The sequence below is a fragment of the Oncorhynchus gorbuscha genome, linkage group LG24 (assembly GCF_021184085.1).
Source record: "Oncorhynchus gorbuscha isolate QuinsamMale2020 ecotype Even-year linkage group LG24, OgorEven_v1.0, whole genome shotgun sequence".
In the NCBI taxonomy this organism is placed as follows: Eukaryota; Metazoa; Chordata; class Actinopteri; order Salmoniformes; family Salmonidae; genus Oncorhynchus; species Oncorhynchus gorbuscha.
The window spans coordinates 40,479,333-40,767,690 of NC_060196.1; the positions used below are offsets into that span (position 1 = coordinate 40,479,333).

The 288,358-nt window shown below is 42.9% G+C and overlaps 1 protein-coding gene across 6 annotated transcripts; it reads right to left on the minus strand.

Annotated features, from left to right (window-relative positions):
- Nucleotides 1-22,788: 22,788 nt before the first annotated feature.
- On the minus strand, nt 22,789-189,595 carry LOC124012546 (PHD finger protein 14-like). 6 transcript variants are annotated; one of them, XM_046326294.1, is made up of 21 exons: nt 189,504-189,595; nt 188,633-188,749; nt 187,137-187,451; nt 186,194-186,579; nt 185,430-185,577; nt 146,939-147,098; nt 144,351-144,462; nt 143,385-143,522; nt 141,585-141,731; nt 140,908-141,071; nt 139,261-139,367; nt 138,724-138,830; nt 128,597-128,692; nt 106,301-106,407; nt 105,802-105,933; nt 101,619-101,769; nt 101,029-101,091; nt 95,818-95,880; nt 95,479-95,603; nt 66,162-66,279; nt 22,789-24,406 (listed from the first exon to the last, which is right to left on the minus strand). In XM_046326294.1, coding segments are annotated over exons 1-21 (2,841 nt in total). In that variant the 5' UTR covers nt 189,505-189,595; the 3' UTR covers nt 22,789-24,322. The 6 variants fall into 6 exon arrangements, 5 of the variants coding, with proteins under 5 accessions (XP_046182250.1, XP_046182249.1, XP_046182251.1 ...); XM_046326293.1 differs by having other exon boundaries at nt 140,908-141,083; XR_006834737.1 differs by lacking the exon at nt 101,029-101,091 and having other exon boundaries at nt 101,692-101,769; nt 140,908-141,083.
- Between the last annotated feature and the right edge of the window lie 98,763 nt (nt 189,596-288,358).

The following is a 288,358-nucleotide window of genomic DNA, read 5'->3' on the forward strand; positions in this document are numbered from 1 at the left end:
ACTTTGGTTTAGAAGTGTGGAAAAATGTGCCCATTTTCATGCTTTTATACCAAAGTGGAAAATGTGGTCTTTTTTGGAGTTTATCTACTGGATTTACTGAAATACTGAATTACCAACAAAGTACTTATGTTAGTATGCTGTGCTTTAGTAACGTGGATATGTTTTACTTGTTTGTAAGGTGCTATTTCAGAGACAAGATGAAGACAGAATGTTAATACATGTTCACATTGGTATAAACATAAATTGTCAGTAAACACAATTACCACCAATATTTTCTGTAGATTTAATTGTATTGCTTCAAGGCTTGAATAACCCCCCCATCCCAGCCCACTGCACAGACAGCTTTATCAATGCTATGAAACCTATCAAATATCAATTGCCACATCAGTCAAAATGTATTTTATGAATCAGGAAAAACTCAGATATGAGTCAGTCCATGCTCCCAGGGGACAGTAGCCATGGCAGTGGATGGACAGGGGATGAACAGGACTGACAGTCTCAGCTTTATTGTGTGTGTGTGTCTGTCTCTGTCTCGTGGGCCCATTGTGTTCAATTGGACAGTTCGGCAGGCAGATCCTGTGGATGTCAGAGCCTTCCTCCCATCCTCCTTGCCTTGTATGTACATCAGCCTCCCCTTCTCCCTGTGAGCCGTGGATGTCAGAGCCTTCCTCCCATCCTCCTTGCCTTGTATGCACATCAGCCTCCCCTTCTCCCTGTGAGCCGTGGATGTCAGAGCCCTGCTCCTTACCTTGTATGCACATCAGCCTCCCCTTCTCCCTGTGAGCCGTGGATGTCAGAGCCTTCCTCCCATCCTCCTTGCCTTGTATGCACATCAGCCTCCCCTTCTCCCTGTGAGCCGTGGATGTCAGAGCCTTCCTCCCATCCTCCTTGCCTTGTATGCACATCAGCCTCCCCTTCTCCCTGTGAGCCGTGGATGTCAGAGCCTTCCTCCCATCCTCCTTGCCTTGTATGTACATCAGCCTCCCCGTCTCCCTGTGAGCCGTGGATGTCAGAGCCCTGCTCCTTGCCTTGTATGCACATCAGCCTCCCCTTCTCCCTGTGAGCCGATCCCATTGTTCTCTCTCCCTTTCAGACAGACCCTTGAATGCTACAATGAACAAACAAAATAATCAACTGGTCTTTTGTTTTTGCAGCTGTTACAGTAGGAGGTAATAAACGTATGGTAATGAAGCCTTATCCCATTCAGTTCAGACGTTCAGGGTGCAGAGACACGTGATTTGTCTGCCAGTCTGTACAAAAGTAAGCCTTCCTCTCTCTGGCCTGCGATCAGGAGGTTTGAAGCCAGCTGTCTACCATCCAGCTCATTCTAATACTCGAGTGCTTTCTTCTATCTCACCACTTCACCTAAGGCTGTGTGACTATGAGGATTCTATGACATTGGTTGCTCTCTAACGTTGCAGAGACGCTGTGGAAACGTTCTATGAATGTTGGGGGCTTGTCGGCTGGCAGGAAGGAGGGGCAGGGGGATACTGCCATGCCATGGCATCCGCTGTGCCTTTCGTTTTGTTCCAGGCCAAATCATCCACTGAAAGGCTCTGATGGCTCTCATTGTGTGGCTGAGAGAGAGGAAGCCACACTGGCCAACAGGAGGGTGAGCTTTTTATACCAGCCATGGCAGACAGGTGCCAGACTGGCCAATGTAACGACAGCCTTTTCCCAGTCATATGATCGACTGGCCAATAGGACATGCTGATACTGAAAGACAGGTGTCAAACTGTATGATGGATAAGAATCCAGGTACCTTTTTCACCTGTCTGCCATATGTGTCTGTCTACTGTCATCCAGTCTAAGTACAGATGAAAAGGATGTAATGAAATGATGACTGGGATAGATGACACATAGGCGGAATTCACTAAACTGCAGATAGTGGTTTGATAGTGTTTTCAGATCCTGCTTTTTGGTGTCTCACCTACTCAAAATGTCCACAGGAGACATTTTTATTAAGTCAGAATAACGCCCTGTGAGAGTGAAAATCCAGGGTGTAAATTGCTGTATTAGCCAACCAGTGGTGGTGTGTGTGTGTGTGTGTGTGTGTGTGTGTGTGTGTGTGTGTGTGTGTGTGTGTGTGTGTGAGGTGTGTTTGTGTGAGAGAGAGGTGTCTATGAGAGAGAGGAGGGGGTGATGATCCTGAAAAAAGCATTATTTAAATGGAGCGCTCCACTAGGGAGATTACACCGACGGGTGTGTGTAGGACACGCTCATCTCATGGAGAGAGAAACCAGAGGACTGGAAGATAGAGAGAGGGGGAGAGAGAGAGAGAGACCAGAGGAATGGAAGATAAAGATGAGAATACTGAGAGAAATGACCAGCTAGCGTACCTTTAACCTAGCGCTATCGCCACACCGCAGAGCTGGAGGTGAGAGATAGAACAGAATGGTAGTAAAGAAAACAAACGCAGGGTAAAGAAGAACGACCCTTCAGAATATTATACACAGAGAGCAGGGCTAAGCATCGGTATCTGTCGGCAACACCAGGGCAACCACTCTCACGTTAAATGGGTGTTTTTCTTCACTGTCAGCTTCTGTGGAGCTTGGTGTGAGTAAGGAAGTGTATTGGTGGATGGGAGGAGCAACCCTGGCCTGTATTACATCCTCATCAGAGGGATACCACTTAGGGTAGGTTACAGCTCTCTGTAGGTAACAACACAATGTAATATACAGTGCCTGAAAGTATTCAGACCCCTGGACCTTTTTCACATTTTGTTACTTTACAGCCTTATTCTAAAATTGATTAAATGTTTTTTTCCCTTATCAATTTACACACAAAACCCCATAATGACAAAGCAAAAACAGTTGTATTTTTTTTGCTACAAAGTATTTACACAAGTATTTACATGGGCCTGCTATGCTTAGTATGTGCTGAAATGTTTACCTCAAATGGAATTAGTCAAAATCTGTCTTGAAGACTCCCTGGCAGGAGTTACCAGTCTATGGTCTGTCATCATGAAAAAACACAGAACTATATGGTGTTTGCAAGCCTTGCACTCTTATAGTACAATATTAGTATAAGAATAGTGTAGTATTGTGTCAGTATAGTATTGTTTTAGTATAGTATAATACTGGTAAAGTACAATATAGTATTGTTGAAGTACACTACTGTACAGTATAGTATAGTTTTAGTACAGTACAGTATAGTATAGTATTAATATAGTATTAGCATTCGTATTAATATTAATATACTGTACACAAGGGTGTCAAAACCCACATTTATTTAAATGTCTTTTTCCCTGCAAAGAAGCTTACTTTTGTTTGAAGGTTTTTTTCTTAATTCCTTTGTTATTGTTGTTATGAATTCTTTACAGTCATGTTTTTTTCTTCATCATATTTTAAATAACTTGTAGAAATACACTCTATGACACTGTCATGAAGTATTATGACCATGCTGTGTCACTTTACTTTACTTGGACTAAGAAAATACACGTTATGACACTGTCATGAAGCATTATGACCATCATAGTCATATAAGCCAGATAGGCATACTGTACATCAAATCAAGTCAAATCCAATTTTATTTGACACATGCGACAAATACAACAGGTATACTTTATGGCTGGTTATGACACCTACATACTGTGAAATGCTTACTTACAAGCCCTTAGCCAACAATGCAGTTAAAAAAATAGAGTTTAGAAAATATTTACTAAATAAACTAAATAAAAAGTAACACAATAAAATAACAATAACGAGGCTATATACAGGGCGTATACTCGGCCTTGTCTCAGGGTAGTAAGTTGGTGATTGAAGATATCCCTCTAGTGGTGTGGGGGCTGTGCTTTGGCAAAGTGGGTGGGGTTATATCCTGCCTGTTTGGCCCTGTCCGGGGGTATCATCGGATGGGGCCACAGTGTCTCCTGACCCCTCCTGTCTCAGCCTCCAGCATTTAGCTGCAGTAATTTATGTGTAGGGGGGCTAGGGTCAGTCTATTATATCTGGTGTATTTCTCCTGTCTTATCCGGTGACCTGTGTGAATTTAAGTATTCTCTCTCTAATTCTCTCTCTCTCTTTCTCCTCTCTCAGAGTAGAGATTTTCAATAATGGCCTAGGAACAGTGGGTTAACTGCCTTGTTCAGGGGCAGAACAACAGATTTTTACCTTGTCAGCTCGGGGATTTGATCTTTCGGTTACTAGACCAACGCTCTAACCACTAGGCTACCTGCTGCCCAAATACTAGCTGCATTTATGACATGGTTATGACCATGCTATAATGTGTTATGAAGCTGGGTGTCAAGTAACATGTTACCTACTATGGTATAAGTAAAGTATAGTATTAGTACAGTATTAGTACCAGTATAGTATAAGTCATGTATAGTATAGTATAGTATAGTCAGTATAAACTGGGTGGTTCAAGCCCTGAATGCTGATTGGCATTCAGGGCTTGACTCCGCGTTGCGTCGTTCTTTAGAACAGCCTTTAGCCTTGGTATATTGGCCTTATACCACACCTCCTCAGGCCTTATTGCTTAAGTATAGTATAGTATAGCATGGTGTCGTGTCTTTAGCTATGCCGGATTAAGTGATATGACATGCTATTCTATAAAATAATTTTACCTGATTGAGTTAATCATGTAAATGTAATTAACTAGAGAGTCGGGCACCACAAAATAATATTTATAGAGCTGTTATCTTCCGAATAAACTCTTAAAGACCTAGTAGTATTTTACATCAATAGCAGTCAATATTAATCGTCATCTTAATTCAGTCTCATCTGAAAGTTATAAGTTCTTGGTTATCTGCACGAACCCCGGCTAACAAGTTGAACCAGCAATACAAAATTGGGTTTAATTACTAAATACCTTACTAATCACCCAGAATTACACATACACATAATTAAATCATAACTTGATTACAAATTACGTCATAAAGGAAAACGTCCCTAGCGTGCGGAACAGATATGACAGCTTGTTACACAAAAGAAAAGGGTCTGGGTTTGAGTGAAAGAGCGGGAAGACTGAGGGACACAGGGAGAAGCTGTGCTATCGTAAATACGGTATCTAATGCATTCTAAATTACCGCCCATTTGGAAAAGGAAAATTCAATAAATATTTACTCTGAGCTGCGCTTCGCTAGGTTGGTGGCAGATGGAAGGCCGTGTTGCCCTACCGAGTCCTTTGAAGAATGCCTCTGCTGGAAAATAGAATACGTTGTAGTAACGTCATTGTGTGGTAGACGGGATACTCTGTCTGTTCCTTCCGAACCTGCGTTTGCAGCTGCGGTTAGGAGGTATCACTTCTGTAGTGAATAAGAGTTCAAAGTTCATACCATTCGCAAGCAAGGTTCACGCTGATGTTGGCTTCGTTCTGTAGTTATTATCTGAACCATTCTGACATAGGACCATCATCTTCACTTCCTCGGAACAGGAGGTTACATTGTCGTCAAGGGCTTATATAGGAAGGGAGAGGAGGGTGTGTTTGAGCAAAGCTGATTGAGCAAAGCCCTATCTTATGAAAACCCAAATCTCACATTTTAGAAGCTAAAATCACATTTCATCCCATCACGAATAATTTCATATTCAAACATTTAAATTGAACAAAAATTCCATGTGAATCCGATAACTCTGATGTGTAGACTTTCCACTGTAGAGTTTATGTCATCTTATCATTGATGAGAATGTCTCAGATGACAACTGAACTGGCATCATATTCATTAAGTACCACCGCATATGTTCAATTGGTCGGATTACCAGAATATAGTTCATTTCCCCCCATCCTGATGTTCCCAGAATCTCTATGTTAACCAAGGGATTTGCAGATGAAACATCAGTAGGGTAGAGAGAGGAAAAAGGGGGGAAGATGTATTTATGACTGTCATAAACCTACCCCCAGGCCAACGTCATGACAATGGTCTATGCCCCTGCCCACTCCCACCAGACTCTGGCATGTGATAGCACAGTGCATAACTCAAGCCAGAGTTAGCTGCCCAGGCCAGGGTTGACAGGACAGTCTTTGCTAATCAGTTATTATAATAATAGTTTGTGACTGTAGCCCTACCTGGATCACCGATCCACAGCCCTGCGGCTGGGCTTGGCAGTGGGCTGTCAGGCTCCAACTAATTCAGTGATGAATCGGAGCAATTGTGTATTTTACGACCAATGGAATGAGCTCTGGTGGTGCGGCCGGGAGCAGCGCGTGCTGGCGGGAATGATACAGGAGCGGTATGGGGAGCAGGCAGGAGCAGCAGGAGCGGTATGGGGAGCAGGCAGGAGCAGCAGGAGCGGTATGGGGAGCAGGGAGGAGCAGCAGGAGCGGTATGGGGAGCAGGCGGGAGCGGTATGGGGAGCAGGCAGGAGCAGCAGGAGCGGTATGGGGAGCAGGAAGGAGCAGCAGGAGCGGTATGGGGAGCAGGCAGGAGCAGCAGGAGCGGTATGGGGAGCAGGCAGGAGCAGCAGGAGCGGTATGGGGAGCAGGAAGGAGCAGCAGGAGCGGTATGGGGAGCAGGCAGGAGCAGCAGGAGCGGTATGGGGAGCAGGAAGGAGCAGCAGGAGCGGTATGGGGAGCAGGCAGGAGCAGCAGGAGCGGTATGGGGAGCAGGCGGGAGCGGTATGGGGAGCAGGCAGGAGCAGCAGGAGCGGTATGGGGAGCAGGAAGGAGCAGCAGGAGCGGTATGGGGAGCAGGCAGGAGCAGCAGGAGCGGTATGGGGAGCAGGAAGGAGCAGCAGGAGCGGTATGGGGAGCAGGAAGGAGCAGCAGGAGCGGTATGGGGAGCAGGCAGGAGCAGCAGGAGCGGTATGGGGAGCAGGAAGGAGCAGCAGGAGCGGTATGGGGAGCAGGAAGGATCAGCAGGAGCGGTATGGGGAGCAGGAAGGAGCAGCAGGAGCGGTATGGGGAGCAGGAAGGAGCAGCAGGAGCGGTATGGGGAGCAGGAAGGAGCAGCAGGAGCGGTATGGGGAGCAGGATGGAGCAGCAGGAGCGGTATGGGGAGCAGGAAGGAGCAGCAGGAGCGGTATGGGGAGCAGGAAGGAGCAGCAGGAGCGGTATGGGGAGCAGGATGGAGCAGCAGGAGCGGTATGGGGAGCAGGTAGGAGGAGCAGGAGCGGTATGGGGAGCAGGATGGAGCAGCAGGAGCGGTATGGGGAGCAGGATGGAGCAGCAGGAGCGGTATGGGGAGCAGGTAGGAGCAGCAGGAGGAACAAACGGCTCATAAACAAGCCCTCCTTGACAGATCAGCCAATTCATGGAAACATAGGAACAACCTTCCCTTGTAAATTTAGAGATGACCTTTAAATATGTGCAGAGAGAGCTGAGCTGGTGTGCAGATATGGGCTCTGGCTAGAAGTAGATTGTAATAGATTTCTTCAGCTTTTTTCAAAGGAGCTCGCTGTTTTATCGGCATCATTGCATGGATATGAAAAAGTTCTGCTGCACTTTGGAGGGCACTGTAATATTAGCCTTTCCAACACAGTAGTCTACAAGGGTCGTTTAAGGGAGAGTAGAGTACAGTGACAAACATATTGGAAACTGAAATGACATTTACTCTTAGTACACTCATCAAATCACATTCAAGTGTTGGTCTAAAGCTGTTTTTGTTCTTTTAAGAGTTGTTAAAACTATTTGTAGTGGCAATGGGGGTGTCTGTTGTCCCTGCACACAATGGGGGTGTCTGTTGTCCCTGCACACATGCAGCTGTGAGCATGTGTTATGCAGTAGATGCTGCATTTGCAACAGCTAATAGGGATCCTAATAAAATAAACAATAACTCTCTGTGGTCTTCTATAACTATCTCCACCTCCTAACAGAAACTCAACCAATTAGCTTTAACATCTGTCTAACCAGACTTCAAATATATGCCTCAGGGTCCAACATCTCTACCTACACTACTCATACCTCACACTGCAGCCCACTACATGAACTTTGAAAAGCACCACCCCTCAAATCAGCACCTGACCAATAAGCAAATTATAAATCTGCACCTAACCAATCACAGCGTGATGAAGCAGGGCTGTAAAACAAGCAGCCAGGAGCCAATTATATGGAATGTGCTCCATGCATCCGTCCAACATGGGAGAGATTTTCAAATGAGAAAGTTGTCAGTTTCCTTCACCCTCTCAATATGTTCTACCTTTCTCTTTTTTCTCTCCATCTATCTTTCTCTTGAACACACACACACACACACACACACACACACACACACACACACACACACACACACACACACACACACACACACACACACACACACACACACACACACACACACACACACACACACACACACACACACACACACACACACACACACACACACACACACACCAGCTTCATTAGATTTGCACCAAATTAGTGAAATGACTTGTGTGGAGTGTTTGGGATGGGAAGGAGGTGAAAACAGCGATAACCTACACCCTGAGAGATTGAATTATGTATGAGTGTTGAAGGGTTTTTATGCCGGGGGTGTGATGTGGACCCCCTTCTCTTCGAAAGTCAATCAGACGGCCTACTTTTAGAGGTTGTGAGTGGGCGTGCTACTGCCGGGCCAGCAGATGGTATTAGGGAGGGTGTGTGTGTGTGTGTGTGTGTGTGTGACGGGGGGAAATTTATTGCAAAAAGATCTGTTATCAAAGACAGGTCATGGAGAGAAGCTAGAACCCCACGTTGCCACGGCAATTTAATAACAGTGCTAAGGCAAACGGCTGGCAGGAGGAAAATGAAAGTGAGACAGAGTAACTTCGTCATGACTCTGAGACTCTGCACACATATAAGGGCTAGTATAGCTGCATTATGGCAGCATACTATAGCTCCCTTAAACTAGTCATACGTCAACTAGGGAACTTGGACAGACAGGGATCGCTCTAAGCAATGAGGCATTGCAAGCCTCTGAGATGCACAGAAACAAGTATAAGGCTGTACTAAGGCAACACAGGTTCTAGAACTATGTGAATGAATTAATGTGGATAGTTTGGTATAGCTAACTACAGGAACAGACCATTGGCCTTTGCAAGATTCTTCCAGCAAGGACGTAAGAATGTAACCTTTAAAGTGTGTACCTAAAAGTGTTGCATAACCTGGAACTTAACTGTTGAAATTAGTTTGAGGAATTAAAATATGTCTGTTATTGAAAGGATACAGAGAATAAATATCAAGAGATAGAGAGAGAGTCTACATTTCTCTCTATTTTCCCTCAGTCTAAGATAACAAGTGCAGAGAGAGAGGAGTATCAATCTGCTGATAGAAATCCTATTTCTCTGCTGTGTGCTGTGTAGACGCGGAGGGCATTGGCACTCACTTTGAGCTCTACCATGATAACTCGGTAGCTTTTTTTCTCAGCACCATTTAACACAAACAGGCAGGTACATTAACAGTGTGGAACTGTTGTTACACAGTAAGAACAGTGCAGTACGCTATGAAGGCTTGTTTGTTTCTTTGGGATTCGCTGCTGCCTTCTTGCTGAGGGAAGCTAAAGCACTAGGGCAGGAGAAGGGAAGAAGGAGACAAGGAGAGGAAGTGGAGAGAAAAGAGAAGAGGAAGTGGAGAGAAAAGAAGAGAGAAGAGTAAGTGGAGGTGACATAAGTCATGCTGCTGTCCTTGGTGGGATGAGAAAGATGGTGTTTGGTGGTTGGGCGCGCTGCACAGTGTCCTTTCTGAGGTGACTGCTTTATGTCCCTGCAGGAGATAGTGTCCCTAAATGACAAACACACACACGCGCACAAACACACTCCAGCATGCATTTATCAATCAGCTTCCTGAAGGCCATCTGCTGTGTGTGTGTGTGTGTGTGTGTGTGTGTGTGTGTGTGTGTGTGTGTGTGTGTGTGTGTGTGTGTGTGTGTGTGTGTGTGTGTGTGTGTGTGTGTGTGTGTGTGTGTGTGTGTGTGTGTGTGTGTGTGTGTGTGTGTGTGTGTGTGTGTGTGGACAGTACATTTTGTAGAGTATAGATAGACAACCATAGAAATAGACATAGAACATAGGCTTGGACTCTGGGCCTACTGCTTTGAAGTAATTATGCCATGTTGTTCTCTTACAGAGGCAGCTCAGACACATTTGAATATTATTTTTTACATACCTTGAAAGTCAGCAATCCACAATTTGTGTTTGCACTTAGCGACAGCCACCCCTGGATATTTGATGGCTATGCATGATCAGGATTACAGATCTCAAGTACATTTCTTTTCTGTTGCTTTTTTGTGAAACATACACTGCTCAAAAAAATAAAGGGAACACTTAAACAACACAATGTAACTCCAAGTCAATCACACTTCTGTGAAATCAAACTGTCCACTTAGAAAGCAACACTGATAGACAATACATTTCACATGCTGTTGTGCAAATGGAATAGACAACAGGTGGAAATTATAGGCATTTAGCAAGACACCACCAATAAAGGAGTGGTTCTGCAGGTGGGGACCACAGACCACTTCTCAGTTCCTATGCTTCCTGGCTGATGTTTTGGTCACTTTTGAATGCTGGCGGTGCTTTCACTCTAGTGGTAGCATGAGACGGAGTCTACAACCCACACAAGTGGCTCAGGTAGTGTAGCTCATCCAGGATGGCACATCAATGCGAGATGTGGCAAGAAGGTTTGCTGTGTCTGTCTGCATAGTGTCCAGAGCATGGAGGCGCTACCAGGAGACAGGCCAGTACATCAGGAGACGTGGAGGAGGCCGTAGGAGGGCAAAAACCCAGCAGAAGGACCGCTACCTCCGCCGTTGTGCAAGGAGGAGCAGGAGGAGCACTGCCAGAGCCCTGCAAAATGACCTCCAGCAGGCCACAAATGTGCAGGTGTCTGCTAAAACGGTCAGAAACAGACTCCATGAGGGTGGTATGAGGGCCCGACGTCCACAGGTGGGGGTTGTGTTTACAGCCCAACACCGTACAGGAGATTTGGCATTTTCCAAAGAACACCAAGATTGGCAAATTCGCCATTGGCGCCCTGTGCTCTTCACATATGAAAGCAGGTTCACACTGAGCACATGTGACAGACGTGACAGTCTGGAGACGCCATGGAGAACGTTCTGCTGCCTGCAACATCCTCCAGCATGACAGGTTTGGCGGTGGGTCAGTCATAGTGTGGGGTGCTATTTCTTTGGGGGGCCGCACAGCCCTCCATGTGCTCGCCAGAGGTAGCCTGACTGCCATTACGTACCGAGATGAGATCCTCAGACCCCTTGTGAGACCATATGCTGGTGTGGTTGGCCCTGAGTTCCTCCTAATGCAAGACAATGGTAGACCTCATGTGGCTCGAGTGTGTCAGCAGTTCCTGCAAGAGGAGGCCATTGATGCTATGGACTGGCCCGCCCATTCCCCAGACCTGAATCCAATTGAGCACATCTGGGACATCATTTCTCCCTCCAACCACCAACGCCACGTTGCACCACAGACTGTCCAGGAGTTGGCGGATGCTTTAGTCCAGGTCTGGGAGGAGATCCCTCAGGAGACCATCCGCCACCTCATCAGGAGCATGCCCAGGCGTTGTAGGGAGGTCATACAGGCACGTGGAGGCCACACACACTACTGAGCCTCATTTTGACTTGTTTTAAGGACATAACATCAGTTGGATCAGCCCGTAGTGTGGTTTTCCACTTTAATTTTGAGTGTGACTCCAAATCCAGACATCCATGGGTTGATAAATTTGATTTCCATTGATAATTTATGTGTGATTTTGTTGTCAGCACATTCAACTATGTAAAGAAAAAATAATATTTCATTCATTCAGATCTAGGATGTGTTATTTTAGTGTTCCCTTTATTTTTTTGAGCTGTGTAGTAGGAGCAGGAAAAGCAGGAGCACGAAAAAGAAAACCAATATATGGTTGTGGGAATGTAGTCATAGCAGGTTGTACACGTTTCAGTTGGTGTCCATAAGAGGCTATAAAAAGGACCAGCTGCAACAGATCAAAACCATATACAGTGCGGCAAAAAAGTATTTAGTCAGCTACCAATTGTGCAAGTTCTCCCACTTAAAAAGATGAGAGAGACCTGTAATTTTCATCATAGGTACACTTCAACTATGACAGACAAAATGAGGGGAAAAAATCCAGAAAATCACATTGTAGGATTTAAAATGAATTTATTTACAAATTATGGTGGAAAATAAGTATTTGGTCACCGACAAACAAGCAAGATTTCTGGCTCTCACAGACCTGTAACTTCTTCTTTAAGAGGCTCCTCTGTCTTCCACTCGTTACCTGTATTAATGGCACCTGTTTGAACTTGTTATCAGTATAAAATACACCTGTCCACAACCTCAAACAGTCACGCTCCAAACTCCACTATGGCCAAGACCAAAGAGCTGTCAAAGGACACCAGAAACAAAATTGTAGACCTGCACCAGGCTGGGAAGAGTGCAATAATCTGCAATAGGTAAACAGCTTGGTTTGAAGAAATCAACTGTGGGAGCAATTATTAGGAAATGGAAGACATACAAGACCACTGATAATCTCCCTCGATCTGGGGCTACACGCAAGATCTCACCCCATGGGGTCAAAATGATCACAAGAACGGTGAGCAAAAATCCCAGAAGCACACGGGGGGACCTAGTGAATGACCTGCAGAGAGCTGGGACCAAAGTAACAAAGCCTACTATCATTAACACACTACTCAAATTCTACAGTGCCAGACATGTCCCCCTGCTTAAGCCAGTACATGTCCAGGCCCGTCTGAAGTTTGCTAGAAAGCATTTGGATGATCCAGAAGAAGATTGGGAGAATGTCATATGGTCAAATGAAACCAAAATAGAACCTTTTGGTAAAAACTCAACTCATCGTGTTTGGAGGACAAAGAATGCTGAGTTGCAGCCAAAGAACACCATACCTACTGTGAAGCATGGGGGTGGAAACATCATGCTTTGGGGCTGTTTTTCTGCAAAGGGACCAGGACGACTGATCCCTGTAAAGGAAAGAATGAATGGGGCCATGTATCGTGAGATTTTGAGTGAAAACCTCCTTCCATCAGCAAGGGCATTGAAGATGAAACGTGGCTGGGTCTTTCAGCATGACAATGATCCCAAACACACCGCCCGGGCAACGAAGGAGTGGCTTCGTAAGAAGCATTTCAAGGTCCTGGAGTGGCCTAGCCAGTCTCCAGTTCTCAACCCCATAGAAAATCTTTGGAGGGAGTTGAAAGTCCGTGTTGCCCAGCAACAGCCCCAAAACATCACTGGAGGAGATCTGCATGGAGGAATGGGCCAAAATACCAGCAACAGTGTGTGAAAACCTTGTGAAGACTTACAGAAAACGTTTGACCTCTGTCATTGCCAACAAAGGGTATAGTATTGCGATAAACTTTTGTTATTGACCAAATACTTATTTTCCACCATCATTTGCAAATAAATTCATTTAAAAAATCATACAATGTGATTTTTTTCCCTCATTTTGTCTGTCATAGTTGACGTGTACCTATGATGAAAATTACAGGCCTCTCTCATCTTTTTAAGTGGGAGAACTTGCACAATTGGTGGCTGACTAAATACTTTTTTGCCCCACTGTATATGTATCTTACAATCTGCTTCATCTGGATGTAAGGCCCATTACTGGACAAGGCAGCAAGAGAATGTGGCCCTGGGAGAGATACGCACACACACACACACACACACACACACACACACACACACACACACACACACACACACACACACACACACACACACACACACACACACACACACACACACACACACACACACACACACACACACACACACACACACACACACACGGGTATGTGTGTAGATGGTCCTGTGTAACCTGTGAATTACTCCTGTCATAAAGCTTCAATAGGAAGACCATCAGTAGCCTGTATCAGGACGGCCTTGTACCTCAATGTATTTACCTTTTCATGAGGTCGTAAATTTGACAGGTAGCACAAAGGACAGAACCTCTTCGTGTGAGTATGAAGCACAACTCTAAACACAGAGCAATATACTGGAACTGAGAGATGATTTTTTTAAAGGTCTAATTCACGTCCTTTCTATGGAATTTTGAAAGCATGGCGAAAAGGTTTGTACTAATATTCTCCTGTCTTTTGTCAACATAAACTGAATCTTACACAACACATTACACAACAGACAGAAACTCCTGCCTATTCTATGACGTTTCTTTTTATTTCACCTTTATTTAGCCAGGTAGGCTAGTTGAGAACAAGTTCTCGTTTACAACTGCGGCCTGGCCAAGATAAAGCAAAGCAGTGTGAACAGACAACACAGAGTTACACATGGAGTAAACAATAAACAAGCCGATGACACAGTAGAAAAAAGGTCTATATACATTGTGTGCAAAAGGCATGAGGAGGTAAGGCAATAAATAGGCCATAGGAGTGAATAATTACAATTTAGCAGATTAACACTGGAGTGATAAATGAGAAGATGATGATGTGCAAGTAGAGATACTGTTGTGCAAAAGAGCAGAAAAGTAAATAAAAACAGTATAGGGATGAGGTAGGTAGATTGGGTGGGCTATTTGTGCCTAAATGTAAATAGATGAGAATTTTTACCGTGTCTTCTTCCTCCGTGTTTTAATCTAACAGCTCCTTGTTCCAGCTGTCACAACAACCAGGTATCAGAATGAACTAGTGTGTGTGTGTGTGCGAGTGCGTGTGTGTGCTTGTGTGTGAGAGAGTCATTAACGTGGCTGTGTGAAGATGGAGACTTGATGGTGTTAGGAACCTTTTCAGGAGTTTCTCTCATAATGAGTGTCTTTATCCACACACACACACACACACACACACACACACACACACACACACACACACACACACACACACACACACACACACACACACACACACACACACACACACACACACACACACACACACACACACACACACACACACACACACACACACACACACACACACACACAGAAATAAAGAGGGAGAAAAACTGTCATAACACGGTAAGCCTGGAAAAGGTCACTCAAGCACCTCTTCCATACTAAGATGATATCTTAGGAATTATCCACAGCAATTAAAACTTAGAGAGAGCGAGAGTGTGAGAGAGGGAGAAGGAAAGCGAAAGAGTGAGAGAGGAGAGAGAAGAAGGACAGAGAGAGAGGAAGAGAGAGAGAGAGAAGGAAGGAAGGAAGGAAGGAGAAGAGTAAAATATTCAAATCTCCTTGTAAATGTCACAGAGCCACTTAAGTAAATCTTTACTTTAATATCTCCAGGGCAAACTGACTGGATATTAGTCATACTGCTGGGGTGGAGTGTGTGTGCAGAGAAGTCATTCCCATAAGGGACACAGGGGCACGTACCCCCTCAACATTTTTTTTGCATTTATTTGTTGTTTTTCTGTAATACTACTAGCCACCTATCTATTTTATGAAGTTGCCTTTAGCTAGCCCAGATAGGTTTCCCAATCTGCCAACCTCATAACTAGATACCAAGAAGCCATTGCAGGCTATCAATCTAGTTAGAGTAGCTAGCTTGTCTATATCTTAGACATGCCTGCTGGCAAAGTTGATAGACTTTAGAAAAGCAAGAAATAACTAAATGTACTGAATGTACTGAAGGAAACAAACATTCCTTTCAATCTTTTACCTACATTTTAGCAGAAAGGCAGAGAACCATATTTAGTTTCTTACAAAATAAACAAGTCAGGAAGATAAAACCAGTTCAAGAGGTATATTATATATATATATTTTATATAGTATTAAACATAATGATTATGATTCTAGATTGCAGGAAAATGCTATTTCAGGTGTTTGAAAAAAAAGCTAATTTATTTTGTCCTCCCTCAAGCCACCCTCGCTCCTGTGTGTGTACAATGAGTATTCCATTCCCGCGTTCCACAGTTGTGGATGCTGGCCCATGTTGCCTCCATTGTGTCAACTTGGCTTGATGTTCTTTGGGTCGGGGGCCTTATCGATACACATGGGAAACTGTTGAATGCTAAAAACCTGCCGGCGTTGCAGTTCATGACACAAACTAGTGCGTCTGGGACCTACTACCATACCCTGTTCAAAGCTACTTGCCCATTCACTCTCTGGATTTTTTCTCATCAATCTACACGCTATACCCCATAATGACAAAGTGAAAACAGTTTTTACAAATATTTTTGCTCATTTTATATACATAAGTATTCAGACCCTTTGCTATGAAACTCGAAATATAGCTCAGGTGCATCCTGTTCCCATTGATCATCCTTGAGATGTTTCTACAACTTGATTGGAGTCCACCTGTGGTCACATCAATTGATTGGACATGTTTTGGAAACCAGGCACCTCTCATGACCTGGCCAATATCATCCCTGAATGTCCTTAAGTGGCCCAGCCAGAGCCCGGACTTGAACCTGATCAAACATCTCTGGAGAGACCTGAAAATAGCTGTGCAGAGACGCTCCCCATCCAACCTGACAGAGCTTGAAAGGATCTGCAGAGAAGAATTTGAGAAACTCATATACAGGTGTGCCAAGCTTGTAGTGTCATACCCAAGAAGACTGGAGGCTGTAATCACTGCCAAAGATACTTCAACAAAGTACTGAGTAAAAGGTCTGAATACTTATGTAAATGTCATATTTAGTTTTTTTGTTGTTATTGTTGCTATAAGTTTTTGCTTTGTCATTATGGGGTATTGTCTGTAGACTGCTGAGGGAAAAAAACATTTAATCCATTTCAGTAGAAGGCCATAATGTAACAAAATGTGGATAAAGTCAAGGGGTCTGAATACTTTCGGAATACACTGTACCTTAAAAATATCTGTAAATGTATAATTATTGTGTAATTTAAATCTACAGGCTACATTGAGGTTTTCTTTCATTATTTTAGACTATCGGGCATTAGTGGATAAGCCTAAACTCCAGGGCTCATCTGTGCATGTTCCAAATAGCCTACACACAGTTTTGCCATGTTCGCTGATTTCCAGGCAAATTGGGCTACTTTGAAAACGATGTCGCGGGTGATGATATATTGTTCGTGGGTTTGCAGGTTCTTGGGCTATTTCTAAGTTGCACCGCGGTCGCCATTGGCATTTCTCTTAAAAATATATATGCTACCGCTCAAACGTTTGGGGTCACTTAGAAATGCCCTTGTTTTCCATGAAAACATACATGAAATGATTTGCAAAATGAATGGAAAATATAGTCAAAACGTTGACAAGGTAATAAACAATGATTTTTTATTTAAATAATAATTGTTTCCTTCAAACTTTGCACTCATCAAAGAATCCTCAATTTTCAGCAATTACAGCATTGCAGACCTTAGACATTCTAGTTGTTAATCTGTTGAGGTAATCTGAAGAGATTCCACCCTATGCTTCCTGAAGCGCCTCCCACAAGTTGGATTGGCTTGATGGGCACTTCTTACATACCATACGGTCAAGCTGCTCCCACAACAGCTCAATAGAGTTGAGATCCGGTGACTGTGCTGAACACTCCATTATAGACAGAGTACCAGCTGACTGCTTCTACCCTAAATAGTTCTTGAATAGTTTGGAGCTGTGTTTTGGGTCATTGTCCTGTTGTAGGAGGAAATTGGCTCCAATTAAGCGGCGTACACAGGGTATGGCATGGCGTTGCACAATGGAGTGATAGCCTTCCTTCTTCAAGATCTCTTTTACCCTGTACAAATCTCCCACTTTCCCACCACCAAAGAACTCTCAGACCTTCACATTGCCTCCACCATGCTTGACAGATGGCGTCAAGCACTCCTCCAGCATCTTTTCATTTTTTCTGCGTCTCACGAATGTTCTTCTTTGTGATCCGAACACCTCAAACTTAGATTTGTCTGTCCGTAACACCTTTTTCCAATCTTCCTCTGTCCAGTGTCTGTGTTCTTTTGCCCATCTTAATCTTTTCTTTTTATTTGCCAGTCTGAGATATGGCTTTGTCTTTGCAACTTTGCCTAGGAGGACAGAATCCCGGAGTCGCCTCTTCACTGTTGACATTCAGACTGGTGTTTTGCGGGTACTATTTAATGAAGCAGCCAGTAGAGGACTTGTGAGGCATCTGTTTCTCAAACTAGACATCTAATGTACTTGTTCTCTTGCTCAGTTGTGCACCGGGGCCTCCCACTCCTCTTTCTATTCTGGTTAGAGCCAGTTTGCACTGTTCTGTGAAGGGAGCAGTACACAGCGTTGTACCAAATCTTCAGTTTCTTGTCTATTTCTCGCTTGGAATAGCCTTCTCAGAACAAGAATAGACTGATGAATTTCAGAAGAAAGTTATTTCTGGACAATTGAACAATTGAGCCTGTAACCAAACCCACAAATGCTGATGCTCCAGATACTCAACTAGTCTAAAGAAGGCCCGTTTTATTGCTTCTTTAATCAGAACAACCGTTTTCAGCTGTAACATAATTCCAAAAGGGTTTTCTAATGATCAATTAGCCTTTTAAAATGATAAACTTGGATTAGCTAACACAACGTGCCATTGGAACACAGGAGTGATGGTTGCTGATAATGAGCCTCTGTACGCCTATGTAGATATTCCATTAAAAATCTGCTGTTTCCAGCGACTATAGTCATTTACAACAATAACAATGTCTACACCGTATTTCTGATCAATTTGATGTTATTTTAATGGCCATTTTTTTTGTCGCTTTTCTTTCAAAAACAAGGACATTTCTAAGTGACACCGAACTTTTTGAACGGTAGTGTATATTTCACTGTGACCTGCTGCTGACTGTCAGGCAGTGAGGCAAGCTGTTACTGTGTGAGTGGATGAGTGAGTGAGTGGTTAGGAGGGCTGGACGGGTGGGTGTGGGTGTTGAGGGAGCGATACAGTTATTGGCTAGTCACTTGAGCGAGAGGCGAGAGAGCAGCACACATGCACTATTTTTTTTACCAGTTATGGGGTTATGGAGACACTTATTTCCTAATATTTTTCCATAAAACACGTTCATACGCTAGAAGTGATGCACATCAATAAATAATAGAAACAAAGAACTGGAAAACGACTTTGGGCGCACCACACGAATCCCTTGGAGATGGTTTAAACTGCATTCTAATGTTGACTGCTTAAAGAAAACTGTATCAAGCGAAGTGCTTTATGCATGCTCAATTCTTCAGTCTCGGGGGCTGCCTGAGTGGACAGTGGAAGTTGTGGAACTCCCTCGCCTGGTTCTTTTTATGGGGACAAGTCCTCAATGAAACCGACATTAGGCTAAAAGTGAATAATTATACATTTGCCTCTGTTGTCCATCAAGTAGCCTATTTAAGCAATAAGGCCTGAGGAGGTGTGGTATATGGCCAATATACCACGGCTAAGTAGTCAGACTAGGCTACAGGTAAAACAAATGGAAAAAAATAAACACTGGCTGTTGACAAGCATATTCAGTTCATAAATATACTATTAATATTTCATTCAGTGATTTAAATTATGATCCCATCCTCAGTAGCCTATTCCAGTAAGCTATTGGGAAAAATTAGCACTTCTTCGCCTCGCTATTCATGTTGAATAAATGAGTCTGTTAATTTGAGCTAAGCAAGCTGCTAAATCGTTCACTTTACATCTTATCTAGGCTACTGTAGACTATCTGAAATGAGATGTAGGCCTGTCAGGGGCTATAGGCTACCTGCCTTTATCTAAGAAAACTATGGAAAAATGTTATTAGAATCATAAACCCAGATTTTAGACTGTAGCCTTTGTCTATTGAAATGACAAGTCAATCTCGCAAATGGGCCATTTATAACCGTTTGTAGTCTTAACATCTGGAACATAATAACAACACAATTAAAAATAGTGTTTTATGTTCATCCAAGTGTTTTTTGCTCAGATTTTTTTAAATCTACTGTCCAGTGTTCATCACTCAAACTCTCCTGTCTGATTTATCTATAGTTATGCGCATGTGCAAAGGGGATTTATTTACAATTATAACCTGGGTGGTTTAAGCCCTGAATGCTGATTGGCTGACAGCTGTGGTATATCAGACCATATACCATGTCAAAACATTGATTTTCCTGCTCTAACAGCAATAAGGCACCTCGGAGGTTTGTGGTACTCTATATGGCCAATATCAAATCCAATTGTATGTCACATTTATGACTTGGGTGATTGGAGTCTTTGACAATTTTTTGGGCCTTCCTCTGACAGCGTCTATTAGATAGGTCCTGGATAGCAGGAATCTTGGCCCCAGTGATGTGCTGGGCTGTACGCACTGCCCTCTGTAGCGCCTTACGGTCAGATGCCGAGCAGTTGCCACACCAGGCGGTGATGCAACCCATCAGGATGCTCTCGATGGTGCAGATGTAGAACTTTTTGAGGATCTGGGGAATGTAGGCTACATTTGGACTTGGGAACAGGAGCGGAGAAATATAATTTATTTCTTTCTGCATCTTGAGATGCTGTCAGCATCATAAAAGCTGATATTATTTCAACCACAAAATATGCATTGAAGCCGAATTGAAATCTTAACAGAAACACTTTGGGTCATGTTCATAGCTCCTATATTCCTACAACCGGTTAAGCTGATGTCATTTGGACATTTTGCACAGAAAATCTTTCAATTTTTTATTCATTTTTTACATATTGTATTTTCTCCCCAGTCCTTAAACATCTTTGCTCCGGGAAAGAAGTTGACAGAGAACTTGACCTAGTAGTAGAGTGAAGTATTCATTCTATTGACCTATTACATAATTTGGTTGTGCAAGGGTTTATTTAGTCTTCTAGGTCAACATATAATGACAACAGAGAAGCTGACTAACAAATAGCCTACCCAAATTTCTGAAATTGTCAATCAGAAACATGTCTAAATCAGGCAAAAACTAAAAATCCTGCACCCCATGTCAATGTGTTTTTGCTGTCTTTTCCTACAGCACAGTTTCTATAGTAGTGGGTGAGGGTTGGGTGCAGGCCTCAGATTTTCACTTGATCACATAATGTCTTGTGGTTGCTGATGGGTTATTAGTAATTACGGGCGGTTGCAGGTTAACAAACACCTGACCCGCGCAACACTAATGTGTATGTGTGTGTTGAGGCCAACGCTGTCAAAACATAGATCTACCTGATTAACGTGTGACATGTCATAGATATAAAAACTAGGGCCAACTGGAGAGGAGAAGCACAGACAGTCTGTCCACTTTTTACTGCTAAGCTAAGAAACCTTTCACCCAGTTGTTTCTGCAAGAAGTGTATTAATGACAGGCAAATAAGAAGGATATCAAAGCATCTAAAACCTGAAATACTATTTCTACATCGTAGCATTTTGTTATAATCATAGATCAGCACATCAACTTAAGCAGCCCTGTTGTCTACAAGCTGTTCAACATCAAGAAAACATCCCTTCATAAAGAGGACATATACAGTATAAAGAAACAGGGCGTGGGATCACATCTCCTTGGCCCTGTGTATGGCATTAATAAGATTTTTTTTGTTGTTGCATTAATTCCGCCTCGTTTCAGGATTAAAACAGAAACAACTCAAATGGTTAAGTTTAGGGCTATGGTTTGGGGAAGGCTTAAAACAAAATAATGAAAAACAAAGTGCTGTTTCCATCAACTATCATCAACTATTCTCATGGCTTGCCAGAGCATTGTGAATTGTGTTGGTGCAGTGGTCTAAGTAGTGCCCTCTTACTCTGAGCATCACGAGTTTGTGCCCAGTGCTGGGCAATCATTTATTCTATTCTCTGTGAGCACCGAGGAAGGCATATATCCAGGGGCGCAACTTTGGTTTAAGAAACTGCGGGAACATAATTATACATTCCCAGTGAAAGTTGCGCCCCTGCATATATCAATGTTCTCAGGACCTTTTCAAATGTCTGAAATCCGCCATCTATGTATGGCCACACATAAAGAAACATTAATACATGAGTGCTTTGTTCATTCTTCTCTTTTGCTCTAGACAGCTGGCTGTTGATCTGTATAAGGACTTTTAAGACCTGTTCTGCGACTGTAGATAGGAGTGTAGACGAGAGATTGGCGGGGCACGTACACAGATTGGCGGAGCAAGAGGCAACGGAGCGGGCCACTGTCATTAACGTGCCCATCGCTGTTATTGCAGGCCTAATGACATCCTTCTCAGACGGCATGCTGGGAAAACGGAGACGGGAGGCCCGGCTCTATCGTTTGCCGGCACCAGCCGCCCCTCCCATCAAAGAGCATTGTAACATGTCTCTTCCTTTTCCTGAACGAGGGACACACACACTCTTCTCTCTCTTTTCCTCCCACAAAAAGGAGAGACACAGGCCCTCCAGATAATGTCTTTCACGGTTCAGCGGCTGTACAGGGCTTCCCTCCTGCCTCCCTGACATGGGAAAATGAATAGTTCCTTTTTGAAACAAATTGGCATTACACCCCTCAATGAATTAATGCCTGGATGCTTCTCCCCGCCTTGACATGGGGGATGGGGACAGGGGTTTGTGAGGCGATAAAATATAAAGATCCATCTGACAGCGTTTCATTTTTCAATATTTTTGTATATGAATGTGTGTGAGAGGGACAGAGAAGCAGACAGAAAGGAGAAAAGAAAGAGAGACTGAAGGAAGGAAGAGGGGGGAGGAAGAGTGTGCGTTTGTGTATAAATGTTCGGAGGATTGTAAAGATAAGCATGAGTGTGTGTGGAGCACCGCCCCCTACTAGTGCTGGCACATGACTGCAGTTTAAATGGGGCTGAGAGTCCTTTGTGAGGATAAATAATATAGAGCAACACATTATGACCCAAAGAACACAGAGGAGTCACTGTGCTGTCTCTGGTCCTACGCAACACTCCATTACTGTAGGCTAGGATCTAGCATGGATCCCAAATGGCACCCTATTCCCTATATATATTTAATGTAAAATTATCAAGCAGAATGGTTGCAATTTCCTTTCTCATTGTTATGACTGCAGTTGTCCCAAAGCGTTGTATAAGGAGGGTTCTTTTTTGATGTTGACAAAGTCAAATTGAATGAATGTCATAGAGACAGAGACGATATTAAAACCATAATACATTTGTGGAAATGAAGTTAATTGGCATTTAAACATTTCCAAAGTAGCTAAATACATACTCTTGGCAAATGCATATCCCCCCCAGGAAAAACAAAAAACATGACATTTTCCTTGTTGCCTTCATGTTAAATCAAAACATAGAATAATACATTGGTAGCACTTAAACAGGCAAATCAAAGGCAAAACGTGTTGACTTGGATTGTAGTTTCTAGACAGCTTGTGTTAAAAGCCTAAGAAATCCTACTTGTGTTTGTTTCCTTTGACTTGTAGAGCGGCCACAAACAAAGAGGATCGCTGACGTCAAAAATGGATTGTGCTACCAACAGGCCACATCATGTGTATAAGGTTACTGACATGTCAGACAGTATGAACATAAATGGATACAAATATAAAACTAAAACTAGACCAAATAGCACCAAAACAAAAGTGTAAGTCGCTCTGGATAAGAGCGTCTGCTAAATGACTTAAATGTAAATGTAAATGATACAAGACCTGTATGGCAAAACTATTTCAATTCAACGGTGATGAGAGATTGTATAAGAAATACTCGACACCACTGAATACTCAACATACAGTGTATGTAAGCCGGGCTTTGAAAATATAGCAAGATCCCAGATCTGTTGGTGCTGTGCAGCCAACTCTAATGCAGCCAATTCTAATGCAGCCAACTCTTCTTGTTTGTGACAGCACAAACAGATCTGGGAACAGACTACTGAGAACATTATACTGTATTCTGATTAGTGTATGAAAATAGATCTGAGGGAAAAAGTTTGGTTGGTCAAGTTCATAAAAACATCAAGCAGGTACATATCCTTTAACAGTCTGACTGGACTGGTCCAGCCAGGCACTTTCCTTGGGTTTTATATTTATTTGATTTAATCTCTGCTGCAAATTAAATCCAGGATGGATGCCCCTGAAAACACAAATCTATTACTGGGCCCCACTGAATGAAAACCTTCTCTGTCAGAATACATTGATGTGCTTTTTCATTAAGTTCTTATATACAAACCATAGAAAAACATTTTAGAATATATAACCTAGAATAGATTCTAGATTGTATATTTATATGATAAAACCTACATATCAGTGACATCTCCAGTTACCATAGCGAGTGTGAGGGTTCAGCCCTGTCCTGTTTGAAAATACATACTATTCCCTCTAAAAGATAACCAAATGCATTCTGTTCTCTAAAATATACTGATCCTCTGGCTACAAAACTAACGTGGATAGTACCTCTGTGCTCTGTCCCATATCTTACTGAAGAGAAAAGATGAGTTAGCATGGTGCCAGATCTGTTTGGGCCATCTTGTGGTTGTGTAGTCATTAGCTGCAAGAAAGCACAAACCGATCTGGGACCAGGCTAGAGATGAGCAGTAATGGCAGTAAAACGGTGAGACACTGCAGACTGTCCTGTTTGCTACAGATCTGTCAAGCGGAATTGACGACACTGACCATCCGGTGACCACTAACATTTGATCATTGTGCTCAAGATATGGTAAAACTGTTGTTTTTGTTTCAGTTGGGAATTTTGGTTGGGAATTTGTGCTCTGTCGTTTCCTCTTGGACAGAATCGTCCTCTTCGTCCTCCTCATGTTCCTCCTGAAACATAAAACAACATATAAATCGGATCAACACAGAATATTCAAAATCCCCAAAATGGGTCTGTAGAAGGTGAAACGTATATCAAAGTCCTTTAGACCATAGTTGGACAAATCACATCCTAACTCACAACCACAAATTAGATTTTTAGAAAGGTCTGTCAAAATACCAACAGGGATAAGTAGTTTGTGTTGGTAGGTTAGTGTCATGCCGGTGTTAGTTAGTGCTGACTTCCCTGCCAACAACACTGCTCAGCAGCCATTTCCTATTAAAACATAGAGCTGTAGAGAGGCTGGGCCCAGAGGGGGCAGGCGACAGCAGCAACAGTGACTAAACGACTCTGACAGATGCAATTATCTCCATCTCTAGAGGTTAATATACACACTGAGTTAGAACCACATCTACACACTATACACACTGTTAGAAACAGCGGGCCTTTACATCCACACCAAGAATCTACACTAGGCCTACACCTCATGTAGGTCTGTCCATCTGCACGTTTGTGTGTATGTACCGTGGGGCAAAAAAGTATTTAGTCAGCCACCGATTGTGCAAGTACTCCCACTTAAAAAGATGATAGAGGCCTGTAATTTTCATCATGGTTACATTTCAACTATGACAGACAAAATGAGAAAAAAAATCCAGAAAATCACATTGTAGGATTTTTAATGAATTTATTTGCAAATTATGGTGGAAAATAAGTATTTGGTCACCTAAAACAAGCAAGATTTCTGGCTCTCACAGACCTGTAACTTCTTCTTTAAGAGGCTCCTCTGTCCTCCACTCGTTACCTGTATTAATGGCACCTGTTGTTGTTGTTGTTGTAACTTGTTATCAGTATAAAAGACACCTGTCCACAACCTCAAACAGTCACACTCCAAACTCCACTATGGCCAAGACCAAAGAGCTGTCAAAGGACACCAGAAACAAGATTGTAGACCTGCACCAGGCTGGGAAGACTGCAATAATCTGCAATAGGTAAACAGCTTGGTTTGAAGAAATCAACTGTGGGAGCAATTATTAGGAAATGGAAGACATACAAGACCACTGATAATCTCCCTCGATCTGGGGCTACACGCAAGATCTCACCCCATGGGGTCAAAATGATCACAAGAACGGTGAGCAAAAATCCCAGAAGCACACGGGGGGACCTAGTGAATGACCTGCAGAGAGCTGGGACCAAAGTAACAAAGCCTACCATCATTAACACACTACTCAAATTCTACAGTGCCAGACGTGTCCCCCTGCTTAAGCCAGTACATGTCCAGGCCCGTCTGAAGTTTGCTAGAGAGCATTTGGATGATCCAGAAGAAGATTGGGAGAATGTCATATGGTCAGATGAAACCAAAATAGAACCTTTTGGTAAAAACTCAACTCATCGTGTTTGGAGGACAAAGAATGTTGAGTTGCATCCAAAGAACACCATACCTACTGTGAAGCATGGGGGTGGAAACATCATGCTTTGTGGCTGTTTTTCTGCAAAGGGACCAAGACGACTGATCCGTGTAAAGGAAAGAATGAATGGGGCCATGTATCGTGAGATTTTGAGTGAAAACCTCCTTCCATCAGCAAGGGCATTGAAGATGAAACGTGGCTGGGTCTTTCAGCATGACAATGATCCCAAACACACCGCCCGGGCAACGAAGGAGTGGCTTTGTAAGAAGCATTTCAAGGTCCTGGAGTGGCCTCGCCAGTCTCCAGATCTCAACCCCATAGAAAATCTTTGGAGGGAGTTGAAAGTCCGTATTGCCCAGCAACAGCCCCAAAACATTACTGCTCTAGTGGATATCTTCATGGAGGAATGGGCCAAAATACCAGCAACAGTGTGTGAAAACCTTGTGAAGACTTACAGAAAACGTTTGACCTCTGTCATTGTTATATACCCTTTGTTGGCAAAGTATTGAGATAAACTTTTGTTATTGACCAAATACTCATTTTCCACCATCATTTGCCAATAAATTCATAAAAAATCATACAATGTGATTTTCTGGATTTTTTTTCTCATTTTGTCTGCCATAGTTGAAGTGTACCTATGATGAAAATTACAGGCCTCTCTCATCTTTTTAAGTGGGAGAACTTGCACAATTGGTGGCTGACTAAATACTTTTTTGCCCCACGGTGTACACACACACTCCTTAAAGCAGTCGTTAGATTTTCAGTTTCCTCTCACAGTATCCTTTATATCTAACCACATAGCAAGGAGGCTACGGTCCATTGCTAAGTGCTCCTTAATACTAGTGTCGACTCTCCATTAGGGCTGTGATGGTCATGGAATTATGGATGATGGTTATTGGTCAGCCAAATGACATGGTCACCATAATAACCGTTACGGTGACTACATTTTGTAACGTTACAGCCTTAATCTAAAATTGATTACATTTTTCCCTCATCAATCTACACGCAATACCTCACAATGACAAAGCGAAAACAGGTTTTTAGAATTTTTGCTAATTTATTAAAAATGAAAAACAGAAATACCTTATTTACAACTATTCAAACCTTTACTATGAGACTTGAAATTGAGCCCAGGTGCAACTTGTTTCCATTGACCATCCTTGAGATGTTTCTACAACTTGATTGGAGTAGACCTGTGGTAAATTCAATTGATTGGACATGATTTGGAAAGGCACACACCTGTCTATATAAAGTCCCACAGTTGACAGTGCATGTCAGAGCAAAAACCAAGCCATGTGGTCGAAGGAATTGTCCGTAGAGCTCCGGGACAAGATTGTGTAGAGGCACAAATCTGGGGAAGGGTACTACAAAATGTCTGCAGCATTGAAAGTCCCCAAGAACACAGTGGCTTCCATCATTCTAAAAAGTTTGGAACTGCCAAGACTCTTCCTAGATCTGCCCACCCGGCCAAACTGAGCAATCGGGGGAGAAGGGCCTTGGTCAAAAACCTGATGGTCACTCTGACAGAGCTCCAGAGTTCCTCTGTGGAGATGGGAGAACCTTCCAGAAGGACAACCATCTCTGCACCATTCCACCAATCATGTCTTTATGGTAGAGTGGCTAGATGGAGGCAACTCAGTAAAAGGCACATGACAGCCCGCTTGGAGTTTGACAAAGGGCACCTAAAGGACTCTCAGACCATGAGAAACAAGATTCTCTGGTCTGATGAAACCAAGATGGAACTCTTTGGTCTGAATGCCAAGCATCACGCCTGGAGGAAACCTGGCACCATCCCTATGGTGAAGCATGGTGGTAACAGCATCATGTTGTGGGGATGTCTTTCCGCAGTGGAGACTAGTCCGACTAGTCAGGATCGAGGGAAAGATGAACAGAGTTATGTACAGAGAGATCCTTGATGAAAACGTGCTCCAGAGCGCTCAGGACCTCAGACTGGGGCGAAGATTCACCTTCCAACAAGACAATGACCCTAAGCACACAGCAAAGACAAAGCATGAGGGCTTTGGGACAAGTCTCTGAATGTCCCTGAGTGGCCCAGACAGAGCCCGGACTTGAACCCAATTGAACATCTCTAGACAGACCTGAAAATAGCTGTGCATCGAGGCTCCCAAACCAACATGACAGAGCATGACAGAGGATCTGCAGAGAAGAATACAGGTGTGCCAAGCTTGTAGCGTCATACCCAAGGCTGTAATCGCTGCCAAAGGTGCTTCAACAAGGCACCTGAGTAAAGGTTCTGATTACTTAAGTAAATGTGATTTATTTTATTCTAAAAATCTGTTTTTGCTTTGTAATTATGGGGTATTGGGTGTAGATTGATGAGGGGAAAAAACAATTTAATACATTTTAGAATAAGGCTGTAATGTAACAAAATGTGGAAAAAAATGGGTCCGAATGCACTGTATATTTACAGTACCAATAAAAAGTTTGGACACACCTACTCATTCAAGGGTTTTTCTTAAATAAGTACTATTTTCTAAATTGTAGAATAATAGTGAAGACATCAAAACTATGAAATAACATATGGAATCATGTAGTAACCAAAAACAATGAAACAAATCAAAGTATATTTTATATTTGAGATTCTTCAAAGTAGCCACCCGTTGCCTTGATGGCAGCTCTGCACACTTTTGGCATTCTCTCAACCAGCTTCACGAGGAATGCTTTTCCAACAGTCTTGAAGGTGTTCCCACATATGCTGAGAACTTGTTGGCTGCTTTTCCTTCACTCTGCGGTCCAACTCATCCCAAAACCATCTCAGTTGGGTTGAGGTCAGGTGATTGTGGAGGCCAGGTCATCTGATGCAGCACCATCACTCTCTTTCTTGGTCAAATAAATAGCCCTTACACAGCCTGGAGGTGTGGTTTGGGTCATTGTCCTGTTGAAAAACAAATGATAGTCCAGCTAAGTGCAAACCAGATGGGATGGCGTATCGCTGCAGAATTCTGTGGTAGCCATGCTGGTTAACTGTGCCTTGAATTCTAAATAAATCACAGACTGTTTCACCAGCAAAGCACCTCCACACCATCACACCTTCTCCTCCATGCTTCACAGTGGGAACCCCACATGCGGGGATCATCCGTTCACCTACTCTGCGTCTCACAAAGACACAGAGATTGGAACCAAAAATGTGAAATTTAGAATCATCAGACCTAAGGACAGATTTCCACTGGTCTACTGTCCATTGCTCGTGTTTCTTGGCCCAAGTAAGTTTCTTCATATTATTATTAGTGTCCTTTAGTAGTGGTTTCATTGCAGCAATTCAACCATGAAGGCCTGATTCACACAGTCTCCTCTGAACAGTTGTGGTTGAGATGTGTCTGTTACTTGAACTCTGTGAAGCATTTATTTGGGCTGCCATCTGATGTGCAATTAACTCTAATGAACTTATCCTCTGCAGCAGAGGTAACTCTGGGTCTTCCTTTCCTGTGGCGGTCCTCATTAGAGACAGTTTCATCATAGCGCTTGATCGTTTTTGTGACTGCACTTGAAGAAACTTTCAAAGTTCATTAAATTTGCCAGATTGACTGACCTTCATGTCTTAAATTAATGATGGACTGTCATTTCTCTTTGCTTATTTGAGCTGTTCTTGCCATAATATGGACTTGGTCTTTTACCAAATAGGGCTGTCTTCTGTGTACCACACCTACCTTGTCACAACACAACTGATGGCTCAAACGCTTATAGAAGGAAAGACATTCCAAAAATTAACTTTTAACAAGGCACACCTGTTAATTTAAATGCATTCCAGGTGATTACCTCATGAAGCTGGTTGAGAGAATGCCAAGAGTGTTTAAAGCTGTCATCAAGGCAAAGGCTGGCTACTTTGAAGAATCTCAAATATGAAATATATTTAGATTTATTTAACACTTTTTTGCTTACTACTTGATTCCATATGTGTTATTTCATAGTTTTGATGTCTTCACTATTATTCTACTATGTAGAAAATAGTAAAAAATTAAGAAAAACCCTTGAATGAGAAGGTGTGTTCAAACTTTTGACTGGTACTGGATATATATATTTTCTTTCTCAGATGCACATTCTCTCCTCTCCTCAGTTCCTGAATTCATGCGCTGCTGCTGTAGGGAGGGGGGCATTGTCTAGGCAACTGAAGACTGGTTTGCTACAACACCTTTCTTGTTTCAGCAAGGAGCAACAAAGTTTGGACTCAACCACACGAATGCCCGGCCGTTCAGTCATCTGTTCGTTCCACAAAAAAAACTTTGTTATGACGGTTATTTTGTTTTTATGAGTCTTCATCCATAACCCTATTTCCTATGGTATTTATTATAACACAAGAGCAAATCTCCCAAACCTCCCAAGTGCACTTCAACAGCAGCTAATTGGGCGAATTGAGTATCTAAACATCAAGCCCCCTCCCAGGTATTCAGAGTATCTCTCGCCACATACAGTATCTAAACATCAAGCCCCCTCCCAGGTATTCAGAGTATCTCTCGCCACATACAGTATCTAAACATCAAGCCCCCTCCCAGGTATTCAGAGTATCTCTCGCCACATACAGTATCTAAACATCAAGCCCCCTCCCAGGTATTCAGAGTATCTCTCTCCACATACAGTATCTAAACATCAAGCCCCCTCCCAGGTATTCAGAGTATCTCTCTCCACATACAGTATCTAAACATCAAGCCCCCTCCCAGGTATTCAGAGTATCTCTCTCCACATACAGTATCTAAACATCAAGCCCCCTCCCAGGTATTCAGAGTATCTCTCGCCACATACAGTATCTAAACATCAAGCCCCCTCCCAGGTATTCAGAGTATCTCTCGCCACATACAGTATCTAAACATCAAGCCCCCTCCCAGGTATTCAGAGTATCTCTCGCCACATACAGTATCTAAACATCAAGCCCCCTCCCAGGTATTCAGAGTATCTCTCGCCACATACAGTATCTAAACATCAAGCCCCCTCCCAGGTATTCAGAGTATCTCTCAGTATCTAAACCACATACAGTATCTAAACATCAAACATCCCCTCCCAGGTATTCAGAGTATCTCTCGCCACATACAGTATCTAAACATCAAGCCCCCTCCCAGGTATTCAGAGTATCTCTCGCCACATACAGTATCTAAACATCAAGCCCCCTCCCAGGTATTCAGAGTATCTCTCGCCACATACAGTATCTAAACATCAAGCCCCCTCCCAGGTATTCAGAGTATCTCTCGCCACATACAGTATCTAAACATCAAGCCCCCTCCCAGGTATTCAGAGTATCTCTCGCCACATACAGTATCTAAACATCAAGCCCCCTCCCAGGTATTCAGAGTATCTCTCGCCACATACAGTATCTAAACATCAAGCCCCCTCCCAGGTATTCAGAGTATCTCTCGCCACATACAGTATCTAAGGATGCGTCCCAAATGGCACCTTTTCACCTATCTAGTACACTACTTTTAACCAGAGCCCTATGGGCCCTTCCTATTGGCCCGGTGAATAGGGTGAACTGGGACTAGGGTGCCAATTGGGATGCAGCCTAACTACGTAGCAGGATCCCCCAGGCTTGTTAACTATAAGACAGTAACTGTGGAGTCATAAATCAACCAGGGGCCAGAGTTTAGTTCTGGTTCATATATCACCCTGTAACTCACACAAACCTTGTCTGTGTCTGCACCTCTCTGGACACACTTTTGATATGCAGCCTGCCCCTGGTGAAAAATGCCTTACTTTTTCCTGAACTCAGGATACTTCTCTACTTCCCTCCTCCGCCCGGTCCTTGTGGGCCGATATAAATCTATCGTTGCCGGGGATGACATGTTGTGAACCCCGGCCGCCGTACATATCGGCCTGTGCCATCCACCAAATCTCTCTGACAAGCCTGCCAATTTTCCAATTACCTGTGGTACCATTCACTATCACATCCCCAGGCAGATCTCTCTCTCCCTCCCTCTCGCTCTCCCTCTTTCTCCTTCCTTGATGTAGTGTCTGTCCCTGGAGAGAAGGGGGAAGGGAGACACCCCTGTTCCTGGCCTCTTGGGGACTGATTTGCAGGGCCTGCTGCTAATCTCGTCCTCTCCCCTCCATCCACCTCCCTCCCAGGAGTATGACGGCACTACACAATATACACTGAAGGAGAGAAGGAGAGAGATGGCCAATAGAAACATAGAAACACGCTGATATGATCATTACTATCACTGCTGTGGGATTCATTAGAGACGCCATTGGAAATGGAGGACATGAACAATGACAAGTAACTCACCACAACTCTATGCTGTACCCTTTCCATTATGACCACGGCCATTAGATCTGGCACCAGCCTAGGAGAAACCCTGGGCCTGTTCCGTAACAGAAACAGGAGAGTGAGATAGTGGGTCCAGTCTTGTGTCAGGGTACCTGACAGACAGAGTGATATTTGCTCTGTGAGGAGCAGAATGGAGAGGCAGAGAGCCACCAGAAAGATGTCTCAGAGGGCCTGGCGAAAGGGAGAGAGCAGAGAGCCACCAGAAAGATGTCTCAGAGGGCCTGGCGAAAGGGAGAGAGCAGAGAGCCACCAGAAAGATGTCTCAGAGGGCCTGGCGAAAGGGAGAGAGCAGTGGAGGAAGAGGGGATAAGAGGGAGAAACTGACAGGCTCTGGCATATCTCCATCCCTCCCCTCTGGAAGAGAGGTAGGGGGAGAGGGGGATGGAGGGGATGGGAGAAAGAGAGAAACAGGAAGGGAGAGCTCTCCATGGGTCCCCAGCCCTCTGGCACCAGCAGCATATACAGATGATAATGAAATGACATACTTTTTATTCTAATTGAGTTTGGTGTTCTTAAAGGGCATGCAGAGCCTGTCGTCCACCGCGCTCCTGCTTTCTCACACACTGCTACTGCTGCTCTCAACATGTGAGTCTGGAAGGAGAGGAGGAGGAGAGGAAAGAAGGTGGGTAGAGAGGAGGGGGAGAGAGAGAAACAGGGAGAATACTCCCCCCACACAGGAGAAGGAGAGGAAAGAAGGAGGGTTGAGAGGAGGGGAAGAGAGAGAAACAGGGAGACTACTCCCCCCACAAGGAGAGCAAGGAGGAGAGGGAGAAGAGGAGGAGAGCGAAGAGAGGACAGAAGTGAACCCTAGGTGGCAACAAAGGCTCATGGAGCTGCTAATGTGCGTGAGGCTGAGTCCCCCGCTGCCTGGTAGGAAGAACGACATTGCTCTAAAAAACGAGTGAAGCACCCCCCCCTCCTCCCTCCCGCCCACACACGCCATGCAGGCAACTTCATAAAGCGGGATTAAAAATAATGCTGTAAAAGAAAATGTAAATGTCCAACGCTGCATGTCTCATTCTTTAATGAGCTTTAGCACTGGTCCTTTATCAAGCCGGCGCAGTCCTCAAAAGAATTAGCAGCTAATTAGTATGACTTATTTTCCTTATCGTGTTTTCTGCTTTTATTGTATTTAGTAGTGTGGTTGTCTGTGGTGCACTGTGTGTGTGTGTGGTGGAGGAAGCAGTGCTATGGTACTGGGTTTCTTTGATAGGTGCTGCTGGGTGGTTCTGGGGGGTTCACAGCATCCCAGCAAGGTATTGATGCTCCTAGAGCCACATGAAAACACCCACAGTGTGAACAACATTAAAGCACACAAATAACTACCGATCAAAACACCTCATGTGACCCAAACTAAAGACCAAAAAAGAGCACACACAGACAGACACTGGTGTGAAGCCCTGTGTGTATTCATAGTCATCAAACACTATTTTTTCATAAAGATGTTTAGTCATTTTGAAAGGGACACATTCAATTCCAATGGCACAAAACAAATGGATTAAGCCAATGAAGAGGCGTGTGTCTGTGTGTGAAGAGTTGTGTGTCTGTGTGTGAAGAGCTGTGTGTCTGTGTGTGAAGAGTTGTGTGTCTGTGTGTGAAGAGCTGTGTGTCTGTGTGTGAAGAGTTGTGTGTCTGTGTGTGAAGAGCTGTGTGTCTGTGTGTGAAGAGCTGTGTGTCTGTGTGTGAAGAGTTGTGTGTCTGTGTGAAGAGCTGTGTGTCTGTGTGAAGAGCTGTGTGTCTGTGTGTGAAGAGCTGTGTGTCTGTGTGAAGAGCTGTGTGTCTGTGTGTGAAGAGTTGTGTGTCTGTGTGAAGAGCTGTGTGTCTGTGTGTGAAGAGTTGTGTGTCTGTGTGTGAAGAGCTGTGTGTCTGTGTGAAGAGCTGTGTGTCTGTGTGTGAAGGGTTGTGTGTCTGTGTGAAGAGCTGTGTGTCTGTGTGTGAAGAGCTGTGTGTCTGTGTGTGAAGAGTTGTGTGTCTGTGTGAAGAGCTGTGTGCCTGTGTGCGAAGAGCTGTGTGTGAAGCGCTGTGTGTCTGATGAGTCGTGTGTGCATGTGTGTCAGTGTTTGAGCTGTGTGTCTGTGTGTGAATAAGTGAGCTGTGTGTCTGTGTGTGAATAAGCTGTGTGTGAAGAGCTGTGTGTATGAGAGCTGTGTGTCTGTGGGAGGTTATGCTGTGTGTCTGTGTGTGAATGTGTGTATAAGCTGTGTGTGTGTATGAAGAGTGGGAGTGTTCTGAAGAGCGTGTCTGTGTGTGTATAAGTGTGTGTGTGTATGAGAGTGGGAGGTTATGAGCGTGAATGTGTGTATAAGTGTGTGTGTGTATGAGAGTGGGAGGTTATGAGCGTGAATGTGTGTATAAGTGTGTGTGTGTATGAGAGTGGGAGGTTATGAGCGTGAATGTGTGTATAAGTGTGTGTGTGTGTATGAGAGTGGGAGGTTATGAGCGTGAATGTGTGTATAAGTGTGTGTGTGTATGAGAGTGGGAGGTTATGAGCGTGAATGTGTGTATAAGTGTGTGTGTTTATGAGAGTGGGAGGTTATGAGCGTGAATGTGTGTGTGTGTGTGTGTATATGAGAGTGGGAGGTTATGAGCGTGAATGTGTGTGTGTGTGTGTGTATGAGAGTGGGAGGTTATGAGCGTGAATGTGTGTGTGTGTGTGTGCACTGGTGTGTTTTAAAGCCTCTTTTGCCATTCAGGTGAGGACACAATAGCATTGGTTGGGTCATAAACAGTCGCTTCATTAGCTTGCTCAGACTGTGCGTTACGCGCTACATTTATCCCCCTCTCACTCACACACTCCGCCTCTTCTCCTCTCTCCCCTCCTCTACCTCACTCTTCTCTTCTCCAGTCCTCTTCTCCCTCCCCTCTCCTCTCCTCTCTTCCCTACTCTTCTCCCTCTCCTAATGTCTTCCTCTCCATTGCTCCCTACACACCACCGCCCAGCCAAACCAGTTACCAGAAAGCAGCACAATTACATTTCATGACTGGGCATATTTGTGATTCCCATTTCATTTATTACAAAGGGCATTCATTAATCTCCTTTCCTTTCCGAGAAGTGGAATTTCATTTTAGTGAGCCGTGACAGATACTGAGGTGAGCCTACCAGGCCAGGTCTAATTTAATCAGAGGTAAAATGCACAAGTGGGAGGTTTTTTATCCTCTCTTTGATAAGCGCTGATGCTCACAGGGAAAGTATATGGTGGTGGTGGGAAGAGAAGTCATTTCTCTCTGTTTCCAATTTCAACCATTTAAAAAGTGTCACGGAATCATAAATAGCGGCTAAAGTGCTTGGTAGGAATCTGCAGGCCAAATTGGCCCAAGTGCCTCCTCCATTATCTCTGAGTGCTGGAGAGGAGAAACAAATCAGGAACTAAATCAAAACAACAGAAACATCAAAGGGGAACATGAGGGACCAGAGGACAAGCCAATGAGAAGCCTGGCAGATTCAGAGATTGTTGACTGCTGAATGTGGCTATGAAGGACTGGAAAGAGCACTAAGATGCATTCCAATAATCTCTTCTTTCTCTTGTGCACTTGTTCACTTCCCTCCACGTATTTGACAGGAAATGACTGTCGCAAGTAGTGAACACGTCAGGAGGAATAATTCATTATTGGGAAATACCCCTAGAGAGGTAATATATGGTGATTAAACTACAGGACTCTACACTAAAGAGGTTGACTGGTCTGTTGACTGGTCATCTAACTACATGACACTAGAGAGAGGTACTGTACTGTTGACTGGTCATCTAACTACAGGACACTAGAGAGGTACTGTACTGTTGACTGGTCATCTAACTACAGGACACTAGAGAGGTACTGTACTGTTGACTGGTCATCTAACTACAGGACACTAGAGAGGTACTGTACTGTTGACTGGTCATCTAACTACAGGACACTAGAGAGGTACTGTACTGTTGACTGGTCATCTAACTACAGGACACTAGAGAGGTACTGTACTGTTGACTGGTCATCTAACTACAGGACACTAGAGAGGTACTGTACTGTTGACTGGTCATCTAACTACATGACACTACACTAGAGAGATACTGTACTGTTGACTGGTCATCTAACTACAGGACATTAGAGAGGTACTGTACTGTTGACTGGTCATCTAACTACAGGACACTAGAGAGATACTGTACTGTTGACTGGTCATCTAACTACAGGACACTAGAGAGATACTGTACTGTTGACTGGTCATCTAACTACAGGACACTAGAGAGATACTGTACTGTTGACTGGTCATCTAACTACAGGACACTAGAGAGATACTGTACTGTTGACTGGTCATCTAACTACAGGACACTAGAGAGGTACTGTACTGTTGACTGGTCATCTAACTACAGGACATTAGAGAGGTACTGTACTGTTGACTGGTCATCTAACTACAGGACACTAGAGAGATACTGTACTGTTGACTGGTCATCTAACTACAGGACACTAGAGAGATACTGTACTGTTGACTGGTCATCTAAGTACAGGACACTAGAGAGATACTGTACTGTTGACTGGTCATCTAACTACAGGACACTAGAGAGATACTGTACTGTTGACTGGTCATCTAACTACAGGACACTAGAGAGATACTGTACTGTTGACTGGTCATCTAACTACAGGACACTAGAGAGATACTGTACTGTTGACTGGTCATCTAACTACAGGACACTAGAGAGATACTGTACTGTTGACTGGTCATCTAACTACAGGACACTAGAGAGATACTGTACTGTTGACTGGTCATCTAACTACAGGACACTAGAGAGATACTGTACTGTTGACTGGTCATCTAACTACAGGACACTAGAGAGATACTGTACTGTTGACTGGTCATCTAACTACAGGACACTAGAGAGGTACTGTACTGTTGACTGGTCATCTAACTACAGGACACTAGAGAGGTACTGTACTGTTGACTGGTCATCTAACTACAGGACACTAGAGAGGTACTGTTGACTGGTCATCTAACTACAGGACACTAGAGAGGTACTGTACTGTTGACTGGTCATCTAACTACAGGACACTAGAGAGGTACTGTACTGTTGACTGGTCATCTAACTACATGACACTACACTAGAGAGATACTGTACTGTTGACTGGTCATCTAACTACAGGACACTAGAGAGGTACTGTACTGTTGACTGGTCATCTAACTACAGGACACTAGAGAGATACTGTACTGTTGACTGGTCATCTAACTACAGGACACTAGAGAGATACTGTACTGTTGACTGGTCATCTAACTACAGGACACTAGAGAGATACTGTACTGTTGACTGGTCATCTAACTACAGGACACTAGTACTGTTGACTGGTCATCTAACTACTGTACTGTTGACTGGTCATCTAACTACAGGACACTAGAGAGATACTGTACTGTTGACTGGTCATCTAACTACAGGACACTAGAGAGGTACTGTACTGTTGACTGGTCATCTAACTACAGGACACTAGAGAGATACTGTACTGTTGACTGGTCATCTAACTACAGGACACTGACAGGTACAGACTGTTGACTGGTCATCTAACTACAGGACACTAGAGAGATACTGTACTGTTGACTGGTTCTAACTACATGACACTAGAGAGAGGAACTGTACTGTTGACTGGTCATCTAACTACAGGGCACTACACTAGAGAGATACTGTACTGTTGACTGGTCATCTAACTACAGGACACTAGAGAGGTACTGTACTGTTGACTGGTCATCTAACTACAGGACACTAGAGAGATACTGTACTGTTGACTGGTCATCTAACTACAGGACACTAGAGAGATACTGTACTGTTGACTGGTCATCTAACTACAGGACACTAGAGAGATACTGTACTGTTGACTGGTCATCTAACTACAGGACACTAGAGAGGTACTGTACTGTTGACTGGTCATCTAACTACAGGACACTACACTAGAGAGGTACTATACTGTTGACTGGTCATCTAACTACAGGACACATGACAGGTACAGACTGTTGACTGGTCATCTAACTACAGGACACTACACTAGAGAGGTACTGTACTGTTGACTGGTTCTAACTACAGGACACTAGAGAGGTACTGTACTGTTGACTGGTCATCTAACTACAGGACACTAGAGAGGTACTGTTGACTGGTCATCTAACTACATGACACTAGAGAGGTACTGTACTGTTGACTGGTCATCTAACTACAGGACACTAGAGAGGTACTGTACTGTTGACTGGTCATCTAACTACAGGACACTAGAGAGGTAATTTGTAAGTCGCTCTGGATAAGAGCGTCTGCTAAATGACTTAAATGTATGTAAATGTACTGTTGACTGGTCATCTAACTACAGGACACTACACTAGAGAGGTACTGTACTGTTGACTGGTCATCTAACTACAGGACACTAGAGAGATACTGTACTGTTGACTGGTCATCTAACTACAGGACACTAGAGAGGTACTGTACTGTTGACTGGTCATCTAACTACAGGACACTACACTAGAGAGGTACTATACTGTTGACTGGTCATCTAACTACAGGACACTAGAGAGGTACTGTTGACTGGTCATCTAACTACATGACACTACACTAGAGAGGTACTGTACTGTTGACTGGTCATCTAACTACAGGACACTAGAGAGGTACTGTACTGTTGACTGGTCATCTAACTACAGGACACTACAGAGAGGTACTGTACTGTTGACTGGTCATCTAACTACAGGACACTAGAGAGGTACTGTACTGTTGACTGGTCATCTAACTACAGGACACTAGAGAGGTACTGTACTGTTGACTGGTCATCTAACTACAGGACACTAGAGAGGTACTGTACTGTTGACTGGTCATCTAACTACAAGACACTACACTGGATACTATACTGTTGACTGGTCATCTAAAAGGACACATAAATGTAGGTAAATGTACTGTTGACTGGTCATCTAACTACAGGACACTACACTAGAGAGGTACTGTACTGTTGACTGGTCATCTAACTACAGGACACTAGAGAGATACTGACTGTTGACTGGTCATCACAGGACACTAGAGAGTACTGTACTGTTGACTGGTCATCTAACTACAGGACACTAGAGAGGTACTATACTGTTGACTGGTCATCTAACTACAGGACACTACACTAGAGAGGTACTGTTGACTGGTCATCTAACTACAGGACACTAGAGAGGTACTGTACTGTTGACTGGTCATCTAACTACAGGACACTAGAGAGGTACTGTACTGTTGACTGGTCATCTAACTACAGGACACTACACTAGAGAGGTACTGTACTGTTGACTGGTCATCTAACTACAGGACACTACATAGAGAGGTACTGTACTGTTGACTGGTCATCTAACTACAGGACACTACACTAGAGAGGTACTGTACTGTTGACTGGTCATCTAACTACAGGACACTAGACTAGAGATACTGTACTGTTGACTGGTCATCTAACTACAGGACACTAGAGAGGTACTACTGTTGACTGGTCATCTAACTACAGGACACTACACTAGAGAGGTACTGTTGACTGGTCATCTAACTACAGGACACTAGAGAGGTACTGTACTGTTGACTGGTCATCTAACTACAGGACACTAGAGAGGTACTGTACTGTTGACTGGTCATCTAACTACAGGACACTACACTAGAGAGGTACTGTACTGTTGACTGGTCATCTAACTACAGGACACTAGAGAGGTACTGTACTGTTGACTGGTCATCTAACTACAGGACACTAGAGAGGTACTGTTGACTGGTCATCTAACTACATGACACTAGAGAGGTACTGTACTGTTGACTGGTCATCTAACTACAGGACACTAGAGAGGTACTGTACTGTTGACTGGTCATCTAACTACAGGACACTAGAGAGGTACTGTTGACTGGTCATCTAACTACAGGACACTACACTAGAGAGGTACTGTACTGTTGACTGGTCATCTAACTACAGGACACTACACTAGAGAGGTACTGTTGACTGGTCATCTAACTACAGGACACTAGAGAGGTACTGTACTGTTGACTGGTCATCTAACTACAGGACACTACACTAGAGAGGTACTGTTGACTGGTCATCTAACTACAGGACACTAGAGAGGTACTGTACTGTTGACTGGTCATCGAACTACAGGACACTAGAGAGGTACTGTACTGTTGACTGGTCATCTAACTACAGGACACTACACTAGAGAGGTACTGTACTGTTGACTGGTCATCTAACTACAGGACACATGACAGGTACAGACTGTTGACTGGTCATCTAACTACAGGACACTACACTAGAGAGGTACTGTACTGTTGACTGGTCATCTAACTACAGGACACTAGAGAGATACTGTACTGTTGACTGGTCATCTAACTACAGGACACTAGAGAGATACTGTACTGTTGACTGGTCATCTAACTACAGGACACTAGAGAGGTACTGTACTGTTGACTGGTCATCTAACTACAGGACACTACACTAGAGAGGTACTATACTGTTGACTGGTCATCTAACTACAGGACACATAGAGAGGTACTACAGGACACTACACTGTACTGACTGTGACATCTAACTACAGGACACTAGAGAGGTACTGTACTGTTGACTGGTTCTAACTACAGGACACTAGAGAGGTACTGTACTGTTGACTGGTCATCTAACTACAGGACACTAGAGAGGTACTGTTGACTGGTCATCTAACTACATGACACTAGAGAGGTACTGTACTGTTGACTGGTCATCTAACTACAGGACACTAGAGAGGTACTGTACTGTTGACTGGTCATCTAACTACAGGACACTACACTAGAGAGGTACTGTACTGTTGACTGGTCATCTAACTACAGGACACATGACAGGTACAGACTGTTGACTTGCCATCTAACTACAGGACACTACACTAGGGAGGTACTGTACTGTTGACTGGTTCTAACTACAGAACACTAGAGAGGTACTGTACTGTTGACTGGTCATCTAACTACAGGACACTACACTAGAGAGATACTGTACTGTTGACTGGTTCTAACTACAGGACACTAGAGAGGTACTGTACTGTTGACTGGTCATCTAACTACAGGACACTACACTAGAGAGGTACTGTACTGTTGACTGGTCATCTAACTACAGGACACTACACTAGAGAGATACTGTACTGTTGACTGCTCATCTAACTACAGGACACTAGAGAGATACTGTACTGTTGACTGGTCATCTAACTACATGACACTACACTAGAGAGATACTGTACTGTTGACTGGTCATCTAACTACAGGACACTAGAGAGGTACTGTACTGTTGACTGGTCATCTAATTACAGGACACTAGAGAGGTACTGTACTGTTGACTGGTCATCTAACTACAGGACACTACACTAGTCTCTCTCTAGACTATTATATTATGGACACGAGAGTAGTGTCTCTCTCTCTCTAGACTATTATATTATAACATGAGAGTAGTCTCTCTCTCTCTCTCTAGACTATTATATTATGGACATGAGAGTAGTTACTCTCTCTCTCTCTCTAGACTATTATATTATAACATGAGAGTAGTCTCTCTCTCTCTCTCTCTAGACTATTATATTCTAACATGAGAGTAGTCTCTCTCTCTCTAGACTATTATATTATAACACGAGAGTAGTCTCTCTCTCTCTAGACTATTATATTATGGACAGGAGAGTAGTCTCTCTCTCTCTCTCTAGACTATTATATTATAACATGAGAGTAGTCTCTCTCTCTCTCTCTAGACTATTATATTATGGACAGGAGAGTAGTCTCTCTCTCTCTCTCTAGACTATTATATTATAACATGAGAGTAGTCTCTCTCTCTCTCTCTAGACTATTATATTATGGACATGAGAGTAGTCTCTCTCTCTCTCTAGACTATTATATTATGGACATGAGAGTAGTCTCTCTCTCTCTCTCTAGACTATTATATTATAACATGAGAGTAGTCTCTCTCTCTCTCTCTAGACTATTATATTATGGACATGAGAGTAGTCTCTCTCTCTCTCTCTAGACTATTATATTATAACATGAGAGTAGTCTCTCTCTCTCTCTCTCTCTCTAGACTATTATATTATGGACATGAGTAGTCTCTCTCTCTCTCTCTCTCTCTAGACTATTATATTATAACATGAGAGTAGTCTCTCTCTCTCTCTAGACTATTATATTATGGACATGAGAGTAGTCTCTCTCTCTCTAGACTATTATATTATAACATGAGAGTAGTCTCTCTCTCTCTCTCTCTAGACTATTATATTATGGACATGAGAGTAGTCTCTCTCTCTCTCTAGACTATTATATTATAACATGAGAGTAGTCTCTCTCTCTCTCTCTCTAGACTATTATATTATGGACATGAGAGTAGTCTCTCTCTCTCTCTAGACTATTATATTATGGACATGAGAGTAGTCTCTCTCTCTCTCTCTCTAGACTATTATATTATAACATGAGAGTAGTCTCTCTCTCTCTCTCTCTCTCTAGACTATTATATTATGGACATGAGAGTAGTCTCTCTCTCTCTCTCTAGACTATTATATTATAACATGAGAGTAGTCTCTCTCTCTCTCTCTCTCTCTCTAGACTATTATATTATGGACATGAGAGTAGTCTCTCTCTCTCTCTCTCTCTAGACTATTATATTATAACATGAGAGTCTCTCTCTCTCTAGACTATTATATTATGGACATGAGAGTAGTCTCTCTCTCTAGACTATTATATTATAACATGAGAGTAGTCTCTCTCTCTCTAGACTATTATATTATAACATGAGAGTACAGTCTCTCTCTCTCTCTCTCTCTAGACTATTATATTATGGACATGAGAGTAGTCTCTCTCTCTCTCTCTAGACTATTATATTATGGACATGAGAGTACAGTCTCTCTCTCTCTCTAAACTATTATATTATAACATGAGAGTAGTCTCTCTCTCTCTAGACTATTATATTATGGACATGAGAGTAGTCTCTCTCTCTCTCTCTAGACTATTATATTATAACATGAGAGTAGTCTCTCTCTCTCTCTCTCTAGACTATTATATTATGGACATGAGAGTAGTCTCTCTCTCTCTCTCTCTAGACTATTATATTATAACATGAGAGTACAGTCTCTCTCTCTCTCTCTAGACTATTATATTATAACATGAGAGTAGTCTCTCTCTCTCTCTCTAGACTATTATATTATAACATGAGAGTAGTCTCTCTCTCTCTAGACTATTGTATTATGGACATGAGAGTAGTCTCTCTCTCTCTCTAGACTATTATATTATAACATGAGAGTAGTCTCTCTCTCTCTAGACTATTATATTATAACATGAGAGTAGTCTCTCTCTAGACTATTATATTATGGACATGAGAGTAGTCTCTCTCTCTCTCTCTCTAGACTATTATATTATGGACATGAGAGTAGTCTCTCTCTCTAGACTATTATATTATAACATGAGAGTAGTCTCTCTCTCTCTCTCTCTAGACTATTATATTATAACATGAGAGTAGTCTCTCTCTCTCTCTCTCTAGACTATTATATTATAACATGAGAGTACAGTCTCTCTCTCTCTCTCTCTCTCTAGACTATTATATTATGGACATGAGAGTAGTCTCTCTCTCTAGACTATTATATTATAACATGAGAGTAGTCTCTCTCTCTCTCTCTCTCTCTCTAGACTATTATATTATAACATGAGAGTAGTCTCTCTCTCTCTCTCTCTAGACTATTATATTATAACATGAGAGTAGTCTCTCTCTCTCTCTAGACTATTATATTATGGACATGAGAGTAGTCTCTCTCTCTCTCTAGACTATTATATTATAACATGAGAGCAGTCTCTCTCTCTAGACTATTATATTATGGACATGAGAGTACAGTCTCTCTCTCTCTAGACTATTATATTATGGACATGAGAGTACAGTCTCTCTCTCTCTCTCTCTCTCTCTCTAGACTATTGTATTATAACATGAGAGTAGTCTCTCTCTCTCTCTAGACTATTATATTATAACATGAGAGTAGTCTCTCTCTCTCTCTAGACTATTATATTATGGACATGAGAGTAGTCTCTCTCTCTCTCTCTCCAGACTATTATATTATAACATGAGAGTAGTCTCTCTCTCTCTAGACTATTATATATCATAACATGAGAGTAGTATCTCTCTCTCTCTAGACTATTATATTATAACATGAGAGTAGTCTCTCTCTCTCTCTCTCTCTAGACTATTATATTATGGACATGAGAGTAGTCTCTCTCTCTCTCTCTAGACTATTATATTATAACATGAGAGTAGTCTCTCTCTCTCTCTCTCTCTCTAGACTATTATATTATGGACATGAGAGTAGTCTCTCTCTCTCTCTCTCTCTAGACTATTATATTATAACATGAGAGTAGTCTCTCTCTCTCTCTAGACTATTATATTATGGACATGAGAGTAGTCTCTCTCTCTCTCTAGACTATTATATTATAACATGAGAGTAGTCTCTCTCTCTCTCTCTCTAGACTATTATATTATGGACATGAGAGTAGTCTCTCTCTCTCTCTAGACTATTATATTATAACATGAGAGTAGTCTCTCTCTCTCTCTCTCTAGACTATTATATTATGGACATGAGAGTAGTCTCTCTCTCTCTCTAGACTATTATATTATGGACATGAGAGTAGTCTCTCTCTCTCTCTCTCTAGACTATTATATTATAACATGAGAGTAGTCTCTCTCTCTCTCTCTCTCTAGACTATTATATTATGGACATGAGAGTAGTCTCTCTCTCTCTCTAGACTATTATATTATAACATGAGAGTAGTCTCTCTCTCTCTCTCTCTAGACTATTATATTATGGACATGAGAGTAGTCTCTCTCTCTCTCTCTAGACTATTATATTATAACATGAGAGTAGTCTCTCTCTCTCTAGACTATTATATTATGGACATGAGAGTAGTCTCTCTCTCTCTCTAGACTATTATATTATAACATGAGAGTAGTCTCTCTCTCTCTCTCTAGACTATTATATTATGGACATGAGAGTAGTCACTCTCTCTCTCTCTAGACTATTATATTATGGACATGAGAGTACAGTCTCTCTCTCTCTCTCTCTCTCTAGACTATTATATTATGGACATGAGAGTACAGTCTCTCTCTCTCTCTCTCTCTCTAGACTATTATATTATGGACATGAGAGTAGTCTCTCTCTCTCTCTAGACTATTATATTATAACATGAGAGTAGTCTCTCTCTCTCTCTAGACTATTATATTATAACATGAGAGTACAGTCTCTCTCTCTCTCTCTCTCTAGACTATTATATTATGGACATGAGAGTAGTCTCTCTCTCTCTCTCTAGACTATTATATTATGGACATGAGAGTACAGTCTCTCTCTCTCTCTAAACTATTATATTATAACATGAGAGTAGTCTCTCTCTCTCTCTAGACTATTATATTATGGACATGAGAGTAGTCTCTCTCTCTCTCTCTAGACTATTATATTATAACATGAGAGTAGTCTCTCTCTCTCTCTCTCTAGACTATTATATTATGGACATGAGAGTAGTCTCTCTCTCTCTCTCTCTAGACTATTATATTATAACATGAGAGTACAGTCTCTCTCTCTCTCTCTAGACTATTATATTATAACATGAGAGTAGTCTCTCTCTCTCTCTCTAGACTATTATATTATAACATGAGAGTAGTCTCTCTCTCTCTAGACTATTGTATTATGGACATGAGAGTAGTCTCTCTCTCTCTCTAGACTATTATATTATAACATGAGAGTAGTCTCTCTCTCTCTAGACTATTATATTATAACATGAGAGTAGTCTCTCTCTAGACTATTATATTATGGACATGAGAGTAGTCTCTCTCTCTCTCTCTCTAGACTATTATATTATGGACATGAGAGTAGTCTCTCTCTCTAGACTATTATATTATAACATGAGAGTAGTCTCTCTCTCTCTCTCTAGACTATTATATTATAACATGAGAGTAGTCTCTCTCTCTCTCTCTCTAGACTATTATATTATAACATGAGAGTAGTCTCTCTCTCTCTCTCTAGACTATTATATTATGGACATGAGAGTAGTCTCTCTCTCTCTCTAGACTATTATATTATGGACATGAGAGTAGTCTCTCTCTCTCTCTCTCTAGACTATTATATTATAACATGAGAGTAGTCTCTCTCTCTCTCTCTCTCTCTAGACTATTATATTATGGACATGAGAGTAGTCTCTCTCTCTCTCTCTAGACTATTATATTATAACATGAGAGTAGTCTCTCTCTCTCTCTCTCTCTAGACTATTATATTATGGACATGAGAGTAGTCTCTCTCTCTCTCTCTCTCTAGACTATTATATTATAACATGAGAGTAGTCTCTCTCTCTCTCTAGACTATTATATTATGGACATGAGAGTAGTCTCTCTCTCTCTCTAGACTATTATATTATAACATGAGAGTAGTCTCTCTCTCTCTCTCTCTAGACTATTATATTATGGACATGAGAGTAGTCACTCTCTCTCTCTAGACTATTATATTATGGACATGAGAGTACAGTCTCTCTCTCTCTCTCTCTCTCTAGACTATTATATTATGGACATGAGAGTACAGTCTCTCTCTCTCTCTCTCTCTCTAGACTATTATATTATGGACATGAGAGTAGTCTCTCTCTCTCTCTAGACTATTATATTATAACATGAGAGTAGTCTCTCTCTCTCTCTAGACTATTATATTATAACATGAGAGTACAGTCTCTCTCTCTCTCTCTCTCTCTAGACTATTATATTATGGACATGAGAGTAGTCTCTCTCTCTCTCTAGACTATTATATTATGGACATGAGAGTACAGTCTCTCTCTCTCTAAACTATTATATTATAACATGAGAGTAGTCTCTCTCTCTCTCTAGACTATTATATTATGGACATGAGAGTAGTCTCTCTCTCTCTCTCTAGACTATTATATTATAACATGAGAGTAGTCTAGTCTCTCTCTCTCTCTAGACTATTATATTATGGACATGAGAGTAGTCTCTCTCTCTCTCTCTCTAGACTATTATATTATAACATGAGAGTACAGTCTCTCTCTCTCTCTCTAGACTATTATATTATAACATGAGAGTAGTCTCTCTCTCTCTCTAGACTATTATATTATAACATGAGAGTAGTCTCTCTCTCTCTAGACTATTGTATTATGGACATGAGAGTAGTCTCTCTCTCTCTCTAGACTATTATATTATAACATGAGAGTAGTCTCTCTCTCTCTAGACTATTATATTATAACATGAGAGTAGTCTCTCTCTAGACTATTATATTATGGACATGAGAGTAGTCTCTCTCTCTCTCTCTAGACTATTATATTATGGACATGAGAGTAGTCTCTCTCTAGACTATTATATTATAACTCTCTCTCTCTCTCTAGTCTCTCTCTCTCTCTCTAGACTATTATATTATAACATGAGAGTAGTCTCTCTCTCTCTCTCTCTAGACTATTATATTATAACATGAGAGTACAGTCTCTCTCTCTCTCTCTAGACTATTATATTATGGACATGAGAGTAGTCTCTCTCTCTAGACTATTATATTATAACATGAGAGTAGTCTCTCTCTCTCTCTCTCTCTCTCTAGACTATTATATTATAACATGAGAGTAGTCTCTCTCTCTCTCTCTAGACTATTATATTATAACATGAGAGTAGTCTCTCTCTCTCTCTAGACTATTATATTATGGACATGAGAGTAGTCTCTCTCTCTCTAGACTATTATATTATAACATGAGAGCAGTCTCTCTCTCTAGACTATTATATTATGGACATGAGAGTACAGTCTCTCTCTCTAGACTATTATATTATGGACATGAGAGTACAGTCTCTCTCTCTCTCTCTCTCTCTCTCTCTCTAGACTATTGTATTATAACATGAGAGTAGTCTCTCTCTCTCTCTAGACTATTATATTATAACATGAGAGTAGTCTCTCTCTCTCTCTCTAGACTATTATATTATGGACATGAGAGTAGTCTCTCTCTCTCTCTCTCCAGACTATTATATTATAACATGAGAGTAGTCTCTCTCTCTAGACTATTATATATCATAACATGAGAGTAGTATCTCTCTCTCTCTAGACTATTATATTATAACATGAGAGTAGTCTCTCTCTCTCTCTCTAGACTATTATATTATGGACATGAGAGTAGTCTCTCTCTCTCTCTCTAGACTATTATATTATAACATGAGAGTAGTCTCTCTCTCTCTCTCTCTCTAGACTATTATATTATGGACATGAGAGTAGTCTCTCTCTCTCTCTCTCTCTAGACTATTATATTATAACATGAGAGTAGTCTCTCTCTCTCTCTAGACTATTATATTATGGACATGAGAGTACAGTCTCTCTCTCTCTCTCTCTCTCTCTAGACTATTATATTATGGACATGAGAGTACAGTCTCTCTCTCTCTCTCTCTCTCTAGACTATTATATTATGGACATGAGAGTAGTCTCTCTCTCTCTCTAGACTATTATATTATAACATGAGAGTAGTCTCTCTCTCTCTCTCTCTAGACTATTATATTATGGACATGAGAGTAGTCTCTCTCTCTCTCTCTCTCTAGACTATTATATTATAACATGAGAGTAGTCTCTCTCTCTCTAGACTATTATATTATGGACATGAGAGTAGTCTCTCTCTCTCTCTAGACTATTATATTATAACATGAGAGTAGTCTCTCTCTCTCTCTCTCTAGACTATTATATTATGGACATGAGAGTAGTCACTCTCTCTCTCTCTAGACTATTATATTATGGACATGAGAGTACAGTCTCTCTCTCTCTCTCTCTCTCTCTAGACTATTATATTATGGACATGAGAGTACAGTCTCTCTCTCTCTCTCTCTAGACTATTATATTATGGACATGAGAGTAGTCTCTCTCTCTCTCTAGACTATTATATTATAACATGAGAGTAGTCTCTCTCTCTCTCTAGACTATTATATTATAACATGAGAGTACAGTCTCTCTCTCTCTCTCTCTCTCTAGACTATTATATTATGGACATGAGAGTAGTCTCTCTCTCTCTCTCTAGACTATTATATTATGGACATGAGAGTACAGTCTCTCTCTCTCTCTAAACTATTATATTATAACATGAGAGTAGTCTCTCTCTCTCTCTAGACTATTATATTATGGACATGAGAGTAGTCTCTCTCTCTCTCTCTAGACTATTATATTATAACATGAGAGTAGTCTCTCTCTCTCTCTCTCTAGACTATTATATTATGGACATGAGAGTAGTCTCTCTCTCTCTCTCTCTAGACTATTATATTATGGACATGAGAGTACAGTCTCTCTCTCTCTCTAAACTATTATATTATAACATGAGAGTAGTCTCTCTCTCTCTCTAGACTATTATATTATAACATGAGAGTACAGTCTCTCTCTCTCTCTCTAGACTATTATATTATAACATGAGAGTAGTCTCTCTCTCTCTCTCTAGACTATTATATTATAACATGAGAGTAGTCTCTCTCTCTCTAGACTATTGTATTATGGACATGAGAGTAGTCTCTCTCTCTCTCTAGACTATTATATTATAACATGAGAGTAGTCTCTCTCTCTCTAGACTATTATATTATAACATGAGAGTAGTCTCTCTCTAGACTATTATATTATGGACATGAGAGTAGTCTCTCTCTCTCTCTCTCTAGACTATTATATTATGGACATGAGAGTAGTCTCTCTCTCTAGACTATTATATTATAACATGAGAGTAGTCTCTCTCTCTCTCTAGACTATTATATTATAACATGAGAGTAGTCTCTCTCTCTCTCTAGACTATTATATTATAACATGAGAGTACAGTCTCTCTCTCTCTCTCTCTAGACTATTATATTATGGACATGAGAGTAGTCTCTCTCTCTAGACTATTATATTATAACATGAGAGTAGTCTCTCTCTCTCTCTCTCTCTAGACTATTATATTATAACATGAGAGTAGTCTCTCTCTCTCTCTCTAGACTATTATATTATAACATGAGAGTAGTCTCTCTCTCTCTCTAGACTATTATATTATGGACATGAGAGTAGTCTCTCTCTCTCTCTAGACTATTATATTATAACATGAGAGCAGTCTCTCTCTCTAGACTATTATATTATGGACATGAGAGTACAGTCTCTCTCTCTCTAGACTATTATATTATGGACATGAGAGTACAGTCTCTCTCTCTCTCTCTCTCTCTCTCTAGACTATTGTATTATGGACATGAGAGTAGTCTCTCTCTCTCTAGACTATTATATTATAACATGAGAGTAGTCTCTCTCTCTCTCTAGACTATTATATTATAACATGAGAGTAGTCTCTCTCTCTCTCTAGACTATTATATTATGGACATGAGAGTAGTCTCTCTCTCTCTCTCTCCAGACTATTATATTATAACATGAGAGTAGTCTCTCTCTCTCTAGACTATTATATATCATAACATGAGAGTAGTATCTCTCTCTCTCTAGACTATTATATTATAACATGAGAGTAGTCTCTCTCTCTCTCTCTCTAGACTATTATATTATGGACATGAGAGTAGTATCTCTCTCTCTCTAGACTATTATATTATAACATGAGAGTAGTATCTCTCTCTCTCTAGACTATTATATTATAACATGAGAGTAGTATCTCTCTCTCTCTAGACTATTATATTATAACATGAGAGTAGTATCTCTCTCTCTCTAGACTATTATATTATAATATGAGAGTAGTATCTCTGTCTCTCTAGACTATTATATTATGGACATGAGAGTAGTCTCTCTCTCTCTCTAGACTATTATAACATGAGAGTAGTATCTCTCTCTCTCTAGACTATTATATTATAACATGAGAGTAGTATCTCTCTCTCTCTAGACTATTATATTATGGACATGAGAGTACAGTCTCTCTCTAGACTATTATATTATAACATGAGAGTAGTATCTCTCTCTATCTAGACTATTATATTATAACATGAGAGTAGTCTCTCTCTCTAGACTATTATATTATAACATGAGAGTAGTGTCTCTCTCTCTCTAGACTATTATATTATAACATGAGAGTAGTCTCTCTCTCTCTAGACTATTATATTATAACATGAGAGTAGTCTCTCTCTCTCTAGACTATTATATTATAACATGAGAGTAGTCTCTCTCTCTCTAGACTATTATATTATAACATGAGAGTAGTCTCTCTCTCTAGACTATTATATTATAACATGAGAGTAGTGTCTCTCTCTCTCTAGACTATTATATTATAACATGAGAGTAGTGTCTCTCTCTCTCTAGACTATTATATTATGGACATGAGAGTACAGTCTCTCTCTAGACTATTATATTATAACATGAGAGTAGTATCTCTCTCTCTCTAGACTATTATATTATAACATGAGAGTAGTCTCTCTCTCTCTAGACTATTATATTATAACATGAGAGTAGTGTCTCTCTCTCTCTAGACTATTATATTATAACATGAGAGCAGTCTCTCTCTCTCTAGACTATTATATTATAAAATGAGAGTACAGTCTCTCTCTCTCTAGACTATTATATTATAAAATGAGAGTACAGTCTCTCTCTCTCTAGACTATTATATTATGGACATGAGAGTACAGTCTCTCTCTCCAGACTGTTATATTATAACATGAGAGTAGTCTCTCTCTCTCTCTAGACTATTATATTATGGACATGAGAGTAGTCTCTCTCTCTCTCTCTAGACTATTATATTATGGACATGAGAGTACAGTCTCTCTCTCTCTCTAGACTATTATATTATAACATGAGAGTAGTCTCTCTCTCTCTCTCTAGACTATTATATTATAACATGAGAGTAGTCTCTCTCTCTCTCTCTCTAGACTATTATATTATGGACATGAGAGTAGTCTCTCTCTCTCTCTCTCTCTCTAGACTATTATATTATGGACATGAGAGTAGTCTCTCTCTCTCTCTAGACTATTATATTATAACATGAGAGTAGTCTCTCTCTCTCTCTCTAGACTATTATATTATAACATGAGAGTAGTCTCTCTCTCTCTCTCTCTAGACTATTATATTATGGACATGAGAGTAGTCTCTCTCTCTCTCTCTCTCTCTCTCTAGACTATTATATTATGGACATGAGAGTACAGTCTCTCTCTCTCTCTCTCTCTCTAGACTATTATATTATGGACATGAGAGTACAGTCTCTCTCTCTCTAGACTATTATATTATGGACATGAGAGTACAGTCTCTCTCTCTCTAGACTATTATATTATAACATGAGAGTACAGTCTCTCTCTCTCTCTCTCTCTCTAGACTATTATATTATGGACATGAGAGTACAGTCTCTCTCTCTCTAGACTATTATATTATAACATGAGAGTACAGTCTCTCTCTCTCTCTCTCTCTCTCTAGACTATTATATTATGGACATGAGAGTAGTCTCTCTCTCTCTCTAGACTATTATATTATAACATGAGAGTAGTCTCTCTCTCTCTCTCTCTAGACTATTATATTATGGACATGAGAGTAGTCTCTCTCTCTCTCTCTAGACTATTATATTATAACACGAGAGTACAATACAGACTTTTATAAAGGGGAAGATACAGTATACAGGAGGCCCTCTCTCTCTCTCCCCTGATCCCCATTAGTGTGATTTATGGCATTGATGAGACACACTCCTCCACCCAAGGTAGACCCCCTCCCCATTTAAAACAATTCCATTTCAACCACGTTGGACGAACAGCCATCAAACTCAAAGTAATTTGAAGAAATGTAATGAAATACACAAGAGGCCCAGTTAGATCTAGCCAATGGAGCTTAGTTGCATCAACATCAGGTGTGTGTACATAGGGATACTCAATGTCACCCTTGTGTTACTGATAAGTTAGCTCTATTAATAATGCATTGTCTGTCTGAGAAGCTACAGACGCTGGAGAGGGAGCGAGGGAGAGAAGGAGAGAGAAGGGGGAGAGAGAAGGAGAGAGAAGAGGGGAGAGACGGAGAGAGAGAGAGAGAGAGAGAGATAGACAGAGAGGGAGACAGAGAGAGAGAGAGAGAGAGAGAGATACTTGGGAGAGAGAGGGAGAAAATGCAGGGAGGAAGGGAGGGAGAGAAATAGGGAGAGACAGAGATATGCTGGGAGGAAGCGAGGGAGAGAAGTAGGGAGAGACTAGCTATTCTCCTGTAGTCTTCTTGTCATCTGGAGGGTTGACATGACTTTTCCTCCAAGCCAATTCCTCCACACTGTCTTTTATTTTAGTTTTTAACCATTTTTTCTCCCCAATTTCGTGATATCCAATTGGTAGCTGCAACTGCCGTACGGACTCGGGAGAGGCGAAGGTCGAGAGCCGTGTGTCCTCCGAAACATGACCCCGCCACACTGCTTCTTGACACACTGCTTGCTTAACTCGGAAGTCAGACGCACCAATGTGTCAGAGGAAACACTGTACACCTGGCGACCGTGTCAGCGTGCACTGCGCCCGGCCCGCCACAGTCGCTAGACTGTATTTGCTCAGCCACATGCAAGATGCTGAGCCCAAACACTGGTGATTGTTCCTACTTTACCTTTACGTGTCCTGGTCATAAATGTTGTAGCCACAAAATGTTTGTTTTTGATTTTTACTTGCAATTAAATCTGGCCACTTTTGAAAAAGGCCATTATCAAAAGATGAGCTGAACTCACCTAATGCCCTACGACTATTGCTTTACTTCCACCAGCAACAAAACGGCATCGCAAAGAGGTTATAAGCTGCATCAGCAGGTCTCAGAGAGTGGTGGCATGTGCAATCCTTTCTGTCTTTGTGTCTGCTGCTCCCACAGTCTTCATAGAGTACACATCCAGGATGTAGTGGAGCTGGTCCTGGGAGCTGAGTACACATCCAGGATGTAGTGGAGGTGGTCCTGGGAGCTGAGTACACATCCAGGATGTAGTGGAGCTGGTCCTGGGAGCTGAGTACACATCCAGGATGTAGTGGAGGTGGTCCTGGGAGCTGAGTACACATCCAGGATGTAGTGGAGGTGGTCCTGGGAGCTGAGTACACATCCAGGATGTAGTGGAGGTGGTCCTGGGAGCTGAGTACACATCCAGGATGTAGTGGAGGTGGTCCTGGGAGCTGAGTACACATCCAGGATGTAGTGGAGGTGGTCCTGGGAGCTGAGTACACATCCAGGATGTAGTGGAGGTGGTCCTGGGAGCTGAGTACACATCCAGGATGTAGTGGAGGTGGTCCTGGGAGCTGAGTACACATCCAGGATGTAGTGGAGGTGGTCCTGGGAGCTGAGTACACATCCAGGATGTAGTGGAGGTGGTCCTGGGAGCTGAGTACACATCCAGGATGTAGTGGAGGTGGTCCTGGGAGCTGAGTACACATCCAGGATGTAGTGGAGGTGGTCCTGGGAGCTGAGTACACATCCAGGATGTGGAGGTGGTCCTGGAGCTGGTCCTGGGAGCTGAGTACACATCCAGTATGTAGTGGAGGTGGTCCTGGGAGCTGAGTACACATCCAGTATGTAGTGGAGGTGGTCCTGGGAGCTGAGTACACATCCAGTATGTAGTGGAGGTGGTCCTGGGAGCTGAGTACACATCCAGTATGTAGTGGAGGTGGTCCTGGGAGCTGAGTACACATCCAGGATGTAGGAGCTGTACACATCCAGGATGTAGTGGAGCTGGTCCTGGGAGCTGAGTACACATCCAGGATGTAGTGGAGCTGGTCCTGGAAGCTGAGTACACATCCAGGATGCTGAGTACACATCCAGGATGTAGTGGAGGTGGTCCTGGGAGCTGAGTACACATCCAGGATGTAGTGGAGGTGGTCCTGGGAGCTGAGTACACATCCAGTATGTAGTGGAGCTGGTCCTGGGAGCTGAGTACAAATCCAGGATGTAGTGGAGTGGTCCTGGGAGCTGAGTACAAATCCAGGATGTAGTGGAGGTGGTCCTGGGAGCTGAGTACACATCCAGGATGTAGTGGAGGTGGTCCTGGGAGCTGAGTACACATCCAGTATGTAGTGGAGCTGGTCCTGGGAGCTGAGTGCACATCCAGTATGTAGTGGAGGTGGTCCTGGGAGCTGAGTACACATCCAATATGTAGTGGAGGTGGTCCTGGGAGCTGAGTACACATCCAGTATGTGGTGGAGGTGGTCCTGGGAGCTGAGTACACATCCAGTATGTAGTGGAGCTGGTCCTGGGAGCTGAGTACACATCCAGTATGTAGTGGAGCTGGTCCTGGGAGCTGAGTACACATCCAGTATGTAGTGGAGGTGGTCCTGGGAGCTGAGTACAAATCCAGTATGTAGTGGAGCTGGTCCTGGGAGCTGAGTACACATCCAGTATGTAGTGGAGGTGGTCCTGGGAGCTGAGTACACATCCAGTATGTAGTGGAGCTGGTCCTGGGAGCTGAGTACACATCCAGTATGTAGTGGAGCTGGTCCTGGGAGCTGAGTACACATCCAGTATGTAGTGGAGCTGGTTCTGAGTTGCCACCATGTAACAGGGTTATTATGCCGCCTCAGCACATTTCAGGGCGTGGTGGCGTAGTCCCATTTTCATCACATCTTCATGGTCTGCTCCAGTCTGAGAGTCTATTAATTCATGGCCATACAGCAGGTATTGTACTCTAGGGGTCCCAGTAGTGAAGTGGCCACCATGTAACAGGGTTATTACTTGGCTCCTGAGTAATGCTCCTATGGCGGTGGTCACAGGGGACCCCAGCAGAACAGCAATCACAGATCACACAATGCTGTTTACTTTCTGCAAATTGGCCCCTGAGAGGGGCGGCCGGAGGCCCGTGGTGGCTTAGTTAAAGTGATGGAGGTGACGTCTGGTCATTGATTTTCCCTCCGTCTTCAGTTCAGCCTCTCTCCCAGCCTACTCGGCCACCCTGGGCCGCGGACCGCTATTACGGCAGTCCCCACGGTCGAGTTTAGCCGTCCCTTCTAGCCTTTAAATCACACTAAACTGTGGTTAAACTTGGGCCGTATGTGAAACACAACCTCCGTTTATGAGTTCATCAGGCTTTGGTTGGATTGAGAAGGAGTTGCTTGTTATTGATCTGGTAAGTCTTTAAGGCATGCAGGTGTCCTTACGGTATAGGGATCACACACTAGTACAGGGATTCTCGTCTTCAACTATGCTGGACCAAACTATTTTATTTTACCTTTTTTTTATACAGATTTTTTCTTATTGAGATAACATCTCTTTTCCAAGAGAGACCTGGTCCAATAGCATCAGGGGGAACAACGTTTCAGACAAAACAATACACTGACACAACAATTAACAAAACTATAAACACACAAACAGTACAACAAAAAACATTATATATTAAAAACACAAACATCTTGACTAAAAACAGCTGGCCTAAAAACAATTACACTCTTCTATGATATATACATTGATTAAGTGTTTAAACTCCACCAACAAAACTAGATCACCACATTTTGAAAAGTTCAGGAGAGAATTCCAGGACCACGTTGCTAAGTAACTAAAACTATTTCTACCATGTCCTGTTCTAATTATTGGTATGTTAGAAGCAAATCAGAATGGGACCGTAATTGATATACATTTACTGACCTGACTAAAAAAGAACAGAGATAAAATGGCATTTTACCCAATATGGCCTTATAAATCAGTGTATACCAGTGTTTAAACCTACGCAAGGTCAATGACGACCAGCCAACAGCGCTGTAGAGATCACAATGATGTGTTAGACGTTTCTGATTTGTAATGAACCTGAGGGCTTCATGATACACTGAATCAAGTGCTCTCAGAGTAGTGGCTGAGGCCTGCATATATATAACATCACTAAACCGACAGTAATGTACATCGTACCAGCTCCTTCCTGGCCTCAAAAAACGAATAGGTTGAAATTCAAACTGAGTGGGAAAGGATTGTCAATAGAAAAATCAGTATAATACTAACTGAAATGTTTGTATTTTTCTGAGATAAAACCTGATCTGATGTTAGTTGGTGAAACATGGTCTCCCCCATCTCTCATATCAGACATGAGCGTTATACATGTCATTCCATCTGATGAGTAATGATTCCTATTCTTCTTTCAATTCCCTCTCCTCTAGTAAAGCCACTGGTGTGTGACAAGTCATTAAGTTAATTAGGCTAACTTAATTAGCTACCTTCACAGGTCAAGCGCAAAGCCTCCTGATTGATGGCGCCGCGTGTAGAAGGTAATCGTCCTCCGAATCGGGTAGAACATCAAAACAACATCCAAACGCACATTAACTGCAACCCTGTAAACAATTACAAAACACTTAGTGTGCATCCCAAATGGTACCCTATTCCCTACAGATGAATCTGTTCAACCAGGGCCCACATAGAGAATAGGCCTGCCATTTAGAATTCCTGAGAAACTGCATCAAAAAGCACATTAATTGTAAACCCCAGTAAACAAGGACAAAACACTAGAGTAGGTCTGGCTCATTAACGGCTCATACCATCAAATGAAACACAGTAGCGCACGCGCACGAAACCACCAACGTTGACGACTTTAAACACACAAGTGGTGTTGAACTTCAAGGTCACGCTACAAACAAATTACGCCATTTTGAACTTGGTCATTTCTTGGTAAAAAAAAAAAAGGACAAAATCATCACTCTTTCATGGACAGTTAGAAGTCTTTTGATGACAAGAAAAGTCCCAAGTGTATCTAAAGAAGCTCTGCCCACACACTAACCCTCCATCCATCCGTTGCAGAGCGTTCCAACTGCTTTAACTGCTGCCTGGGCAACTTGAAGCTGCTGGCATTTCAAAACCCTCCACCCCCTCTCCTCTCCACATCTCCAGGCCCAATACATTACAGAGGCGTCTAGATAGAGAGCTGGCCGGCCGGCAGAGACGCGGCCACGATGCGGGGTGGAAATAAAGCTTTAAACAAGCCCCTCCCGGCACCGTGGCTGCCGAGTAACGGGCTCGGGAATTAAAGGCCATCTGTATGTTACGGTAAGACTGTCAGTTTAATACTGGGATCTATTGGGCCAGGACCTGGAGTGATGGGGGAGGCAGGGATGTCAGTAGGGATCTGGCCTTGGTCAGGCCACAGGTTTATCTAAGCCAGGCAGGCAGGGAGAAACAGAGCCTCTGTAATGAACTCCTGGCTGTCTAATAAAGACTTTTATTACCCTGTCCTAGCCGCGCTCACACACACAAACAGAAATGTGTGCGACTGCCGACACCAACGAGCGCATTCCTACTTGCAACCGTAGAGCGATGGCGACGCAGGGAAAGACCATTCATAACGCATTCCATGTTATAATCCAAACAGACAGATCATCCTCGGAGATTTCAGAATTAATCAAGAGCTCCGAGGCAGTACCTTATTTACTGTGACCTTTAGAGAGAGAGAAACACTCTGAAACACAGAGAGAGGATTGATGGATGGAAGGTAGACAGAGTGACTACATGTGGGCTCCACAATATCATGGACCAGACTCATCATCAAGTGAAATCTTGCTGCTGTACTACTTCAACCCAATGTTTGGACCAGACAAATGGTTCACAGGCATATCTGTGTGCTTTATTTAAGGACGGTGAAGGCATGGACAGGGCACACTGCACTGCACTGCACTGCACTGCACTGCACTGCACTGCACTGCACTGCACTGCACTGCACTGCACTGCACTGCACTGCACTGCACTGCACTGCACTGCAAATATTTGTTGGTCACACACAAACAAAATACGTTTAAAAGTTAATTGACTATTTCAAGCTTAATCAAGCTTCATACTGTGTTACCTCAACTTACATCCAAATGACTTTGACTCACTCGCTGGCACCAGTGTCCTCGCTCCCAACCTACCTCCCAACTAACTTTCCTTCTCTTCCTTAACTATGTTCCTTCCACTCAGCTACCAGTCAGCCAGGGCGGGGACGGACACAAATCATCATCCACGTTGCAGCACGTTCTGTTCATCCTCCCCCACTGTCAGAGCAACAGGCTGACACAGCTCTGTGTGACCCACCCACACCCACTAGCTCCTCTCCTCTCTCCTCTCACAGGTAAATCAACGTTGAGACGTTTGGTCAGGTACGATTCAGTTGCACTTAAAGTTGGCATTTAAAGCAACATTGCTATCCCACAGGCACAAGCGATTTCGCAGCAGGCAGCAACGGCTTGGCATTTACAAGCTCCATATTACAGACTAACTTTCCTTAAATACTGCTCTCATCTCCCAGAGTGCAAAGTCGAGGAAATTATCTCCAACACGCACTTCCACTTCCGTCTATTACTGCCGTAAAACCTTAAAACACATTGGAATGTTTTTTAACCGTTTGTGTACCATTTATCAAAAAAAGGACATTGTGGTATTTGTACAAACAAGCTGAATGTACACAATGATTGTGAGATGTTTTGCAAACACTAACTTCACTATTGTCGGCTGAAGAGGAGTAAAGGTACCCTCTACTAACTCCACTATTGTCTGCTGAAGAGGAGTAAAAGTCCCCTCTACGAACTCCACTATTGTCCGCTGAAGAGGAGTAAAAGTCCCCTCTACTAACTCCACTACTGTCTGCTGAAGAGGAGCAGAGAAAAAGTCCCCTCTACTAACTCCACTATTGTCTGCTGAAGAGGAGCAGAGAAAAAGTCCCCTCTACTAACTCCACTATTGTCTGCTGAAGAGGAGCAGAGAAAAAGTCCCCTCTACTAACTCCACTATTGTCTGCTGAAGAGGAGCAGAGAAAAAGTCCCCTCTACTAACTCCACTATTGTCTGCTGAAGAGGAGTAAAAGTCCCCTCTACTAACTCCACTATTGTCTGCTGAAGAGGAGCAGAGAAAAAGTCCCCTCTACTAACTCCACTATTGTCTGCTGAAGAGGAGTAAAAGTCCCCTCTACTAACTCCACTATTGTCTGCTGAAGAGGAGTAAAAGTCCCCTCTACTAACTCCACTATTGTCTGCTGAAGAGGAGCAGAGAAAAAGTCCCCTCTACTAACTCCACTATTGTCTGCTGAAGAGGAGTAAAAGTCCCCTCTACTAACCACTATTGTCTGCTGAAGAGGAGTAAAAGTCCCCTCTACTAACTCCACTATTGTCTGCTGAAGAGGAGTAAAGGTCCCCTCTACTAACTCCACTATTGTCTGCTGAAGAGGAGCAGAGTAAAGGTCCCCTCTACTAACTCCACTATTGTCTGCTGAAGAGGAGCAGAGTAAAAGTCCCCTCTACTAACTCCACTATTGTCTGCTAAAGAGGGGCAGAGTAAAAGTCCCCTCTACAAACTCCACTATTGTCTGCTGAAGAGGAGCAGAGTAAAAGTCCCCTCTACTAACTCCACTATTGTCTGAAGAGGAGTAAAAGTCCCCTCTACTAACTCTACTATTGTCTGCTGAAGAGGAGCAGAGTAAAAGTCCCCTCTACTAACTCCACTATTGTCTGCTGAAGAGGAGCAGAGTAAAGGTCCCCTCTACTAACTCCACTATTGTCTGCTGAAGAGGAGCAGAGTAAAAGTCCCCTCTGCTAACTCCACTATTGTCTGCTGAAGAGGAGCAGAGTAAAAGTCCCCTCTACTAACTCCACTATTGTCTGCTGAAGAGGAGCAGAGTAAAAGTCTCCTCTACTCACTCCACTATTGTCTGCTAAAGAGGAGCTGAGTAAAAGTCCCCTCTACAAACTCCACTATTGTCTGCTGAAGAGGAGCAGAGTAAAAGTCCCCTCTACAAACTCCACTATTGTCTGCTGAAGAGGAGTAAAAGTCCCCTCTACTAACTCCACTATTGTCTGCTGAAGAGGAGTAAAAGTCCCCTCTACTAACTCTACTATTGTCTGCTGAAGAGGAGTAAAAGTCCCCTCTACTAACTCCACTATTGTCTGCTGAAGAGGAGCAGAGTAAAAGTCCCCTCTACTAACTCCACTATTGTCTGCTGAAGTGGAGCAGAGTAAAAGTCCCCTCTACTAACTCCACTATTGTCTGCTGAAGAGGAGCAGAGTAAAAGTCCCCTCTACTAACTCCACTATTGTCTGCTGAAGAGGAGCAGAGTAAAAGTCCCCTCTACTCACTCCACTATTGTCTGCTAAAGAGGAGCAGAGTAAAAGTCCCCTCTACAAACTCCACTATTGTCTGCTGAAGAGGAGCAGAGTAAAAGTCCCCTCTACTAACTCCACTATTGTCTGCTGAAGAGGAGCAGAGAAAAAGTCCCCTCTACTAACTCCACTATTGTCTGCTGAAGAGGAGTAAAAGTCCCCTCTACTAACCACTATTGTCTGCTGAAGAGGAGTAAAAGTCCCCTCTACTAACTCCACTATTGTCTGCTGAAGAGGAGTAAAGGTCCCTCTACTAACTCCACTATTGTCTGCTGAAGAGGAGCAGAGTAAAGGTCCCCTCTACTAACTCCACTATTGTCTGCTGAAGAGGAGCAGAGTAAAAGTCCCCTCTACTAACTCCACTATTGTCTGCTAAAGAGGGCAGAGTAAAAGTCCCCTCTACAAACTCCACTATTGTCTGCTGAAGAGGAGCAGAGTAAAAGTCCCCTCTACTAACTCCACTATTGTCTGAAGAGGAGTAAAAGTCCCCTCTACTAACTCTACTATTGTCTGCTGAAGAGGAGCAGAGTAAAAGTCCCCTCTACTAACTCCACTATTGTCTGCTGAAGAGGAGCAGAGTAAAGGTCCCCTCTACTAACTCCACTATTGTCTGCTGAAGAGGAGCAGAGTAAAAGTCCCCTCTGCTAACTCCACTATTGTCTGCTGAAGAGGAGCAGAGTAAAAGTCCCCTCTACTAACTCCACTATTGTCTGCTGAAGAGGAGCAGAGTAAAAGTCTCCTCTACTCACTCCACTATTGTCTGCTAAAGAGGAGCTGAGTAAAAGTCCCCTCTACAAACTCCACTATTGTCTGCTGAAGAGGAGCAGAGTAAAAGTCCCCTCTACAAACTCCACTATTGTCTGCTGAAGAGGAGTAAAAGTCCCCTCTACTAACTCCACTATTGTCTGCTGAAGAGGAGTAAAAGTCCCCTCTACTAACTCTACTATTGTCTGCTGAAGAGGAGTAAAAGTCCCCTCTACTAACTCCACTATTGTCTGCTGAAGAGGAGCAGAGTAAAAGTCCCCTCTACTAACTCCACTATTGTCTGCTGAAGTGGAGCAGAGTAAAAGTCCCCTCTACTAACTCCACTATTGTCTGCTGAAGAGGAGCAGAGTAAAAGTCCCCTCTACTAACTCCACTATTGTCTGCTGAAGAGGAGCAGAGTAAAAGTCCCCTCTACTCACTCCACTATTGTCTGCTAAAGAGGAGCAGAGTAAAAGTCCCCTCTACAAACTCCACTATTGTCTGCTGAAGAGGAGCAGAGTAAAAGTCCCCTCTACTAACTCCACTATTGTCTGCTGAAGAGGAGCAGAGTAAAAGTCCCCTCTACTCACTCCACTATTGTCTGCTAAAGAGGAGCAGAGTAAAAGTCCCCTCTACAAACTCCACTATTGTCTGCTGAAGAGGAGCAGAGTAAAAGTCCCCTCTACTAACTCCACTATTGTCTGCTGAAGAGGAGCAGAGTAAAAGTCCCCTCTACTAACTCCACTATTGTCTGCTGAAGAGGAGCAGAGTAAAAGTCCCCTCTACTAACTCCACTATTGTCTGCTGAAGAGGAGCAGAGTAAAAGTCCTCTCTGCCTTTGGGCACAGAGAAGGAGCCGCCACTGCCAAGGTTTACACAGTGATGTAGAGAGAGGTGGGAGGGAGGGAAGGGGAGGATGAGGACAAGATACTCCGGGGGGATGAAACGATTTCAGAAGTGTGTGTAACGAGAGAGAGGGCAAGTGTGTGTGTGCACGCTGTGTGCTATATCAGATGGATGTGTCTGTGTCTATACCAGATGGGTGTGTGACAGTATGTTCATGTAAGAGATGCTGAGTGTGTTTGCCTGGTTGTGTATGTGTTATGTTTGTTCCAGTGTGTGTTGCACGGGGGTGATTAAAGAGGATTGGGTCTGGTCCTGGGGGTCTCTCTCTCTCTCTCTCTCTCTCTCTCTCTCTCTCTCTCTCTCTCTCTCTCTCTCTCTCTCTCTCTCTCTCTCTCTCTCTCTCTCTCTCTCTCTCTCTCTCTCTCTCTCTCTCTCTCTCTCTCTCTCTCTCTCTCTCTCTCTCTCTCTCTCTCTCACACACAGCAGGCTGCCAACAGCAGCACTTTTAATAAGAGACTTGTTTAATCCCTGTGTGCTTCCCTTTCCATTCTCTTCTTTCCCACCTACCAACCTTGAAAATCTCCTTTCCATTGTTTGCTTCTTCCAGTGAGTGTGTGTCCTCCCTCAGCCTCTGTTCAGATCAACACACTCCACACACACTAACAGCAGGAGCCTGTCTTCTCCCCTTTGACTAATACTATTTACACTAGAGCAGTAGACATAGGCAGAGCAGTAGACATGGGCAGAGCAGTAGAAACAGACAGAGCAGTAGACACAGGCAGAGCAGTAGACACAGACAGAGCAGTAGGCAGAGCAGTAGACACAGACAGAGCAGTAGACATGGGCAGAGCAGTAGAAACAGACAGAGCAGTAGACACAGACAGAGCAGTAGACACAGACAGAGCAGTAGGCAGAGCAGTAGACACAGACAGAGCAGTAGACACGGGCAGAGCAGTAGAAACAGACAGAGCAGTAGACACAGGCAGAGCAGTAGACACAGGCAGAGCAGTAGACACAGGCAGAGCAGTAGACACAGACAGAGCAGTAGGCAGAGCAGTAGACACAGACAGAGCAGTAGACACAGACAGAGCAGTAGACACAGTGTACAGCACTTTGAGATATCAGCTGATGTACGAAGGGCTATATAAATGAATTTGATTTGATGATTTGATGTACACCGATGCATCTTCATGAACCATTCCCATCAGCGCTATAGCAACACGCTTTACAACAACTACAAGTCTCCAGTCAGCTACCTAACATTTACATTCACAGTCCGCAAACATTTTAACCCTCCCCTAACTCTGCTACCTAACATTTTAACCCTCCACTAACTCTGCTATCTAACATTGTAACCCTCCACTAACTCTGCTATCTAATTTGTAACCCTCCGCTAACTCTGCTATCTAACATTTTAACCCTCCACTAACTCTGCTATCTAACATTTTAACCCTCCACTAACGCTGCTATCTAACATTTTAACCCTCCACTAACTCTGCTATCTAACATTGTAACCCTCCACTAACTCTGCTATATAACATTGTAACCCTCCACTAACTCTGCTATCTAACATTGTAACCCTCCACTAACTCTGTTATCTAACATGTTAAACCTCCACTAACTCTGCTATCTAACATTGTAACCCTCCACTAACTCTGTTATCTAACATGTTAAACCTCCACTAACTCTGCTATCTAACATTGTAACCCTCCACTAACTCTGTTATCTAACATGTTAAACCTCCACTAACTCTGCTATCTAACATTGTAACCCTCCACTAACTCTGCTATCTAACATTTTAATCCTCCACTAACGCTGCTATCTAACATTTTAACCCTCCACTAACTCTGTTATCTAACATGTTAAACCTCCACTAACTCTGCTATCTAACATTGTAACCCTCCACTAACTCTGTTATCTAACATGTTAAACCTCCACTAACTCTGCTATCTAACATTGTAACCCTCCACTAACTCTGTTATCTAACATGTTAAACCTCCACTAACTCTGCTATCTAACATTGTAACCCTCCACTAACTCTGCTATCTAACATTTTAATCCTCCACTAACTCTGCTATCTAACATTTTAACCCTCCACTAACTCTGTTATCTAACATGTTAAACCTCCACTAACTCTGCTATCTAACATTGTAACCCTCCACTAACTCTGTTATCTAACATTGTAACCCTCCACTAACTCTGCTATCTAACATTGTAACCCTCCACTAACTCTGCTATCTAACATTGTAGCCCTCCACTAACTCTGCTATCTAACATGTTAAACCTCCACTAACTCTGCTATCTAACATTTTAAACCTCCACTAACTCTGCTATCTAACATTTTAAACCTCCACTAACTCTGCTATCTAACATTGTAACCCTCCACTAACTCTGCTATCTAACATTGTAACCCTCCACTAACTCTGCTATCTAACATTTTAACCCTCCACTAACGCTGCTATCTAACATTTTAAACTTCCACTAACTCTGCTATCTAACATTGTAACCCTCCACTAACTCTGCTATCTAACATTGTAACCCTCCACTAACTCTGCTATCTAACATTGTAGCCCTCCACTAACTCTGCTATCTAACATTGTAGCCCTCCACTAACTCTGCTATCTAACATTGTAGCCCTCCACTAACTCTGCTATCTAACATTGTAACCCTCCACTAACTCTGCTATCTAACATTGTAGCCCTCCACTAACTCTGCTATCTAACATGTTAAACCTCCACTAACTCTGCTATCTAACATTTTAAACCTCCACTAACTCTGCTATCTAACATTTTAACCCTCCACTAACGCTGCTATCTAACATTTTAACTGAGCTTTAACCTTTACATTTTGCCTGTAATTTAACATATCTTTCCCAGCATGCAGCGTTTTCAGTATGCCTCAGGCTTTTATGTTTCTCTTCCTCCTTCTGCAACATCAATTAACCCCCATTTTCTACGCACATAGAGCCAATAGGACAGGCTGACCTTTCCCGGAGAAATTGAAATGTGCTTTACATTTATCAACTTAATTAGGTTCACAAGCTGCCGCACGCTACCCTTGATTACACTGTAATTCAATAAGAAAAACATTATTTCAAATGCAGATAGAGGAAAATAATAAAAAAGCCCTTCTGGTGGGACTTGCCATTTTCAGTTAGGGACATTTCAAATGAAAATGTATGACAATGGAGCAACTATGATGACACTGGTGATGGTAGCGGCCATTTTGGCCCACTGTCAGTTTCGGTTTCAAGGTAAAAAAGGCACATAGATGCATGTTTCTGCTGTCATGTCATACGAACTTCACCCTGTCGCTCACAGAGATACCACAGCCCGGGAAGCAGATCGGGGAATTTAAGTGAAGCCATGGCTGTTGTCAACGCTAGTCTCTTACCACTTCAAACACGTGCTTCTATCCCATCGATCCTTAATACTCATATAACTATAGATGGCCTTGTAAGATGTGTTGTAGGCTCAAATTCAGCTGTTTAACTGCTGCTTCAATAATGTGATGGCGTCAGAATAAGCCAAAAGAAGACGTCATCACCACCACCCTGTGTGCCCACACACACACCTTGGAGGAGGAAGTGTCACACTCCTGGCAGATCCAGCCGTATCCTGTCTGCTTGGGAGACTTCTTCAGGGGAGGGTCCAGACAGCCAAAGTGGTAGCACAGACAACACTCATCACACCTACAGGAGAGAGAGGTGGGGAAGGAGTCACATACAGTGGAACACACACACACACACACACACACACACACACACACACACACACACACACACACACACACACACACACACACACACACACACACACACACACACACACACACACACACACAGTTCCAATATAACTCAGAGTATTCTTCAATGGAAGCTTGTTTAACATCAGATATGTGCGGTGTCCGTCAGGGCAGTTGCCTTGGGCCGCTGCTCTTTTCTATTTTTACAAATGATTTGTCTTACAAGAAGCTAAAATGACTATGTAGCCTGATGATTGCACACTCCACACATCAGCACCTACAGCCAGTAAGTTAACTGAGAGTCATCACTGTCGAACGCTCCCTAAAACACTTCTGCGAGCAGGCCATTCGAATCGACCTGGCTGGGGTATCCTGGAAGGATATTGACCTCATCCCGTCAGTCGAGGATGCCTGGTCGTTCTTTGAAAGTAATTTCCTCAACATCTGAAATAAGCATGCCCCTTTCAAAAAATGTAGAACTAAGAACAGATATAGCCCTTGATTCACTCCAGACCTGACTGCCCTCGACCAGCACAAAACCATCCTGTGGCGGACTGCACTAGCATCGAATAGTCCCAGTGATATGCAACTTTTCAGGGAAGTCAGGAACCAATACATGCAGTCAGTCAGGAAAGCAAAGGCTAGCTTTTTCAAACAGAAATTTGCATCCTGTAGCTCGAACTCCAAAAGGTTTTAGGCACTGTAAAGTCCATGGAGAATAAGAGCACCTCCTCCCAGCTGCCCACTGCACTGAGGCTAGGTAACACTGTCACCGCCGATAAATCTAAGATAATCAAGAATTTCAATAAGCATTTCTTTACGGCTGGCCATGCTTTCCTCCTGGCTATCCCAACCCCGGCCAACAGCTCTGCACCCCCCAGCTACTTTCCCAAGCCTCCCACCTTCTCCACCCAAATCCTGATAGCAGATGTTTTGAAAGAGCTGCAAAACCTGGACCCGTAGAAATCAGCTGGGCTTGAAAATCTGCTTCTAAAATTATTCGCTGCAATTTTTGCTACCCCTATTACTAGTCTGTTCAACCTCTCTTTCATATCATCCAAGATCCCCAAAGACTGGAAAGCTGCCGCGGTCATCCCCCTCTTCAAAGGGGTGACACTTTAGACCCAAACTGTTACAGACCTATATCCATCCTGCCCTGCCTTTCTAAAGTCCTCGAAAGCCAACTTAATAAAACAGATCACCAACATTTTGAATCCCACGTACCTTCTCCGCTGTGCAATCCAGTTTCCGAGCTGGTCACGGGTGCACCTCAGCCACGCTCATGGTACTAAACGATATCATAACCGCCATTGATTAAATACGGTACTGTGCAGCCGTCTTCATCGACCTGGCCAAGGCTTTCGACTCTGTCAATCACTGTATTCTTGTCGGCAGACTCAACAGCCTTGGTTTCTCAAATGACTGCCTCGCCTGGTTCACCAACTACTTCTCAGAGAGAGTTCAGTGTGTCAAATCAGAGGGCCTGTTGTCCGGACCGCTGGCAGACTCTATGGGGGAGCCACACGGTTCAATTTTTGGCCCAACTCTTTTCTCTGTATATATATCAATGCTGCGGGTCCATGATCCACCTCTACGCAGACGACACCATTCTGTATAATTCTGGCCCTTCTTAGGACACTGTGTTAACTAACCTCCAAACGAGCTTCAATGCCATACAACACTCCTTCCGTGGCCTCCAACTGCTCTTAAACGCTAGTAAAACCAAATGCATGCTTTTCAACCGTTCACTGCCTGCACCTGCCCGCCCGACTAACATCACTACTCTGGACGGTTCTGACTTAGAATATGTGGACAAATACAAATACCTAGGTGTCTGGCTAGACTGTAAACTCTACTTCCAGACTCATATTAAACATCTCCAATCCAAAATGAAATCGAGAATCATCTTCCTATTTTGCAACAAAGCCTCCTTCACTCATGCCACCAAACAAACCCTCGTAAAACTGAATATCCTACCGGTCCTTGACTTTGGCGATGTCATTTACAAGATAGCCTCCAATACTCTACTCAGCAAACTGGATGCAGTCTATCACAGTGCCATCCATTTTGTCACCAAAGCCCCATATACTACCAACCACTGCGACCTGTATGCTCTAGTCGGCTGTCCCTCGCTACATATTCGTCACCAGACCCACTGGCTCCAGGTCATCTATAAGTTAACTGTTAGGTAAAGCTCCGCTTTATCTCAGCTCACTGGTCACGATAACAACACCCACCTGTAGTACGCACTCCAGCAGGTATATCTCACTGGTCATCCCCAAAGTGATAACTTCCTTTGGCCGCCTTTCCTTCCAGTTCTCTGCTGCCACTGACTGGAACGAATTGCAAAAATCTCTGAAGCTGGAGTATTATATTTCCCTCACTAACTTTAAACATCAGCTATCTGAGCAGCTAACCGATCGCTGCAGCTGTACATAGCCCATCTGTAAATAGTGCATCCAATCTACCTACCTCATCTCCATATTGTTTTTATTTACTCTTCTGCTCTTTTGCACACCAGTATTTCTACTTGCACATCATCATCTGCCCATCTATCACTCCAGTGTTGATTTGCTAAATTGTAATCACTTCGCTACTATGGCCTTTATTTTGTCTCTATTGTGTTTTTGACTGTACGCTTGTTTATTCCATGTGTAACTCTGTTGTTGTTTGTGTCGCAGTGCTTTGCTTTATCTTGGCTAGGTCGCAGTTACAAATGAGAACTTGTTCTCAACTAGTCTACCTGGTTAAATAAAGGTGTTCTCAACTAGTCTACCTGGTTAAATAAAGGTGTTCTCAACTAGTCTACCTGGTTAAATAAAGGTGTTCTCAACTAGTCTACCTGGTTAAATAAAGGTGAAATAAAGAAATACATTAAAAAAAAACAGCAATGAGTTAAGGTCAGTGTCAGAACTGGTAATTATCAATAAACTGGTCTTAAATACCTCTAAAACCAAAAGCATTGCATTTGGTTCAAAGCATCCTCGTAGACCTAAACCTCTACTGGAGATATGTGTAAAGGGTGTGACCATTGAACAAGGTGAAGCAGCTGAACTCCGAGGAGTAACATTGGATGGTCAGTCATCATGGTCAAGCCATATTGACAAAGTTGTTGTGAAAATGGGGAAGGGCATGTCTGCTTTGTTTTTGACACAAGAATAAACTGTACTAGATATTCAGGCTCTGATCGTTTCCCATCTTGATTCCTATCTGGTAATATAGAGGTAATATAGTCAGGTGCAGTAGAGAAGCTGCAGCTGACTCAAAACAAAGCAGCACGTCTTTAACCGCACAGACACTACTAACATTAACAACATGCATCATAGTCTTTCATGGTTGAGGACAAATTGTCTACTTCTCTTCTAAAGAAACATGTGTGTGTTGAAAATGCCTAACCACTTGTATAATCTATTTGCATACACTTCAAACAAACACCCATAACCCACCAGACAGGCCACTACGGGTTTCCTCAGTGTACCCAAACCAAAATCAGATGTAATGTGTCACTCAGTTCTGTATAGAGCCATGTCATCATGGAATGATCTGTCACCAGAGGTTACACAGGCAAAAAGCAAGGTCTTCAAGGTCCTCAATATCTACTAATGTAGATATGAATAGTGTGTATAGTATTTTTCGTTTTCTCTCTGTTTCCAATATATAACTCTTATTTGAATTGGATGTAACATCTTATGTTGTTCTTGTCTACAACTGTTCTGTACTTTGTCATGTATTTGTACGTTTTGTGTGGAGCCCAGGAAGAGTAGCTGCTGCATGTGCAGTAGCTAATGGGGATCCTAATCAACTAAACAAACACACACACTAAGAATGACAGATCATGACAGGGCAGGTAGTTGTCAGGGATTAGATGATTATGAAATCAAACCACACTGTTACTACTCCTTCCCTTGACCTTACACACCTGTCATACTATGAGCATAGCTTTTTGTATAGTTTGGCTAGCCAGACAGCTTTATCATTACACAAGCCAGTAAACCGTCCTACCATGGTGTCCTCGGGTCAGGCAACGGGGTTTTGCAACCTTACAGTACAGGCAGTAAAAAACAAAATAGGAATATCGACTTTCACACACATCAATATGGTTTTGTGTGTGTGTGGTGTGTGTGGGTGTTTACCTGAGTGAGTTTTTCTGTGTTGGAAACAGAATGAGACAACTAAAACTCAATTTAGCATTCATGAGATTCCAGTGGTTGAGCCTGAATGCCCTTCAGTCCATCCATCCTTCTCTCCCTCCTCTCCTTCCAGTCCATGATCAACTAATTATGTCCTAATCAATGTGGGAGATTCAGATTTTTCAATGAAAATCTGATCAACCAGATACCAGCCCAGGGAGATCAATCTGTTCATTCGCTCTTCTCATCTCTATTACGGGAGGGGGAGAGGAGAGGAGGGGGACAGGAGAGGATGAGGGGAGGGGGGAGACGGGGAAGAGGAGAGGGGGAGACGGGAAAGAGGAGAGGGGGAGACGGGAAAGAGGAGAGGGGGAGACGGGGAAGAGGAGAGGGGGAGGGGAAGAGGAGGAGAGGGGGTGGAGTGGAAGAGGAGGGGAAAAAGGAGAGGGGAGGAGAGGAGGGGAAGAGGAAAGGAGGGGAGGAGGGGGAGAGGAAAGGAGGGGAGGAGGGGGAGATGAGAGGAGAGGAGAGGAGGGGATAGGAGAGGGAGAGGGACTTGGGGAAGGTGAACCACATAGGATGAAGATCGATTTCTGTGCAAATGTCTCATGGATATCTATGCATGATTTAGGCTACCTGAAAGTCCAATAAACATGACTGTACTTGTCTAGGATAGAGAGACTGTAACACAACAGCATATCGAAACAGAGCCAGACGTGTATTTAAGTCCCAGTGAAGTTGTGATGACAACTGGTGAAGTTCCGGAGGGTTGAACCCAGCACCTCCTGTCAGAGGAGCCCTTTTCACCACAACAACTACCAGGAACCGCTATTCTAATTAAAGAACCTATTATGAATAAAGGCCTTAGTCTACTTCACAGACTAATGAGGAAGTAACCCAACCATGTGGACATCTCCCCTTGAACCCGTCACACACATATCGCCACAGCAGAGTCACTGTGTTTCTTGTACACATACAGTGGCCTATCTCTTCCAGACAGGCAAGGCTATTTCCAATCCCACCATTCCCACAGGATCAACCACCACTGGGGATCGTTCTAAGCTAAGCCCCCCAACATAATCTATCTGTTCCAATTCTCTGTCAATATACTGAGCAGGGGTTTATTGTGAAATCTATGGGTGTTCAGTCACCGCTCCTACAAATGAATTCTGCTTCATGTAGTCGCACCAGAAGGAAATGGAGACCTTCCCACGTTGATGTGAATATCTGAATGTACACAGTATGAACAAAAAGGCTACTGCCAACAACGCAAAGAAGCAGCATCTGTTGAAAGACTGCATGCTGTAGTGTGCAAAAAGCAAGTACTAATGAATAAAGTCTACCAACGTCCTGTGTGGGAAGGGATAGTACAACCAATAAGATACTAGTGCAGCAGCCATACCATGAACGCTGATAACTAAAAGGTAAGACATCTACAATACCTATGCCTTCCCTGATACAGACAGTAAATAACAAACACATTACGACTAGAAGATAGAATATAAAACATCCAACACCGCTTCCCGGAAAGCGTGGCCAGAGGACGTCTTTTTGCTGCCCTGGTGTTCACCTCAAGTAAAATAGTTTATCTTTCATAAACCTGAGGTATTAAACACTAAAACAACCGTGTACATATATCAATGTGAATTCATTCCACGGCAGGCAATATTTTACATACTACAGTAGCTGTGTCTGTATTCGTCTATTTCCTCCCCTCTGTCCCTATCTCCTCCATATATTCACTGTGACAGGGCAATGTAGAAACGTGTTGCTGTCGACAGCAGACTGTCAGCTCAGAACAGCCTCTCTTACATGATCTGCAGTTAAAGGAGACGCCATCAGAGGAAACCGGTAACAACTGCTCTGTTCACATCCTATTCAACCTATTCAAATCGGTAGTGGAATAGCTAATGGGTGTTAAAGTCCGCCCAGGTCATCATCCTCTTTAACTAACGAAGTGTAAATCATTTAGTTTAGTGTCTGGAATTAAGTACATTAACATCATATGAGAGAGTGTGACTGGTGATTGGGAATAGGGAACATGCAGTAGGGGAGGTTTTGGGGTTGAGAATGGGGTGTGGATGACATGTCTTCTAAGTGCACATCAAGACCTGGTTTCCTGGACTTATTCCATGTTTTTAGTCCAGGACCAAGTATATTATGTGTCAGCCCCTAAACCTGTTAGATTGACTAAAACCAGAGTAACAATTCAATTCATAGATAATTGGTATCTTACGAAGTCAGTGTTTCCCAACCCTGGTCCTCCAGTATCCCCAACATTACACATTTTTGTTGTAGCCCTGGACAAAAACACCTACGTTGAGGGCTTGATGATTAGTGAGCGTGTCCAGAGCTACAATACAAACGGTGTACTGTTGAGGGTACTTGAAGACCACGGTTGGGAGACGCCGTACTAAGTTGTAGAAGCAGAGACGAACAGCTGGTGCACATCAGCAGGGAACCTGCAGAGGCAGGTGGTCCACACACACACGGACGCAGAGACACACCACACCCACACTAGATGGGCTGAGTAGGCATATCTGTCTAGGAAACAAGGGGGAATTTAAAGCACCCTCTGGCCTCATCAGTGAAAAGAAGACAAATGACCACAAGTGTGTCTGCGGCGCTAATAAGTTACCCTCCTATTGTGGCACACAATCACCAATTGATTAACCATGAATCTCCTCTACAGGGCCAAGAGAGGAGGAGGTAGACTCCTCTGCCGGAGACATGCACACACACACGCACGCGCACCCGCACACAAAAGCACACTTGAAACACCTCCCAAAACTTTTATTAGGCGAGTGCGTGTGTGTTTATTTGTGTGTGTGTGCACACGACACTTAGCCCTGCTTACTTATTTTAATTACTTGACCTTAAAACCTCTTAAATGTAACATCCCCATATTTGGGGACCTTATTTGATTTTTTACATTTCAATTCAGTCTGGTATGAGAACGGTAGCCCCTATCTACAGAAGCAGGGTGTGGACGGAAAGCTGAGTATCTGATCTGTGCCTTCTTTGGTGTGACTTACTACCATATACGGGCATACAAATGTATACGGTCAGGCCGAGCCGATGACCTCATTTCAAGATGGCTGCTACTTACATTCTGATTAGCGTTGTGAAGCATAAACAAAATGAACACAAAATACATCTATACACACCAAAAGCTGGGACTCCACAGATCATGAGGATGTCGTATTTGTCTGCCTGTGACCTACCGTTATTGACCACCAGCCCGAGAGTCAACATTTTTATTACACAACGTTACACAACGTTTTCACCAAACAGCAAACATCTTACAAGGTAAGCTTCAATTTGGTCTGTGTTTGAGCTATAGCTACATGGAGAATATTAAATTCATCCTTAGGTTGGTAAGAACAAATCTAGCCTATTGTCAATGTTATCTGATGAATGACTTAATGGCAACATTGAATGGACACCAAGTCACTATATCTTTGCACACTTGTCCCCCGACACCACAATGTTTGAGAGGTTGGTGTTGTAGAAATGTAGCTTTTCTAGTGAACAATAACTTTTAGGCACATCAAGTGTGCAAAAACAGTGCAATTACTACATTTGGACACTATGGAGAGGTTGAAAGGACACTTGAATGTACCCTGGATACCCCATAACACCACCACAATGTTTGAGTGAGGTTGATATGGTAGAAATTGTGTGGTTCACATATTTACATCAATCACATTTTTTTCCTGATATTGTTCACATATTGTGGAAGCCAAATGATGCGTTTCCAACTCTAGGCATCAATAATTCACTTCTAGCTTGTCAATGAAATACTATTTTAAAAAATTATTTTAAAAACGGTTATTTTGTGTGTGCTTGATCTTGTGTATTCTGAACTATGTAACTCATATCTATCTTCTGATCATTTCCTCATAATCTCCCAGATGTGCTCTTTCCAAATATACCAAGTTTTGACATGTAACCACACATGAATAGCAGTTACTTTTGGGTACGTATATTTCGGCGGAAATCTACATTTTGCCATTACATCTGTTTTAATGAACCTATTGTGTTGTGTATCTCGGTGAGCATCTTTGAATTAAAACACTGCTCATGATGCTGACCCAGCCATCTGGCTGCTGGTTGATGAGTAGATGATTATTACTTCATTAACATTCAAAATGACGAGTCCTGCATTTTGCAATAAGTTCAAGAGGAAGAAACATTTCCTTTCGGTTCTACTGGATCGCCTTCTGTTTTCCACTTCTTTCAATTTCAGTCAGAATCTTTTATCAACTGCATTTATATTTAGGAGTATTTCTTTAACATTGTACAACACACAAACATTCTATGTTATTTTCACAATTTGTACATTATAAAGTGACTTCAGAAAGTATTCACACCCCTTGACTTTTTCCTCATTTTATTGTGTTAGTGGGATTAAAGTGGATTTGTCTTCTTTTTTTTTGTCAACGCAAAATACTCTAATATCAAAGTGGAAGAAAATGGTTTTATTTAAAAATGTTATTAATGGAAAATAAAACGGTAATATATCTCGATTAGATAAGTATTCAACCCCCTGTGTCAATACATTAGATTACGTTAGAATCACCTTTGGTAGCAATTACAGTCTTTCTGGGTAAACACCCTAAGAGCTTTGCATACCTAGATTGCACAATATTTGCCCATTATTCTTGCCACCAATATGCTTGAGAATATGAGGAGTAGTACTCAGTGATATGTTGAATTTTCCGTACTTGCAGCATTTCTTTAGTGCCTTATTGCAAAAAGGATGCATGATTTGGAATATGTGTATTATTTACAGGTTTCCTTCTTTTCACTCTGTCATTTAGGTTAGTATTGTGGAGTAACTACAATGTTGGTGATCCATCCTCAGTTTTCTCCTATGACAATAGTTAAACTCTAACAGTTTATTTTACTCCACCCTTCTCACCTTCTCCCCAATTTTGTGATATCTAATTGGTAGTTACGATCCTGTCTCATCTCTGAAACTCTCCAACGGGCTCGGGAGAGGTGAAGGTCAAGTAATGCGTCCTCCCAAACATGACCCATCAAGACGTGCTGCTGCTTAACACCTGCTCACGGGAAGTCACCCGCACTAATGTGTCGGAGGAAACACTATCCAACTGACTACTGAAGTCAGCTTGAAGGCACCCGGCCCTCCACAAGGAGTTGCTAGAGCACGATGTGACTAGGAAAGCCTCCCTGGCCAAACCCTCCCCTAACCCGGGCGACTCTGGGCCAATTGTGTGCCGCCCTATGGGACTCCCGGTCACTGCCAGCTGTGACACATCCTGAGATCGAACCCCAGGCTGTAGTGACCGCTACGCTACTTGGGAGCCAACTCTGTAACTCAATTTAGTCACCATTGGCCTTATGGAAATCCCTGAGCATTTTCCTTGCTCTCCGGTAACTGAGTTAGGAAGGACACCTGTATCTTTGTAGTGACTGGGTGTATTGATATAACATCCAAAGTGTTTTTACCCATCTACCAGTAGGTGCCCTTCTTTGCAAGTAATTGGAAAATCTCCCTGGTCTTTGTGGTTGAATCTGTGCTTGAAATTCACTGCTTGACTGAAGGACCTTACATATGTATGGGGTACAAAGACCTTACATATGTATGGGGTACAAAGATGGGGTAGTCGTTTAAAAATTATGTTAACACTTTTCTTGCACTTTTGTGACTTGTTAAGCACATGTTTACTCCTGAACTTATTTAGGCTTGCCATAACAAAAGGGTTGAATACTTATTGACAATACATTTTAGCTTTACATTTTTTAGTATTGTGTGTAGATCAGTGGTACAAAATCTAAATGTCATCCATTTTAAATTCAGACTAACACAACAACATGAGGAAAAAGTCAAGGGATGTGAATACTTTCTGAAGACAATGACAACAGGTGCTGTATGACAATAGTTATCTATGGTGTCCCTCAAGGATCAGTTTTAGGCCCACTACTCCTTCATTGTATATGCTACCACTTGTTTTCCAGTTCTTCCTCACTGAGCTTATATACATTATCAGTGGCGCAGGCCAGTCCTTGGCTACCTGGTCTGAGAGTTAGGTGATGCAGTAGCCCCACCATCCTCTTCACGTACTGTGTCCATCGTACGTGGTCACTCAACCTCTATCAGCACTGAACACTGCCCTTATAGACCTCGCCACAGCAAGGTCCTTGATGTTATCAAACCAATTTGTCTCCGCTTTAATCATTGGGAAAATGTAGACGCTCGCTCGTCCCCCCCTTCTCCATCTCTCCCTCCTCAACTCTCCTCTGGAAGGAGACAGAATCCAATCACTCAAAAGTGCAGTTATTGATTGATGTAATCTTATTGGGCATGAGGTAGGCGATTGATTGGTTTTGTCTGCTACACATGTTGCTTTTGGCGGGCGACTAATATCCCCTTTCATCTGCTGTTTAATCTCTGACAGGAGTTCTTAGTGGCCCTCCTCTCTGCCACATCCTCCCCTGTACCCTCTCTCTCTCTTTTCCTTTCCCCATTCCCCTCTCTCCGTCTCCCTCTCAGTGGGATGACAAGCAGGTGGCTTAGCCGTGGTTTGATCTGCTCTCATCACAGGTCTCGCAACTTCACGTTACATTTCCCCTCTTCAAAGGGTCTGGAGTGTGTGGCCTCTATAGGGGTCCTCATAGACTTGTTCCCTTGTTCCTCCTCCCCCACAGGCAATCACAGCCGATGCCTCACATACAAACACACACGACTCAATGAAATCAATGGGCATTTTAGAGATTAGACAGATAAGAAACAAAGTAAGAAAAAGGATTCACAGGGTTTAAAGTTAAAAGGATGTGTTTAAACCAGAAGGCAGTACATGGGCTAGCGTGAAGATGTAACTTAGATCAATGTTCATTTCATTTAATCATCAGTTTTTTTACCATAGGTACATTGGGAGGGAGTCAGATCCGATTGATTCCCGAGGTACTTAAGCCAAGTGAGTTGTAATTGGATATTAAAAGGAATCAGAGCAATTAGAGTTGTTTAATCAAAATGAGATCAGCATGAAACTGAAGGCAACTTTTCATCTGTACTTTAAGCATCTGCAAACCCTAACTCAATTGAGGTAAGACCATTGGATTAGACAACAAGGTTGGCGCTGGGATCCAAAATGTAAGTATTTAATCTACAGTATACGTAAATGTACACACATACATGGTCATAAGAAGATTTGAGAAAAAAAGAATCCACTTACAGTAGAGTGATACTAGTGGTTGTGGTACAGCTGCTGGACAACCAAAGTGCAACATAACATGTGCTGTAGTGTAAATCAGATAGATGAAAAACACTTCAATGAGTCAAGTCACGAAAATAGACATTTTCTACATGTTTGTTAGTGGTGAATAATGTTGTTGACTTGTTTGGGGATTCATCCTCATGCAATACTTTGATTAGCCTCTTTGTAGATGAACTAAATGGAAAACAACGCAGCGCCGGTTGGCCTTGAATAACACACTCCAAGATGATCATCATCAACAACAACATTGTCATCATCACAACCATCACTATTGTCAAACACATTGACAAAGTCATCCTTTGGTTAAAATAATGTCAGACAGGCAACAAATAACCCCATGAACACATCAAATCCGGGCCGGGGATCCTTTGATATGTGATTTCTTTACAACGTCTTTGTTGCACCACATTGCAAAGAGAAAGAGTCGTCCATTTATGGAACAGTCACAACTCTCTCTTCTTCCCGGGCCAGCACAGGCCTTGCGGTGTGGTGCCTTGGGAGTGTCCGAAACAACGACATTTAATTTATCACAAGAGGGCAGTGCAATTACATGGAGGGTGTTCACGTGACGGGAGATCAATACGCCACAAAGCACTCAGCCATTGACTCCCGCATCCCGCCCCGTGACAAAGTAGTTCTGTGAATTTTCTCTATAGAAATGGTGGGAGCGGATTATGGGAATTCTCCTATAGCCTCCCACTTTTTGATTTAGTGTCGGGCGGTAGAACGGTACTGAGATATTATTAAAGAGGCATTGTTTTACAAGGTGGGCAAGAGGAGGTAATGAATGGGGAGAAACAGAGAAAGAAAGAGAGAAAGAGAGACCATTGCAAGGCATTTACAAGCTCATTAGAACAACTCACTCACTACAAGGAGACAGGATACTGTAGCATAGTACTAGAACATAGGACACCGTAGCATAGTACTAGCACATAGGACACCGTAGCATAGTACTAGCACATAGGACACCGTAGCATAGTATTAGAACATAGGACACCGTAGCATAGTACTAGCACATAGGACACCGTAGCATAGTACTAGCACATAGGACACCGTAGCATAGTACTAGAACATAGGACACTGTAGCATAGTACTAGAACATAGGACACCGTAGCATAGTACTAGAACATAGGACACCGTAGCATAGTACTAGAACATAGGACACCGTAGCATAGTACTAGAACATAGGACACCGTAGCATAGTACTAGAACATAGGACACCGTAGCATAGTACTAGAACATAGGACACCGTAGCATAGTACTAGAACATAGGACACCGTAGCATAGTACTAGAACATAGGACACCGTAGCATAGTACTAGAACATAGGACACCGTAGCATAGTACTAGAACATAGGACACCGTAGCATAGTACTAGAACATAGGACACCGTAGCATAGTACTAGAACATAGGACACCGTAGCATAGTACTAGAACATAGGACACCGTAGCATAGTACTAGAACATAGGACGCCGTAGCATAGTACTAGCACATAGGACACCGTAGCATAGTACTAGCACATAGGACACCGTAGCATAGTACTAGCACATAGGACACCGTAGCATAGCTGCCTACAACCTGGTTCAATTTAGGGCTGTCCCTGACAAAATAAAATAGTGGACGACCAAGAGTCGTCGGTTCTTTCAACCAATTGATGTTTAACCAAAATATTATACTGTGTATTTTTCCACATACAAATCAAATCAAATCAAATCAAATCAAATTTTATTTGTCACATACACATGGTTAGCAGATGTTAATGCGAGTGTAGCGAAATGCTTGTGCTTCTAGTTCCGACAATGCAGTGATAACCAACAAGTAATCTAACTAACAATTCCAAAAAAAACTACTGTCTTATACACAGTGTAAGGGGATAAGGAACATGTACATAAGGATATATGAATGAGTGATGGTACAGAGCAGCATACAGTAGATGGTATCGAGTACAGTATATACATATGAGATGAGTGTGTAGACAAAGTAAACAAAGTGGCATAGTTAAAGTGGCTAGTGATACATGTGTTACATAAGGATGCAGTCGATGTTGTAGAGTACAGTATATACATATGCATATGAGATGAATAATGTAGGGTAAGTAACATTATATAAGGTAGCATTGTTTAAAGTGGCTAGTGATATATTTACATCATTTCCATCAATTCCCATTATTAAAATGGCTGGAGTTGGGTCAGTGTCAATGACAGTGTGTTGGCAGCAGCCACTCAATGTTAGTGGTGGCTATTTAACAGTCTGATGGCCTTGAGATAGAAGCTGTTTTTCAGTCTCTCGGTCCCAGCTTTGATGCACCTGTACTGACCTCGCCTTCTGGATGATAGCGGGGTGAACAGGCAGTGGTTCGGTGGTTGATGTCCTTGATGATCTTTATGGCCTTCCTGTAACAACGGGTGGTGTAGGTGTCCTGGAGGGCAGGTAGTTTGCCCCCGGTGATGCGTTGTGCAGTCCTCACTACCCTCTGGAGTGCCTTACGGTTGAGGGCGGAGCAGTTGCCGTACCAGGCGGTGATACAGCCCGCCAGGATGCTCTCGATTGTGCATCTGTAGAAGTTTGTGAGTGCTTTTGGTGACAAGCCGAATTTTTTCAGCCTCCTGAGGTTGAATAGGCGCTGCTGCGCCTTCTTCACGACGCTGTCAGTGTGAGTGGACCAATTCAGTTTGTCTGTGATGTGTATGCCGAGGAACTTAAAACTAGCTACCCTCTCCACTACTGTTCCATCGATGTGGATAGGGGGTGTTCCCTCTGCTGTTTCCTGAAGTCCACAATCATCTCCTTAGTTTTGTTGACGTTGAGTGTGAGGTTATTTTCCTGACACCACACTCCAAGGGCCCTCACCTCCTCCCTGTAGGCCGTCTCGTCGTTGTTGGTAATCAAGCCTACCACTGTTGTGTCGTCCGCAAACTTGATGATTGAGTTGGAGGCGTGCGTGGCCACGCAGTCGTGGGTGAACAGGGAGTACAGGAGAGGGCTCAGAACGCACCTTGTGGGGCCCCCGTGTTGAGGATCAGCGGGGAGGAGATGTTGTTGCCTACCCTCACCACCTGGGGCGGCCCGTCAGGAAGTCCAGTACCCAGTTGCACAGGGCGGGGTCGAGACCCAGGGTCTCGAGCTTGATGACGAGCTTGGAGGGTACTATGGTGTTGAATGCCGAGCTGTAGTCGATGAACAGCATTCTCACATAGGTATTCCTCTTGTCCAGGTGGGTTAGGGCAGTGTGCAGTGTGGTTGAGATTGCATCGTCTGTGGACCTATTTGGGCGGTAAGCAAATTGGAGTGGGTCTAGGGTGTCAGGTAGGGTGGAGGTGATATGGTCCTTGACTAGTCTCTCAAAGCACTTCATGATGACAGAAGTGAGTGCTACAGGGCGGTAGTCGTTTAGCTCAGTTACCTTAGCTTTCTTGGGAACAGGAACAATGGTGGCCCTCTTGAAGCATGTGGGAACAGCAGACTGGTATAGGGATTGATTGAATATGTCCGTAAACACACCGGCCAGCTGGTCTGCGCATGCTCGGAGGGCGCGGCTGGGGATGCCGTCTGGGCCTGCAGCCTTGCGAGGGTTAACACGTTTAAATGTCTTACTCACCTCGGCTGCAGTGAAGGAGAGACTGCATGTTTCCGTTGCAGGCCGTGTCAGTGGCACTGTATTGTCCTCAAAGCGGGCAAAAAGTTATTTAGTCTGCCTGGGAGCAAGACATCCTGGTCCGTGACTGGGCTGGATTTCATCTTGTAGTCCGTGATTGACTGTAGACCCTGCCACATGCCTCTCGTGTCTGAGCCATTGAATTGAGATTCCACTTTGTCTCTGTACTGACGCTTAGCTTGTTTGATAGCCTTACGGAGGGAATAGCTGCACTGTTTGTATTCAGTCATGTTGCCAGACACCTTGCCCTGATTAAAAGCAGTGGTTCGCGCTTTCAGTTTCACGCGAATGCTGCCATCAATCCACGGTTTCTGGTTAGGGAATGTTTTTATCGTTGCTATGGGAACGACATCTTCGACGCACGTTCTAATGAACTCGCACACCGAATCAGCGTATTCGTCAATATTCCCATCTGACGCAATACGAAACATGTCCCAGTCCACGTGATGGAAGCAGTCTTGGAGTGTAGAGTCAGCTTGTTCTGACCAGCGTTGGACAGACCTCAGCGTGGGAGCCTCTTGTTTTAATTTCTGTCTGTAGGCAGGGATCAGCAAAATGGAGTCGTGGTCAGCTTTTCCGAAAGGGGGCGGGGCAGGGCCTTATATGCGTCGCGGAAGTTAGAGTAACAATGATCCAAGGTTTTACCACCCCTGGTTGCGCAATCGATATGCTGATAAAATTTAGGGAGTCTTGTTTTCAGATTGGCTTTGTTAAAATCCCCAGCTACAATGAATGCAGCCTCCGGATAAATGTTTTCCAGTTTGCAAAGAGTTAAATAAAGTTCGTTCAGAGCCATCGATGTGTCTGCTTGGGGGGATATATACGGCTGTGATTATAATCGAAGAGAATTCTCTTGGAAGATAATGCGGTCTACATTTGATTGTGAGGAATTCTAAATCAGGTGAACAGAAGGATTTGAGTTCCTGTATGTTTTCTTCATCACACCATGTCCCGTTAGTCATGAGGCATACGCCCCCTCCACTCTTCTTACCAGAGAGATGTTTGTTTCTGTCGGCGCGATGCGTGGAGAAACCCGTTGGCTGTACCGCCCTGGATAGCGTTTTCCTAGTAAGCCATGTCTCCGTAAAGCAGAGAACGTTGCAGTCTCTGATGTCCCTCTGGAATGCCACCCTTGCTCGGATTTCATCAACCTTGTTGTCGAGAGACTGGACATTGGCAAGAAGAATACTGGGAAGTGGTGCGCGATGTGCCCTTTTTCGGAGTCTGACCAGAACACCGCCGCGTTTCCCTCTTTTTCGGAGTCGTTTCCTTGGGTCGCTGCATGCGATCCATTCCGTTGTCCTGTTTGTAAGGCAGAACACAGGATCCGCGTCGCGGAAAACATATTCTTGGTCGTACTGATGGTGAGTTGACGCTGATCTTATATTCAGTAGTTCTTCTCGACTGTATGTAATGAAACCTAAGATGACCTGGGGTACTAATGTAAGAAATAACACGTAAAAAAACAAAAAACTGCATAGTTTCCTAGGAACGCGAAGCGAGGCGGCCATCTCAGTCCACTATACGCACTGAGCTTGTCTGATGCTTTAAGCAAACCGTTTGATAAAAAAATTAAGACACACAAATGACTAGCGGGGGTCCGACCGCAATTGATTTGATTGTGCCGCCTGGCTCAGACTTGTGTTACTATCACCCATTGTCTCGCTCTCCTCCCTGCTGTAGTGACCACCACATAACAGTGTATAGCCCTGTCCTCTCTGCTGTAGTGACCACCACATAACAGTGTATAGCCCTGTCCTCTCTGCTGTAGTGACCACCACATAACAGTGTATAGCCCTGTCCTCTCTGCTGTAGTGACCACCACATAACAGTGTGTATATCCCTGTCCTCTCTGCTGTAGTGACCACCACATAACAGTGTATAGCCCTGTCCTCTCTGCTGTAGTGACCACCACATATAGCCCTGTCCTCTCTGCTGTAGTGACCACCACATAACAGTGTATAGCCCTGTCCTCTCTGCTGTAGTGACCACCACATAACAGTGTATAGCCCTGTCCTCTCTGCTGTAGTGACCACCACATAACAGTGTATAGCCCTGTCCTCTCTGCTGTAGTGACCACCACATAACAGTGTATAGCCCTGTCCTCTCTGCTGTAGTGACCACCACATAACAGTGTATATCCCTGTCCTCTCTGCTGTAGTGACCACCACATAACAGTGTATAGCCCTGTCCTCTCTGCTGTAGTGACCACCACATAACAGTGTATAGCCCTGTCCTCTCTGCTGTAGTGACCACCACATAACAGTGTATAGCCCTGTCCTCTCTGCTGTAGTGACCACCACATAACAGTGTATAGCCCTGTCCTCTCTGCTGTAGTGACCACCACATAACAGTGTATAGCCCTGTCCTCTCTGCTGTAGCCCTGTCCCTCTGTGACCACCACATAACAGTGTATAGCCCTGTCCTCTCTGCTGTAGTGACCACCACATAACAGTGTATAGCCCTGTCCTCTCTGCTGTAGTGACCACCACATAACAGTGTATAGCCCTGTCCTCTCTGCTGTAGTGACCACCACATAACATAACAGTGTATAGCCCTGTCCTCTCTGCTGTAGTGACCACCACATAACAGTGTATAGCCCTGTCCTCTCTGCTGTAGTGACCACCACATAACAGTGTATAGCCCTGTCCTCTCTGCTGTAGTGACCACCACATAACAGTGTATAGCCCTGTCCTCTCTGCTGTAGTGACCACCACATAACAGTGTATAGCCCTGTCCTCTCTGCTGTAGTGACCACCACATAACAGTGTATAGCCCTGTCCTCTCTGCTGTAGTGACCACCACATAACAGTGTATAGCCCTGTCCTCTGCTGTAGTGACCACCACATAACAGTGTATAGCCCTGTCCTCTACCACCCCTGTATCCTCCTCTGCTGCTGCAGTGACCACCACATAACAGTGTATAGCCCTGTCCTCTCTGCTGTAGTGACCACCACATAACAGTGTATAGCCCTGTCCTCTCTGCTGTAGTGACCACCACATAACAGTGTATAGCCCTGTCCTCTCTGCTGTAGTGACCACCACATAACAGTGTATAGCCCTGTCCTCTCTGCTAGTGACCACCACATAACAGTGTATAGCCCTGTCCTCTCTGCTGCAGTGACCACCACATAACAGTGTATAGCCCTGTCCTCTCTGCTGTAGTGACCACCACATAACAGTGTATAGCCCTGTCCTCTCTGCTGTAGTGACCACCACATAACAGTGTATAGCCCTGTCCTCTCTGCTGTAGTGACCACCACATAACAGTGTATAGCCCTGTCCTCTCTGCTGTAGTGACCACCACATAACAGTGTATATCCCTGTCCTCTCTGCTGTAGTGACCACCACATAACAGTGTATAGCCCTGTCCTCTCTGCTGTAGTGACCACCACATAACAGTGTATAGCCCTGTCCTCTCTGCTGTAGTGACCACCACAATAACAGTGTGTATATCCCTGTCCTCTCTGCTGTAGTGACCACCACATAACAGTGTGTATAGCCCTGTCCTCTCTGCTGTAGTGACCACCACATAACAGTGTGTATAGCCCTGTCCTCTCTGCTGTAGTGACCACCACATAACAGTGTGTATAGCCCTGTCCTCTCTGCTGTAGTGACCACCACATAACAGTGTATAGCCCTGTCCTCTCTGCTGTAGTGACCACCACATAACAGTGTATAGCCCTGTCCTCTCTGTAGTGACCACCACATAACAGTGTATAGCCCTGTCCTCTCTGCTGTAGTGACCACCACATAACAGTGTATATATCAATAACAGTGTATCCCTGTCCTCTGCTGCAGTGACCACCACATAACAGTGTGTATAGCCCTGTCCTCTCTGCTGTAGTGACCACCACATAACAGTGTATATCCCTGTCCTCTCTGCTGTAGTGACCACCACATAACAGTGTATATCCCTGTCCTCTCTGCTGTAGTGACCACCACATAACAGTGTATAGCCCTGCTGTAGTGACCACCATAACAGTGTATCTGCTGTAGTGACCACCACATAACAGTGTATAGCCCTGTCCTCTCTGCTGTAGTGACCACCACATAACAGTGTATAGCCCTGTCCTCTCTGCTGTAGTGACCACCACATAACAGTGTATAGCCCTGTCCTCTCTGCTGTAGTGACCACCACATAACAGTGTATAGCCCTGTCCTCTCTGCTGTAGTGACCACCACATAACAGTGTATAACCCTGTCATCTCTGCTGTAGTGACCACCACATAACAGTGTGTATAGCCCTGTCCTCTCTGCTGTAGTGACCACCACATAACAGTGTATATCACTGTCCTCTCTGCTGTAGTGACCACCACATAACAGTGTATATCCCTGTCCTCTCTGCTGTAGTGACCACCACATAACAGTGTATAACCCTGTCATCTCTGCTGTAGTGACCACCACATAACAGTGTATATCCCTGTCCTCTCTGCTGTAGTGACCACCACATAACAGTGTATAACCCTGTCCTCTCTGCTGTAGTGACCACCACATAACAGTGTATAGCCCTGTCCTCTCTGCTGTAGTGACCACCACATAACAGTGTATAGCCCTGTCCAGTGTGTATCCCTGTCCTCTCTGCTGTAGTGACCACCACATAACAGTGTATAGCCCTGTCCTCTCTGCTGTAGTGACCACCACATAACAGTGTATAGCCCTGTCCTCTCTGCTGTAGTGACCACCACATAACAGTGTATAGCCCTGTCCTCTCTGCTGTAGTGACCACCACATAACAGTGTGTATATCCCTGTCCTCTCTGCTGTAGTGACCACCACATAACAGTGTATAGCCCTGTCCTCTCTGCTGTAGTGACCACCACATAACAGTGTATAGCCCTGTCCTCTCTGCTGTAGTGACCACCACATAACAGTGTATAGCCCTGTCCTCTCTGCTGTAGTGACCACCACATAACAGTGTATAGCCCTGTCCTCTCTGCTGCAGTGACCACCACATAACAGTGTGTATAGCCCTGTCCTCTCTGCTGTAGTGACCACCACATAACAGTGTATATCCCTGTCCTCTCTGCTGTAGTGACCACCACATAACAGTGTATAGCCCTGTCCTCTCTGCTGTAGTGACCACCACATAACAGTGTGTATATCCCTGTCCTCTCTGCTGCAGTGACCACCACATAACAGTGTATAGCCCTGTCCTCTCTGCTGTAGTGACCACCACATAACAGTGTATATCCCTGTCCTCTCTGCTGTAGTGACCACCACATAACAGTGTATATCCCTGTCCTCTCTGCTGTAGTGACCACCACATAACAGTGTATAGCCCTGTCCTCTCTGCTGTAGTGACCACCACATAACAGTGTGTATATCCCTGTCCTCTCTGCTGCAGTGACCACCACATAACAGTGTATAGCCCTGTCCTCTCTGCTGTAGTGACCACCACATAACAGTGTATAGCCCTGTCCTCTCTGCTGTAGTGACCACCACATAACAGTGTATAGCCCTGTCCTCTCTGCTGCAGCTGCAACATGAATACAGCCATTTTTGACTGAAAAGTTATGTTACTGAAATCCCTAATTAGTTTAGGAAAAACATTCCCTCAACCCTTGCTCTCTTTATGTGACACATGTATGCTTCGAATGCACGTGACCATTAGGGCCTGACCTATAGCATATCCTAATCACATCAATAAGTTGGTTAGAACAAACTCTGAGCACCGTAACACGTGACAAACACCGTAACAAAATGGATGCAGAGGACGTGACAAAGAATATATAAAAGAAGGAATGGACAAACGCTGCGTGAATAATAGGGCTATGCATCCCAAACAGGTGCTGTTAGATCACAATATAATTTTTCTGACCGTTTGGAACAACGTAAACAACACAAATGATATTAAAAGCGTTTTTTTTTTTGCAAAGCCTTTATTACAGCAGAGACTAAAAATAGTCACATTCATTTGTGAATGCACTTTCCGAAATGGAATGGTGTAGGCCTATTTATTGTTTAAGCGAACTAAATAAATCTTGGGCTATCAACCCCCCCCAAAACAAAAAAAAAACGAAACAAAAAAACAGTCAACTAAATGGGGTCAGCCCTAGTTAAAATACTTTGCCTGGAGCAACGTAACCAATAGAATAGTGTAACCCCCACCCAGTTGTCACTCAGACAAGCAAATGCTGAATGTAACTGTGAGACAGGTCTGGAGCTGTTCCCCAAGTTCACCAGTAGGGGGCCTCAGTGGGCTGAGCTCAGACATACAGATACAGAGCCAGGCAGAGTGTGTGTGTGTGTGTGTGTGTGTGGACTTGAGCAGTAGCACCAGGTAGAGCCTGACCCCTCTAGCCCCTGACTGACCTAACTAAGGCCCCAGCCTGCTCACTGAGGGACTCTCCATGTGCTGTCTCCCCTTGGCCTTATGTTATGTTACAGGAAGGAAAGATATTGTCTATGATACACACACCCCTTAACAGTGTACATCTGTCTGTGTGCTGGGGCAAAAACCCACACTAATTAGGATATAAGGATATAAGGCACCTCTGGGGGTTGGGTGATTCATCTTAGTGTGTCTGCACTGCAGAAGAAAAAGGGAATAAAAAGGAGAGAAGGATAAGAGGAAGAAAGTGCAATCAGGAAGTGAGCGGAGCGGACACACACACTGCGGCGGAATCAGTGGGATAAGAGAAGGGAAGGAAGAAGCTAGCTGGCTGGCTGGCTAGCAGGGGAGTAATAGACTGGAGCTGCATGGCTTCTCTACCCACACAGCAGCACAGCTCAGCCCTATCTATGCCTTTTCTCTTCTCTTTTAATGGTAGTAGAGAGAAAAAGTGAAGTCAGCAAAAACAAAATGCCACCATTAAATCATCTCAGTGGATCCTGTGTCAGGACAGTAATGGGAAACACACTCATCATCCCAAAGGTTACTGCTCTTCCAGAACCTCCCTCCTTTCTCTCCATCCTTCCCCTCTCTCCCTCCATCACCCAGTGCCCGTCTCAAATTCACTCATCCCCATGGTCGGAACACAGCTGTAGCAACCCTTCCTCACTCAATCCCTCTGCCAAGGCCTGCTCCCCTTGTGTCTCTGTGGACCCTGGGCTGAGAGAAGGCTGCAGCAATGAGGGATTGGGGCACTTACAGTTCTCTACGCTGTGCTGATTCCATCTCTCTGAGTCTCAACCTCGATGTGAGACAGCTGCCTGTCTGTCTGTCTTTCTACTGGGCCCAACACAGGGTCCTGGATTCAAATACCATTGGAAATGTTTGAAATACTTCAGTGTTTGCTTTAGCCTTCCTAGAGTGCCAGATGGGCAGGGTTTGCACCTTTGGAACTATTCTATTGGTCCAATAAGCCAGGCAAGCTAAATTAAACCCATCTCTATTGAATCCAGGTCTGGGCCCAGCATGGAGAGTGTCTCTCTGACTATTTTCTGTTGCTGCTGCCTATCCGTCTAGTGCCAGACACATTGGAGGCTTTTGTTAACCAGATTGTACACAAAAGCCTCTATTCTCCCTCTCTATCTGGCACTGTGTGTGAGGGAGAAAGAGAGAAGAGAGAGCGGTGAACTGGTGCAGGAACAGGAAAGGCCACAGAATCGGGGCTTAGCTGAAATAATCAACTTTGTCTCGAAGAGAAGGAGAGAAAGAGAAAGAGACCACCGCCCACTCTCCTCTTCTCACCAGCTCTACTGGCCTGTTAACGGTCCGCAGCCGACGTGGGGGCACTTCCCCCATGATAAATCAGAGATGGCAGAAGGCGTTAGACGCACAAACGGACCGCTGCCCGCCATCGACATGGCCGCCGACACACCTTTACAACAATTAATTAGCTGTCTAACTCTCATTTATCACTATGGCAATAAGGTGAAAAAGTCAAGAGTTTATTAAAGCTCTGCTGTAATGCTGAGGGCCATAGGGGCTGGGAGTTCGGGATACTTCACATTCACACATATCATGAGAGCAGCAACATTCTTACTCCATACAGTATATCACAGTTACTGTATGTGGTAATACCACAACATGTTAGAAATAATTACATATAGAAATATACAAATAATACTAATCACATATATGTGTGTTTATGTGTGTAAAAAAATAGTAGCATAAAGGCATGTATTGTAAACAAATATGTAAACAATTAATATGCCTAGCAAGGAGTCCTTTAAGGTTCCTACACAAAAGTCAGCTTAACTCAATTTCTTCACAATACAGTAATAACAAAAGGCGTATTGCGATATAAAATCAAGAATGAATGCACAAATAAGACACAAAAAAGCATGGACTTCAATCAATCAATAAATACTGTACACACCGATCACACAACACAGCTACCAGGTGTTCATTCACACACGCTAAACGGATGGAACACACCACGTACTGCCATGTTAAAAGTACATTTACTGTAGGCTACAGTCAGATACACAGTTGGCCATAGCCTAACCCTTGGTCTGATGGTTATATATATACAGAGCCAGAGCTAAGGTTAGTAGAAGTAGGGTTACCTGGTTAGCTGTAGTATGGTAGGGTTAGCTGGTTAACTGTAGTAGGCTAGGGTTAGCTGGTTAACTGTAGTAGGCTAGGGTTAGCTGGTTAACTGTAGTAGGGTAGGGTTAGCTGGAGTAGGGTTAGCTGTAGTAGGGTAGGGTTAGCTGGTTAGCTGTAGTAGGGTAGGGCTAGCTGGAGTAGGGTTAGCTGGTTAGCTGTAGTAGGGTAGGGTAGGGCTAGCTGGAGTAGGGTAGGGTAGCTGGCTAGGTGTAGTAGGGTAGGGTTAGCTGTAGTAGGGTAGGGTTAGCTGTAGTAGGGTAGGATTAGCTGGAGTAGGGTTAGCTGGAGTAGGGTTAGCTGGTTAGCTGTAGTAGGGTAGGGTTAGCTGGAGTAGGGTTAGCTGGAGTAGGGTTAGCTGGAGTAGGGTTAGCTGGAGTAGGGTAGGGTTAGCTGGAGTAGGGTTAGCTGGAGTAGGGTTAGCTGGTTAGCTGGAGTAGGGTAGGGTTAGCTGGAGTAAGGTTAGCTGGAGTAGGGTTAGCTGGTTAGCTGGAGTAGGGTAGGGTTAGCTGGAGTAGGGTAGGGTTAGCTGGAGTAGGGTAGGGTTAGCTGGAGTAGGGTAGGGTTAGCTGGAGTAGGGTAGGATTAGCTGAAGTAGGGTTAGCTGGTTAGCTGGAGTAGGGTAGGGTTAGCTGGAGTAGGGTAGGGTTAGCTGGAGTAGGGTTAGCTGGAGTAGGGTTAGCTGGAGTAGGGTTAGCTGGAGTAGGGTTAGCTGGTTAGCTGGAGTAGGGTAGGGTTAGCTGGAGTAGGGTTAGCTGGAGTAGGGTTAGCTGGTTAGCTGGAGTAGGGTAGGGTTAGCTGGAGTAGGGTTAGCTGTAGTAGGGTAGGGTTAGCTGGAGTAGGGTAGGGTTAGCTGGAGTAGGGTTAATTGGTTAGCTGTAGTAGGGTAGGGTTAGCTGGAGTAGGGTAGGGTTAGCTGGAGTAGGGTTAATTGGTTAGCTGTAGTAGGGTAGGGTTAGCTGGAGTAGGGTTAGCTGGAGTAGGGTAAGGTTAGCTGGAGTAGGGTTAGTTGGTTAGCTGTAGTAGGGTAGGGTTACCTGGAGTAGGGTAGGGTTAGCTGGAGTAGGGTTAGTTGGTTAGCTGTAGTAGGGTAGGGTTAGCTGGAGTAGGGTTAGCTTTAGCTGGAGTAGGGTAGGGTTAGCTGGAGTATGGTAGGGTTAGCTGGAGTAGGGTTAGTTGGAGTAGGGTTAGCTGGAGTAGGGTAGGGTTAGCTGGAGTAGGGTTAGTTGGTTAGCTGTAGTAGGGTAGGGTTAGCTGGAGTAGGGTGGTTAGCTGGAGTATGGTAGGGTTAGCTGGAGTATGGTAGGGTTAGCTGGAGTAGGGTAGGATTAGCTGGAGTATCTAGTTAGCTGGAGTAGGGGTAGCTGGTTAGCTGTAGTAGGGTAGGGTTAGTTGGAGTAGGGTTGGCTTTAGTATGGTTAACTGGAATAGGATTAGCTGGAGTAGGGTTAGCTGGAGTAAGGTTAGCTGGAGTAGGGTTAGTTGGAGTAGGGTTAGCTGTAGTAGGGTAGGGTTAGTTGGAGTAGGGTTAGCTGTAGTAGGGTAGGGTTAGTTGGAGTAGGGTTAGCTGTAGTAGGGTAGGGTTAGTTGGAGTAGGGTTAGCTGTAGTAGGGTAGGGTTAGTTGGAGTAGGGTTAGCTGTAGTAGGGTTGGCTTTAGTATGGTTAACTGGAATAGGATTAGCTGGAGTAGGTTTAGCTGGAGTAAGGTTAGCTGAAAGTAGGGTTAACCTCAGTAGGGTTAGTTGCATTAGGGTTAGCTGGAGTATGGTTATCTGTAGTAGGGTTAGCTGGTTAGCTGTAGTAGGGTTGGCTTTAGTAGGGTTAACTGGAGTAGGGTTAGCTGGAGTAGGGTTAGCTGGAGTAAGGTTAGCTGAATGTAGGGTTAACTGCAGTAGGGTTAGTTGCATTAGGGTTAGCTGGAGTAGGGTTATCTGTAGTAGGGTTAGCTGGTTAGCTGTAGTAGGGTTAGCTGGTTAGCTGTAGTAGAGTTAGCTGGTTAGCTGTAGTAGGGTTAGCTAGAGGCTGTAGCTCATGGACAGTCCTCTAATTTTTTTGAGGAGGAGACGGAAGAGGATGAGAAGGATGAGGAGGGCTCGTGGGGGTGACATGACGTGGTGAGTGACCAGGTCATCCTGTACAGGCATCTCTAATCTCCACAGGAAAACTACCAAACCACCATATTTATTTCCTCAGCAGATTTTCCAGTGGACCTAAGCATTGTGAGGTTTGGCAGCTCCCAGAGCCATTGATATAGGGTCCCCAGACAGATGGGCAGAAGAGAGGAGTAGTGACATAGAGGGTCCTGGGATGGGGGAGATGAGCGGAGGAGTGACATGTGAGGGCAAACTGTGACACTTCTGTCAAGGACCCTGACAGACAGACCACATGGCAGCTGCTCAGTTGACAGCACTCACTATGGGGCACTGGGGAGACACGTGCACACACACACTTCCAATAGAACTCAGAGTTAAACTGTTATTTAAAAAATATTAAAGAGAGAGTTTTTAGGGAGACTAAAAACCTACTGTACACACACATTCACATTAGAAGTTACAATAACCATTACTACGAATGTTGCTATTTTCAATATGTTAAACCTTATCTAAGCAGCTACTTACAGTACTTCTCAAAAAACAGAAAGGAAAATCATTCTACTAAAAATCACTACTTTTCCTCTACTCTAGAAAGTTCTACTTGATGACAACACAACACTAGAAGAAGATGATGAGAGCTTAAGTTCAAGTGCATCTCCAATTAAAGGCCTTTACTGAGGAAAACACTATGTGATTGGACCACAAATGACTCGAGTCAATACAACTGATTGGATGTGGTGATAAGATGCTTAGGGAGGTCAAAGGAGTGAAGTGCCAACATAGAATGGATGAGAGAGGGAATGGGGCTGAGGAGAGAGTGAAGAGACAGGGGTAGAGAAACAGAAAAGGGAACAAGGGAGACAAAAAAGGGGAAGAGAAGAAGCACCATTGTTAGAGGAATAGAGAGGAGCAGACAGACAGGTAACCAATGAGATGCATCTAGTAATATTGTTCAGTTTCAGAATCCCTCCTTACTCTAGATAGACCTTAGTCCTTAGAGATGGACTCTTAGAGTTGGCAGTGATGATCATAAAGGGCCTGTTGTTTCTTCCAAGAACGACCAGTTCAGTAATACTGAAACTTCCAAAACTTCATTAGCTAATTTCAACAAGTATTTTAGAATTCATCAAAGTTAATTTCCATTTCTGCCTCTCTCCCTCAATTTTAATTGGACGGCCAGTAGAAGGTCCAATTTGGGTCACGAAGAAGACCGTGGTTGAAAGGTCAAAGATGGCCATCTGATCCCACACCGCCGCTGTCATTCTTCCACATAATTAAGTCCCTCTCTGCCTCTAAGCCAAAGGTCTGCTTCTCTCTCTCAACAGTCCAGCTGTGTCAAGGTGTGGGGAGGTGAGGAGAGGTGTCTGCCCCGGCTCTCACAACCTGTGCAATGCAAAGATAGAAAGAGTCAGGGCAGGCAGCACACCTCACAGCCCCCGACCTCCTTAACCTATAAAACACTGACAGAACCACACATTATTAGCTCAACCTTACATACACTAATAATACCAAATACAGCTCACATTAAAGAACCCTACGTTAAGTGGATAAATTAAGTCAATTCTAACAAATTATTAAGTGAATAAAGCATACAGTTTCTGTTGAAATGAGCCAATGACAGTGCCAGTTTGTAAGCCAAATATAACGCAATTAAGGGTGGTCTACCTCATAAATAAATACACTCTGATGAATCAGTCAGTCTACAGTGTGTAAATGCTGACTGCTGTAATTCACACACTACTGAGGGATGGTCCTGTTGAAGCAGTGGGAGACCGCTGAATCTCTGATAAGAGATCTGGGCAGATCAGACTGTTCACTACATCTTGATGAAGTGTGTAAATGTAAATATAATAATAATAAATGTAGGTGGTTGTTCAATACAGGTGTTCTACAGAGCTGCTGGCCTCAGCCCCCCTCACCAGCCCCCTCATCGTGGCCTTCTGCCTACGCAAGGCAACCAAGGCCTACTAATGAAGACTGAACATTAAATCATCAGGAGGATATGGTTCCAGACACGCACGCACACACACACACACACACACACACACGCACACACACACACACACACACACACACACACACACACACACACACACACACACACACACACACACACACACACACACACACACACACACACACACACACACACACACACACACACACACACACACACACACACCCGTTGTAGCCACCCGTTGCCTTGATGACAGCTTTCCACACTCTTGGCATTCTCTCAACCAGCTTCATGAGGAATATTTTCCAACAGTCTTGAAGGAGTTCCCACATATGCTGAGCACTTGTTGGCTGCTTTTTCACTCTGCGGTCCAATTCATCCCAAACCATCTCATTTGGGTTGAGGTTGGGTGATTGTGGAAGCCAGGTCATCTGATGCATGACTCCATTACTCTCCTTCATGGTCAAATAGCCCTTACAGAGCCTGGAGGTGTGTTTTGGGTCACTGTCCTTATGAAAAACAAATTATAGTCCCACAAACCAGATGGGATGGCTTATCGCTGCAGAATGCTGTGGTAGCCATGATGGTTAAGTGTGCCTTGGATTCTAAATAAATCCTAGACAGTGTCACCAGCAAAGCACCCCCACACAGTCACACCTCATCCTCCATGCTTCACAGTGGGAACCACACAACCACACAACCACACATTCACCTACTCTACATCTCTCAAAGACACAGCCTCATCAGACCAAAGGACAGATTTCCACTGGTCTACTGTCCATTGCTCATGTTTCTTGTCCCAAATAAGTCTCTTCTTCTTATTGGTGTCCTTTAGTAGTGGTTTCTTTGTAGCAATTCGACCATGAAGGCCTGATTCACACAGTCTCCTCTGAACAGTTGATGTTGAGATGTGTCTGTTACTTGAACTCTGTGAAGCATTTATTTGGGCTGCAATCTGAGGTGCAGTTAACTCTAATGAACTTATCTTCTGCAGCAGAGGTAACTCTGGGTCTTCCTTTCCTGTGGCGGTCCTCATGAGAGACAGTTTCATGATAGAGCTTGATGGTTTTTGCGACTGCACTTGAAGAAACTCTTGAAATGTTACGTATTGACTCACCTTCATGATGATGGACTGTCGTTTCTCTTTGCTTATTTGAGCTGTTCTTCCCATAATATGGACTTGGTCTTTTACCAAATATCTTCTGTATACCACACCTACCTTGTCACAACACAACTGATTGGCTCAAACGCATTAAGAAGGAAAGACATTCCACAAATTAACTTTTAACAAGGCACACCTGTTCATTTAAATGCATTCCATGCGACTACCTCATGAAACTGGTTGAGAGAACGCCAAGAGTGTGCAAAGCTGTCATCAAAGCAAAGGGTGGCTACTTTATTTAACACTTTTTTTTGGTTACTACATGATTCCATATGTGTTATTTCATAGTTTTGATGTCTTCACTATTATTACACAATGTAGAAAATAGTAAAAATAAAGAAAAAACCTTGAATGAGTAGGTGTGTCCAAACGTTTGACTGGTACACACAAACACACGCAGTGACCCACCTGACGAGGTTCTCGTTGTCCCCAGGTCCTTTGCAGGATGTACAGTCGGTCCTAGTGTCGTCTGCTTTAGGTGTCTTCTTTTGCATCGCAGACTGGCGCTGATGCCACTCCCGTAGAGCCGGTTCCTATGGAAACCCACAGGCTGATTAGACCCGACACTGCCGTGTGTGTGTGTGTGTGTGGTAATGGCTGGGAAGAATCAGTACTATGCAGGCTAACAGAGTGAATAGAGTAGTCCCGTAAGTAACACAGGGGATGTGTATAGTATTAGTTCTGAGTGTGTTAGGGAGGTTAGGAGATGTAGGAATGTTTAGTAACACATTTAGACCAATTACATACCTGCACCTCAAACTTTTCTTCTTCACAGACGGACACCCTCTTCCTCTTCTGTCCTCTGGTTCTCTGTGGAATACAGAACAGCATGTTCGGTTCATTTCGGACCCTTTTAACGAAGCTAGATTTTTGTGCTAATTGATTGATCTGTGTGAATTGATGAGAGATAATTGACCTGAGCTCTGGTCAGTCTCATGATCATTGTGAAAGGTTATCAGCTAGCCATGCAAGGCACAAGGTCACAACAAGGTCGCAATATTTCTCTACTTTGAGTTGTTGCGTGGTCAGGCAAATCTTTAGTTTTTGGTATTTTGTCTGTGAGAATCTGTCAAAATAATAATTTGACTTAATTAGAGATATGCTCCACAAGCTATTAGCAGCATCAGAAAAATCAAACTTTATTTGTAGCTTCGCTGTTCTGGAAAAGATTCTGGAGGCCGTGGAAGTTTGTTTATGATGCAGTCTGCTCCCTCAGCTGATTCATCAGATTGTCAAACAAAGAAAACACACTGTGGTCTCTGCCTTTTGCTACAATACAACAGAAAGCATAAACTGTTTCCAAATACATGTTTTGTGTGTTTGTCCTGTATTTAATCCTCTATTGCCCAGTGAGGCTGGTGTTTTGTTTTACCTCTGGACATACAAGACAAGAGAGCCACACAGTGCTGTCTGTGGACTAGGTTCTATTCAACTGCACGAGAGAGAGTGAGAAAGAGAGGGGTGGGATAGACAGAGCGATAGAGAGAGAGAGAAGGGAGAGAAAGAGCTGTGGCGATATGGCTGCTCCCTCCCTCACTCCCTTTCTCCCTCCACCTCTTCATGGAACCCACTTATCTACAGCCACCATACCCTGATCCTCCTCCGATATACCACCCCAGCCCTGCTCCCCCCCCGCCTCCCTATTCTCCCTCCCAGTCTCAGCTCCCCGAAAAAACACAACAGATATTCATCAGAGAAGAGGGGAGAAAAACACTCTCCAGTCCTCTTCCATTTTATTTCCCCCCAGTCTTTTGTTTTTAGACTGTCAATAACCAACCCCCTCCACACCTGGAAGGAGAAAGCCTGAGGAACACTTATTCTCTGTGGCCACTCACTGCCTGGCAAGAGTCAAAGAATAGCCCAGCGTCTGTCTGGTTGGCCGGCATCTTAGATAACATCCAAAAACACCCTGCTATTCCTTAATACAAAAAAAGTATATAAAAAATAAATAACAAACAACCATAGACGTCTTCTACTCCTTCTGGAGGTTTTCGCTCTCTGTATGTTCTGTCAGAGAGGGATGGAGAAAGGCAGGAGGGAGAGAGGGGAGTGGGAGGAGGTGGTGAAGGGAGGATGGAGAGAGGAAGGTGGTGTAGAGGGAGGTGGTGTAGAGTGCTGTGGCGGTGAGTCTGGGTTAATGAGTTTTTCTGTTAGCGCGTCTAAAGCAGAGTGCCCAGAAGTACGCTGGCCTGAGGACCCTGCTGCTGGAAGTACTCAGGGATTAAGCTTTTTCTGATTTCCTCTCGCCGCGTCCGCTCCAGTCGAGGAGCTTCAATGCTGCATTTATCTTCAAATGCGAGGGCAGCTGCTGAAAGGGCCCTGCTTTGCATTTTTAATGCTTTTACCAGGGCACCCTAGCGCTGGCACCGCTCTAAAGCCCTGTTTCAATTTATCAGGGCTGGCTAATCGACCTCCCGCTGGCCCCTGCATGGGGACGAGTGTTGGAGTGTGTGTATGTGTGTGCGGGGCCACAGGGGTAAGATGGCCCACTGCCACTCTGTGGTGCAGCTCAGCCTCCTCTGGCCCTTGTTCAGGACCTGCTGACTGAGTACACTGCCTACTGCAGGGTAGTGCCCTCTTCTAACTCAACATGTGCCCTCAAGGTCACAGAGTGTGGAGGATATCTGTTAGACATCCTACACACCGCCTGACAGCTATACTCCATAACGCATCACTACTTTCAACACTCATTGAATGATTGAACATCTCAGAACCATCGGTTCCCGGACCCAAACTGTAACTAATTTTCAAGGAAGATTGGTATTTGCTTCTTCTAGTAGAATCTACTGCCAAGATGTCTAATTATTATCTCGAAAAAGAATAATTGCAGAGCAAAACCATCCTGCATTTTCAAGGCTTGGTTGTCATTGCTTCTTCTTCTAGAATCGTCTGTGTGACAGTGTGTGTAATGGGGTGGTGATTAAACATGGCCCTGCTGCAACACCCCTCCATGATTACACAGGAACATCCTGTATGGACATATGCCATTAGTCTAGTGAGAATGATGATGAGAATGAAGTTACTACATCTAGTTACCGCTGGGTCCTCCGCTCCGTTAACTTCTCTAATCCTGCATGGTGCTGTGACATGATTCATGGCTGTTAAAGATGCAATGATGTACTTAATTAAAAGATTGATTCAGCTCAGTCGTACAAACTGCCCCCAGTTTTAATTTCCTCACCTGAACAGAGACCTTGATTAGGTATGCTGTGTGTGTGTGTTTGCAAACTTTACCTTATATCTTATTTATTTTTAACCTTAGTCTGCATTGCACTGAACTCCGCATTGGATGTGTTGATCTTTCCCTGGCCAATCATAGATGACCTTAATGGAGTCAACCACTATAGAAACCAAACAGTGCAATAAACTCATACTCTGGGCCCTGTGTAAGGTGGTGCCACCCGCTCACCCGTCGCAGGCAGGCAGAAGAGGCTTAGAAGGGAGCGAGGAAGAAAGAGAGGGAGGGAGCTAGTGGAAGGAGGGAGGGCTGAAGTGAAGGAGCCAAGTAGCTGCGGTTCTAGCATTTAGCAGTTAGCATTTCTAATGACACGCGCTCCATCTGCCAAGTGGTGGCAGAGGAGCCAAGTAGCTGTGGTTCTAGCATTTAGCAGTTAGCATTTCTAATGACACGCGCTCCATCTGCCAAGTGGTGGCAGAGGAGCCAAGTAGCTGTGGTTCTAGCATTTAGCAGTTAGCATTTCTAATGACACGCGCTCCATCTGCCAAGTGGTGGCAGAGGAGCCAAGTAGCTGTGGTTCTAGCATTTAGCAGTTAGCATTTCTAATGACACACGCTCCATCTGCCAAGTGGTGGCAGAGGAGCCAAGTAGCTGTGGTTCTAGCATTTAGCAGTTAGCATTTCTAATGATACGCGCTCCATCTGCCAAGTGGTGGCAGAGGAGCCAAGTAGCTGTGGTTCTAGCATTTAGCAGTTAGCATTTCTAATGACACGCGCTCCATCTGCCAAGTGGTGGCAGAGGAGCCAAGTAGCTGTGGTTCTAGTATTTAGCCGTTAGCATTTCTAATGACACGCGCTCCATCTGCCAAGTGGTGGCAGAGGAGCCAAGGGCAACAGATGGAATTGTTTTCACAATCTGTTTAAATATGTTGTTGATTTTTCTTCCTCCTTTAAAAAAAACATACAACCCGGATCCATCATTCGTTCGCTCGTGTCAGGAACAACAAGGAGATGTTTGATTCCCCCCTTTGTTAATATTCCAACTTCCTTTTACATGATTGTAGATTGGGAATAGTTCCGTCCATTTGGATCAGTTTGAATCTGTTGGCGGACCTGAAACAATGAGCCAGCGGGGGGGGGGTGTTTGGGGATGAACACCAGAGGAAGTGTGTGTTTGCATCCACCAGCTCTAGTTTACTGGCATGTCCACTAGCAATCCTGTTTAGTACAGCAGCGTTACCTATGTGTGCTGAATGGCCAGCCAGTAGCCTGCGAGTCTGGCCTGTTGTGATCTATATCTGTTGGGCTCTATTAGTCTGGCCTGGGCTATCTGTTGGCTCTATTAGTCTGACCTGGGCTATCTGTTGGGCTCTATTAGTCAGGCCTGGGCTATCTGTTGGCTCTATTAGTCTGGCCTGGGCTATCTGTTGGGCTCTGTTGGTCTGAACTGGTATATCTATCTGTTGGGCTCTATTAGTCTGGCCTGGGCTATCTATCTGTTGGGCTCTATTAGTCTGGCCTGGGCTATCTATCTGTTGGGCTCTATTAGTCTGGCCTGGGCTATCTATCTGTTGGGCTCTATTAGTCTGACCTGGGCTATCTATCTGTTGGGCTCTATTAGTCTGACCTGGGCTATCTATCTGTTGGGCTCTATTAGTCTGGCCTGGGCTATCTGTTGGCTCTATTAGTCTGGCCTGGGCTATCTATCTGTTGGGCTCTATTAGTCTGGCCTGGGCTATCTATCTGTTTGGCTCTGTTAGTCTGGCCTGGGCTATCTGTTTGGCTCTGTTAGTCTGGCCTGGGCTATCTATCTGTTGGGCTCTGTTAGTCTGGCCCGGGCTATCTGTTGGGCTCTATTAGTCTGACAAATCTGTTGGGTTCAGTTAGTCAGGCCTGGTATATCTGTTGGGCTCTGTTAATCTGGCCTGATATACACATCCTATGATGGAGTACATTTAACCCCAGGTATAGGTTAACAGATTACTGTCTGTTTCTCCAAATCAGGATTATATAGTAGATGGCTACCCCAGAAATATCAACCCAATCAACCCCTAAACTAGCAAAGTGGAGGCATTTAAAACCCAGGATTAATGCCTTTATCTACTTCCCGAGTCAGATGACCTTCTGGATACAATGTGTATGTCTCTGTGTCCAGTCTGAAGGAAGTTAGAGGTCATTTCACAAACAAATGCTAACTAGCATTAGCACAATGACTGAAAGTATATGGGTATCTACTAGCATGCTATTAGCAATTATATGGGCTTGTGTAAACAAAATAGTATTTTTTTATAATAATACAGTGCCTTCAGAAAGTATTCACACCCCTTGACTTTGTCCACATTTTGTTGTGTTACAGCCCAAATTTAATGGATTACATTTTGATTTTGTGTCACTAATCTACACACAACACCCCATAATGTCAAAGTGGAATTATGTTTTTATAATTTTTTACAAATTCATTAAAAAAAGTAAAGCTGAAATGTCTTAAGTAAATAAATATTCAAACCCTTTGTTATGACAAGCCTAATGAACTTCAGGAGTAGAAATGTGCTTAACAAATAACATAATAAGTTGCATGGGGTATTTGTGAGCAATAACAGTGTTTAACATGATTACTTAATGACTACCCCATCTCTGTACCGCGCAAATACAAATGTAAGGTCCTTCTGTCGAGCAGTGAACTTCAAGCACAGATCCAATGACAAAGACCAGGGAGGTTTTACATGCCTCACAAAGAACATGGGGAAAAAAGAAACTAATAAAAAAGCAGACATTGAATACCTGGTTCAGTCTGCTTTCCAATAGACACTGGGAGACAAATCCACCATTCAGCAGGACAATAACCTAAAACGCAAGGCCAAATATACACTGGAGTTACTTACCAAAACGACATTGAATGTTTCCTAGTGGCTTATTTACAGTTTTGACTTAAATTGGCTTGAAAATATATGGCAAGAATAGAAAATGTCTAGCAATGAGCAACAACCAACTTGACAGAGCTTGAAGAATTAAAAGAATATTCTACCATCTAGGTTTGCACAGCTCTTAGAGACACACCCAGAAAGACTCACAGCTGTAATCGCTGCCAAAGATGATTCTAACATGTATTGACCCAGGGGGTTGAATACTTATCTAATCAAACTATATTAGTGTTTTATTTTCCATTAATAATTCAGAAAAAATAAAACAGTATTTGACAGAGTATTTTCTCTCGATCGTTGACAAAAAATGACAATTAAATCTATTTTAATTACACTTTGTAACAACAAAATGTGTAAAAAGTGAAGGGGTGTGAATACTTCCTTAAGGCACTGTAAATAATAATATATATATTTTTTAAAGTGTGTATTATTTCACACCGTGCCCCTCACATCTCGTTTCTTGGGCTCTGGGGACATCTCCTGAGGGATGAATTTGATTGGTCCTTTAATCTGTCTCCGAGACCTTTTGGTGCCGTCGGGCTGGGTCTCCATGGCAATGTCGGCATCATCGCTACTGGCCTGGTCACACTCTGAACATTGCCTGAGGAGATGGAGGGAGGTAGAGAGATAGGAGGGAGGGAGAGATAAAAAAGAAAGGGAGTAAGAAATAGATGTTTCAGGGCCCAGAAACTGTTCTCTCCTCTATGCAGGGGTATTGATTTTACTATCTGTGAACATCTTATGCATGGAAAATAGGTTTGGGAAGCCTTTCTCTCTGATTACTATCCATGTCTGAACAACAGGACCTATATGCTGCTAATTATTTTGGGGAGAAAAAAAACAAACACTGACACTAAGACTTTGTTCTGTAATGTCTGTGTTGAAATGTACGAAAAAAATACTGGTTTCCCAAAGCACTGAAATCTGAGCCTCGAGGTCTGACACTGGATTTGAGGAAAGGGGTTTCTGCTGACCCAGGCAAAGCGTAAGACTGTGACATGGGTTTCTATCAGTATTATAAGTTAGACAAAGTTAATACCAGTCTTAAAAGGTTAATATCAGTATTATAAGTGAAGACAAAGTGAACTTGTGGATCCTGTATGTGTTTCTGATTCTGACTGAGAAACCCTGTCTGCACCTTCCTTTCTGCCGTGCAGATCCTGACAATAAGGTAGGCTATGACTTGGCCTCAACTCCACACAATTTCATCCATCCAAATGCTTTCTAATTTCCGCCCGCTGGAGCAGAACGCCACCACCCTCTCTTTTTCATGGTTAAATGAATTACTCCCAATCACAGACATGAGGAACGTGCAGGTTGAGGTGCCACAGAAACAAACAATACACACACGTCTAAGACGTGCATGCGCGCGCGCGCACACACACACACACACACACACACACACACACACACACACACACACACACACACACACACACACACACACACACACACACACACACACACACACACACACACACACACACACACACACACACACACACACACACATATATATGCAAACGCATGTACACACACTACAATCCCCCATCATCCTTCACTTCGGAAGTAAAAAGATTAGACTAGCTGCTCTATGGAGATAACTGACTGTGGAAGTATCTCACTAAGCGACAGAGATGGAATACTATTGAAACTATTGAGACAGATACACAAAAGAGCTCCTCTATCTATCTATCCAGATAAGGACATCTAGCTCTGTGTGAAGTGGGACATTTCCACCATCTCTGCATTCTCTATCTGATAAATCTACTGCCACTGAGTAAGCTGAAATGTCACACTAAATATAAATAAATAAATGGTGGACATTAATGCATCTCCTACTACAAGTTATTATACAACGGGTTGTTTGGATCCTGATTGGTTGATATATGGGAGTTGTGGGACAACCTTCGCAAAATACCATGACGTGTTAATCTCATCAATCCACTGTCCCGCAGCCCAGGCAGGAAATTCCTAAACTTCATCTCCCTCGGGGAAGAAAGCATCTACACATTATTTTCCCATGCTACTAATTGGTTTGCAACAGTTGGGGAAACTAAGAATTCACCATGGAAACCGTAAACACACAGAATTCCATTAATTCATTAACAAACGCAGAGCGGCCTGTGTCGGCCTATCTGATATATTCAAGCTCTTGTCTCTCATCATCATTGAATCTCTGCTCGCTAGCTACATGCCAATGATTTGTTTAGCGTAGCATCATCGGATGAACAGAATGCAAAAGTTATCCAATGCGGGCCTGGAGGCATGGGAAATAATGGCTGTGAGTGGCCATCGATGTGAGAGCTCACTCAAGAGTTATTGGCAGCCTCTACCATGGAGAACAGAAAGTGCTGGAGTGCCATTTTCGCTGGCCAAAGAAGAGGCAAGCGAGCACTGGCTGTCACCAACCAGCGCCAGGTCCACGGACAGTCCTTCCATCAAAGTCACTATTAACATCACCAACTGGCTTGGTTAGTTGGGACTCACCAACCATGATAGTTGTTGCCTACGTAGGACTATTGGATATTTTTAAAATCATTATTTATCGAAGTTCTTGTGTCATCATCATTGAATCTCTGCTAGCTAGCTACAAGCCAATGATTTGTTTAGCGTAGTCACGTCAAATGAATAGAATGATTAGAACCAATGACTGGGTCAAACATGAGAGAAGATCTAACGACCAGCCCGCTTCGGTAGCAACTTCAGAATGCAAAAACAAATGTATTCGTTAAAATCATTTTTTTAATGAAAACATTTCATTAATATCTGTATAAATATGTTGACAAGTGTTTTATAAAAGCAATAAGGGCCCTCTAACCGGGAGATGATTGTGTGATAACTCCCTCCTAAGGGCTGTTCACAGCTCTTGGCTTCACCTCGGTCCTAAGAACTGCCCTAAATCGGGAATTATCACACAATAATCCCCGGGTTCTCATGCCTTATTGCTTAAATGACATGTTTTTATACAACAATGGTAAAACAATGTCATACCAGATTTACAGTGCAGAATGTAATTGCGATGGGTTGTGTGTTTGTGCTATGGACAGCACTTGATCCAACTTTGGCAACTCTTGTACCACCGAGTCCTCTAGCACCCATTCACATGTTCTCTCTCTCTCTTCCCCATCTCCCCCCCTCTTCTTCTTCCCCATCTACCTCCCCCTCTCTTTCTTCCCCATCCAATTCCCCCAGTCGCTCTCTTTCTTCCCCATCCACTTCCCCCAGGCCCTCTCTTTCTTCCCCATCCACTTCTCCCAGTCCCTCTCTTTCTTCCCCATCCACTTCTCCCAGTCCCTCTCTTTCTTCCCCATCCACTTCTCCCAGTCCCTCTCTTTCTTCCCCATCCACTTCCCCCAGTCCCTCTCTTTCTTCCCCATCAACTTCCCCCAGTCCCTCTCTTTCTTCCCCATCCACTTCTCCCAGTCCCTCTCTTTCTTCCCCATCCACTTCTCCCAGTCCCTCTCTTTCTTCCCCATCCACTTCTCCCAGTCCCTCTCTTTCTTCCCCATCCACTTCCCCCAGTCCCTCTCTTTCTTCCCCATCCACTTCTCCCAGTCCCTCTCTTTCTTCCCCATCCACTTCTCCCAGTCCCTCTCTTTCTTCCCCATCCACTTCCCCCAGTCCCTCTCTTTCTTCCCCATCCACTTCTCCCAGTCCCCTCTCTTTCTTCCCCATCCACTTCCCCCAGTCCCTCTCTTTCTTCCCCATCCACTTCCCCCAGTCCCTCTCTTTCTTCCCCATCCACTTCTCCCAGTCCCTCTCTTTCTTCCCCATCCACTTCTCCCAGTCCCTCTCTTTCTTCCCCATCCACTTCTCCCAGTCCCTCTCTTTCTTCCCCATCCACTTCCCCCAGTCCCTCTCTTTCTTCCCCATCCACTTCCCCCAGTTCCTCTCTTTCTTCCCCATCCACTTCTCCCAGTCCCTCTCTTTCTTCCCCATCCACTTCCCCCAGTCGCTCTCTTTCTTCCCCATCCACTTCCCCCAGTCCCTCTCTTTCTTCCCCATCCACTTCTCCCAGTCCCTCTCTTTCTTCCCCATCCACTTCCCCCAGTCCCTCTCTTTCTTCCCCATCCACTTCCCCTGTCCCTCTCTTTCTTCCCCATCCACTTCCCCCAGTCCCTCTCTTTCTTCCCCATCCACTTCCCCCAGTCCCTCTCTTCTTTCTTCCCCATCCACTTCCCCCAGTCCCTCTCTTTCTTCCCCATCCACTTCCCCCAGTCCCTCTCTTTCTTCCCCATCCACTTCCCCCAGTCCTTCTCTTTCTTCCCCATCCACTTCCCCCAGTCCTTCTCTTTCTTCCCCATCCACTTCCCCCAGTCCCTCTCTTTCTTCCCCATCCACTTCCCCCAGTCCCTCTCTTTCTTCCCCATCCACTTCCCCCAGTCCCTCTCTTTCTTCCCCATCCACTTCCCCCAGTCCCTCTCTTTCTTCCCCATCCACTTCCCCCAGTCCCTCTCTTTCTTCCCCATCCACTTCCCCCAGTCCTTCTCTTTCTTCCCCATCCACTTCCCCCAGTCCCTCTCTTTCTTCCCCATCCACTTCCCCCAGTCCCTCTCTTTCTTCCCCATCCACTTCCCCCAGTCCCTCTCTTTCTTCCCCATCTACCTCCCTCAGTCTCTCCCTCCCTCACCAGTAGCTGTTCTTGGTCTTCTTGGGCATGCGTGTCAGCGGAGGCTCCAGACAGCCCAGATGGTAGTAGAGCTTGCAGGTGTCACACAGGAGCAGGAGATGCTGGTCCTGGTTTTTCTTACAGATCCCACAGCTAAATAGGAACACACACACATACAGTACCAGTCAAAAGTGTTCATTTTTATTTATTTAAAAAATATATATTTTAGATTCTTCAAAGTAACCATCCTTTGCCTTGATGACAGTTTTGCACACTCTTGGCATTCTCTCAACCAGCTTCATGAGGTGGAATGTATTTCAATTAACAGGTGTGCCTTGTTAAAAGTTAATTTGTGGAATTTCTTTCCTTCTTAATGTGTTTGAGTCAATCAGGTGTGGTATACAGAAGATAGCCCTATTTGGTAAAATACCAAGTCCATATTATGGCAAGAACAGCTCAAATAAGCAAAGAGAAACGACAGTGTTTGTAATGCCTGTTGTTTGAATGTTTGTTTGTTTACCTGTAGAGGACAGCTGGTAGGCTGGAGGACTTCCCAGGAGCTCCTCCCTCCTTCTTGCTGGGCTTCCTCTCTTTAGGGGCTTTCAGGACCGACGGGGAGTTCAGTTTCTGTCACGGAGAGAGACACGTCACATCAGAGAGAAGCAGTGAAGGACAGAGAGGTCAAAGGTGTCCACAGAGAGGAAGGAGTGGGATGGAGGAGAGAGAGCGAGAGAGAACCTATTGTTGGTCGACAGACAGACAGACAGACAGACAGACAGACAGACAGACAGACAGACAGACAGACAGACAGACAGACAGACAGACAGACAGACAGACAGACAGACAGACAGACAGACAGACAGACAGACATATATGTATGTATGTCGGATGTGGGTCTATTTCTCCCCAGCATCTCGTTGGCTGCATGGTGGCTACTGTCTGTCGCAGGTTAATTAGAAAACGGATCTGCTAGGGAGCTACTGGGGAACTGGTGGGCCACTAAACAGACAGGCTGTTCTAATCTGAGCACGCTCAGTACGCCGCCGCCCACGGCTCCCAGGGACCGGTCCTATAGGGGGACCTAAGAGAGACGGGCCAGGGCCACAGGACCCCAGGGTGTGTGTGTGTTTGTCTGGAGTGTGTTATCTACTAATTGTGGACCACAGTCTCCTGGTGCAATAGCTCAGTGAGTAAAAAATCGCTCCACTACTGATAGAGGGAAGTCCCCTGTCAGTTAGAGTTAATATCAAAGAGATGTGTGTGTATGTGTGTGAAGGTATCTGCTAAAATAAGAATTGGAGACAGGGAGTGAGAAGCAGCACAAGCCTCAGGCCATCTGTCTGGTTCATACTGGGAGTCAGACAGGCTCACACACACACACACACTAACACAGCCTAAACACACACACAGCACACACACAAACGGCACCCTGGGAAGGGTCAGCTGATTGACACGCCTTCAAGGAAGAGTCTCGGTGTGCGACACACACGGGCACAGCATTTCAAATGGGATGCTTTACCTCCGTGCCAAACGGAACACTGTCTGGCAATGTTATGAAGTATCTCAATGGTTAAAAAGCTGTGACCGAGGTGTTTTAAGTTTCACAATGTCTTCACTTTTAGAGAGTACCTCTCTCTCCCTGAGGCGTCCCCCACAACGGCAACACTGAGTCAGTGTCTGGGATGAGGGCTGCGGACAGCAGTCATTTCTGGTAATGTAAGGGATGGGACGGGCGGAATCAGGGGAAATAGGAAATGAAAAGGGATCAGATAGATGACAAAGCAACTCGGGGACGTGACTGATGTAGCCACTTAAACCTTTCTACGTTTCTAATTATGGGATGTATGGTGGTCGTTGCAGATTCACGTCGTTCGTTCAGTCGTTCTTTCCTTCCAATCTTTCTTTCTTCACATCCTCTAGCTATATCGCTCCATCCATTTATCTGTAAGGCAGCCCCCATCGCACCCCTATCGCAAGCCACACTTTTAATCAAGCATCATGCATTCAGTTAGCTGTTTACGTAGATTTCTAAAGGGCTGATTACATATGCAGTCTACGGCAACTGTATGATTGTCTTATCTAGGACTAACCCCTAACCTTAGAGAGACTGGGTGTAACCAGAGGGGTGTCTGTGTACAGCTATAGCATCCTGTCAGAACACCAGCTCTCTGCAGGCCTCTCCGCCTCAGTTCTCATTCTCACCTAAACACAGCACAACACACACCTCACACACACACACCTCGCACAGATACACACACACCTCGCACAGACACCTTACACACACACACCTCACACAAACCTTGTCGTTTCCATAGTGTCATGTGAGAGAGGCTGTCTGAGACTGCGTCAGTGTCAGTACATTACCCTGCTGTCTCCTCTCTCACAGCACAGAGCCTGTCTGGTTATTCATCTCTTCAGTGTCAGTACATTACCCTGCTGTCTCCTCTCTCACAGCACAGAGCCTGTCTGGTTATTCATCTCATCAGTGTCAGTACATTACCCTGCTGTCTCCTCTCTCACAGCACAGAGCCTGTCTGGTTATTCATCTCTTCAGTGTCAGTACATTACCCTGCTGTCTCCTCTCTCACAGCACAGAGCCTGTCTGGTTATTCATCTCTTCAGTGTCAGTACATTACCCTGCTGTCTCCTCTCTCACAGCACAGAGCCTGTCTGGTTATTCATCTCTTCAGTGTCAGTACATTACCCTGCTGTCTCCTCTCTCACAGCACAGAGCCTGTCTGGTTATTCATCTCATCAGTGTCAGTACATTACCCTGCTGTCTCCTCTCTCATAGTACAGAGCCTGTCTGGTTATTCATCTCATCAGTGTCAGTACATTACCCTGCTGTCTCCTCTCTCACAGCACAGAGCCTGTCTGGTTATTCATCTCATCAGTGTCAGTACATTACCCTGCTGTCTCCTCTCTCACAGTACAGAGCCTGTCTGGTTATTCATCTCATCAGTGTCAGTACATTACCCTGCTGTCTCCTCTCTCACAGCACAGAGCCTGTCTGGTTATTCATCTCTTCAGTGTCAGTACATTACCCTGCTGTCTCCTCTCTCACAGTACAGAGCCTGTCTGGTTATTCAGCTCTTCATCTCTTCAGTGTCAGTACATTACCCTGCTGTCTCTTCTCACAGCACAGAGCCTGTCTGGTTATTCATCTCTTCAGTGTCAGTACATTACCCTGCTGTCTCCTCTCCCACAGCACAGAGCCTGTCTGGTTATTCATCTCTTCAGTGTCAGTACATTACCCTGCTGTCTCCTCTCTCACAGCACAGAGCCTGTCTGGTTATTCATCTCTTCAGTGTCAGTACATTACCCTGCTGTCTCCTCTCTCATAGCACAGAGCCTGTCTGGTTATTCATCTCTTCATCTCTTCAGTGTCAGTACATTACCCTGCTGTCTCCTCTCTCACAGCACAGAGCCTGTCTGGTTATTCATCTCTTCAGTGTCAGTACATTACCCTGCTGTCTCCTCTCTCACAGTACAGAGCCTGTCTGGTTATTCATCTCATCAGTGTCAGTACATTACCCTGCTGTCTCCTCTCTCACAGCACAGAGCCTGTCTGGTTATTCATCTCTTCAGTGTCAGTACATTACCCTGCTGTCTCCTCTCTCACAGCACAGAGCCTGTCTGCTTATTCATCTCTTCAGTGTCAGTACATTACCCTGCTGTCTCCTCTCTCACAGTACAGAGCCTGTCTGGTTATTCATCTCATCAGTGTCAGTACATTACCCTGCTGTCTCCTCTCTCACAGTACAGAGCCTGTCTGGTTATTCATCTCTTCAGTGTCAGTACATTACCCTGCTGTCTCCTCTCTCACAGTACAGAGCCTGTCTGGTTATTCATCTCTTCAGTGTCAGTACATTACCCTGCTGTCTCTTTTCTCACAGTACAGAGCCTGTCTGGTTATTCATCTCTTCAATGTCAGTACATTACCCTGCTGTCTCCTCTCTCACAGCACAGAGCCTTTCTGGTTATCCATCTATTCAGTGTCAGTACATTACCCTGCTGTCTCCTCTCTCACAGCACAGAGCCTGTCTGGTTATTCATCTCTTCAGTGTCAGTACATTACCCTGCTGTCTCCCCTTTCACAGCACAGAGCCTGTCTGGTTATTCATCTCTTCAGTGTCAGTACATTACCCTACTGTCTCCTCTCTCACAGCACAGAACCTGTCTGGTTATTCATCTCTTCAGTGTCAGTACATTACCCTGCTGTCTCCTCTCCCACAGCACAGAGCCTGTCTGGTTATTCATCTCTTCAGTGTCAGTACATTACCCTGCGGTCTCCTCTCTCACAGCACAGAGCCTGTCTGGTTATTCAGCTCTTCATCTCTTCAGTGTCAGTACATTACCCTGCTGTCTCTTCTCTCACAGCACAGAGCCTGTCTGGTTATTCATATCTTCAGTGTCAGTACATTACCCTGCTGTCTCCTCTCTCACAGTACAGAGCCTGCCTGGTTATTCATCTCTTCAGTGTCAGTACATTACCCTGCTGTTTCCTCTCTCACAGCACAGAGCCTGTCTGGTTATTCATCTCTTCAGTGTCAGTACATTACCCTGCTGTCTCCTCTCTCACAGCACAGAGCCTGTCTGGTTATTCATCTCTTCAGTGTCAGTACATTACCCTGCTGTCTCCTCTCTCACAGTACAGAGCCTGTCTGGTTATTCATCTCTTCAGTGTCAGTACATTACCCTGCTGTCTCCTCTCTCACAGCACAGAGCCTGTCTGGTTATTCATCTCTTCAGTGTCAGTACATTACCCTGCTGTCTCCTCTCTCACAGTACAGAGCCTGTCTGGTTATTCATCTCATCAGTGTCAGTACATTACCCTGCTGTCTCCTCTCTCACAGTACAGAGCCTGTCTGGTTATTCATCTCTTCAGTGTCAGTACATTGCCCTGCTGTCTCCTCTCTCACAGTACAGAGCCTGTCTGGTTATTCATCTCTTCAGTGTCAGTACATTACCCTGCTGTCTCCTCTCTCACAGTACAGAGCCTGTCTGGTTATTCATCTCTTCAGTGTCAGTACATTACCCTGCTGTCTCTTCTCTCACAGTACAGAGCCTGTCTGGTTATTCATCTCTTCAATGTCAGTACATTACCCTGCTGTCTCCTCTCTCACAGCACAGAGCCTTTCTGGTTATCCATCTCTTCAGTGTCAGTACATTACCCTGCTGTCTCCTCTCTCACAGCACAGAGCCTGTCTGGTTATTCATCTCTTCAGTGTCAGTACATTACCCTGCCGTCTCCCCTTTCACAGCACAGAGCCTGTCTGGTTATTCATCTCTTCAGTGTCAGTACATTACCCTACTGTCTCCTCTCTCACAGCACAGAACCTGTCTGGTTATTCATCTCTTCAGTGTCAGTACATTACCCTGCGGTCTCCTCTCTCACAGCACAGAGCCTGTCTGGTTATTCAGCTCTTCATATCTTCAGTGTCAGTACATTACCCTGCTGTCTCTTCTCTCACAGCACAGAGCCTGTCTGGTTATTCATATCTTCATATCTTCAGTGTCAGTACATTACCCTGCTATCTCCTCTCTCACAGCACAGAGCCTGTCTGGTTATTCATCTCTTCAGTGTCAGTACATTACCCTGCTGTCTCCTCTCTCACAGTACAGAGCCTGCCTGGTTATTCATCTCTTCAGTGTCAGTACATTACCCTGCTGTTTCCTCTCTCACAGCACAGAGCCTGTCTGGTTATTCATCTCTTCAGTGTCAGTACATTACCCTGCTGTCTCCTCTCTCACAGCACAGAGCCTGTCTGGTTATTCATCTCTTCAGTGTCAGTACATTACCCTGCTGTCTCCTCTCTCACAGTACAGAGCCTGTCTGGTTATTCATCTCTTCAGTGTCAGTACATTACCCTGCTGTCTCCTCTCTCACAGCACAGAGCCTGTCTGGTTATTCATCTCTTCAGTGTCAGTACATTACCCTGCTGTCTCCTCTCTCACAGTACAGAGCCTGTCTGGTTATTCATCTCATCAGTGTCAGTACATTACCCTGCTGTCTCCTCTCTCACAGTACAGAGCCTGTCTGGTTATTCATCTCTTCAGTGTCAGTACATTACCCTGCTGTCTCCTCTCTCACAGTACAGAGCCTGTCTGGTTATTCATCTCTTCAGTGTCAGTACATTACCCTGCTGTCTCCTCTCTCACAGTACAGAGCCTGTCTGGTTATTCATCTCTTCAATGTCAGTACATTACCCTGCTGTCTCCTCTCTCACAGCACAGAACCTGTCTGGTTATTCATCTCTTCAGTGTCAGTACATTACCCTGCTGTCTCCTCTCCCACAGCACAGAGCCTGTCTGGTTATTCAGCTCTTCATCTCTTCAGTGTCAGTACATTACCCTGCTGTCTCTTCTCTCACAGCACAGAGCCTGTCTGGTTATTCATCTCTTCAGTGTCAGTACATTACCTTGCGGTCTCCTCTCTCACAGCACAGAGCCTGTCTGGTTATTCATCTCTTCAGTGTCAGTACATTACCCTGCTGTCTCTTCTCTCACAGCACAGAGCCTGTCTGGTTATTCATCTCTTCATATCTTCAGTGTCAGTACATTACCCTGCTGTCTCTTCTCTCACAGCACAGAGCCTGTCTGGTTATTCATCTCTTCAGTGTCAGTACATTACCCTGCTGTCTCTTCTCTCACAGCACAGAGCCTGTCTGGTTATTCATCTCTTCAGTGTCAGTGCATTACCCTGCTGTCTCCTCTCTCACAGTACAGTGCCTGCCTGGTTATTCATCTCTTCAGTGTCAGTACATTACCCTGCTGTTTCCTCTCTCACAGTACAGAGCCTGTCTGGTTATTCATCTCTTCAGTGTCAGTACATTACCCTGCTGTCTCCTCTCTCACAGCACAGAGCCTGTCTGGTTATTCATCTCTTCAGTGTCAGTACATTACCCTGCTGTCTCCTCTCCCACAGCACAGAGCCTGTCTGGTTATTCATCTCTTCAGTGTCAGTACATTACCCTGCGGTCTCCTCTCTCACAGCACAGAGCCTGTCTGGTTATTCATCTCTTCAGTGTCAGTACATTACCCTGCTGTTTCCTCTCTCACAGCACAGAGCCTGTCTGGTTATTCAGCTCTTCATCTCTTCAGTGTCAGTACATTACCCTGCTGTCTCTTCTCTCACAGCACAGAGCCTGTCTGGTTATTCATCTCTTCAGTGTCAGTACATTACCCTGCTGTCTCTTCTCTCACAGCACAGAGCCTGTCTGGTTATTCATCTCTTCATATCTTCAGTGTCAGTACATTACCCTGCTATCTCCTCTCTCACAGCACAGAGCCTGTCTGGTTATTCATCTCTTCAGTGTCAGTACATTACCCTGCTGTCTCCTCTCTCACAGTACAGAGCCTGCCTGGTTATTCATCTCTTCAGTGTCAGTACATTACCCTGCTGTTTCCTCTCTCACAGCACAGAGCCTGTCTGGTTATTCATCTCTTCAGTGTCAGTACATTACCCTGCTGTCTCCTCTCTCACAGCACAGAGCCTGTCTGGTTATTCATCTCTTCAGTGTCAGTACATTACCCTGCTGTCTCCTCTCTCACAGTACAGAGCCTGCCTGGTTATTCATCTCTTCAGTGTCAGTACATTACCCTGCTGTTTCCTCTCTCACAGCACAGAGCCTGTCTGGTTATTCATCTCTTCAGTGTCAGTACATTACCCTGCTGTCTCCTCTCTCACAGCACAGAGCCTGTCTGGTTATTCATCTCTTCAGTGTCAGTACATTACCCTGCTGTCTCCTCACTTACAGCACAGAGCCTGTCTGGTTATTCATCTCTTCAGTGTCAGTACATTACCCTGCTGTCTCCTCTCTCACAGTACAGAGCCTGTCTGGTTATTCATCTCTTCAGTGTCAGTACATTACCCTGCTGTCTCCTCTCTCACAGCACAGAGCCTGTCTGGTTATTCATCTCATCTCTTCAGTGTCAGTACATTACCCTGCTGTCTCCTCTCTCACAGTACAGAGCCTGTCTGGTTATTCATCTCATCAGTGTCAGTACATTACCCTGCTGTCTCCTCTCTCACAGTACAGAGCCTGTCTGGTTATTCATCTCTTCAGTGTCAGTACATTACCCTGCTGTCTCCTCTCTCACAGTACAGAGCCTGTCTGGTTATTCATCTCTTCAGTGTCAGTACATTACCCTGCTGTCTCCTCTCTCACAGTACAGAGCCTGTCTGGTTATTCATCTCTTCAATGTCAGTACATTACCCTGCTGTCTCCTATCTCACAGCACAGAGCCTTTCTGGTTATTCATCTCTTCAGTGTCAGTACATTACCCTGCTGTCTCCTCTCTCACAGCACAGAGCCTGTCTGGTTATTCATCTCTTCAGTGTCAGTACATTACCCTGCTGTCTCCCCTTTCACAGCACAGAGCCTGTCTGGTAATTCATCTCTTCAGTGTCAGTACATTACCCTACTGTCTCCTCTCTCACAGCACAGAACCTGTCTGGTTATTCATCTCTTCAGTGTCAGTACATTACCCTGCTGTCTCCTCTCCCACAGCACAGAGCCTGTCTGGTTATTCAGCTCTTCATCTCTTCAGTGTCAGTACATTACCCTGCTGTCTCTTCTCTCACAGCACAGAGCCTGTCTGGTTATTCATCTCTTCAGTGTCAGTACATTACCTTGCGGTCTCCTCTCTCACAGCACAGAGCCTGTCTGGTTATTCATCTCTTCAGTGTCAGTACATTACCCTGCTGTCTCTTCTCTCACAGCACAGAGCCTGTCTGGTTATTCATCTCTTCAGTGTCAGTACATTACCCTGCTGTCTCCTCTCTCACAGCACAGAGCCTGTCTGGTTATTCAGCTCTTCATCTCTTCAGTGTCAGTACATTACCCTGCTGTCTCTTCTCTCACAGCACAGAGCCTGTCTGGTTATTCAGCTCTTCATATCTTCAGTGTCAGTACATTACCCTGCTATCTCCTCTCTCACAGCACAGAGCCTGTCTGGTTATTCATCTCTTCAGTGTCAGTACATTACCCTGCTGTCTCCTCTCTCACAGTACAGTGCCTGCCTGGTTATTCATCTCTTCAGTGTCAGTACATTACCCTGCTGTTTCCTCTCTCACAGCACAGAGCCTGTCTGGTTATTCATCTCTTCAGTGTCAGTACATTACCCTGCTGTCTCCTCTCTCACAGCACAGAGCCTGTCTGGTTATTCATCTCTTCAGTGTCAGTACATTACCCTGCTGTCTCTCTCTCACAGCACAGAGCCTGTCTGGTTATTCATCTCTTCAGTGTCAGTACATTACCCTGCTGTCTCCTCTCTCACAGCACAGAGCCTGTCTGGTTATTCATCTCTTCAGTGTCAGTACATTACCCTGCTGTCTCTTCTCTCACAGCACAGAGCCTGTCTGGTTATTCATCTCTTCAGTGTCAGTACATTACCCTGCTGTCTCCTCTCTCACAGCACAGAGCCTGTCTGGTTATTCAGCTCTTCATCTCTTCAGTGTCAGTACATTACCCTGCTGTCTCTTCTCTCACAGCACAGAGCCTGTCTGGTTATTCAGCTCTTCATATCTTCAGTGTCAGTACATTACCCTGCTATCTCCTCTCTCACAGCACAGAGCCTGTCTGGTTATTCATCTCTTCAGTGTCAGTACATTACCCTGCTGTCTCCTCTCTCACAGTACAGTGCCTGCCTGGTTATTCATCTCTTCAGTGTCAGTACATTACCCTGCTGTTTCCTCTCTCACAGCACAGAGCCTGTCTGGTTATTCATCTCTTCAGTGTCAGTACATTACCCTGCTGTCTCCTCTCTCACAGCACAGAGCCTGTCTGGTTATTCATCTCTTCAGTGTCAGTACATTACCCTGCTGTCTCCTCTCTCACAGCACAGAGCCTGTCTGGTTATTCATCTCTTCAGTGTCAGTACATTACCCTGCTGTCTCCTCTCTCACAGCACAGAGCCTGTCTGGTTATTCATCTCTTCAGTGTCAGTACATTACCCTGCTGTCTCCTCTCTCACAGTACAGAGCCTGTCTGGTTATTCATCTCTTCAGTGTCAGTACATTACCCTGCTGTCTCCTCTCTCACAGCACAGAGCCTGTCTGGTTATTCATCTCTTCAGTGTCAGTACATTACCCTGCTGTCTCCTCTCTCACAGTACAGAGCCTGTCTGGTTATTCATCTCATCAGTGTCAGTACATTACCCTGCTGTCTCCTCTCTCACAGTACAGAGCCTGTCTGGTTATTCATCTCTTCAGTGTCAGTACATTACCCTGCTGTCTCCTCTCTCACAGTACAGAGCCTGTCTGGTTATTCATCTCTTCAGTGTCAGTACATTACCCTGCTGTCTCCTCTCTCACAGTACAGAGCCTGTCTGGTTATTCATCTCTTCAATGTCAGTACATTACCCTGCTGTCTCCTATCTCACAGCACAGAGCCTTTCTGGTTATTCATCTCTTCAGTGTCAGTACATTACCCTGCTGTCTCCTCTCTCACAGCACAGAGCCTGTCTGGTTATTCATCTCTTCAGTGTCAGTACATTACCCTGCTGTCTCCCCTTTCACAGCACAGAGCCTGTCTGGTAATTCATCTCTTCAGTGTCAGTACATTACCCTACTGTCTCCTCTCTCACAGCACAGAACCTGTCTGGTTATTCATCTCTTCAGTGTCAGTACATTACCCTGCTGTCTCCTCTCCCACAGCACAGAGCCTGTCTGGTTATTCAGCTCTTCATCTCTTCAGTGTCAGTACATTACCCTGCTGTCTCTTCTCTCACAGCACAGAGCCTGTCTGGTTATTCATCTCTTCAGTGTCAGTACATTACCTTGCGGTCTCCTCTCTCACAGCACAGAGCCTGTCTGGTTATTCATCTCTTCAGTGTCAGTACATTACCCTGCTGTCTCTTCTCTCACAGCACAGAGCCTGTCTGGTTATTCATCTCTTCATATCTTCAGTGTCAGTACATTACCCTGCTGTCTCCTCTCTCACAGCACAGAGCCTGTCTGGTTATTCATCTCTTCAGTGTCAGTACATTACCCTGCTGTCTCTTCTCTCACAGCACAGAGCCTGTCTGGTTATTCATCTCTTCAGTGTCAGTACATTACCCTGCTATCTCCTCTCTCACAGCACAGAGCCTGTCTGGTTATTCATCTCTTCAGTGTCAGTACATTACCCTGCTGTCTCCTCTCTCACAGTACAGTGCCTGCCTGGTTATTCATCTCTTCAGTGTCAGTACATTACCCTGCTGTTTCCTCTCTCACAGCACAGAGCCTGTCTGGTTATTCATCTCTTCAGTGTCAGTACATTACCCTGCTGTCTCCTCTCTCACAGCACAGAGCCTGTCTGGTTATTCATCTCTTCAGTGTCAGTACATTACCCTGCTGTCTCCTCTCTCACAGCACAGAGCCTGTCTGGTTATTCATCTCTTCAGTGTCAGTACATTACCCTGCTGTCTCCTCTCTCACAGCACAGAGCCTGTCTGGTTATTCATCTCTTCAGTGTCAGTACATTACCCTGCTGTCTCTTCTCTCACAGCACAGAGCCTGTCTGGTTATTCATCTCTTCAGTGTCAGTACATTACCCTGCTGTCTCCTCTCTCACAGCACAGAGCCTGTCTGGTTATTCAGCTCTTCATCTCTTCAGTGTCAGTACATTACCCTGCTGTCTCTTCTCTCACAGCACAGAGCCTGTCTGGTTATTCAGCTCTTCATATCTTCAGTGTCAGTACATTACCCTGCTATCTCCTCTCTCACAGCACAGAGCCTGTCTGGTTATTCATCTCTTCAGTGTCAGTACATTACCCTGCTGTCTCCTCTCTCACAGTACAGTGCCTGCCTGGTTATTCATCTCTTCAGTGTCAGTACATTACCCTGCTGTTTCCTCTCTCACAGCACAGAGCCTGTCTGGTTATTCATCTCTTCAGTGTCAGTACATTACCCTGCTGTCTCCTCTCTCACAGCACAGAGCCTGTCTGGTTATTCATCTCTTCAGTGTCAGTACATTACCCTGCTGTCTCCTCTCTCACAGCACAGAGCCTGTCTGGTTATTCATCTCTTCAGTGTCAGTACATTACCCTGCTGTCTCCTCTCTCACAGCACAGAGCCTGTCTGGTTATTCATCTCTTCAGTGTCAGTACATTACCCTGCTGTCTCCTCTCTCACAGTACAGAGCCTGTCTGGTTATTCATCTCTTCAGTGTCAGTACATTACCCTGCTGTCTCCTCTCTCACAGCACAGAGCCTGTCTGGTTATTCATCTCTTCAGTGTCAGTACATTACCCTGCTGTCTCCTCTCTCACAGTACAGAGCCTGTCTGGTTATTCATCTCATCAGTGTCAGTACATTACCCTGCTGTCTCCTCTCTCACAGTACAGAGCCTGTCTGGTTATTCATCTCTTCAGTGTCAGTACATTACCCTGCTGTCTCCTCTCTCACAGTACAGAGCCTGTCTGGTTATTCATCTCTTCAGTGTCAGTACATTACCCTGCTGTCTCCTCTCTCACAGTACAGAGCCTGTCTGGTTATTCATCTCTTCAATGTCAGTACATTACCCTGCTGTCTCCTATCTCACAGCACAGAGCCTTTCTGGTTATTCATCTCTTCAGTGTCAGTACATTACCCTGCTGTCTCCTCTCTCACAGCACAGAGCCTGTCTGGTTATTCATCTCTTCAGTGTCAGTACATTACCCTGCTGTCTCCCCTTTCACAGCACAGAGCCTGTCTGGTAATTCATCTCTTCAGTGTCAGTACATTACCCTACTGTCTCCTCTCTCACAGCACAGAACCTGTCTGGTTATTCATCTCTTCAGTGTCAGTACATTACCCTGCTGTCTCCTCTCCCACAGCACAGAGCCTGTCTGGTTATTCAGCTCTTCATCTCTTCAGTGTCAGTACATTACCCTGCTGTCTCTTCTCTCACAGCACAGAGCCTGTCTGGTTATTCATCTCTTCAGTGTCAGTACATTACCTTGCGGTCTCCTCTCTCACAGCACAGAGCCTGTCTGGTTATTCATCTCTTCAGTGTCAGTACATTACCCTGCTGTCTCTTCTCTCACAGCACAGAGCCTGTCTGGTTATTCATCTCTTCATATCTTCAGTGTCAGTACATTACCCTGCTGTCTCCTCTCTCACAGCACAGAGCCTGTCTGGTTATTCATCTCTTCAGTGTCAGTACATTACCCTGCTGTCTCTTCTCTCACAGCACAGAGCCTGTCTGGTTATTCATCTCTTCAGTGTCAGTACATTACCCTGCTATCTCCTCTCTCACAGCACAGAGCCTGTCTGGTTATTCATCTCTTCAGTGTCAGTACATTACCCTGCTGTCTCCTCTCTCACAGTACAGTGCCTGCCTGGTTATTCATCTCTTCAGTGTCAGTACATTACCCTGCTGTTTCCTCTCTCACAGCACAGAGCCTGTCTGGTTATTCATCTCTTCAGTGTCAGTACATTACCCTGCTGTCTCCTCTCTCACAGCACAGAGCCTGTCTGGTTATTCATCTCTTCAGTGTCAGTACATTACCCTGCTGTCTCCTCTCTCACAGCACAGAGCCTGTCTGGTTATTCATCTCTTCAGTGTCAGTACATTACCCTGCTGTCTCCTCTCCCACAGCACAGAGCCTGTCTGGTTATTCATCTCTTCAGTGTCAGTACATTACCCTGCGGTCTCTCTCTCACAGCACAGAGCCTGTCTGGTTATTCATCTCTTCAGTGTCAGTACATTACCCTGCTGTTTCCTCTCTCACAGCACAGAGCCTGTCTGGTTATTCAGCTCTTCATCTCTTCAGTGTCAGTACATTACCCTGCTGTCTCTTCTCTCACAGCACAGAGCCTGTCTGGTTATTCATCTCTTCATATCTTCAGTGTCAGTACATTACCCTGCTATCTCCTCTCTCACAGCACAGAGCCTGTCTGGTTATTCATCTCTTCAGTGTCAGTACATTACCCTGCTGTCTCCTCTCTCACAGTACAGAGCCTGCCTGGTTATTCATCTCTTCAGTGTCAGTACATTACCCTGCTGTTTCCTCTCTCACAGCACAGAGCCTGTCTGGTTATTCATCTCTTCAGTGTCAGTACATTACCCTGCTGTCTCCTCTCTCACAGCACAGAGCCTGTCTGGTTATTCATCTCTTCAGTGTCAGTACATTACCCTGCTGTCTCCTCTCTCACAGTACAGAGCCTGTCTGGTTATTCATCTCTTCAGTGTCAGTACATTACCCTGCTGTCTCCTCTCTCACAGTACAGAGCCTGTCTGGTTATTCATCTCATCAGTGTCAGTACATTACCCTGCTGTCTCCTCTCTCACAGTACAGAGCCTGTCTGGTTATTCATCTCTTCAGTGTCAGTACATTACCCTGCTGTCTCCTCTCTCACAGTACAGAGCCTGTCTGGTTATTCATCTCTTCAGTGTCAGTACATTACCCTGCTGTTTCCTCTCTCACAGCACAGAGCCTGTCTGGTTATTCATCTCTTCAGTGTCAGTACATTACCCTGCTGTCTCCTCTCTCACAGTACAGAGCCTGCCTGGTTATTCATCTCTTCAGTGTCAGTACATTACCCTGCTGTTTCCTCTCTCACAGCACAGAGCCTGTCTGGTTATTCATCTCTTCAGTGTCAGTACATTACCCTGCTGTCTCCTCTCTCACAGCACAGAGCCTGTCTGGTTATTCATCTCTTCAGTGTCAGTACATTACCCTGCTGTCTCCTCTCTCACAGTACAGAGCCTGTCTGGTTATTCATCTCTTCAGTGTCAGTACATTACCCTGCTGTCTCCTCTCTCACAGCACAGAGCCTGTCTGGTTATTCATCTCTTCAGTGTCAGTACATTACCCTGCTGTCTCCTCTCTCACAGTACAGAGCCTGTCTGGTTATTCATCTCATCAGTGTCAGTACATTACCCTGCTGTCTCCTCTCTCACAGTACAGAGCCTGTCTGGTTATTCATCTCTTCAGTGTCAGTACATTACCCTGCTGTCTCCTCTCTCACAGTACAGAGCCTGTCTGGTTATTCATCTCTTCAGTGTCAGTACATTACCCTGCTGTTTCCTCTCTCACAGCACAGAGCCTGTCTGGTTATTCAGCTCTTCATCTCTTCAGTGTCAGTACATTACCCTGCTGTCTCTTCTCTCACAGCACAGAGCCTGTCTGGTTATTCATCTCTTCATATCTTCAGTGTCAGTACATTACCCTGCTATCTCCTCTCTCACAGCACAGAGCCTGTCTGGTTATTCATCTCTTCAGTGTCAGTACATTACCCTGCTGTCTCCTCTCTCACAGTACAGAGCCTGCCTGGTTATTCATCTCTTCAGTGTCAGTACATTACCCTGCTGTTTCCTCTCTCACAGCACAGAGCCTGTCTGGTTATTCATCTCTTCAGTGTCAGTACATTACCCTGCTGTCTCCTCTCTCACAGCACAGAGCCTGTCTGGTTATTCATCTCTTCAGTGTCAGTACATTACCCTGCTGTCTCCTCTCTCACAGTACAGAGCCTGTCTGGTTATTCATCTCTTCAGTGTCAGTACATTACCCTGCTGTCTCCTCTCTCACAGCACAGAGCCTGTCTGGTTATTCATCTCTTCAGTGTCAGTACATTACCCTGCTGTCTCCTCTCTCACAGTACAGAGCCTGTCTGGTTATTCATCTCATCAGTGTCAGTACATTACCCTGCTGTCTCCTCTCTCACAGTACAGAGCCTGTCTGGTTATTCATCTCTTCAGTGTCAGTACATTACCCTGCTGTCTCCTCTCTCACAGTACAGAGCCTGTCTGGTTATTCATCTCTTCAGTGTCAGTACATTACCCTGCTGTCTCCTCTCTCACAGTACAGAGCCTGTCTGGTTATTCATCTCTTCAATGTCAGTACATTACCCTGCTGTCTCCTCTCTCACAGCACAGAGCCTTTCTGGTTATTCATCTCTTCAGTGTCAGTACATTACCCTGCTGTCTCCTCTCTCACAGCACAGAGCCTGTCTGGTTATTCATCTATTCAGTGTCAGTACATTACCCTGCTGTCTCCCCTTTCACAGCACAGAGCCTGTCTGGTAATTCATCTCTTCAGTGTCAGTACATTACCCTGCTGTCTCCTCTCCCACAGCACAGAGCCTGTCTGGTTATTCATCTCTTCAGTGTCAGTACATTACCCTGCTGTCTCCTCTCTCACAGCACAGAGCCTGTCTGGTTATTCATCTATTCAGTGTCAGTACATTACCCTGCTGTCTCCCCTTTCACAGCACAGAGCCTGTCTGGTAATTCATCTCTTCAGTGTCAGTACATTACCCTGCTGTCTCCTCTCCCACAGCACAGAACCTGTCTGGTTATTCATCTCTTCAGTGTCAGTACATTACCCTGCTGTCTCCTCTCCCACAGCACAGAGCCTGTCTGGTTATTCAGCTCTTCATCTCTTCAGTGTCAGTACATTACCCTGCTGTCTCTTCTCTCACAGCACAGAGCCTGTCTGGTTATTCATCTCTTCAGTGTCAGTACATTACCTTGCGGTCTCCTCTCTCACAGCACAGAGCCTGTCTGGTTATTCATCTCTTCAGTGTCAGTACATTACCCTGCTGTCTCTTCTCTCACAGCACAGAGCCTGTCTGGTTATTCATCTCTTCATATCTTCAGTGTCAGTACATTACCCTGCTGTCTCCTCTCTCACAGCACAGAGCCTGTCTGGTTATTCATCTCTTCAGTGTCAGTACATTACCCTGCTGTCTCTTCTCTCACAGCACAGAGCCTGTCTGGTTATTCATCTCTTCAGTGTCAGTACATTACCCTGCTATCTCCTCTCTCACAGCACAGAGCCTGTCTGGTTATTCATCTCTTCAGTGTCAGTACATTACCCTGCTGTCTCCTCTCTCACAGTACAGTGCCTGCCTGGTTATTCATCTCTTCAGTGTCAGTACATTACCCTGCTGTTTCCTCTCTCACAGCACAGAGCCTGTCTGGTTATTCATCTCTTCAGTGTCAGTACATTACCCTGCTGTCTCCTCTCTCACAGCACAGAGCCTGTCTGGTTATTCATCTCTTCAGTGTCAGTACATTACCCTGCTGTCTCCTCTCTCACAGCACAGAGCCTGTCTGGTTATTCATCTCTTCAGTGTCAGTACATTACCCTGCTGTCTCCTCTCTCACAGCACAGAGCCTGTCTGGTTATTCATCTCTTCAGTGTCAGTACATTACCCTGCTGTCTCTTCTCTCACAGCACAGAGCCTGTCTGGTTATTCATCTCTTCAGTGTCAGTACATTACCCTGCTGTCTCCTCTCTCACAGCACAGAGCCTGTCTGGTTATTCAGCTCTTCATCTCTTCAGTGTCAGTACATTACCCTGCTGTCTCTTCTCTCACAGCACAGAGCCTGTCTGGTTATTCAGCTCTTCATATCTTCAGTGTCAGTACATTACCCTGCTATCTCCTCTCTCACAGCACAGAGCCTGTCTGGTTATTCATCTCTTCAGTGTCAGTACATTACCCTGCTGTCTCCTCTCTCACAGTACAGTGCCTGCCTGGTTATTCATCTCTTCAGTGTCAGTACATTACCCTGCTGTTTCTCTCTCACAGCACAGAGCCTGTCTGGTTATTCATCTCTTCAGTGTCAGTACATTACCCTGCTGTCTCCTCTCTCACAGCACAGAGCCTGTCTGGTTATTCATCTCTTCAGTGTCAGTACATTACCCTGCTGTCTCCTCTCTCACAGCACAGAGCCTGTCTGGTTATTCATCTCTTCAGTGTCAGTACATTACCCTGCTGTCTCCTCTCTCACAGCACAGAGCCTGTCTGGTTATTCATCTCTTCAGTGTCAGTACATTACCCTGCTGTCTCCTCTCTCACAGTACAGAGCCTGTCTGGTTATTCATCTCTTCAGTGTCAGTACATTACCCTGCTGTCTCCTCTCTCACAGCACAGAGCCTGTCTGGTTATTCATCTCTTCAGTGTCAGTACATTACCCTGCTGTCTCCTCTCTCACAGTACAGAGCCTGTCTGGTTATTCATCTCATCAGTGTCAGTACATTACCCTGCTGTCTCCTCTCTCACAGTACAGAGCCTGTCTGGTTATTCATCTCTTCAGTGTCAGTACATTACCCTGCTGTCTCCTCTCTCACAGTACAGAGCCTGTCTGGTTATTCATCTCTTCAGTGTCAGTACATTACCCTGCTGTCTCCTCTCTCACAGTACAGAGCCTGTCTGGTTATTCATCTCTTCAATGTCAGTACATTACCCTGCTGTCTCCTATCTCACAGCACAGAGCCTTTCTGGTTATTCATCTCTTCAGTGTCAGTACATTACCCTGCTGTCTCCTCTCTCACAGCACAGAGCCTGTCTGGTTATTCATCTCTTCAGTGTCAGTACATTACCCTGCTGTCTCCCCTTTCACAGCACAGAGCCTGTCTGGTAATTCATCTCTTCAGTGTCAGTACATTACCCTACTGTCTCCTCTCTCACAGCACAGAACCTGTCTGGTTATTCATCTCTTCAGTGTCAGTACATTACCCTGCTGTCTCCTCTCCCACAGCACAGAGCCTGTCTGGTTATTCAGCTCTTCATCTCTTCAGTGTCAGTACATTACCCTGCTGTCTCTTCTCTCACAGCACAGAGCCTGTCTGGTTATTCATCTCTTCAGTGTCAGTACATTACCTTGCGGTCTCCTCTCTCACAGCACAGAGCCTGTCTGGTTATTCATCTCTTCAGTGTCAGTACATTACCCTGCTGTCTCTTCTCTCACAGCACAGAGCCTGTCTGGTTATTCATCTCTTCATATCTTCAGTGTCAGTACATTACCCTGCTGTCTCCTCTCTCACAGCACAGAGCCTGTCTGGTTATTCATCTCTTCAGTGTCAGTACATTACCCTGCTGTCTCTTCTCTCACAGCACAGAGCCTGTCTGGTTATTCATCTCTTCAGTGTCAGTACATTACCCTGCTATCTCCTCTCTCACAGCACAGAGCCTGTCTGGTTATTCATCTCTTCAGTGTCAGTACATTACCCTGCTGTCTCCTCTCTCACAGTACAGTGCCTGCCTGGTTATTCATCTCTTCAGTGTCAGTACATTACCCTGCTGTTTCCTCTCTCACAGCACAGAGCCTGTCTGGTTATTCATCTCTTCAGTGTCAGTACATTACCCTGCTGTCTCCTCTCTCACAGCACAGAGCCTGTCTGGTTATTCATCTCTTCAGTGTCAGTACATTACCCTGCTGTCTCCTCTCTCACAGCACAGAGCCTGTCTGGTTATTCATCTCTTCAGTGTCAGTACATTACCCTGCTGTCTCCTCTCCCACAGCACAGAGCCTGTCTGGTTATTCATCTCTTCAGTGTCAGTACATTACCCTGCGGTCTCCTCTCTCACAGCACAGAGCCTGTCTGGTTATTCATCTCTTCAGTGTCAGTACATTACCCTGCTGTTTCCTCTCTCACAGCACAGAGCCTGTCTGGTTATTCAGCTCTTCATCTCTTCAGTGTCAGTACATTACCCTGCTGTCTCTTCTCTCACAGCACAGAGCCTGTCTGGTTATTCATCTCTTCATATCTTCAGTGTCAGTACATTACCCTGCTATCTCCTCTCTCACAGCACAGAGCCTGTCTGGTTATTCATCTCTTCAGTGTCAGTACATTACCCTGCTGTCTCCTCTCTCACAGTACAGAGCCTGCCTGGTTATTCATCTCTTCAGTGTCAGTACATTACCCTGCTGTTTCCTCTCTCACAGCACAGAGCCTGTCTGGTTATTCATCTCTTCAGTGTCAGTACATTACCCTGCTGTCTCCTCTCTCACAGCACAGAGCCTGTCTGGTTATTCATCTCTTCAGTGTCAGTACATTACCCTGCTGTCTCCTCTCTCACAGTACAGAGCCTGTCTGGTTATTCATCTCTTCAGTGTCAGTACATTACCCTGCTGTCTCCTCTCTCACAGTACAGAGCCTGTCTGGTTATTCATCTCATCAGTGTCAGTACATTACCCTGCTGTCTCCTCTCTCACAGTACAGAGCCTGTCTGGTTATTCATCTCTTCAGTGTCAGTACATTACCCTGCTGTCTCCTCTCTCACAGTACAGAGCCTGTCTGGTTATTCATCTCTTCAGTGTCAGTACATTACCCTGCTGTTTCCTCTCTCACAGCACAGAGCCTGTCTGGTTATTCATCTCTTCAGTGTCAGTACATTACCCTGCTGTCTCCTCTCTCACAGTACAGAGCCTGCCTGGTTATTCATCTCTTCAGTGTCAGTACATTACCCTGCTGTTTCCTCTCTCACAGCACAGAGCCTGTCTGGTTATTCATCTCTTCAGTGTCAGTACATTACCCTGCTGTCTCCTCTCTCACAGCACAGAGCCTGTCTGGTTATTCATCTCTTCAGTGTCAGTACATTACCCTGCTGTCTCCTCTCTCACAGTACAGAGCCTGTCTGGTTATTCATCTCTTCAGTGTCAGTACATTACCCTGCTGTCTCCTCTCTCACAGCACAGAGCCTGTCTGGTTATTCATCTCTTCAGTGTCAGTACATTACCCTGCTGTCTCCTCTCTCACAGTACAGAGCCTGTCTGGTTATTCATCTCATCAGTGTCAGTACATTACCCTGCTGTCTCCTCTCTCACAGTACAGAGCCTGTCTGGTTATTCATCTCTTCAGTGTCAGTACATTACCCTGCTGTCTCCTCTCTCACAGTACAGAGCCTGTCTGGTTATTCATCTCTTCAGTGTCAGTACATTACCCTGCTGTTTCCTCTCTCACAGCACAGAGCCTGTCTGGTTATTCAGCTCTTCATCTCTTCAGTGTCAGTACATTACCCTGCTGTCTCTTCTCTCACAGCACAGAGCCTGTCTGGTTATTCATCTCTTCATATCTTCAGTGTCAGTACATTACCCTGCTATCTCCTCTCTCACAGCACAGAGCCTGTCTGGTTATTCATCTCTTCAGTGTCAGTACATTACCCTGCTGTCTCCTCTCTCACAGTACAGAGCCTGCCTGGTTATTCATCTCTTCAGTGTCAGTACATTACCCTGCTGTTTCCTCTCTCACAGCACAGAGCCTGTCTGGTTATTCATCTCTTCAGTGTCAGTACATTACCCTGCTGTCTCCTCTCTCACAGCACAGAGCCTGTCTGGTTATTCATCTCTTCAGTGTCAGTACATTACCCTGCTGTCTCCTCTCTCACAGTACAGAGCCTGTCTGGTTATTCATCTCTTCAGTGTCAGTACATTACCCTGCTGTCTCCTCTCTCACAGCACAGAGCCTGTCTGGTTATTCATCTCTTCAGTGTCAGTACATTACCCTGCTGTCTCCTCTCTCACAGTACAGAGCCTGTCTGGTTATTCATCTCATCAGTGTCAGTACATTACCCTGCTGTCTCCTCTCTCACAGTACAGAGCCTGTCTGGTTATTCATCTCTTCAGTGTCAGTACATTACCCTGCTGTCTCCTCTCTCACAGTACAGAGCCTGTCTGGTTATTCATCTCTTCAGTGTCAGTACATTACCCTGCTGTCTCCTCTCTCACAGTACAGAGCCTGTCTGGTTATTCATCTCTTCAATGTCAGTACATTACCCTGCTGTCTCCTCTCTCACAGCACAGAGCCTTTCTGGTTATTCATCTCTTCAGTGTCAGTACATTACCCTGCTGTCTCCTCTCTCACAGCACAGAGCCTGTCTGGTTATTCATCTATTCAGTGTCAGTACATTACCCTGCTGTCTCCCCTTTCACAGCACAGAGCCTGTCTGGTAATTCATCTCTTCAGTGTCAGTACATTACCCTGCTGTCTCCTCTCCCACAGCACAGAGCCTGTCTGGTTATTCATCTCTTCAGTGTCAGTACATTACCCTGCTGTCTCCTCTCTCACAGCACAGAGCCTGTCTGGTTATTCATCTCTTCAGTGTCAGTACATTACCCTGCTGTCTCCTCTCCCACAGCACAGAGCCTGTCTGGTTATTCATCTATTCAGTGTCAGTACATTACCCTGCTGTCTCCTCTCTCACAGCACAGAGCCTGTCTGGTTATTCATCTCATCAGTGTCAGTACATTACCCTGCTGTCTCCTCTCTCACAGCACAGAGCCTGTCTGGTTATTCATCTCTCCTGTCCCTGTTTATATCTGTATGTTTAAGTTCCAGTTCCATCACATAACGTTGTTGACTTGGGCACCGTTTGAATTTCGATCATCTTGGATTCAGTCATTCCACACCCTACCTGAGTGTGAATAATGTTTCACTGGCTGTTGCTTTGGACCGAAAGTCTGGATAAAATATTGTTTAATGGCACTTCCAAACATTCTCTGTTACTTAAAAAAGTAAAAAGGTCTCACAGAGCAATTTCTGTAGAGCCGCATTCCACACTCATTAAACGACCACTCACCCGTGGCGACGCACCTTGGCGATATGGTTGCCATGGCAAGTGGGAACGTGATAGAAAGCAAGCGGACCGTGTCTAACTTCATTTAGAGTGAAGCAGAGCCAGGTCTGGTCTGCCTTTATGGCAAATGACAGGTCAATCACTTAGTGTAAATGAAAGATGTTGTTTTTTACAGGAGCCCATTACGGGCTGCAGAATTACCCCACGGTAACTTTGTGGGTTGCTATGGCGGGTTGCTATGGCCAATCTAGATTCCTCTCAATCCCTCATCATCACCAGCTCCTGGGCATGTAGCAGGGAGACCTGTCCGGTTGGAGTTTAGTCCTCTGACTTTCTAACCAACGTTTCTGGTCTGCGTAGGCGTGATGAAGCAACAAACGAAGGACCGGTGCTGGAGCTGGTTTAGTGGGAGGGTTGCCAACTCACAAATAAACAGAAAGATAGGAGGAGGAGAATGGATGAGGAGGAAAGGAGGATGAGAAAGTGGACAGAGGAGGAAGAGGGAAGGAGGGGAGGAGGAGAAAGTGGTGTGATATCAACAGACCTGTCCTAGGATTCCTCCCAGCATGGTCCATATGACCTGGCCCTCACTCCTCAGAACACTGTTGAGATTCTGCAGGTCCTCCAGAGACTCACACAGCTACAGAAAGGGAGAGACACACAGGTTATGTTGTGTGTATGTGAGAGTGTGAGAGAGAGATGCACACACATACCTTTGTACTCCCCCTTACATACTCATACAAAGATAAACATCAAATGACACACACACGTAAAAACACCTGTCATGTCTATATTTGAAGACAGACAATAGATAAGACGTGAAGCTCCTCAGAGAGATGAGAGGAGGAGAAGAGGTGAGTATTATTAACTGGATGTGAATCTCAAGTACTGTAATTCTCTATCTGTCTGTCTCCTTCTGTCTCTTCCTCTCTCTCTGTCTCTCTCTCTCTCTCTGTCTGTCTGTCTGTCTGTCTGTCTGTCTGTCTGTCTGTCTGTCTGTCTGTCTGTCTGTCTGTCTGTCTGTCTGTCTGTCTGTCTGTCTGTCTGTCTGTCTGTCTGTCTGTCTGTCTGTCTGTCTGTCTGTCTGTCTGTCTGTCTGTCTGTCTGTCTGTCTGTCTGTCTGTCTGTCTGTCTGTCTGTCTGTCTGTCTGTCTGACTGACCAACAATAGGTTCTCTCTCGCTCTCTCTCCTCCGTCCCACTCCCTCCTCTCTGTGGACACCTTTGACCTCTCTGTCCTTCACTGCTTCTCTCTGATGTGACGTGTCTCTCTCCGTGACAGAAACTGAACTCCCCGTCGGTCCTGAAAGCCCCTAAAGAGAGGAAGCCCAGCAAGAAGGAGGGAGGAGCTCCTGGGAAGTCCTCCAGCCTACCAGCTGTCCTCTACAGGTAAACAAACAAACATTCAAACAACAGGCATTACAAACAAGTAAAAGTCTCATATTGAGTGGCTGGGCAATCAAGTAGCCACCCGTGATGACAGCTTTGCACACTCTTGGCATTCTCTCAAACAGCTTCATGAGGAATGCTTTTCCAACAGTCTTGAAGGAGTTCCCACATATGCTGAGCACTTGTTGGCTGCTTTTCCTTCACTCTGTGGCCCAACTCATCCCAAACCATCTCAATTGGGTTGAGGACGGATGATTGTGGAGGCCTTCTTGGTCAAATATCCCTTACACAGCCTGGAGGTGTGTTTGGTCATTGCCCTGTTGAAAAACAAATGATAGTCCCACTAAGCGAAAACCAGATGGTATGGCTTATCACTGCAGAATGCTGTGGTAGCCATGCTGGTTAAGTGTGCCTTGAATTCTAAATAAATCTCAGGCCATGTCACCAGGAAAGCACCATCACACCTCATCCTCCATACTGTACTTCACGGTGGGAACCACACATGCAGAGATCATCCATTCACCTACTCTACGTCTCAAGTCTCTTCCTCTCCATCTCTGTCTGTCTCCTTCTGTCTTTTCCTCTCCATCTCTCTGTCTCTCTGTCTCTCTGTCTCTCTGTCTCTCTGTCTCTCTGTCTGTCTGTCTGTCTGTCTCTTCCTCTCCATCTCTCTGTCTGTCTACTTCTGTCTCTTCCTCTCCATCTCTCTGTCTGTCTGTCTGTCTCTTCCTCTTCAACTCTCTGTCTGTCTGTCTGTCTCTTCCTCTCCATCTCTCCATCTCTCCATCTCTCCGTCCGTCCGTCCGTCCGTCTGTCTCCTTCTGTCTCTTCCTCTCCATCTCTGTCTGTCTCCTTCTGTCTCTTCCTCTCCATCTCTCTGTCTGTCTACTTCTGTCTCTTCCTCTCCATCTCTCTTTCTGTCTCTTCCTCTCCATCTCTGTCTGTCTCTTCCTCTCCATCTCTCTGTCTGTCTCCTTCTGTCTCTTCCTCTCCATCTCTCTGTCTGTCTCCTTCTGTCTCTTCCTCTCCATCTCTCTGTCTGTCTCTTCCTCTCCATCTCTCTGTCGGTCTCCTTCTGTCTCTTCCTCTCCATCTCTCTGTCTGTCTCCTTCTGTCTCTTCCTCTCCATCTCTCTGTCTGTCTCCTGTCTCTTCCTCTCCATCTCTCTGTCTGTCTCCTTCTGTCTCTTCCTCTCCATCTCTCTGTCTGTCTCCTTCTGTCTCTTCCTCTCCATCTCTCTGTCTGTCTCCTTCTGTCTCTTCCTCTCCATCTCTCTGTCTGTCTCCTTCTGTCTCTTCTTCTCCATCTCTCTGTCTGTCTCTTCCTCTCCATCTCTCTGTCTGTCTCCTTCTGTCTCTTCCTCTCCATCTCTCTGTCTGTCTCCTTCTGTCTCTTCCTCTCCATCTCTCTGTATTTCTCCTTCTGTCTCTTCCTCTCCATCTCTCTGTCTGTCTGTCTGTCTGTCTCCTGTCTCTTCCTCTCCATCTCTCTGTCTGTCCGTCTGTCTCCTTCTGTCTCTTCCTCTCCATATCTCTGTCTGTCTGTCTCCTTCTCTCCATCTGTCTCCTTTCCCTTCCTCCCCCTCCATCTCTCTGTAATTCTCTGTCTGCCTGTCTCCTTCAGTCTCTTCATCTCTGTAATTCTGTCTTTCTCCTTTCGCTTCCTCCCCCTCTGTCTGTCTGTCTGTCTGTCTGTCTGTCTGTCTGTCTGTCTGTCTGTCTGTCTGTCTGTCTGTCTGTCTGTCTGTCTGTCTGTCTGTCTGTCTGTCTGTCTGTCTGTCTGTCTGTCTGTCTGTCTGTCTGTCTGTCTGTCTGTCTGTCTGTCTGTCTGTCTGTCTGTCTGTCTGTCTGTCTGTCTGTCTGTCTGTCTGTCTGTCTGTCTGTCTGTCTGTCTCCTGTCTCTTCCTCTCCATCTTTCTGTAATTCTGTCCGACTCCTTTCTCTTCCTCCCCCTCTCTTTCACCAACTCTCTAACTCTGTCTCCTTCCCTCTCTTCCTCCCACTCTTTCTCCACCTCTCTCTGGACTTTACTTAATCAGCTCTGCCAGAGGAGGTGAAAGGAAAACGTTCACTAACACCCACATTATCTCCCAGAGATGACTGAGTCTACATCCTCCTCCAAACACCCCCCCTTGTCAGGGACTTTATAGCTGTATCAGTAGCTAGACTTCTAATCTTAATTATCCTTCTCCACTTCTCCCTCTTTCCCTCTCTGTGTTTCTCCATCTCTCCCAGGGCCACTTCTCCCTCTTTCCCTCTCTGAGTCTCTCCATCTCTCCCAGGGCCACTTCTCCCTCTTTCCCTCTCTGTGTTTCTCCATCTCTCCCAGGGCCACTTCTCCCTCTTTCCCTCTCTGTGTTTCTCCATCTCTCCCAGGGCCACTTCTCCCTCTTTCCCTCTCTGTGTTTCTCCATCTCTCCCAGGGCCACTTCTCCCTCTTTCCCTCTCTGTGTTTCTCCATCTCTCCCAGGGCCACCTCTCTCCCTCTTTCCCTCTCTGTGTTTCTCCATCTCTCCCAGGGCCACTTCTCCCTCTTTCCCTCTGTGTTTCTCCATCTCTCCCAGGGCCACTTCTCCCTCTTTCCCTCTCTGTGTTTCTCCATCTCTCCCAGGGCCATCTCTCCCAGGGCCACTTCTCCCTCTTTCCCTCTCTGTGTTTCTCCATCTCTCCCAGGGCCACTTCTCCCTCTTTCCCTCTCTGTGTTTCTCCATCTCTCCCAGGGCCACTTCTCCCTCTTTCCCTCTCTGTGTTTCTCCATCTCTCCCAGGGCCACTTCTCCCTCTTTCCCTCTCTGTGTTTCTCCATCTCTCCCAGGGCCACTTCTCCCTCTTTCCCTCTCTGTGTTTCTCCATCTCTCCCAGGGCCACTTCTCCCTCTTTCCCTCTCTGTGTTTCTCCATCTCTCCCAGGGCCACTTCTCCCTCTTTCCCTCTCTGTGTTTCTCCATCTCTCCCAGGGCCACTTCTCCCTCTTTCCCTCTCTGTGTTTCTCCATCTCTCCCAGGGCCACTTCTCCCTCTTTCCCTCTCTGTGTTTCTCCATCTCTGCCACTTCTCCCTCTTTTCTCTGTGTTTCTCCATCTCTCCCAGGGCCACTTCTCCCTCTTTCCCTCTCTGTGTTTCTCCATCTCTCCCAGGGCCACTTCTCCCTCTTTCCCTCTCTGTGTTTCTCCATCTCTCCCAGGGCCACTTCTCCCTCTTTCCCTCTCTGTGTTTCTCCATCTCTCCCAGGGCCACTTCTCCCTCTTTCCCTCTCTGTGTTTCTCCATCTCTCCCAGGGCCACTTCTCCCTCTTTCCCTCTCTGTGTTTCTCCATCTCTCCCAGGGCCACTTCTCCCTCTTTCCCTCTCTGTGTTTCTCCATCTCTCCCAGGGCCACTTCTCCCTCTTTTTCTCCATCTCTCCCAGGGCCACTTCTCCCTCTTTCCCTCTCTGTGTTTCTCCATCTCTCCCAGGGCCACTTCTCCCTCTTTCCCTCTCTGTGTTTCTCCATCTCTCCCAGGGCCACTTCTCCCTCTTTCCCTCTCTGTGTTTCTCCATCTCTCCCAGGGCCACTTCTCCCTCTTTTCTCTGTGTTTCTCCATCTCTCCCAGGGCCACTTCTCCCTCTTTCCCTCTCTGTGTTTCTCCATCTCTCCCAGGGCCACTTCTCCCTCTTTCCCTCTCTGTGTTTCTCCATCTCTCCCAGGGCCACTTCTCCCCTCTTTCTCCTCTCTGTGTTTCTCCATCTCTCCCAGGGCCACTTCTCCCTCTTTCCCTCTCTGTGTTTCTCCATCTCTCCCAGGGCCACTTCTCCCTCTTTTTCCCTCTCTGTGTTTCTCATCATCTCTCCCAGGGCCACTTCTCCCTCTTTCCCTCTCTGTGTTTCTCCATCTCTCCCAGGGCCACTTCTCCCTCTTTCCCTCTCTGTGTTTCTCCATCTCTCCCAGGGCCACTTCTCCATCCTCTTTCCCTCTCTGTGTTTCTCCATCCCTCTTTCCCTCTTTCCCTCTCTGTGTTTCTCCATCTCTCCCAGGGCCACCTCTCCCTCTTTCCCTCTCTGTGTTTCTCCATCTCTCCCAGGGCCACTTCTCCCTCTTTCCCTCTCTGTGTTTCTCCATCTCTCCCAGGGCCACTCTGTGTTTCTCCCCTCTTTTCCCTCTCTGTGTTTCTCCATCTCTCCCAGGGCCACTTCTCCCTCTTTCCCTCTCTGTGTTTCTCCATCTCTCCCAGGGCCACCTCTCCCTCTTTCCCTCTCTGTGTTTCTCCATCTCTCCCAGGGCCACTTCTCCCTCTTTCCCTCTCTGTGTTTCTCCATCTCTCCCAGGGCCACTTCTCCCTCTTTCCCTCTCTGTGTTTCTCCATCTCTCCCAGGGCCACTTCTCCCTCTTTCCCTCTCTGTGTTTCTCCATCTCTCCCAGGGCCACTTCTCCCTCTTTCCCTCTCTGGTTTCTCCATCTCTCCCAGGGCCACTTCTCCCTCTTTCCCTCTCTTCTCCATCCTCTTTCCCCTTTCCCTCTCTGTGTTTCTCCATCTCTCCCAGGGCCACTTCTCCCTCTTTCCCTCTCTGTGTTTCTCCATCTCTCCCAGGGCCACTTCTCCCTCTTTCCCTCTCTGTGTTTCTCCATCTCTCCCAGGGCCACTTCTCCCTCTTTCCCTCTCTGTGTTTCTCCATCTCTCCCAGGGCCACTTCTCCCTCTTTCCCTCTCTGTGTTTCTCCATCTCTCCCAGGGCCACTTCTCCCTCTTTCCCTCTCTGTGTTTCTCCATCTCTCCCAGGGCCACTTCTCCCTCTTTCCCTCTCTGTGTTTCTCCATCTCTCCCAGGGCCACTCCCAGGGCCACTCTCCCTCTTTCCCTCTCTGTGTTTCTCCAGGGCCACTTCTCCTCTTTCCCTCTCTGTGTTTCTCCATCTCTCCCAGGGCCACTCTCCCTCTTTCCCTCTCTGTGTTTCTCCATCTCTCCCAGGGCCACTTCTCCCTCTTTCCCTCTCTGTGTTTCTCCATCTCTCCCAGGGCCACTTCTCCCTCTTTCCCTCTCTGTGTTTCTCCATCTCTCCCAGGGCCACTTCTCCCTCTTTCCCTCTCTGTGTTTCTCCATCTCTCCCAGGGCCACTTCTCCCTCTTTCCCTCTCTGTGTTTCTCCATCTCTCCCAGGGCCACTTCTCCCTCTTTCCCTCTTTCTCCATCTCTCCCAGGGCCACTTCTCCCTCTTTCCCTCTCTCTCCCAGGGCCACTTCTCCCTCTTTCCCGTGTTTCTCCATCTTCCCAGGGCCACTTCTCCCTCTTTCCCTCTCTGTGTTTCTCCATCTCTCCCAGGGCCACTTCTCCCTCTTTCCCTCCTCCATCTCTTTCTCCCTCTTTCCCTCTCTGTGTTTCTCCATCTCTCCCAGGGCCTTTCCCTCTCTGTGTTTCTTTCCTCTTTCCCTCTCTGTGTTTCTCCATCTCTCCCAGGGCCACTTCTCCCTCTTTCCCTCTCTGTGTTTCTCCATCTCTCCCAGGGCCACTTCTCCCTCTTTCCCTCTCTGTGTTTCTCCATCTCTCCCAGGGCCACTTCTCCCTCTTTCCATCTCTCCCAGGGCCACTTCTCCCTCTTTCCCTCTCTGTGTTTCTCCATCTCTCCCAGGGCCACTTCTCCCTCTTTCCCTCTCTGTGTTTCTCCATCTCTCCCAGGGCCACTTCTCCTTCTCCCTCTTTCCCTCTCTGTGTTTCTCCATCTCTCCCAGGGCCACTTCTCCCTCTTTCCCTCTCTGTGTTTCCCTTCCATCTCCACTTCTCCCTCTTTCCCTCTCTGTGTTTCTCCATCTCTCCCAGGGCCACTTCTCCCTCTTTCCCTCTGTGTTTCTCCATCTCTGTGTTTCTCCATCTCTCCCAGGGCCACTTCTCCCTCTTTCCCTCTCTGTGTTTCTCCATCTCTCCCAGGGCCACTTCTCCCTCTTTCCCTCTCTGTGTTTCTCCATCTCTCCCAGGGCCACTTCTCCCTCTTTCCCTCTCTGTGTTTCTCCATCTCTCCCAGGGCCACTTCTCCCTCTTTCCCTCTCTGTGTTTCTCCATCTCTCCCAGGGCCACTTCTCCCTCTTTCCCTCTCTGTGTTTCTCCATCTCTCCCAGGGCCACTCTCCCTCTTTCCCTCTTTCTCCTCTCTCCCAGGGTTTCTCCATCTCTCCCAGGGCCACTTCTCCCTCTTTCCCTCTCTGTGTTTCTCCATCTCTCCCAGGGCCACTTCTCCCTCTTTCCCTCTCTGTGTTTCTCCATCTCTCCCAGGGCCACTTCTCCCTCTTTCCCTCTCTGTGTTTCTCCATCTCTCCCAGCCACTTCTCCCTCTTTCCCTCTCTGGCCACTTCTCCCTCTTTCCCTCTCTGTCCCTCTTTCCCTCTCTGTGTTTCTCCATCTCTCCCAGGGCCACCTCCCTCTTTCCCCTCTGTGTTTCTCCATCTCTCCCAGGGCCACTTCTCCCTCTTTCCCTCTCTGTGTTTCTCCATCTCTCCCAGGGCCTCCATCTCTCCCAGGGCCACTTCTCCCTCTTTCCCTCTCTGTGTTTCTCCATCTCTCCCAGGGCCACTTCTCCCTCTTTCCCTCTCTGTGTTTCTCCATCTCTCCCAGGGCCACTTCTCCCTCTTTCCCTCTCTGTGTTTCTCCATCTCTCCCAGGGCCACTTCTCCCTCTTTCCCTCTCTGTGTTTCTCCATCTCTCCAGGGCCACTTCTCCCTCTTTCCCCTCTCTGTGTTTCTCCATCTCTCCCAGGGCCACTTCTCCCTCTTTCCCTCTCTGTGTTTCTCCATCTCTCCCAGGGCCACTTCTCCCTCTTTCCCTCTCTGTGTTTCTCCATCTCTCCCAGGGCCACTTCTCCCTCTTTCCCTCTCTGTGTTTCTCCATCTCTCCCAGGGCCACTTCTCCCTCTTTCCCTCTCTGTGTTTCTCCATCTCTCCCAGGGCCACTTCTCCCTCTTTCCCTCTCTGTGTTTCTCCATCTCTCCCAGGGCCACTTCTCCCTCTTTCCCTCTCTGTGTTTCTCCATCTCTCCCAGGGCCACTTCTCCCTCTTTCCCTCTCTGTGTTTCTCCATCTCTCCCAGGGCCACTTCTCCCTCTTTCCCTCTCTGTGTTTCTCCATCTCTCCCAGGGCCACTTCTCCCTCTTTCCCTCTCTGTGTTTCTCCATCTCTCCCAGGGCCACTTCTCCCTCTTTCCCTCTCTGTGTTTCTCCATCTCTCCCAGGGCCACCTCTCCCTCTTTCCCTCTCTGTGTTTCTCCATCTCTCCCAGGGCCACTTCTCCCTCTTTCCCTCTCTGTGTTTCTCCATCTCTCCCAGGGCCACTCTGTGTTTCTCCATCCTCTTTCCCCCTCTCTGTGTTTCTCCATCTCTTCTTCTCCCTCTTTCCCTCTCTGTGTTTCTCCATCTCTCCCAGGGCCACTTCTCCCTCTTTCCCTCTCTGTGTTTCTCCATCTCTCCCAGGGCCACTTCTCCCTCTTTCCCTCTCTGTGTTTCTCCATCTCTCCCAGGGCCACTTCTCCCTCTTTCCCTCTCTGTGTTTCTCCATCTCTCCCAGGGCCACTTCTCCCTCTTTCCCTCTCTGTGTTTCTCCATCTCTCCCAGGGCCACTTCTCCCTCTTTCCCTCTCTGTGTTTCTCCATCTCTCCCAGGGCCACTTCTCCCTCTTTCCCTCCTGTGTTTCTCTCTGTTTCCCTTTCTCCATCTCTCCCAGGGCCACTTCTCCCTCTTTCCCTCTCTGTGTTTCTCCATCTCTCCCAGGGCCACTTCTCCCTCTTTCCCTCTCTGTGTTTCTCCATCTCTCCCAGGGCCACTTCTCCCTCTTTCCCTCTCTGTGTTTCTCCATCTCCTCTCCCTCTTTCCCTCTCTGTGTTTCTCCATCTCTCCCAGGGCCACTTCTCCCTCTTTCCCTCTCTGTGTTTCTCCATCTCTGCCACTTCTCCCTCTTTCCCTTCTGTGTTTCTCCATCTCTCCCAGGGCCACTTCTCCCTCTTTCCCTCTCTGTTTCTCCATCTCTCCCAGGGCCACTTCTCCCTCTTTCCCTCTCTGTGTTTCTCCATCTCTCCCAGGGCCACTTCTCCCTCTTTCCCTCTCTGTGTTTCTCCATCTCTCCCAGGGCCACTTCTCCCTCTTTCCCTCTCTGTGTTTCTCCATCTCTCCCAGGGCCACTTCTCCCTCTTTCCCTCTCTGTGTTTCTCCATCTCTCCCAGGGCCACTTCTCCCTCTTTCCCTCTCTGTTTCTCCATCTCTCCCAGGGCCACTTCTCCCTCTTTCCCTCTCTGTGTTTCTCCATCTCTCCCAGGGCCACTTCTCCCTCTTTCCCTCTCTGTGTTTCTCCATCTCTCCCAGGGCCACTTCTCCCTCTTTCCCTCTCTGTGTTTCTCCATCTCTCCCAGGGCCACTTCTCCCTCTTTCCCTCTCTGTGTTTCTCCATCTCTCCCAGGGCCACTTCTCCCTCTTTCCCTCTCTGTGTTTCTCCATCTCTCCCAGGGCCACTTCTCCCTCTTTCCCTCTCTGTGTTTCTCCATCTCTCCCAGGGCCACTTCTCCCTCTTTCCCTCTCTGTGTTTCTCCATCTCTCCCAGGGCCACTTCTCCCTCTTTCCCTCTCTGTGTTTCTCCATCTCTCCCAGGGCTGCTCCTCGCTCCTGTTTTTCTCTTTCCATCTCCATGTAAAAGCAAGTCGAGCGGTGCAATTAGCAACACACACTCCATTAATAACGCCTAATACGTGTGGCAGAAAGACTGAACGCAACATTAACTCCTCTGACTTTTACTCCGCTATTTTATTCCCGTCTTCATCGGGCCTGATGGAGCGAAGCTGCCCTGCGCCACCGTACCCAGGTCACATGGGGAGGACAGATGAAAGGAGGTAGATGGAGAGACAGAGAGAGAGAAAAGGCAAGGGACACAAGAGAAATTGAGGGAGAACGAGATGGATAGAGCGAGAGACAGAGATGAGAGATGGCGAGAGCTAGACGGAGGAGGAACAAGAACACTCTTAAAATGCCATTTTTCACGGTAGGTAGTAAAACAGTGGTTAATGTGTCATTGTCGGTTTATGAATGACGCATTGTCTGTGTTTATGAATGACGCACTGTCTGTGTTTCTGAAGACCAGAGGCCATGTCGTACAAAGACATAGCACAGCTTCAGTGTGAGGACTCAGAGCAACGCTGCTGGAGAATAACTGGTAAACCCCTAGTGACTGGTTGGTAACAGTGTGGATTAACATTTTGTCCACCATCTCCCTGGCCGTGTCTACTACCACAGAGCAGTCAAGCAAGCATTTTTTCCCGGTAGTTTTTACGGCTTGTACCCCTACTAACCTTGTTGTAGTCGACGTGCAGCTTCTCCTGCTCACTCTCCAGCTTGTCTTTGAGGCTCTTCTGCTCAGAGATATTGTCCTGGATCTGCACCATCTTCATGTTCCTCTCTGCATAGCAATAAGGACACCAATCAATAAACCACCATCCCAATCTATACACACACATCAATAGGACCGATCCCAATCTACCTCCATCTATACACAGGAAAAGGCACATGAGAAACAGGGTGTACTGATCTGCTGGGAGATAGCTGGGGAATGTTGTTCAAGGTTACTGGCACGCTGTGTCGTCACACAAACACGTGCGAGTGCACACATTCACGCACACCCGCAAACACACATCTGGCAATGGCATCATCATCATTCATTTTGGGGGAGAAAATGTATTTTTTTCCAGGGCTGCAAGCTGAGAGCCCATAGAACTCTGGCACAGACTCTCAAAGACAGTTCACATTTAGTAACAACATGAAGTATAATCGTGTATTAGGTTGGTAATGTAAGTCTATGTAGCCATCCGTCAAATGGTTTCCCTGCTCACCCAGGTAATAGTTGACGAAGTCTGCAGTGAGGGCGGGCTGCTTGTGTTTCCTGCGTCCGTCCACACTGGCGCTGATGTCTGACGTGTCTACGGGGAAGATGTCCGTGCTGAAGAAGAAAAAAACAGGGCAGACCCGGGATTTGAACCGACAACCCTCTGGTTGCCGGTCCACCTCTCTAACCTCTAAGCCCCTCCCTGATGAGGGGAAAAAGGTGCAGCTCTCGCACTTCCAGTTAAAACTAATATTTGTGAATTCTAGGGGTGTGCCGAGTAGTCGGACAAAACGAGTATTGTAACTGATTTGGCCAATTTATGGATAAGATTATGATCTGAGTATTTTTTGTAATTATCCGTGAATGGAAAAACAGTTATTTTCGGTGCCAGCAAGCATCTTTCTCATGTCATTCAGATACTGTCTTTGATTCAGTCATGTGTGTAGTCTAAATAACTCAACTGTCTGTAAAGAGAAGGGCGTGCTGTACGTTGATCCTGCTGCTCCAATTGGATCATTTCACCGGATTACTTTATTTTTTATTTAACCTTTATTTTAACTTTACCTACCTCGCATGTTTTCAGTCTGATGATTTAGATTGCTGCTGCCTGCTACTATGATAAATCACATGGTGAGAACATTTGCTATCAAGCTATCAATGCGCATAATATCTCAAAATTGGGGCAAGGGTAGGGAAAAAATATGCTGATAAACTGATGCAATAAACTGATGCACATTCTGACTGAGTGACAGCAAACTTGACAGTCCACTGCACGTTGAGGACACAGACACACACACACCCCTCCCGGCACTGCTCCTAATTTGCAGCTTTTTTTCAGTGAGAACATGCAGAGAGGTATTTTGCCAATACCTATTTAGGCATAATAAAACACGTTTTTCCCTATCACGAGTATCATCCGATCCGAATATCAACTGTCAATTTAAGGATACGATTATGAATGAGTACTGCCATGTTGGCACAACCCTAGTAAATTCTACATTTGGGCTACACCTCAGCTATTGGTCGATCTGAACACTGTCTTTTCCCGCAGACATAAATCCTCTACAGGAACGATGTCCCCCCCACGGGATGGTTAAGCTAACGTAGGCTAATGTGATAAGCATGAGGTTGTAAGTAACATTAAAACTACCCAGGACATATCTGATATGGGCAGAAAGCTTAAATTCTTGTTAATCTCACTGCACTGTCCAATTTACAGTAGCTATTACAGTGAAATACACAGTTTTGAACTTAAAATGTATAAATAAACCAATTAGGCACATTTGGGCAGTCTTGACACAACATTTTGAACAGATATGCAATGGTTCATTGATTCAGGCTAACATTTTGCACATACACTGCTGCCATCTATTGGTCAAAATCGAAGTTGCGCCTGGGCTGAAATAATACATTATGGCCTTTCTCTTGCATTTCAAAGATGATGGTATTATCTTTTACCAGATCTAATGTGTTATAGTCTCCTACATTAATTTCACATTTCCACAAACTTCAAAGTGTTTCCTTTTAAATGGTATCAATAATATGCATATCTTTGCTTCAGGTCCTGAGCTACAGGCAGTTAGATTTGGGTATGACATTTTAGGCGAAAATTAAAATAAAAGAGTTGTATCAATTAAGAGGTTTTAACTCCTACCTGATGCCCATGAGCTCAGCCTTCCTCATGAGTTTCCTGATGGCGGAGGCGCTGGAGGTCAGGGGTCGCGGCAGCTTTTCCCGGGGGACCCAGGCCTGGGGCCGGGTGTTACGGGACAGCTCTGCCCTGGACCGGTACTGCTGCAGCCGGGTGGTAATACGGGCCTGCCAGGGGTTCAACACAACACAAAGAAACACACACTTCATTATCTAATGACAGTTTGACTGCTTCCCAAATGGTACTCTATTCCCTATAAGTCCTGGTCAAAAGGAGTGCACTATATAGGGAATAGGATGCCATCATGGATGCAGAAATTACAACTTAAAACCTCCCCAGGTTGTTGCTGCTGGATTCTCCTTCAATTCACTCCTGCCTAGCTCAGTTGTTAGAGCATGGAGCTTGCAATGCCAGGGTTATGAGTTCAATTCCCATGAGGGACCAGTATGAAAAAGTACCAAAATATATGCACTCACTACTGTAAGTCGCTCTGCATAAGAGCGTCTGATAAATGATTAAAATGTCAAATGTAAATGTAAAATAAAAGTAAATAAGTGATATACGGATAACTTACTGTCGAAGACAGGTCATTGTTCTATGTACAAGAATCAATGACGCAAACACTGACAAGCATTTCTATTTATTTACAGTGTGAGTCTGAGCCAGTCTTGACCTCTCACCTGTGCCTCGGGGGCCAGCTGCTTCTCTTTGTCCTGTAGAGACGCCTTGCAGTAGGACTGGAGAGCCAGGTAGTTCTTCCTCTTCCACTTCCTGTCATAGCGGTCCGCATGCTGCTTACAGTACGCAAAGAAGGGATCGGCTATGTCCTGGGGAAACACACACGTGTTCCAAACACGATCGACCACAGGTCAACATTGTTCCTTGTGTACTTGTGTATGCCATGCCTTTCAGCACTCTTAAGTCAAGAGATCAATTTCCCTGTGTAAAATACAGTCAATTACATTCAAAATAACATGTTAGATCCTGGGTTAAACATGGAACATTGTTATACTAGAGACATGATACATCAGAAGTAATACTATAGTACCTGAGGAGTGATAGAGACTGTTTTTTTTGTTTTTTGTTTACACCAATGGTTATCTGTAGGAGACAGATGGCTTTGGAATGTGCTGGGTGGACGGGAGGCAGTTAAGGGAGTGCTATAGGTGAAACGGGTGGAGAGCTTTGGATTAGACATCAAGGGGGTTGAGGTCAGGTCACCTTAAGTGAGAAGGAATGGTTTATTACCCCGTCACTTTGTCTTCCTGGCAAACCATAACAGATGTAAGGGTTGGAGAGGAGGAGTGCATCGAAATTGGAGTATATATATATACTTGTGTTGGTGGAAACATGTTTTGTCTAATGCAGCTGTATTGATCCCCTGGGAAGAATGAAACTTGGTTAAGCTTTCATAGTGTATGTAGAGTTTTTACTCTGAGAATTAGAAACTAACAAATACTAATGGTTTCATTGTTATCCGAGATCAAAATAACATCAATGTAGTGCTCCCATAGAGTGATGAACTGTGCTCACTGGTGAAGAAGGGTGCATCTTATTCCTACAACAGCGTATGGCGATGGGGATTCTTTTCTCAGTAATGGTCTTCCAAATTCCAGGTAAGAAAACAGTGAATTACAATAAAAGCCTGTATTTCTTAATTATATTCCATATCCACAACAACCATACAGCTCACCTTCAAGGTCCTAAAACATGCATCCCCCTCTTTCCTCTTCATCCTCCGTCATAGGGATAAAACTCACTACAAAGCCAGCCAGCCATTTCCCAGGCAGGCCCCTGGCTCCCCTAGAACCGTTTAGGCTTAAGGTGTTTCGGTGGATTTTATCAGAGGCTTCACCTGTTGATAGGGGCCCTTTGCCACAGCTCACTGGATTAAGTGGATAACGGTGAGTAGGCACTTTCTGGGCTGGGTTTATCGGTGCGCCGGCTGGGTTTATCGGTGCGCCGGCCACCTTTATGCCGCCGAAATAAGTGAGGCGATTCGCATATGAGCTGCACTGCAGAAGGATCCTGAATACTAACTATAACCAGACCGTTATAGTGTACAGACTTATACAGACTTAGATTTGTCATTACAATTTCCATGTAAGCAGGAGGTTGGTGTAGGAGCCAGGGCCGGTTTTAGAGACTGTTTTAAAGGACTACTCTTTTGGGACCAGAGGAACTTACAGTAAATGAATACCTTACTGTCTCATTGACAAACTGATTCCAAGTAAGGAAGTCAATCAATTGATCAGATGAATTAAGGCTACTGATAGGAGGTCTGGAAACTGGGATCTGATGGATATCCTGCTCTAAGAACATCCTCACCCCTGCTATGTTGTTGAAACGCATAACAGGGTCTTTAAAAAACAGACTGATATTTAATAAAATCCCACTTCTGACACCATATGTGTGGAATTTGACAAAAACACACAAAAAACACAGGGTCACATGATTCTTGTCCTGTTTTCTTCTCTTACCTCCTCCGCAGCTGCCTCGGAGAGAAGCCCCTCCCTCTGAGCACAGGTCACATGGAAGTAGGATCGGCACATGCCAGCATCACAACTGATACACACGCCTGTCCGGGCGAACCGGGTGTCCTCGCAGAAACTGCACTCCTGGACACAGAGGAAGCAAAAACATTGGTCAGAAACCCCATTTATGCAATAGAGAGCTCAGAAACAGCACTCAGGGAGAAAGGAGACCATAAAAGGTTCAGAAACCTTCGACAATGACTTCCCTCAGTTCAATCAAACAAACAAAGTGACCACATGGAGAAACTTGCAAATGCTTTAATTATTCTCCTCTCAAATATAGTAATACCAGTCTTCCAGCAGCAATTCATTTTCCGTTTGAAAAGGCCCTGAACCACAGTAGGAAGCTTTTTCAAGTGCTTCTAAAAATAATTCTCCTCCACAAAAGTCTTCTATTGGCTTAGTGACCCTCAAAAGGGTTCCATCTAGAATGAATGTCAGAGTGACTCCACTGATTGATCACTTCACTGATTGATCACTCCACTGATTGATCACTCCACTGATTGATCACTCCACTGATTGATCACTCCACTGATTGATCACTCCACTGATTGATCACTCCACTGATTGATCACTCCACTGATTGATCACTCCACTGATTGATCACTCCACTGATTGATCACTTCACTGATTGTATAGTTGGATGTAAAGTTTGACAGTAACCAACCACACAAGAGTCATTTTATTACTGTCTTAACTGTGCTGCTCCTCATAAACCAGACTAATTCATCACAGACAACGGAAGTCTATTGTCTGTGTTGTCAAAAACAGGGAGTCCAAAAATCTAAAACCCATTCCTCAGTCTTCCACTGTGAAAAAGCATGTTGGAAGTAATATGGATTGATTTTGTTCCGCACGATTTACATCATCTTTATTCTTTGAAACATATAAAAACATGTCATTTGTACTTGCCTTGGCCCCATACTTGGAGTAATTCATCTCTGTGAGAGTCACTGGTCGTAGTTTATCAATGTCCCCAAACGCTACTCCAGGGACGTAGAGCGCACAAACCACATGGACCCATCTAGAAAATACACATGAAAAGAAACAAGGATACATTAGCAAAGGCGCTATTTGAAGCATGTGCCTACTACATCTACTCATTCAAGGGGTTTTCTTTGTTTTTACTATTTTCTACATTGTAGAATAATAGTGCAGACATCAAAACTATGAAATAACACATATGGAATCATGTAGTAACCGAAATTCTTCAAAAGTAGCCACCCCTTGCATTGACGACAGCTTTGCATACTCTTGGTATTCTCTCAACCAGCTTCATGAGGTAATCACCTGGAATGCATTTCAATTAACAGGTGTGCCTTGTTAACAGTTCATTTGTGGAATTTCTTTCCTTCTTGCATTTGAGCCAATGCATTTGAGCCAATAAGTTGTGTTGTGACAAGGTCGGGGTAGTAAACAGAAGAGAGCCCTATTTGGTAAAATACCAAGTCCATATTATAGCAAGAACAGTTTGAATAAGCAAAAGAGAAACAACAGTCCATCATTACTTTAAGACATGAAGGTCAGTCAATATGGAACATTCAAGTGCCGTCGCAAAAACAATCAAGAACTATGATGAAACTGTCACTCATGAGGACCGCCACAGGATAGGAAGACCCAGTTACCTCTGCTGCAGAGGATAAGTTCATTACAGTTACCAGCCTCATATTGCAGCCCAAATAAATGCTTCACAGAGTTCAAGTAACAGACGCATCTCAACATCAACTGTTCAGAGGAGACTATGTGAATCAGGCCTTCATGGTCGAATTGCTGCAAAGAAACCACTACTAAAGGACACTAATAAGAGACTTGCTTGGGCCAAGAAACACGAGCAATGGACATTAGACCGGTGGAAATCTGTCCTTTGGTCAGATTTGCCATGTCATTGTGAGATGTTGAGTTGGAGAACAGATGATCTCTGCATGTGTGGTTCCCCCCGTGAAGCATGAAGGTGGTGGTATGATGCTGGTGACACTGTCTGTGATTGATTTCAAATTCAAGGAACAATTAACCATCAAGGCTACTACAGCATTATGCAGTGATAAGCCAGCCCATCTGGTTTGCGCTTAGTGAGACTATCATTTGTTTTTCAACAGGACAATGACCCAAAACACACCTCCAGGCTGTGTAAGGGCTAGTTGACCATGAATTTGACAATTCCCCGACCTCAACCCAACTGAGATGGTTTGGGATAAGTTGGACCGCAGAGTGAAGGAAAAGCAGCCAACAAGAGTTCAGCATTTGTGGGAACTCCTTCAAGACTGTTGGAAAAGCATTCCTCGTGAAGCTGGTTGAGATAATGTCAAGGGTGTGCAAAGCTGTCATCAAGACAAAGGGTGGCTACTTTGAAGAACATAAAATCTAAAATCTATTTTGTGTTATTTCATAGTTGTTATGTCTTCACTATTATTCTACAATGTAGAAAATAGTAAAAATAAAGAAAAACCCTTGAATGAGTAGGTGTGTCCAAATTTTTGACTGGTACTATATATATATATATATATATATATTTTTTTTTTTGCAGGACTTAACATATAATATTGTACACTACTGGCTGAAATTATACAAAACCGTTATAAAGCATCTTTAAGTTATACAAGTAAATGTGTTCTGACAAAGCTCTATTAAATTAGGTACTGCAAAATTTGAAAATGTAAACATAGCAAAATATGAAAACTTCACTCAGATAATGAACAGAAATGAATCACTTAAACACTTAAAAAGCTTTTAAAACTTCAGTAGTTGATTTCAGCAGCCCAAGCCACACTCTCTGACTGAGCATCAGTTTGGTGTGACACATTTTCACATGCAGACTTTGGGGACGAGAATCCGAAGTCCAATATAAAGATATCCATCTCCAGCAAGCAAGCGAGCGCTCCACAGTTTAATTTGCTGTGTTTTTCATGCTCTAGTGAAGTAGTAAATTCGGGTGCAGGCTGGCTGAGGAGCCTTATCAGCGACAGCGTGGCTGGAGTCTCCACGCTTCACATAACACACTTTCTCTCTCTCTATCCCTCACTGTCTCTCCTCTCTTTTTCTCCCCCCTCCTATCTTTCTCTCCTTCCCTCACTTGCCTTCTTTCCCTCTCTCCCTTCTCTCTTTTTCTTCCCTTACCCCTCCCTCTCATTCTCCCTCTCCCGGTCTTCCCTCTCTTCTCTTTCCCTCTCTCCACCTGCTATACTTTCTCCAAAGCTGAATGCATGCACAATTTAAATGGAGAGAGGCTTTAGGTCGCCTACAATAAATTACCATTAACGGCCAACTACTTTTGTTGATGTGGTTGAAGACAATTCCTATAGTGTAGGCAATTCCTATAGTGTAGGCAATTCCTATAGTGTAGGCAATTCCTATAGTGTAGGCAATTCCTATAGTGTAGGCAATTCCTAGTGTGTTGATTGCAATTTCAAGAGTGTGCGTGATTGGTCCAATGTAATTCACCCAAATGAGCAAATTAAATCATGTGAAAAATCATAAAATCAGTGTGTAGATTCATGGCCCACCTCCCAGCGTCAGTCTCTTTGAAGATCCCGTCCTGATTGGGGCAGAGCTCACAGCTGGGTGTGACTCCGTTCTTGCAGGCATCACAGAACCACGGTTCCGTAGAGTTCTCCGAGGCAGAACTCATGATGGAATCGCTCTCCCCGTCCACTCCATAACAACCTGGAACACATGTAGAACGTCTGTCAGTCACATCGTCAGAGGTGCTTTCAATAACGCTGATTGGTAGCTGAGAACAGTTAACATATTCCATGAGCTTTTACGTTTGCTGCGAACATTCAATGACTAACTATCATCCATCTATCATGCAATAGCTCTATCAGAGTAAGGGTTGCAGAATCCATTACATTGTCTAACAACAAGGTGGTGGACCTTCTTAAAAGGTGTGAGTCACACCTAGGACTGAGAACAAGCACACAACGTGTTTACTCGTTTCCCCTAAAACCTCCAGAGATCTTTCAGTCTACTCTAAAACTTTTTACTCCAGCGTTCTAAGAGGGAATATTTTATCATATTGTCGAGGAGAAGCCACACGCAAAGCACGCTAATATTTTTTCCAGGGTTCCCAAAACAATTACTTTCGTTGATGCGGTTTCTATGGCTGCTATTACACTGGCCAAACGTGGTCCGCGCTACAAATGAGGGCAGCAATCAGCCTCTCTGCCTTCCATTGGAGAGATAACACACTGGCTCCTAATTCAGTCAACCAGCCTCCAGGCTCTCTGAGCGATGGGAGACTCACAAATCAAACGTCAATGTTGTACATGCTCTGCATGCTTGTCACTCTGGACCACACTGGGGAATCAGTCCAGTCTGACGACCAACCCACGGCAAACATTGAGAAGCCACACTAGACGGCAATGTTTATTCAGTTGTATGTTGTTTTTTTCTCTCAGTGTATACATGTCCTCTATATGTGCTCTCTGATTTTGACCATTTGCTTTGCATCACAGTGAACAGATAGGTTAGAGTGGCTTGAAAACAATGTTTGTCTGTGTGGAAAATAGGCGGGTTATATAATAGGGTACTGCTGTATCCAGGTCGTCATTGTAAATAAGAATTTGTTCTTAATTAACTGACTTGCCTAGTTAAATAATGGTTCAATTTACAGCAGGATTATTTATGACCAGGTCAGGAAGTCTAAATCAGAATTACATCAATCATGTCACGATTACATCAATCAAGTCAGGATTACATCAATCAAGTCAGGATTACATCAATCAAGTCAGGATTACATCAATCAAGCACTGATTATTTCAATAGGGCAATGAGTACACAGCTGGAGCTTCATCCTGACCTCCAAACTACGATCTCTGCCTCACATTTAACTACAACAAACTACAATAAATGTCCTTTCTCAATGATTCCCCCCACAGTATGTAGGCAAGGGCAAGAGGCTAAGTCCCCAGGTGCTCCAATATAGCTCAAGGTTTATTTAAAAAAAAATAAAGATATTACTGAAAATACTGCTGGCAACAGTTGGGTGCTTAATAGTGATTGGTGCTTTGAACCAAGGGAACCGGGAGCTGGGAACGATAACCACGCTGGTTTTACCGACTTACGGCTGAACCGTCGCCGCAAATCTCCGATGTTCCTTTTGAACCGAGATACAAAAGCTGGAAGCACTAAGCCATGGGGTGCTGGCTAATGTGAGCTAAGCTGACCAAAAGTGATGACTACGGGGTAGCTTCATAATCCTCCAAGTGAAGATTATCCTTGTCACAAATGACGAGCTTGGCAGTTAAAGAGGTTATAGGGGGTAGGGTATAGTGTTGACTAAATCAAGAGAAGAAGAAGTCATTTGAACTGTATTACGATTTTAAAGTGAATGAAAGGTCTCACTGGGTATATGGTGCTGCTGAGGAAGGAAGGATGCAGTAGTGCTTACAAGACATTAGGTGCTAACATATAAGTGTGAATATGAGTGTGTGTGTGTGGTTCTGAATCTCCATCTGTTCTAATATGAAGATGAGTGTTTTTCTTTTTCCCCAGGATCAAACTAATAGGCACACATCATTTTGGTGAGAGAGCAATCAGTTATTTTGACAGTGGAGAGATGGGTTCCTATTTTCATGTTGGCAATGATGTCACACTAATCATCTCTGTACGGTTCTCAACACACCCAACATAATGTCCATCTCTGCCTCCTCCTGAGAGTGAGGTGGAGAGAGAACACCTACACACCTGTCAGAGCAGCGCCATTAAAGGGGAATTCAGTTCAGTGTTATCGATGCTGCTTCAGTCTTACCTGTTCCATCAGTACATCTCATTTAGATTTCAGACACAAATGATTTCAGATGGAAGTCGAACAAATCAATATTGTTTGAATATTGTGAGAAATGTACATAACAGCTGTCTCTTCATACATGCAGTTAATTAATTGTTTAATCAATTCAATAAACCAGTATCCTATGTAAAAACAACTCAAATTAATATCCTATGTAAAAACAACTCAATAAACTAATATCCTATGTAAAAACAACTCAAACTAATATCCTATGTAAAAACAACTCAATAAACTAATATCCTATGTAAAAACAACTCAAACTAATATCCTATGTAAAAACAACTCAATAAACTAATATCCTATGTAAAACAACTCAATAAACTAATATCCTATGTAAAAACAACTCAATAAACTAATATCCTATGTAAAAACAACTCAATAAACTAATATCCTAAAAACAACTCAATAAAAAACTATGTAAAAACAATAAACTAATATCCTATGTAAAAACAACTCAATAAACTAATATCCTATGTAAAAACAACTCAATAAACTAATATCCTATGTAAAAACAACTCAATAAACTAATATCCTATGTAAAAACAACAATCAAACTAATATCCTATGTAAAAACAACTCAATAAACTAATATCCTATGTAAAAACAACTCAATAAACTAATATCCTATGTAAAAACAACTCAATAAACTAATATCCTATGTAAAAACAACTCAAACTAATATCCTATGTAAAAACAACTCAATAAACTAATATCCTATGTAAAACAACTCAAACTAATATCCTATGTAAAAACAACTCAATAAACTAATATCCTATGTAAAAACAACTCAATAAACTAATATCCTATGTAAAAACAACTCAATAAACTAATATCCTATGTAAAAACAACTCAATAAACTAATATCCTATGTAAAAACAACTCAATAAACTAATATCCTATGTAAAAACAACTCAAACTAATATCCTATGTAAAAACAACTCAATAAACTAATATCCTATGTAAAAACAACTCAATAAACTAATATCCTATGTAAAAACAACTCAATAAACTAATATCCTATGTAAAAACAACTCAATAAACTAATATCCTATGTAAAAACAACTCAATAAACTAATATCCTATGTAAAAACAACTCAAACTAATATCCTATGTAAAAACAACTCAAACTAATATCCTATGTAAAAACAACTCAAACTAATATCCTATGTAAAAACAACTCAATAAACTAATATCCTATGTAAAAACAACTCAAACTAATATCCTATGTAAAAACAACTCAAACTAATATCCTATGTAAAAACAACTCAATAAACGAATATCCTATGTAAAAACAACTCAATAAACTAATATCCTATGTAAAAACAACTCAAACGAATATCCTATGTAAAAACAACTCAATAAACTAATATCCTATGTAAAAACAACTCAATAAACTAATATCCTATGTAAAAACAACTCAAACTAATATCCTATGTAAAAACAACTCAATAAACTAATATCCTATGTAAAAACAACTCAAACTAATATCCTATGTAAAAACAACTCAATAAACTAATATCCTATGTAAAAACAACTCAATAAACTAATATCCTATGTAAAATCAACTCAAACTAATATCCTATGTAAAAACAACTCAAACTAATATCCTATGTAAAAACAACTCAAACTAATATCCTATGTAAAAACAACTCAATAAACTAATATCCTATGTAAAAACAACTCAATAAACTAATATCCTATGTAAAAACAACTCAATAAACTAATATCCTATGTAAAAACAATTCAATAAACTAATATCCTATGTAAAAACAACTCAATAAACTAATATCCTATGTAAAAACAACTCAAACTAATATCCTATGTAAAAACAACTCAATAAACTAATATCCTATGTAAAAACAACTCAATAAACTAATATCCTATGTAAAAACAACTCAATAAACTAATATCCTATGTAAAAACAACTCAATAAACTAATATCCTATGTAAAAACAACTCAATAAACTAATATCCTATGTAAAAACAACTCAAACTAATATCCTATGTAAAAACAACTCAAACTAATATCCTATGTAAAAACAACTCAATAAACTAATATCCTATGTAAAAACAACTCAATAAACTAATATCCTATGTAAAAACAACTCAATAAACTAATATCCTATGTAAAAACAACTCAATAAACTAATATCCTATGTAAAAACAACTCAAACTAATATCCTATGTAAAAACAACTCAATAAACTAATATCCTATGTAAAATCAACTCAAACTAATATCCTATGTAAAAACAACTCAATAAACTAATATCCTATGTAAAAACAACTCAATAAACTAATATCCTATGTAAAAACAACTCAATAAACTAATATCCTATGTAAAAACAACTCAATAAACTAATATCCTATGTAAAAACAACTCAATAAACTAATATCCTATGTAAAAACAACTCAAACTAATATCCTATGTAAAAACAACTCAAACTAATATCCTATGTAAAAACAACTCAATAAACTAATATCCTATGTAAAAACAACTCAATAAACTAATATCCTATGTAAAAACAACTCAATAAACTAATATCCTATGTAAAAACAACTCAAACGAATATCCTATGTAAAAACAACTCAATAAACTAATATCCTATGTAAAAACAACTCAATAAACTAATATCCTATGTAAAAACAACTCAATAAACTAATATCCTATGTAAAAACAACTCAATAAACTAATATCCTATGTAAAAACAACTCAAACTAATATCCTATGTAAAAACAACTCAATAAACAAATATCCTATGTAAAAACAACTCAATAAACGAATATCCTATGTAAAAACAACTCAATAAACTAATATCCTATGTAAAAACAACTCAATAAACTAATATCCTATGTAAAAACAACTCAATAAACTAATATCCTATGTAAAAACAACTCAAACTAATATCCTATGTAAAAACAACTCAATAAACTAATATCCTATGTAAAAACAACTCAAACTAATATCCTATGTAAAAACAACTCAATAAACTAATATCCTATGTAAAAACAACTCAATAAACTAATATCCTATGTAAAATCAACTCAAACTAATATCCTATGTAAAAACAACTCAAACTAATATCCTATGTAAAAACAACTCAAACTAATATCCTATGTAAAAACAACTCAAACTAATATCCTATGTAAAAACAACTCAATAAACGAATATCCTATGTAAAAACAACTCAATAAACTAATATCCTATGTAAAAACAACTCAAACGAATATCCTATGTAAAAACAACTCAATAAACTAATATCCTATGTAAAAACAACTCAATAAACTAATATCCTATGTAAAAACAACTCAATAAACTAAAATATCCTAATATCCTATGTAAAAACAACTCAATAAACTAATATCCTATGTAAAAACAACTCAAACTAATATCCTATGTAAAAACAACTCAATAAACTAATATCCTATGTAAAAACAACTCAAACTAATATCCTATGTAAAAACAACTCAATAAACTAATATCCTATGTAAAAACAACTCAATAAACTAATATCCTATGTAAAATCAACTCAAACTAATATCCTATGTAAAAACAACTCAAACTAATATCCTATGTAAAAACAACTCAAACTAATATCCTATGTAAAAACAACTCAATAAACTAATATCCTATGTAAAAACAACTCAATAAACTAATATCCTATGTAAAAACAACTCAATAAACTAATATCCTATGTAAAAACAACTCAATAAACTAATATCCTATGTAAAAACAACTCAATAAACTAATATCCTATGTAAAAACAACTCAAACTAATATCCTATGTAAAAACAACTCAATAAACTAATATCCTATGTAAAAACAACTCAATAAACTAATATCCTATGTAAAAACAACTCAATAAACTAATATCCTATGTAAAAACAACTCAATAAACTAATATCCTATGTAAAAACAACTCAATAAACTAATATCCTATGTAAAAACAACTCAAACTAATATCCTATGTAAAAACAACTCAAACTAATATCCTATGTAAAAACAACTCAATAAACTAATATCCTATGTAAAAACAACTCAATAAACTAATATCCTATGTAAAAACAACTCAATAAACTAATATCCTATGTAAAAACAACTCAATAAACTAATATCCTATGTAAAAACAACTCAAACTAATATCCTATGTAAAAACAACTCAATAAACTAATATCCTATGTAAAAACAACTCAAACTAATATCCTATGTAAAAACAACTCAATAAACTAATATCCTATGTAAAAACAACTCAATAAACTAATATCCTATGTAAAAACAACTCAATAAACTAATATCCTATGTAAAAACAACTCAATAAACTAATATCCTATGTAAAAACAACTCAAACTAATATCCTATGTAAAAACAACTCAATAAACTAATATCCTATGTAAAAACAACTCAATAAACTAATATCCTATGTAAAAACAACTCAATAAACTAATATCCTATGTAAAATCAACTCAAACTAATATCCTATGTAAAAACAACTCAATAAACTAATATCCTATGTAAAAACAACTCAATAAACTAATATCCTATGTAAAAACAACTCAATAAACTAATATCCTATGTAAAAACAACTCAATAAACTAATATCCTATGTAAAAACAACTCAATAAACTAATATCCTATGTAGAAACAACTCAAATTAATATCCTATGTAAAAACAACTCAAACTAATATCCTATGTAAAAACAACTCAATAAACTAATATCCTATGTAAAAACAACTCAATAAACTAATATCCTATGTAAAAACAACTCAATAAACTAATATCCTATGTAAAAACAACTCAAACTAATATCCTATGTAAAAACAACTCAATAAACTAATATCCTATGTAAAAACAACTCAATAAACTAATATCCTATGTAAAAACAACTCAATAAACTAATATCCTATGTAAAAACAACTCAATAAACTAATATCCTATGTAAAAACAACTCAAACTAATATCCTATGTAAAAACAACTCAATAAACTAATATCCTATGTAAAAACAACTCAATAAACTAATATCCTATGTAAAAACAACTCAATAAACTAATATCCTATGTAAAAACAACTCAATAAACTAATATCCTATGTAAAAACAACTCAATAAACTAATATCCTATGTAAAAACAACTCAAACTAATATCCTATGTAAAAACAACTCAATAAACTAATATCCTATGTAAAAACAACTCAAACTAATATCCTATGTAAAAACAACTCAATAAACTAATATCCTATGTAAAAACAACTCAATAAACTAATATCCTATGTAAAATCAACTCAAACTAATATCCTATGTAAAAACAACTCAAACTAATATCCTATGTAAAAACAACTCAAACTAATATCCTATGTAAAAACAACTCAAACTAATATCCTATGTAAAAACAACTCAATAAACGAATATCCTATGTAAAAACAACTCAATAAACCAATATCCTATGTAAAAACAACTCAATAAACTAATATCCTATGTAAAAACAACTCAATAAACTAATATCCTATGTAAAAACAACTCAATAAACTAATATCCTATGTAAAAACAACTCAATAAACTAATATCCTATGTAAAAACAACTCAATAAACTAATATCCTATGTAAAAACAACTCAAACTAATATCCTATGTAAAAACAACTCAATAAACTAATATCCTATGTAAAAACAACTCAATAAACGAATATCCTATGTAAAAACAACTCAATAAACTAATATCCTATGTAAAAACAACTCAATAAACTAATATCCTATGTAAAAACAACTCAATAAACTAATATCCTATGTAAAAACAACTCAATAAACTAATATCCTATGTAAAAACAACTCAAACTAATATCCTATGTAAAAACAACTCAAACTAATATCCTATGTAAAAACAACTCAATAAACTAATATCCTATGTAAAAACAACTCAATAAACTAATATCCTATGTAAAAACAACTCAATAAACTAATATCCTATGTAAAAACAACTCAATAAACTAATATCCTATGTAAAAACAACTCAATAAACTAATATCCTATGTAAAAACAACTCAAACTAATATCCTATGTAAAAACAACTCAAACTAATATCCTATGTAAAAACAACTCAATAAACTAATATCCTATGTAAAAACAACTCAATAAACTAATATCCTATGTAAAAACAACTCAATAAACTAATATCCTATGTAAAAACAACTCAATAAACTAATATCCTATGTAAAAACAACTCAAACTAATATCCTATGTAAAAACAACTCAAACTAATATCCTATGTAAAAACAACTCAATAAACTAATATCCTATGTAAAAACAACTCAATAAACTAATATCCTATGTAAAAACAACTCAAACTAATATCCTATGTAAAAACAACTCAATAAACTAATATCCTATGTAAAAACAACTCAAACTAATATCCTATGTAAAAACAACTCAATAAACTAATATCCTATGTAAAAACAACTCAAACTAATATCCTATGTAAAAACAACTCAATAAACTAATATCCTATGTAAAAACAACTCAATAAACTAATATCCTATGTAAAAACAACTCAATAAACTAATATCCTATGTAAAAACAACTCAATAAACTAATATCCTATGTAAAAACAACTCAAACTAATATCCTATGTAAAAACAACTCAATAAACTAATATCCTATGTAAAAACAACTCAATAAACTAATATCCTATGTAAAAACAACTCAATAAACTAATATCCTATGTAAAAACAACTCAAACTAATATCCTATGTAAAAACAACTCAATAAACTAATATCCTATGTAAAAACAACTCAATAAACTAATATCCTATGTAAAAACAACTCAATAAACTAATATCCTATGTAAAAACAACTCAATAAACTAATATCCTATGTAAAAACAACTCAATAAACTAATATCCTATGTAAAACAACTCAAATTAATATCCTATGTAAAAACAACTCAAACTAATATCCTATGTAAAAACAACTCAATAAACTAATATCCTATGTAAAAACAACTCAATAAACTAATATCCTATGTAAAAACAACTCAATAAACTAATATCCTATGTAAAAACAACTCAAACTAATATCCTATGTAAAAACAACTCAATAAACTAATATCCTATGTAAAAACAACTCAATAAACTAATATCCTATGTAAAAACAACTCAATAAACTAATATCCTATGTAAAAACAACTCAATAAACTAATATCCTATGTAAAAACAACTCAAACTAATATCCTATGTAAAAACAACTCAAACTAATATCCTATGTAAAAACAACTCAATAAACTAATATCCTATGTAAAAACAACTCAATAAACTAATATCCTATGTAAAAACAACTCAATAAACTAATATCCTATGTAAAAAAACAACTCAATAAACTAATATCCTATGTAAAAACAACTCAATAAACTAATATCCTATGTAAAAACAACTCAAACTAATATCCTATGTAAAAACAACTCAATAAACTAATATCCTATGTAAAAACAACTCAAACTAATATCCTATGTAAAAACAACTCAATAAACTAATATCCTATGTAAAAACAACTCAATAAACTAATATCCTATGTAAAAACAACTCAAACTAATATCCTATGTAAAAACAACTCAAACTAATATCCTATGTAAAAACAACTCAAACTAATATCCTATGTAAAAACAACTCAAACTAATATCCTATGTAAAAACAACTCAATAAACTAATATCCTATGTAAAAACAACTCAATAAACTAATATCCTATGTAAAAACAACTCAATAAACTAATATCCTATGTAAAAACAACTCAATAAACTAATATCCTATGTAAAAACAACTCAATAAACTAATATCCTATGTAAAAACAACTCAATAAACTAATATCCTATGTAAAAACAACTCAATAAACTAATATCCTATGTAAAAACAACTCAATAAACTAATATCCTATGTAAAAACAACTCAATAAACTAATATCCTATGTAAAAACAACTCAATAAACGAATATCCTATGTAAAAACAACTCAATAAACTAATATCCTATGTAAAATCAACTCAAACTAATATCCTATGTAAAAACAACTCAATAAACTAATATCCTATGTAAAAACAACTCAATAAACTAATATCCTATGTAAAAACAACTCAATAAACTAATATCCTATGTAAAAACAACTCAATAAACTAATATCCTATGTAAAAACAACTCAATAAACTAATATCCTATGTAAAAACAACTCAAACTAATATCCTATGTAAAAACAACTCAAACTAATATCCTATGTAAAAACAACTCAATAAACTAATATCCTATGTAAAAACAACTCAATAAACTAATATCCTATGTAAAAACAACTCAATAAACTAATATCCTATGTAAAAACAACTCAATAAACTAATATCCTATGTAAAAACAACTCAAACTAATATCCTATGTAAAAACAACTCAAACTAATATCCTATGTAAAAACAACTCAAACTAATATCCTATGTAAAAACAACTCAAACTAATATCCTATGTAAAAACAACTCAATAAACTAATATCCTATGTAAAAACAACTCAATAAACTAATATCCTATGTAAAAACAACTCAATAAACTAATATCCTATGTAAAAACAACTCAATAAACTAATATCCTATGTAAAAACAACTCAATAAACTAATATCCTATGTAAAAACAACTCAATAAACTAATATCCTATGTAAAAACAACTAATAAACTAATATCCTATGTAAAAACAACTCAATAAACTAATATCCTATGTAAAAACAACTCAATAAACTAATATCCTATGTAAAAACAACTCAATAAACTAATATCCTATGTAAAAACAACTCAAACTAATATCCTATGTAAAAACAACTCAATAAACTAATATCCTATGTAAAAACAACTCAATAAACTAATATCCTATGTAAAAACAACTCAATAAACTAATATCCTATGTAAAAACAACTCAATAAACTAATATCCTATGTAAAAACAACTCAATAAACTAATATCCTATGTAAAAACAACTCAATAAACTAATATCCTATGTAAAAACAACTCAATAAACTAATATCCTATGTAAAAAAACAACTCAATAAACTAATATCCTATGTAAAAACAACTCAATAAACTAATATCCTATGTAAAAACAACTCAATAAACTAATATCCTATGTAAAAACAACTCAATAAACTAATATCCTATGTAAAAACAACTCAAACTAATATCCTATGTAAAAACAACTCAAACTAATATCCTATGTAAAAACAACTCAAACTAATATCCTATGTAAAAACAACTCAAACTAATATCCTATGTAAAAACAACTCAATAAACTAATATCCTATGTAAAAACAACTCAATAAACTAATATCCTATGTAAAAACAACTCAATAAACTAATATCCTATGTAAAAACAACTCAATAAACTAATATCCTATGTAAAAACAACTCAATAAACTAATATCCTATGTAAAAACAACTCAATAAACTAATATCCTATGTAAAAACAACTCAATAAACTAATATCCTATGTAAAAAAAAACTAATATCCTATGTAAAAACAACTCAATAAACTAATATCCTATGTAAAAACAACTCAATAAACTAATATCCTATGTAAAAACAACTCAATAAACTAATATCCTATGTAAAAACAACTCAAACTAATATCCTATGTAAAAACAACTCAATAAACTAATATCCTATGTAAAAACAACTCAATAAACTAATATCCTATGTAAAAACAACTCAATAAACTAATATCCTATGTAAAAACAACTCAATAAACTAATATCCTATGTAAAAACAACTCAATAAACTAATATCCTATGTAAAAACAACTCAATAAACTAATATCCTATGTAAAAACAACTCAATAAACTAATATCCTATGTAAAAACAACTCAATAAACTAATATCCTATGTAAAAACAACTCAATAAACTAATATCCTATGTAAAAACAACTCAATAAACTAATATCCTATGTAAAAACAACTCAAACTAATATCCTATGTAAAAACAACTCAATAAACTAATATCCTATGTAAAAACAACTCAAACTAATATCCTATGTAAAAACAACTCAATAAACTAATATCCTATGTAAAAACAACTCAATAAACTAATATCCTATGTAAAAACAACTCAATAAACTAATATCCTATGTAAAAACAACTCAATAAACTAATATCCTATGTAAAAACAACTCAATAAACTAATATCCTATGTAAAAACAACTCAATAAACTAATATCCTATGTAAAAACAACTCAAACTAATATCCTATGTAAAAACAACTCAATAAACTAATATCCTATGTAAAAACAACTCAATAAACTAATATCCTATGTAAAAACAACTCAATAAACTAATATCCTATGTAAAAACAACTCAATAAACTAATATCCTATGTAAAAACAACTCAAACTAATATCCTATGTAAAAACAACTCAATAAACTAATATCCTATGTAAAAACAACTCAATAAACTAATATCCTATGTAAAAACAACTCAATAAACTAATATCCTATGTAAAAACAACTCAATAAACTAATATCCTATGTAAAAACAACTCAATAAACTAATATCCTATGTAAAAACAACTCAATAAACTAATATCCTATGTAAAAACAACTCAATAAACTAATATCCTATGTAAAAACAACTCAATAAACTAATATCCTATGTAAAAACAACTCAATAAACTAATATCCTATGTAAAAACAACTCAATAAACTAATATCCTATGTAAAAACAACTCAATAAACTAATATCCTATGTAAAAACAACTCAATAAACTAATATCCTATGTAAAAACAACTCAATAAACTAATATCCTATGTAAAAACAACTCAAACTAATATCCTATGTAAAAACAACTCAAACTAATATCCTATGTAAAAACAACTCAATAAACTAATATCCTATGTAAAAACAACTCAATAAACTAATATCCTATGTAAAAACAACTCAATAAACTAATATCCTATGTAAAAACAACTCAATAAACTAAAATCCTATGTAAAAACAACTCAAATAAACTAATATCCTATGTAAAAACAACTCAAACTAATATCCTATGTAAAAACAACTCAATAAACTAATATCCTATGTAAAAACAACTCAATAAACTAATATCCTATGTAAAAACAACTCAATAAACTAATATCCTATGTAAAAACAACTCAATAAACTAATATCCTATGTAAAAACAACTCAATAAACTAATATCCTATGTAAAAACAACTCAATAAACTAATATCCTATGTAAAAACAACTCAAACTAATATCCTATGTAAAAACAACTCAATAAACTAATATCCTATGTAAAAACAACTCAAACTAATATCCTATGTAAAAACAACTCAATAAACTAATATCCTATGTAAAAACAACTCAATAAACTAATATCCTATGTAAAAACAACTCAATAAACTAATATCCTATGTAAAAACAACTCAATAAACTAATATCCTATGTAAAAAAACAACTCAATAAACTAATATCCTATGTAAAAACAACTCAATAAACTAATATCCTATGTAAAAACAACTCAATAAACTAATATCCTATGTAAAAACAACTCAATAAACTAATATCCTATGTAAAAACAACTCAATAAACTAATATCCTATGTAAAAACAACTCAATAAACTAATATCCTATGTAAAAACAACTCAAACTAATATCCTATGTAAAAACAACTCAATAAACTAATATCCTATGTAAAAACAACTCAATAAACTAATATCCTATGTAAAAACAACTCAATAAACTAATATCCTATGTAAAAACAACTCAATAAACTAATATCCTATGTAAAAACAACTCAATAAACTAATATCCTATGTAAAAACAACTCAATAAACTAATATCCTATGTAAAAACAACTCAATAAACTAATATCCTATGTAAAAACAACTCAATAAACTAATATCCTATGTAAAAACAACTCAATAAACTAATATCCTATGTAAAAACAACTCAAACTAATATCCTATGTAAAAACAACTCAATAAACTAATATCCTATGTAAAAACAACTCAATAAACTAATCCTATGTAAAAACAATCCTATGTAAAAACAACTCAAACTAATATCCTATGTAAAAACAACTCAATAAACTAATATCCTATGTAAAAACAACTCAATAAACTAATATCCTATGTAAAAACAACTCAATAAACTAATATCCTATGTAAAAACAACTCAAACTAATATCCTATGTAAAAACAACTCAAACTAATATCCTATGTAAAAACAACTCGAAACTAATATCCTATGTAAAAACAACTCAATAAACTAATATCCTATGTAAAAACAACTCAAACTAATATCCTATGTAAAAACAACTCAATAAACTAATATCCTATGTAAAAACAACTCAAACTAATATCCTATGTAAAAACAACTCAATAAACTAATATCCTATGTAAAAACAACTCAATAAACTAATATCCTATGTAAAAACAACTCAATAAACTAATATCCTATGTAAAAACAACTCAATAAACTAATATCCTATGTAAAAACAACTCAAACTAATATCCTATGTAAAAACAACTCAAACTAATATCCTATGTAAAAACAACTCAATAAATAAACTAATATCCTATGTAAAAACAACTCAATAAACTAATATCCTATGTAAAAACAACTCAATAAACTAATATCCTATGTAAAAACAACTCAATAAACTAATATCCTATGTAAAAACAACTCAATAAACTAATATCCTATGTAAAAACAACTCAATAAACTAATATCCTATGTAAAAACAACTCAATAAACTAATATCCTATGTAAAAACAACTCAAACTAATATCCTATGTAAAAACAACTCAATAAACTAATATCCTATGTAAAAACAACTCAATAAACTAATATATCCTATGTAAAAACAACTCAATAAACTAATATCCTATGTAAAAACAACTCAATAAACTAATATCCTATGTAAAAACAACTCAAACTAATATCCTATGTAAAAACAACTCAAACTAATATCCTATGTAAAAACAACTCAATAAACTAATATCCTATGTAAAAACAACTCAATAAACTAATATCCTATGTAAAAACAACTCAATAAACTAATATCCTATGTAAAAACAACTCAATAAACTAATATCCTATGTAAAAACAACTCAAACTAATATCCTATGTAAAAACAACTCAAACTAATATCCTATGTAAAAACAACTCAATAAACTAATATCCTATGTAAAAACAACTCAATAAACTAATATCCTATGTAAAAACAACTCAATAAACTAATATCCTATGTAAAAACAACTCAATAAACTAATATCCTATGTAAAAACAACTCAATAAACTAATATCCTATGTAAAAACAACTCAATAAACTAATATCCTATGTAAAAACAACTCAAACTAATATCCTATGTAAAAACAACTCAATAAACTAATATCCTATGTAAAAACAACTCAATAAACTAATATCCTATGTAAAAACAACTCAATAAACTAATATCCTATGTAAAAACAACTCAATAAACTAATATCCTATGTAAAAACAACTCAATAAACTAATATCCTATGTAAAAACAACTCAATAAACTAATATCCTATGTAAAAACAACTCAATAAACTAATATCCTATGTAAAAACAACTCAATAAACTAATATCCTATGTAAAAACAACTCAATAAACTAATATCCTATGTAAAAACAACTCAATAAACTAATATCCTATGTAAAAACAACTCAATAAACTAATATCCTATGTAAAAACAACTCAATAAACTAATATCCTATGTAAAAAAACTCAAACTAATATCCTATGTAAAAACAACTCAATAAACTAATATCCTATGTAAAAACAACTCAATAAACTAATATCTATGTAAAAACAACTCAATAAACTAATATCCTATGTAAAAACAACTCAATAAACTAATATCCTATGTAAAAACAACTCAATAAACTAATATCCTATGTAAAAACAACTCAATAAACTAATATCCTATGTAAAAACAACTCAATAAACTAATATCCTATGTAAAAACAACTCAATAAACTAATATCCTATGTAAAAACAACTCAATAAACTAATATCCTATGTAAAAACAACTCAATAAACTAATATCCTATGTAAAAACAACTCAATAAACTAATATCCTATGTAAAAACAACTCAATAAACTAATATCCTATGTAAAAACAACTCTAATAAACTAATATCCTATGTAAAAACAACTCAATAAACTAATATCCTATGTAAAAACAACTCAATAAACTAATATCCTATGTAAAAACAACTCAATAAACTATGTAAAAATATCCTATGTAAAAACAACTCAAACTAATATCCTATGTAAAAACAACTCAAACTAATATCCTATGTAAAAACAACTCAATAAACTAATATCCTATGTAAAAACAACTCAATAAACTAATATCCTATGTAAAAACAACTCAAACTAATATCCTATGTAAAAACAACTCAATAAACTAATATCCTATGTAAAAACAACTCAAACTAATATCCTATGTAAAAACAACTCAATAAACTAATATCCTATGTAAAAACAACTCAATAAACTAATATCCTATGTAAAAACAACTCAATAAACTAATATCCTATGTAAAAACAACTCAATAAAAAACTCAATAAACTAATATCCTATGTAAAAACAACTCAAACTAATATCCTATGTAAAAACAACTCAATAAACTAATATCCTATGTAAAAACAACTCAATAAACTAATATCCTATGTAAAAACAACTCAATAAACTAATATCCTATGTAAAAACAACTCAATAAACTAATATCCTATGTAAAAACAACTCAATAAACTAATATCCTATGTAAAAACAACTCAAACTAATATCCTATGTAAAAACAACTCAATAAACTAATATCCTATGTAAACAACTCAACTCAATAAACTAATATCCTATGTAAAAACAACTCAAACTAATATCCTATGTAAAAACAACTCAATAAACTAATATCCTATGTAAAAACAACTCAATAAACTAATAATAAAAACAACTCAATAAACTAATATCCTATGTAAAAACAACTCAAACTAATATCCTATGTAAAAACAACTCAAACTAATATCCTATGTAAAAACAACTCAATAAACTAATATCCTATGTAAAAACAACTCAAACTAATATCCTATGTAAAAACAACTCAAACTAATATCCTATGTAAAAACAACTCAATAAACTAATATCCTATGTAAAAACAACTCAATAAACTAATATCCTATGTAAAAACAACTCAATAAACTAATATCCTATGTAAAAACAACTCAAACTAATATCCTATGTAAAAACAACTCAATAAACTAATATCCTATGTAAAAACAACTCAATAAACTAATATCCTATGTAAAAACAACTCAAACTAATATCCTATGTAAAAACAACTCAATAAACTAATATCCTGTAAAAACAACTCAACTAATATCCTATGTAAAAACAACTCAAACTAATATCCTATGTAAAAACAACTCAAACTAATATCCTATGTAAAAACAACTCAATAAACTAAACTAATATCCTATGTAAAAACAACTCAATAAACTAATATCCTATGTAAAAACAACTCAATAAACTAATATCCTATGTAAAAACAACTCAATAAACTAATATCCTATGTAAAAACAACTCAATAAACTAATATCCTATGTAAAAACAACTCAATAAACTAATATCCTATGTAAAAACAACTCAATAAACTAATATCCTATGTAAAAACAACTCAAACTAATATCCTATGTAAAAACAACTCAATAAACTAATATCCTATGTAAAAACAACTCAATAAACTAATATCCTATGTAAAAACAACTCAATAAACTAATATCCTATGTAAAAACAACTCAATAAACTAATATCCTATGTAAAAACAACTCAAACTAATATCCTATGTAAAAACAACTCAACTAAACTAATAAACTAATGTCCTATGTAAAAAAACAACTCTATGTAAAAAACTAATATCCTATGTAAAAACAACTCAATAAACTAATATCCTATGTAAAAACAACTCAATAAACTAATATCCTATGTAAAAACAACTCAAACTAATATCCTATGTAAAAACAACTCAATAAACTAATATCCTATGTAAAAACAAAAACAACTCAACTAAACTAATATCCTATGTAAAAACAACTCAATAAACTAATATCCTATGTAAAAACAACTCAATAAACTAATATCCTATGTAAAAACAACTCAATAAACTAATATCCTATGTAAAAACAACTCAATAAACTAATATCCTATGTAAAAACAACTCAAACTAATATCCTATGTAAAAACAACTCAAACTAATATCCTATGTAAAAACAACTCAATAAACTAATATCCTATGTAAAAACAACTCAATAAACTAATATCCTATGTAAAAACAACTCAAACTAATATCCTATGTAAAAACAACTCAATAAACTAATATCCTATGTAAAAACAACTCAAACTAATATCCTATGTAAAAACAACTCAATAAACTAATATCCTATGTAAAAACAACTCAATAAACTAATATCCTATGTAAAAACAACTCAAATAAACTAATATCCTATGTAAAAACAACTCAATAAACTAATATCCTATGTAAAAACAACTCAAACTAATATCCTATGTAAAAACAACTCAAACTAATATCCTATGTAAAAACAACTCAATAAACTAATATCCTATGTAAAAACAACTCAATAAACTAATATCCTATGTAAAAACAACTCAATAAACTAATATCCTATGTAAAAACAACTCAATAAACTAATATCCTATGTAAAAACAACTCAATAAACTAATATCCTATGTAAAAACAACTCAATAAACTAATATCCTATGTAAAAACAACTCAATAAACTAATATCCTATGTAAAAACAACTCAAACTAATATCCTATGTAAAAACAACTCAATAAACTAATATCCTATGTAAAAACAACTCAATAAACTAATATCCTATGTAAAAACAACTCAATAAACTAATATCCTATGTAAAAACAACTCAAACTAATATCCTATGTAAAAACAACTCAATAAACTAATATCCTATGTAAAAACAACTCAAACTAATATCCTATGTAAAAACAACTCAAACTAATATCCTATGTAAAAACAACTCAATAAACTAATATCCTATGTAAAAACAACTCAATAAACTAATATCCTATGTAAAAACAACTCAATAAACTAATATCCTATGTAAAAACAACTCAAACTAATATCCTATGTAAAAACAAAAAACAACTAAACTAATATCCTATGTAAAAACAACTCAATAAACTAATATCCTATGTAAAAACAACTCAAACTAATATCCTATGTAAAAACAACTCAATAAACTAATATCCTATGTAAAAACAACTCAATAAACTAAACTAATATCCTATGTAAAAACAAAAACTAATATCCTATGTAAAAACAACTCAACTCAAACTAATATCCTATGTAAAAACAACTCAATAAACTAATATCCTATGTAAAAACAACTCAATAAACTAATATCCTATGTAAAAACAACTCAAACTAATATCCTATGTAAAAACAACTCAATAAACTAATATCCTATGTAAAAACAACTCAATAAACTAATATCCTATGTAAAAACAACTCAATAAACTAATATCCTATGTAAAAACAACTCAATAAACTAATATCCTATGTAAAAACAACTCAAACTAATATCCTATGTAAAAACAACTCAATAAACTAATATCCTATGTAAAAACAACTCAAACTAATATCCTATGTAAAAACAACTCAATAAACTAATATCCTATGTAAAAACAACTCAAACTAATATCCTATGTAAAAACAACTCAATAAACTAATATCCTATGTAAAAACAACTCAATAAACTAATATCCTATGTAAAAACAACTCAATAAACTAATATCCTATGTAAAAACAACTCAATAAACTAATATCCTATGTAAAAACAACTCAAACTAATATCCTATGTAAAAACAACTCAAACTAATATCCTATGTAAAAACAACTCAATAAACTAATATCCTATGTAAAAACAACTCAATAAACTAATATCCTATGTAAAAACAACTCAATAAACTAATATCCTATGTAAAAACAACTCAATAAACTAATATCCTATGTAAAAACAACTCAATAAACTAATATCCTATGTAAAAACAACTCAAACTAATATCCTATGTAAAAACAACTCAATAAACTAATATCCTATGTAAAAACAACTCAATAAACTAATATCCTATGTAAAAACAACTCAAACTAATATCCTATGTAAAAAAACAATAAACTAATATCCTATGTAAAAACAACTCAATAAACTAATATCCTATGTAAAAACAACTCAATAAACTAATATCCTATGTAAAAACAACTCAAACTAATATCCTATGTAAAAACAACTCAAACTAATATCCTATGTAAAAACAACTCAATAAACTAATATCCTATGTAAAAACAACTCAATAAACTAATATCCTATGTAAAAACAACTCAATAAAAAAACTAATATCCTATGTAAAAACAACTCAAACTAATATCCTATGTAAAAACAACTCAAACTAATATCCTATGTAAAAACAACTCAATAAACTAATATCCTATGTAAAAACAACTCAATAAACTAATATCCTATGTAAAAACAACTCAATAAACTAATATCCTATGTAAAAACAACTCAATAAACTAATATCCTATGTAAAAACAACTCAATAAACTAATATCCTATGTAAAAACAACTCAATAAACTAATATCCTATGTAAAAACAACTCAATAAACTAATATCCTATGTAAAAACAACTCAATAAACTAATATCCTATGTAAAAACAACTCAATAAACTAATATCCTATGTAAAAACAACTCAATAAACTAATATCCTATGTAAAAACAACTCAATAAACTAATATCCTATGTAAAAACAACTCAATAAACTAATATCCTATGTAAAAACAACTCAATAAACTAATATCCTATGTAAAAACAACTCAAACTAATAATGTAAAAACAACTCAAACTAATATCCTATGTAAAAACAACTCAATAAACTAATATCCTATGTAAAAACAACTCAATAAACTAATATCCTATGTAAAAACAACTCAATAAACTAATATCCTATGTAAAAACAACTCAATAAACTAATATCCTATGTAAAAACAAAAACTAATATCCTATGTAAAAACAACTCAATAAACTAATATCCTATGTAAAAACAACAATAAACTAATATCCTATGTAAAAACAACTCAATAAACTAATATCCTATGTAAAAACAACTCAATAAACTAATATCCTATGTAAAAACAACTCAATAAACTAATATCCTATGTAAAAACAACTCAATAAACTAATATCCTATGTAAAAACAACTCAAACTAATATCCTATGTAAAAACAACTCAAACTAATATCCTATGTAAAAACAACTCAAACTAATATCCTATGTAAAAACAACTCAATAAACTAATATCCTATGTAAAAACAACTCAAACTAATATCCTATGTAAAAACAACTCAAACTAATATCCTATGTAAAAACAACTCAATAAACTAATATCCTATGTAAAAACAACTCAAACTAATATCCTATGTAAAAACAACTCAAACTAATATCCTATGTAAAAACAACTCAATAAACTAATATCCTATGTAAAAACAACTCAATAAACTAATATCCTATGTAAAAACAACTCAATAAACTAATATCCTATGTAAAAACAACTCAATAAACTAATATCCTATGTAAAAACAACTCAATAAACTAATATCCTATGTAAAAACAACTCAAACTAATATCCTATGTAAAAACAACTCAATAAACTAATATCCTATGTAAAAACAACTCAATAAACTAATATCCTATGTAAAAACAACTCAATAAACTAATATCCTATGTAAAAACAACTCAATAAACTAATATCCTATGTAAAAACAACTCAATAAACTAATATCCTATGTAAAAACAACTCAAACTAATATCCTATGTAAAAACAACTCAAACTAATATCCTATGTAAAAACAACTCAATAAACTAATATCCTATGTAAAAACAACTCAATAACTAATATCCTCAATGTAAAAACAACTCAATAAACTAATATCCTATGTAAAAACAACTCAAACTAATATCCTATGTAAAAACAACTCAAACTAATATCCTATGTAAAAACAACTCAAACTAATATCCTATGTAAAAACAACTCAATAAACTAATATCCTATGTAAAAACAACTCAAAAACTAAAAATATCCTATGTAAAAACAACTCAATAAACTAATATCCTATGTAAAAACAACTCAATAAACTAATATCCTATGTAAAAACAACTCAAACTAATATCCTATGTAAAAACAACTCAATAAACTAATATCCTATGTAAAAACAACTCAATAAACTAATATCCTATGTAAAAACAACTCAATAAACTAATATCCTATGTAAAAACAACTCAATAAACTAATATCCTATGTAAAAACAACTCAATAAACTAATATCCTATGTAAAAACAACTCAATAAACTAATATCCTATGTAAAAACAACTCAAACTAATATCCTATGTAAAAACAACTCAATAAACTAATATCCTATGTAAAAACAACTCAATAAACTAATATCCTATGTAAAAACAACTCAATAAACTAATATCCTATGTAAAAACAACTCAATAAACTAATATCCTATGTAAAAACAACTCAATAAACTAATATCCTATGTAAAAACAACTCAAACTAATATCCTATGTAAAAACAACTCAAACTAATATCCTATGTAAAAACAACTCAATAAACTAATATCCTATGTAAAAACAACTCAATAAACTAATATCCTATGTAAAAACAACTCAAACTAATATCCTATGTAAAAACAACTCAAACTAATATCCTATGTAAAAACAACTCAAACTAATATCCTATGTAAAAACAACTCAATAAACTAATATCCTATGTAAAAACAACTCAATAAACTAATATCCTATGTAAAAACAACTCAATAAATAAACTAATATCCTATGTAAAAACAACTCAATAAACTAATATCCTATGTAAAAAAACAAAAACTAATATCCTATGTAAAAACAACTCAATAAACTAATATCCTATGTAAAAACAACTCAATAAACTAATATCCTATGTAAAAACAACTCAAACTAATATCCTATGTAAAAACAACTCAATAAACTAATATCCTATGTAAAAACAACTCAATAAACTAATATCCTATGTAAAAACAACTCAATAAACTAATATCCTATGTAAAAACAACTCAATAAACTAATATCCTATGTAAAAACAACTCAATAAACTAATATCCTATGTAAAAACAACTCAATAAACTAATATCCTATGTAAAAACAACTCAATAAACTAATATCCTATGTAAAAACAACTCAATAAACTAATATCCTATGTAAAAACAACTCAAACTAATATCCTATGTAAAAACAACTCAAACTAATATCCTATGTAAAAACAACTCAATAAACTAATATCCTATGTAAAAACAACTCAAACTAATATCCTATGTAAAAACAACTCAAACTAATATCCTATGTAAAAACAACTCAATAAACTAATATCCTATGTAAAAACAACTCAAACTAATATCCTATGTAAAAACAACTCAATAAACTAATATCCTATGTAAAAACAACTCAATAAACTAATATCCTATGTAAAAACAACTCAATAAACTAATATCCTATGTAAAAACAACTCAATAAACTAATATCCTATGTAAAAAAACTCAATAAACTAATATCCTATGTAAAAACAACTCAATAAACTAATATCCTATGTAAAAACAACTCAAACTAATATCCTATGTAAAAACAACTCAACTAATATCTATGTAAAAAACTAATATCCTATGTAAAAACAACTCAATAAACTAATATCCTATGTAAAAACAACTCAATAAACTAATATCCTATGTAAAAACAACTCAAACTAATATCCTATGTAAAAACAACTCAATAAACTAATATCCTATGTAAAAACAACTCAATAAACTAATATCCTATGTAAAAACAACTCAATAAACTAATATCCTATGTAAAAACAACTCAATAAACTAATATCCTATGTAAAAACAACTCAAACTAATATCCTATGTAAAAAAACAACTCAAAACTAATATCCTATGTAAAAACAACTCAAACTAATATCCTATGTAAAAACAACTCAATAAACTAATATCCTATGTAAAAAAACAACTCAATAAACTAATATCCTATGTAAAAACAACTCAATAAACTAATATCCTATGTAAAAACAACTCAATAAACTAATATCCTATGTAAAAACAACTCAATAAACTAATATCCTATGTAAAAACAACTCAATAAACTAATATCCTATGTAAAAACAACTCAATAAACTAATATCCTATGTAAAAACAACTCAATAAACTAATATCCTATGTAAAAACAACTCAATAAACTAATATCCTATGTAAAAACAACTCAATAAACTAATATCCTATGTAAAAACAACTCAAACTAATATCCTATGTAAAAACAACTCAATAAACTAATATCCTATGTAAAAACAACTCAATAAACTAATATCCTATGTAAAAACAACTCAAACTAATATCCTATGTAAAAACAACTCAAACTAATATCCTATGTAAAAACAACTCAATAAACTAATATCCTATGTAAAAACAACTCAAACTAATATCCTATGTAAAAACAACTCAAACTAATATCCTATGTAAAAACAACTCAATAAACTAATATCCTATGTAAAAACAACTCAATAAACTAATATCCTATGTAAAAACAACTCAATAAACTAATATCCTATGTAAAAACAACTCAATAAACTAATATCCTATGTAAAAACAACTCAATAAACTAATATCCTATGTAAAAACAACTCAAACTAATATCCTATGTAAAAACAACTCAAACTAATATCCTATGTAAAAACAACTCAATAAACTAATATCCTATGTAAAAACAACTCAATAAACTAATATCCTATGTAAAAACAACTCAATAAACTAATATCCTATGTAAAAACAACTCAATAAACTAATATCCTATGTAAAAACAACTCAATAAACTAATATCCTATGTAAAAACAACTCAATAAACTAATATCCTATGTAAAAACAACTCAAACTAATATCCTATGTAAAAACAACTCAAACTAATATCCTATGTAAAAACAACTCAAACTAATATCCTATGTAAAAACAACTCAATAAACTAATATCCTATGTAAAAACAACTCAATAAACTAATATCCTATGTAAAAACAACTCAATAAACTAATATCCTATGTAAAAACAACTCAATAAACTAATATCCTATGTAAAAACAACTCAATAAACTAATATCCTATGTAAAAACAACTCAAACTAATATCCTATGTAAAAACAACTCAAACTAATATCCTATGTAAAAAAACAACTCAAACTAATATCCTATGTAAAAACAACTCAATAAACTAATATCCTATGTAAAAACAACTCAATAAACTAATATCCTATGTAAAAACAACTCAAACTAATATCCTATGTAAAAACAACTCAAACTAATATCCTATGTAAAAACAACTCAATAAACTAATATCCTATGTAAAAACAACTCAATAAACTAATATCCTATGTAAAAACAACTCAATAAACTAATATCCTATGTAAAAACAACTCAATAAACTAATATCCTATGTAAAAACAACTCAATAAACTAATATCCTATGTAAAAACAACTCAAACTAATAATATCCTATGTAAAAACAACTCAAACTAATATCCTATGTAAAAACAACTCAATAAACTAATATCCTATGTGTAAAAAAACAATAAACTAATATCCTATGTAAAAACAACTCAATAAACTAATATCCTATGTAAAAACAACTCAATAAACTAATATCCTATGTAAAAACAACTCAATAAACTAATATCCTATGTAAAAACAACTCAATAAACTAATATCCTATGTAAAAACAACTCAATAAACTAATATCCTATGTAAAAACAAAAACAACTCAATAAACTAATATCCTATGTAAAAACAACTCAATAAACTAATATCCTATGTAAAAACAACTCAATAAACTAATATCCTATGTAAAAACAACTCAATAAACTAATATCCTATGTAAAAACAACTCAATAAACTAATATCCTATGTAAAAACAACTCAATAAACTAATATCCTATGTAAAAACAACTCAATAAACTAATATCCTATGTAAAAACAACTCAAACTAATATCCTATGTAAAAACAACTCAAACTAATATCCTATGTAAAAACAACTCAATAAACTAATATCCTATGTAAAAACAACTCAAACTAATATCCTATGTAAAAACAACTCAATAAACTAATATCCTATGTAAAAACAACTCAATAAACTAATATCCTATGTAAAAACAACTCAAACTAATATCCTATGTAAAAACAACTCAAACTAATATCCTATGTAAAAACAACTCAATAAACTAATAATAAAAACAACTCAAATCCTAATGTAAAAACAACTCAATAAACTAATATCCTATGTAAAAACAACTCAATAAACTAATATCCTATGTAAAAACAACTCAATAAACTAATATCCTATGTAAAAACAACTCAATAAACTAATATCCTATGTAAAAACAACTCAATAAACTAATATCCTATGTAAAAACAACTCAATAAACTAATATCCTATGTAAAAACAACTCAAACTAATATCCTATGTAAAAACAACTCAATAAACTAATATCCTATGTAAAAACAACTCAATAAACTAATATCCTATGTAAAAACAACTCAAACTAATATCCTATGTAAAAACAACTCAATAAACTAATATCCTATGTAAAAACAATAAACTAATATCCTATGTAAAAACAACTCAATAAACTAATATCCTATGTAAAAACAACTCAATAAACTAATATCCTATGTAAAAACAACTCAATAAACTAATATCCTATGTAAAAACAACTCAATAAACTAATATCCTATGTAAAAACAACTCAATAAACTAATATCCTATGTAAAAACAACTCAATAAACTAATATCCTATGTAAAAACAACTCAATAAACTAATATCCTATGTAAAAACAACTCAATAAACTAATATCCTATGTAAAAACAACTCAATAAACTAATATCCTATGTAAAAACAACTCAATAAACTAATATCCTATGTAAAAACAACTCAATAAACTAATATCCTATGTAAAAACAACTCAATAAACTAATATCCTATGTAAAAACAACTCAAACTAATATCCTATGTAAAAACAACTCAAACTAATATCCTATGTAAAAACAACTCAAACTAATATCCTATGTAAAAACAACTCAATAAACTAATATCCTATGTAAAAACAACTCAAACTAATATCCTATGTAAAAACAACTCAATAAACTAATATCCTATGTAAAAACAACTCAAACTAATATCCTATGTAAAAACAACTCAATAAACTAATATCCTATGTAAAAACAACTCAATAAACTAATATCCTATGTAAAAACAACTCAAACTAATATCCTATGTAAAAACAACTCAATAAACTAATATCCTATGTAAAAACAACTCAATAAACTAATATCCTATGTAAAAACAACTCAAACTAATATCCTATGTAAAAACAACTCAATAAACTAATATCCTATGTAAAAACAACTCAATAAACTAATATCCTATGTAAAAACAACTCAATAAACTAATATCCTATGTAAAAACAACTCAATAAACTAATATCCTATGTAAAAACAACTCAATAAACTAATATCCTATGTAAAAACAACTCAATAAACTAATATCCTATGTAAAAACAACTCAATAAACTAATATCCTATGTAAAAACAACTCAATAAACTAATATCCTATGTAAAAACAACTCAATAAACTAATATCCTATGTAAAAACAACTCAATAAACTAATATCCTATGTAAAAACAACTCAATAAACTAATATCCTATGTAAAAACAACTCAATAAACTAATATCCTATGTAAAAACAACTCAATAAACTAATATCCTATGTAAAAACAACTCAATAAACTAATATCCTATGTAAAAACAACTCAATAAACTAATATCCTATGTAAAAACAACTCAAACTAATATCCTATGTAAAAACAACTCAAACTAATATCCTATGTAAAAACAACTCAATAAACTAATATCCTATGTAAAAACAACTCAATAAACTAATATCCTATGTAAAAACAACTCAAACTAATATCCTATGTAAAAACAACTCTAAATAAACTAATATCCTATGTAAAAACAACTCAATAAACTAATATCCTATGTAAAAACAACTCATAAACTAATATCCTATGTAAAAACAACTCAATAAACTAATATCCTATGTAAAAACAACTCAATAAACTAATATCCTATGTAAAAACAACTCAATAAACTAATATCCTATGTAAAAAAACAATAAACTAATATCCTATGTAAAAACAACTCAATAAACTAATATCCTATGTAAAAACAACTCAATAAACTAATATCCTATGTAAAAACAACTCAATAAACTAATATCCTATGTAAAAACAACTCAAACTAATATCCTATGTAAAAACAACTCAATAAACTAATATCCTATGTAAAAACAACTCAAACTAATATCCTATGTAAAAACAACTCAAACTAATATCCTATGTAAAAACAACTCAAACTAATATCCTATGTAAAAACAACTCAAACTAATATCCTATGTAAAAACAACTCAATAAACTAATATCCTATGTAAAAACAACTCAAACTAATATCCTATGTAAAAACAACTCAAACTAATATCCTATGTAAAAACAACTCAAACTAATATCCTATGTAAAAACAACTCAAACTAATATCCTATGTAAAAACAACTCAATAAACTAATATCCTATGTAAAAACAACTCAATAAACTAATATCCTATGTAAAAACAACTCAATAAACTAATATCCTATGTAAAAAAACAATAAACTAATATCCTATGTAAAAACAACTCAATAAACTAATATCCTATGTAAAAACAACTCAATAAACTAATATCCTATGTAAAAACAACTCAATAAACTAATATCCTATGTAAAAACAACTCAATAAACTAATATCCTATGTAAAAACAACTCAATAAACTAATATCCTATGTAAAAACAACTCAATAAACTAATATCCTATGTAAAAACAACTCAATAAACTAATATCCTATGTAAAAACAACTCAATAAACTAATATCCTATGTAAAAACAACTCAATAAACTAATATCCTATGTAAAAACAACTCAATAAACTAATATCCTATGTAAAAACAACTCAATAAACTAATATCCTATGTAAAAACAACTCAAACTAATATCCTATGTAAAAACAACTCAAACTAATATCCTATGTAAAAACAACTCAAACTAATATCCTATGTAAAAACAACTCAAACTAATATCCTATGTAAAAACAACTCAAACTAATATCCTATGTAAAAACAACTCAATAAACTAATATCCTATGTAAAAACAACTTAATAAACTAATATCCTATGTAAAAACAACTTAATAAACTAATATCCTATGTAAAAACAACTCAATAAACTAATATCCTATGTAAAAACAACTCAATAAACTAATATCCTATGTAAAAACAACTCAAATTAATATCCTATGTAAAAACAACTCAATAAACTAATACCCTATGTAAAAACAACTCAATAAACTAATACCCTATGTAAAAACAACTCAATAAACTAATACCCTATGTAAAAACAACTTAATAAACTAATATCCTATGTAAAAACAACTCAAACGAATATCCTATGTAAAAACAACTCAAACTAATATCCTATGTAAAAACAACTCAAATTAATATCCTATGTAAAAACAACTCAATAAACTAATATCCTATGTAAAAACAACTCAATAAACTAATATCCTATGTAAAAACAACTCAATAAACTAATATCCTATGTAAAAACAACTTAATAAACTAATATCCTATGTAAAAACAACTTAATAAACTAATATCCTATGTAAAAACAACTCAATAAACTAATATCCTATGTAAAAACAACTCAATAAACTAATATCCAATGTAAAAACAACTTAATAAACTAATATCCTATGTAAAAACAACTTAATAAACTAATATCCTATGTAAAAACAATTTAATAAACTAATATCCTAGGTAAAAACAACTCAATAAACTAATAACCTATGTAAAACCAGTCTGAAAAGAGAATCTGTTTGCCATTTAACTCATGATATATATGCCATTTAGCAGACGCTTTTATCCAAAGCGACTTACAGTCATGTGTGCATACATTCTACGTATGGGTGGTCCCGGGGATCGAACCCACTACCCTGGCGTTACAAGCGCCATGCTCTACCAACTGAGCTACAGAAGGACCCATGAGGTTTAAGTCAAATGTCCTCTTTTCTAATCTCCATCTCATCTGTTCACTCTGTGGCTACCTGTCAAAATATTTCCTTTTCTCCCCCCCCAGAAATAAAAACTCCAGCGTTTTCAAGGTGGATGCTCTTAGATTAGTTCAATTCTATTTCTCCCTCAATGGTTACACTTTCAATTCCACGATTAAGTGGACCTATTCAAAAGCACTCATATAAGCAGAGCCTATGTGCAAAATGAAGCATCACAGAGACAACACCCACACACACAGAGCCCAGATCTCACTAAATAACACCAATTACATATGATGTAATTGACGGTTTTCATGACAGATGTGTGTGTGTGTTTTCAGATGGAATGAGCAGAAAACAACTGCCAGCTGTCTTCCTCTAAATCACCGGCACTGAATTAAAACTCCATAATAAGATGGAGACCGATCTCTCAAAACATGACTTTATTCTGCTCCTTTTTAAAAACAATGCAATCATTCTCATGGCCAGTAAACCATAGAATAAATCATTTCCTCGTTGTAAGGGGGAGAAAAACCAAAAGGCTGCTACGGCTTGATAGCATTTTCATTTCAATTCGACTTTGTAAACCTGTTTTGAAAGGAGGACAGAGAGAGGGAGAGCGAAAGACAGAGAGGGAGAGAAAGACAGAGAGGGAGAGCGAAAGACAGAGAGGGAGAGAAAGACAGAGAGGGAGAGAAAGACAGAGAGGGAGAGAAAGACTGAGAGGGAGAGAAAGACAGAGAGAGGGAGAGAAAGACAGAGAGAGGGAGAGAAAGACAGAGAGGGAGAGAAAGACAGAGAGAGGGAGAGAGAAAGACAGAGAGAGGGAGAGAAAGACAGAGAGGAAGAGAAAGACAGAGAGAGGGAGAGAGAAAGACAGAGAGAGGGAGAGAGAAAGACAGAGAGAGGGAGAGAGAAAGACAGAGAGGGAGAGAGAAAGACAGAGAGGGAGAGAAAGACAGAGAGGGAGAGAAAGACAGAGTGGGAGAGAGAAAGACAGAGTGGGAGAGAGAAAGACAGAGAGGGAGAGAAAGACAGAGAGGGAGAGAAAGACAGAGAGGGAGAGAAAGACAGAGAGGGAGAGAAAGACAGAGTGGGAGAGAGAAAGACAGAGAGGGAGAGAAAGACAGAGAGGGAGAGAAAGACAGAGAGGGAGAGAAAGACAGAGAGGGAGAGAAAGACAGAGAGGGAGAGAAAGACAGAGAGGGAGAGAAAGACAGAGAGGGAGAGAGAAAGACAGAGAGGGAGAGAAAGACAGAGAGGGAGAGAGAAAGACAGAGGGAGAGAAAGACAGAGAGGGAGAGAAAGACAGAGAGGGAGAGAGTGGAGTAATTCAATAATAAGTATAATTCAATGTTCTCGTCTGACAAAGGCCTGATAATGGATTACAGCGCTTTTTCTAAAATGAAAATGAACTGTCAATAAGCAGCTTCACAATGCATTGTTTTCTTCTATGGGTCCCATTCATTCATTCATCAGCTGCACTTCTCCTCTAGGATTGAATTCATCTGAAACACTGGATATAAACACAATACCAGCTTAATATGTTGTGGATCACTTAAAGGCTCACTCTGTGCTATTTACTATGAATTTGAGAGTGGTTAGGCCACATTTCTCCAGCCTCATTAGAGAAAATCAAGTAGCAGGGCTGGCATCTTGTCATTATTTTATTAAGGTGTGGGCCTTTAAATGCATTTCAGGGGCTTCGGGAGCTGCCCTTGAGGCACTAAGGTCTCTGCAGTTAGTTGAAACAGCATGAGGGAAAACATAGTTTTTAACCTTGAGCTGAGCTCTTAACCCACATGAATGTGATAATTACCCTGGTGTATAACAGGAGATACGGAGGATGTACAGAAGGCATCTCACTGCCATGGATAAGGCCATAAGTCTGCTAAGCACTAAGAACTTCATGAACCTCGTCTAAGGCAAGGCTGCCTTCAAAAGGCAGTACTAAGAGGACTGCGTGACAGAGAAACAACAAGAGCGGGCATTGACGATGCTAAAGCTACCAGGCCTATACTTCAAACAGTACGAAGGGTAGGCTCTTTACGGTTCTGTAACAGACTAAACAATGTCATAGGAAATGGACCACGGGTTGAATGTAATGCAATACATAGGAAATGGACCACGGGTTGAATGTAATGCAATACATAGGAAATGGACCACGGGTTGAATGTAATGCAATACATAGGAAATGGACCACGGGTTGAATGTAATGCAATACATAGGAAATGGACCACGGGTTGAATGTAATGCAATACATAGGAAATGGACCACGGGTTGAATGTAATGCAATACATAGGAAATGAACCACGGGTTGAATGTAATGCAATACATAGGAAATGGACCACGGGTTGAATGTAATGCAATACATAGGAAATGGACCACGGGTTGAATGTAATGCAATACATAGGAAATGGACCACGGGTTGAATGTAATGCAATACATAGGAAATGGACCACGGGTTGAATGTAATGCAATACATAGGAAATGGACCACGGGTTGAATGTAATGCAATACATAGGAAATGGACCACGGGTTGAATGTAATGCAATACATAGGAAATGAACCACGGGTTGAATGTAATGCAATACATAGGAAATGGACCACGGGTTGAATGTAATGCAATACATAGGAAATGGACCACGGGTTGAATGTAATGCAATACATAGGAAATGGACCACGGGTTGAATGTAATGCAATACATAGGAAATGGACCACGGGTTGAATGTAATGCAATACATAGGAAATGGACCACGGGTTGAATGTAATGCAATACATAGGAAATGGACCACGGGTTGAATGTAATGCAATACATAGGAAATGGACCACGGGTTGAATGTAATGCAATACATAGGAAATGAACCACGGGTTGAATGTAATGCAATACATAGGAAATGGACCACGGGTTGAATGTAATGCAATACATAGGAAATGGACCACGGGTTGAATGTAATGCAATACATAGGAAATGGACCACGGGTTGAATGTAATGCAATACATAGGAAATGGACCACGGGTTGAATGTAATGCAATACATAGGAAATGGACCACGGGTTGAATGTAATGCAATACATAGGAAATGGACCACGGGTTGAATGTAATGCAATACATAGGAAATGAACCACGGGTTGAATGTAATGCAATACATAGGAAATGGACCACGGGTTGAATGTAATGCAATACATAGGAAATGAACCACGGGTTGAATGTAATGCAATACATAGGAAATGAACCACGGGTTGAATGTAATGCAATAAATAGGAAATGAAGTGCCATTTCACACGCAGCCATACACTAGCACCCTTACAGTGAAGGGGGATTGAAGGAAACAGTGTATGATTTGTGCCTTGAATTGGATCTGTTTTACAGTAGTAGGCCCCAAGGACACTGTCAGAGTGTCAGAGAGAGAGGACCTGTGTCAACTGCTGGTACTACAGTATGACATACGCCAGACCAGTTAGTCACACATTGGCGCTGTCCATCACAGCGACAACAAAAAACAGCGCTCCTAAAGATAGTTTCCTACTGAATATGCATTTAAACAAATGAGCCCAAACAGTAGCGCCTAAATGAATTAAGCACATTTGAGAAAATAATTAACTTTACGGTCCAGAACTCGTTAGGTAGCCGAGTGAAATCAATAGCACAGGGATTTAATTGGTGGTAGAATGATGTATGTTCCAAATGGCACCCTATTCCTTATTAGTGCACTACTTTTGACGAGAGCCCTATGTAGGGAATAGGGTGCCATTTGGCATGCATGCAAGGCCTATTAATGACAATGTCATGTTCTTATATTAGGGGAGAGCATTTTAACAGCCACGCTGCTTTAAAATTACACTGGATACCAGCACACTGCTGAAACAGGAAAACTGCAAAACAAAAGAGACTAGAAATTGTAAAGGAAAAGCAAGAAGGAGCATTTAGGCTTGAGAGAGAGAAACACAGAGAGAGAGAGAGAGAGAGAGAGAGAGAGAGAGAGAGAGAGAGAGAGAGAGAGAGAGAGAGAGAGAGAGAGAGAGAGAGCAAAAGACAGAGAGAGAGCAAGACACAGAGAGAGAGAGCAAGAAACACAGAGAGAGAGAGAGCGAGAGACACAGAGAGAGAGCGAGAGACACAGAGAGAGAGAGAGAGAGCGAGAGAGAGAGTGACACAGAGAGAGAGAAAGAATCAGAGCTTTTTTAATGGCGGTGCAGTTAATGATGTCTGTGATCATTCAACACACACTAGCCCATGCTAATCAAAAGCAGCTAGTCTGCAGGTTGCAGGGCTGTGGCAGATACAGGCTGTGTCTGTACAGACAACTGGCTATCTGAGCCTCTGCTGTGCTCACCAAGGCTTTTGATCTCTCTCTCCCCCTCCCCCCCACCCTGCACTGGACTTCCTGCATCTCCTCCTTTCATCCATCGTTCCTTCCCTCTGGTCTGAGGAGGAGAGTGTCTGTCTGAACGAGGGAATGTGTAGTGCTCCTGAAAGGAGAACAAAGAGTTCTGGAGTCAAGCAGAGAGACGAGGTGGTCGGACGACTCAACCAAACAGCAGATAATGACAGCTCATCTCTCATCTCTTCCTCACAGTCACTCCCTAGTTTTCTCTCTCTCTTTCCTGTTACAATCCCTTGTTCCCCCTCCACCCTCACTCTCTTATTTTCTCAGAATAGTGAGTCAGGAACATCACAAAGAGCACTGTGCCTCTAAAGCCCAGAGGAGGATGGAGGATAACCCAGCACCTTTTGACCGCAAAACGATGAGCTAAACATGAGCTAGTTGGAGCCAAAAAGGCTAACAGAACAATCCATGCATAGCTTTAGCATCCAGCATCCTCTCTCCCTCCCACTACAGTTGAAACTCCGGAGTTGGCAAAACACCAGCTCACCCTCCTCTCATCAGGGTGGGTAGAGCACTGGGCACAGAATCTGTAGAAAGGCCCTGGCTATTCCTCTGTTTCCCATTTCATGCCAGTATCATCCCATGCATATGACAGGTTCTGCCTTGACGTGTGTGTGTGTGTGTGTGTGTGTGTGTGTGTGTGTGTGTGTGTGTGTGTGTGTGTGTGTGTGTGTGTGTGTGTGTGTGTGTGTGTGTGTGTGTGTGTGTGTGTGTGTGTGTGTGTGTGTGTGTGTGTGTGTGTGTGTGTGTGTGTGTGTGTGTGTGTGTGTGTGTGTGTGTGTGTGTGTGTCAACTTTCTGAGCTGCTGTGCAGAGCTGCAGGTGAGACATGGAGGCAACCGTGTGGGCCAACCCTCTCCTGAATCAACCAACCTCCCTCTCCCTCAGGGTGCTTGGCACTGTGGTGCTGCTGGCTCAAGGGGGGGGGGGGGGGCGTGTGTGTCTAAGAAATGGCTTGCGAGGGAGGGGCAGTGCTCAGTATGGAACAGCTGTCTGTTCAGTCAGGGGGCGGACACAACCCTCCTACCTGCCAGCCTCTCTCCACCGCGGGAGGAGAAAATGCCTGTGAGGCTAATGAAGGAGAAAGAGTTCCTACTTGTCACTTTCTTGCTCTTCTACAGTCCTCCAACCTCTATGCATGTCTTACTGTGCCTTTTCTACAGTCCTCCAACCTCTATGCGTGTCTTACTGTGCCTTTTCTACAGTCCTCCAACCTCTATGCGTGTCTTACTGTGCCTTTTCTACAGTCCTCCAACCTCTATGCGTGTCTTACTGTGCCTTTTCTACAGTCCTCCAACCTCTATGCGTGTCTTACTGTGCCTTTTCTACAGTCCTCCAACCTCTATGCGTGTCTTACTGTGCCTTTTCTACAGTCCTCCAACCTCTATGCATGTCTTACTGTTCCTTTTCTAGTCCTCCAACCTCTATGCGTGTCTTACTGTGCCTTTTCTACTGTCCTCCAACCTCTATGCATGTCTTGCTGTGCCTTTTCTACAGTCCTCCAACCTCTATGCATGTCTTACTGTGCCTTTTCTACAGTCCTCCAACCTCTATGCATGTCTTACTGTGCCTTTTCTACAGTCCTCCAACCTCTATGCATGTCTTACTGTGCCTTTTCTACAGTCCTCCAACCTCTATGCATGTCTTACTGTGCCTTTTCTACAGTCCTCCCACCTCTATGCATGTCTTACTGTGCCTTTTCTACAGTCCTCCAACCTCTATGCATGTCTTACTGTGCCTTTTCTACAGTCCTCCAACCTCTATGCATGTCTTACTGTGCCTTTTCTACAGTCCTCCAACCTCTATGCATGTCTTACTGTGCCTTTTCTACAGTCCTCCAACCTCTATGCGTGTCTTACTGTGCCTTTTCTACAGTCCTCCAACCTCTATGCGTGTCTTACTGTGCCTTTTCTACAGTCCTCCAACCTCTATGCGTGTCTTACTGTGCCTTTTCTACAGTCCTCCAACCTCTATGCGTGTCTTACTGTGCCTTTTCTACAGTCCTCCAACCTCTATGCGTGTCTTACTGTGCCTTTTCTACAGTCCTCCAACCTCTATGCGTGTCTTACTGTGCCTTTTCTACAGTCCTCCCACCTCTATGCATGTCTTACTGTGCCTTTTCTACAGTCCTCCAACCTCTATGCATGTCTTACTGTGCCTTTTCTACAGTCCTCCAACCTCTATGCATGTCTTACTGTGCCTTTTCTACAGTCCTCCAACCTCTATGCATGTCTTACTGTGCCTTTTCTACAGTCCTCCAACCTCTATGCATGTCTTACTGTGCCTTTTCTACAGTCCTCCAACCTCTATGCATGTCTTACTGTGCCTTTTCTACAGTCCTCCAACCTCTATGCATGTCTTACTGTGCCTTTTCTATAGTCCTCCAACCTCTATGCATGTCTTACTGTGCCTTTTCTACAGTCCTCCCACTCCTTTTATCTCTCTCTCAAAACTTGCATCCTCTCCATCTCTCATTGCAACAGAAAGAAAAGGAAAGCTTGTAATACAAGCCGTTTGCCTGATGCGTGCAATTCTGATGAAATACATGTCATAATACCTGGAGAAAGTCTGCTTGGTGGTTGGCATCAACTGTAATTGAGCAAGACATTAGGAATAAATGGACCCAAATAATTAGATGCTGCATGTTAGTAAAAGCAAAAACATTTGTAGTCTTGCATTTTCTTATGGAGCACAACTTGTTCTGTGGCACTGTAGAATAGTAGAACAAGAATATGCAGTGTTTGACCAGGCACTTATTAACACAGGGAGGGGGAGATAAGTGTGTGTGTATGTGTGAGGTGTGTGTTGTGTTGGGGTGAGAATGAGAACTGAGGCGGAGAGAGAGAGTGTGGGTGCACTTGAAAGACCCTCTGATTTAGTGCTGCCAATGGCCATGGCGTGTGTGTGCCAGCATGTATGCCTGCATGCATTCCATTTATAGGTGCTTTAAAATCAGTAAAACATCTAAATAAATAAATAAAGCGATTGTAATTGAAAATTAGCGCTGTCACATTGATTCAGGGGTGTGCATGGGCAGCGTTACCACGCCTGTCCAGAGGAGAAGGCCACATCTGAGACACGATTTAAGAAGCCATTGATTTTGTTTCCAACCAGTCAGAGGGAGACACAATGAGCTAATAATGCTAGATGAAGAGGAATAGGGTTAGTCTGTTAGTTCCCCAGCCAGAGCTGTATGGGGAGAATGCACTTCTGGTTTGCTGGTTTCCCTGCTATGTTTAGGTGTGGGGTGGACAGTGAAGTGGTGATAATTTAGTGTTTGTTTCTGGTTGTGGGTATATGGAACATGCTACCAAAACCCAACCTGGCACCCAAAACACCAGCTCATCTTTAAATCTCTGCCTTACAGAAAAAACACAAACCTTCTGACCCAAACCTGAAGAGCTACCAAGGTAGTCCTATAGCCCTTCTGAACAGCTGTGTTTCTGACCTGTGCTTACCATAGAAGTAAAATAGGAAAAAGATACATATCTCTTACCTTCGTGTACAGTCACACCACAGTTGTCACACTGGATGATCTCGTCAGCGTCCTCGCTGTTGTCTCCCAGACACACGCAGCAGATCAGGACGTGTTCCATCCTCTGGGCCACCGCGCTCCACGCCTGGGCACGCTCCAGCAGGGCATCCTGGGTAGACAGGAAGTGGAAGACACAAAGTTTCAGTAAAACCATTATCAATGCACCCTTATGCACTATATTGCGGCTGTTGTACACATGTTCTGTTTTTAACTAGATGGAATGTATAGGTCTCGAATGTCTTCATCTCCGTGTCTGAATGTAATACACTATTACATGTGATTCTAATATGCTTGTATACAACAGACCGCAAAAAATAAAGTTTCCAGACTCTGCAAACAAAGTTCCTCCAAGTCCTAAATCTAAAGCCTCTCACAATCTCCCCTCTCATCGGACCACAGATGGTTATTGATAGACAGCAGTAGGCTAAATCTCATTCACACGGATGGACTCTTAAGATAAGTCGATTAGCCTAACACAAAGCTGTATCTCTCTAGCTGTGGTTCTCTCACTCTGATACAATCCAATCTCCTCATTGGATTATATGATAACTCTGTGGCACATAGCAACACAGCGCTGGGCTGGCTAACACACTGGATCCAATGAAGGGATCAGAGAGTTATATAAACTTCTCTAACAACTTTCACGACTACATGCTAAATGCTGAGGGCGAGAGGCAGTTTGTGAACAATAAAGTGTGATACAGAGGACATAAAGTTGTGTTTACCTTTTTGCTCTTTCTCTGTGACATGCTGTCATTGGTCAGCTCCTTGTCAAGCACAATACTGCTTATCACTTTCTTATTGGGTTTCTTCACCTCTTTATCACTGTCGCTACTGCTCCCTTCTTCGTTCTCATCTTCATCATCACCACCATCGTTGTCATCATCCTCACTACCGCTCCCTCCGTCGTCATCTTCCTCCTCCGCCTCCTCTCCCTCGCTTCCTCCTCTCTGAGTGGCCTCCGTCTTGGCTTTCTTCTTGCCGGAGGTGGGCCTCCAGTCATTGTCGTCTTCGCTGTCGTAGTCGTCCATCTCGTTGAGCTCTTCCATGGTGGTGAAGTCCAGCATGGGGCGTTTACAACGCAGGTTCCACTTCTTGGGATCCTGTGTCGCTGCCGTCCTCCACATTATGACTACCGCATTACCACTACCCACATTACCACTACCCACATTACCACTACCCACATTACCACGACCCACATTACCACGACCCACATTACCACGACCCACATTACCACGACCCACATTACCACGACCCGCATTACCACTACCGCATTACCACTACCCACATTACCACTACCCACATTAACACTACCCACATTACCACTACCCACATTACCACTACCCACATTACCACTACCCACATTACCACTACCCACATTACCACTACCCACATTACCACTACCCGCATTACCACGACCCACATTACCACTACCCACATTACCACTACCCGCATTACCACTACCCACATTACCACGACCCACATTACCACTACCCACATTACCACGACCCACATTACCACGACCCACATTACCACTACCCACATTACCACTACCCACATTACCACGACCTGGATCAAGAGTTTTTATTTTTCACGTTTATAAAAATATTATTATTTTGTTACATTCAAAACATGAATGTAACAAAAACATTTTAAAACATAGCCTACCTGTGCCACTCCCGCTTCCTCCACTCCCAGCCTCTGTGTCCGAGGCCTTCTCCTCTCTCCTCCGTCGGCCCCTGGGCACCCCTGATGGAGCAGGGTCTTTAGTGGTGGTGATGCTAGTGTCAGAGGATGGCTGCTCTTCCTTGGTCCTCTCCTCTTCCTCTGTGGGGGTGTCGTCACCTGTCAGCTCCTTGGTCTGTTCCTCACCGTCCATTGCATAGCCGATGTTGTCAGAGTCGCTGTCGTTGTCAGAGTCCTCAGCAGCGCTCTCCTCCTTGGACCCCTCCTCATCACTCCCAATGGCACTACCCTCTGACCCTAGAACAGAGGAGAGAAGGACAGAGGGAATGTTCAACATGGAGTATGAATGAGGGCATGTTCAACATGGAGTATGAATGAGGGCATGTTCAACATGGAGTATGAATGAGGGCATGTTCAACATGGAGTATGAATGAGGGCATGTTCAACATGGGAGTATGAATGAGGGCATGTTCAACATGGAGTATGAATGAGGGCATGTTCAACATGAAGTATGAATGAGGGCATGTTCAACATGGAGTAGGAATGAGGGCATGTTCAACATGGAGTATGAATGAGGGCATGTCTGCTGTCTTAATCTCGTTTGTATTGACACTTTAAATAAAGATTAACATGATCAAATCATGTTGCTAAGTGATAAAAACAAAGTTGAATTCCGCTCTCTAACATTATATCATGTAGTCTAATCTGCAATACAGATTAACATGAGCTGTTGGATTTCAAGGTGACAGGTGACAGGTCCAGAGTCCAACACTCCAACACCACAGAGCCCAGGAGGTTCACGGTACTGTAGAATCTCATTATCAGCTTCTGGCTTCAGTGTGTGTGTTTCAGATAGGGTGGATGAAGACCTCAGGGCCAACAGAGTGATAAATCCAGCCCAGGCAGAGTGGCAGGCCCGAGATCACCTCAGCGGCCACAGCCTCTCTAGATCATGCCGAGTCAGTTTGAAACACCGCTCTATAAGGTCACTACAAGACACAGACAAGCAGGGTGATGAGGATTTCATCTAAACCTTGGAATGCCTGCATCTGAGAGTGGGGCGGCACTAACAGACGGACCGGGCAGAAAGTAATGGTGGAGATAGTCTTCTGAAAGCTGTGTTGACATGGAGAATATCACAGCTAGGAAAATCTCAAAGATGGACATTGAAGCGTCATTTAAAGCTATTCAAGCCACAGCTAAATAGAGCCTTCATGACTATGAGTAGTCCATGATGGCCAACTTCTAAAAGGGATACACAACCAAATGGCAACAAGCAACAATAGAAATCCATGCCTTGCTTTTGGGTATATTTCAAGTTGGTTTGAATAATTAATTCTGAGCTCCATCTTTCTCCTCTCCAGTTCTATCTGAACTGACAGAAGAACGTAACAAGAATGAACTGAGTGTGTGGGGGAAGAAAAGGTGTCATTTACAGGGGGAGTGGATGGAAGCGGACCCCCACTGCGGTTGGTTACCTGAGGCATCTGCGTCTCCCACTTCAAAATCACTGTCATCTGAGCTGTCATAATCTAAGGCGTCCAGCAGAGAGGCAGCCAGAGGCTTCACCTGCCTGTGCTTTGACCCACGGTCCACTGGGAAGAGGAGAACAGAGGAGATTCAGTGCCATGTTAGAGAAGTACCACCACCTTCCTCTACGCTCAACAAACCAAATCAACAATTAATTGGATTTTGCTGCAAATTGTCAGCTGCCATTGCCTTCCTTTGCTATTTTATACTGATCAAAAGCCATATTGCAGTAATTGCCATGATCTCGGTATCAGACATATAATATGAATATAGGCTAGCCTATGCAAGCAGGTGTCGTGGTGTTGATAATCATAGCAATGCACATAACTAACTAGTCACGATGATAGTGGCTGTGGTGGTTGAGACAAGAGTAAAGTACATGTTGCTATGCAGGCATCACAGCTTGACCTGCAGGGATATAGCTAGCTAAACTAGCTAGCTAGCTGGCTAGCATTATCCATTCAATTGTTATGGGAACAATGCTAACGCTAGCTGCTTTCGGGAACACGTTTTGACAGATAATGGAAATACATAGCTATTAGTTACAACTGTAACATTAGCGGAATTGCTCGTCCAGTAAACATGTAGCTAACATGAGCTAGCTCAGTAGATAACTATATTGTTTATAAATTGGCTAGTTAGCTAAACAGCATTCAACTGTCAGACTAACTAGACGGCTAGACAGCTAGCTAGCAATGACTCGACCCGCTAGTAGTATTTATTATCTTCAGACAATAAAACAAATGGTGTGGGCTTCTCTGCATAAAAGCATAATACTTTATTTTGTCAATTATCCCTTATATTGAAATGATCACTCACTTTATCCGTTTTCTCGTTTTTACTTGATTGAACAATGGCACAAAGAACGCCTCCTTAACATGTTATGTGCACAACGTGAGCCACAAGAAGTGGTGACGTTCAGCACAAAGTGATGTTGTAACCATGGTAGCCGTCGAACGGTGTCTCAGATTATGAAGAAAATTTGTGTAAATTATCGAGGGTAGAGTATGATGAGATAACACAAATACGTTTTTTTTAAATGGCATTTGACACAGATGACATAAACCCATAACCGTCAATAGTCATGAAAAAAATATGTTCAACATTGTAGGCAGTATTTTCTTTGATAGGATCAAATACACCTCAGTGATGTTGTTACTGTAAGCCAAAGTCCTGACAATATGTCACATTGGCACCAACATTTTGTCTGTCAAAACCAGATCTGATAGAACAAAAACAACATATATTTATCTGGGTTAAGCAGAATGTTGTGGGGAAACAAATACTACAACTCTCATGTACCCTCTTCTTCGTTAACCTTATTCTCTGACATTCATGTGAACTTCTGAATGATTATTTCTGAGTTGATGGTGAGTAGGTAGAGAAACAACTCTCTGAGCAAGTCTTCCTGAAGATACCAGATGCTTTTCTTTTTATGTTGATGGACCATACATGACTGTGTTGGTGCTGGTTAGTTAGATGCATATTATACTGAACAAAAATGTAAACACAACATGGAACGATTTCAAAGATTTTACTGAGTTACAGTTCATATAAGGAAATAAAAATAAATAAATTAGGCCCTAATCTATGGATTTCACATAACTGAGAATACAGATATGCATCTGCTGGTCAAAGATACCTTTAAAAAAAAGTAGGGGCGTGGATCAGAAAACCAGTCAGTATCTGGTGTGACCACCATTTTCCACATGCAGCACGACACACCTCCTTCGCATAGAATTGATCAGACTGTTGATTGTGGCCTGTGGAATGTTGTCCTACTCCTCTTCAATGGCTATGAGAAGTTGTTGGATAATGTCAGTAACTGAAACACGCTGTCGACACGTCGATCCAGAGCATCCCAAATATGCTCAATGGGTGACATGTCTGGTGAGTACACAGGCCATGGATGAACTGGTATATTTTCAGCTTGCAGGAATTGTGTACACAACCTTGCGACATGGTATAACGACACAGACCCAGATGCAGACACGGGAGGCAGATGGTTCGAGTTTCTGATGTTTATTATAATCCAAAGGGCAGGCTAGAGACGGGTCATGGACAGGCAAAATATCTTAAACAGGTCAGAGTCCAGGAGATGAGAATGGCAGGCAGGCTCGAGGTCAGGGCAGGCAGAATGATCAGGCAGGCGGGTTCAGAGTCAGGGCAGGCAAGGGTCAAAACCCGGGAGGACTAGAAAAATGGCGATAAGGAAAAAGCAAGAGCACAGAAAACCACACTTGTTGACTTGACAAGACAAGACCAACTGGCAACAGACAAACAGAGAACACAGGAATAAATACCCAGGGACTAATGGGGAAAACAGGTGACACCTGGAGATGGGTGGAGACAATCACAAAGACAGGTTAAAAAGATCAGGGTGTGACACATGCGGCCGTGCATTATCATATCATGCTGAAAAATGAGGGGATGGCAACAGATGAATGGAACGACAATGTGCCTCAGGATCTCGTCATGGTATCTCTGTGCATTCAAATGGCCATTGATAAAGTACAATTGTGTTCATTGTCCGGAGCTTATGCCTGCCTATACCATGACCCCACCGCCACCATGGGGCACTCTGTTCACAACGTTAACATCAGCAAACCGCCTGCCCACACAACGACATACACGCGGTCTGAGGTTATGATGCCGGTTGGACGTACTGCTAAAATCTCTAAAACAACGTTAAAGGCAGCATACGGTAGAGAAAATAGCATTCAATTCTCTGACATTCCCGCAGTGTATTTTTTTTTTTTTTTGCGTGGTAGATCAGCTTTAATATTGCAGATATATTGTGACTTCCATCAATGTAATTGTCTGCATCATTTCTAATCCACCATACATTTTTTTGTAAATCTATACAGTATATTCATACAAATATATACATATTTTATATTTCCTTTATTATTTTCCCCTAACCCTAATATCCCTGCCTTAAATGGAGTAAACTAATGCACAACAACTCTTATGGTTCTACTTCCAGTTTATACACACTATATACATGTTACAGACACAATATAGTTTACAATAATTATCTTTTGTTTGTTTTTAGTCCCGTCCTTCACTCAACCTGTGTGGTTTACCACACGGAGCCCTGCTGATCTGTCTGCTGACTTAACTGTTATGCAGGTGAATGAGGACCCAAAAGCGACTTGGCGAAAACAGAGTCTTTAATCCAGTTAAAGGAAATAGCAATACTCCTAGACAAATCGGAGCGGTAAATAAAGCATAAAAACAATTTCACTCGTAATCACGAGAACTGACTGGAGACTCGATAATAAACTGCAGGTTGCCTCGGGAAGGCACTTGACCGTAGCAGACTCAGACACCTGCTCACCACGCAGTATCTGAGGGAAACACGACACGACAGGGCGATACAAAGACACAGCACGGTGAACAATATACAAGGATCCGACAGGGCAGAAACGGAAAACAAGGGGAGAAATAGGGACTCTAATCAGGGGAAAAGATAGGGAACAGGTGTGGGAAGACTAAATGATTGATTAGGGGAATAGGAACAGCTGGGAGCAGGAACGGAACGACAGAGAGAAGAGAGAGAGGGAGGGAGAGAGAAAAAGGGGAACGAACCTAAAAAGACCAGCAGGGGAAAACGAACAGAAGGAAAAGCAAAATGACAAGACAATATAAGACAAAACATGACAGTACCCCCCACTCACCGAGCGCCTCCTGGCGCACTCGAGGAGGAATCCTGGCGGCAACGGAGGAAATCATCAATGAGTGAACGGTCCAGCACGTCCCGAGACGGAACCCAACTCCTCTCCTCAGGACCGTAACCCTCCCAATCCACTAAGTATTGGTGACCCCGTCCCCGAGAACGCATGTCCATGATCCTACGTACCTTGTAAATAGGTGCGCTCTCGACAAGGACGGGAGGGGGGGAGGGAAGACGAACGGGGGTGCGAAGAAAGGGCTTGACACAGGAGACATGGAAGACAGGATGGATGCGACGAAGATGTCGCGGAAGAAGCAGTCGCACAGCGACAGGATTGACGACCTGGGAGAAACGGAACGGACCAATGAACCGTGGAGTCAACTTACGAGAAGCTGTCGTAAGAGGAAGGTTGCGAGTGGAAAGCCACACTCTCTGGCCGCAACAATACCTTGGACTCTTAATCCTACGTTTATTGGCGGCTCTCACAGTCTGTGCCCTGTAACGGCAAAGTGCAGACCTCACCCTCCTCCAGGTGCGCTCACAACGTTGGACAAACGCTTGAGCGGAGGGAACGCTGGACTCGGCAAGCTGGGATGAGAACAGAGGAGGCTGGTAACCCAGACTACTCTGAAACGGAGATAACCCGGTAGCAGACGAAGGAAGCGAGTTGTGAGCGTATTCTGCCCAGGGGAGCTGTTCTGCCCAAGACGCAGGGTTTCTGAAAGAAAGGCTGCGTAGTATGCGACCAATCGTCTGATTGGCCCTCTCTGCTTGACCGTTAGACTGGGGATGAAACCCAGAAGAGAGACTGACGGACGCACCAATCAAACGACAGAACTCCCTCCAAAACTGTGACGTGAATTGCGGACCTCTGTCTGAAACGGCGTCTAACGGGAGGCCATGAATTCTGAACACATTCTCGATGATGATTTGTGCCGTCTCCTTAGCGGAAGGAAGTTTAGCAAGAGGAATGAAATGTGCCGCCTTAGAGAACCTATCGACAACCGTAAGAATCACAGTCTTCCCCGCAGACAAAGGCAGACCGGTAATGAAGTCTAGGGCGATGTGAGACCATGGTCGAGAAGGAATGGGGAGCGGTCTGAGACGACCGGCAGGAGGAGAGTTACCTGACTTAGTCTGCGCGCAGTCCGAACAAGCAGCCACGAAACGGCGCGTGTCACGCTCCTGAGTCGGCCACCAAAAGCGCTGGCGAATAGAAGCAAGAGTGCCTCGAACACCGGGATGACCAGCTAACTTGGCAGAGTGAGCCCACTGAAGAACAGCCAGACGAGTGGAAACAGGAACGAAAAGAAGGTTACTAGGACAAGCGCGCGGCGACGCAGTGTGCGTGAGTGCTTGCTTAACCTGTCTTTCAATTCCCCAGACTGTCAACCCGACAACACGCCCATAAGGAAGAATCCCCTCGGGATCAGTAGAAGCCACAGAAGAACTAAAAAGACGGGATAAGGCATCAGGCTTGGTGTTCTTGCTACCCGGACGGTAAGAAATCACAAACTCGAAACGAGCGAAAAATAACGCCCAACGAGCTTGACGAGCATTAAGTCGTTTGGCAGAACGGATGTCATCAAGGTTCTGTCATGCAGGTGAAAGAGGACCCAAAAGCGACTTAACAGAAACAGAGTTTATTCAAGTCCAAACAGGGAATAACAGAAATCCTCTAGTCTGTAGAGGGGAATAACAGGAGAAGCGGCCACAGACTGCAGGTCGCTTCGGGTAGGCGCAGGCCGTAGTTGACAGAGACACCTGCTCACACGCAGCATCTGATGAAGGCAAAAAACACGACAGGACAGGGCGATACACAATCACAGCAAAAACACGACAGGACAGGGCGATACACAATCACAGCACGGTGAATTCTAAACAAGGAACCGACAGGACAGGAACGGAACACAAAGGAATAAATAGGGACTCCAATCAGGGGAAAGGATCGGGAACAGGTGTGGGAAGACTAAATGATGATTAGGGGAATAGGAACAGCTGGGAGCAGGAACGGAACGATAGAGAGAAGAGAGAGCGAGAGAGTGAGAGAGGGAGGGGAGAGAGAGGGATAGAAAGAGGGAAAGAACCTAATAAGACCAGCAGAGGGAAACGAATAGAATGGGGAGCACAGGGACAAGACATGATAATAAATGACAAACATGACAGTACCCCCCACTCACCGAGCGCCTCCTGGCGCACTCGAGGAGGAATCCTGGCGGCAACGGAGGAAATCATCGATGAGTGAACGGTCCAGCACGTCCCGAGACGGAACCCAACTCCTCTCCTCAGGACCGTAACCCTCCCAATCCACTAAGTATTGGTGACCCTGTCCCCGAGAACGCATGTCCATGATCTTATGTACCTTGTAAATAGGTGCGCTCTCGACAAGGACGGGAGGGGGAGGGAAGACGAACGGGGGTGCGAAGAAAGGGCTTAACACAGGAGACATGGAAGACAGGATGGACGCGACGAAGATGTCGCGGAAGAAGCAGTCGCACAGCGACAGGATTGACGACCTGGGAGACACGGAACGGACCAATGAACCGCGGAGTCAACTTACGAGAAGCTGTCGTAAGAGGAAGGTTGCGAGTGGAAAGCCACACTCTCTGGCCGCAACAATACCTTGGACTCTTAATCCTGCGTTTATTGGCGGCTCTCACCGTCTGTGCCCTGTAACGGCAAAGTGCAGACCTCACCCTCCTCCAGGTGCGCTCACAACGTTGGACAAACGCTTGAGCGGAGGGAACGCTGGACTCGGCAAGCTGGGATGAGAACAGAGGAGGCTGGTAACCCAGACTACTCTGAAACGGAGATAACCCGGTAGCAGACGAAGGAAGCAAATTGTGAGCGTATTCTGCCCAGGGGAGCTGTTCTGCCCAAGACGCAGGGTTTCTGAAAGAAAGGCTGCGTAGTATGCGACCAATCGTCTGATTGGCCCCTCTGCTTGACCGTTAGACTGGGGATGAAACCCGGAAGAGAGACTGACGGACGCACCAATCAAACGACAGAACTCCCTCCAAAACTGTGACGTGAATTGCGGGCCTCTGTCTGAAACGGCGTCTAACGGAAGGCCATGAATTCTGAATACATTCTCAATAATGATTTGTGCCGTCTCCTTAGCGGAAGGAAGTTTAGCGAGGGGAATGAAATGTGCCGCCTTAGAGAACCTATCGACAACCGTAAGAATCACAGTCTTCCCCGCAGACAAAGGCAGACCGGTAATGAAGTCTAAGGCGATGTGAGACCATGGTCGAGAAGGAATGGGGAGCGGTCTGAGACGACCGGCAGGAGGAGAGTTACCCGACTTAGTCTGCGCGCAGTCCGAACAAGCAGCCACGAAACGGCGCGTGTCACGCTCCTGAGTCGGCCACCAAAAGCGCTGGCGAATAGACGCAAGAGTGCCTCGAACACCGGGATGACCAGCTAACTTGGCAGAGTGAGCCCACTGAAGAACAGCCAGACGAGTGGAAACAGGAACGAAAAGGAGGTTACTAGGACAAGCGCGCGGCGACGCAGTGTGCGTGAGTGCTTGCTTAACCTGTCTTTCAATTCCCCAGACTGTTAACCCGACAACACGCCCATAAGGAAGAATCCCCTCGGGATCAGTAGAAGCCACAGAAGAACTAAACAGACGGGATAAGGCATCAGGCTTGGTGTTCTTGCTACCCGGACGGTAAGAAATCACAAACTCGAAACGAGCGAAAAACAACGCCCAACGAGCTTGACGGGCATTAAGTCGTTTGGCAGAACGGATGTACTCAAGGTTCTTATGGTCTGTCCAAACGACAAAAGGAACGGTCGCCCCCTCCAACCACTGTCGCCATTCGCCTAGGGCTAAGCGGATGGCGAGCAGTTCACGGTTACCCACATCATAGTTGCGCTCAGATGGCGACAGGCGATGAGAAAAATAAGCGCAAGGATGAACCTTATCGTCAGACTGGAAGCGCTGGGATAGAATGGCTCCCACGCCTACCTCTGAAGCGTCAACCTCGACAATGAATTGTCTAGTGACGTCAGGAGTAACGAGGATAGGAGCGGACGTAAAACGTTCTTTTAGAAGATCAAAAGCTCCCTGGGCGGAACCGGACCACTTAAAACACGTCTTGACAGAAGTAAGAGCTGTGAGAGGGGCAGCAACTTGACCGAAATTACGAATGAAACGCCGATAGAAATTAGCGAAACCTAAAAAGCGCTGCAACTCGACACGTGACCTTGGAACGGGCCAATCACTGACAGCTTGGACCTTAGCGGAATCCATCTGAATGCCTTCAGCGGAAATAACGGAACCGAGAAAAGTAACGGAGGAGACATGAAAAGAGCACTTCTCAGCCTTTACGTAGAGACAATTCTCTAAAAGGCGCTGTAGAACACGTCGAACGTGCTGAACATGAATCTCGAGTGACGGAGAAAAAATCAGGATATCGTCAAGATAGACAAAAACAAAGATGTTCAGCATGTCTCTCAGAACATCATTAACTAATGCCTGAAAAACAGCTGGCGCATTGGCGAGACCGAACGGCAGAACCCGGTACTCAAAATGCCCTAACGGAGTGTTAAACGCCGTTTTCCACTCGTCCCCCTCTCTGATGCGCACGAGATGGTAAGCGTTACGAAGGTCCAACTTAGTAAAGCACCTGGCTCCCTGCAGAATCTCGAAGGCTGATGACATAAGGGGAAGCGGATAACGATTCTTAACCGTTATGTCATTCAGCCCTCGATAATCCACGCAGGGGCGCAGAGTACCGTCCTTCTTCTTAACAAAAAGAACCCCGCCCCGGCCGGAGAGGAAGAAGGCACTATGGTACCGGCGTCAAGAGACACAGACAAATAATCCTCGAGAGCCTTACGTTCGGGAGCCGACAGAGAGTATAGTCTACCTCGAGGAGGAGTGGTCCCCGGAAGGAGATCAATACTACAATCATACGACCGGTGAGGAGGAAGGGAGTTGGCTCGGGACCGACTGAAGACCGTGCGCAGATCATGATATTCCTCCGGCACTCCTGTCAAATCGCCAGGTTCCTCCTGAGAAGTAGGGACAGAAGAAACGGGAGGGATGGCAGACATTAAACACTTCACATGACAAGAAACGTTCCAGGATAGGATAGAATTACTAGACCAATTAATAGAAGGATTATGACATACTAGCCAGGGATGACCCAAAACAACAGGTGTAAACGGTGAACGGAAAATCAAAAAAGAAATAGTCTCACTGTGGTTACCAGATACTGTGAGGGTTAAAGGTAGTGTCTCAAATCTGATACTGGGAAGATGACTACCATCTAAGGCGAACATGGGCGTAGGCTTCTCTAACTCTCTGAAAGGAATGTCATGTTTCCGAACCCATGCTTCGTCCATGAAACAACCCTCAGCCCCAGAGTCTATCAAGGCACTACATGTAGCACCCGAACCGGTCCAGCGTAGATGGACCGACAAAGTAGTACAGGATTTTGATGGAGAGACTTGAGTAGTTGCGCTCACCTGTAGCCCTCCGCTTACAGATGAGCTCTGGCTTTTACTGGACATGAATTAACAAAATGTCCAGCAACTCCGCAATAGAGGCACAGGCGGTTGGTGATCCTCCGTTCCCTCTCCTTAGTCGAGATGCGAATCCCTCCCAGCTGCATGGGCTCAGTCTCAAAGCCAGAGGAGGGAGATGGTTGCGATGCGGAGCAGGGAAACACCGTTGATGCGAGCTCTCTTCCACGAGCCCGGTGACGAAGATCTACCCGTCGTTCTATGCGGATGGCGAGAGCAATCAAAGAGTCCACATCTGAAGGAACCTCCCGGGAGAGAATCTCATCCTTAACCACTGCGTGGAGTCCCTCCAGAAAACGAGCGAGCAGCGCCGGCTCGTTCCACTCACTAGAGGCAGCAAGAGTGCGAAACTCAATAGAATAATCCGTTATGGACCGTTCACCTTGGCATAAGGAAGCCAGGGCCCTAGAAGCCTCCCCACCAAAAACTGAACGGTCAAAAACCCGAATCATCTCCTCTTTAAAGTTCTGGAACTTGTTAGAGCAATCAGCCCTTGCCTCCCAGATAGCTGTACCCCATTCTCGAGCCCGGCCAGTAAGGAGTGAAATGACGTAAGCAACCCGAGCTCTCTCTCTAGAGTATGTGTTGGGTTGGAGAGAGAACACAATCTCACACTGCGTGAGAAAGGAGCGGCACTCAGTGGGCTGCCCGGAGTAGCAAGGTGGGTTATTAACCCTAGGTTCTGGAGGCTCGGCAGGCCAGGAAGTAACAGGTGGCACGAGACGTAGACTCTGGAACTGTCCAGAGAGGTCGGAAACCTGAGCGGCCAGGTTCTCCACGGCATGGCGAGCAGCAGACAATTCCTGCTCGTGTCTGCCGAGCATGGCTCCTTGGATCTCGACGGCAGTGTAACGAGCGTCTGAAGTCGCTGGGTCCATTCCTTGGTCGGTTCCTTCTGTCATGCAGGTGAAAGAGGACCCAAAAGCGACTTAACAGAAACAGAGTTTATTCAAGTCCAAACAGGGAATAACAGAAATCCTCTAGTCTGTAGAGGGGAATAACAGGAGAAGCGGCCACAGACTGCAGGTCGCTTCGGGTAGGCGCAGGCCGTAGTTGACAGAGACACCTGCTCACACGCAGCATCTGATGAAGGCAAAAAACACGACAGGACAGGGCGATACACAATCACATCAAAAACACGACAGGACAGGGCGATACACAATCACAGCACGGTGAATTCTAAACAAGGAACCGACAGGACAGGAACGGAACACAAAGGAATAAATAGGGACTCCAATCAGGGGAAAGGATCGGGAACAGGTGTGGGAAGACTAAATGATGATTAGGGGAATAGGAACAGCTGGGAGCAGGAACGGAACGATAGAGAGAAGAGAGAGCGAGAGAGTGAGAGAGGGAGGGGGAGAGAGAGGGATAGAAAGAGGGAAAGAACCTAATAAGACCAGCAGAGGGAAACGAATAGAATGGGGAGCACAGGGACAAGACATGATAATAAATGACAAACATGACAGTACCCCCCACTCACCGAGCGCCTCCTGGCGCACTCGAGGAGGAATCCTGGCGGCAACGGAGGAAATCATCGATGAGTGAACGGTCCAGCACGTCCCGAGACGGAACCCAACTCCTCTCCTCAGGACCGTAACCCTCCCAATCCACTAAGTATTGGTGACCCCGTCCCGAGAACGCATGTCCATGATCTTATGTACCTTGTAAATAGGTGCGCTCTCGACAAGGACGGGAGGGGGGAGGGAAGACGAACGGGGTGCGAAGAAAGGGCTTAACACAGGAGACATGGAAGACAGGATGGACGCGACGAAGATGTCGCGGAAGAAGCAGTCGCACAGCGACAGGATTGACGACCTGGGAGACACGGAACGGACCAATGAACCGCGGAGTCAACTTACGAGAAGCTGTCGTAAGAGGAAGGTTGCGAGTGGAAAGCCACACTCTCTGGCCGCAACAATACCTTGGACTCTTAATCCTGCGTTTATTGGCGGCTCTCACCGTCTGTGCCCTGTAACGGCAAAGTGCAGACCTCACCCTCCTCCAGGTGCGCTCACAACGTTGGACAAACGCTTGAGCGGAGGGAACGCTGGACTCGGCAAGCTGGGATGAGAACAGAGGAGGCTGGTAACCCAGACTACTCTGAAACGGAGATAACCCGGTAGCAGACGAAGGAAGCAAATTGTGAGCGTATTCTGCCCAGGGAGCTGTTCTGCCCAAGACGCAGGGTTTCTGAAAGAAAGGCTGCGTAGTATGCGACCAATCGTCTGATTGGCCCTCTCTGCTTGACCGTTAGACTGGGGATGAAACCCGGAAGAGAGACTGACGGACGCACCAATCAAACGACAGAACTCCCTCCAAAACTGTGACGTGAATTGCGGGCCTCTGTCTGAAACGGCGTCTAACGGAAGGCCATGAATTCTGAATACATTCTCAATAATGATTTGTGCCGTCTCCTTAGCGGAAGGAAGTTTAGCGAGGGGAATGAAATGTGCCGCCTTAGAGAACCTATCGACAACCGTAAGAATCACAGTCTTCCCGCAGACAAAGGCAGACCGGTAATGAAGTCTAAGGCGATGTGAGACCATGGTCGAGAAGGAATGGGGAGCGGTCTGAGACGACCGGCAGGAGGAGAGTTACCCGACTTAGTCTGCGCGCAGTCCGAACAAGCAGCCACGAAACGGCGCGTGTCACGCTCCTGAGTCGGCCACCAAAAGCGCTGGCGAATAGACGCAAGAGTGCCTCGAACACCGGGATGACCAGCTAACTTGGCAGAGTGAGCCCACTGAAGAACAGCCAGACGAGTGGAAACAGGAACGAAAAGGAGGTTACTAGGACAAGCGCGCGGCGACGCAGTGTGCGTGAGTGCTTGCTTAACCTGTCTTTCAATTCCCCAGACTGTTAACCCGACAACACGCCCATAAGGAAGAATCCCCTCGGGATCAGTAGAAGCCACAGAAGAACTAAACAGACGGGATAAGGCATCAGGCTTGGTGTTCTTGCTACCCGGACGGTAAGAAATCACAAACTCGAAACGAGCGAAAAACAACGCCCAACGAGCTTGACGGGCATTAAGTCGTTTGGCAGAACGGATGTACTCAAGGTTCTTATGGTCTGTCCAAACGACAAAAGGAACGGTCGCCCCCTCCAACCACTGTCGCCATTCGCCTAGGGCTAAGCGGATGGCGAGCAGTTCACGGTTACCCACATCATAGTTGCGCTCAGATGGCGACAGGCGATGAGAAAAATAAGCGCAAGGATGAACCTTATCGTCAGACTGGAAGCGCTGGGATAGAATGGCTCCCACGCCTACCTCTGAAGCGTCAACCTCGACAATGAATTGTCTAGTGACGTCAGGAGTAACGAGGATAGGAGCGGACGTAAAACGTTCTTTTAGAAGATCAAAAGCTCCCTGGGCGGAACCGGACCACTTAAAACACGTCTTGACAGAAGTAAGAGCTGTGAGAGGGGCAGCAACTTGACCGAAATTACGAATGAAACGCCGATAGAAATTAGCGAAACCTAAAAAGCGCTGCAACTCGACACGTGACCTTGGAACGGGCCAATCACTGACAGCTTGGACCTTAGCGGAATCCATCTGAATGCCTTCAGCGGAAATAACGGAACCGAGAAAAGTAACGGAGGAGACATGAAAAGAGCACTTCTCAGCCTTTACGTAGAGACAATTCTCTAAAAGGCGCTGTAGAACACGTCGAACGTGCTGAACATGAATCTCGAGTGACGGAGAAAAATCAGGATATCGTCAAGATAGACAAAAACAAAGATGTTCAGCATGTCTCTCAGAACATCATTAACTAATGCCTGAAAAACAGCTGGCGCATTGGCGAGACCGAACGGCAGAACCCGGTACTCAAAATGCCCTAACGGAGTGTTAAACGCCGTTTCCACTCGTCCCCCCTCTCTGATGCGCACGAGATGGTAAGCGTTACGAAGGTCCAACTTAGTAAAGCACCTGGCTCCCTGCAGAATCTCGAAGGCTGATGACATAAGGGGAAGCGGATAACGATTCTTAACCGTTATGTCATTCAGCCCTCGATAATCCACGCAGGGCGCAGAGTACCGTCCTTCTTCTTAACAAAAAGAACCCCGCCCCGGCCGGAGAGGAAGAAGGCACTATGGTACCGGCGTCAAGAGACACAGACAAATAATCCTCGAGAGCCTTACGTTCGGGAGCCGACAGAGAGTATAGTCTACCTCGAGGAGGAGTGGTCCCCGGAAGGAGATCAATACTACAATCATACGACCGGTGAGGAGGAAGGGAGTTGGCTCGGGACCGACTGAAGACCGTGCGCAGATCATGATATTCCTCCGGCACTCCTGTCAAATCGCCAGGTTCCTCCTGAGAAGTAGGGACAGAAGAAACGGGAGGGATGGCAGACATTAAACACTTCACATGACAAGAAACGTTCCAGGATAGGATAGAATTACTAGACCAATTAATAGAAGGATTATGACATACTAGCCAGGGATGACCCAAAACAACAGGTGTAAACGGTGAACGGAAAATCAAAAAAGAAATAGTCTCACTGTGGTTACCAGATACTGTGAGGGTTAAAGGTAGTGTCTCAAATCTGATACTGGGAAGATGACTACCATCTAAGGCGAACATGGGCGTAGGCTTCTCTAACTCTCTGAAAGGAATGTCATGTTTCCGAACCCATGCTTCGTCCATGAAACAACCCTCAGCCCCAGAGTCTATCAAGGCACTACATGTAGCACCCGAACCGGTCCAGCGTAGATGGACCGACAAAGTAGTACAGGATTTTGATGGAGAGACTTGAGTAGTTGCGCTCACCTGTAGCCCTCCGCTTACAGATGAGCTCTGGCATTTACTGGACATGAATTAACAAAATGTCCAGCAACTCCGCAATAGAGGCACAGGCGGTTGGTGATCCTCCGTTCCCTCTCCTTAGTCGAGATGCGAATCCCTCCCAGCTGCATGGGCTCAGTCTCAAAGCCAGAGGAGGGAGATGGTTGCGATGCGGAGCAGGAAACACCGTTGATGCGAGCTCTCTTCCACGAGCCCGGTGACGAAGATCTACCCGTCGTTCTATGCGGATGGCGAGAGCAATCAAAGAGTCCACATCTGAAGGAACCTCCCGGGAGAGAATCTCATCCTTAACCACTGCGTGGAGTCCCTCCAGAAAACGAGCGAGCAGCGCCGGCTCGTTCCACTCACTAGAGGCAGCAAGAGTGCGAAACTCAATAGAATAATCCGTTATGGACCGTTCACCTTGGCATAAGGAAGCCAGGGCCCTAGAAGCCTCCCCACCAAAAACTGAACGGTCAAAAACCCGAATCATCTCCTCTTTAAAGTTCTGGAACTTGTTAGAGCAATCAGCCCTTGCCTCCCAGATAGCTGTACCCCATTCTCGAGCCCGGCCAGTAAGGAGTGAAATGACGTAAGCAACCCGAGCTCTCTCTCTAGAGTATGTGTTGGGTTGGAGAGAGAACACAATCTCACACTGCGTGAGAAAGGAGCGGCACTCAGTGGGCTGCCCGGAGTAGCAAGGTGGGTTATTAACCCTAGGTTCTGGAGGCTCGGCAGGCCAGGAAGTAACAGGTGGCACGAGACGTAGACTCTGGAACTGTCCAGAGAGGTCGGAAACCTGAGCGGCCAGGTTCTCCACGGCATGGCGAGCAGCAGACAATTCCTGCTCGTGTCTGCCGAGCATGGCTCCTTGGATCTCGACGGCAGTGTAACGAGCGTCTGAAGTCGCTGGGTCCATTCCTTGGTCGGTTCCTTCTGTCATGCAGGTGAAAGAGGACCCAAAAGCGACTTAACAGAAACAGAGTTTATTCAAGTCCAAACAGGGAATAACAGAAATCCTCTAGTCTGTAGAGGGGAATAACAGGAGAAGCGGCCACAGACTGCAGGTCGCTTCGGGTAGGCGCAGGCCGTAGTTGACAGAGACACCTGCTCACACGCAGCATCTGATGAAGGCAAAAAACACGACAGGACAGGGCGATACACAATCACATCAAAAACACGACAGGACAGGGCGATACACAATCACAGCACGGTGAATTCTAAACAAGGAACCGACAGGACAGGAACGGAACACAAAGGAATAAATAGGGACTCCAATCAGGGGAAAGGATCGGGAACAGGTGTGGGAAGACTAAATGATGATTAGGGGAATAGGAACAGCTGGGAGCAGGAACGGAACGATAGAGAGAAGAGAGAGCGAGAGAGTGAGAGAGGGAGGGGGAGAGAGAGGGATAGAAAGAGGGAAAGAACCTAATAAGACCAGCAGAGGGAAACGAATAGAATGGGGAGCACAGGGACAAGACATGATAATAAATGACAAACATGACAGGTTCTTATGGTCTGTCCAAACGACAAAAGGAACGGTCGCCCCCCCTCCAACCACTGTCGCCATTCGCCTAGGGCTAAGCGGATGGCGAGCAGTTCGCGGTTACCCACATCATAGTTGCGTTCAGATGGCGACAGGCGATGAGAAAAATAAGCGCAAGGATGAACCTTATCGTCAGACTGGAAGCGCTGGGATAGAATGGCTCCCACGCCTACCTCTGAAGCATCAACCTCGACAATGAATTGTCTAGTGACGTCAGGAGTAACGAGGATAGGAGCGGACGTAAAACGTTCTTTTAGAAGATCAAAAGCTCCCCTGGGCGGAACCGGACCACTTAAAACACATCTTGACAGAAGTAAGAGCTGTGAGAGGGGCAGCAACTTGACCGAAATTACGAATGAAACGCCGATAGAAATTAGCGAAACCTAGAAAGCGCTGCAACTCGACACGTGACCTTGGAACGGGCCACTCACTGACAGCTTGGACCTTAGCGGAATCCATCTGAATGCCTTCAGCGGAAATAACGGAGCCGAGAAAAGTAACGGAGGAGACATGAAAAGAGCACTTCTCAGCCTTCACGTAGAGACAATTCTCTAAAAGGCGCTGGAGAACACGTCGAACGTGCTGAACATGAATCTCGAGTGACGGTGAAAAAATCAGGATATCGTCAAGGTAGACAAAAACAAAGATGTTCAGCATGTCTCTCAGAACATCATTAACTAATGCCTGAAAAACAGCTGGCGCATTGGCGAGACCAAACGGCAGAACCCGGTACTCAAAATGCCCTAACGGAGTGTTAAACGCCGTTTTCCACTCGTCCCCCTCTCTGATGCGCACGAGATGGTAAGCGTTACGAAGGTCCAACTTAGTAAAGCACCTGGCTCCCTGCAGAATCTCGAAGGCTGATGACATAAGGGGAAGCGGATAACGATTCTTAACCGTTATGTCATTCAGCCCTCGATAATCCACGCAGGGGCGCAGAGTACCGTCCTTTTTCTTAACAAAAAGAACCCCGCCCCGGCCGGAGAGGAAGAAGGCACTATGGTACCGGCGTCAAGAGACACAGACAAATAATCCTCGAGAGCCTTACGTTCGGGAGCCGACAGAGAGTATAGTCTACCCCGAGGAGGAGTGGTCCCCGGAAGGAGATCAATACTACAATCATACGACCGGTGAGGAGGAAGGGAGTTGGCTCGGGACCGACTGAAGACCGTGCGCAGATCATGATATTCCTCCGGCACTCCTGTCAAATCGCCAGGTTCCTCCTGAGAAGTGGGGACAGAAGAAATGGGAGGGATGGCAGACATTAAACACTTCACATGACAAGAAACGTTCCAGGATAGGATAGAATTACTAGACCAATTAATAGAAGGATTATGACATACTAGCCAGGGATGACCCAAAACAACAGGTGTAAAAGGTGAACGAAAAATCAAAAAAGAAATAGTCTCACTGTGGTTACCAGATACTGTGAGGGTTAAAGGTAGTGTCTCAAATCTGATACTGGGAAGATGACTACCATCTAAGGCGAACATGGGCATAGGCTTGTCTAACTGTCTGAAAGGAATGTCATGTTTCCGAGCCCATGCTTCGTCCATGAAACAACCCTCAGCCCCAGAGTCTATCAAGGCACTGCATGTAGCACCCGAACCGGTCCAGCGTAGATGGACCGACATAGTAGTACAGGATCTAGATGGAGAGACCTGAGTAGTAGCGCTCACCAGTAGCCCTCCGCTTACTGATGAGCTCTGGCTTTTACTGGACATGAATTGACAAAATGTCCATCAAATCTGCAATAGAGGCACAGGCGGTTGGTGATCCTCCGTTCCCTCTCCTTAGTCGAGATGCGAATACCTCCCAGCTGCATGGGCTCAGTCTCTGAGCCAGAGGAGGGAGATGGTTGCGATGCGGAGCAGGGAAACACCGTTGACGCGAGCTCTCTTCCACGAGCTTGGTGACGAAGATCTACCCGTCGTTCTATGCGGATGGCGAGAGCAATCAAAGAGTCCACACTGGAAGGAACCTCCCGGGAGAGAATCTCATCTTTGACCACTGCGTGGAGTCCCTCCAGAAAACGAGCGAGCAGCGCCGGCTCGTTCCAGTCACTAGAGGCAGCAAGAGTGCGAAACTCTATAGAGTAGTCCGTTATGGATCGATCACCTTGGCATAGGGAAGCCAGGGCCCTAGAAGCCTCCCTACCAAAAACTGAACGGTCAAAAACCCGAATCATCTCCTCTTTAAAGTTCTGGTAATTGTTTGAACAATCAGCCCTTGCCTCCCAGATAGCTGTGCCCCACTCTCGAGCCCGGCCAGTAAGGAGTGAAATGATGTAAGCAACCCGAGCTCTCTCTCTAGAGTATGTGTTGGGTTGGAGAGAGAACACAATATCACACTGGGTGAGAAAGGAGCGGCACTCCTTGGGCTGCCCGGAGTAGCAAGGTGGGTTATTAACCCTAGGTTCCGGAGGCTCGGCAGACCAGGAAGTAACAGGTGGCACGAGACGAAGACTCTGGAACTGTCCAGAGAGGTCGGAAACCTGAGCGGCCAGGTTCTCCATGGCATGACGAGCAGCAGACAATTCCTGCTAGTGTCTGCCGAGCATGGCTCCTTGGATCTCGACGGCAGTGTTACGAGCGTCTGTAGTCGCTGGGTCCATTCTTTGGTCGGATCCTTCTGTTATGCAGGTGAATGAGGACCCAAAAGCGACTTGGCGAAAACAGAGTCTTTAATCCAGTTAAAGGAAATAGCAATACTCCTAGACAAATCGGAGCGGTAAATAAAGCATAAAAACAATTTCACTCGTAATCACGAGAACTGACTGGAGACTCGATAATAAACTGCAGGTTGCCTCGGGAAGGCACTTGACCGTAGCAGACTCAGACACCTGCTCACCACGCAGCATCTGAGGGAAACACGACACGACAGGGCGATACAAAGACACAGCACGGTGAACAATATACAAGGATCCGACAGGGCAGAAACGGAAAACAAGGGGAGAAATAGGGACTCTAATCAGGGGAAAAGATAGGGAACAGGTGTGGGAAGACTAAATGATTGATTAGGGGAATAGGAACAGCTGGGAGCAGGAACGGAACGACAGAGAGAAGAGAGAGAAGAGAGAGAGGGAGGGAGAGGGAGAGGGAGAGAGAGGGAGGGAGAGAGAAAAAGGGGAACGAACCTAAAAAGACCAGCAGGGGGAAAACGAACAGAAGGAAAAGCAAAATGACAAGACAATATAAGACAAAACATGACATTAACAGCACGAGGGTGCCACAACAGACTTTCTTCCGTCTCAACGTCCCTCAAAGGCCCTTCTGCTAGCTTGCTAGCCCCAGCCCGCTAGCTGCCTGAAGCCACTCACTGGACTCCTATGATCACTCGGCTACGCATGCCTTTCCCTAACGTCAATATGCCTGGTCTATTGCTGTTTTGGTTAGTAATTATCACCTTATTTGACTGTAGAGCCTCTAGTCTTGCTCAATAAGCCTTAGTAAACACTTTAGTTCCACCTCCCACACATGTGGTGACATCACCTGGTTTAAATTATATTTCTCGAGACAATATCTCTTTCATCGTCACTCTATGCACAGGTTTACCCCCACTGTATTCACATCCTACCATATCTTTGTCTGTACATTATGCCTTGAATCTATTCTACCGTGCCCATATATCTACTCATTTTAATCTCTGTTCTGAACATACTAGACGACCAGTTATTTTAGCCTTTAGCCGTACCCTTATCCTACTCCTCCTCTGTTCCTCTGGTGATGTGGAGGTTAATCCAGGCCCTGCAGTGCCTAGCTCCACTCCCATCCCCAGGCGCTCTCATTCGTTGACTTCTGTAACCGTAAAAGCCTTGGTTTCATGCATGTTAACATTAGAAGCCTCCTCCCTAAGTTTGTTTTATTCACTGCCAACTCTTACACTCTGCCAACCCGGATGTCCTAGCCGTGTCTGAATCCTGGCTTAGGAAGACCACCAAAAACCCTGAAATTTCCATCCCTAACTGTAACATTTTCCCGACAAGATAGAACTGCCAAAGGGGGTGGAGTTGCAATCTACTGTAGGGATAGCCTGCAGAGTTCTGTCTTACTATCCAGGTCTGTGCCCAAACAATTTGAGCTTCTCCTTTTAAAAGTCCCCCTCTCCAGAAACAAGTCTCTTACCGTTGTCGCTTGCTATAGACCACCCTCTGCCCCTAGCTGTGCCCTGGACACCATATGCGAATTGATTGCTCCCCATCTATCTTCAGAGCTCGTGTTGCTAGGTGACCTAAACTGGGACATGCTTAACACCCCGACCATCCTACAATTTAAGCTTGATGCTTTCAATCTCACAAAAATGATCAATGAACCCACCAGGTACAACCCCAAATCCGTAAACACGGGCACCATCATAGATATCATCCTAACCAACTTGCCCTCCAATTACACCTCTGCTGTCTTCAACCAGGATCTCAGCGATCACTGCCTGATTACCTACATCCGTAATGGGTCTGTGGTCAAGCGACCACCTCTCATCACTGTCAAACACTCCCTAAAACACTTCAGCGAGCAGGCCTTTCTAATCGACCTGGCCCGGATATCCTGGAAGGATATTGACCTCATTCCTTCAGTAGAGGACGTCTGGTTGTTCTTTAAAAGTGCTTTCCTCACCATCTTAAATAAGCATGCCCCATTTAAAAAATGTAGAACCATATATTTTTTGCTAAGAGTATTATGATATTATTAATCGATTGACTATGACTTTTTCAATTGCCAAGCAGCGCTATTTGCAGAGTTACCTCCAGGTAAATGTTGCAGTTCTGTGTGCCAAAATGGAACAGGTTAGAGTGGCATTTTATTGTCCCCAGCACAAGGTGCATCTGTGTAATGATCATGCTGTTATTTATTTATATTTATTTATTTTTACCCCATTTTCATGGTATCCAATTGGTAGTTACAGTCTTGTCTCATCGCTGCAACTTCTATACGGACTAGGGAGAGGCGAAGGTCGAGAGCCGTGCGTCCTCCGAAACACAACCCAACCAAGCCGCACTGCTTCTTGACACTGTAATATTTGTGTTGTGGAGAAATGACCAGGCAGGAGACGGGAGTACAATTAGTTTTCGTTTAGTCAAAACCTCTCGTGCTCTACAGTTCCCGGCACCCCAGTGCGCATATGCATTTCCTATTAGTTGTAGTAACGTAACACTGCCGTAATGCATTACTGCTTAGTAACAGCACAGTAACTAAAATTAACAGATGTAGATCCCAGATACTACAGACACAATGCCCACTTAACCCGGAAGCCAGCAGCACCAATGTGTCGGAGGAAACACCATGCACCTGGTGACAGTGTCAGTGTGCACGGACCACTACAGGAGTCACTAGTTTGCGATGGGACAAGGACATCCCTGCCGGCCAAGTCCTCCCCTAACCCGAACAATGCTGGGCCAATTGTGCGCCGCCCCTTGGGTCTCCCGGAGCCTGGACTCAAACCTAGAATCTGTAGTGGCACAGCTAGCACTGCGATGCAGTGCCTTAGACCACTGTACCATTCGGGAGGCCCATGATCATGCTGTTTAATCAGCTTCTTGACATGCCACACCTGTCAGGTGGATGGATTATCTTGACAAAGGAGAAATGCTCACTAACAGGGATGTAAACAAATTTGTGCACAAGATTTGAGAGAAATAAGCTTTTTTTATGATTTCTGGGATCTTTTATTTCAGCTCATGAAACATGGGACCAACACTTTACATGTTCCCTTTATATTTTTGTTGAGTGTACTTTGGATTTGATCTTCACTTTAATTGCTTTTGGCAATCAACTTAAAGAGCAGGTCCTGAGAGTTCTGCTGTATCATGATTACTGGCCTCCCGTGTTTGCACAACCTGTCGCCACCACAATAAGATGTGGGAGTCAATAGGGTCCGCTGGTGATTGCCTTATCTCTCACTCTCTCATTCTCTCCACATGAGTGTCTCTCTTACTGTCAACTGATGAGGGATATTGAAGGAGAAATGACTTGAGATTTAGGCCTGTCACATAATGTCACAGACTTCCAGTAGGCTCGGTCTGCTTTCCAAAATGATTTCTTATTTCTTATATACTGCACTATTTTTGACCAAAACACTTTGGGCCCTGGTCAAAAGTAATGCGGTACATAGGGAATAGGGTGCCATTTGGGGAAAGCATGTTGTGTGTTGAGTGATTAATATCAAATATGCATTACATTTAAAAGGTTTTTCCTGCCTGCGGGTGGCGAGCTGTTTAATTTAAAAAACCAACATTGGTTATATCATTTCTATTTAAACATGACATTTTTGACAAGTTATCACAACCACAGACACTGTAATGGCTACATTAATTTAAAATATCATTTAACTCTATGTCAGAAATGCCAATAGCAACAACATTAGATTATTTAATGTCTTAGTTCAACCTAAGCCATATTCTTGAAAAAGTTGTCGCCTGAATAGCGGGCTCCCGAGTGGCACAGCGGTCCAAAGCACTGCATCTCAGTGCTAGAGGCGTCACTACCGACACCCATGCTCAATTCCAGGCTGTATCGCAACCGGCCGTGATTGGGAGTCCCATAGGGCGGTGCACAATTGGCCCAGCGTCGTCCAGGTTTGGCCGGTGTAGGCCGTCATTGTAAATAAGAATTTGTTCTTAACTGAGTTGCCTAGTTAAATAAAGGTTACAATTAAAATGTAAAAATAGCAAACACAGGCTAATAAAAGCCTGTTTTGGCTTGTTTGCAGACAGGTTTGTTTCTATTGTCCTCCTTTGACTTTGGCAGTTTAGCAAACAGGAGATTATTAAAATAAATGAGCCTAGATTGATCCTGATATACAGCGAGGGGAAGACTGATGGGGGAGGTGAGCGGAAAGGATGATTATGGCTGTCCTTGCCCGCCGATGACAAATGGCACTGTATCGTGTCTCTAAAGCCCTAGATTTGTATCTATTGCCTGGCATCAAAACACTTCTGGGATATCATCATAACCACCAGCGTCATCATCAATGACATCAACATTGTCACCATTCTCCACACTGTTTTGTTTCACTCATACATCCTATGTGCATTTGTTGACTGAGGAAGAAGTGAAAAGAATTCACACTAAACTAGTCAAGGTCAATACAATATGATAATACGAATATGCCCAGAACAATACTTTATTCTGACCTCATTGCTATAGTTGGTAAAACAACAAGGGAGCCATTTTGGCCTGATTATGTAGTTATTGTGTTATTGTGTAAGTTTAGTTTGTATTATTGCATAAACATTTTTTATTTTCAATATTCATGTTTATATTTGTCAATATTGAACAATTATTGTAAGAAATTAAAAATCAAAATACTTTTCCTATTACGGAGCAAGCGGTATGACAGATGAAACTTTATGCATGGAGTCTTAAAGGAGGCCTGAGGAAGGCCAATATTTCTCAAATGCTCCAACTACATACAAATGATTTCTGAATTATGATGTAATATACACATGTCAAATATATGTGAGCAGTCCTTCCTTCAAAGGACCTTCCATGGATTAAATGTCATATAATTCCACCTCAAATCTTTCCATGACATAAACTGACCAGGTGAATCCGGGTGAAAGCTATGATCCCTTATTGATGTCACTTGTTAAATCCACTTCAATCAGTGTAGATAAAGGAGAGGAGACAGGTTAAAGAAGGATTTTTAAGCACTGAGACAATTGAAACATGGGTTGTGTATGTGTGTCTGTCGGAGGGTGAATGGACAAGACAAAAGATTTAAGTACCTTTGAAAGGGCTATGGTAGTAGGTGCCAAGCGCACCGTTTTGTGTCAAGAACTGCAACACTGCTGGGTTTTTCAAGCTCAACTTTTTCACGTGTGTACCAAGAATGGTCCACCACACAAGAACATCCTGCCAACTTGACACAACTGTGGGAAATATTGGAGTCAACATGAGCCAGCATCCCTGTGGGATGCTTTCAACACCTTGTAGAGTCCATGCCCCTACGAATTGAGGCTGTTTTGAAGGCAACTCAATATTAGGAAGGTGTTCAGTGTATGTAGGCCTAGAGAAGGAATCATATGGAATCCCTTACTTTCTGGAAGCTTTGTTTTCACAGATTGGGTAAGTTGAATTGTAGGCTCTATATTCAGTCCTAGGAGAGGAATCATATGAAAGCCTTGACTTTCTGGATGATGAGAGGTAACTAGAATCGTAGGCACTATAGGTAAGCCTAGATAATGTACAAAGGCCTGAGCCATATAGAGATATATGGCCCTGACAAAGGCAGTCATGTCACATTTGAACATATATGTACGGCTATGGAGAGGAGTTGTAAAGCATGTCTTATTGAATCCTGACTGTGACCCCATGCTGCAAACCTTTCCACAGTACCCCTCTCATAAGTCAGTCAAAGTATAATAAAATACTATACCATTACAAAGATTCTCACCAAGTCAGCACTCTGTAGGCTATATCTCCCTCTCTCTCTCTTAGACAGGACAAACTGCATAAACATCAGAAAGCAGAAATGGTGGAGGCTAGAGGTGGTTGATGTTGATAAACCAGGTTAGGAGATGAGGTGTGGGGAGGGTAGAGGGTGATTTAGGAGTGGAGGAGGAGGAGGTAGAGGGGTTCACTGGCCTCTGGAAGGAAACACATACACAGACACACTCACACACACACAAGGCCCCTTACGTCTGAGTGTGTTCCTGCTGGGATCTTGAGAAATAGTCCCGCTGCAGATATCTGTCAACTCGATGAGCCAGAGGACAGAATCAATTACATTAAGAACAAGAACAGCACAGGGTTTAGGAAATAAAAAAATTACTGTAAAGAACACTGCATGCCACAGAAGGCTTAAAACCTCATTTGAATAGGAATAATTACAGTGAATTATTATTTATGAATCCTCCAGTAGCATGTAACTGAAATGCAGCAGTTGATATAACCCCCCACTACCACCAGCGTTTTGCATTTAAATTGAAATATTTATCCATTCTTACTTTGCAAATCATGTGACAACATAGTCTGTAGCATTTATCTTTACCTCCCTGAGACTCTCTTTGCCTTTCTGCTTCTCCCTCTCTCTCTTTCTCCCCACCTCCGTAGCTTAGATCTGCAAAGAAATGTGATTACCAACACAGTGACTCGTTGTGAGAGGCGACAGGAGATGTTATCTTAATGTTCCTCTCCTCACTACGGACAGATTAATTGTCATTTCAAGTATTATTACAGGTTATTTTCACCTTGGGCAGGAGCAAATCTAAGCTACGAATGCGACTGATGCACACTGGCTCAATTATATGGGTTTTTTTTCTGGCTTTTTGCAATTATTGTACGTTTGTAAGTAGAAAAGTGGCACAGTTCCAACTCTATCATCAAGTTCGCTGACGACACGACAGTAGTAGACCTGATTATCAATAACGACGAGACGGCCTACAGGGAGGAGGCGCTCTCCCTCAACGTCAGCAAAACAAAGGAGCTGATTGTGGACTTCAGAAAAAAACAGGAGATGGTCAACAAATTTAAAGTTCCTCAGCGTACACATCTCCAAGGAGCTGAAATGGTTAAACAGCATGGACAACGTGGTGAGGAAAGCACGACAGCGACTCTTTAACCTCAGGAGGCTGAAGAAATCTGTACTGTCCCCGAGGGCCCCTTACAGTGTTCTACAGGAGCACCACCGAGAGCATATTGTTGGGCTGCATCACAGCCTGGTATGGCAACTCCACCACCACTGACCGCAAGGCACTAGTCAGCTACCTGATCCCCTGTCTTCCTGCTTCACCCCTGTCTTCCTGCTGCTCCCCCTGTCTTCCTGCTGCTCCCCCTGTCTTCCTGCTGCTCCCTCTGTCTTTCTGCTTCACCCCTGTCTTCCTGCCGCTCCCCTGTCTTCCTGCTTCACCCCTGTCTTCCTTCTGCTCCCCTGTCTTCCTGCTTCACCCCTGTCTTCCTGCTGCTCCCCCTGTCTTGCTGCTTCACCACCGTCTTCCTGCTGCTCCCCTGTCTTCCTGCTTCACCCCTGTCTTCCTGCTGATCCCCCTTTCTTGCTGCTTCACCCCTGTCTTCCTGCTGCTCCCCCTGTCTTCCTGCTGCTCCCACTGTCTTCCTGCTGCTCCCCCTGTCTTCCGGCTGCTCGCTCTGTCTTCCTGCTGCTCCCCCTGTCTTCCTGCTGCTCCCACTGTCTTCCTGCTGCTCCCCCTGTCTTCCTGCTGCTCCCCCTGTCTTCCTGCTGCTCCCACTGTCTTCCTGCTGCTCCCCCTGTCTTCCTGCTGCTCCCCCTGTCTTCCTGCTGCTCCCCCTGTCTTCCGACTGCTCGCTCTGTCTTCCTGCTGCTCCCACTGTCTTCCTGCTGCTCCCCCTGTCTTCCTGTTGCTCCCCCTGTCATCCGGCTGCTCGCTCTGTCTTCCGGCTGCTCGCTCTGTCTTCCTGCTGCTCCCCCTGTCTTCCGGCTGCTCGCTCTGTCTTCCTGCTGCTCCCCCTGTCTTCCGGCTGCTCGCTCTGTCTTCCTGCTGCTCCCCCTGTCTTCCTGCTGCTCCCCCTGTCTTCCTGCTGCTCGCTCTGTCTTCCTGCTGCTCCCCCTGTCTTCCGGCTGCTCGCTCTGTCTTCCTGCTGCTCCCCTGTCTTCCTGCTGCTCCCCCTGTCTTCTGGCTGCTCCCCCTGTCTTCCTGCTGCTCCCCCTGTCTTCCTGCTGCTCCCCCTGTCTTCCTGCTGCTTTGGACATCATTGTTTCATTCACACCTGCAGTGTTGGAGCTTGAACATTAAGTATTTCACTATACAATGCAACTACATCTGTGACCCTGTGCTTGTGATCAACAAAAAGAAGAAAGTATAATGATAATGGTGATCTCACTCTCACAGATGATTCAATGCCATTTACATTCATAGTATATGATTTACAATGATTTATTTGTGTTTTTTTGTGTGTGTCAGATGCCCAGTGCGCATGGCGTAATGAGACACTGAATACCCAGAGAGTGTACAACAGGTTGTTCCACTATGATTCTGAGTGTAAAGGACTCTCTCTGTAGGATGTTCCTTGTCTCTGTGTCTGTGGCTTGTTCCACTACACGAGAGATGAAAGGGGAGGAAGACTACAGATCCATACAGGACATTCTGTCTGAGCCCTCTGGCTATACCTCCTCTCATCTCTCTCAGCATGAAGGCCACTCATACAGACCCCCTGCCATTTCCATGTGCAGCGAAAGCAAACTTTAATCAACCACTCCGACCGACATTATCATCTGAATTAGACACAGTGCACTGCCTCTTTGAAGTTCAACATTGGGAGCCCTTCCCGAATTTACCTTCACAATGACCATTGGTTTTCAGTAACCTAAAGGCATGATGGAATTCAGAATCCATGCTGAAACTATCTCTGGTATGAGTATTTAGACTGATTATTCACTGCATGTAGTTGTAGCACATTGTGATTGACATGTGTACAGTTGAAGTCGGAATTTTACATACACTTAGGTTGGAGTCATTAAAACCCGTTTTTCAACCACTCCACAAATTTCTTGTTAACAAACTATTGTTTTGGCAAGTCGGTTAGGACATCTACTTTGTGCATGACACAAGTCATTTTTCCAACCATTGTTTACAGACAGATCATTTCACTTATTCACTGTATCACAATTCCAGTGGGTCAGAAGTTTACGTACATATGTTGACTGAGCCTTTAAACAGCTTGGAAAATTCCGGAAAATTATGTCATGGCTTTAGAAGCTTCTGATAGGCTAATTGACATCATTTGAGTCAATTGGAGGTGTACCTGTGGATGTCTTTCAAGGCCTACCTTCAAACTTAATGCCTCTTTGCAATACATCATGGGAAAATCAAAAGAAATCAGCTAAGACCTCAGAAAAATAATTGGGAGCAATTTCCAAATGGCTAAAGGTACCACGTTCATCTGTACAAACAATAGTATGCAAGTATAAACACCATGGGACCATGCAGATGGCATACCGCTCAGGAAGGAGACGCGTTCTGTCTCCTAGAGATGAATGTTGTTATGCTCGTCGAAATGATCGGACCAAGGTGCAGCGTGGTAGGCGTACATTTTATCTTTATTAAAAATGAACACCTAAAAACAACAAAAGGAAAACGAACATAACATTCGGTAGGCTACACAGAGCTGTACAAAAACAACATCCCACAAAACTAAGGTGGCAAAACAGGCTGCCTAAGTATGATTCATAATCAGAGAACCATACCCGGCCAAAACATAGAAACAAAGAACATAAAGTTTCCCACCCAAGTCACACCCTGACCAACCAAACCAACCAACCATAGAGAATGAAAAGATCTCTATGGTCAGAACGTGATAGTACCCCCCCAAATGTGCGAACTCTGGCCGCAAACCTGACACTATAGGGGAGGGTCTGGGTGGGCATCTATCCTGGTGACGGCTCCGGTGCGGGACGCAGACCCCGCTCCACCTCTGGCTCCCCCAATTTGGTGGCGCCTCTGGAGCGGGGACCCTCTCTGCAGGCCCCGGACTGGGGACCCTCGTTGCCTGCCCCGGACTGGGGACCCTCGTTGCAAGCCCCGGACTGGGGACCCTCTCCGCAGGCCCCGGACTGACCCGTGGAGCAGGCACAGGACTCACCAGGCTGGGGAGACCTACTGGAGGCCTGGTCCGTGGAGCAGGCACAGGACTCACCAGGCTGGGGAGACCTACTGGAGGCCTGGTCCGTGGAGCAGGCACAGGATGAACCGGGCTGTGGGTAGCACTGGAGATCTGGTACTTATCCTTGGCCGAAACGGTACACCGGAGACCAAGAGCGCTGAGTTGGCACAATCTTTCCTGGCTGGATGCCAACTCTAGCGTGGCACTTGCGGAGATCTGGCTCAAGCACACCAGGCTGTGCACGCGCACTGAAGACACCGTACCCTTTACCTCATAACACGGTACCTGACCAGTACCACGCTCCTTGCCGTGAGCACGGGAAGTTCGCTCCCCTCAAAAGTTTCTAGGGGAGTGGCTTCTCGGGCTTCCGTCGATGACTTGCCTCCTCATATCATCGCGATCCTCCTTCGCTGCCTCTATCTCCTTCTTTGGACGGCGATATTCTCCAGCCTGCGTCCAGGGTCCTTTACCGTCCAGGATCTCCTCCCACGTCCACTCGTCCTGTCCACGCTGCTTGGTCCTTCTTTGGTGGGACGTTCTGTTACGCTCGTCGAAATGATCGGACCAAGGTGCCGCGTTGTAGGCGTACATTTTATCTTTATTAAAAATGATCAACAAAAGGAAAACGAACATAATGTTCGGTAGGTTACACAGAGCTGTGCAAAAACAACATCCCACAAAACAGGCTGCCCAAGTATGATTCCCAATCAGAGACAACGGTAGACAGCTGTCCCTGATTGAGAGCCATACCCGGCCAAAACATAGAAACAAAGAACATAGAGTTTCCCACCCGAGTCACACCCTGACCAACCAAATAGAGAATAAAAAGATCTCTACTGTCAGGGCGTGACAAACGTACTTTGGTGCGAAAAGTGCAAATCAATCCCAGAATAACAACAAAGGACCTTATGAAGATGCTGAAGGAAACAGGTACAAAAGTATCTATGTCCACAGTAAAATGAGTCCTATAAGGACGCTCAGCAAGGGAGAAGCCACTGCTCCAAAACTTCCATAAAAATGCCAGACTACGGTTTTCAACTGCACATGGGAACAAAGATCGTACTTTTTGAAGAAATGTCCTCTGATCTGATGAAATACAAATATAACTTTGCTGCAGGAGGGGCTGGTGCACTTCACAAAATACAGTAGATGGCATCATGAGGTAAGACAATTATGTGGATATATTGAAGCAACATCTCAAGACATCAGTCAGGAATTTTTAAGCTTTTCCACAGTTGTGGCACAATGGCTTAAGGACAACAAAGTCAAGGTATTGGAGTGGTCATCACAAAGCCCTGACCTCAATCCAATAGAAGATTTTTGGGCAGATCTGAAAAAGCATGTGTGAGCAAGGAGGCCTACAAACATGACTCAGTTACACCAGCTCTGTCAGGAGGAATAGGCCAAAATTCACCCAACTTATTGTGGGAAACTTGTGGAAGGCTACCCGAAACGTTAAACAAGGCTACCCAAGTTAAACAATTTAAAGGCAATGCTACCAAATACTAATTGAGTGTATGTAAATATCTGGCCCACTGGGAATGTGATGAAAGAAATAAAAGCTGAAATAAATAATTCTCTCTGCTATTATTCTGACATTTCACATTCTTAAAATTAAGTGGTGATCCTAACTGACCTAAAACAGGGAATTTTTACTTTGATTAAATGTCAGAAATGGTGAAAAACTGAGTTTAAATGTATTTGGCTAAGGTGAGGTAAACTTCCAACTTCAACTGTACTTAGAAGGATCACACACACACACACACACACACACACACACACACACACACACACACACACACACACACACACACACACACACACACACACACACACACACACACACACACACACACACACACACACACACACACACACACACACACACACACACACACCACCACCACCACCACCACCACCACCATAATGCAACGAAGATGAAGTTCTGAAAAGGGAGACACGACAATGCAGTAAAACTCTATTTTCCAGCCCGACTAGAGTGCCACTCCTTGACATGGTGGCATTTGACCAGGAATACACTCATCTTCCTGCTCCAAGGAGATTCAGCACCTTGCAGGTTAGCCTTTCAAACCCTTTCTACTTGGTATTCTGTGATGTTTCAATCATGTTCCCCCGAGCCGCACGTCGACAAGTCTAGAAGGAGAGATCCTAAAAAAAAAATCTAAGCGGATGGCATATGTCTGACAACTTCCAATTTCCTTTAAAAATGCGCAACTATTTCTAAAGCTTGGGGGCCTCTCTCCTTGGTGCCAGAGACAGAGGCTCCATTTCCCCTGATGGATTGGCTGTCATATCCCCACAGAAAGGTGCTTCTTTTACTTTGTAGACGCACGTCTCTGCTGTGCTCTTGTCTGCACTGTGGAGTGGATCCCAGCCCAGCTCACCGCTGAGGCACCATCGTTTTTCTCCCCTTATCGCTACCCTGCTGTTTCCTTCCCCAGTCTCCCAGACATAAACACCAACACACAGCAACTAGAAGGGACAGAATATCATCATTTTTTTCTGTTTTCAACTTTCAATTTGATGTCATTCACGTGCAGTGTATTATAATCATCATTACTCAGTTAGTTATATTATAGAGGGTAAGTGACAGTACATGGGTTATTTGTATCATCGTGTGTGGATGTAGAGTGTGAGGCTGGAAACGGGAGTCTGTGTGTGCGTTGGGTAGAGCCGTGAGTGTTTGTGTGTGTAGTGCTATGCAGTTCCTATGTTGCCTGGCTACCCAGACTCCATGCTCCAGCCAAACGCTACGCCACGCACACGGACGTTAGTTTATTCTCCTCAATGAGTCTGGATCTGAGTACCCCTTCGACCCTTCACCGAATGCAAACACAGAAACCGATGGGTTGGGCCAGAACCAGAACACACGCGGGTAAATCTGCGGTTTGAAATTGTGTCATTGGCTTTGATATGCTGATTGGTTAGAGACCCTCGTCACCACAAACAACTTCAACGATACTAGTCGCAGACTAAAGAATGTAGTGAACAACAGAGCAGCGGAACAATTTAGTGTGAGTTGTCAGGCTAGGGCCTATGCGACGTGTGTATGTGTCTGAACCATTTTGTGTGTGTGTGTGTGTGTTTGCTCGCGCTCACACTCGCCTGTATGTGTGTGTTTGACCTAGTGGACATTGTCTTCCTGGAAAATCTGGTCCCTCCAGCAGGCCTGCTTGTGAGCAGCGGCTTATCAGCTCCGACCAGAGTCCCCCTCTCCCTCTCCCTCTCCCAACCACCTCCATCGCCTTAGAGGACAGTAAATTGTACCCAAGCAGTTAATAAGAATACAAAATATTGTGAGTGAAGTTTGCTCCTGCAACCATAAAAAATACTGCATGGAAACATCTGCAGGGAAAAGTTTGGTATTAAAGAAACTCCATCTTCTCGGCGGTAGCTCTCTACAAGAGCCAACATCACATGTTCCCTCACCAACCAGCCAGCCGCGCAGTCTTGTGTTTGGCTAGCGTTCGACGGACGACCCACATCTCATGATTAACAATGCAGGTGGCTTTCTCCCTCCTCCACACACACAGTAGCAAAACAAACATTTATTTCCATGGCATTACACTAGGAAGTGTCATGGGTGCATATTGAATTCTCTACAACGGCGTGACTGGCTGCTGTGTGTATGGAGAGAAGGAAGGTAATTACATATTGAATGTTCTTTTTGTTCAGTCAGCTCCTGGAGGGGAAAATCCATCTGTTGCACACACTGCAGAGATTGTGTGGAATGTGTGTGTGTGTGAGGTGTGCGTGCATAAAAGGCATGTTTCCTCCAGCCCCTCAAACACACACAACACCAACCATTTACTTCAATATCAAAACAGGTATCACTTCTGCCAGATGTCTGTACCACAGCAAATTAGGTCCTTGGCACGCCACACATCATATATTTCTGTTCCACATGTTCTGTGAAATAAGAGAGAGGGATGATATGAGACACACGTTTGAAAGAAGAAAATCTGCATGCTTGGGCTTTAGTCTGAACATCACATTTCTATACTCCACGAATACAGGTATCCATCGACAATCTGCAAAAGAGCTTGTAGCTAGTTCGTCTTGCTAAAACTAATCTTGGCACCCAGAACAAAATCTCACATGCTTCCTGGCCAGCTACTAGGTTTTGTTAAGCATGTTATAATAGACTATGCCAACACAGATAAAAACATGATCAAGTATAAGTCCACTCCACACTTTGTCTGGTTTACATATCCAGTCATTTCATTAGCTTGTTCAAGCACTCAGTTGGAGTATGTCTCATGTATTCAGGTGTTCTAATAGTGCTGTATGATTAGTCAACTGGCCCTTTTCTATTGACTAGACTAGACAAAGAACCTCTTCCTTTGTAATAACATAGAGATATCTGTTACTATAGTTGGTCAGTTGTTCACCGTGGATTATCCCAACTCTCGTAGCACTGTTTGTGTCTATTAGTAGCTAGCTCCTTCTCCCTCACCTCCATCCATCACCCCTCCATTCCTCCCCATGAACCCTCCCTCACTGCCAACCCTAATGCTGTCTCCACAAATCTGTGTCTGCTGTGCCTGTGCCTCTGTCAGATTTGGGAAGGAGAGCCATTGTTCTCAGATGTAAGATCCCCTGCTTCAGCTTGTGGGATTAGGGCTGGTAATGCGCTGGCTTGGCAGGGCTCTAGCAGGACTCTAGCTGTATATGGACTAGCCTAACTAGCGCTCTACGCTACTCAGAATGCCAGGGGTTTTAGCTGTGGACTAGCCTGGCGCTCTACGCAAAGTGGCTGTCTGGTGCTCTGCACCACCCACTGCAGAGCCAGGGACCAGGGTGGAGGGGCTATAGCAGAGGGCGACAAGACTCAAAGAGGTGAGCCTACTGAGGAGAGGCTTGCCAAAATTCACCCTACCATGACCTCAAAAACCCCCTCAAATGTTCTTATGATAGCTCTGCTATTTGACTCTATTGCATTTGGTCTTTGTGGGTCATTATCTTATTATATATTTGCTATTCATAGACTATTCATTTAAAGACATTGACGTTCACATCACTTTAGATTTGTCCACAACATCAAGGAACTAGACTGATTTGCAGGTGTGCTATTCAGACAGTCAGGGAGTGTACTGCACCGTCAAAATAAAACATTTACCTTATCACACCATCCACAGCCAGACCAATCACTCTCTGAATATCAACTCTGCTTTGCGTAACGTTCGATGTCCCTCATATTCATATGAATTTCCTCTTCATTATGTCTTACCCATGTCAGTGATTACCCTCAGACAGACAGCACACTACGGCCGCTCACTACAGAATACATCATCAACAATTTACACGTCATTAGCTTTGTTTCGATCATATTTGTTTGATGAAATGTCTCCCTGCATCGTGGAGAGAGCGAAGACCGGGTTATTTACCATGTTTAGAGAGAAGGGGAAGGCAAACCGTGGTGTGTTGGGTTGATTAATTGCCTTGCCTCGAAGGAGGGAGAGTTTCAAAGAGGGGAGCGCGCGCGCATGTGTGTGTGTGTGTGTGTGTGTGTGTGTGTGTGTGTGTGTGTGTGTGTGTGTGTGTGTGTGTGTGTGTGTGTGTGTGTGTGTGTGTGTGTGTGTGTGTGTGTGCGTGTGCGTGTGCGTGTGCGTGTGTGTGTGTCTGTGTGTGTGTGTCTGTGTGAACATCCATCCCTGTGTGTGTAGTCAGGTGGGTCGGTTGAGTTCAGTGTGTGTTGATTGGTTTATTAATCTCTGCCAGGCCAGTCAGCTGATAGGATAGTAATGCAGGTGATTTAATTAGTGTATATGAGCTGCTGTCCACTCATCCAAATGCAAACACCCTGTAGAGGACATGCATCTAACTCTGTCAGCTAGAAGGGTAAATGTGTGTTTGTGTGTACTTCCGCCTGATGCATGTGCATGTGTGTTTGTGTGTGTGCGTGCGCGTGTCATGAGATCGATGGAGGGGAAGGCACCACTCCCTGCTTTCCTGCAGAGGGCAATGATGAGACAACACCAACAGCAGAGGAGCTCACATCTGTGTGCAATAGCAGAGCAAACCAACTCCTAACAGACAGATCTCACAAGAACACACAACTGGAACACTTACTACTCTCAGTTCATTTCAAAGCATTTCATGTGTTTCTATGGGCACATATCATGGGAAATAAATGTCAGTATTTACTCATCTCTCACCAAATAGTTTTCTGAAGGACCTTTGAAATGCAATGCGACTGCAATTATATGAATACAACTCAACATTAGCAAGAAACACTTTTTAATAGTTAAATCAATTATTATCTAGGCCAGTGGATCCCAAACTTTTTATAGTCCCGTACCCCTTCAAACATTCAACCTCCAGCTGCATACCCCCTCTAGCACCAGGGTCAGCGCACCCTCAAATGTTGTGTCTTGCCATCATTGTAAGCCTGCTGCACACACACTATACGATACATTTATTAAACATAAGAATGAGTGTGAGTTTCTGTCACAGCCCGGCTCGTGGGAAGTGACAAGGAGCTCTTATAGGACCAGGGCACAAAAAATAATACAATAATAATAAATAATTTTTCTCTTTATTTATCCATCTTACAAATAAAACCTTATTTGTTACTCAAAAATTGTGAATAACTCACCACAGGTTAATGAGAAAGTTGTGCTTGAAAGGATGACATCTCAGTCATTAAATAATTTCCCACACACAGTCTGTGCCTGTATTTAGTTGTCATGCTATTGAGGGCCGAGAATCCACAGAGGGCCAAGAATCTCACATAGGTACGTAGTTGCAAAGGGCATCAGTGTCTTAACAGCACGATTTACCAAGACAGGATACTCTGAGCGCAGCCCTATCCACAAATCTGGCAGTTGATTCTGATTGAATAACATTTTCACTGAACAGCTTGTTGCAATTTCGATAAAGCTCTCTTTTTCAGGTATCGATAAGTTGGCTGGAGGCAGGGCACGAAAGGGATAACGAATCCAGTTGTTTGTGTCGTCCATTTCGGGAAAGTACCTGTGTAATTGCACACCTAGCTCACTCAGGTGCTTCTGTCATGTTTTGTCATTGATTATCATGTCTTGTCCCTGTGCTTCCCCTTCTATTCGTTTCCCTCTGCTGGTCTTATTAGGTTCTTTCCCTCTTTCTATCCCTCTCTCTCCCCCTCCTTCTCTCACTCTCTCGCTCTCTCTTCTCTCTATCGTTCCGTTCCTGCTCCCAGCTGTTCCTATTCCCCCTATCAATCATTTAGTCTTCCCACACCTGTTCCCGATCCTTTTCCCTGATTAGAGTCCCTATTTCTCTCCTTGTTTTCCGTTCCTGCCCTGTCGGATCCTTGTCTATAATTCACCGTGCTGTGTCTATGTATTGCCCTGTCGTGTCGTGTTTCCCTCAGATGCTGCGTGGTGAGCAGGTGTCTGAGTCTGCTAGGTTCAAGTGCCTTCCCGAGGCAACCTGCAGTTCTTGATCAAGTCTCCAGTCGGTTCTCGTCTTTACGAGTAGTATTATGCCTTTTGTTTTGTAAAGTATCTTTACTGGATTAAAAACTCTGTTTTCGCCAAGTCGCTTTTGGGTCCTCATTCACCTGCATAACAGAAGGATCCGACCAAGGAATGGACCCAGCGACTACAGATGCTCGTAACACTGCCGTCGAGATCCAAGGAGCCATGCTCGGCAGACACGAGCAGGAATTGTCTGCTGCTCGCCATGCCGTGGAGAACCTGGCCGCTCAGGTTTCCGACCTCTCTGGACAGTTCCAGAGTCTTCGTCTCGTGCCACCTGTTACTTCCTGGCCTGCCGAGCCTCCGGAACCTAGGGTTAATAACCCACCTTGCTACTCCGGGCAGCCCACGGAGTGCCGCTCCTTTCTCACCCAGTGTGATATTGTGTTCTCTCTCCAACCCAACACATACTCTAGCGAGAGAGCTCGGGTTGCTTACGTCATTTCACTCCTTACTGGCCGGGCTCGAGAGTGGGGCACAGCTATCTGGGAGGCAAGGGCTGATTGTTCTAACAATTACCAGAACTTTAAAGAGGAGATGATTCGGGTTTTTGACCGTTCAGTTTTTGGTGGGGAGGCTTCTAGGGCCCTGGCTTCCCTATGCCAAGGTGATCGATCCATAACGGATTACTCTATAGAGTTTCGCACTCTTGCTGCCTCTAGTGACTGGAACGAGCCGGCGCTGCTCGCTCGTTTTCTGGAGGGACTCCACGCAGTGGTCAAAGATGAGATTCTCTCTCGGGAGGTTCCTTCCAGTGTGGACTCTTTGATTGCTCTCGCCATCCGCATAGAACGACGGGTAGATCTTCGTCACCAAGCTCGTGGAAGAGAGCTCGCGTCAACGGTGTTTCCCTGCTCCGCATCGCAACCATCTCCCTCCTCTGGCTCAGAGACTGAGCCCATGCAGCTGGGAGGTATTCGCATCTCGACCAAGGAGAGGGAACGGAGGATCACCAACCGCCTGTGCCTCTATTGCGGATTTGATGGACATTTTGTCAATTCATGTCCAGTAAAAGGCCAGAGCTCATCAGTAAGCGGAGGGCTACTGGTGAGCGCTACTACTCAGGTCTCTTCATCTAGATCCTGTACTACTATGTCGGTCCATCTACGCTGGACCGGTTCGGGTGCTACATGCAGTGCCTTGATTGACTCTGGGGCTGAGGGTTGTTTCATGGACGAAGCATGGGCTCGGAAACATGACATTCCTTTCAGACAGTTAGACAAGCCTACGCCCATGTTTGCCTTAGATGGTAGTCATCTTCCCAGTATCAGATTTGAGACACTACCTTTAACTCTCACAGTATCTGGTAACCACAGTGAGACTATTTCTTTTTGATTTTTCGTTCACCTTTTACACCTGTTGTTTTGGGTAATCCCTGGCTAGTATGTCATAATCCTTCTATTAATTGGTCTAGTAATTCTATCCTATCCTGGAACGTTTCTTGTCATGTGAAGTGTTTAATGTCTGCCATCCCTCCCATTTCTTCTGTCCCCACTTCTCAGGAGGAACCTGGCGATTTGACAGGAGTGCCGGAGGAATATCATGATCTGCGCACGGTCTTCAGTCGGTCCCGAGCCAACTCCCTTCCTCCTCACCGGTCGTATGATTGTAGTATTGATCTCCTTCCGGGGACCACTCCTCCTCGGGGTAGACTATACTCTCTGTCGGCTCCCGAACGTAAGGCTCTCGAGGATTATTTATCTGTGTCTCTTGACGCCGGTACCATAGTGCCTTCTTCCTCTCCGGCCGGGGCGGGGTTCTTTTTGTTAAGAAGAAGGACGGTACTCTGCGCCCCTGCGTGGATTATCGAGGGCTGAATGACATAACGGTTAAGAATCGTTATCCGCTTCCCCTTATGTCATCAGCCTTCGAGATTCTGCAGGGAGCCAGGTGCTTTACTAAGTTGGACCTTCGTAACGCTTACCATCTCGTGCGCACCAGAGAGGGGGACGAGTGGAAAACGGCGTTTAACACTCCGTTAGGGCATTTTGAGTACCGGGTTCTGCCGTTTGGTCTCGCCAATGCGCCAGCTGTTTTTCAGGCATTAGTTAATGATGTTCTGAGAGACATGCTGAACATCTTTGTTTTTGTCTATCTTGACGATATCCTGATTTTTTCACCGTCACTCGAGATTCATGTTCAGCACGTTCGACGTGTTCTACAGCGCCTTTTAGAGAATTGTCTCTACGTAAAGGCTGAGAAGTGCTCTTTTCATGTCTCCTCCGTTACTTTTCTCGGTTCCGTTATTTCCGCTGAAGGCATTCAGATGGATTCCGCTAAGGTCCAAGCTGTCAGTGATTGGCCCGTTCCAAGGTCACGTGTCGAGTTGCAGCGCTTTTTAGGTTTCGCTAATTTCTATCGGCGTTTCATTCGTAATTTCGGTCAAGTTGCTGCCCCTCTCACAGCTCTTACTTCTGTCAAGACGTGTTTTAAGTGGTCCGGTTCCGCCCAGGGAGCTTTTGATCTTCTAAAAGAACGTTTTACGTCCGCTCCTATCCTCGTTACTCCTGACGTCACTAGACAATTCATTGTCGAGGTTGACGCTTCAGAGGTAGGCGTGGGAGCCATTCTATCCCAGCGCTTCCAGTCTGACGATAAGGTTCATCCTTGCGCTTATTTTTCTCATCGCCTGTCGCCATCTGAGCGCAACTATGATGTGGGTAACCGTGAACTGCTCGCCATCCGCTTAGCCCTAGGCGAATGGCGACAGTGGTTGGAGGGGGCGACCGTTCCTTTTGTCGTTTGGACAGACCATAAGAACCTTGAGTACATCCGTTCTGCCAAACGACTTAATGCCCGTCAAGCTCGTTGGGCGTTGTTTTTCGCTCGTTTCGAGTTTGTGATTTCTTACCGTCCGGGTAGCAAAAACACCAAGCCTGATGCCTTATCCCGTCTGTTTAGTTCTTCTGTGGCTTCTACTGATCCCGAGGGGATTCTTCCTTATGGGCGTGTTGTCGGGTTAACAGTCTGGGGAATTGAAAGACAGGTTAAGCAAGCACTCACGCACACTGCGTCGCCGCGCGCTTGTCCTAGTAACCTCCTTTTCGTTCCTGTTTCCACTCGTCTGGCTGTTCTTCAGTGGGCTCACTCTGCCAAGTTAGCTGGTCATCCCGGTGTTCGAGGCACTCTTGCGTCTATTCGCCAGCGCTTTTGGTGGCCGACTCAGGAGCGTGACACGCGCCGTTTCGTGGCTGCTTGTTCGGACTGCGCGCAGACTAAGTCGGGTAACTCTCCTCCTGCCGGTCGTCTCAGACTGCTCCCCATTCCTTCTCGACCATGGTCTCACATCGCCCTAGACTTCATTACCGGTCTGCCTTTGTCTGCGGGGAAGACTGTGATTCTTACGGTTGTCGATAGGTTCTCTAAGGCGGCACATTTCATTCCCCTCGCTAAACTTCCTTCCGCTAAGGAGACGGCACAAATCATCATCGAGAATGTGTTCAGAATTCATGGCCTCCCGTTAGACGCCGTTTCAGACAGAGGCCCGCAATTCACGTCACAGTTTTGGAGGGAGTTCTGTCGTTTGATTGGTGCGTCCGTCAGTCTCTCTTCCGGGTTTCATCCCCAGTCTAACGGTCAAGCAGAGAGGGCCAATCAGACGATTGGTCGCATACTACGCAGCCTTTCTTTCAGAAACCCTGCGTCTTGGGCAGAACAGCTCCCTGGGCAGAATACGCTCACAACTCGCTTCCTTCGTCTGCTACCGGGTTATCTCCATTTCAGAGTAGTCTGGGTTACCAGCCTCCTCTGTTCTCATCCCAGCTTGCCGAGTCCAGCGTTCCCTCCGCTCAAGCGTTTGTCCAACGTTGTGAGCGCACCTGGAGGAGGGTGAGGTCTGCACTTTGCCGTTACAGGGCACAGACTGTGAGAGCCGCCAATAAACGCAGGATTAAGAGTCCAAGGTATTGTTGCGGCCAGAGAGTGTGGCTTTCCACTCGCAACCTTCCTCTTACGACAGCTTCTCGTAAGTTGACTCCGCGGTTCATTGGTCCGTTCCGTGTCTCCCAGGTCGTCAATCCTGTCGCTGTGCGACTGCTTCTTCCGCGACATCTTCGTCGCGTCCATCCTGTCTTCCATGTCTCCTGTGTCAAGCCCTTTCTTCGCACCCCCGTTCGTCTTCCCTCCCCCTCCCGTCCTTGTCGAGAGCGCACCTATTTACAAGGTACGTAAGATCATGGACATGCGTTCTCGGGGACGGGGTCACCAATACTTAGTGGATTGGGAGGGTTACGGTCCTGAGGAGAGGAGTTGGGTTCCGTCTCGGGACGTGCTGGACCGTTCGCTTATTGATGATTTCCTCCGTTGCCGCCAGGGTTCCTCCTCGAGTGCGCCAGGAGGCGCTCGGTGAGTGGGGGGGTACTGTCATGTTTTGTCATTGATTATCATGTCTTGTCCCTGTGCTTCCCCTTCTATTCGTTTCCCTCTGCTGGTCTTATTAGGTTCTTTCCCTCTTTCTATCCCTCTCTCTCCCCCTCCCTCTCTCACTCTCTCGCTCTCTCTTCTCTCTATCGTTCCGTTCCTGCTCCCAGCTGTTCCTATTCCCCCTATCAATCATTTAGTCTTCCCACACCTGTTCCCGATCCTTTTCCCTGATTAGAGTCCCTATTTCTCTCCTTGTTTTCCGTTCCTGCCCTGTCGGATCCTTGTCTATAATTCACCGTGCTGTGTCTATGTATTGCCCTGTCGTGTCGTGTTTCCCTCAGATGCTGCGTGGTGAGCAGGTGTCTGAGTCTGCTAGGTTCAAGTGCCTTCCCGAGGCAACCTGCAGTTCTTGATCAAGTCTCCAGTCGGTTCTCGTCTTTACGAGTAGTATTATGCCTTTTGTTTTGTAAAGTATCTTTACTGGATTAAAAACTCTGTTTTCGCCAAGTCGCTTTTGGGTCCTCATTCACCTGCATAACAGCTTCGCTATATCACATTTGACACTGTCCGTAAGCTTGAGTTCGTTTGCACACAAAAAAATCATACAATTATGAAAGTACCTGTGTGTTGTCCTTGTTAATACAAACAGAGAAGAGCTCCAACTTTTTGATCATAGCCTCAATCTTGTCCTTGACATTGAATATAGTTGTGAAGAGTCCCTGTAATTCTAGACTCAGAACATTCAGGCTAGTACAAAACATCACCCAGATAGGCCAGTCGTATGAGAAACTCCTCATCATGCAAGCGGTCAGACAAGTGAAAATTATGGTCAGTAAAGAAAACTTGAAGCTTGTCTCTCAATACAAATAACATGTCCATATGTTGCCCCTTGATAACCAGAGTACTTCTGTATGTTGTAAAAGCGTTACATGCTTGCTGCCCATATCATTGCATAATGCAGAAAATAGATCAGGGGCCTTGCTTTAACAAAGTCAACTATTTTCACTGTAGTGTCCAAAACGTCTTTCAAGCTGTCAGACATTCTCTTGGCAGCAAGAGCCTCTCGGAGGATGCTGCAGTGCACACAAGTGGTGTGGGGAGCACCTGCTTGCATGCGAGTTACCACTTCGCTATGTCTACCTATCATGGCTTTTGCACCATCAGTACAGATACCAACACATCTGGACCACCAAAGTCCATTTAATGTCACAAAGCTGTCCAGCAGTAGAAGGGGGCAGAAGAAATGGCAGCAGTTTTACGGGCACCTAACCAGTTGTGCTATTATGTGTTTTTTTTGCGTTATTTGTAACTTATTTTGTACATAATGTTTCTGCAACCGTATCTTATGGCAAAAAAAGAGCTTCAGGATATTAGGACAGAGATCACTCACCTCGGATTAGACAAAGAGCTTCTGGATATCAGGACAGAGATCACTCACCTCGGATTAGATGAAGAGCTTCTGGATATCAGGACAGAGATCACTCACCTCGGATTAGACAAAGAGCTTCAGGATATCAGGACAGAGATCACTCACCTCGGATTAGATGAAGAGCTTCTGGATATCAGGACAGAGATCACTCACCTCGGATTAGACAAAGAGCTTCTGGATATCAGGACAGAGATCACTCACCTCGGATTAGACAAAGAGCTTCAGGATATCAGGACAGAGATCACTCACCTCGGATTAGACAAAGAGCTTCTGGATATCAGGACAGAGATCACTCACCTCGGATTAGACAAAGAGCTTCTGGATATCAGGACAGAGATCACTCACCTCGGATTAGATGAAGATTCTTGGTTAAACAAGCAGGAAGCACAATAAGGACGACGTCCCCGTTATGGGCAAGAGGAAGAGAAGCAGGTACAGAGGACACAGAGTGGGGTGTTTCGTAAGGATCCGGAGAAGGCGAGTGGGAAAGCTGCCGTTACCGTCAATATTACTCGCCAAAGTGCAGTCATTGGACAATAAATTAGACGAGGTACGATCACAAATATCCTACCAATAGGACATCAAAAACGGTAACATCTTATGTTTCACAGAATCGTGGTTGAATGATGACATGGATATTCAGCTAGCAGGATATACCCTGCACAGGCTAGATAGAACAGCACAGGGACGAGGGGGACGGTCTCTGCATATTTGTAAACAGCTGCTGCACGAAATCTAAGGAAGTCTCTAGATTTTGCTCACCTGAAGTAGAGTATCTTATGAAAAAACTGTAGACTACACTATTTGCTAAGAGAGTTTTCATCTATACTTTTCGTGGCTGTTTATTTACCACCACAGACAGACGCTGACACTAAGACTGCACTCAGTCAGCTGTATAAGGAAATAAGCAAACAGGAAACCATTCATCTGGATGCGGCGCTCCTTGTGGTCGGAGACTTTAATGAAGGGAAACTTAAATCAGTTTTACCTCATTTCTATCAACATGTTAAATGCGCAACCAGAGGGAAGACAATTCTAGATCACCTGAACTCCACACAAAGAAACACGTACAAAGCTCTCCCTCGCCCTCCATTTGGTAAATCTGACTACAAGTCTATCCTCCTGATTCCTGCCGACATGTAAAAGTTAAAGCAGGAATCACCAGTGACTCGGCCTATAAAAAAAGTGATCAGATGAAGCAGATGATAAACTACAGGACTGTTTTGCTATCACAGACTGGAACATGTTCCGGGATTCTTCCGATGGCATAGAGGAATACACCACATCATTTACTGGCTTTATCAATAAGTGCATTGTGGACTTTGTCCCCACAGTGACTGTACGTACATACCCCAACCAGAAGCCATGGATTACATGCAACATTCGCACTGAGCTAAAGGGTAGAACTGCCTCTTTCAAGGTGTGGGACCCTAACCTGGAAGCTTATAAGAAATCCTGCTATGCCCTCAGCCACAAGCTGCCCAGCAACCCAAGCCTACCAGACGAGCTAAATCACTTCTATGCTTGCTTCGAGGCAAGCAACAACGAGGCATCAGCTGTTCCGGATGACTTCAGTAAGACCTTTCAACAGGTCAACATTCACAAGGCCGCGGGACCAGACGGATTACCAGGACGTGTGCTCCGGGCATGTGCGGACCAACTGGCAGGTGTCTTCACTGACATTTTCAACATGTCCCTGATTGAGTCTGTAGTATCAACATGTTTCTATCAGACCACCATAGTCCCTGTACCCAAGAAAACTAAGGCAACCTGCCTAAAAGACTACAGACCCACAGGACTCACGTCTGTAGCCATTAAGTGCTTTGAAAGGCTGGTAATGGCTCATATCAACACTATTATCCCAGAAACCCTAGACCCACTCCAATTTGCATACCACCCAAACAGATCCACAGATGATGTAATCTCTATTGCATTCCACACTGTCCTTTCCCACCTGGACAAAAGGAACACCTGCGTGAGAATGCTATTCATTTACTACAGCTCAGAGTTCAATACCCTAGTAACCTCAAAGCTTATCGCTAAGCTAAGGATCCTGGGACTAAACACCTCCCTCTGCAACTGGATCCTGAACTTCCTGACGGGCCACCCCCAGGTGGTGAAGGTAGGTAGCAACACATCTGCCATGCTGATCCTCAACACTTGAGCCCCTCAGGGGTGCGTTCTCAGTCCCATCCTGTACTCCTTGTTCACCCATGACTGAGAGGCCAGATACGACTCCAGCACCATCATTAAGTTTGCAGACGACACAACAGTGGTAGGCCTGATCACCGACAACTACGAGACAGCCTATAGGGAGGAGGTCAGAGTCCTGGCCGTGTGGTGCCAGAATAACAACCTATCCCTCAACGTAACCAAGGAGATGGTTGTGGACTACAGGAAAAGGAGGACCGGGCACGCCCCCATTCTCATCGACGGGGCTGTAGTGGAGCAGGTTGAGAGCTTCAAGTTCCTTGGTGTTCACATCACCAACAAACTAGAATGGTCCAAACACACCAAGACAGTCGTAAAGAGTGCCCAGAAAACCTATTCACCCTCAGGAAACTAAAAAGATTTGGCATGGGTCCTGAGATCCTCAAAAGGTTCTACAGCTGCAACATCATGGTTGCATCACTGCCTGGTACAGCAACTGCTGGGGCTAAGCTGCCTGCCATCCAGGACCTCCACACCAGGTGGTGTCAGAGGAAGGCCCTAAAATTTGTCAAAGACCCAAACCACCCCAGTCATAGACTGTTCTCTCTACTACCACACGGCAAGCGGTACCGGAGCACCAAGTCAAGGACCAAAAGGCTTCTGAACAGCTTTTACCCCCAAGCCATAAGACTCCTGAACAGGTAATCAAATGGCTACATGGACAATTTGCGTTGTGTCCCCCCCTCCACAACCCCTCTTTTACGCTGCTGCTACTCTCTGTTTATCATATAATCATAATCACTATAATTATACATTCATGTATATACTACCTCAATTAGTCCAACTAACTTGTGGCCCTGCACATTGGCTACCCAGACTATCTGCGTTGTGTTCCTGCGACCCACCACCCCACAACCCCTCTTTTACACTGCTGCTACTCTGTTTATCATATATGCATAGTCACTTTAACCGTACCTACATGTACATACTTCCTCAATTAGCCCGACTACCCGATGCCTGTATATAACCTCCCTACTGTATATAGCCTCGCTACTGTTATTATTCATTTGCTTTTTACTGTTGTTTTTATTTCCTTACTTATCTATTGCTCCCCTAATAACTATTTTTTTTTAAAAATTGCACTGTTGGTTAGGGCCTGTAAGTAAGCATTTCACTGTAAGGTGTTCACCCGTTGTATTCTGCGCACGTGACAAATACACTTTGATTTGATTTGTGTACTTAAAAAATATCCTCTCCTGTTGTTCTGGTTTCCAGTGGTTTGCAGAAGAGGATGTCTTCCTTAATTGACCCCCCATAAACGTAACAGGAGCTGTGCCAGGCCCGCCACATCTGTTGACTCATCCATGTGTACGCATACAATTCACTGGCTTGCATGCAAAGCTGTAATTGTTTCAAAACATGCCATGTCACTTACGCGTTGCGAAACAGTGTTGTTTGATGAAGGCATTGTCTTTATAGTTTTTCTTGGCCATTTTCCTTCAGCATTGTCCCAGCCATATTCGCGGCAGCAGGTAGAATGAAGTCCTTAACAATAGTATGGGGCTTGCCTGTCACTCAGTAGCTCACCATTTAAGACGTTTCTAGACCCTTCTTATTCAATGGTATCTGTTGCTTTTATACATGTCTTACTACTCTAAAGTCATCTTTATTCTCACTCAAAAAGCTCCTGTGGCTTATTTTTCAAATTGGCATGTTTCATTTCTAAATGTCTGCGCAAGAGTGAAGGTTTCACCCACGAGAGAGTAACAGTTAATGTGATTGGATGTTAATTATTTGACCAGGCTACCTGTATTTGACATTGTGTTGTTATTTCGCTGAACACTAGATGGTTTAATTTCATCTTTGGCAGTGAAACAAGGCTACTCAGGTGAGACAAAAACCTCACCCAAACGTATAGCCCTGTTGGAAAATATAAATGGACTGGTTGAAAATGTGAAGACATTTTTTTTCACATTGTTAGTTGGCGTACCCCCGACGGCGTTGCGCGTACCTTTGGGGGGTACCTGATCTAGGCTATTGGCAATCACTGTTTCAGTTGAAGACATTTTCTCCTATAAAACATCAAGACCAAAGTCTCTGTTCTGGTCAGTTCCCTCTAGCTCCGGCCCCAGATCGCTTCCCGCCCGGCAATCAGTTCATTGGCAGTGTCCAAAAAGCTGCACACCAACAAAGGGGAAGGACGTGGTGATTTTTCCGGTTGACTGATCTGTTCCCAGACCCTGATTCCATTATTCCTCAGGCTTACAGTGGTGTGTGTGTGTGATTCCTCAGGCTTGCAGTGGTGTGTGTGTGTGATTCCTCAGGTTAGCAAAGGGCACAAAGTCATCCTGGGATGAAAGCCCTGCGAGTCATGCTGCACCCTGATCTCTCCAGCAGCACTGCCGAATCTATTTGCTGACTACCACAGTCACTCAAACAGAACCACCATTCCACCCATCGCTCCCAGCCTAGTCCAGATTACTGACACCAGGTTCAGGTACTTTTGGTGAGATTAAATGAGGGAAGGACTGACGTGGTATTGTGTGTGTGTGTGTGTGTGTGTGTGTGTGTGTGTGTGTGTGTGTGTGTGTGTGTGTGTGTGTGTGTGTGTGTGTGTGTGTGTGTGTGTGTGTGTGTGTGTGTGTGTGTGTGTGTGTGTGTGTGTGTGTGTGTGTGTGTGTGTGTGTGTGTGTGTGTGTGTGGATGTGCTTCTTAAGGCTAACATTATCCCATCATTATATATTTGTTTCTTCTTAATACCTTGTTTTAAGAATTTCATTATGTTTTTTAATGCTTCTACTAAACAGAAAAGAGAGATATTCCTCCTCCTTCCTCGACCTTCCTCCTCCTTCCTCCTCCTTCCTCTTCCTGGCTCACAGAAAGGCGTATTACCTGCATGTTTAGCAGCCCTTCTCCTCTGCTCAGCTCTTATCTCAGATGACATAGCTAGTTCCTCTGTACCGGTTGAGTTATGATCCTGCTAGAAATGAAATGCAAACCACACCGCCTATCTGGGGGATATCAGCTATTACTCAGACCAGACCGGGGAGGGCTTGAGGTTTGTGTGGCCGCAGGTCTAAGCTCTAGTGCCCCGATTTAGGAGATCAGCGAACATCGTACGCCCCAGAGTAAATTACCGAGCTGGGTTAGGGAGGATGTCACCTCAAGCGGCTAAGTTGTCCACTGGTGGAAGAGTAGAAGCGGGGGAAACGGACTAAATATCAGGGGAGGGGGAGAGAAACAAGGACAGGTAGAGAGAATCCTTGGAGGCTATTTCAACACTTTCGTTCAATTTATCTCCCTTCCTCCTCCCTCTCCCCAACCTGCCTGCAGGTGGAGAACAGACTGTCACTGAGCAGTTTGGATTTGAATAATTCCTCCCTTCCTCTAGAAAGTAAAAAAATAAATATTAAACCAAAATCAGTGGAGATCAGAGAAAAGGGATTATGGCAGAGTGGAAGCTGGGGAATCAGAGCTTCTCTGCATGCTGCCATTTCTCCCCCTGGTTGTGCCCGCCAGCATGAAAGGAATCAGTCAGTACTGTGCTGTGTGTGGCACAGTGTGTGTGTGTGTGTGTATGTGTGTGCCATGCTGTGGAAAGGAAGACTTCTCCCTGTGGGGGCTGCATGGGCTCAAATAGCTTATTCTACAGAGAAGTGACCCCTAAGGAGATAAGCCGGACAAAACTACAGGAACCCCTGTGATGTCACCTTGACCAGGCCACTCCAGGGTCGTTGTAGCAGTAACATTATCTCCAGTGATTTTGTTGTATGTTAGAACCAAATGGGACAATAAAGTTGTCAGGAAGACAATCGTTCTATTGCATGTTATGTATTATAAACAGGGTGGTTCGAGCCCTAAATGCTGATTGGCTGAATGCCATGGTATATCACGGGTATGACAAAACATGTATTTTTACTCTTCTAAATACATTGCTAAACAGTTTATAATAGCAATAAGGCAGCTCAGGGGGTTGTGGTATATGAACAATATACCACGGCTAAGGGCTATGTCCAGGCACGCGTTGTGTCGTGCTTAAGAACAGCCCTTAGCCTTTGCATATTGGCCATATAACACACCCCCTTCAAGCCTTATTGCTTAAATATAGCAATTATTGAGACAGAAAAACTGGAATTAATATTATGATTGAACAAATCAATACAAATCTATTATGTGACTCATTTATAAACAATATATATGCAGTTTAATATTTCAGGCTCTGTATTGAGTAAATCTTTGTTTACTGTCAGTCACCATGTGTAGTACTCCAGACTGGCTGAGTGTGAGCCGGCCGGACCACTGCTCCTCTCCTGTTGGAGATTATAAAGGCCCAGATGTATCTAGGATGACCAGATTGATCTATTAGAAGCCCCAGGTTGACATCACATTTACCATGCTGCCCTGCGCTTATGTTTGCTAGACACACACACACACACACACACACACACACACACACACACACACACACACACACACACACACACACACACACACACACACACACACACACACACACACACACACACACACACACACACACACACACACACACACACACACACACACACACACACACACACACACACACACAATTATCCACCATGCCCTGTGCATATGCTGCTAGACACACACACACACACACACAATTATCCACCATGCCCTGTGCTCATTCTGTTAAACTTCCCACAAAGCTTTCTGCTGAAATAAGCATTGTACATGCTTCTTGGGGTGGGAGCACCTTTGCTGCATCGTACACGGATCATCCATAACGGTCTGTGTGTGTGTTTGTGTGTGTGTGTGATGTATAAATGCATGCAGTGCTGATAAACAACAGCAAAACTTCCCCAGATGCAGGGGTAAAAGAGGAGGTCCCGCTTTGGGCAAACAATGTATGTTTCTTTCACCAACCAGTAATTGATTCAATTAATCACTGTCTTGTCAAAAGCAACGAGAATTCCCAAACATTTGTTGGGTTTGATTTTCCAAACTGGCCTTTGATTTGATTGCAGAAGGGAATGGCGCCTGGGTTGTGACCAAGGGAGCTAAAAAACCTTCCAAAATGACTTTCCGCAATTAATCCGTTTTGATTCACTTGGTATTTCCAGAGCCTCCTACCTCGTTAGTAGTGATTAATTAGGGGAGTCTTTGTGTCTTGGGGGTTCAGCTTCATTTTGGAATTAATCTGACCACATTCACACATGCACACACGCACTAACGCACGCACGCGCGCACACACACACACGCGCACGCACACACTCAGATACTGCATAGTATGGGACTTGCATTCAAAATTCTAATTCAAACCATGGCCTTTGAGCGCTAATGTCATCATATTGTTGATTAGAATTAATGTGTTGTCTGTTGTATGTGGAGGTGGGGAGGTGTGACATATTTAAATGTACCTGTGGTTTCGGGGTCATGAGTTATGGCAAGGGTTGATTATCAGACTTTTTCTCACTTTGAAGTTCTCCCATATAGAAAATCGATAAGCCTGATTGAATTCAATGTATTGACAAATTGGTCAGGTGAGAAAACAGATGGTCAATTCTGGTTTCAGCTTCTGTGATGGTAAAATGGTATTGGTCTTTGTTGTTTAGAATCTGAATACATGTAGAGCTATCAGGTAAGGCCTTTTTATTTGGGGAGGGAGGATTAAGGTCAAGAATTTGGAGGACATTTAAACACTTGCTCAGTATTCCTGTTGATTAAAATGGACATATTTCCAGCAAATGCTTCGCGGTGGTCACTAGTTAACACAGACAAAGTCAAAATTGGCTATCACATTGTAAATATTCCTGAAAACAAAAAATGTTGGTCTTAATTTAAGGTTAGAGTTAGGTATAAGGTTACCAGTGTTGTTAAGGTTAGTGTTAAGGTTAGTTAAGGTTAGTGTTAAGGTTAGGGTTAGATACATTTTAGAAATAGGCAGGGGTTTAGCCATAATTACGACTGTGTCAACTAGTAAGGACCATGCTTCTCACCCTCTCCACCCCTTCCTAATTCTTTCTCTCTTCCTACTTGTGGTCCTGTGTAGCTCAGTTGGTAGAGCATGGCGCTTGTAACGCCAGGTTAGTGGGTTCGATCCCCGGGACCACCCATACGTAGAATGTATGCACAAATGACTGTAAGTCGCTTTGGATAAAAGCGTCCGCTAAATGGCATATATTATTATATTATATATTACTTCTTCCTCTCTCCTTCCACTTCTCCCTCTCTCTTCCTACTTCTCCCTCTCTTCACATTCTGCCCTCTCTCTTCCTACTTCTCCCTTCTTCCCTCTTCTTCCTACTTCTCCCTTCTTCCTCTCTCTTCCTACTTCTCCCTCTTCTTCCTACTTCTCCCCTCTCTTCTCTTCCTACTTCTCTACCTCTCTCTTCCTACTTCTCCTCTCTCTTCCTACTTCTACTTCTCCCTCTCTCTTCCTACTTCTCTCCCTCTCTCTTCCTACTTCTCCCTCTCTCTTCCCTTCTCCTCTCTCTTCCTACTCTTCCCCCTCTCTCTTCCTACTTCTCCCTCTCTCTTCCTACTTCTCCCTCTCTCTTCCTACTCCCTCTCTCTTCCTACTTCTCCTCTCTCTTCCTACTTCTCCCTTTCTTTTCCTACTTCTCCCTCTCTCTTCCTACTTCTCCCTCTCTCTTCCTACTTCTCCCTCTCTCTTCCTACTTCTCCCCTTCTTCCTACTCCCTCTCTCTTCCTACTTCTTTTCTACTTCTCTCTCTTCCTACTTCTCCCTTTCTTTTCCTACTTCTCCCTCTCTCTTCCTACTTCTCCCTTTCTTTTCCTACTACTCCCTCTCTCTTTCTCTTCTCTTCCCTCTTTTCCTACTTCTCCCTACTCCTTCTCTTCTCTTCCTACTTCTCCTCTTTCTTCCTACTCCTCTCTCTTCCTACTACTCCCTCTCTCTTCCTACTTCTCCCTCTCTCTTCCTACTTCTCCCTCTCTCTTCCTACTTCTCCCTTTCTTTTCCTACTACTCCCTCTCTCTTCCTACTTCTCCCTCTCTCTTCCTACTTCTCCCCCTCTCTTCCTACTACTCTCCCTCTCTCTTCCTACTTCTCCTCTCTTTCTTCCTACTCTCTCCTTTCTTTCCTACTTCCTCTCCCTCTCTCTTCCTACTTCTCCCTCTCTCTTCCTACTACTCCCTCTCTCTTCCTACTTCTTCCTACTTCTCCCTTTCTCTCTTCCTACTTCTCCCTCTCTCTTCCTTCCTACTCTCCTCTCTCTCTTCCTACTTCCTCTTCTCCCTCTCTCTTCCTACTTCTCCTTTCTTTTCCTACTTCTCCCTCTCTCTTCCTACTTCTCCCTTTCTTTTCCTACTTCTCCCTCTCTCTTCCTACTTCTCCCTTCTTTTCCCTCCCTCTTTCTTCCTACTTCTCCCTCTCTCTTCCTACTACTCCCTCTCTCTTCCTACTTCTCCCTCTCTCTTCCTCTTCTCCCTTCCTACTTCTCCCCTCTCTTCCTACTTCTCCCTCTCTCTTCCTACTTCTCCCTCTCTCTTCCTACTTCTCCCTTCTCTACCTCTCTCTTTCCTACTTCTCCCTCTTCTCCTACTCTCCCTCTTCTTCCTACTTCTACCTCTCTCTTCCTACTCTCCCTCTCTCTTCCCTCTCTTCTCTCTTCCTACTACTCCCTCTCTCTTCCTACTTATCTCCTTCTCTCTTCCTACTTCTCTCCCTTTCTTTTCCTACTCCCTCTCCCTCTCTCTTTCTACTTCTCTTTTCCTTCCTACTACTCCTCTCTTCTTCATACTTCTCCCTCTCTCTTCCCTACTCTCTTCCTCTCCCTCTCTCTACTTCTCTTCTTTTCCCCCTCTCTTCCTACTTCTCTCTCTTCCTACTACTCCCTCTCTCTTCCTACTTCTCCCTCTCTCTTCCTACTTCTCCCTTTCTTTTCCTACTTCTCCCTCTCTCTTCCTACTTCTCCCTTTCTTTTCCTACTTCTCCCTCTCTTTCTTCCTACTTCTCCCTTCTCTTTTCCTACTTTCCTACTTCTCCCTTTCTTCCTACTCCCTCTCTCCCTTCCTACTTCTCCCTCTCTCTTCCTACTCTCTCCCTTTCTCCCTTCCTACTTCTCCCTCTCTCTTCCTACTTCTCCCTCTCTCTTCCTACTTCTTCCTCTCTCTTCCTACTTTCTCTCCTTTCTTTTCCTACTCTTTCCTCTCTCTTCCTACTCCCTCTTCTTCTACTTCTCCCTCTCTCTTCCTACTTCTCTCCTCTCTCTTCCTACTTCTCCCTCTCTCTTCCTACTTCTCCCTCTCTCTTCCTACTTCTCCCTTTCTTTTCCTACTTCTCCCTCTTTCTTCCTACTTCTCCCTCTCTCTTCCTACTACTCCCTCTCTCTTCCTACTTCTCCCTTCTCTTTCTTCCTACTACTCCCTCTCTCTTTCCTACTTCTCCCTTTCTTTTCCTACTTCTCCCCCTTTCTCTTCCTACTTCTCCCTCTCTCTTCCTACTACTCCCTCTCTCTTCCTACTTACTTCTCCCTCTCCTCCTCTCTTCCTACTTCTCCTCTCTCTCTTCCTACTTCTCCCCTCTCTCTTCCTACTTCTCCCTTTCTTCTTCCTACTACTCCCTCTCTCTTCCTACTTCTCCCTCTCTCTTCCTACTTCTCCCTCTCTCTTCCTCCTCTCTCTTCCTACTTCTCCCTCTCTCTTCCTACTTCTCCCTCTCTCTTCCTACTTCTCCCTTTCTTTTCCTACTTCTCCCTCTCTCTTCCTACTTCTCCCTCTCTCTTCCTACTTCTCTTCCTCCTTCTCTTCCTTCCTACTTCTCCCTCTCTCTTCCTACTTCTCTTCCTCTCTCTTCCTACTACTTCTCCCTTTTCCTCTCTCTTCCTACTTCTCCCTTTCTTCCTACTACTCCCTCTCTCTTTCTCCCTTTCTTTTCCTACTTCTCCCTCTCTCTTCCTACTTCTCCCTTTCTTTTCCTACTACTCCCTTCTCTCTTCCTACTTCTCCCTCTCTCTTCCTTCTCCCTACTTTCTTTCCCCTTCTCTTCCTCTCTTCTTCCTACTTCTCCCTCTCTCTTCCTACTACTCCCTCTCTCTTCCTACTTCTCCCTCTCTCTTCCTACTTCTCCCCTCTTCCTCTTCTCCCTCTTTCTTCCTACCTCCCTCTCTCTTCCTACTTCTCCCTCTCTCTTCCTACTTCTCCCTCTCTACTTTCTTCCTACTTCTCCCTCTCTCTTCCTACTTCTCCCTCTCTCTTCCTACTTCTCCCTCTTCTTCCTACTTCTCCCTCTCTCTTCCTACTTCTCCCTCTCTCTTCCTACTTCTCCCTCTCTCTTCCTACTTCTCCCTTTCTTTTCCTACTACTCCCTCTCTCTCCCTCTCTCTTCCTACTTCTCCTCTCTTCCTACTTCTCCCTCTCTCTTCCTACTACTCCCTCTCTCTTCCTACTTCTCCCTCTCTCTTCCTACTTCTCCCTTTCTTCTTCCTACTTCTCCCTCTCTCTTCCTACTTCTCCCTCTCTCTTCCTACTACTCCCTTTCTCTTTTTCCTACTTCTCCCTCTCTCTCCTACTCTCTTCCTACTTCTCCCTCTCTCTTCCTACTTCTCCTTTCTTTTCCTCCTCTCTCTTCCTACTTCTCTTCCTCTCTTCCTCTTCTTCCCTCTTTTCCTACTTCTCCCTCTTCTCTTCCTACTTCTCCCTTTCTTTTCCTACTCTCCCCTCTCTCTTCCTACTTCTCCCTTTCTTTTCCTACTTCTCCCTCTTTCTTCCTACTTCTCCCTCTCTCTTCCTACTTCTCCCTCTCTCTTCCTACTTCTCCCCTCTCTTCCTACTTCTCCCTCTCTCTTCCTACTTCTTCTCTCTTCCTACTTCTCCCTCTCCCCTCTTCCTACTTCTCCCTCTCTTTTCTTACTTCTCCCTCTCTCTTCCCTACTTCTTCCTCTTTCTCTTCCCTCTTCTCCCTTCTCTTCCTCTTCCCTCTCCTACTTCTCCCTCTCTCTTCCTACTTCTCCCTCTCTCTTCCTACTTTATCCCCTCTCTCTTCCTACTTCTCCCTTTTCTTTTCCTACTTCTCCCTCTCTCTTCCCTACTCTCTTCCTACTCTCTCTCTTCCTACTTCTCCTTCTCCCTCTCTCTTCCTTCTCCCTCTCTCTTCCTACTTCTCCCTCTCTCTTCCTACTTCTCTCTTCCTACTTCTCCTCTCTCTTCCTACTTCTCCCTTTCTTCTCCCTCCCTCTCTTCCTACTACTCCTTCTCTCTTCCTACTTCTCCCTCTTCTTCCTACATCTCCCTTCCTCTCTTTCCTACTTCTCCCTCTTCTTCCTACTTCTCCCTTTCTTTTCCTACTACTCCCTCTCTCTTCCTACTTCTCCCTTTCTTTTCCTACTTCTCCCTCTTTCTTCCTACTACTTCTCTTCCTCTCTTCTCTTCTTCCTTCTCCCTTCTTCCCTCTCTCTTCCTACTACTCCCTCTCTCTCCTACTTCTCCCTCTCTCTTCCCTTCTCCCTCTCTCTTCCTACTTCTCCCCTCTCTCTTCCTTCTTCCTACTTCTCCCCTTTCTTCCTACTCTCTTCCTTACTTCTCCCTCTCTCTTCCCTACTTCTCCCTCTCTTTCTCCTACTTCTCCCTCTCTTCCTACTACTCCCTCTCTCTTCCTACTTCTCCTCTCTCTTCCTACTTCTCCCTCTCTCTTCTCTTCCTACTCTCCTCTCTCTTCCTACTTCTCCCTCTCTCTTCCTACTTCTTCCCTTTCTTTTCCTACTTCTCCCTCTCTCTTCCTACTTCTCCCTCTCTCTTCCTACTACTCCTACTTCTCCCTCTTCCTACTTCTCCCTTTCTTTTCCTACTACTTCCTACTCTCTCTCTCTTCCTACTTCTCCCCTTTCTTTTCCTACTTCTCCCTCTTCTCTTTCTACTCTCCTCTCTCTTCCTACTACTCCCTCTCTCTTCCTACTACTCCCCTCTCTCTTCCTACTTCTCCCTCTCTCTTCCTACTTCTCCCTCTCTCTTCCTACTTCTCCCTTTCTTTTCCTACTACTCCTTCCTCTCTTCCTACTTCTCCCTACTTCTCCCTCTCTCTTCCTACTTCTCCCTCTCTCTTCCTACTACTCCCTCTCTCTTCCTACTTCTCCCTCTCTCTTCCTACTTCTCCCCTTTCTTTTCCTACTTCTCTCTCTCTTCTTCCTACTTCTCCCTTCTCCCTCTCTCTTCCCTACTCCCTTTCTCTTCCTACTTCTCCCTCTCTCTTCCTACTTCTCCCTCTCTCTTCCTACTACTCCCTCTCTCTTCCTCTTCTCCTCTTCTTCCTACTTCTCCTCTTCCTACTTCTCCCTTTCTTTTCCTACTTCTCCCTCTCTCTTCCTACTTCTCCCTTTCTTTTCCTACTACTCCCTCTCTCTTCCTACTTCTCCCCCTTTCTTTTCCTACTTCTCCCTCTTTCTTCCTACTTCTCCCTCTCTCTTCCTACTTCTCCCTCTCTCTTCCTACTTCTCCCTCTCTCTTCCTACTTCTCCCTCTCTCTTCCTACTTCTCTTCCTCTCTCTTCCTACTTCTCCCTCTCTCTTCCTACTTCTCCCTCTCTCTTCCTACTTCTCCCTCTCTTTTCCTACTTCTCCCTCTCTCTTCCTACTACTCCCCTCTCTTCTCCCCTCTCTTCCTACTTCTCTTTTCCTCTCTCTTCCTACTTCTCCCTCTCTCTTCCTACTACTCCCTCTCCCTCTTCCTACTTATCCCTCTCTCTTCCTACTTCTCCCTTTCTTTTCCTACTTCTCCCTCTCTCTTCCTACTTCTCCCTCTCTCTTCCTACTACTCCCTCTCTCTTCATACTTCTTCCCTCTCTCTTCCTACTTCTCTCTCTCTTCCTATTTCTCCCTTTCTTTTCCTACTACTCCCTCTCTCTTCCTACTTCTCCCTTCTCCTACTCTCTTCCTACTTCTCCCTCTCTTCTTCTACTTCTCCCTCTCTCTTCCTACTACTCCCTCTCTCTTCCTACTTCTCCCTCTCTCTTCCTACTTCTCCCTTTCTTTTCCTACTTCTCCCTCTCTCTTCCTACTTCTCCCTCTCTCTTCCTACTACTCCCTCTCTCTTCCTACTTCTCCCTCTCTCTTCATACTTCTCCCTTTCTTTTACTACTTCTCCCTCTCTCTTCCTACTTCTCCCTTTCTTTTCCTACTTCTCCCCTCTCTCTTCTACTACTCTCCCTTTATTTTCCTACTTCTCCCTCTTTCTTTCCTACTTCTCCCTCTCTTCCTACTACTCCCTCTCTCTCTTCCCTTCTCTCTTCCTACTTTTCCCTCTCTCTTCCTACTACTCCCTCTCTCTTCCTACTTCTTCCTACTTCTCCCTCTTCTCCTCTCTCTTCCTACTTCTCCCTCTCTACTTCCTACTTCTCCCTCTCTTTTCCTACTTCTCCCTTCTTCTTTTCCTACTACTTCCCTCCCTCTTTTCCTACTTCTCCCTCTCTTTTCCTACTTCTCCCTTTTCTTTTCTCTCCTACTCCCTCTCTCTTCCTACTTCTCCCTCTCTCTTCCTACTTCTCCTCTCTCTTCCTCTCCCTCTCTCTTCCTACTTCTCCCTCTCTCTTCCTACTTCTCCCTCTCTCTTCCTACTTCTCCCTTTCTTTTCCTACTTCTCCCTCCTCTTCTCCCTCTCTCTTCCTACTACTCCCTCTCTCTTCCTACTTCTCCCTCTCTCTTCCTACTTCTCCCTCTCCTCTTCCTACTACTCCCTCTCTCTTCCTACTTCTCCCTCTCTCTTCTCTCTTCTCCCTCTCTCTTCCTACTACTCCCTCTCTCTTCCTACTTCTCCCTCTCTCTTCCTACTTCTCCCTTTCTTTTCCTACGTCTCCCTCTCTCTTCCTACTTCTCCCTCTCTCTTCCTACGTCTCCCTCTCTACTTTACTGGGCTCTACTGAAGGAAAGGCATGGAGGCAAGAGAAGAATAAGTTATCACCTAATTACAATATCTACAAAGCTCTCTCTGCTTGCCACATACTTCCACTCTTTTAATCTCAGACACATACAGCCTTTCGCCTGGAAAAGTCCTGCCGAGCTCTGTGAAGCCCAGCTTCCAGGGATGACAGCACACCATGGCAGAGAGGAGGGAACGAGGAGGGGACGAGGAGGGAGAGATAGGAAAAATAGCGGGGGGGGGGAAAAAGAGAGACAGGAAGACAGAGAGAGGCAGACCGTTTGTTCTTTGGAGTAAACATGCACACAGTGGCTTTATGAAGGGAGTTAAATCGTTGGAGGTTAATTGAAAAATTTGATAAACAAAGCTTGTGAACGAATGGCAGGCGGAGGGAGGAAGAGATGGAGGGAGGGAGGAAGAGATGGAGGGAGGGATGGAGGGAGGAGAGATGGAGGATGGAGGGAGGAAGAGATGGAGGGAGGGAGGAAGAGATGGAGGGAGGGAGGAAGAGATGGAGGGAGGGAGGAAGAGATGGAGGGAGGGAGGAAGAGATGGAGGGAGGGAGGAAGAGATGGAGGGAGGGAGGGAGGAAGAGATGGAGGGAGGAAGGAAGAGATGGAGGGAGGGAGGGAGGAAGAGATGGAGGGAGGGAGGAAGAGATGGAGGGAGGGAGGAAGAGATGGAGGGAGGGAGGAAGAGATGGAGGAGGGAGGAAGAGATGGAGGGAGGGAGGAGATGGAGGGAGGGATGGAGGGAGGAGGGAGAGATGGAGGGAGGGAGGAAGAGATGGAGGGAGGGAGGAAGAGATGGAGGAGGGGGGAAGAGATGGAAGGAGGGAGGAAGAGATGGAGGGAGGGAGGAAGAGATGGAGGGAGGGAGGAAGAGATGGAGGGAGGGAGGAAGAGATGGAGGGAGGGATGGAGGGAGGAGGGAGAGATGGAGGGAGGGAGGAAGAGATGGAGGGAAGGATGGAGGGAGGAGGGAGAGATTTGCCTGGTAGTGCAGGCATCTGTTCCAGCTCCCGTTGGTTTGCTACTGAGCCTGCCTACCTCTTCCAGACTCCACCAAGCCTGACCAGGACTGAGCCTCCCTACCAGGACTGAGCCTCCCTACCTCTTCTAGACTCCACCAGGCCTGACCAGGACTGAGCCTCCCTACCAGGACTGAGCCTCCCTACCAGGACTGATTCTCCCTACCTATTCCAGACTGCGCCAGGCCTGATAAAAACACATCAGTTAATTGTCTTGCAGTTCCCTTCCACCTCATTTCAGTCCAATTAGAAGAAAAAAAGCAAGGAACTGTGGTCTACCTTCCTGTCACGCTGTCATGTTGTTAGTATGCACGCACCTCTGTAGAAATAGAGCGAAAAAAGATACATGTGATCGTTAGCTTTCTTGTGTCACAAGGCGATTTGTCATAATGCCTGAGACAGAAGTCGTTTTTGTACATTTTCCTTCTGCCTTTGCATTATATAGCGAAATATAACTGAAATTGTTGTATAGTCTATTGTCTTATCAGAGACATCACATACGGTACATTAACTACTGCTTTAATTGCTAAGTCTGTTGCACTTTTAGGCATGACATTCAGCGGCTTCAAACTGTCCACATGAACCGCAGCTCATTGGGTGGTTAATAACACACTGCTTGAAGCTAATGACATGTTCTCCATTGACGTCCATTGACTTCACTAAAGGAACCATTCAGTGGTCTCAGCTCCAGTGTTGGGTTGGTTGGGTGGTATTTCTGTGTACCAGTGTAGTGGTGGTTGGGTGGTATTTCTGTGCAATGGTGTTGGGGTGATTGGGTGGTATTTCAGTGTAATAGTTTTGGGGTGGTTCGGTGGTATTTCTGTGTAATAATTTTGGGGTGGTTTCGTACTATTTCTGTGTAATAGTTTTGGTGTGGTTGGGTGGTATTTCTGTGTAATAGTTTTGGGATGGTTGGGTGGTATTTCTGTGTACCAGTGTATTTAGTGGTGGTTGGGTGGTATTTCTGTGTACCAGTGTAGTTAGTGGTGGTTGAGTGGTATTTCTGTGTTATAGTTTTGGCGTGGTTGGGTGGTATTTCTGTGTAATAGTGTTGGGGTGGTTGAGTGGTATTTCTGTGTTATAGTTTTGGGGTGGTTGGGTGGTACTTCTGTGTAATAGTGCTGGGGTGGTTGAGTGGTATTTCTGTGTAATAGTGCTGGGGTGGTTGGGTGGTATTTCTGTGTATTAGTGTTGGGGTGGTTGAGTGGTATTTCTGTGTTATAGTTTTGGGGTGGTTGGGTGGTACTTCTATGTAATAGTGCTGGGGTGGTTGAGTGGTATTTTTGTGTAATAGTGCTGGGGTGGTTGAGTGGTATTTCTGTGTATTAGTGTTGGGGTGGTTGGGTGGTATAAATATACGCACACACACACACACACACACACACACACACACACACACACACACACACACACACACACACACACACACACACACACACACACACACACACACACACACACACACACACACACGACTAAGAGGACTAGAGAGGAAAGTTTAGGTTTAAGATCATGAGCCGCTTTAAAAGCTCCAATGCCTCAATCCCTCCTCTTAAAATCAAATAAAAAAGAGGAAGAAAAATAACATGTTAGTTTTAGATTTGGGGGGACTAGCGAGTAGCGACTTTGAAGACTCATGACTCACGGACAGGGAAATGATTAGCATATGTTTCCAGCCGTCCTGAATTCATCGGCGAGGGATATACATTCATTATAAACATACATTATGGGATGGGTCCCATTAGCGGCCTGGCAGAAGGTTCTGATTAATGGCCGCCATCCCGTCACCTGACAGGAACATTAGAGTTACAGATGGGGACAGGTGAGGCTGTAGCGGTGATCACTTTCTAGGTGATGTCAGCGATGCAGAGTTGCTGAGTGATATCAGAGGAGGATGGAGGTGTGTGTGTGTGTGTGTGTGTGTGTGTGTGTGTGTGTGTGTGTGTGTGTGTGTGTGTGTGTGTGTGTGTGTGTGTGTGTGTGTGTGTGTGTGTGTGTGTGTGTGTGTGTGTGTGTGTGTGTGTGTGTGTGTGTGTGTGTGAATGATGTTGGAACTGGGGGGGACGAGGTTAGAAATGAGCTTCTCTTGCTCAGTGACTTGTGACTTGCTCCCAGATCATCTGGAGTGGTATTCTCTTGTTAAGTGTCACAGGGGACATCCATGTATAGTGACAGAAATGAATCATGACAGTTAATCATACAAACTGTAAATGAATGGTAAATGAACTAGCAATATGTTCCCACTGGCAGATCACCTAATTTCAAACTGTAAATGAATGGTAAATGAACTAGCAATATGTTCCCACTGGCAGATCACCTAATTTCAAACTGTAACTGGCAGATCACCTAATTTCAAACCCTGTAAATGAATGGTAAATGAACTAGCAATATGTTCCCACTGGCAGATCACCTAATTTCAAACTGTAAATGAATGGTAAATGAACTAGCAATATGTTCCCACTGGCAGATCACCTAATTTCAAACTGTAAATGAATGGTAAATGAACTAGCAATATGTTCCCACTGGCAGATCACCTAATTTCAAACTGTAAATGAATGGTAAATGAACTAGCAATATGTTCCCACTGGCAGATCACCTAATTTCAAACTGTAAATGAATGGTAAATGAACTAGCAATATGTTCCCACTGGCAGATCACCTAATTTCAAAGTGGAAATGAATGGTAAATGAACTAGCAATATGTTCCCACTGGCAGATCACCTAATTTCAAACTGTAAATGAATGGTAAATGAACTAGCAATATGTTCCCACTGGCAGATCACCTAATTTCAAACTGTAAATGAATGGTAAATGAACTAGCAATATGTTCCCACTGGCAGATCACCTAATTTCAAACTGTAAATGAATGGTAAATGAACTAGCAATATGTTCCCACTGGCAGATCACCTAATTTCAAACTGTAAATGAATGGTAAATGAACTAGCAATATGTTCCCACTGGCAGATCACCTAATTTCAAACTGTAAATGAATGGTAAATGAACTAGCAATATGTTCCCACTGGCAGATCACCTAATTTCAAACTGTAAATGAATGGTAAATGAACTAGCAATATGTTCCCACTGGCAGATCACCTAATTTCAAACTGTAAATGAATGGTAAATGAACTAGCAATATGTTCCCACTGGCAGATCACCTAATTTCAAACTGTAAATGAATGGTAAATGAACTAGCAATATGTTCCCACTGGCAGATCACCTAATTTCAAACTGTAAATGAATGGTAAATGAACTAGCAATATGTTCCCACTGGCAGATCACCTAATTTCAAACTGTAAATGAATGGTAAATGAACTAGCAATATGTTCCCACTGGCAGATCACCTAATTTCAAACTGTAAATGAATGGTAAATGAACTAGCAATATGTTCCCACTGGCAGATCACCTAATTTCAAAGTGGAAATGAATGGTAAATGAACTAGCAATATGTTCCCACTGGCAGATCACCTAATTTCAAACTGTAAATGAATGGTAAATGAACTAGCAATATGTTCCCACTGGCAGATCACCTAATTTCAAACTGTAAATGAATGGTAAATGAACTAGCAATATGTTCCCACTGGCAGATCACCTAATTTCAAACTGTAAATGAATGGTAAATGAACTAGCAATATGTTCCCACTGGCAGATCACCTAATTTCAAACTGTAAATGAATGGTAAATGAACTAGCAATATGTTCCCACTGGCAGATCACCTAATTTCAAACTGTAAATGAATGGTAAATCAATATGTTCCCACTGGCAGATCACCTAATTTCAAAAATGAATGGTAAATGAACTAGCAATATGTTCCCACTGGCAGATCACCTAATTTCAAACTGTAAATGAATGGTAAATGAACTAGCAATATGTTCCCACTGGCAGATCACCTAATTTCAAAGTGGAAATGAATGGTAAATGAACTAGCAATATGTTCCCACTGGCAGATCACCTAATTTCAAACTGTAAATGAATGGTAAATGAACTAGCAATATGTTCCCACTGGCAGATCACCTAATTTCAAACTGTAAATGAATGGTAAATGAACTAGCAATATGTTCCCACTGGCAGATCACCTAATTTCAAACTGTAAATGAATGGTAAATGAACTAGCAATATGTTCCCACTGGCAGATCACCTAATTTCAAACTGTAAATGAATGGTAAATGAACTAGCAATATGTTCCCACTGGCAGATCACCTAATTTCAAACTGTAAATGAATGGTAAATGAACTAGCAATATGTTCCCACTGGCAGATCACCTAATTTCAAACTGTAAATGAATGGTAAATGAACTAGCAATATGTTCCCACTGGCAGATCACCTAATTTCAAACTGTAAATGAATGGTAAATGAACTAGCAATATGTTCCCACTGGCAGATCACCTAATTTCAAACTGTAAATGAATGGTAAATGAACTAGCAATATGTTCCCACTGGCAGATCACCTAATTTCAAACTGTAAAAATGTAAATGGCAATAAATGAACTAGCAATATGTTCCCACTGGCAGATCACCTAATTTCAAACTGTAAATGAATGGTAAATGAACTAGCAATATGTTCCCACTGGCAGATCACCTAATTTCAAACTGTAAATGAATGGTAAATGAACTAGCAATATGTTCCCACTGGCAGATCACCTAATTTCAAACTGTAAATGAATGGTAAATGAACTAGCAATATGTTCCCACTGGCAGATCACCTAATTTCAAACTGTAAATGAATGGTAAATGAACTAGCAATATGTTCCCACTGGCAGATCACCTAATTTCAAACTGTAAATGAATGGTAAATGAACTAGCAATATGTTCCCACTGGCAGATCACCTAATTTCAAACTGTAAATGAATGGTAAATGAACTAGCAATATGTTCCCACTGGCAGATCACCTAATTTCAAACTGTAAATGAATGGTAAATGAACTAGCAATATGTTCCCACTGGCAGATCACCTAATTTCAAACTGTAAATGAATGGTAAATGAACTAGCAATATGTTCCCACTGGCAGATCACCTAATTTCAAACTGTAAATGAATGGTAAATGAACTAGCAATATGTTCCCACTGGCAGATCACCTAATTTCAAACTGTAAATGAATGGTAAATGAACTAGCAATATGTTCCCACTGGCAGATCACCTAATTTCAAACTGTAAATGAATGGTAAATGAACTAGCAATATGTTCCCACTGGCAGATCACCTAATTTCAAACTGTAAATGAATGGTAAATGAACTAGCAATATGTTCCCACTGGCAGATCACCTAATTTCAAACTGTAAATGAATGGTAAATGAACTAGCAATATGTTCCCACTGGCAGATCACCTAATTTCAAAGTGGAAATGTGGGTCATTTTTGGTTGAGACGTTGATCAATGAGATTTCAACCTTTATTCACCCACTTAAAATGACAACCAGAAGTTTGTTCAATTCCCAATGTTATCACTAGGCTTTTAACCATTTAAAAGCACAACCAAATTCCAATGGAAATACAATGTTATATATTTTTGATTTATACAACAACTTAATGTGTTATCACTGTGCTTCATCTAATAGCACAACCAAATGACCTGGATTGCAGTGGAGATTACATTAAAAGTACAAGTGATCAATGCTGTTCCAAGATTCTGCACAGATATTTATATTGTGAAGATCTCCACAGACCTGCGACCTTTGCATGCTATCTCAAACATGTACACTTTCTATGATTACATAATAAGACCTTTACAGATACTGTAACCTGTAAATGTGGCCATGGATGAGATACTCATTTTAAGGTGGAATAAAAGCTATTACATTAGTTTGTAAGCTATCCTTAACTTTAGGCTATTTATTGTATTGCATAAGTGATGCTGGATTGTGTTTGGTTGTCAACGCAATCAAGTAACAACCTTTGAAGGAGATGTATATGTTGTGCCACTGACTTAGTCTGACTTTAATTCCATTTTGTCTACAAATTAGTAACTGATATGTTGGGTTCTCTTCTCCAAAGTTAAAGAATAGGACTAAATCAAATCAAACTGTAAATGCACTTTAAATAAACTTTGATTTGATTTAGTCCAATTTTCTAACTTAGATTTTTGGTTGAAATGGAGACATGAATCCAACATACTCATTATTAACTTAAAGATTCAATTTGACATCAACCAAAGATTTAACCCCTAGGTGTATATGTGTTTTTTATTTTTAGTTCAACCCAGGGTTGAATCGAAGCAATAGCTGTTGGTGACTTCGTACATGTGCTAATATTATAGGCCTGAATAGTCTCACTGATGATACATGACTTATAGAGTTTAGTTCCATTTCATTCGCTCTGTTAAACCTACCCTATGGAATGACTTTGATTGCAACAGTGAATCTATTTAGTTATTAAGAGATCTCTCAACAATGGATGGGAGACCAAATGAATAGCTGTAGATAGATTAACTCTCCAGTAGGAGGTTTTTGTCTTATAGTGGATATAACGTTGAAGATATGACGTATTTTCAAAGGTACCTCCCGATTGGCGCAATGGTCTAAAGCACTGCATCGCAGCGCCACTAGAGATTCTGGGTGTGAGTCCAGGCTCTGTCGCAGCCGTCCGCGACCGGGAGACCCATGGGGCGGCGCACAATTGGCCCAGTATTGTCCGGGTTAGGGCAGGGATGTCCTTGTCCCATCGCACACTAGCGACTCCTGTGTTGGGCCGTGCGCAGTGCATGCTGATACGGTCACCAGGTGTACGGTGTTTCCTCCGACACATTGGTGCGGCTGGCTTCTGGGTTAAGTGGGCGTTGTGTCAAGAAGCAGTGCGGCATGGTTGTGTTGCGTTTTGGGGGGCGCGCGGCTCTCGACCTTCGCCTCTCCCGAGTCCGTACGGGAGTTTTAATGTTACCCTCAAATCGCCAATGTACGTATTTCCCACACAGATTCCACATCACAATACATTGACAAATGACATTGAAAGAATGTTGATTCAACCAATTTGTGCCCAGTGGGTTTCTCTCTTACATTTCATGAATGGCAGTCACACAAACATTGTTCCTCTTGTAACATCCTTCTGTAAATGCTGTGTAAATTGGTTTATTATGATTTATTGAAGACATGATCCAAATCTGTGGACAATTAATCTTGGCACTGAACAAATACCATAGATATGTTGCAGTTTTTCAGGATTGCGGAAACACTTTTAATTAAACTGGGGTCCACCTGATCTCCATCATGACCTAATGAGCACAACAGTATTAATTTGTTCAACTGAGTCATTGCTTTCACACACAATGCAAACGCTAAGCACAGTCAACACAACTCTCTACATAAGAACCAACATTCATTTGAGTAAATCATGACAAACAAAATTCAAACATTTGGTCACAGCTGATACAAATGACTCCCATGAATGTGAACCTCTTCTGCACTCTTCTGCAAACTTCTTTGCACAATTGTTCAATCAGCAATCAGTCCTTATTCATTCATAAAAGAGGTCACCTCTGAGTTGCTGTTTGCAAGAATGGACTAAGAGGTCAAGAAAGGGCAAGGACAAATGAGAGGTAGGGGGGCCCATAGAGGAAGATAGTTCAGCTTTCAGGTAAAGGAAAAAGATCAAATAAAGCGTTTTGTTTTTGGATATCAAATCAAATGAAATCAAATTGTATTTGTCACATGCACCAAATACAACAGGTAGACCTTACAGTGAAATGCTTACTTTACAAGCCCTTAAAACCAACAATGCAGTTATAAGAAATAAATAAGAAATAAATATACAAATAGTTAAAATAACAATAGCAGGGCTATATACAGAGTCAATGTGGAGGCTATATACATAGAAATGTGGAGGCTATATACAGAGTCAATGTGGAGGCTATATACAGAGTCAATGTGGAGGCTATATACAGAGTCAATGTGGAGGCTATATACATAGTCAATGTGGAGGCTATATACAGAGTCAATGTGGAGGCTATATACAGAGTCAATGTGGAGGCTATATACAGAGTCAATGTGGAGGCTATAAACATAGTCAATGTGGAGGCTATATACAGAGTCAATGTGGAGGTTATATACAGAGTCAATGTGGAGGTTATATACAGAGTCAATGTGGAGGCTATACACAGAGTCAATGTGGAGGCTATATACAGAGTCAATGTGGAGGTTATATACAGAGTCAATGTGGAGGCTATATACAGAGTCAATGTGGAGGCTATATACAGAGTCAATGTGGAGGCTATACACAGAGTCAATGTGGAGGCTATATACAGAGTCAATGTGGAGGCTATATACAGAGTCAATGTGGAGGCTATACACAGAGTCAATGTGGAGGCTATATACAGAGTCAATGTGGAGGCTATATACAGAGTCAATGTGGAGGCTATATACTAGGCTATACAGAGTCAATGTGGAGGCTATATACATAGTCAATGTGGAGGCTATACACAGAGTCAATGTGGAGGCTATATACAGAGTCAATGTGGAGGCTATATACAGAGTCAATGTGGAGGCTATAAACATAGTCAATGTGGAGGCTATATACAGAGTCAATGTGGAGGTTATATACAGAGTCAATGTGGAGGTTATATACAGAGTCAATGTGGAGGCTATACACAGAGTCAATGTGGAGGCTATATACAGAGTCAATGTGGAGGTTATATACAGAGTCAATGTGGAGGCTATATACATAGAAATGTGGAGGCTATACAGATCAATGTGGACAGAGTCAATGTGGAGGCTATATACAGAGTCAATGTGGAGGCTATATACAGAGTCAATGTGGAGGCTATATACAGAGTCAATGTGGAGGTTATATACAGAGTCAATGTGGAGGCTATATACATAGAAATGTGGAGGCTATATACAGAGTCAATGTGGAGGCTATATACAGAGTCAATGTGGAGGCTATATACAGAGTCAATGTGGAGGCTATATACAGAGTCAATGTGGAGGCTATATACAGAGTCAATGTGGAGGCTATATACAGAGTCAATGTGGAGGCTATATACAGAGTCAATGTGGAGGCTATATACAGAGTCAATGTGGAGGCTATATACAGAGTCAATGTGGAGGCTATATACAGAGTCAATGTGGAGGCTATATACAGAGTCAATAGGCTATATACAGAGTCAATGTGGAGGCTATATACAGAGTCAATGTGGAGGCTATATACAGAGTCAATGTGGAGGCTATATACAGAGTCAATGTGGAGGCTATATACAGAGTCAATGTGGAGGCTATATACAGAGTCAATGTGGAGGCTATATACAGAGTCAATGTGGAGGCTATATACAGAGTCAATGTGGAGGCTATACACAGAGTCAATGTGGAGGCTATATACAGAGTCAATGTGGAGGCTATATACAGAGTCAATGTGGAGGCTATATACAGAGTCAATGTGGAGGCTATATACAGAGTCAATGTGGAGGCTATATACAGAGTCAATGTGGAGGCTATATACAGAGTCAATGTGGAGGCTATATACAGAGTCAAGAGTCAGAGTCAATGTGGAGGCTATATACAGAGTCAATGTGGAGGCTATATACAGAGTCAGAGTCACAGAGTCAATGTGGAGGCTATATACAGAGTCAATGTGGAGGCTATATACAGAGTCAATGTGGAGGCTATATACAGAGTCAATGTGGAGGCTATATACAGAGTCAATGTGGAGGCTATATACAGAGTCAATGTGGAGGCTATATACAGAGTCAATGTGGAGGCTATATACATAGTCAATGTGGAGGCTATATACAGAGTCAATGTGGAGGCTATAAACAGAGTCAATGTGGAGGCTATATACAGAGTCAATGTGGAGGTTATATACAGAGTCAATGTGGAGGTTATATACAGAGTCAATGTGGAGGCTATACACAGAGTCAATGTGGAGGCTATATACAGAGTCAATGTGGAGGTTATATACAGAGTCAATGTGGAGGCTATATACATAGAAATGTGGAGGCTATATACAGAGTCAATGTGGAGGCTATATACAGAGTCAATGTGGAGGCTATATACAGAGTCAATGTGGAGGCTATACACAGAGTCAATGTGGAGGTTATATACAGAGTCAATGTGGAGGCTATATACATAGAAATGTGGAGGCTATATACAGAGTCAATGTGGAGGCTATATACAGAGTCAATGTGGAGGCTATATACAGAGTCAATGTGGAGGCTATATACAGAGTCAATGTGGAGGCTATATACAGAGTCAATGTGGAGGCTATATACAGAGTCAATGTGGAGGCTATATACAGAGTCAATGTGGAGGCTATATACAGAGTCAATGTGGAGGTTATATACAGAGTCAATGTGGAGGCTATATACAGAGTCAATGTGGAGGCTATATACAGAGTCAATGTGGAGGCTATACACAGAGTCAATGTGGAGGCTATATACAGAGTCAATGTGGAGGCTATACACAGAGTCAATGTGGAGGCTATACACAGAGTCAATGTGGAGGCTATATACAGAGTCAATGTGGAGGCTATATACAGAGTCAATGTGGAGGCTATATACAGAGTCAATGTGGAGGCTATACACAGAGTCAATGTGGAGGCTATATACAGAGTCAATGTGGAGGCTATATACAGAGTCAATGTGGAGGCTATATACAGAGTCAATGTGGAGGCTATATACAGAGTCAATGTGGAGGCTATATACAGAGTCAATGTGGAGGCTATACACAGAGTCAATGTGGAGGCTATACACAGAGTCAATGTGGAGGCTATATACAGAGTCAATGTGGAGGCTATATACAGAGTCAATGTGGAGGCTATATACAGAGTCAATGTGGAGGCTATATACAGAGTCAATGTGGAGGCTATATACAGAGTCAATGTGGAGGCTATACACAGAGTCAATGTGGAGGCTATACACAGAGTCAATGTGGAGGCTATATACAGAGTCAATGTGGAGGCTATATACAGAGTCAATGTGGAGGTTATATACAGAGTCAATGTGGAGGTTATATACAGAGTCAATGTGGAGGCTATACACAGAGTCAATGTGGAGGCTATATACAGAGTCAATGTGGAGGTTATATACAGAGTCAATGTGGAGGCTATATACATAGAAATGTGGAGGCTATATACAGAGTCAATGTGGAGGCTATATACAGAGTCAATGTGGAGGCTATATACAGAGTCAATGTGGAGGCTATACACAGAGTCAATGTGGAGGTTATATACAGAGTCAATGTGGAGGCTATATACATAGAAATGTGGAGGCTATATACAGAGTCAATGTGGAGGCTATATACAGAGTCAATGTGGAGGCTATATACAGAGTCAATGTGGAGGCTATATACAGAGTCAATGTGGAGGCTATATACAGAGTCAATGTGGAGGCTATATACAGAGTCAATGTGGAGGCTATATACAGAGTCAATGTGGAGGCTATATACAGAGTCAATGTGGAGGTTATATACAGAGTCAATGTGGAGGCTATATACAGAGTCAATGTGGAGGCTATATACAGAGTCAATGTGGAGGCTATACACAGAGTCAATGTGGAGGCTATATACAGAGTCAATGTGGAGGCTATACACAGAGTCAATGTGGAGGCTATACACAGAGTCAATGTGGAGGCTATATACAGAGTCAATGTGGAGGCTATATACAGAGTCAATGTGGAGGCTATATACAGAGTCAATGTGGAGGCTATACACAGAGTCAATGTGGAGGCTATATACAGAGTCAATGTGGAGGCTATATACAGAGTCAATGTGGAGGCTATATACAGAGTCAATGTGGAGGCTATATACAGAGTCAATGTGGAGGCTATATACAGAGTCAATGTGGAGGCTATATACAGAGTCAATGTGGAGGCTATACACAGAGTCAATGTGGAGGCTATATACAGAGTCAATGTGGAGGCTATATACAGAGTCAATGTGGAGGCTATATACAGAGTCAATGTGGAGGCTATATACATAGTCAATGTGGAGGCTATACACAGAGTCAATGTGGAGGCTATATACAGAGTCAATGTGGAGGCTATATACAGAGTCAATGTGGAGGCTATAAACATAGTCAATGTGGAGGCTATATACAGAGTCAATGTGGAGGTTATATACAGAGTCAATGTGGAGGTTATATACAGAGTCAATGTGGAGGCTATACACAGAGTCAATGTGGAGGCTATATACAGAGTCAATGTGGAGGTTATATACAGAGTCAATGTGGAGGCTATATACATAGAAATGTGGAGGCTATATACAGAGTCAATGTGGAGGCTATATACAGAGTCAATGTGGAGGCTATATACAGAGTCAATGTGGAGGCTATACACAGAGTCAATGTGGAGGTTATATACAGAGTCAATGTGGAGGCTATATACATAGAAATGTGGAGGCTATATACAGAGTCAATGTGGAGGCTATATACAGAGTCAATGTGGAGGCTATATACAGAGTCAATGTGGAGGCTATATACAGAGTCAATGTGGAGGCTATATACAGAGTCAATGTGGAGGCTATATACAGAGTCAATGTGGAGGCTATATACAGAGTCAATGTGGAGGCTATATACAGAGTCAATGTGGAGGTTATATACAGAGTCAATGTGGAGGCTATATACAGAGTCAATGTGGAGGCTATATACAGAGTCAATGTGGAGGCTATACACAGAGTCAATGTGGAGGCTATATACAGAGTCAATGTGGAGGCTATACACAGAGTCAATGTGGAGGCTATACACAGAGTCAATGTGGAGGCTATATACAGAGTCAATGTGGAGGCTATATACAGAGTCAATGTGGAGGCTATATACAGAGTCAATGTGGAGGCTATACACAGAGTCAATGTGGAGGCTATATACAGAGTCAATGTGGAGGCTATATACAGAGTCAATGTGGAGGCTATATACAGAGTCAATGTGGAGGCTATATACAGAGTCAATATGGAGGCTATATACAGAGTCAATGTGTTTTAACTTATTTCAGTTTGAGGCTATACACAGAGTCAATGTGGAGGCTATACACAGAGTCAATGTGGAGGCTATATACAGAGTCAATGTGGAGGCTATATACAGAGTCAATGTGGAGGCTATATACAGAGTCAATGTGGAGGCTATATACAGAGTCAATGTGGAGGCTATATACAGAGTCAATGTGGAGGCTATACACAGAGTCAATGTGGAGGCTATACACAGAGTCAATGTGGAGGCTATATACAGAGTCAATGTGGAGGCTATATACAGAGTCAATGTGGAGGCTATATACAGAGTCAATGTGGAGGCTATACACAGAGTCAATGTGGAGGCTATATACAGAGTCAATGTGGAGGCTATATACAGAGTCAATGTGGAGGCTATAAACATAGTCAATGTGGAGGCTATATACAGAGTCAATGTGGAGGTTATATACAGAGTCAATGTGGAGGTTATATACAGAGTCAATGTGGAGGCTATATACAGAGTCAATGTGGAGGCTATATACAGAGTCAATGTGGAGGCTATATACAGAGTCAATGTGGAGGCTATATACAGAGTCAATGTGGAGGCTATATACAGAGTCAATGTGGAGGCTATATACAGAGTCAATGTGGAGGCTATATACAGAGTCAATGTGGAGGCTATATACAGAGTCAATGTGGAGGCTATATACAGAGTCAATGTGGAGGCTATATACAGAGTCAATGTGGAGGTTATATACAGAGTCAATGTGGAGGCTATACACAGAGTCAATGTGGAGGCTATATACAGAGTCAATGTGGAGGCTATATACAGAGTCAATGTGGAGGCTATATACAGAGTCAATGTGGAGGCTATATACATAGTCAATGTGGAGGCTATACACAGAGTCAATGTGGAGGCTATATACAGAGTCAATGTGGAGGTTATATACAGAGTCAATGTGGAGGTTATATACAGAGTCAATGTGGAGGCTATATACATAGTCAATGTGGAGGCTATATACATAGTCAATGTGGAGGCTATACACAGAGTCAATGTGGAGGCTATATACAGAGTCAATGTGGAGGCTATATACATAGTCAATGTGGAGGCTATATACATAGTCAATGTGGAGGCTATATACATAGTCAATGTGGAGGCTATATACATAGTCAATGTGGAGGCTATACACAGAGTCAATGTGGAGGCTATATACAGAGTCAATGTGGAGGCTATAAACAGAGTCAATTTGGAGGCTATTCACAGAGTCAATGTGGAGGCTACTCACAGAGTCAATGTGGAGGCTATATACAGGGGGTACCGGTACAGAGTCAATGTGCGGGGGCACCGGTTCGTTGACGTAATTGACGTACTATGTACAGTTGAAGTCGGAAGTATACATACACCTTAGCCAAATACATTTAAACTCAATTTTTCACAATTCCTGACATTTAGTCCTAGTAAGAATGTCCTGTCTTCGGTCAGTTAGGATCAACACTACATTTTAAGAATGTACAATGTCAGAATAATGGTAGAGATAATGATTATATGATTATTTCAGCTTTTATTTCTTTCATCACATTCCCAGTGGGTCAGAAGTTTACATACACTCAATTAGTATTTAGTAGCATTGCCTTAAAATGGTTTTACTTTGGTCAAAGGTTTCGGGTAGCCTTCCACCAGCTTCCCACAATAAGTTGGGTGAATTTTGGCCCGTTCCTTCTGACAGAGCTGGTGTAACTGAGTCATGTCTGTTGGCCTCCTTGCTCGCACACGCTTTTAGTTCTGCCCACAAATGTTCTATAGGATTGAGGCCAGGGCTTTGTGATGGCCACTCCAATACTTGACTTTGTTGTCCTTAAGCCATTTTGCCACAACTGTGGAAGTATGCTTGGGGTCATTGTCCATTTGGAAGACCCATTTGTGACCAAGATTGAACTTCATGACTGATGTCTTGAGATGTTGCATCAATATTATCCACGTAATTGTCCTGCCTCATGATGCCATCCAATTTGTGAAGTGCACCAGTCCCTCCTGCAGCAAAGCAGCCCCACAACATGATGCAGCCACCCCCGTGCTTCACGGTGCTTCACGGTTTCCTCCAAACATAATGATGGTCATTATGGCCAAATAGTTATATATTTGTTTCATCAGGCCAGAGGACATTTCTCCAATCTTTGTCCCCATGTGCAGTTGCAAATCGTAGTCTGGCTTTTTTATGGTGGTTTTGGAGCAGTGGCTTCTACCTTGCTGAGCGGCCTTTCAGGTGATGTCAGTATAGGACTCGTTTTACTGTGGATAAAGATACTTTGTACAAGTTTCCTCCAGAATCTTCACAGGGTCCTTTGCTGTTGTTCTGGGATTGATTTGCATTCATCTCTTGGAGACAGAACGCGCCTCGTATGATGGCTGCGTGGTCCCATGGTGTTTATACTTGCCTACTATTGTTTGTACAGATGAACGCAGTTCCTTCAGGCCTTTGAATGTTGCTCCCAAAGATGAACCAGACTTGTTGAGGTCTACAATTTTTTTTCTGAGGTCTTGGCTGATTTCTTTTGATTTTCCCATGATGTCAAGCAAAGAGGCACTTAGTTTGAAGGTATGCCTTGAAATACATCCACAGGTACACCTCAAATTGACTCAAATGATGTCAATTAGCCTATCAGAAGCTTCTAAAGCCATGACATCATTTTCTGGAATTTTACAAGCTGTTTAAAGGCACAGTCAACTTAGTGTATGTAAACTTCTGACCCACTGGAATTGTGATACAGTGAAATAATCTGTCTGTAAACAATTGTTTGAAAAATGACTTGTGTCATGCACAAAGTAGATGTCCTAAACAACTTGACAAAACTATAGTTTGTTAACAAGAAATGTGTGGAGTGGTTGAAAAACGAGTTTTAAAGACTCCAACCTAAGTGTATGTAAACTTCCGACTTCAACTGTACATGTAGGTAGAGTTATTAAAGTGACATAGAGTCTATGTATAGAGACTAAACAGAGAGTAGCAGCAGTGTAAAAGAGGGGGTCAATGCAAATAGTCTGGGTAGCCATTTGATTAGATGTTCAGGAGTCTCATGGCTTGGGGGTAGAAGCTGTTTAGAAGCCTCTTGGAACTAGACTTAGCGCTCTGGTACCGCTTTGACAATTTTTAGGGCCTTCCTCTGACACCACCTTGTATAGAGGTCCTGGATGGCAGGAATGTTGGCCCCAATGATGTACTGGGGGGTACGCACTACCCTCTGTAGTGCCTTGAGGTCGGAGGCCAAGCAGTTACCATACCAGGTGGTGATGCAACCAGTTAGGATGCTCTCGATGGTGCAACTGTAAAACTTTTTGAGGATCTGAGGACCCATGCCAAATCTTTTCAGTCTCCTGAGTCTCTCTCTTCACGACTGTCTTGGGCCATGTTAGTCTGTTGGTGATGTGGACACGAAGGAACTTGAAGCTCTCAACCTGAATATTAATGCTCTTGAGTGACATTCTTTGGTAAAGATTATTTTTAGTGAAGAATAATTCAGCTCACGCTGTGATAATATGTTTACTTACCTTTGATGGTGCACACTATAATTATAGTATCAACAAATGGCTCAGACATAGAAAAGAGGGTTAACCATGTTAGAGTATATTGATTGTTATAGTTAGTATTTTTTGGGCCGATGTGTAACGATTGATTTAAATACATTTTCATTCGATAACAAGTTGTATGTTTTGATGGAGCTTGTTCATTTTGTGTCATGTATTTAATGTTTTGCAACTTATTTCAGTTTGGGGCTCTGTGATAATTGTTTTGAAAAAGTGAATTATTTTTGGATGAATGTGCCCAAGTAATCAAGAAAAACTGTAATGACACATGGACAGATCAAGGTTTAAAAAGTGATATATGTCAAAGGTCACTTTCTCCTGTCTTCCCCTTCAGTAGCCTATCAAAAGGACAGACGTAATAGAGCATCCTAAGGATAGCTGATTGGCCGATGGAGGATTCTTAGGATAGCTGATTGGCCGATGGAGGATTCTTAGGGTAGCTGATTGGCAGATGCAGTTCTGAAGAGGCTGCCATATTTTAAGTTAACATTCTACCATGGAACTGACTGATAAACATCAGTTCAGAAAGTTTTGGCACAGTATTCACATACTACAGGAAATTGTAAACATACAAAGAGCCATCAAAATATCTTCAAGACTTTCCCCACAAGAATCCTCAAAGTGGACCGCAAATTGAACCCATATTTGGTCCATATAGGAATGCTTGTTCTGTCTGTCCTTCCTAGTATAGAAATAAAGCGGTGTGAATTGGCTCTGTCATTTAATGTTGGTGCCAAAGCAGCAGAGTTCTCCAGATTAGTGTTTCCTTCAGCACAAGAAAACAACATGAGATGCCACACAGACAGTAAACAGATGAAACCAAATGAACAGCAAGACAATGGGCCCGTTCCCCTGCCTAACTGTTCTTTGGGAGGAACATAGAGAGTAGTTCTGACACACATACATGTTTAAAGAAGATCTGTGCTTTTGCTTGTTTATTTATTTTGTCCAACATTGCAGTGACATTGTGTCCTGCTTTATTCACTGTGTAATACATTGAGCCTCGGAGAAAGAGACACATATAGAGAGTAAGAGCACGGGCGAGAGAGAGAGAGAGAGAGAGAGAGAGAGAGAGAGAGAGAGAGAGAGAGAGAGAGAGAGAGAGAGAGAGAGAGAGAGAGAGAGAGAGAGATCGAGAGAGAGAGTGAGAGAGAGAGAGAGAGAGAGAGAGAGAGAGAGAGAGAAAGAGCATGAGAGAAAGAGCATGAGAGAGAGAGAGAAAGAGCATGAGAGAGAGAGAGAGAGAGAGAGAGAGAGAGAGAGAGAGAGAGAGAGAGAGAGAGAGAGAGAGAGAGAACAGAGAGAGAGAGAGAGAGAGAGAGAGAGAGAGAGAGAGAGAGAGAGAGAGAGAGAGAGAGAGAGAGAGAGAGAGAGAGAGAGAACACGGGAGAGAGAGAACACAGGAGAGAGAGAGAAGAGAGAGAGAGAGAGCAAGGGCGAGAGAGAGCAAGTGCCCAAGCACACACACGTGTGCGAGAGAGAGCAAGTGAGAGAGAGGGAGAGCAAGCGAGAGAGAGAGAATCAAACGCTGGCTGAATTGGGCCCAAATATCCAAGGTTAATTTTGTGAGAAAGCTGCAGTGCTCAGATAAGCCTGTCCCTGCAAATGAGTTCTGCCAGCCTGGATTACAGCTAAATTTATGCAGCTTTCCTTATCCTTTCACAAGCTTTCTCTGAAGTGGCATAATTAACTTGCGCACATAAAATGTGCACATTTTCTGCATGGTGGTAACCATTCCTCATTTTACTGCTTTGATTTGACTTTATTGAAAAAAATGTACTTTTTTAAATGTTTTCGCTTTTTACTCAAGAGATACTGTAGAGATTTGCCATTGTATTGACAGGAAGAGATGTAAAATACTTCAGTATCTTCGATTCATCTAAATCTGAGTTGTCATCAATGTCTGTATATGGTAAATAAACCAACATAGCCAACATAAATATGGCTACAATGTTCAGTAAATGTTTTTTGCAGGTGTCACCGGAAGAGGGAACCATCGAAAATGTATTTTCTGCTGAAGTATTGTATTGTACATGTGTTGTGTTTCCAGTGGAAGTTTAAATAAATGGACACCATTGATGATGGTGATGCATTGCTCAGGATACACAAACATGTCAAAAATGGTTTGCATGGACACGTGTACACATTCACCAACAGACACACATTAAACCTCACATGCACACACCTAATCAAATCAAATCAAATTGTATTTGTCACATACACATGGTTAGCAGATGTTAATGCGAGTGTAGCGAAATGCTTGTGCTTCTAGTTCCGACACTCACTCACTATGAAACACAATATGGGGACTTATTCCATACTATAGTGCACAGACTCTCAGAGTGCCTAAGAATGGAGAACGCAACAGCAACAGCCTCAAAATGTCCAGAGCAGGCTATGCAAAGAGAGGAGATGGAGAGGAACCTTTGAATCTTCAAAGTGAATTTGACTAAGATGCAAATACATGGTAAGCCCCACTTGAGGACAGGAAGAGATGTTCTACTATAACAACTCTCGCTTTCCCTCTTTATTTCTGTATACAGTACCTCTCACTCGTTCTCTCTCTCTCTCTCTCTCTCTCTCTCTCTCTCTCTCTCTCTCTCTCTCTCTCTCTCTCTCTCTATATATATATATATATATATATATATTTCTTTCTAATGCCTGTCTCTCCAGCTCTTTACTCCTTCCCTCTCTCCCTCGCCCCATCCCTTTATCTCTCCCCCCTCTCCCCTCTTCTCTCTCCTTACCAAACCTCCACTCACTACTCAAATCAACATGTTTAGTTTCAGGGCAGAACTGCTTGATTAATGTTTATCCTGCTGAGAACCTATCGCAGAGCGATCTCTCTCCATCTCTCTCTCTCTCTCTTCTCCTTCTCTCATGTCCCTCTCTATCTCTCTCCTCGCCTCCTTCTCTTTTGCTTTAGTTGTTGACTTGAGGTTAGATAAATTAGTTCAGCTTTAAGAAAAGTCCCTTTAGATTTTTCATAAAGCATTTTGAGGCTAAATGAGCTTTGGAATTGACAAAAGGGGAAACGTGCCAGGCACTCTGCGTTGATTCATTCTGTGTAGTGTTTCCTGTTTTGCGTGTCTGTTATCTTGGACCTCCTTCTGACATCACCTCGGAGAGAGAGATGAACTATTGCCAGCTATCATAGCACCACACCACACAGGGTCTGCGTTCCAAATGGTACCCTATTCTCTTTCAGTGCACTAACGCACATAGGGCTCTGGTAAAACAACAGTGTGCTATATATAGGTAATAGGGCTCAGAGTCTCTGCATGGCTCGGGGAAGATCAGAACAAAAACAAGGAGAGAAAAGAAAGCAAAATGATCAAATAGCTGGTAGAAGAAATGAAAAAATATGCACTTTTGGTCTTAGGATTGTAGGCGTATTAAACTGAAGGGAGCTTGCTGTTATTCTTATCATTACACCTTTGATGGACCCATGCTGTGTTAAATTATGCAAACTTTTTAACGACCTTCTTCGGCTTTAATTAGGACACATGTAGCTCCTTGGCTAGCTCTTAAAATATAAGGTTGCCCAAACCGAACATTTACCTGGACATAAATACAAATATATATTAATACCTTAATACAAATCAATTGTGCTGATAAGGATGTAAAATATACATTTGGCGATCATGCTTTCCTTCCAAATTGAATCTATCATGATTCTAATTTGTTTGTAAGGTTTGGTACCTCCAATCTATCGCAGGAGGATTGTTTGATCCAGTCACATAGGGAAACGAGAAAACAATCAGGAATTCACATGGATCACAAACATTTCCTGGAACACTGTTGATGCAATCTGATTATCTGTTTGGGCCGAAGGACCATGAGATGCTGTTTTTTTCTCAAAGACATGATGGATTGACAGAGTTAACAATCAAATAGTTTGGGCTGTTCTGATTTGACGAGCTAGAAGAGATGCCATGTGGGCTCCCTTTGAGAATGAGCACCACAGGCCTGAAGCACCAAGCATAAAACATTTCAGCAGCATGCAGATGTTTCCGGTGATAGGGTTTTTCCTCTGGCCTTATACATATAGATGGAACAGTGGTATTGCTGATTCTTCCACAGTTCAGGTATGAATGGCAGTGGCATGTGAATCAGATTTCCATAGGTGTCCAGTCCACCAGAGAATCCTTTCATAGTTTTTTCAGCATGCATTCTGAACAACGAGCCTGGATAAACGACTTTAGTGGAATAGGCAGAACTGTACGCTAAGTATTAGTAAGTATATTTGAGGCAGAACTGTACAGTAAGTATTACTGAGTATATTTGAGGCATGTGTTTGCATCTCTCTACCTCAGAGAGAATCAACATTACTGCGGTTGTGTATAGTGGTCCTGGACCCCAGGGAGTTTATAGTGCATTAATACTTCGGGTCTCGTTGGACACCCTACGTGCCAATGACATATCTTTTCGATGTCAACATGTTAACAGGCTAATAAATAGATTGAATATTTGTAATTGGAAAAATGATCATTTGGTTGTGTTTATTGATGGTCTTAGGTAACATTAGAAAATGAAGATAAGAAATATTTGAAAAAACATTTGTATTAGTTTATGCTACTAAAGGCTAGATGTAAAAATGCTAAACTAAAAGCTCAAACTTTGTCACATCTATGAAACACAAGAATGTGTGTTGGAACACAGTAAAAGCTTATTGTTCTTATTTAGGAAAAGTCAAGGACGTGGGGACATGACCTTGAAAATGGTAGCATAATTGGACATTTAAAATACTTTTGAGTCACTATGATGCTATCAGCCATTCTAGTGTTAAAGAACAATCAACTATTCCTGATATCACACAGGCTTTTGCTGTAATATTCAGAAACATGCTGCTGTGTATAACGCACCTCAAGATTTTTACTATTGCAACACATAATGAAAATGAATCACATCTTAAAATAAATACTAATTCTTAAATTGTTCAGGATAGACCTGCTGTGTCGTGTTCCTTTGCTGTAAAGTCACCATGGAAACATTGATTCCCTGAATATGCAATAATAATACAGGAATGACAGTAAGATTGAACTGAAATGATATCATTTCCACTCCAGTGGTTTAACTCGAACATACAGTATGTTGTATTGAAGAGAAGATGAAATAGAGAGGATATGATCAGGGCTTGGACAGACAAAAGGACCCCCCCACTGAGGGAACATTCAATCTGGTCGACCCTATTCCTCTGTTTTAGCTCAAGGGGACATTCAATCTGGTCGACCCTATTCCTCTGTTTTAGCTCAAGGGGACATTCAATCTGGTCGACCCTATTCCTCTGTTTTAGCTCAAGGGGACATTCAATCTGGTCGACCCTATTCCTCTATTTTAGCTCAAGGGGACATTCAATCTGGTCGACCCTATTCCTCTGTTTTAGCTCAAGGGGACATTCAATCTGGTCGACCCTATTCCTCTATTTTAGCTCAAGGGGACATTCAATCTGGTAGCCCCTATTCCTCTGTTTTAGCTCAAGGGGACATTCAATCTGGTCGACCCCATTCCTCTGTTTTAGCTCAAGGGGACATTCAATCTGGTCGACCCTATTCCTCTATTTTAGCTCAAGGGGACATTCAATCTGGTCGACCCTATTCCTCTGTTTTAGCTCAAGGGGACATTCAATCTGGTCGACCCTATTCCTCTATTTTAGCTCAAGGGGACATTCAATCTGGTAGACCCTATTCCTCTGTTTTAGCTCAAGGGGACATTCAATCTGGTCGACCCTATTCCTCTGTTTTAGCTCAAGGGGACATTCAATCTGGTCGACCCTATTCCTCTGTTTTAGCTCAAGGGGACATTCAATCTGGTCGACCCTATTCCTCTGTTTTAGCTCAAGGGGACATTCGGCCAGAGAAGGATTCTGTTGAAGCTTTTTCTAATTCTAAGATTCCAGTGAAGAGATTATATTCCGATGTGTTCATCATGCGGTGAGATTAATCTGCGTTTTATGAGCAGAATGTATTTGGATGATTCTGGAACTTGATGGCAAATGTTAGAAATACTCATCAAAGGAGAATCAACACCCTAAGATGTCTTTGTAATATGATTGAGCTTTTGTAGCGTTTTTATTTTCATCCTGTGTAAAATGTGTCCAAGAACAGTAAAGGATAGATCAAATACTTAACTTTTTTTTTTTTAAAATCCTTATTTTACCAGGTAAATTGAGTGAGAACACATTCTCATTTACAGCAACAACTTGGGAAATAGTTACCGGGGAGAGGAGGGGGGATGAATGAGCCAATTGTAAACTGGGGATGATTAGGTGACTGTGATGGTGTGAGGGACAGATTGGGAATTTAGCCAGGACACCAGGGTTAACACCCTTACTCTTACAATAAGTGCCATGGGATCTTTAGTGACCACAGAGAATCAGGACACCCGTTTAATGTCCCATCTGAAAGACGGCACCCTACACAGGGCAATGTCCCCAATCACTGCATTGGGATATTTTTTAAAACATTTTTTATTATTTGTTCATATTTTATTTCCCCTTTTTATTTATATTTGTATTTGTTTTATACCAGAGGAAAGAGTGCCTCCTATTGGCCCTCCAACACCACTTCCAGCAGAATCTGGTCTCCCATCCAGGGACCGACAGTCCAGTGGAGCGTTGAGGTAAGTGTTAAGACTGAATTCTAACGATGGGAGTGTTACAGAAGAGTTCATTCTCTGGCTACACTCACAATCACAGGATCATCGTTGACATCAGCTTTATACGTTAGCTACATTACAACAGACCTGCCTTACTTGTCTGAGAAGTTTTAATCTCGTCCAACGTGATGATTACTTCTGTAATCCATAGATTTTTGTGATCCGGATTATTGTATCATCTCTGTTTTGATAAACAGACCCAGAATAAAGTCAGATTTCATTTACACTATTCAGGGCAGAATTGATCAAGTGTTAGAAGTAATACTTCTTGTCCCATGTTGTGTATGAACTCACGTCCTGGATTGGGTTTAATCTGATTTCTATCATGGTTTCTGGCCTCTAAATCAAACTAAAGGAGCTTTTCCTGGTCAAATGTGCCTTCCCACTCGGTAACAGATGTCAACATCTATTCCACGTCATTTCAAAGCAAACGCACTAGGCACCCACTGAGCAGACACTGGTTGAATCAACGTTGTTCAACGTCTTTTCCACGTTGGTTCCACATCATGACACGAAACTAACGTGGAATAGACGTTGAAAAAACGTTGATTCAACCAGTGTGTGCCCAGTTGGTTTGCTTTTAAGGTTGGTTTGCTATGCTTCTGATAAACCCCCAAACTATTCTTCTTCTTCTTCTTTTAATCCCTCTAAAAAAACTAAAGTATTCTTTGCTAGCTAGGTTTCCACGCAATTGGCGACAGATTTTCATGCGAAAACTCAAACATTGCATAAAGAAAATACGCGCATTTTCCCACAAGTGGTGTCCACCAAACAGACTAGTTGCAGATAAAACATGAGTGTGCGATGACCAACTGCATACAGCACTTTATTTTAAGTTTTCATGTACCGAATAAAAATCTAAAGTTTAATGTGTTTCCATCGCATTTTCAAACTCTATGTCACACAAACTGTTGCGTTGAATGTGCCCGCTCTGGTATTGGCACGTTCTCTCTCGCCAACAGCATTCAGACCTGCTTTAGGCTAGTCTACATGATGAGATTATTATGGATACGAGTGAGAATATTTGTCAAACAGCAGTCAAGCATTGTTCATCACGTCACCAGAATTAGACACTCGATATTTATTGGAAAGGAGCATCAAGCTCACTGTGCACTCACCACCATGTTATTTAATCTGTAGCCCAATAAACACTGCAATAAACTGCATGGTTTCCGAGTCAAGAGTGCGAGGATCACACACCATATCATCGCATGACTCCATCACGTGATGATTATTATATAAATATTTGCGCATAAAGGCATTTCCACTGCCATTTCTCGCATAATTAATGTTACCGACACAAAACGATCCGACCATTGTCGAGCGAAAAAATCATATATTTTTATACGGTATGACTTTACTGTGGATGGAAACGTGGTTACGGAGAGAGAATGTCAGTTTGAGGTTAAAACCCGCTGGTACCATCTTTTCCTTTTCATCCGTTGCATCTGCAGCCTCTGAAAATCACAGTGTTGATTTGATTGCAGGGATAATGGACGTGTTTGATTGAGACATAATTCAGACACTTCATTCATTTAACCTCAAAGGGACAATCAGCCACTGGCAGAATGATATGATCATGGTGAAATGACACAGTAGACAAAGGACTGTGTTTTACAGTACATGTCTGTGACCTTTCTGAAAGGGGGGAGCGCAATCGCTGGCAGGGTGACACTAACTGAATATAAAAAACAGATTTACAAATGTAGTTTGGGTTAGTTTTTGTTACAAACCCCATACAGAAAAATAATTGATATATATATATATATATCAAAGAACGTGACATATTTTTAAATATATGATCATATATTTTAATAACATACAGTACCAGTCAAAAGTTTGGACACACCTACTCATTCGAGAGTTTTTCTTTATTTTTAAAAACTATTTTCTACACTGTAGAATAATAGTGAAGACATCAAAACTCCTTCACGACTGTTGGAAAAGCATTCCTTTTTTTGGCTACTACATGATTCCATATGTGTTATTTCATAGTTTTAATATCTTCACTATTATTCTACAATGTAGAAAATAGTAGAAAGAAAGAAAAACCCTGGAATGAGTAGGTGTGTCCAAACCCCCATACAAAAAAATCATTATATGGATATGTATTTTCATCGTGCAAAATGTACTCAGAACATCCGCTTTTTTATTCAGTACATTTATTGCTTTGAAATGTATTCCAGATGAAAAAATGTTAATGGCGTATATATTTAAAAAACAATACTCAATCTGACATTATTACTACTTTGCTGTTTTCTGTCTCTTCTGGAGATGATATTTGCCATCTCATTTGAGATTAGATTGAGATGATGTAGTAGACCATTGTTGGTTTATAATTCCTGGTTTATAATGTACAAGTTTTGAAAACAAACAGAAACCTACCTAAGTATGAATTATTATTTGCGTACACTATAGTTGTGGCTACCCAGAAGGTTATGGAATCACATTGTATTTATAAAAAATGGTTTAGATATTGTTGTTGCAATCATCACTGTATATGGTTGTAATCCACTGTTATTTTGGGCTGTGTCCTCTGAGGATTTCATTGGGTATAGTTTATACGTTTTGCCACCATCAGGGGGGCGGGAGCACAGTGGTTTGAATCTATTGATTTATAGTTCCTCTGAGGTAATATTGTGTTTTTTTTTCTACTCTGTTGATATGGTTTAGGCCCTGACATCTCCCCACCCAAGTGTTATATATTACAGAGTTGTATTTTGGGGGGGAAAACTGTATATCCTAATGCTATAGGCCTGTCATGCCTATAGGGTTGCTATTAGCTTCGCATGTTGTAAATATGGTATCCCTGCACATTATAAATATGATATTGCAATTGACCCCGTGTATAGCTTCTTACGTTCTCCTGTTCTTCTTATTTTTATTTCTCTTTTGCTTCTATTCTACCTTGTTATTTTTAGTACTACATTGATTACTGCAATGTTGGATTAAGAGCTGCAAGAAAGACATTTCACTGTACTTGTCCAATGTTGGGTTTAGAGCTAGCAAGAAAGACATTTCACTGTACTTGTCCAATGTTGGGTTTAAAGCTAGCGAGAAAGACATTTCACTGTACTTGTCCAATGTTGGGTTTAGAGCTGCAAGAAAGACATTTCACTGTACTTGTCCAATGTTGGGTTTAGAGCTAGCAAGAAAGACATTTCACTGTACTTGTCCAATGTTGGGTTTAAAGCTAGCGAGAAAGACATTTCACTGTACTTGTCCAATGTTGGGTTTAGAGCTGCAAGAAATACATTTCACTGTACTTGTCCAATGTTGGGTTTAAAGCTAGCGAGAAAGACATTTCACTGTACTTGTCCAATGTTGGGTTTAGAGCTGCAAGAAAGACATTTCACTGTACTTGTCCAATGTTGGGTTTAGAGCTGCAAGAAAGACATTTCACTGGACTTGTCCAATGTTGGGTTTAGAGCTAGCAAGAAAGACATTTCACTGTACTTGTCCAATGTTGGATTTAGAGCTGCAAGAAAGACATTTCACTGTACTTGTCCAATGTTGGGTTTAGAGCTAGCGAGAAATACATTTCACTGGACTTGTCCAATGTTGGGTTTAGAGCTAGCAAGAAAGACATTTCACTGTACTTGTCCAATGTTGGATTTAGAGCTGCAAGAAAGACATTTCACTGTACTTGTCCAATGTTGGGTTTAGAGCTAGCAAGAAATACATTTCACTGTACTTGTCCAATGTTGGGTTTAGAGCTGCAAGAAAGACATTTCACTGGACTTGTCCAATGTTGGGTTTAGAGCTGCAAGAAAGACATTTCACTGGACTTGTCCAATGTTGGGTTTAGAGCTAGCAAGAAAGACATTTCACTGGACTTGTCCAATGTTGGGTTTAGAGCTAGCAAGAAAGACATTTCACTGTACTTGTCCAATGTTGGTTTTAGAGCTAGCGAGAAAGACATTTCACTGTACTTGTCCAATGTTGGGTTTAGAGCTAGCGAGAAAGACATTTCACTGTACTTGTCCAATGTTGGGTTTAGAGTTAGCAAGAAAGACATTTCACTGTACTTGTCCAATGTTGGGTTTAGACCTAGCGAGAAAGACATTTCACTGTACTTGTCCAAGTTCAAACTTGAAATTTACAGAGCCTTCAGAAAGTTTTCAGACCTCTTGACTTGACCCACATTTTGTTGTGTTACAGCCTGAATTCAAAAACAAAATCTCACCCATCTACACACAATACCCCATAATGGCAAAGTCTTCTAGTCCCTGTCGCTGAAAAGCATCCCCATAGCATGATGCTGCCACCACCACACTTCACGGTAGGGATGATGTTAGAGATGAGCAATGCCTGATTTTCTCCAGACATAGTGCTTTGCATTCAGGCCAATGAGTTAAAACAAATTCAGACCACATCATGTTTTGCCTTAGTCTCTCATAGTCTCTCACATGCCTTTTTGTAAATTCCAAGCATGCTGTAATGTGCTTTTATCTCAGGAGTGGCTTCTGTCTAGCCACTTTCCCATAAAGCCCAGATTGATGAAGTGCTGTAGAGATTGTTGTCTTTCTGGAAGGTTCTCCGATCTCTGTAGTTCTGTCAGAGTGGTCATTGTGTCCTTGGTCACCAACCTGACCAAGGTCCTTCTTGGCCGGTTGGGCAGTTTGGTTGGACAGCCAGCTCTAGGCAGAGTCTGTGTAGTTCCATAATTTTTCCATTTCCCAATGATGGAGACCACTATGCTCTTGGAAACTTTCAACACTCTAGAAATGTCTTTATACCCTTCCCCAGATATAGTGCATACTGGAAGGTATTCAGACCCCTTGACTTTTTCCACATTTTGTTACGTTACAGCCTTATTCTGAAATGGATTAAATAAATGTTTTTCCTCATCAATCTACACACAATACCCCACAATGACAAAGCAAAAACTGTTTTTTAGACATTTTTGCAAACGTATTACGGATAAAAAACGGAAATACCTTATTTACAAAAGTATTCAGACCCTTTGTTATGAGACTCAAAATTGAGCTCAGGTGCATCCTGTTTCTATTGATCATCCTTGAGATGTTTTTACAACTCGATTGGAGTCCACCTGTTGTAAATTCAATTGATTGGACATGATTTGGAAAGGCAAACACCTGTTTATATAAGGTCCCACAGTTGACAATGCATGTCAGAGCAAAAACCAAGCCATGAAGTCGAAGGAATTGTCCATAGAGCTCCGAGACAGCATTGTGTCGAGGCACACATCTGGGTAAGGGTACCAAAAACACCATGCAGCATTGAAGGTCCCCAAGAACAAAGTGGTCTCCATCATTCTTAAATGGAAGAAGTTTGGGACCACTCTTCCTAGACTCTTCCTAGAGCTGGCTGCCCGGCCAAACGGGGCAATTGGGGGAGAAGGGCCTTGTTCAGGAAGGTGACCAAGAACCTGATGGTCACTCTGACAGAGCTCCAGAATTCCTCTGTGGAGATGGGAGAACCTTCCAGAAGGACAACCATCTCTGCAGCACTCTACCAATGAGGCCTTTATGGTAGAGTGGCCAGACGGAAGCCACTCATCAGTAAAAGGCACATGAAAGCCCGCTTGGAGTTTGCCAAAAGGCACCTTAAAGACTCTCAGAACATGAGAAACAAGATTCTATGGTCTGAATACCAAGTATCATGTCTGGAGGAAACCTGGCACCATCCCTAAGGTGAAGCATGGTGGTGGCAGCATCATGTTGTGAGGAGGTTTTTCAGCGGCAGGGACTGGGAGACTAGTCAAGATTGAAGGAAAGATGAATGGAGCAAAGTACAGAGAGATTGTTGATGAAAACCTGCTCCAGAGTGCTCAGGACCTGACTGGGGCGAAGGTTCACCTTCCAACAGGACAGCGACCATAAGCACATAGCCAAGACAACGCAGGAGTAGCTTCAGGACAATTCTCTGAATGTCCGTGAGTGGCCCAGCCAGAGCCCGGGGTTGAACTCAATCGACCATCTCTGTAGAGACCTGAAAATAGCTGTGCAGCGACGCTCAAAATCTAACCTGACAGAGCTTGAGAGGATTTGCAGAGAAGAATAGGGGAAACTCCCCAAATACAGGTGTGCCAAGCTTGCAGCGTCATACCCAAGACGACTCAAGGCTGTAATCACTGCCAAAGGTGCTTCAACAAAGTACTGAGTAAATGGTCTGAATACCTATGTAAATGCGATATTTCAGTTTTTTTATATACATTTGCTAACATTTCTAAAAACCTGTTTTTGCATTGTCATTATGGGGTCATTATTAATACATTTTAGAAAAAGGCTGTAATGTAACAAAATGTGGAAGAAGTCAAGGGCTCTGAATACTTTCCGAATGCACTGTACACACACACACACACACACACACACACACACACACACACACACACACACACACACACACACACACACACACACACACACACACACACACACACACACACACACACACACACACACACACACACACACACACACACACACACACACACACACACACACACACACACACACACACACACACACACACACACACTGTACATGCCTCGTCACAATTTTATCTTGGAGATCTACAGACTTCATGGTAGAGTCTGCTCTGACATGCACTGTCAGCTGTGGGACCTATAGACAGGTGTGTTTCTTTATAAGTCATGTCCAAGCAATTGAAATGGCCACAGGTGTTACTCCAATCAAGTTGTAGTGACGTCTCAATGATGATCAGAGGACATTGGATGCACCTCAGTTCAATTTGGAGTGTCATAGCAAAGGGGTGTGAATACATATGTAAATGAGATATTTCTATAATTCATTTTCAATAAATTAGCGAAAATGTCATTATGGGGTATTGTGTGTAGATGTGTGAGAACAAAAATCTTTTGAATCCATGTTGAATTGAGGCTGTAACACAACAAAATGTGGAGTAAGTCAAGGGCTCTGAATCCTTTCTGAAGGCCCTGTAGATCTCAACCTGGATACATCATTTTGGAAAAATTCTAATTGGCCTTGAATCAAGGAGCACTTAGCGTTTCCTAATCAGCACTGTCTGTAACCTCCACAGATTACCTGGCTAATTATCATCTGAAATCTTTAATTTGTTTCCCAACAATTCCAGGGCTCTGTGCATACAGAAAAGAAGAGGTTCACTTGAGACTACCGTCTCGTCCACAACTTCCTTCGCTCTCTCTCTCTTCCTCTCTCGGTCTTTCTTGCATTGTTGTGAGTGGAGCTTCCCTATGGACCTCTCTATCATACTACCTACAAACACAGTCCTCTCCTCTCCCTTCTCTCCCACCAGTCACAAAATATAGCAACAGCTTGTAGGTAATTGATCAGACAAGTGAACTGTAAAATATTCATTTTCTACTTCAACAGCCAGATAAATCTCAGGGGAGGGTTTTGGAGGAGGATGCTGGTGGAAATATTGCTGATGCACCACCCGGCGCCCGGCGTGGCGAGGTAGGAGGGTAGGGGAAGCCTGATTGTGAACCAGGCAGATAAGAGGGGGGTTAGGGTTGTCTAGCTGCCAGACAGCCAGTGATGGCCAGCCATGCAACGCTCGGCCTTGCCTCATAGAGCCAGAGCCCAAATCCCTCTCTCTCTCTCTCTCTCTCTCTCTCTCTCTCTCTCTCTCTCTCTCTCTCTCTCTCTCTCTCTCTCTCTCTCTCTCTCTCTCTCTCTCTCTCTCTCTCTCTCTCTCTCTCTCTCTCTCTCTACTCAGGCTGGATCTGAGGCTGCAGACAGTGTTGACGGAGGGGTTGGTTTGCTGCTCCCTTCGTGACTCGCAGGCTAAGGACAGGATTCAAGCTGTCATGTTTATGTATAATTTCTTGCTTGGTTAGGAACTATTGCTTGGGCGCACACATGCTCGCAGGCTTTTCCCTCTGATTACCACAGTCATCTACCTGTGACAGGAGTCTTGTACGAAGTATGTTACAGAGCACTACCCAATAATTTAGCAATTTTATGTGGCCTACCATGTAAATACTGCAATGGGGACTGATTCAATTGGGTCCATTTTCCTCACCGCTAAGCATTTGAAATGTACCAATTACTTTTGGGTGTCAGGGAAAGTGTATGGAGTGAAAAGTATATACATATTTTCTTTATGAATTAAAAACAAAACTTGTCAAAAATGTAAATAGTAAAGTTCTGATACGCACAAAAACGACTTAAGTAGTACTTTAAACTATTTTTACTTCAGTATTTTACACTATTGGTTATTGGATTACGAATATTCAATGAAGTAATGAATGGAACATATGTAATCGATACAATCAGATGGCCAGGAAAGCCATGCAAGTACAAAGGTCCAAAGGCTTAGAGGTGAAAGGCGATGGCTGATATAATTAGTTAGATATATTGATCCCTTCATAGTGGTCTTATTGATTTGATTCTGTAGCACCTCAGAAACCAGAAACAAGGCCCATAAGGGCCCATAAGGGAAGGCTTGTAGAAAAGGCCTTGATATTAACACTGAACAACACTGTAAACTCAACATGCAACCCATCTTTATCTGGGTTAGGCAGGATGGTGTGGGGAAACAAATACTACAACTCTCATGTACCCTCTTCTTCGTTAACCTTATTCTCTGACATTCATGTGAACTTCTGAATGATTATTTCTGAGTTGATGGTGAGCAGGTAGAGAAACAACTCTCTGAGCAAGTCTTCCTGAAGATACCAGATGCTTTTCTTTTTATGTTGATGGACCATACATGACTGTGTTGGTGCTGGTTAGTTAGATGCATATTATACCGAACAGAAAAAGAAACGCACGACACAAAACTTTCAAAGATTTGATTGAGTTACAGTTCATAAAAGGAAATTAAATACATTCATTAGGCCCTAATCTATGGAGTTCACGTGATTGGGAATACAGATATGCATCTGTTGGTCCCAGATACCTTAAAAAAAAAAACATTTTCCTCATGCAGCGCGACCCACCTTTCGTTGTTGCATAGAGTTGATTAGGCTGTAGATTGTGGCCTGTGGAACGATGTCCCATTCCTCTTCAAGACCTGTGCGAAGTCGCTGGATATTGGCCGGAAGTGGAATATGCTGCCTTATACGTCGCTCCAGAGCATCCCAAACAGGCTCAATGGGTGACATGTCTGGTGAGTATTCAGGCCATAGAAGAACTGGGATATTTTCATTTCCCAGGAAATGTGTACCGCTCCTTGCGACATGAGGTTGTGCATTATCATGCTGAAACATGGGCGTCAGGATGTTGTCACGGTATCTCTGTGCATTCAAATTGCCATCGATAAAATGCAATTGTGTTCGTTGTCCGTAGCTTATGCCTGCCCGTACCATAACACTACCACCACCACCACGGGGCACACTGTTCACGACGTTGACATCAGCAGTCCCCATACACACTGTCTGCCATCTGCCATCTGCCAGGTACAGTTGTAACCGTGATTCATCCGTGAAGAGCACATTTGTCCAGTGTGCCAGTGGCCATTGAAGGTGAGCATTTTCCCAGTGAAGTTGGTTACGACGCCGAACTGCAGTCAGGTCAACACCCTGGTGAAGACGACATACAGGTGAGCTTCCCTGAGATGGCTTCTGACAGTTTGGCAAACCCACAGTTTCATCAGGTGTCCAGGTGGCTGGCTCTTGGACGAGCCCGCGGGTGGAGAAGCCAGATGTGGAGGTCCTGGGATGGCGTGGTTACAAGTGGCCTGCGGTTGTGAGGTCGGTTGGATGTACTGCCAAATTTTCTAAAACGACGTTTGAGAAATGAACATTAAATGATGTGGCAACAGCTCTGCTGGACATTCCTGCAGTCAGCATGCCAACTGCACGCTCCTTCAAATCTCAAGACATGGCATTGTGTTGTGTGACAAACTTTACAGTGGTCTTATATTTTCCCCACCATCAGGTACCTGTGTAATGATAATGCTGTTTAATCAACTTCTTGATATGCCACACCTGTCAGGTGGATGGATTATCTTGGCAAAGGAGAAATGCTCACTAACAGGGATGTACTGTAAAGAAATTTGTGCACACAATTTGAAAGAAATAAGCTTTTTGTGAGTTTGGAACATTTCTGGTTTATTTTATTTACATGTTGCATTTATATTTTTGTTCAGTATAGATTATCCTATGCGTTGCCAATCGTGCAATTGCTATAGCTGTGGTATTCCAAACTGTCTCGTCCACAAGTGTTTCATGTTATGGCCAAATGTACTTACTTTTTTGCAGACAGAGGTCAGCCTATGTGTGAGAAGTTTTTACCACTTACAGTACCTGCTTAAATTCCAACAGCCTTGGGTCTGTCCCCCTCAACTTACAGTGTCCTTTATGGATGACCCCTTATTTAAAGTCTCTCACAAGGACACATCCTCTCTTCCTCAAAGGCTCTCTCCATCTCCCTGCTCTCTCCATCCCCCTGCTCTCTCCATCCCCCTGCTCTCTCCATCCCCCTGCTCTCTCCATCCCCCTGCTCTCTCCATCCCCCTGCTCTCTCCATCCCCTGCTCTCTCCATCCCCCTGCTCTCTCCATCCCCCTGCTCTCCCCATTCTCCTGCTCTCTCCATCCCCCTGCTCTCTCCATCCCCCTGCTCTCTCCATCCCCCTGCTCTCTCCATTCCTCTACTCTCTCCATCCCTCTGCTCTCTCCATCCCCCTGCTCTCTCCATCCGCCTGCTCTCTCCATCCCCCTGCTCTCCCCATTCTCCTGCTCTCTCCATTCCCCTGCTCTCTCCATCCCCCTGCTCTCTCCATCCCCCTGCTCTCTCCATCCCCCTGCTCTCCCCATCCTCCTGCTCTCTCCATTCCCCTGCTCTCTCCATCCCCCTGCTCTCTCCATCCCCCTGCTCTCTCCATCCCCCCCCCTCTCCCCATCCTCCTGCTCTCTCCATTCCCCTGCTCTCTCTATCCCCCTGCTCTGCCCATTCTCCTGCTCTCTCCATCCCCCTGCTCTCTCCATCCCCCTGCTCTCTCCATCCCCCTGCTCTCTCCATCCCCCTGCTCTCCCCATTCTCCTGCTCTCTCCATCCCCCTGCTCTCTCCATCCCCCTGCTCTCCCCATTCTCCTGCTCTCTCCATTCTCCTGCTCTCTCCATCCCCCTGCTCTCTCCATCCCTCTGCTCTCTCCATCCCTCTGCTCTCTCCATCCCCCTGCTCTCTCCATCCCCCTGCTCTCTCCATCCCCTGCTCTCTCCATCCCTCTGCTCTCTCCATCCCCCTGCTCTCTCCATCCCTCTGCTCTCTCCATCCCCCTGCTCTCTCCATCCCCCTGCTCTCTCCATTTTCCTGCTCTCTCCATTCCCCTGCTCTCTCCATTCCCCTGCTCTCTCCATCCCCCTGCTCTCTCTATCCCCCTGCTCTCTCCATTCTCCTGCTCTCTCCATCCCCCTGCTCTCTCCATCCCTCTGCTCTCTCCATCCCCCTGCTCTCTCCATCCCTCTGCTCTCTCCATCCCCCTGCTCTCTCCATCCCCCTGCTCTCTCCATTTTCCTGCTCTCTCCATTCCCCTGCTCTCTCCATTCCCCTGCTCTCTCCATCCCCCTGCTCTCTCTATCCCCCTGCTCTCTCCATTCTCCTGCTCTCTCCATCCCCCTGCTCTCTCCATCCCCTGCTCTCTCCATTCCCCTGCTCTCTCCATTCCACTGCTCTCTCCACCCCCTGCTCTCTCCATCCCCCTGCTCTCTCCATTCTCCTGCTCTCTCCATCCCCCTGCTCTCTCCATACCCCTGCTCTCCCCATCCTCCTGCTCTCTCCATTCCCCTGCTCTCTCTATCCCCCTGCTCTCCCCATTCTCCTGCTCTCTCCATCCCCCTGCTCTCTCCATCCCCTGCTCTCTCCATCCCCCTGCTCTCTCCATTCCTCTGCTCTCTCCATCCCCCTGCTCTCTCCATCCCCCTGCTCTCTCCATCCCCCTGCTCTCTCCACCCCCTGCTCTCTCCATCCCCCTGCTCTCTCCATTCCCCTGCTCTCTCCATCCCCCTGCTCTCTCCATCCCCCTGCTCTCTCCATTCTCCTGCTCTCTCCATCCCCTGCTCTCTCCACCCCTGCTCTCTCCATTCCCCTGCTCTCTCCATTCTCCTGCTCTCTCCATTCCCCTGCTCTCTCCATTCCCCTGCTCTCTCCATCCCCCTGCTCTCTCCATTCTCCTGCTCTCTCCATCCCCCTGCTCTCTCCATCCCCCTGCTCTCTCCATCCTCCATTCCCCTGCTCTCTCCATTCCCCTGCTCTCTCCATCCCCCTGCTCTCTCCATCCCCCTGCTCTCTCCATCCCTCTGCTCTCTCCATCCCCCTGCTCTCTCCATCCCCCTGCTCTCTCCATCCCTCTGCTCTCTCCATCCCCCTGCTCTCTCCATCCCTCTGCACTCTCCATCCCTCTGCTCTCTCCATCCCTCTGCTCTCTCCATCCCCCTGTTCTCTCCATCCCCCTGCTCTCTCCATTCCCCTGCTCTCTCCATTCTCCTGCTCTCTCCATTCCCCTGCTCTCTCCATTCTCCTGCTCTGTCCATTCCCCTGCTCTCTCCATTCCCCTGCTCTCTCCATCCCCCTGCTCTCTCCATCCCCCTGCTCTCTCCATTCTCCTGCTCTCTCCATCCCCCTGCTCTCTCCATCCCCCTGCTCTCTCCATCCCCCTGCTCTCTCCATTCCCCTGCTCTCTCCATTCCCCTGCTCTCTCCATCCCCCTGCTCTCTCCATCCCTCTGCTCTCTCCATCCCCCTGCTCTCTCCATCCCTCTGCTCTCTCCATCCCCCTGCTCTCTCCATCCCCCTGCTCTCTCCATCCCTCTGCTCTCTCCATCCCTCTGCTCTCTCCATTCCCCTGCTCTCTCCATCCCTCTGCTCTCTCCATCCCCCTGCTCTCTCCATCCCTCTGCTCTCTCCATCCCTCTGCTCTCTCCATCCCCCTGCTTTCTCCATCCCCCTGCTCTCTCCATCCCCCTGCTCTCTCCATCCCTCTGCTCTCTCCACCCCCCTGCTCTCTCCATCCCCCTGCTCTCTCCATCCCCTGTTCTAGGATACACGTTATACCTCACATGTGTGTGACAGGGAGTAAATAGAGACTATTTTCCTTTTTATGAATTTTTTCAGTTGTTCAGTTTTTTTACCCTATTTTCTCCCCATTGCTAGTTACGGCCTTGTCTCATCGCTGCAACACCTCAATGGGTTTGGGAGAGGAGAAGGATGAGACATGCATCCTCTGAAACATGACACGCCCAGCCTCCTACACATTGCTTAACCCGGAAATCAGCCGCACCAATATGTCGCAGGAAACACCGTTCGACTGACGACCAAAGTCAGCTTGGCCCGCCACACGGAGTCGCTAGAGCGTAATGCAAAACCCTCCCCTAACCTGGACAGCACTGGGCCAATTGTGCGCAGCCCTATGGGGCTCCGGGTCACAGAGATTGAACCTCGGGCGGTTGTGACGCCTCAGCACTCCGAAGCAGTGCCTTAGACCGCTGTGCCACTGAGGAACCGTAGAGCCTCTTTTCCATATATCGGTTATACAATATTCACACTTGGCATCTCAGTAACCATATACCATACATCTAGAGAGAGAGAAAGAGAAGAGGAGAGAGAGGTAGATAGAGAGGGGGGGGGGCAGACAGAGACACAGAGGGAGAGAAGGAGCATAAGAAGATAGAGATAGAGGAACAGAAAGATATCTACCTTCCTTCCTGCTGGACATGCCTGGCGCTAATGGTGTTGTTCTTCTTCAGACATATTGACGTTTTAATATATTTTTTATGGCCTGTCATGAAGTGCACTTAATAGGCCAGCAAAGGGGAGAAGAAAATACCTCAACTCACAACAACACTAGATCAATGTGTAATAATGAAGTAGTTAGAAATCAAAGCAACACGTGGGAATGATTCATATTTAGTAGCATGGACTATTTTACAGTTTGGTTAATTGAATACCTTATCTTTATTATGCAGATGCTTCATAAATATGAAATATTACATATTACAGACAGCTGCTCTCGAAAACCTCACTGAAGCGTTGAGAAATATAATTACGTTTTTTTTCTTCTTACGTCAACAAAATAACAAATAGCTCCGTGGTCAGAGGAGTGGAAATGAATTTAAACCTTCCTTATTCTCATCCTTCTGCCAACTCATTTTCAGAAGAGTTTGACCGCATAATGTTTAGTCAACTTGCAATACAGCTATCCTTTTTAATATACTGATCAATGTGAGCTCCCAGAGCGGGTTGATTAAACTTGGCATTACAATATTACAATAATACCAAGTGTAATCTTGTCATTGTTTAGTTGGAATACCCGCACTGGATTAGGTTTTAAAAGTCTGACAGTTGAAATCTAGTTGCGTATTGTTACTCTGCCTGCAGTCGATTACTCAGTCCTCTTAGGGAAAAAGTATCTTTGGCCATCTCGTGTTCTCTGCATATATAACTTTAATCTGAAACTGATGTAGTGGCCTACTACAGCACGGTACACCCACCTGCTCAGGATAATTACGAGAATTCACAGACTTTCTAAATGCAGGACAGAGAGAATAATTACAGCATAAGAAAAAGCCTTTTTAACTTTAAACTTCATCATTGAAGAAGCAGCGCTTGATTTGGGGTCCTGGGCAGGCGGCCCTATTGCCTTCCTCAACCAGTGGAAATGGAAATCCCCTTCGCCATGGCTACTGGGGGACCAAGACACACACACACACACAGCGCTACTGAAAAGGTAGGAGAGGGGTGCCTCCCTGGAGGTCTGTGGAGGAGGTCCATGTCCACCCGCTCAGTGTTCTCTCTTCGCCCGCCCTCAGATAGCCCTGTGGTGGGCCTGACCTTTGTGTTGGCACCCCGACCATGGTTCTCTGTTTGGAGCCTGGTGCTTTGCTGCACTTCACTCTCATACATAAATACCACTCTGAACAAAGGATCAAAGACAAGAAGACCAGAGGGCTCCATTATCTATGACGAAGTGATAAAACTCATCTCTCTGTCTCTGTCTCTGTCTCTGTTTCTGTCTCTCTCCCTCTCTCTCTCTGTCTCTGTCTCTGTCTCTGTCTCTGTCTCTGTCTCTGTCTCTGTCTCTGTCTCTGTCTCTGTCTCTGTCTCTGTTTCTGTCTCTGTCTCTGTTTCTGTCTCTCTCTCTCTCTGTCTCTGTCTCTGTCTCTGTCTCTGTCTCTGTCTCTGTCTCTGTCTCTGTCTCTGTTTCTGTCTCTCTCTCTCTCTGTCTCTGTCTCTGTCTCTGTCTCTGTCTCTGTCTCTGTCTCTCTCTCTCTCTCTCTCTCTCTCTCTCTCTCTCTCTCTCTCTCTCTCTCTCTCTCTCTCTCTCTCTCTCTCTCTCTCTCTCTCTCTCTGTCTCTCTCTCTGTCTCTCTCTCTGTCTCTTCTGCTACAGTCAAGCAGAACTGTTCAAAAAGATGGTACAGAAACTACCAGCCCAATATAGACGCAACATATTATGAAGTGATAGAATGAAACTGCACAACATATTATGAAGTGATAGAATGAAACTGAATTTAGTTTCCTCAAAAAGCCTCTGTGTATTGTGTAAAAGTATATGATACCCAGATATGGTATATTGACAAACCACAACTAACAGCTTAATGAACAATTCCTCTTTCCTTTAACTGCACTGTATTTTTTTACCTTTATTTAACTAGGCAAGTCAGTTAAGAACAAATTCTTATTTTCTATGACGGCCTAGGAACAGTGGGTTACCTGCCTGTTCAGGGGCAGAACGACAGATTTTGTATCTTGTCAGTTTTCTATGTAACAAAATGCAAGCCTCAGCATTTTATCCATCTCTGCACTATCTGGTTACACGTTTACCTTTCTCTCTGGTAACTGTGATAACCCTCAGCCCTATTTCCCCCTATCCCCCTCTCATCTCCATGTTGCTGTCATGTCACTCACTCCGCCACAGGTCCCCTGGTGCTCCTGGGAGTTTCAACCGCCGCTATTAATATGCCATGATGTCAGACATGAACCTGGAATTAAAACCAGCGCTCGTTACATATGGTGACAGGCAGAGTGGGAGGGACACAATGCTGTCACAGACACACTGACAGCCAGCCATACAAACTGTGTGTGTGTGTGTGTGTGTGTGTGTGTGTGTGTGTGTGTGTGTGTGTGTGTGTGTGTGTGTGTGTGTGTGTGTGTGTGTGTGTGTGTGTGTGTGTGTGTGTGTGTGTGTGTGTGTGTGTGTGTGTGTGTGTGTGTGTGTGTGTGTGTGTGTGTGTGTGTACAGTGCATTCGGAAAGTATTCAGAGCCCTTGACTTTTTCACATTTTGTTACGTTACAGCCTTAAAATTGATTCATTTATTGTTTCCTCATCAATCTATGCACAATATCCCAAAGTGAAAAAGCAAATATAGATTATTAGAAACTTTTGCAAATGTATAAAAAAATCATAATAGTGAAATATCACATGTACATAAGTATTCAGACCCTTTACCCAGTACTTGGGTATTATGCTACAAGCTTGGCACACCTGTATTTGGGGAGTTTCTCCCATTCTTCTCCGCAGATCCTCTCTAGCTCTGTCAGGTTGGATGGGGAGGTCTCTCCAGAGATGGGTTCAAGTCCGGGCTCTGGCTGACATTCAGTCCTGAAACCACTCCTTCCCTGACTTGGCTTTGTGCTCTGTTGGAAGGTGAACCTTCGCCCCAGTCTGAGAAGCAGGTTTTCATCAAGGATCTCTCTGTACTTGGCTCTGTTCATCTTTCCCTGGATCCTGACTAGTCTCCCAGTCCCTGCCGCTGAAAAACATCCCCAAGCATGATGCTGCTACCACCATGCTTCACTGTAAGGATGGTGCCAGGTTTCCTCCAGATGTCACAATTGGCATTCAGGCAAAGAGTTCAATCTTGGTTTCATCAGACCAGAGAATCTAGTTTCTCATGGTCTGAAACTCTTTAAGTGCCTTTTGGCAAACTCCAAGCATGCTGTCATATGCCTTTTACTGAGGAGTGGCTTCCGTCTGGCCACTCTACCATAAAGGCCTGATTGGTTGAGTGCTGCAGACATGGTAGTCCTTCTGGAAGGTTCTCCCATCTCCACATTGGAACTCTGGAGCTCTGTCAGAGTGACCAATGGGTTCTTGGTCACCTCCCTGACCAAGGCCCTTCTCCCCCTGATTGCTCAGTTTGGCCGGGCTGCCAGCTCTAGGAAGAGTCTTGGTGGTTCCAAACTTCTTCCATTTAAGAATGATGGAGGCCACTGTTTTCTTGGGAACCTTCAATGTTGCAGAATTGTTTTGGTACTCTTCCATAGATCTGTGTGTAACGGCGTTCGTCTGTTGAAAGAAGAGAGTCGGACCGAAATGCAGCGTGTTGGTTACTCATGACTTTAATGAAATGAAAATGCGGTACATGAAATAACTGAAAGACGAAAACAACAAACGGAACGTGAACCTATTACAGCTTATCTGGTGAAACTACACAAAGACAGGAACAATCACCCACGAAATACAAAGCGAAACTATGGCTCCCTAAATACGGTTCCCAATCAGAGACAACGATAAGCACCTGACTCTGATTGAGAATCGCCTCAGGCAGCCAAGCCTAACAACACCCCTAATCAGCCGCGATCCCAAATAATACTAACCCCAATACGAAAACAACATATACACCCATGTCACACCCTGGCCTACCCAAACATATAACAAAAACACAAAATACAATGACCAAGGCGTGACACTGTGCCTCGACACAATCCTGTCTCTGAGCTCTAAGTCCAATTCCTTCGACCTTATGGCTTATGGTTTTTACCATACTTATGTAAATAAGGTATTTCTGTTTTTAACCTCTGGGGGCAGTATTTCATTTTTGGATGAAAAATGTTCCCGTTTTAAACCAGATATTTTGTCACGAAAAGATGCATATTATGCATATAATTGACAACTTTGGAAAGAAAACACTCTGATGTTTCCAAAACTGCAAAGATATTGTCTGTGAGTGCCACAGAACTAATGCTACAGGCGAAACCAAGATGAAATGTCATACAGGAAGTGAGCCAGATTTTTGAGGCGCTGTGTTCCAATGTCTCCTTATATGGCTGTGAATGCGCAAGGAATGAGCCTTCACTTTCTGTCGTTTCCCCAAGGTGTTTGCAGCATTATGACGTATTTGTAAGCATATCATTGGAAAATTGACCATAAGAGACTACATTTACCAGCTGTCCGCTCGGTGTCCTCCGTCAAAACTATTGCGTAATCTCCAGGTGCGTGCATTTTTCCATTTTGAACAGAGGAGAAACCAAACTGCCACGAGTGACTTATCATCGAATACATATGTGAAAAACACCTTGGGGATTGATTCTAAACAACGTTTGCCATGTTTCTGTCGATATTATGGAGTTAATTTGGAAAAAAGTTTGCGTTGTAATGACTGAATTTTCGGGGTTTTTTCTTAGCCAAACATGATGAACAAAACGGAGCGATTTCTCCTACACAAATAATATTTTTGGAAAAACTGAGCATTTGCTATCTAACTGAGAGTCTCCTCATTGAAAACATCCGAAGTTCTTCAAAGGTAAATTATTTTATTTGAATGCTTTTCTTGTTTTTGTGAAAATGTTGCCTGCTGAATGCTAGGATTAATGCTATGCTAGCTATCAATACTCTTACACAAATGCTTGTGTAGCTATGGTTGAAAAGCATTTTTTGAAAATCTGAGATACAGTGTTGTTAACAAAAGGCTAAGCTTGTGAGCCAATATATTTATTTCATTTCATTTGCGATTTTCATGAATAGTTAACGTTGCGTTATGGTAATGAGCTTGAGGCTATAATTACGCTCCCGGATACGGGATTGCTCGTCGCAACAGGTTAAGAAAAATCTGTTTCGATTTGTTATTATGGGGTAATGTTTGTAGATTACTGATCTTTTTATTTATTTAATACATTTTAGAATAAGGCTCCGACATAACTAAATGTGGAAAAAGTCAAGGGGTCTGAGTAGTAGTATTTTTTGATTTAATTAAGGATTTTTCCATGATTGTGGGGTGACAGAAACAAGAGAAAGAAGAAGGGAATGTAATGAACCATCTCTGTGGGGGATTCTATTCCAAGCAGGTATTCTGCCATGCAGAGTGTGGCGACACACACACTGCAGGGCTACAGAATGGAGTGGAGCGGTGGGGAGATTTCACAGGTCATCAAGCAGAAAGCCCGGGCCTGTCTGTACTGTAAACCAGACGTCCAATTTTCTCCCTCTATCTTTCTTCATTCTCACTGAAGCTGGA

What these genes read in the sequence shown, in the direction of transcription:
- LOC124012546 (XM_046326293.1), bottom strand. An exon ending in CAGAGCCCAAGAAACGAGAT is followed by an intron (nt 101,092 to 101,618) that starts GTGAGGGGCACG and finishes CTTGCGTTTTAG; the next exon opens with GTTATTGTCCTGCTGAATGG. An exon ending in GTGACACTTCCTCCTCCAAG is followed by an intron (nt 24,407 to 66,161) that starts GTGTGTGTGTGG and finishes TTTATGTTTCAG; the next exon opens with GAGGAACATGAGGAGGACGA.